This window comes from Trachypithecus francoisi, unplaced genomic scaffold (assembly GCF_009764315.1).
Source record: "Trachypithecus francoisi isolate TF-2019V2 unplaced genomic scaffold, Tfra_2.0 Lachesis_group1, whole genome shotgun sequence".
In the NCBI taxonomy this organism is placed as follows: domain Eukaryota; kingdom Metazoa; phylum Chordata; class Mammalia; order Primates; family Cercopithecidae; genus Trachypithecus; species Trachypithecus francoisi.
This window is the reverse complement of record NW_022681454.1, coordinates 44,654,609-44,942,966: the sequence shown is the minus strand read 5'-3', so window position 1 is coordinate 44,942,966 and position 288,358 is coordinate 44,654,609. Positions and strand designations below refer to the sequence as shown.

At 40.6% G+C, this 288,358-nt stretch overlaps 3 protein-coding genes, 1 long non-coding RNA gene and 4 other non-coding genes across 15 annotated transcripts; 6 read left to right on the top strand and 2 right to left on the bottom strand.

The window, feature by feature from the left end:
* The first annotated feature begins 27,916 nt into the window (after positions 1-27,916).
* Positions 27,917-36,383, top strand: SPP1 (secreted phosphoprotein 1). The gene is made up of 7 exons (XM_033214131.1): positions 27,917-28,324; positions 29,398-29,465; positions 29,575-29,613; positions 32,576-32,653; positions 32,920-32,961; positions 34,309-34,629; positions 35,460-36,383. Exons 2-7 carry the CDS (start codon positions 29,412-29,414, stop codon positions 35,862-35,864), a joined length of 939 nt encoding a protein of 312 aa, XP_033070022.1. The 5' UTR covers positions 27,917-28,324; positions 29,398-29,411; the 3' UTR covers positions 35,865-36,383.
* Positions 36,384-53,060: 16,677 nt separating this feature from the next.
* On the top strand, positions 53,061-53,225 carry LOC117086536. Its single transcript, XR_004438432.1, has one exon. It is a non-coding gene; the product is annotated as a U1 spliceosomal RNA (small nuclear RNA).
* A 7,195-nt stretch (positions 53,226-60,420) lies between these two features.
* On the top strand, positions 60,421-129,114 carry PKD2 (polycystin 2, transient receptor potential cation channel). 2 transcript variants are annotated; one of them, XM_033214129.1, is made up of 15 exons: positions 60,457-61,137; positions 72,848-72,961; positions 89,575-89,708; positions 91,584-91,834; positions 96,553-96,777; positions 100,189-100,417; positions 105,603-105,770; positions 109,459-109,640; positions 111,345-111,465; positions 115,342-115,440; positions 118,686-118,807; positions 119,070-119,187; positions 121,203-121,366; positions 128,056-128,203; positions 128,705-129,114. In XM_033214129.1, the coding sequence occupies exons 1-15, from the start codon at positions 60,543-60,545 to the stop codon at positions 128,939-128,941; spliced, it is 2,907 nt and encodes a 968-aa protein (XP_033070020.1). In that variant the 5' UTR covers positions 60,457-60,542; the 3' UTR covers positions 128,942-129,114. The 2 variants fall into 2 exon arrangements, with proteins under 2 accessions (XP_033070021.1, XP_033070020.1); XM_033214130.1 differs by lacking the exon at positions 105,603-105,770 and having other exon boundaries at positions 60,421-61,137.
* Positions 129,115-145,151: 16,037 nt separating this feature from the next.
* Positions 145,152-279,430, bottom strand: ABCG2 (ATP binding cassette subfamily G member 2 (Junior blood group)). Of its 7 annotated transcripts, XM_033214123.1 has the most exons (18): positions 278,868-279,430; positions 234,717-234,762; positions 218,881-218,960; positions 190,772-190,993; positions 185,329-185,388; positions 184,557-184,671; positions 183,826-183,978; positions 175,231-175,388; positions 171,660-171,811; positions 168,780-168,881; positions 167,127-167,377; positions 160,915-160,997; positions 155,001-155,090; positions 152,776-152,900; positions 150,913-151,067; positions 148,970-149,059; positions 148,024-148,106; positions 145,152-145,834 (listed from the first exon to the last, which is right to left on the bottom strand). In XM_033214123.1, the coding sequence occupies exons 4-18, from the start codon at positions 190,972-190,974 to the stop codon at positions 145,687-145,689; spliced, it is 1,968 nt and encodes a 655-aa protein (XP_033070014.1). In that variant the 5' UTR covers positions 190,975-190,993; positions 218,881-218,960; positions 234,717-234,762; positions 278,868-279,430; the 3' UTR covers positions 145,152-145,686. The 7 variants fall into 7 exon arrangements, with proteins under 7 accessions (XP_033070014.1, XP_033070015.1, XP_033070016.1 ...); XM_033214124.1 differs by lacking the exon at positions 218,881-218,960; XM_033214125.1 differs by lacking the exon at positions 234,717-234,762.
* On the top strand, positions 205,515-217,189 carry LOC117085335. The gene is made up of 3 exons (XR_004437919.1): positions 205,515-205,745; positions 212,480-212,587; positions 216,641-217,189. It is a non-coding gene; the product is annotated as an uncharacterized LOC117085335 (long non-coding RNA).
* LOC117086459 lies at positions 248,925-249,033 on the top strand. Its single transcript, XR_004438369.1, has one exon. It is a non-coding gene; the product is annotated as a U6 spliceosomal RNA (small nuclear RNA).
* Positions 254,087-254,212, bottom strand: LOC117086534. Its single transcript, XR_004438430.1, has one exon. It is a non-coding gene; the product is annotated as a U6atac minor spliceosomal RNA (small nuclear RNA).
* Positions 274,688-274,794, top strand: LOC117086435. Its single transcript, XR_004438348.1, has one exon. It is a non-coding gene; the product is annotated as a U6 spliceosomal RNA (small nuclear RNA).
* Positions 279,431-288,358: the final 8,928 nt, after the last annotated feature.

The window sequence follows — 288,358 nt, the reverse complement described above, 5'->3', positions numbered from 1 at the left end:
ACTTGCTAAGTGCCGTATGTGCCTTAGCTTGATCTTCACAACATTTCTATGAGGTAGAGATGACTACTTTCTCCATTTTTCTGAGGAGAAACTGGGTTTCAGAGAAATGAAAGTAGCTTGCTGTGGAATGTCCTTACCAACTCAAATCATAACATCATTAAAACAAAGCTGTAAAAACAAAGACACAATAAAAATATCCAATTGATAAAAGGTTTTTCCCTTACATAATTAGAAAAATATAAATAATAAGGAAAATAACTTTATATTTTTGTTCTGTTTTGTTTTAATAAAATTCTGTCCAGAAATGATCTGATGTATTGATAACTAATCCCTTCAATGTCTTCAGTTTTTATATCTACAGGCAATGTATTGCTATAAGGTGTCATTAGTATTCAGAATGATAAAAACACTTTCCAATAAACCCTCCATTAGCTAGAACCCTGTGTTCCCTGAGGACTGGAATTCACCATGGTTTTTCCCTAATTTCATTTGGATAAGAAATTTTTGTCACTTTTTATTCCTATGGTCATACAACATAAAAAATGGAAAAATCGGAAAAACTAGACCTTTCCCACTAGCTGATAAATCTTTTGGGAAGAAAATGAATCCTATTTCCTTGTTCTGTTGAACTTTCTTAGGGGAGTTTTATTAAAGAACCATGTCATTTAAAAGGAAATTTAACTCATCTTTCTAACCCAGTTTACTCTTATCCTTAGGATTATGTGTATAGGGAGAACTCTTCACAGAAAAACATTTTGTCCAGAAAATACCCTCTTCTCCCATCCAAACTCCCTGAAGTCTAAATATAATTATTGGACTCTTAATATGTTATTCACACTATTAGTTCTTACCAAAAAAAAACTCAGTTAAAATATTAACAAGGCTTCCATAAAGTGGATCTTGTGGAATGACAAAAGGACAGATAACTGAATGAGGTTGAATAACTGCTTTCATATCTGTTTACTAAAACTTGTTTATACAAATGGTACTTGATATTTAGAATTTCTAAAACAAACCTGAACTGGAATGGAGCACCCCAGCCCTGTGGAGTGGGGATGTCTTTAAGACTTAGGGTCAGCCAGGAGAGGTGGCTCAAACCTGTAATTCCAACACTTTGGGAAGCCAAGGCAGGAGGATCACTTGAGCCCAAAAGGTTGAGACTAGTCTGGCCAACACAGCAAAACCCTGTCTCTACCAAAAGTACAAGAATCATCCAGACATGGGTAGTCCATGCCTGTGGTCCCAGTTACTCAGGAGGCTGAGTGGGGAGAATCGCCTAAGCCTGGGGAGGTTGAGGCTACAGTAAGCCATGATCATGCCCCTGCTCAATCGTGATAAAGCTTGAGCAACAGAGTGAAACCCTGTCTCAAAAAACAAACAAATAGAACAAGATTTAGGATTATTTGCTTTAAAAAAATCAGGAAAAAATCCTTATTCATGTATTACTTTCAATATCTGGGTTATGAGAGCAGTTGCACCAGTAATAGTTACGTGAGAGCACAATCAGAGGTAATATTAACGTTTATATGGGGACCAAATTGTGCAATAACCCAAAAGGAAATATGTAATTTCATAAGTACATCTCTCCCTGATCTTCATCCAGGCAGAATTTGTTGGCTCCTCATTTGTTTATACGGTATCGTTTTATCGCTTAACATATTGCATAGTAATCATTTCAAATCCTTGCTAGCCACTTACTTGTTTTGTAACCATAGGAAAAGTACGTCACATTTCTGTGCCACCATTTTCTCATCTGTACAATGGGAATAACAATAAGGTTATATCACAGAGTTGTTAGGATGTCTTAATGTTTGATAAATTAACCACTGATTATATTTGTGTCTCTCTTCTGCACAAAACATTCAGGAAAAAAAAGGAATTCAGAAGAACCAAACAAGACTCACCAAGCAGTTAAATACCTAGATGTTAATCATCTTATTATAGAAAGATAAATTTTAAAAGTTCAACCCTAGTGACATTTTAACAGGGCCCTGATGATACATGCTAAGATATGCATAAAGGACAATATAATCACAATCAAAGATTTTCTTCCTGAACTGCTCTTCAATCTATGTTTATTTCCTTTGGCCCTTGGCCATCTTGTTTCATTCTCTTGCCTCTCCTAATGAATTTTTCATCTTGATTCAACTTTTGAACTGTTTTTTAGTTTGTTAATGTTCCATTTCTTTTCCAAATCTTTCAGTAGCTTGCTGCTTCCTCAAACAGTGTCTGGTAATTTACAGTCCTTTGGCATTGACCCAGATCTCCTTCACTTCAGTGTCTCCCACCAACTACCGAGCACCTCCTCTTGCCATGTGTGACCCTGACTGGCATGAATCACCTCTCTCCCTGCCTAAACCAGAAAGAGCTGGACAAGGAGCTAGCCAATATGTAAACCTGTGTCAACCAGGATAGGGAGGTAAAACGCAAAATTTAAAAGAGTCATTTTATAAGAATATGAGATTGGGGATGATTACCCACCCCTGCAAATATTCTTTGATTTTTTTTTTTTTGAGACGGAGTCTCGCTCTGTCACCCAGGCCGGAGTGCAGAGGCGCGATCTTGGCTCACTGCAAGCCCCGCCTCCCAGGTTCAAGCGATTCTCCTGCCTCAGCCTCCCGAGTAGCTGGGATTACAGGCACCCAACCCTATGCCCCGGTAATTTTTTATATTTCTAGTAGAGACGGAGTTTCACTGTGTTAGCCAGGATGGTCTCTATCTCCTGACCTCGTGATCCGCCCGCCTCGGCCTCCTAAAGTGCTGGGATTACAGGTGCCAGTCACCGCACCCGGCCATTCTTTGATTTTAAAAAGGGTCAGGGGAAGGAGTATAAACGTGGATAGACCTTACAGTTTTCAAATGTTTGAAGACACAACTAAGGATTTTGACAATTCCAGCTCTTTGTGAGAATTTGAAAAGCTGGAGTATCTTATATCTGATATTCTTGTACAGTGAAAACAGCAGGGACATAAGAACCTGGCATAAGAACATGTATGCCAGTCAGGGTCATACATGGCAAGAGGAAGTGTACAGTAGTTGGTGGGAAGCACCAAGGTGAAGGAGATCTGGGTCAATGCCAAAGGAGTGTAAATTAGGAGACACTGTTTCAGGAAGCAGCAAGCTGCTGAAAGGCTTGGAAAAGAAATGGAACATTAACAAACTAAAAAACTGTTCAAAACAGTTCAGACATAGGTCAAAGTCAGGTTCTATCACTAAGTAGCATATGACTGTGACTTTGACTGAGACCTTCTGCTACAACTTCTCATCTGTAAAATATTTTTAATAATATCAACCTTACAGGAATGTTGTAAAGATTAAAGATAATATAGACCAATGGCTCAATAAAGATGACTTGAGTAAATGAGTGCTGAGAGTGCCCTGGAATTGCAAGAGAAGTCCCCAAAAGGGTGGAATTGAAGGAGCAGCTATCAGGATGGGAGAGATTAGGGAAGAAGAGGTTTGAAGAGTCAACTGCATTTCCTTGGCTTATTCATGTAAAGTAACTGCTATGGACTGTTTAAAAAAAAAATAACGTTTTGTTTTGCTTAAACCTTTTATTTAAAAAGAATCCTGAAACCAGTGTATGACCAGCTGACAAGATATTTCCTTTTCTTTCAGAATTAGTACCTCTACAAATTCTTATTGTAATGCAAGTAAGTAAACTCAAGAGAGAATACGTGAAAACGCAAAAGGAAAACCAACCTCAACCAACCCCCACCCATCTGATGGCCCTGTGAGAACTTCAGCACAAAGAGAATAAATCACATTTGTCCCCACAAAGATTGATGGTGAAAAGAATCCTACCACAGAACTCATTTATATTACAGGAGAAACTGTAATGTTAAAACTTATCTGGGGGCAAAGCACAGTAATCCAAGCACTTTGGGAGGCTGAGGTGGTAGGATCACTTGAGCCCAAGAGTTCAAGACCAGCCTGGGTAACATGGTGAAACCCTGTCTCTACAAAAAAATTAGCTTGACATGATGAAGTGCACCTGTAGTCTCAGCTACACAGGAGGCTTGGGTGGGAGGATCACCTAAGCCTGGGAAGTTAAGGCTGCGGTGAGCCATGATCACACCACTGCACTCCAGCCTGGGCAACAGAATAAGACCCTGTCTCAAAAAAATAAAAATTAGTAACTTTCATCTGAAGTCTGAAAGTAGATATCATTTTGTGTTTCACATACAGAGAGATATTGAATAGAAAGCAAAGTTGTTCTGCTTTAGAAATGGAACTAAAATTTGGGGGATTGAGGGGTGAAACAAAAGAGGAGAAAGGACTTGGAAGCTGTTATGGGCTGAATTGTGTGTCCCTGAAAATTTACAGATTGAAGCCTTAGCCTCCAGAATCTCATAATGTGACTCTAATTTGAGATAGCATCTTGAAAGAGATAATTAAGCTTAAACGAGGTCACTTAAATGAGGGTGGCCCTAATCCAATCTGATTGTGTCCTTGTAAGAAGAGCTGAGGACACACAGACACTAGGATGTGTGTGCACAGTGGAAAGGCCAGGTGAGGGTACAGAAAGAGGGCAGCCGCTTGCAAGCCAAGGAGAGAGGCCTTAGGAGAAATAAACCCTGCCTACACCTTGATCTTCGACGCTAGTTCCAGAACTATAAGAAAATATGTTTCTGTTGTTTCACAGAATACACCCAGTCTGCGTCCTTTGTTATAGCAACTCTAGCAGACTAATACTGGAGATGACAGGGAAAGGACGTGAGCAGGAGTGGGCAATGCAGTGACCAAGAGTGAAAGCAAGCAAGTCTAGGGAGAAACAGCCAGTAAGAAATGGTGGATAGATGGCCAATGGAGGCCACGGTAGAACCATAATGACTATTATTAAATTTTAACCTTTGGCTGGTAGTCAGTAATACTGTAATTCTACTGTACAACTCCAAAGCTTCAGTAATAGGATGCTACATATAAATATCTTGTAGGGATTTGTGTGTTTGTTGTTGTTGTTTTAGTCAATGAAGGAATCAAGGCATTGTCTAGCGGGGGGCAAAATGATTTAGAAAAAAGATTGCAATTGCAAGAAGCAAGAGGGAGGTGAAAACCAAAACTTCAACAGCTACAGATATCAGAGCAAGAGGAGACTGTGGAGACCTAAGTTATCCAAGCAGCTGCTCCTGGGACCACTGGTGCAACTGGACAGCATGGAATGAATGCCCTGAGAGATGCTTGGTTTCTGCCTTGAAGGGCCCCGAGGGATTTTGGCATGCCTAGAAAGTGAATCTTAATTTAATTTTTAATTTTTTTAATTTTTAATTTTTTGAGACAAGGGTCTTGCTCTGTTGCCCAAGCTGAAATGCCAGTGGTGTGATCATGGCTCACTGCAGCCTCAATCCCCTGGGCCAAAGGGATCCTCCCACCTCAGCCTCCCAAGTAGCTGGTACTATAGGCAAGCACCTCCACACCCGGCTAATTTTTTGGTAGCAGTGGGGTTTCACCATGTTGCCCAGGCTGGTCTCAAATTCCTCAAGTGATCTGCCCGCCTCAGCCTCCCACAGCAATGGGATTACAGGCAGAAAGTGAATCTTAACTAGACAAGAAGAAAGGAAAATGTTTAATACAGAGTTGTCATTTGGTGTACTACTTTACACTGAATTTCACATTAAAGTAAGACAATTAAATGTATCCAGTGTGACTGAGCTCAGATACCTTCTGAAAAGGTTCTGTGTAGTAGACAGTTAATGCTTTTCTGATTTAACATTAGCAGAAAATAGGAGTTTAGATGCTATATGTTAAATCTGTGTTCTCGAATTTAACAGGTGATAACCCTGATTAGAATTAGGCTAGTGTCTCAATACTCATCTTTGCCTTGATATATTGTCATGTGCTGAATAATAAATACGCTGATACATGGTCAATAATAAATACCTTGGCACGTTAATGTGAAACATACTAGAAAGAATGAAAATGGACTGAAAAGATTCTTTATTTGACATTCTAAATACTTCATTACCTCTAAAGCACACGTGACCGTCTTAGCTAACATGCAAAACAAATTACTGTGGAACGGGGCTACTTATTTTAACATTTCACTTTATTTTTTCAGCCAGCTAAAGAAGGACCTCTATGTAAGAAGAATAGAATTTTCCATCTAGTGACCAGATTTTGAAGAATGAATTTTTAAAATTATTGAATTTGTAGTAATTATTATTCCAAACAACTGATTTTTGAGGGCTCAAATACTGATCTTTCTATAATTGTAGTCTCATCAGTTTCAGTTAGGTTCTCCAGTGTAATTCCTGACTTCTAAGATTGGGATTTGAATGATGCAATTTTTATCAATTCAGCAAAATGTACACATGTGCTGTGGTGAGGGTTTCATCTTCCTGAGGTTATGCTTATGGGCAGGGGAGAAAAAAAGATCTCCAATGAATAAACTGTCATTATAGCTTGGTCACAGTGGACTTTCCTAGACTTCTTTTTTACTACTTAAACAGGAAGCTAAAGAGACAAGAAATTTCTTCACAAATCTAACTTCATGTATTTTTTTTAAAACTGCATAAACCAGAGCCAGAAATAACTGCCTGATAACTTCTTCTTTAACTCCAAGTTACTTTCCAAATTATACCTTTTTATAACAGGAAATAAACTATGTTGATTGTATTTTATACAGGAGTATGCTTTCCATGATTGTCTAAAATAGACTAAAATAGAAATTTTCATAACAGCCTAATTTGAACATAAGTATTTTGCTATTTAACACTATTAACACAATAAGCTATTGTAATACATTTATTATAACATAATGTATTATATATATATGGGTGTGTGTACATATATATAGAGAGAGAGCATATATATATAGAGAGAGAGAGAGAGAGAGAGAGAGAGTCTCACTCTGTCACCCAGGCTGGAGCGCACTGGCGAGATCTCAGCTCACTGCAGCCTTTTGACCTCTCAGGATTCAAGGTCCTCCTACCTCAGCCTCCTGAGTAGCTGAGAATTCAGGCCTGTGCCACCATGCTTAGCTAACTGTTTTGTATTTTTTGTAGAGACATAGTCTCACTTTGTTGCCCAGGCTGGTCTTAAACTCCTGGGTTTAAGTGATCCTCTCGCCTCAGCCTCCCAAAGTATAAGGATTACAGGCGTGAGCCACGGCACCCCAGCTGTGTTATATATTTAGTTGTCAACTTTTTCACAATCAGCTTTCATGCTAGAATTCAAACTCTTTGAAGGCAGGAGCTTTGTTTGGTTTCACTGCAGTTTCATTAACTGAATGAGTGAATTTCTGATTGTTACCTGTACATACTTACGTCTCATGTTTCTTTCACTCTATAAAAATAACTAAATTGATTATATCATAATATGAAGATGGAAAATAAAACATTCCTGCTGTTTCATAATTACAAACCTTAACAGAACTAATCCAAAAAAATTATATTACTCCTTTAAGCAATACATGGCTTACTTATTGTTTCTCTAGTTTTGGATTCTATGATTTTCAAATACAAAGGAAAATAAATGGAAGGAATAATAATAAAGCCACTTGGTAAGTTCATAATTTTCCCATGGTGATGGGATAACAAAAAGGGTATATTTTTCAAAAATAAGGAATTATCTTGTATTGGGTTTTATGTATGTTTTTAAATTGAAATGCATGTATAAACTTTCATATGTATTGTGAACTAAACCAAAATTTAAGTAGAAATATCTTTAACTGATAACACCTTTTATAATTTAAGCTTTTCAGTGGTCAGTAATTAAGTAAGAAACAGTTTTTATATTTTCTGCGTTGGACAAAGTATGCTAAACGGTAAGAGTAAATCTACTGTGTCTGGTAAAGCAATATATTCCAGGAAAAAAAAGGTACTTTTTAAAACCACTTTGACCAATGAAATTAGACGTAGTAGTCAGGCTCTTTTCTCCTAAGGAATGTTCACCAAGTTCCTGTCAAACTTGCCTGTATTCAGCTCCTCAAGTACACACCCCAGGTCTTTTCTTTTCTTGCAGATTGTGCATTTACTGTTCTCTGTCTTCTGGAGCATTCTTTTCCTTGCTTTTGTAGCAAAGTTCCCCCGAATTTTTTATGTCCCAGCTTATATGCATCCCCTCAGAGAGGCCTTCCTTGACCACACTATCTAAGTAATTCATTTTTAACTATTGAACCTAATTATTTCTTTGTATTTCTTTGTATTATTTTTCTTCCTCTCCTCCCTCTCCCCATTCAACTGAAAGGAAGAACAGATATTATTTCCCATGAAAAGGAGCCTATTTCAAGCTTTATGGTAATTTAGAGGAGAAAGATAATACTTCTTTTGGGATGGTCAGGTAGGTTTTGCAGGACACATGCTGTTTCCTTCCACCACAATGGAATAAATAACATTCCTTCTGATGGCTGCTAGTTCATACAACCAGTGTGACCACTGAGGGAAAAGGGAATAGTTACCCATTGATTCCAGCTTCCTTTCCTCTATCAGCTGTGTGCAATTGCTGCCCATTTGTCAAAAATTCCTGCTTTCACTATGTTCATGTTTTCCCCTCCTTTGCTCATAAACTTGTGAACTCCCCTAAAAGTTGTGATTAATCACATTTACCTTAGCTACTCTGAGCTCCTCACCCCTCTGAGTATTTGTAGAACGGTGGAGAGTCTCATGGTAGGAGGGAGTCCAAGGATAGTGATGTGGTAGCATTTCACTGACTACATAAACAAAACCAGAAGAAAGACAGAGATCTGGGCTTTGGAGACCCCACAGCAACCCACCTCCCTTCGGGCCCAGGCACAGGATGGACATTGCCTCTCATTACTTTCACTTGCAACCTGTGCGTTTCTTTCTAGTTCTATAAATGTTGCTCTCTAATTGCCTCTAATGAATGTTCTGTCACACTTGAGCAGGTGAGGGCATTAAACTAGCCAAAGGCCATAGTTGTCTCCAAATTCTGAGGAGAAGAGGTTAGTGTCAAAACATGGCCTGTGTTTGAAATAAATTGTCATAGGTATATCAGTGGGTTTGCTACGAAAACATAAAAGGAAAATGTGCTGCTGTTTCATGCTTCTTAGCTCAAAATCACAGTGATATACTTCTTATCTTTTCCAAGAAGAGTCACATGACCAGCCCCACATTGGCATGCAAACTCATTCCCAGCCACATGAATCAAGCGAGAAGGGAACACCAATGCATTTGAGTCCACAAAGTTTAACCTTTTTCTGGAGGGAAAAAGTTAAACTACTGTGGTTGCTGGATACAAACATGAATAAATCCCAGTCCCTGACTGCTGGGAGTTTACTTTTTGGCATGAGGAGGACAAACATTTAGGGCAATAAAGCATCATCGGTGCTATAGATCAAGTGCAGGCTGTAGGAGGGGTTAAAAAGTGGCAGTTGGTTGTTTCTCTTTAGACCAGAAAAGGCTTTATAGGGGATGCTTTGGGGCATGATGTGCAAATATTTCAGAGACAGATGAGGATGAGACTGGACGGATATTCTAGTTCTTCTTTATTTTCTTATCATAAATTCCCTGAAAGTGTGTACACGATTATTTACCATTTCCTAAACCTGAATACATTTATAAATAGTGCCATTTAGCTATTTTCAGTTAAGTCTTTTGTTTCCAGAATTCTTATAGGGGAAATCCTGCATGGACCTTACCAGCTATCAAAGTCATTTTAGCAGAACTTACAGCCTGCTGCAAAATTGGTGTCCCAACAATGACAAAATGGACATCCCTTCAAAAATGCAGCTGGCAGCCTTTTTTGCTGAGTTGATATTTGTTAATGCAAAGATTGGTACCACTATCCTTTGGAAGGAAGCAAGGGAGAGACATAGAGAAAGAGACAAACAAAGAAACAGTTTCTATCAATTGTTTTCTATCTAAACTATTTTTAAAAGTTGCATTTGCACTTCTCATGGAAAAGATGATGTAGCATAATTAGGACATGTGCTTATTTCCCTAAACAGCTCATAATTTTCCATCTGCAAAAAAATGTCATTTGACTTCAGTAAGCTGAAAACACTCAAGAAACAAAGGGAACATAAGCTGAATGTTGACCACGGTTTTAGATTTGCTATTTCCCAATATATTGCCCATTTAAATGCAGTAACTTTATTTTGTTGCAGATTCCCAAGTCCCAGTTATTCTGCATTCTCTGCTATTATTACATATAGTAGCATTTCTCATCATGTATGTGCAGAGTGTGCCCCATTAAAATACTTTTATTTTTAAATGTTTTTCTCTTGCTGCCAATTTGTCCAATTTCCTAGCTATAACTGGTTTTCTCTTCTTTGCTTGTAAGATGGAACACGTGATAAACTAACATGATTTCCTACATTTAATGTCATATATAACTATGCATTTATCTGAAACATATTTCCTACACTTTGAATTTAGCACAAACTCTAGAATCTCAGGTGTTGTTTCTGAGAGTTAACATTCAACTTTCAGTGAGGCCTTACTAAGTTCCAGGCACTTGGAACTAAGTAATCTTTGTATGTGTGAGCTCATTTAATCTTTACAACAACATTCTGGAGGAGGTGCTATTTCTGTCCCTATGGACAGAAAGGCCCAGAGAGGTTACAGAGACCCAGAGAAAGTAAATAGCTTGCTCGAGGTGCCTCAGTTAGGAAGTGACCAATACAACATTCGAACTAAGGCAGCCTGACCACAAAGCCCTTGCTCCTAACGGTAGTGCTATAATAAAATGTAGAGTAGTGAATGGATCCGTGATTTATGAAAAAAAATTTTTTTGAGACAGAGTCTCGCTCACTCACCATGGCTAGAGCGCAGTAGTACAATCATAGCTCACTGAGGCCTTAAACTCCTGGGCTCATGCAATCCTCCTGCCTCAGCCTCCCAAGTGGCTGGAACTACAAACACACATCACTGTGCTTGGCTAATTTTTTGTAGAGATGCGGTCTTGCTACATTACTAGGGCTGGTCTTGAACTCCTCAGCCTCCATAACTGTAAGAGATAAATTCCTTTTCTTTATAAATTTCCCAGTTTCAGTTATTTTGTTATAAGCAACAGAAATGGACTAAGACATCAGTACATTCCCATTTTCTCTTCCACTTTTCTGTGGCTACATATAGTCATCCTTTCCCATCAGAGAGCTATTACTCAATCAAAAAAGCAGAAATGTAGTAACAGGTCAGTCATCCAATGATATTACATCATGAGGATAAGCTTCAAGGAATAGTGTGTTTAAAATTGCAACAGAAAATATATTAAATTAATGTGCAAAGGACCTTGACACAAATGCTCCATGCTTTGGGACATTTATTGAAATTTAGTTGCAGACTATTTCCTTGTTGAGTTTTGCTTTTCTGCTTTCCTGGCATATAGTCATAAAGCCAAATTTGACAACCTTATACTGGTAAATCACATTCTGCCACATTACATTATTTCTTTATACTCCCACAGAGATATTTAATGACTATTTTAGAAGAATAGAAAAGATGATAAAGACTCAAAAAAATGTAATGTTCAACTTTTATAAAGTATTTTAAAATAACTTCTCAGTTTCAAAAATATTCTTACCTTAAGCACTCATTATATGTTATTTAAAAAGAAAATTCTAGGATGTGTTAAAAACCACCCCCAAAACAGTAAAGTTTATGAGCTAATAGACATTCACGGCAACTTGCTCTGTTCTTATCCAATTGATACTTTCTTATCTTTAGTCAAAACAATGGACATTTATAACAACTTGCTTTCACTCTAAGGACTTGCCATGAATTATTTCTTGCCTGACATGTAAAGGATGGGATTGGGTTAGAGGCCAAATTTAGGGGAGTTACAGTGTCTCCTAAAACAGAGTGGGTAAAAGGTCCTTCTTAAGAAAATGCAAGGATGCTTGACCAAACTTGGGTCTGAGGCCCAACTTAGGAAGGTTAGAGTACTTCCTAAGATATAGGGAGTTAGAGTCCCCTCTCAGTAAAGTCCCTTTGGCTAAGAATGGGTTTGGCACTATGGGATGTTAACTACTATCCTCTTTGGATTAATCTGCCTTGCACTCTTTGCTGATCACTGTGGGTAACAGAATTAGGCATGTACAGGACCATGGGACATGAGGAGCTTTTTCCTCCCCAAAAGGGGAAACTGGAAAGCTGATGGGTTTGCTGGAAGAGATCCCTTCACTACCAACAAGTGGAAAATGCCATATTTTCATTTGCTAAATCTGGCATCCCTATTGTCTAAGTCCATTTGTGCTGCTGTAACAAAATACCTAAAATTGGATAATTTATAAAGAACAGACATTTATTTATCACATTTCTGGAGGCTGGGAAATCCAAGATCAAGGCACTGGCAGGTTTGGTTGTCTGGTGAGGGCTTCTTTCTGTTTCCAAGATGGTGCCTTGTTGCTGCATCTTCCAGAGGACAGGAATGCTGTGTTCTCACTTGGTAGAAGGGAGAAGGGCACAAGAGGGGCAAACTTCTTCTGTCAAACCCTTTGATAAGGACACTTAATCCCACTCTTGTGAGGGTGGACTCCTCATGACTCAATCACCTAAAGGCCACAGCTCCCAATACTGTTGAATTAAGGATAAATTTCAATGTGAGTTTTGTAGGAGACAAACACATTCAAACCATAGTACTTACCATAGGGTTAAATACAAGTTTCTGTTTTATCACGGGTTAAAAAATGTCTTGATAATCAGACATATTGAATGGTGATGGCCACCCAATAAGATTTGCCAGGTATCAGTGGAGAAACTAATATTGATCATCCTTATAATCTTTTAAACTTTTTAATAAATTATTTGAATAAAACAATTTAGTTTAAAAATAAATAACTTGGATAGAAAAATCTTGGCTGTTCAGGCAAACCATCTTCTGAGACCTGGTCCTGCAATTAAGTAAGTATATGCCATTGGAAAACCATTTATCCTCTACAACTTTGTATTAATAAAATGAACATAATTCCTTTCTTATCGTGTTGCGAAGGAAAGAGGTAGATTCAATTGTGAAAGTTTCTTTATCCCCATTCGTCTCTCACTCTGCTCCATAGACATAATCATTGCTGACCATTGGATGTGTAGCATTCTCACCATTTTGTATACATTTGTATATTTGTGTGTATGTGCACAAGTTCTTCTTTATTTACAAAAATTGAATTATATTTTACATATCGTATTGAGACTTGCATTTTCATTTAAAAGTCTTGGATATCTAAAAGCACTTTTATTTACTTAATTTTACTAAATAGGTAATACATATTCTTTGTGCTGGGCTGAGTCCAAAATAGCCCACCATGACCCCCAATTTGTGGATTCATGCCCCCCGTGTAATTCCCTCCCCTTGAATGTGGGATGGCCTAACAACTTGTTCTAAGGAATCGAGTATGGCAAAAATAATGGGATGACATTTTCATGATTAGGTAACACAAAATTTTGACTTCTGTTTTGCAAGCAGACTCCCCTATTGCCTTCTCGGCTTGTGTGCTTTGATAAAGCAAGCTGTCATGTTGGAGAACTAGGGATGCCTCCTGCAAATAGATAAGTGGGAACTGAGGCCCTCAGTCCAATAGTCCTCAAGGAATTGAATCCTGCCAACAACTATGTAAGCTTGGAAGCAGATCCTTCCACAACCAAGCCTTTGAATGAGACTCAACTCTGACTGACACTTTAATACCAGCTTCGTGAGACACTCTGATACAGAGAACCTAGTTAAGCTGTGCCTGCATTCCTGACCCACAGAAACTCTGAGATAATATATGTGTGTTGCTTTAATCTGTTTCATTGGTGGTAATTTGCTACTCAGCAGTAGGTAGCTCATGCACACATTATACAAAATTTAAAAGCTATAATAATTATTTCTCTGAAAATTTGTTTCCCTCCCATTCTTTTCTCTAGCCAATCAGATCCCTTTCCCAGAAGCAAACAAACATTGTTACAAGCATCAATTTAGATAGTCAATCTGAAAGCGCTTCAGATTTTTGAAGGACCATGCATATTAAAGGTACTGATACTATTCTTATTACAATACAGAGATTTACAGATGATTCTAAGATCTTTGATTAGTGAAAGTGAGAACATGAGACCAACCTGGGCAACATAGTTAGACCTCATCTCTACCAAAACAAAAAAATTAGCTGGGCAAGGCGGCACATGCCTGTAGTCCCAGCTACTTGCTAGGCTGAGGTGGGAGGGTCACTGGAGCCTAGGAGGTCAAGGCAACAGTGAGTCATGATTGGTCCACTGCACTCCAGGCTGGATGACAGAGAAAGACCCTGTCTCAAAAAATACAAAAAAATGTTAAAGAAAGTGAAGACAACAGGGATAACTACAGAACTATCTCACAAGAGACTATAAAGAAAAGGCAAAAAAATTAGCAGGTAAGTAACAGATAAGTGTCAGATAATTTACATGTCAAATGCAAGTGGGAATATTTACACCTGGTATAAATTCAAAGTACATTTACAAGATTTTGTAAAAGGAACTGTTACTTATTACCAGAAAGGGATCAAACAATTATTAAATATTTATCCCTAATATCATTGATTCAGTGACCCATGCTGACCACAATGCAAGGCATTATCAGGATGCATGAAAACAAAAGACAAAGCATTGTATTGAATGGTTCAAAGCTATGCTCATGCATCTGACACAGTATATGTGTCCATTGCACCACAAAACTGACTTGATGTAACTAGAAATGACAGGGTGGGGATGAGGGTGAAGGATTGACTCATATACTTGAGCTAAATAATAGACTAAAATTAAGAAGATATTTCATCTGGAAGAGAGGTAAGCAAACTTTTTCTGTAAAGGGTCAGAGAGCAAATATTTTAGGCTTTGCAGGCCATATGGTCTCTATCACAACTGTGCAACTCTACCATTGTAGCACTGAAGCAGCCATAAACGATGCGTAAATGAATGGGTGTGGTCATGTTCCAATAAAACTTTATTTACAAAAATAATCTATGAGTGGGTTTGGGCTAAGGGCTTTTGAGCTCCTGATCTACAAAGATAAAGACAAATGATGCAAGCAGCTGAAGTCTTTTAGTTTCATATGATTAAAAGCTTGAAGATATCAGAAAAGACCCAGATGCCAAGAAGAAACCCATCTCCCCACCTCATCATGTCAATTCCAGTCCTGCTTTCTGAGTACATGGAATCGCCTATCACTGAAGGCATCTTTTTCTGTTTGAACTAAATCTGCTGTAATCTTCATTCCTTGTGATTTTCTGCCCTTTTAGAATTTAAGTTGTCTTAGAACTGAAATGAAGCCACAAGTCAAGAACCATCCCCTTTTTTCTCAGTGCGCTGCCTTCCTACCATCTGTCTTCCAGCTGGGAGAGTCTAGAACTGGAATCATAGTGCTAGATAGGAAATATTGTTTTTAATAGAGGTCTCATTTTTATCTTTTGAGATTCCTATCACCCTTTTTTTCAAAAATGCATTTTGGTTAACTGCATAGATACATACAATGCATATTTTTAAATCGTAACAACTGAAACTGATATTTTTATTTTGTTGTTTCAAAGCAACTAAAATTAACATTTACATGCCAATGTATAGAACTAAATGTTTTATATTTTGTGCAATATTTACTTCAACACTTAGCTTTCTTTTAGAATTCTTCCTGAATTCTTAGCTTTCTTTTAGTAAATTCCTCAACTGTTTACTATATACTTTTATGTTTCACACATTTTTGTTAAAAAAAAAAAACCACTCAAATCCTGTGTGTGAAAGATCTACACACAACCGTGTACCCACTCAAAACTGGTACAGTAGGATAAAAGTTTAATCTTATTTCCTAGTCCTAATCTGCCTGTCCACCTGGTTAACACTCAGACTAGAAGATAGGACCACAAAAAATAATAAGTCAGGTGCCAATTTTGTAAAACTGCCGTGGAAGTAAAACATGTTTTAGAAAAATAGATTTACTGTATGTAGGATTTCCATCCTTCTTAAAAAGTAAAATTTTTATACTCATTTGTATTCTAGTCAGGGATTACAAAATGTTTGTAATCTTTGTAATCATCATCTTTGTAATCTTTGTAATGAAACTCTGTCACCCTTTTCCTTCTAAATTCAGAATAACATCATCTCTACCATAAACCGGATTCCTAAGAGACCAAGCTTGATGAAACAGCATGTATGTTTTAAATCTTACTAGAGGTTAAGACACCACAATTTCACTTGTGTCTGAACCGACTCCTCGTAAACAAAAATAGACCTGAAACCCCAGTCTGAGATGCTTTGGCACTGTCTAAAAACAGAAAAAGGCCACTTCACTGATCGCAGCCTCCACTTCCTCCCCAACCCAGACAAATGGGTGTACCCACTCTGCTGATATGCCACACATAACCTCTTTTGCTACTTCACTAAGAACTCTGGCTAACCCCTTAGCCCAGCTGTGACCCACAGACCAAAAGACCACCAAAGGTTTAGGAATATCAGTGAAATAAATATACAGGAAAGGATCAAAACTTCAGCTCCCAACAATAAACAGTTTCTTACATAACCTACTGTTTCCTCTAATTATGGTCATCTCCATATGAGGATGGTAGAGCGCTTTAAAATTCTTCAAGTTTCTTAGAATTTACCTCCCACACAATATCTGATCTGGTGAGAGGCAACTAAAACTAAAATTAATCTATGAACACATCTTTACTAGTAAACGGAAGTCATTCAAAACCTTCAGAGAACATGACTTTAAGTTCTCAAATATAACTAGATGGGTTGATTTTAACTTGATCTCTTATTTATTTATTTATTTACACAGAGACAGGGTTTTTGCCATGTTGACCAGGCTGGTCTCGAACTCCTGAGCACAAGTGATCAAAGTGCTGGGATTACAGACTTGAGGACGGAGCCTGGACAATTTAACTTGTTCTCTAACTGCCACTGTCTACTTGTTAGCAGGTCCAAAAGCAAAAGGTGTCCAAAAAACAGGTAGCCTAACTAAGAAGTAAAAGCAAATGATGCTGTGCCAACAATTCAGAAGCTGTGAGATGAATTTATCATTTAGTGGAAGGCAGCTGTAGCCTCTTTCTTCTCAGAAACAAGCCAACTTAGCAATATTTAATTATGTGGTATAGGCAAGATAAAATTCAGGTTCCCAGATTCCCAACATTGGACACTATCCACTAAAACCTATATCAAAGCTGACTCTCTTCTTGCAAAAGTGGGAAAAACAAAAACAGGGGATCAAGAGAAGCCCACTATCCTAATCACTTATCTCCTGATATTGCATACCATCTTCTTGTGGAAATAAATGAGTCACATACTTACTGTATAAAATAATCAACTTCAATTTTAGCGTATTAGTAACCTCGCATGAGCTTATTCTGGCTTTCAGAAATGGGGGAGCAAAACTTAATAGAAAATAGATACATATAAAGTTACAGCACCATAACTTAAATTCAGTTTCATGAGTCTAGTGACCTGGAACACAGATAATGAAACCCAAAAGCTATGAACTGAGCAATATTATGCATATGACATTGTGTCAATTAAGTTAACATCTGCTATCGTAACAGATATCAGACACTTAAGGCAATAGAAACTTATTTCTCGTTCATACTGATGGCAACGGTGGGCCATCTGGAGCAGCTGCTGTCACCTTGGCAGCTGCAGCTGGGAGGCGCCAGCGGTGGTGGCAGGAGCAGCTGTAGGAGCAGCCCTGAGCGGCAGGGGGTACCCCTGTGCCCTGTGTCCAATGTCCGGGAGGTAGCAGACTGCGCCACCCCCACCCTAGCACGGCCGGGCAGGACACAACCCCAGGCCCAGAGCCTCCCTAGCTCGGACCCTGGCCCCGCGTTGCTGCTCTCATTCACTGCTGCTGCAGGGAGGATGTGTGGAAGAGGTGGACAGTCCCCGAGGCCCACAGCCCTGGGGGCCACCACAGTGGGTCCAGGCCAAGTAGTCCGCTGGCAGCAGAGCAGCGGTGAGGCAGAGAGGGTCCCCAAGGCAGAGTTGGGTCCGGGGCAGTGTGACACTTGCACACAGAGCGTGGTGGCTAGGCCAAGGCGCTGACCTGGGGTGCACTTCAGGGCCCCATGGCTGAAAGTTGGAGCAGTGCCCGCTTCAGGACCCGGCCAATGGTGCAGTGACAGCACCCACCCCACCAAGCCAGGTTCCTGCACCTTGGGAGAAGGCTTTGCACAGGCTGACTGGGGCTGGGACTGTGTCCGTTCAGCATTTAAGTGACCACCAGGCCTGACACTGTCGACTGCGGGTCCGGGTCCCCAATCCACTCCCAGAAGGTCCTCCTCAGACAGGGCTGCGAGCTGGGTGGGCAGGATCCCCGCCCTCCCAGGAACAGGAATTGCAGTCTGCACCCTAGGGGGCCTGTCTGCTCCTGCTGCCTGGTCTCTTCCCACTCCTGGCACCCACTCCAATCTTGGAGTGGGTTTGGGGCCAAGCCGGAGAGCTGTCACAGCCCAGCCGGGTGTGCACATGCTCAGGACAGTGCTGACACACCAGCCCCCTGCCACCTCGGCCTCCTCTAGACTGTAGGCACTGATGAGTGTTGCCGGGAGGGAAGTGGAGGTGAGGATGAAAGCAGCCCAGTGCTGACTTGCAGGTGCCCCTTTGTGCAAGCAGCCTGGGTGCCATGGACAGCCACAAGAGGCAGACCAGCTCCTGGGCAGAAGGGGGCAGATCCGGGTGAGGCCCCACCTTCAGGCCAGGGAGAGCCTGAAGGCTGGGGGCCAGGCTGCCAGTCCCACAGACTGGAGTGGAGAATTGTGGTACCTTTTCCAGGCCTGTCCATCGTTGCCCATGGACCAATTGGTATGCACTTCTTCACCTCTGAGGTCTGTAAATGCCCTGGGCTCAGCAACACAAGGGCAGAGGATGGAGAGATAATGGGACAGCCAACAGCAGAGAGGACCTACCCACTCTGCTGAGAACTGAACACTTTTCGGGATGACCTGCCTATATCTCTGACAGGAGCTGAACACTTATCAGGACACCCTAGCTACGGAGAGGAGCTGCCCACTGTGGGTCTTCTCTGAGGTGTTCTGTTGCTTAATAAAACTCCTCTTTGTCTTGCTCACCCTCCACTTGTCTGCGTACCTCATTCTTCCTGGTCACAGGACAAGAACTCAGGACTTGTGGAATGGTGATGCTAAAAGAGCTGTAACACAGACAGAGCTGAAATATGCCCCTTGCTCACCACTTTGTGGGTAAGGAGGAGAGAAGAGCTGCAGCCTTTCAGGGAGCCCAGACCTGGGATCTCCCGAGCTAGGGCTGTGACTCCCTTTTTGAGACCTTGTGGTTCCCGGTGTCTCTGAGCCTCTGGGCACCACCGCATTCCCTAGTATGAGCCAGGAAAGCTGCAGCCTTGCAGAGAGCTCGCACCCATGTCAGCACCTGGAGCTTCCTGCCCCACAGCAGCAGCTGGCGTGTCTGACTGCATAGTGGCCAGACCCTATGCTCACTCACACCCCATTGCCACTCCATGCCTGACTCGTGGCCTCCCTTGGAGGCGTGGGATCCAGACCAGTAGCATGAGCTGAAAGCAGCCTGCCAGGCTGAGTGGGCAGAATGAGTCTAGTGGGCCAGAGCAAAACTCAGGCAAAGGCACCACCGGCTGCAGGTTTCAGGCCAAAAAAGCAACACTCCAAAGATCCTATAACAATATGGTATCTAATGCTAGGGTTCCAGATCAGCAGACAGCTCAAGCCATGTTCCCCCTGGGCTCTGCTATCCAAAATGCTTGAGTCCTCTTCATCTGGTGAAAGGGTAAGGAATAAGACTGTGGGGGAGGCACACTATTTGAAGTTTTTAGGCACTTCTTCCTGGAAATGAAACATCACTTTGGTTTACATTCCCTTAGCAAGAACTAGACATATGGCCACATCTAAATGCAAGAGAGGCTGAGAAATGTAGTTTCAGCTGCTTCCCAGCAACTACTCTGAAGACAACACATCTTTGGTGTACAGCCAACAGTACCTGCACAATTATTATTGTAGGTGCTACAAAGAATTCAAATGTAGTAGGACATAAGACTATGAAAGGTGCCTTTCTGTAGAAATATACCTGTTAAAATACAATGAGCAATTTGTTCAAAGTTTAGAGAGTCAAGAAAACTAATATTTAAGATCTTTATCTCTATTAAGCATGAAGCTAATGATATTAACCCACAATCAGTAGGTGTGTGTTTTGAACAGGTGACTCATAGCAGTTTGAGATTAGTAGAGACATACTGACATTCTCCCACACTGTATGACTCATGACCATAGCATGGCATTAGCTGGGTGGCATATGTGAAAAAAATAAGCTTTTGTTCTTATTAGATTTGAACTTGTTAGAGGCAAGATTTTTGAAAATCCTTACAAAATTTCTCTCATCAGTATCATTGGAACTTACAGCTTTTGTTGTATGGTTATTTAGATTTTTGTTTTTGTTTTTGTTTTTGTTCTTTTATTTCAACCATGTTTGATCGAATTTGGATGCTTGCAATTTTGATTCACATCTTAGAAGTTAGCCTCTGGGGCCAGGCATGGTGGCTTGTGCTTTCAACCCAAGACCACTTTGGGAGGCATTTTAGGAGCTGAGACAGGTGGATCTTTGAGTCCAGGAGTTTGAGACCAGCCTGGGCAACATAGGGAGACCTCGTCTCTATAAAAATTTAAAAATTAGCCAGGTCTGGTGGTGCACACCTATAGTCTCAGCTACTGGGAAGGCCAAGGCAGGAAGATCGCCTGAGCCTGGGAGGTCGAGGCTGCAGTGAGTCATGATCGCACCACTGCACCCCAGCATGGGTGACTGAACAAGATCTTGTCTCGAATAAATAAATAAATAAATTTGTCTCTAAACATTAGCTCCTCAACTGAGCTGCATCTTAGCATCCTCTTGAAAGCTTTTCTTAACACTCATGTGTAGAACTAAACACTTCCTTCCCTGGAACCCTACTGACCCTGTAAATATATAACTAATATTTGTGCAAAGAGTAAATGCAATCAGGTAAACAGAAGTGACTTGCACATTAAATGGCTTCTATTGTAGTTATCTGAAAAAATTGAAATCATAATACTAAACTTATGTCATCGTTAGGAATATTAGACAAAATGCATATTTTTAAATCTAGTACTTTACAGGTTTCCCATAAATATATATACAATTACCATTATTATTGCTGTTATTGTTATTATTTTGAATATCTCTCCTTTTAAAAGGCAAAGACAGAAGTTTTGGGCTTGCTCTTTGCTACTGTAGAAAAAGTAAATGTTAAGGGCATAATAATTACAAGAAAATTCCCTTGTTTCTTAGGGAAAAAACAAGCAGCAGAAATTGTGTTAAGCATGAAATGGGTGAAAAGAGGACAAACTGATTCTGAATGACTCGTGAACAATATCATTAGATACAAAGGGAAATTAATGGGTTGTCTAGACTAGTAAAATCCACAGATGCTTGGAAATGAAGGAGATGTGAATGCGGGAAAGAAAAATCTAAAAACATCTCCAGATTATGGTGAAGCCCTATATGCCTGACCTGTTTGGCAGTAAAACTACCCCCAAAAACCACAAGAGGCATTTTCCAGGAAAGAGGCAAACCAGTCTCTCAGTTTCTCCTTGATCTCCCACTCTGGGTAATGAAATCTGAAAGAAATTCATGTGACCCATACTGGGAAAATGCCTCTAGAAAACCCATATTGTGGGAGGTTAGAATAAAAAATTCTCAGAACATGAAAGATTGATTTATTAAAGTTGTATGTTGGGATTGATTTAAGTCCTTTTTTAAAAAAAAAGTTTTATTTTTACTAGTATTATTAAAATAATGTTCATTAATTTTTATCTATAGTTTAAAATAAAGCAAAATACATGATATTTTACTTAAAAACATCATAACTCTTCAACTTTCACCTGTCCACTGGTCTATTAAAGACTCTTTGTGTTAAAATCTTTCTTCAATGTGAACTTCTCTCAAGACCATCTCTACTCCTACTATCTGTTTACTCCTCTTGTTGTAATGTCAGTATTTTATTCCTCATGAACTTGAAAAGGAAACATAAATCACAGAATTTTAGAGCTGAAATTGACTTCTAAAATAATCCAGATTAACTCTATCAAGGAACCTGAGACCCAGACAAGAGAAAGCATATGCCAGAACCCCATAGAAAAGAATTTGAGATAGGAGACAAGAAAATCTAGCCTCTTCAAATTCTGCAATGGCATTTTTAATATGAATATATAAATTATTTTAAGAACCCAGTAAGAGTTCCAGCCTCTTGGAGTTTATACTAAATGTACGTGCTACCTGTGGCTACCATAGGATTAAACAATATTAAAATAATGCTTCTTCATTCACTTGTTCCTCTAATCATTTACTGAGTGCCTAGCAGGAAATTGTGGATACAAACATGAATAAATCCCAGTCCCTGACTGCTGGGAGTTTACTTTTTGGCGTGAGGAGGACAAACATTTAGGGCAATAAAGCATCATCGGTGCTATAGATCAAGTGCAGGCTGTAGGAGGGGTTAAAAAGTGGCAGTTGGTTGTTTCTCTTTAGACCAGAAAAGGCTTTATAGGGGATGCTTTGGGGCATGATGTGCAAATATTTCAGAGACAGATGAGGATGAGACTGGACGGATATTCTAGATATAAGGACCATGCAATGTGAGTAAAGGCATGGAGACCTGAAATAGAACAACATACTGAGGAACCCACATGGCTCTGCATGATTGTTTTAGGGAGTACAACGAGAGACGTTGGGCAGAAATAAGGCTGGAGAGACAGAGTAATGCCAGACCCCAGAGGACCTCCATGCTATGTAAAAAGTAGCAATCACCTGGGCAGTTCTTTCTGGGCACAGAAAGCATGCCTGAAGTTCTCAGGTGTAATTCACTCAAGCTGAACATTACCTCTGTTTGAATCTAAAGACATTTAATTTAGGGAGCCGGGGGCAGTGGTTCATGCCTGTAATCCCAGCACTTTGGGAGGCTGAGGTGGGCCGATCACTTGAGGCCAGGAGTTTGAGACCACCCTGGCCAATATGATGAAATTTCATCTCTACTAAAAAAAAAGATTAGCTGGGCATGGTGGTGCATGCATGCTTGCAATCCCAGCTACTTGGGAGGCTGAGGCACAAGAATTGCTTGAACCCGGGAGTCAGAGGTTGCAGTGAGCCGAGATCGTGCCACTGCACTTCAGCCTGGGCGACAGAGTGAGACACTGCCTCAAAAAATAAATAAATATGTTTAATTTGGGACTTTATGAAAATGACAGAAAATAATCAGCAAGAATAACTCAATTTATATAAGAATTATATGCATTTCATAAATGGGCTAAATTTCTTCACTGAATAAATATTTTTGGCGCATAAACTGCAGAGGGATTAGCATATCATGGAACGTACACTCTATGAGGAATTCAAACATTAAAGAAGAAATCAAATTTTAATATAGAATATTTTAAATTACAGGTTTAAGAAACATAAATGTTATGCCACGGGATCGGGGCATTAATGTAAATTACGCCTTGACAAGAATTGTCGAAACAAAAATCCTTAGCCAAATGTGACCAGAAAAATATCTGATTGAGCTGCTTTTGTTGCCTAGTTTTGCTCCCCTTTCTTCTGATTTTGTTTTCTCTTTTGCACTGAAATTGTCACCTTTTCACATCAACCTTATGATAGATTCTCTACCAAAATTACTCAAACGTCAGATTTTAAGTAAGAATTCTCATAAACCAATTTCGGAGAATGATTTTCTCCCTTCAAATACATTCTGCAAAATGACTGTCACTGACTGCTTATTGCCACAAAATGTCTTTTTCTGAACAAACAAGGTCCTCCTGCAGCTGCTAGACTTTCTATTTGTGTTTTTCCACCCTGTTCTACCTCCCTCTTTGGGTCTTCCCTGATTACAGCCTCCTCTATTGTTCCCCAGGTTGTTACAGGTCTAGAGTTTATGTTGCTGTGATTGATGCTGAGTGGGAAGGGGGCTTTCTGTTTGAATCCAATCCCAGAATACCCATCCCTTCAACTCCAATGTGGACACAGGGTCTCTACCATATGCCTTCTCTACCCAGGGTGCTGCCAAGTTTACTGTTTAGCCACACCTCTTAATCTCATTGGTTACTCAAGTTTCAAATTTCCTAGTTGATTTTCATGAATAAATGGGCTCCATGAGGGTAAGAATGGTGTCATTGAAGAAAAAAAAGTTAGTAATTTAAGTCCACTTTAAAGAATCTACCATTTAAAGAGCATTAGAATGCCCTCAGAGTTACTAATACTACTTTAATGAAGAAATGCTAGATTTCTAGAGTACTGGCAGATATTAGATATCAATATATGAGATGTACTCTGAATTCAAGCATAGTGCCTGTGCATTGTATTCATAAGCAAAAACTCTAAGGTCAGAATTCGTTGTCATAGATGCAGGGCTGAGTAGGTAACCACCAACAATTTATTGAGCACTCATTCCATAACAGTTCTATGGATCTAAAGCAAAACTTTTTTTCATTTGTTTTAAATTGAAACTAATGTTTACCAATAGTAAGACTACTTTTTCAGGAGCTGACTTCTGTTGTCTATGTTATTGAGCGATGGAATAAAAGGTTTTATGGGTTTTTTTTGTTTGTTTTTGTTTTGTATTTCTGAAATGCTCTAATTTCATGTCTGAACTTGAAAATAGCACCCTCTTATCATCCACTTTTGCTTGCTACCCTGTGATAAATAATGCCCCCTTTCCCAGTCTATATATGATGAATGGTGCTAGGTTTCCAAATAGCTTTAATGCCCAACTTCTTTATGACAGATTTGTGGTGTTACCAAGATATCAAAGTCATATCTGAACCTTGACTCGAGGGAAAAAGTAATTATTTGTAGAGCTGAAAATGCTGAAATAGTTGGTTACACTTTACTAAGTAAAATATAATTAGAAATGTTCAAATAAACTAGAAGTCAGTTTAATAAAGTTGTCCACCAAAGTAGTGACATTGAACACTTACTTTTTATTATATGGGAATTTTCGTGTAATTCAGGAAAAAGACCATAAGGCTCTTTGTTTCCATGTGTCCTCTTAGTGTCTATAATTTAAGATCACAAATTACTCTTCGCATTCTAGTTTGACAACTAAACATTTTTTACTTTCCACATACAAGATTTACAGGGAGTTTGTGCATTTTGACCTTTTGATTCTAACAACCAATCATTAGCCAATCAAGAATGGAAATTTTGGAAATATTACAGATAGAGCCACTGTGATTTAAATCATTTAACATGTCAATTCTGACAGAAAATCCTACTCAGAAAAACAACCAGCAGCAGCACTTTTGAGTGCAAACAGCATGAAACATCAAGAAACATGAGCCTCCCCAATAGTCACAATGACGCAGCATACATTCCCTACTTTACAGAATTGCCTCCCATTATAAATCACTTTATCTTCTCAACTCTGAAGCATCCCAGACACATTCTTTACCCGTGAACTCACAAGACTTTTCTCTGAGAGAGGCCTTGGGACTAGGAACTTTTTGAATGAGAGTAGAAGTCCGGAAGGAGACAATAGTGTCAACCTGGGATTGCCTAAGGCAACAACAGAGCAAAACAAGAACGCTTTGGTTCTCTGGGTCTCTGTCCCTGATTGCATAGTGGATCATTGTTGGGAAATATTTCCTCACCTGGCATTCCAGGAAATGGAGCGCTCTACAGCTGTATATAGGTCTGTCATTAAATACATGAGTGTTCTATCCCGCTGGAATAAGAAAATTCATAGAACCAGATTGTGGTCTGAAATCTTTTTTCAGAAATGCTGCCATCGTGTGGCACTGTGGAGCTATGACCAGAAGAGTCCTGTAAAGGGTCACATGGTTCATCTCAACATGGTTGGGCTACAGCATAATCTATTCCTATAATTAATTCTAGCTTCATATTGAATCATTCCCGTGGGCACAGAGTAAACTACAGTAAATCCTGTGGAAATTTTGTTGTTTTTAGAATTTTCGGACTTCCCTCCACTAAATTGACAACATGACAAGCTTATGTGGGTAATATGTTTAAAGGAAAAAAATAGTTTTTAAAAGCAGAAAAAAGAAGTCTATTTTGCAACCTTATAATCTGTGTGCTTTTTATTTTATTGAGATAGTCGTCATCTTACTTATTAAAAAGGGTGCTTATTACCTACAAGCCAATAATATCAGTTCATCTGGAATACATCCAATTTAAGGGAGACATATTTCCCCCTACCAAATGTTCATGAAACCTATGAATTAGCTATATATTAACACTGCAAGAAATTATTTAATCTATATTTATGTTTAAAGTAATATTTGGGGCCGGGCGCGGTGGCTCAAGCCTGTAATCCCAGCACTTTGGGAGGCCGAGACGGGCGGATCACAAGGTCAGGAGATCGAGACCATCCTGGCTAATACGGTGAAACCCCGTCTCTACTAAAGAATACAAAAAACCAGCCGGGCGCCTGTAGTCCCAGCTACTTGGGAGGCGGAGGCAGGAGAATGGCGTGAACCTGGGAGGCGGAGCTTGCAGTGAGCTGAGATCCAGCCACCGCACTCCAGCCTGGGCGACAGAGCCAGACTCCGTCTCAAAAATAATAATAATAATAATAATAATAATAAAGTAATATTTGGGGCCGGGCGCGGTGGCTCAAGCCTGTAATCCCAGCACTTTGGGAGGCCGAGACGGGCGGATCACGAGGTCAGGAGATCGAGACCATCCTGGCTAACACGGTGAAACCCCGTCTCTACTAAAAAATGCAAAAAACTAGCCGGGCGAGGTGGCGGACGCCTGTAGTCCCAGCTACTCGGGAGACTGAGGCAGGAGAATGGCATAACCGGGAGGCAGAGCTTGCAGTGAGCTGAGATCCGGCCACTGCACTCCAGCCTGGGCGACAGAGCAAGACTCCGTCTCAAAAAAAAAAATAATAAATAAAAAATAAAGTAATATTTGGCAAAAAGAAGCTGACACTTTAGAACTAATAAAAACCACAATTACTTTTGCAGCAACCTAATAATAAATAGGACCATTTATTTTTCATCTTAATTACACACAAGTCTTACAATAAAGATGTAAGGTAAATAAACAGTGCAACCTGCATTTCACAACTGAGAAAGCAGATGAAGATAAGTAATCTCAAGACAATGTTAAATATTTTAAAAGGACCCAGAGCTCTGCTATCCCTGAATATTCAGACTTCCCCTGTAATTTTCTTTTATTCTAATACCTTTTAAATACCTAGTAAAGTGTTTTTAATACAGAAATTTTAAAAAATCTTTTTCTTTTTAAGTAGCCTAATTTACATACCCTGGGAGAAAAACTAGAAAAAAAGATGATTCCAAAATCGAATCTGTTCCTTTAGAAATGTGCAAAATTTCCTTATTGATGCATACCATTTAAAGATCTTACATCTACTCTCATTTTAATAACCTATTCCTTTTAAAGACATTACAATTCGTGACTGCCTGCCCCTCTTAAAAATTTCATACTAGTTAACACACATACACTCCTTAAGATACGCAGGGCATTTGCATCTAAAATATGTGCTAAGCATTGTTAGTTTAACATACTAATTCATTTAAACCTCTCAAAAATCCCATGACCTAGGTAATAGTATCTGCATTTTATGGATGAGGAAACAAGGATAGGTAGGCTGGGCGATTTGCCCAAGGTTGCACAGGTCAGCAGTGACACAGCTGAATTCAGAGCCACAGTCTGGCTCCTGAAGCAGCCCTCTCAAGCAGTCATCCTGCTCTCAGTCAGAAACTGCTTTACTTCTGCAACATCTAGAATAAAATACTATTCTTCTCTTTTATATCGAATTTTGTATTTTAATGTTACTAGTGTCTTTTGTCTAAGTAACAAGCTACTGCATACTTGAAATCACAAAGCTAAGCTTGAGTAGTAAAGGACAGAGGCAGGTTTTCTGAACTCTTTGCAGCCTTGAACAATTGCCTTCTAGCTCTTCAATAAGTATAATCACATAGGCAAGAGTAGTTGCAGATATTACTTTTATGTTATTTAAACTGAAAGAAACAAAAATCCATTCTATTTAATTTTACATTAATGTTTTTCCCTACTTTCTCCCTTTTCCATGGGATCCCTAAGTGCTCTTCCTGGATGCTGAATGCCCATCCTGTAAATGAAAAAGCTAGTTAATGATATTGTATATAAGTAATGTTTTAACTGTAGATGTGTGTGTGTGCGTTTTTGTTTTTTTGTTTTGTTTTGTTTTAACCACAAAACCAGAGGGGGAAGTGTGGGAGCAGGTGGGCTGGGCAGTGGCAGAAAACCTCATGACACATCTCTCCGCCTCCCTGTGTTGGTGGAGGATGTCTGCAGCAGCATTTAAATTCTGGGAGGGCTTACTTGTCAGCAGCGGGAGGAGGAGGCAGAGAGCACAGCATCATCTGAGACCGGACTCCTCTCAGGCCAGTTGCAGCCTTCTCAGCCAAACGCCGACCAAGGTATGCCTTCAGTTTGCTATTAGGTTGTGCATTCAGCTGAATTTCATGGGGAAGTTCAAGTTCTAAGGAAAAATATTTTTAATTGTAATGCTGTTAAACAGATTTAAATTTTCTAGCCTTTTTAATAAGCAGATTAGATACATTGCAGGTCTCCTGGAACAAAGGTGTCTAGATATTTGGAATGCCAATCAAATATAAAACTTAAAAATACTTCCACTGGGTCCTCAAAAGAACGGAAACTACCGCGGCTAATCAGAAAATAGTAAAATTCAATTCCCCTTTAGAACAATTATACCTATATCATTTTCAGTGGGTGACTGCAGGAATGTAAAAGAAAAGGGATCTTTTACACTAATTAAGCCAATTACAATGCTATTTTTTAAATGATGTATCTTGTTTTCAAGGGGAAGAAAACCCTTTCTGAATCTGTTACTGCTAAATTTAGCTGTTAAAATATTTACCAAGATACCTGCATGACACTATGTAGGCTTATAGAAAATAGAAAAGTTGTTGGCTATTTTCAATGTTTTCCTTGGCATTTCAAAATTTTAGAACATCTTACTTAAATCACACATTTCAGAGATAGTTTCATTTCACCTAAGTAGCTTAATAATTTAAGCTAAAAATCAACATTTAAAATACATATTGGAAAAACGGATAAAGCAAATTTTTTGCATTTTTTTCTCTGTGCTTTTTCTTCTCTAAAAAGTATTCCCATACTAGCTTATTAGTATAATTAAGTTACTATTGATCTGTTTGTAGGTTTAGTAGAGCTAGATATATAAGGTAGTAATTGTATAATTTCTGGAACTCTAAATTTAAAAGTTGAATAAATATAGACTTGTAAAATTTCCCTTTCCCTTGTCTAATAGTGAAAGATGGAGAATAGGTGGTAATATAAATATTAACTTGAAAGACCATAATACTAAAAAGAAAAGCCTTCTCTAAGAAGTAGAAAAGATTTTACAGAAAATATATTTTATTTGTGATCATTTTGTAACGTGGTAGTACAAAAAGGTATCAGTGTTTTAACCTATGAAGATGTCAGCTATTCCTTATGAAATGTTTTGCAGGAAAACTCACTACCATGAGAATTGCAGTGATTTGCTTTTGCCTCTTAGGCATTGCCTATGCCCTGCCAGTGAGTACAGCTGAATCTTAAAGAAAATTCCTGAAAATAACTGAATTGTGTGCTTCTATGTGCTAGGAGGACATTCTTGTAATCTTTCTTCATCTTTTCTGTTTCAAAGGTTAAACAGGCTGATTCTGGAAGTTCTGAGGAAAAGCAGGTAAGCATCTTTTAAGTTTATTACATAGTGAAATCATTTACTCAATTACAGCAAGAGGCGCAACAAACATATTTGCTGCAAAATTACTTATCTTCTCAGTCAAATCTATTGGTTTACAAGTATTTACTGACTGCCTGCTATGAATCTAGGCCAGTACCAAGCACAGTATGGTTTTTAATAAATATAAGTTTGTAAAACCAACCCAGATATTTTAAATATAATAATGTCTAGGCCAGTATCGCATGTAAGATGAGTTATACGAAGTTGTGTGACTTTTTTTCCATTAGTCCACATACTGATCTAAAAGCAGAAAATTCCAGCTTTTGCTTTATTTAGTGGATTGCTAAGTTTAAAATTCACATCGGACATTAGTCAGAACTGTTTGTATGACCATAATATTCACAATATCGTCTGAGATATTAGCTGAGAAGCCCATTGTGAAAAGAAAGTCTATGTGTGCTGTTTGTATCTATTGTGATTGTCAGCTGATGTTAGATCACATTTTCTAATCAAACATAAGACCAACCAAACTCTTTATTATAATTATTTGATCAGCACTAAAGATGTACCTACCCCTCCACAACAGATGAAACCGTGCCAACCAAACAACAAATGGGCATTGTCCCCAGAAGCTTGGACAAAAAGGCACACAGAGTTCAATTCCAGTTGAACAGAATAAAGGCCAAAATAGAATTGCCTTGGGGGTCACTGCAATTAGATTTCTTAATGAAGACATTAAAAGAAGTATTCTGTGTGTTTGTGTGTGGGTGTGTGTGTGTCTGTTTTCCAACTGATTTGAAAACACAGGTGTTGAATCCTAATAATAAAGCAGAAAAATTTACATCTCCAGAGAAGATAGAGGTCATACTATATGAGGCAATAATTAGTGCCTTTTTAATAAATGAAAACATGGCAAAGATGCATTTTAGAAGGCACGTAGAGTCATAACAATTTAAGAAATAAGTGAAGAGCTCAAGGCTCAGCCTTCTAGAATCCCAGAAACTTAAAGCTAGTAAAAAATTGGGGAAGTCTCTAAGGATATATGCCTGAAAATACACACTGGTTATCTGTGAGTGTTAGGATTACTGGGTGGTTTTTAGTCTATTCATTTTGCTTGCCTTTATTTTCTTCATATTAGGTTTTAAAAATTATAAATTTAACTTATAAATCCATTCTCTCTGAGCCTGTATTACATGTGTCATGAGAATAGATAGATAGATAGATATGAAAAAGTGAAGAGGAAAACCTCTGAACGCATCTAGTCCCATTGTTTTTGCATCTTCTTTTTTTTTTTTTTTTTGGGACAGAGTCTTGCTCTGTCGCCCAGGCTGGAGTGCAGTGGCGCAATCTCAGCTCACTGTAAACTCCGCCTCCCGGGTTCACGCCATTTTCCTGCCTCAGCTTCCCGAGTAGCCGGGACTACAGGTGCCCGCCACCACGCCCTGCTAATTTTTTGTATTTTTAGTAGAGACGGAGTTTCACCTTGTTATCCAGGATGGTCTCGATCTCCTGACCTCGTGATCCGCCGGCCTCAGCCTCCCAAAGTGCTGGGATTACAGGCGTAAGCCACCGCGCCCGGCTGTTTTTGCATCTTCTTAAAGCAAGGAACCCCTTCTTTCAGCAAAACCTTTCAGAGAAGCCCAGTATGAAGCTCCTCTGGTTAGAGCCAGCCTGAGAGAAACTCTAGTACTTCTGACTGGTTTTCTCTCTACCCATCCACCCCTTAGGTGGCTGCAGAAGGGACTCTGTACAACCCCCAGAGTTCTCATTCTGAATGACAGGGACATGTAATGATTGGCCCTGGATGATTCAGCAGATCAGATGACACTTACACAGAGCAATTTCCACTCCTCTGCAGTAGCATATTATCAGTATTTTCCAGATAAATAACTCGGCTAAAGAAAAATCCATTTCATTTACATCTTTGGCACCTTAGAGCTATAAAACTTTTGTGCAATGATTTTAATATTATATTTCTGCATTGTCTGGTAAGATAGCTGCCAGATACATATGGCTATTGAGCACTCAAAATGTAGGCTAGTGCAACTGAAGAACTGAATTTTTATCTTATTTCTTTGTTTTTTTTCTTTTGAGATGGAGTCTCGCTCTGTCACCCAGGCTGGAGTGCAGTGGCACGATCTCGGCTCACTGCAACATCTGCCACCTGGGTTTACGCCATTCTCCTGCCTCAGCCTCCTGAGTAGCTGGGACTACAGGTGCCGGCCACCATGCCCGGCTAATTTTTTTTTTTCTTTGTTGGTATTTTTAGTAGAAAGGGGGTTTCACTGTGTTAGCCAGGATGGTCTCGATCTCCTGACCTCATGATCTGCTGGCCTCAGCCTCCCAAGATTTCAGGCATGAGCCACTGTGCCCGGCCATTTCATTTTAATTAACTTAAATGTAAATAGCCCCATGTGGTTAGAGTATACTGTATTAGACAGCACAGCCTTAGAGAGTTCCTTGTTGTTCCATGGACTGGACACAGTGAAGATCAACAGTAATTAAAGGCACGTCTGGTTTAGCTGTGCTTTATCTGAGAGGAAAATTCAGCCAGCAAACATACAAAAAGAAAGCACAGTGTGAAGTTCAGGGTTAAGAGCTAGTTTGCCTGCGTTTGAACCCTGCCTGGCTCTGCCATTTCCTACCACTTAACTGCATTGTGGCTGATTGTAAGGTGGGAATATTAATGATACCCATCTCATAGGGGAATGAGAGGATCAAATCAGTTCATATTTGTAAAGCAATTTGAAAGAGTGCCTAGCCCACAGTAAGTGCTACATAAGAGTGTATTAAATGAATCTGCAAGAAAAAAAAAAAATTACAGAAAGGTACCTAAGGGTCTGGGTGACTATATGCATGCATATTATGCTTATCCATCAAGACTGGTGAAGAATGGTTGTTTTTTTCCATTCATGCCTACGTTTCCTTTTTTAATAATGATAAACATGCAACTTTTTTATAGCTTTACAAATACCCAGATGCTGTGGCCACATGGCTAAAGCCTGACCCATCTCAGAAGCAGAATCTCCTGGCCCCACAGGTATTTTTAATCTTCTCATAATTAAACTGCAACGATGAAAGATAGCTACAAGCAGGCCATTTGGGCTGCTCAGATGAATCCTGCCTGCCCGCTGGCAAGCATGTGCTTAGGACATTGACTGATCTACCATGTTGGCTTCTTCCCGTGTTAAGCCATCCACAGATGAGGCTGAAAAATAAAAACTGCTTTGGATTAAAAAGGTTAACTTTTGAATAAAAAAGCTAGGCATGTGTGATACACACTAACATGTGCCATTCCTTCTTCAGAATGCTGTGTCTTCTGAAGAAACCAATGACTTTAAACAAGAGGTAAGTTCTCATTTTCATCAGAGGCCCATCATACCTTGAAGAAATGAAAGAAGCCATTGCCTGGATTCTCTTCTGATGAAATTTCATTAGCTAATTTTCCAGTAAATTGGCAGTCTTTAAAACTTGCTCGGCCGGGCGCGGTGGCTCAAGCCTGTAATCCCAGCACTTTGGGAGGCCGAGACGGGCGGATCACGAGGTCAGGAGATCGAAACCATCCTGGCTAACACGGTGAAACCCCGTCTCTACTAAAAAAATACAAAAAAAAAAACTAGCCGGGCGAGGTGGCGGGCGCCTGTAGTCCCAGCTACTCCGGAGGCTGAGGCAAGAGAATGGCGGGAACCCAGGAGGTGGAGCTTACAGTGAGCTGAGATCCGGCCACTGCACTCCAGCCCGGGTAACAGAGCCAGACTCCGTCTCAAAAAAAAAAAAAAACTTGCTCAGAAAGAAAACATGTATTTACTAAATATCAGAAAAACTAGGTTTTCTCAGATAAGTTTAGCATTACAGAAAATGTTCATTAATGCCTGTTATTTGAAACATTAAGCTGATTGCTATTTAAGGTATTTTGTAGATATCTATCATCTAATAAGCATCTAATTAATGCCTGTCAAAGCTAAGATTTTGCCTTTAGGAAAGTTCTCTTTCCTAATAAAATAGTTTATTTGACAACTATTCTTTTTATTAGGATCATTCATATATTTGCTAAGCAAAGAGTAAATTTATTTTCCTTAAGATTCAATTTGAATATACTAAGAATATTAAATCAAGTTAGATAAATTACCCAATATATTTGTCAATCTGAAATTTAATGGACATTAGTTGTTTAATTCAAGGACAGTTTTGAGCTGCGGTTTATACACACATGCATAACAGTCACCTTTCAATTATCCATGCTAATAGGAAAGTGGTTACAGATTTTGGTACACACATTAAAATAGGGATAATCTTCTCTTTTGATAAATCTCATTTCAAATTTTAAAAAGTCTCATAATTATGTGTCTGTATCTATTACATCATTGAATTTAGTAAATTAAATAATGTTTAATATGTATAAGGCAAAACAATGCTATTGATATGAAGATTATACTCACATATTTGGCTTGAAAATATCTATGAAAATAATTTTTGTTGGAAAGTAAGAAAAGTTCCTCAGAATGTTATTAATCCCTGTGTTAAAAGAGAAATTGGAAGATGCTCACTTTAGCTCCTAAAAGCCATGGTGTGTACTGTGAATGCAAAGATTCTGAAACTAAATAAAAAGAAAGATAATAAAAGACTAATGTGCTATGAAGACTAAGGGAAAATGAAAACCCATACACTAACTTTCCTGGCCATTTTAATTTTCAGACCCTTCCAAGTAAGTCTAACGAAAGCCATGACCACATGGACGATGTGGATGATGAAGATGATGATGACCACGTGGACAGCCAGGACTCCATCGACTCGAATGACTCTGATGAAGTAGATGACACTGATGATTCTCACCAGTCTGATGAGTCTCACCATTCTGATGAATCCGATGAACTGGTTACTGATTTTCCCACAGACCTGCCAGCAACTGAAGTTTTCACTCCAGCAACCACAGTAGACATATATGATGGCCGAGGTGATAGTGTGGCTTATGGACTGAGGTCAAAATCTAAGAAGTTTCGCAGACCTGACATCCAGGTAAATCCTTTAACAGACACACCTGATGGTTCTGACTAGAGCTCAAGTCTAGGAAACCACAGTTTGAATATTCATTCATTCATCCATTCATTCATCCATTCAGCAAGAATTCATTCATATTCTACTTTATGATCATTGAATACAAATCTTTTTCTGCTTGGTGGTTTTTGTAAGTACATAATTTCTCTCTAGATTTGATTCTCAAACACAATTCTACTTCTTGAAATCCTGGATCACTTATTTTTAGATTAAAATAAATGGAAAACACCAATTATTTAAAAAAATATAATGGTCATGTTTCGAAGTTAAATACATAAGAGGAGTCGTAGTTGCAAATTACACTGAATCCTTAGTCACAGAACCTGGGTTTCACACAGCCTTGCCATTTACTATTCTCTTTATTTTTTAACTTCCAATTCACTTCCTCTTTATGTAGGTTTCAATATAATGAAACCTACCTGATAAGTTTCATTACCTGATAAGTTTCATTAACCTACCTGATAAATTTCAAACCTACCTGATAAGTTTCATAAGTTTCAGGTAGAAACTTATCACTACCTGATAAGTTTCATTCAATATAATGAAACCTACCTGATAAGTTTCAAACCTACCTGATAAGTTTAGTAAATAACTCCTTATTAAACTAAAGGAGACGACTATGTGAAACGGCTTGGTAAGGTACTATACAAAGTAACATGCTAGTATAATTTCAGCCAGATTTAGCCAATTTTTAGTATAAGATGGCCTAAAAGCTAGAGAGCAGAAAAGGATTACCATATTCCCATCCCTAGTTGTTCATATAATTCTTCTTCATTTGTGCCATGATTCAGTACCCTGATGCTACAGACGAAGACATCACCTCACACATGGAAAGCAAGGAGTTGAATGGTGCATACAAGGCCATCCCAGTTGCCCAGGGCCTGAACGCGCCTTCTGATTGGGACAGCCGTGGGAAGGACAGTCATGAAACAAGTCAGCTGGATGACCACAGTGCTGAAACCCACAGCCACAAGCAGTCCAGATTATATAAGCGGAAAGCCAGTGATGACAGCAATGAGCATTCCGATGTGATTGACAGTCAGGAAGGTTCCAAAGTCAGCCGTGAATTCCACAGCCATGAATTTCACAGCCATGAAGATATGCTGATTGTAGACCCTAAAAGTAAGGAAGAAGATAAACACCTGAAATTTCGCATTTCTCATGAGTTAGATAGTGCATCTTCTGAGGTCAATTAAAAGGAGAAAAAAATATAATTTCTCACTTTGCTTTTAGTCAAAAGAAAAAATGCTTTATAGCAAAATGAAAGAGAACATGAAATGCTTCTTTCTCAGTTTATTGGTTGAATGTGTACCTATGTGAATCTGGAAATAACTAATGTGTTTGATAATTAGTTTAGTTCGTGGCTTCATGGAAACTCCCTGTAAACGAAAAGCTTCAGGGTTATGTCTACGTTCATTCTATAGAAGAAATGCAAACTATCACTGTATTTTAATATTTGTTATTCTTTCATGAATAGAAATTTATGTAGAAGCAAACAAAATACTTTTACCCACTTAAAAAGAGAATATAACATTTTATGTCACTATAATCTTCTGTTTTTTAAGTTAGTGTATATTTTGTTGTGATTATCTTTCTTTTGTGGTGTGAATAAATCTTTTATCTTGAATGTAATAAGAATCTGGTGGTGTCAATTGCTTACTTGTTTTCCCACAGTTGTCCAGCAATTAATAAAACATAATCTTTTTTACTGCCTATATAATGTTTTTAAAGGTTTATTTTGGTTTTAATTGATACATAATAATTATACATATTTATGGGATACTGTGTGATGTTTTGATATATACATACATTGTATAATTATCAAAGGGTAATTATCATATCCATCACCTCATATACTTGTCATTTATTTGTGGTGAGAACATTCAGTCTTCTTTTCTAGCTAATTTGAAGTATACGATACATTATTATTGGCTATAGCCAAGCTACGTTGCAATAGATTACTATAATTTATTCCTCCTAGCTAACTGTAACTTTGTACCCATTGACTAACCTCCCCTCATCCACTTTCCCACTCTTCCAGCTGCTGGTAATCACTATTCTACTCTCTACTTCTATGAGGTCATCTTTTCTAGATTCCACATGAGTGAGATCATGCAGTACTCATCCTTCTGTGCTTGGCTTATTTAACTTAACATCCTCTAGATTCACCTATGTTGTCAAAAATATCAAGAGAAAACATGCACAAACTATACATCTAAGAAGGAATTAAAATCCAGAATACATAAGGAACTCAAACAACTTGACATCAAAAAAAAAAAAGAAAGAAAGAAAGAAAAAAAGAAAAGAAAACCCAAATAATCCAATTTAAAATGGGCACAAATCTGAATAGACATTTCTCAAAAGAAGACATGCAAATGGCAGGTATACGGAAAAATGCTCAACAACACTAATCATCAGGGAAATGCAAATCACAACCACAATGAGATAACATCCCACCCAAGTTAAAATGGCTTTTATCAAAGAGAAAAAAAATAACAGACACGGGCCAGGATTCGGGGAAAGAAGGACACTCTTACACTGGTAAGAAATGCAAATTAGTACAGTCACTTTGAAAAACTGTATGGAGACTTCTCAAAACAACAAAAATAGAACTACTATATTATTTAGCAATTCCACTGCTGAGCATATAACCAAAAGAAAGCAAATCAAAATGTGGAAGAGATATCTGAACTCCCACGTTTACTGCAGCACTATTCACAATAGCCAAGATGTGCAATCAATGTAAATGTGCCTCATGAAGAATAGATAAAGAAAATGTGGCATATACACACAATGGAATACCATTTGGCCATAAAAAGAAATTAAATCCTGCCATTCGCAGCAACATGGATGGAACTGGAGGTCATTACATTAAGTGAAATAAGACAGGCACAAAAAGACAAATATCACACGTCCTCACCCATATGTGGAGCTAGAAAAGTGGACCACACAGAGATAGACCGTAAACCGGTGTTTCCACAAGAGGCTGGGGAGGGTGAGGGTAAGCGGCAGATGAAGAAAGATTGATTAATGGGTACAAATATACAGTTAGGTAGAAGAAATAAGATCTAGCATTTGACAGTACAGTAGGGTAACTATCAATACTTTACTGTATATACATTTGTTGAAAACCCTAAAAGACAAGAATTCAAGTGTTCCCAACATAAAGAAAAGATAAATGCTTGAGGAAATGGATATCTCAGTTTTGCTCACTGAATCACTACACACTATATGCACGTACCAAAACATCACATGTCCCCAAAATATGGACAACTATTACATATCAATTTTTAAAATAATCAATACATTTAAAAGGAAACTATGAAGACATTAGATAAACACATGAGAGAGTAACTTCACAGTCTGGGTGTGGGGAAACCTCTTGTAAAGACGAGAAGACCATGCCATGCCACAGTCCTCACAGACATCATTAGGTGCAGCAGCCCCTTAGGCTCCCAGCGTCCTTGCTTCAGTGGGCGCTTCCTCACACTCACCTGCAGGAGATGCCTGGATTGATGGTGCTGTTCCCACAAGCTTGGCAAGGGGCTTGGCACGGTGCCCAAATCCAAGGGCATGACCAAATTCATCCTGGAATCGCTTATTTGAATAGTGGTTCTATTTACCAACCATTCCCTGCACCACTTCTCTATTAGTCAGGGTTCATTCAGAAGACAGAAAAGAGACCAGTCATTTGAACAGGGAAAACTTAATTTAAAGAATTATTAATTAGAAAAAGGGGATTAACCAGAGAGAATAAGAGAAGGTTAACAGTACCATGGGGCTGAAAGTGCCCATATAAGGAACAACTTGCAAAAGGAGGGGCCCTCTCCCCAAGCTGAGATTCAGACTTCACTGGAAAGAGTACAGTCACAGTCCAAGGGATGGCAGAGAAGTCTGCTGTGTTATCCTCAGTCAGAGCTGGTCCACGGTGGTCCAACTGGTGGGGTCAAGTTGGAAAACAAGCGACTTCCCACAGGGGTGACTGAGGCCAGCAAAGAAGGAAAACCATGGGGCAGGCCAGCTGAGTAGGAGGCTAGCTGGAGGGTGAGTACCACAAGGTGCTCTGTGTGCACAGCAGTGTCCCTCCAGTGCCCTCTACTGACAAAGCTTGCCACCGTGCCAGCTGGCAAAGGAAGCATGTTCACAGGGTCCAACTCCAGCAGCATCACAGAGCAGGGCCGAGACAACGGATTTGGAGCAGGGAGGCACAAAACTGACAGCTGGCACAGGTCACTGGGGAAAAGGCTGATTCCTCCTGGACAACAAGAGTACAAAAATGAGCCTGGGACACTTTTTCATGATAGGATGAAAGTAAGCACGCAAGGACAAAATGGGGTTATAGCCAAGGGACCACAGAGCAGACTTGCAAGGGGCTTCCACTGGCCAAAACTGGGGTAATTTGAGCAATAACAGAATAATGACAGTAACGAAGTATAACAAATTGAATTTTTAAAATTCCATTAGTATATAGTGATACTACAAGAAAGACAGCATTAAAGAAGGAAAATTCGTCTTTATAGATGAATGTCAACTAGCAATAAAAATAGAAGGAATGCTAACATTAAAAAATTATTTCATAACCTGCAAGGAAATAATTCAGGAAGCGATCACTAATGAATGTTAAAATTATTGTGCAGAAGATGATTGAGAACATTTCACCTGGTCTCAGAATATTCACCTGCTCTCAGAATATTACCCCACAATTATTTAATAATTCACAAAGAAAGAAAGCACTTTTAACCAGAGAGATTTGTAGTTACCATCTTTAGTTAGTAACCAAACTTAATTTCACAAATGAGACTTGTAGATATGTACCACCCAGTGTGATGCAATAAGAAATATGCAACATCATCTAGAAATTTTAGTAAAAAATGTTTACAAAATCAAATCAAATTTTCTAACAAGCAAATCCAGAATTTGAACTACTCTATAATAGAGCTGGTCCGAGCTTTTTCTTCTTTTGAGATGGAGTTTCGCTCTTTCACCCAGGCTGGAGTGAAGTGGCGCGATCTTGGCTTACTGCAGCTTCCTCCCTGCCCCGGGTTCAAGTGATTCTCCTGCCTCAGCGTCCCCAGTAGCTGGGATTACAGGCATGAGCCACCGTGCCCGGCAGTCTGAACTTTTTAAAAAGCAGAGTTGTTACATAAAATACAGGATACTGAGTTAAATCTGATTTTCAGATAAATAACAAATCAGCTTTTAGTATGAGTACAGGCCATTTTATGCTAAAAGATGATTCATTGTTTATTTGACATTGAGCATCCTTTCCTACATTTTCCAAATCTGCCAATCCAACAAAAGACAATTTGATAAGAGAAAAAGGGCAAGAGAGGAGATAGTATTCTAGATTAAAAATATACCAGGTATAAAAGGTAAAACATAGGCCGGGCGTGGTGGCTCACACCTGTAATCCCAGCACTTTGGGAGGCTGCGGTGGACAGATCGCCTGAGGTTGGGAGTTCGCGACCAGCCTGACCAGCATGGAGAAACCCTTTCTCTACCAAAAATACAAAATTAGCTGGGTGTGGTGGCTCATGCCTGTAATGGTGGCACATGCCTGTAATCCCAGCTACTTGGGAGGCTGAGACAGGAGAATCACTTGAACCCAGGAGGAGGAGGTTGTGGTGAGCCGAGATGGTGCCATTGCATTCCAGCCTGGGCAACAAGAGCGAAACTCTGTCTCAAAAAACAAAAACAAAAACAAAAAGGTAAACATGAACCTTGATTGGCTCCTGGATTGAAAAAGACACACAGTCATAAAACACATTTTGGGGACAATTGTGGCAATCCAAATATACACAGTATATTAAATGATATTGTGGAATTATTGAGAATTTTCTTAGATGTGATCATTGTATTGTACATGAAAGTGAATGTTCTTACTCTTGAGAGAAGTATAATGAAATATTTAGGGATGAAGTGCCATGGATTTTGTAATTTACTTTCCACTGGTTCAGAAAATACTGGCTGGGAGAAGAAATGTGAAGATGTAGGTTAGAGGTTACAAAGTAGCAGACATGAGGAATTAGCAAGTCTAGAGACCCAGTGTACAACATGAGGACGACTGTTAATAAAATTGTACAGTATTCGGGATTTCTGTCATATGAGTAGATTTTAGCTGCTCTTGCCACACACATAAAAAAGGGTACCTATATGAGATAATGGGGGTACGTTAATTTGCTTCACTACAGAAGCCATTTTACTGCCTATGTGTATCCCATAACATATTATATACCTTAAATGTACACAATAAAATTTCTTTTTAGCTTTTTGGAAAGTGGCGACTGAGTCTGCAGATGCTCCCCCAGGAGTGGGAGCTATCATCTTCCCTCCTCTTCCAATCCATGTTGCAACCAATAAAGGCTGTTTCTACAGTGTTAAAAAAAAAAAAAATGCAATGGTAGGCTGTCATGAGGGGAAAAAAATTATTAAGAAGTCAGAAAAAAGGTATACAGAAAGAGAAGAAACTATGGGCAAAGCATATTATTCTTTTAACTTTTCTCAAGGTTTAAAAATGTTCCAAAAATTGGGAGAGGAGGATAGAGCAGGGAGAACAGAAAAATGTACGATGAATAATGTCCATGAGATAGTGTCTCAGCCGTTGATATAAAAGTCTCAGAACAATTCCTTCATTATTCACCTCATAAGATCATAAAAAAGGCATTCATAAATTTTTATAAATAAAAAAATGTCAAGACCAATTTCCCATCACCTATGTATTCTTCAATAACCCTGTAGACATTCCCTTTGATGCAGGTCTTCTTTAGTGAGAGAATCTTTTCATCCCCAGCCCATGGCAATGATACGGCCTAACTGTGAATCAGAGTATTTTTCCTGGTTCCTGGCATGGCCTTTTCTCCTCTGCCACCCCCAATTTTTCAAGTTTCTGGTAACAATGGCTCCAAATACTGTTTGATTGCAATTATAGCGTAACGGCCAAGTTTCCACGGGATTCAGCTTTGTCAGTGGAGCAAGGCAGAGGCAAAGAACTATAATGAGCAATTCTGATATTGACCTGTACTGACCTTGCAAAAAGGACCTTAAAAACTTATTTGCAAAGATTAAAGAAAAGATTATTTTCTACTTCACAATTTCATGAGGTGATTTTTTATACTTCTTCAATTTGGTAGCTCACTTACTGAAGCATAATTATATTTTCCACTCAAAACATCCAGACAGCATGCATTCTCTAAAACATTGCCAGTTGAACTTCAGTATTTCAATGTACTCTCTTTGACTTATCTATTTTATTCTAAATACCATAGTGACTCGTGTTTGACTAATCCAATGTGATTATTTTAATCCAGAGTGTAGATAGATATTGCATATTAGATCCAAATTTCTGATAATATTCCCCAAAGATGCAAACACATAAGTCCCAGAGACCTATGTAGCTGAATCTGCTCTTCTAGTCACATTGAAAGAGCATAGATCAACAACCAGAAAGAGAAAAGAGCGTTTGCCTCTGAGCCTCCACCAAAAAAATGAGGGGCAGACCTAAGGGGAAATCTAAAAGTAGGGTGCCAGAGGTGTCCTTGGTATTACCGACATCATTTATAATATATCGAGGTTTCATTTTGAAGTTATTATTGAGTAAAAGAACAAAATTCTTGTAAGGACATGATACATCCAACTTTTTGAAGGTTGGGAGAAAGAGGGAGGGGAGGCCTTATCTAGGTACAGCTCAAATACTTGACTTTCCCATACATCATCTTCTTTATCATTCCAGACACAGGCGGTGGAGAGGAAGCAGAGCAGGTGCTGACGCCATGCAGAATGCAGCCAGGCTGGACTTCGCAGTGTCTCCTGAGACTCCTCGGGTGGTGGTGGGGGTCCAATAAATAATTCAAGTTCCAATCTCAGGAAACCAGGAGAAAAGCCAAACAAACCATCACAGGCAGAAGAAGGCAAATAGTAAAGATATAAATGAAAACCAATTAAATTGAAAACAGGAAAGCAACAGAGAAAATTAAATAAAAGGCTGGTTTTTCTAAAAAATTAATAAAGTTGAAAATCTTCTAGCAAGATGGACACAGATAAAAAGAGAGAAGACACAAATCTTCAACATCAGGAATTAAACAGGGGAGATCACAACAGATCCTGCAGTCATTAAAGAGCTAATAAGAGAAGACTACTATTATGAGGTGAATGTATTCCCCCCACCCAAAAAGAAATGTTGAAGTCCTAACCCCCAATATCTCAGAATGTGACCTTATTTGGAAACAGGGTCATTGCAGATGGAATTAGTTAAGATGATGTCATCCAGGAGCAGGGTGGGCTCCTAATCCAGCATGACGATGTCCTTATAGGAAGAGGCCATGTGAGGACAGAGATACACAGGGAGAATGTCATGTGACAACGAAGGTAGAGGTTGGAGTTAGGCAGCTGCAAGCCAAGAAGTACTGCAGATTGCCAGCAGCCACCCGAGCTAGAAAGAGACAAGCAAGGATTCTCCCCGTGGGTCTGGAGGGAGCATGGCCCTGCTGACTCCTTGATTCCAGGCCCTGGCCTCTAGAACTGTGAGACAATACATTTCTGTTGTTTTAAACCACCCTGTTTGTGGTACTCATTACAGCAGCCCTGGAAATCTAATACACTATGAAAAACTTTATGCTCATAAATTCAATGACTTAGAAGAAATCAACCAACCCCTTAAAAACCATAAACTATCAAAACTCAGTCAAGAGGAAGTTGATAACCTGAATAGCCTTATAAGTAGTAAAGAAATTCAATTCATAATTTAAAAGTTCCTAAAAAAGAAATCTCCAGGCCCAGATGGTTTCACTGGAGAATTTTACCAAACATTCACAGAAGAATTAACACTAATTTTACACACTGTCTGTCTTCCAGAAAATAGAAGAGAACATTCTCCAATACACTTTATGAGACCAGAATTACTCTGATATCAAAACCAGACAAAGATAGCATCAAAAGAAAAAGAAAGAATAGCATAGATCAATATCTCTCACAGGTGTAGACACAAAAACATTAGCAAATCAAATTCAACAATAGCAAGAATAATGCACCTCGATCAAGGGGGATTTACTTAGGTATGCAAGGCTTGTTCGATATTTAAAAATCAAACTATATATTTTATTATATCAAGAAGCTAAAGAATAAAAACCATGATAATATCAATAATGTGGCTAACGTATTTCACAAAATTCAACATCCATTCAAAATTTACCAAAAGACAAAAACAAAAACGCCCAGAAACTCTCAGGAACAGAGGGGAAGTTCTTCAGCCTTATAAATAAGAGCATTTGGGAAAACCTACAGCTAACGTCATTCTTAAGGATGAATACTTAAGGCTGAATGCTTTTCCTCTAAGACTGGGAAAAAAGCAAGAATGTCACCTCTTGGCCGGGAGCAGTCGCTCACGTCTGTAATCCCAGCACTTTGGGAGGCTGAGGTGGGCGGATCACAAGGTCAGGAGATCAAGACCATCCTGGCTAACACGGTGAAACCACATCTCTACTAAAAATGCAAAAAATTAGCTGGGTGTGGTGGTGGGTGCCTGTAGTCCCAGCTACTCGGGAGGCCGAGGCAGGAGAATGGTGTGAACACGGGAGGCAGAGCTTGTAGTGACCTGAGATCATGCCACTGTACTCCAGCCTGAGTGACAGAGCAAGACACCGTCTCAAAAAAAAAAAAAAAAAAAGAATGTCACCTCTCATCACTCTTATTCAACATAGCACTATAAGTTGCATGAACTGTAATAAGGTAAGAAGAAGAATTAAAAGGCACACCGATTGGAGAAAAGAAAATGAAACTGTCTCTATTTTCAGATAACATGATTATGCAGAAAATTCTAAGAAACCTACAAAAACACTCTTAGAACTAAGAGTTCAGTAAGATTGCAGAATACAGATCAGCTCACAAACATCAACTGAATTCCTATATTCTAACAATGAACAAATGGAAACCAAAATCAAAAACACAATATCATTTATAATTGCTTCAAAGAAAATGAAATATGTAAGTGTCAGTCTAATAAAGCAGTGACCTTTTTGGCACCAGGGGCCCATTTCATAGAAGACAACTTTTCCATGGACTGGCAGGAGGTGGAGTGGGGTGGACGGTTTGGGGATGAAACTGCTCCACCTCAGATCACCAGGTATTAGATTCTCATAAGGAACATGCAACCTTGATCCCTCCCATAAGCAGTTCACAACAGGGTTTGTGTTCCTATGAGAATCTAATGCCTCTGATCTGACAGGAGGTGGAGCTCAGGTGGTAATGCCTGTTCGCCCACCACTCACCTCTTGCTGTGTGGCCCAGTTCCCAACAGTCCGCAGACCAGTACTGGTTTGTGGCCTGGGGGTTGGAGACCCCAGTAATAAAGCATGTACAGAATCTGTATGAAGAAAGTTACAAAATGTTGATTATAAAAAAGAAGACCTAAATACTTGGGGAGACACAACATGTTCACTGATTGGAAGGCTCAATATAGTAAACAAGTCAGTTCTCCCTAAATTGATCTGTAGGTTTAACAAAATTTTTATCCAAAAATCATCAGCATTTTTTGTAGACATAGAGAAACTTATTCTAAAATTTGTATGGGAAGGTAAAGGCTTTAAGAATAACCAAAACAATTTTGAAAAAGAATAATAAATCACTCTTTATGATTTTAAGGCTTACTATGTAGCTACAGTAATCAAGAAAGGGTGGTACTGGCAGGAGAATGGAAACATAGATCTATGGAACAGACTGAAGAACCCAGAAATATATCTACATTAACATGCCCAATTGTTTTTGACAAAAGAAGGAAAACAATCTTATAAAGAAGAAGAGATTGTCTTTGCAATAAATAGTGTTGGAGCAATTGAATATCCGTAGGCAAAAACAAAAACAAAACCCTAACCTCACACTTTGTACAAATATTAACTCAAACTGGATCAGAGACTTAAATGTAAAGTTTAAAACCATAAAGCTTCTAGAAAAAAATAGTAGAAAATATTCAGACTTAGGACTAGGCAAATAGTTCTTAGACTTCATATCAAAGGAATAATCCATAAAAAGAAAGAGTTATACATCAGACTTCATAAAAATTGAAACCTTTGTTCTGTGAAACTTCCCACAAAAAGGATGATTAGACAATTTATAAACCGGAGAAAATATTTGCAAACCACACATCCTGCAAAGAACTTTTATCTAGAATATAAAGGTCTACACACTAACTAGTCATAGTGCAGAATCCACAAGTTAAAGGGCTTAGACTCACAAGACTGTCCTCATTTCAGACACCAGTCCTCACCAGTCCTGGGTCTCCAGGGTACCCATAACTGATGTCCAACTTGGCTACAAATTCAGGGGTTTCTATGACCTCCTTTCAGGTTTAATACTCTGCTAAAAAAAAAAACTCAAAAAAAAACAGAAAAACGTTTACTCATGTTTACCCATGATATAGTTTGGCTGTGTCCCCACCCAGATGCCATCTTGAGTTGTAGTTCCCATAATCCCCATGTGTCATGGGAGGAACACAGTGGGAGGTAATTGAATCATTGGGGCAGTTGCCCCATACTGTTCTCATGATAGTGAGTGGGTTCTCCAGAGATCCGATTTATTTATTTATTTATTTTTAGATCGAGTTTCACTGTTGTTGCCTAGGCTGGAGTGCAGTGGCACAATCTCGACTCACTGCAACCTCCACCTCCCAGGTTCAAGAGATTCTCCTGCCTCAGTCTTCCTAAGTTGCTGGGATTACAGGCATGTACCACCACACCCAGCTAATTTTGCATTTTTAGTAGAGACAGGGTTTCTCCATGTTGGTCAGCTGGTCTCGAACTTCCAACCTCAGATGATCCGCCCGCCTCAGCCTCCCAAAGTGTTGGGATTACAGGCATGAGCCACCACATCTGGATGATCTGATGGTTTTATAAAAGGCATTTTCCGCCCTTTGCTCTGCACTTCTTGCTGTTGCCATGTGAAGAAGGATGTGTTTGCTTCCCCTTCTGCCATGATTGTATGTTTCCTGGGGCCTCCCCAGCCATGCTGAACTGTGAATCAATTAAACCTCTTTCCTTTATAAATTACCCTGTCTCAGGTATGTCTTTATTAGCAGTATGAGAATGGACTAATACAATCAGCTAATTATAAAAGGTACAACTGAGGAACAGCCAAATGACATAGATGCATTAGGCAAGGTATGGGGAAAGAGGGGTGTGCAGAGCTTCCATGCTCTTTCTGAGTGTATTACCCTCCCAGCACCTTGATTTGTTCACCAACCTGGAAGCTTCCTGAAATCTATGCTTTAGGAGTTTTTAATAGAGGTTTTATTGCACAGATATGATTGATTATACCATTGGTCGTTGGTGATTGAACCCAGTCTCCAGCCCCTCTCCCCTTTCCAGAGGTCAGGGAGAGGGACTAAAAGTTTCAACCCTCATAACCATGGTTTGCTCTTTCTGGTTACCAGCCCCTGTCTTGAAGCTATCCAGGGACCCTGGCCACCAGTCATCTTACTAGCAAACAAAAGATACTTGCCACTCAGGACAGTAAAGTGTTTTACGAGCTGTATACCTGGAACCAAGGACAAAGATGAAATATATTTTTTATTAAACCACAATAAAGAATTCTCAAAAGTCAAAATTTAAAAATCAAACAATCCAGTTAGGGAATGGACAATAGACATGCCCTGACATTTTAACCAAAGAGGATACGCAGATGGGAAATACACACATGTAGAGATGCTCAACATCCTTAGCCATCAGAGAAAAGCACATTAAAATCGCAACAGCATATCACTACAACATACCTATCAGAATGACTAAAACTAAAATTACTGACATCAAATGCTGGCAAGGATGTGGAGAAACTGATCATTCATACAGCTGGTAGGAACGTAATACAGCATGACGACTCTGGAAAATATGTTGGCATTTTTTTTTAATTTAAACAGACTTACCTATGATCCACAAATTGCACTTTTGGCTATACATCCTAGGGAAATGAAAACTTATTTATTTTCCTACAGAAATCTGTATATGTTTAGAGCAGCTTTATTTGTAATAGTACAAAACTAGAACTACCAAATGTACTTCAGTGAGCAAATGCTTGAACAAACTGTAGTGCCATATGCATTCTATGGACTACTACTCAGCAACAAAAAGTAATAAACTACTGATACACACAACTTGGATGAACCTTGAGGAAATCAAGCTGAGTGGAGAAAACCAATTACAAAAGGACACATAGTGCAAGAATTCATTCATATAACATTTGTGAAATAATGTAATTATAGAGATGGAGAACAGATTAGTGGTTGTCAGAGATTAGAGATGGAGGAGATGAAACAGTGTGGCTATAAAGTTGTAACATGAGGTAGTTTTGTGGTGATGATACCTTTAAGTATTTTGATGGTGGTGACAGTTACGCAAAGCTACACATGTGATAAAACTGCATAAAGCTATGCACACATGTAATAACTGAAATCTGAGAAAGCTCTATGGATTGTACTGACGTCAATTTTCTGGTCCCAGTATTGCACCTGGTTTTGTAAGATGTTAACACTGTATATTTCTTGGTATCTTCCTGTAAATCTATAGTTATTTCAAAGTAAAAAGTTTAATTACAAAAAAGATACATAACTAATATCCCATCATACCGCCTTTTCTAACTTTCACTAAAATGCCCATGAAGACAGAGAATAAAGATGAAGATTTACACCAATGAATCATCTGAGTATGTCCTAATCTCTCCTAACTATAGGACAAAAAAGTGTACACAGATTTTTCCTCCAGATTTCCCTAGATTTTGCTTAAGGTAAAAGAAATCAAGAAACAGGAGGAGGAGGGAGAAAAGGAAAAAAAGGAGGATAAAGAGAAGAAGCAGGAAGAGGAGGTAAGAGAGAGGGAACAAAAGAAAGAGAGTCAGGGGTGATGTCATGCCTATAGTCCTAGCTACTCAGAAGGCTGAGGCAAGAAGATCCTGTGAGCCCAGGAGGTCAAGGCTTCAGTGAGCTATGACTGCACCACTGCATTCCAACCTCAGAAACAGAGTGAGACCATGTCTCAAGAAAAAAAAAAAAAGAGGAGAGAAGACAAAACCACTTCATACCTGCCCACCGTCTGATGGCTAACTCAAAGATGAAGAACTTGTGCCAACAAGAAAGAGTTGCAGTAATTCCTCCATCTTCCATTAATGATCTAAAAGACAGTAATGTTCTGTACTGTACCCTTTCCCTGATATCTTTATTTATCAGAGCAGAGATGCCAAATCCCAGAAAACAGTTGAGCAGGAAATAGAGAAGGAAATAAGCCTACATAAAATTCTGAAAATTAATTTTCTTGCAGATAAACCAATATATGTGGATTAGATATAAAAATAACCCTGGTAGCAGTATGCGCAAGGATTTTACACACACATTTTTTATTTCATTTTACCTTATCTTATCTTATCTTAGACGGAGTTGCTCTGTCACCCAGGCTGGAGTGCAATTGTGCAATCTCGGCTCACTGCAACCTCTGCCTCCTGGGTTCAAGTGATTCTCCCCGCTTGAGCCTCCCGAGTAGCTGAGACCACAGGTGTGTGCTCCCACACCTGGCTAATTTTTGTATTCTTTTAGTAGAGACAGGGTTTCACCATGTTGGTCAGACTAGTTTCAAAATCCTGACCTCAGATGATCCACCCACCTCGGCCTCCCAAAGTGCTGGGATTACGGGCGTGAGCCACCGCACCCAGCCTACACACATACTTTATGTTGACAAATTCTTTCTTTACTGGGACATTAGAAAGTTACATGTCAAAGAATGCTTAAAGATGTCCATTAATAGATTTTAACAGAGGCTATATAGCTTGCAAAATATGAAGGACAAAATAAAGAAAATGGTACATAAAGCGAAACTAAATCATTGAATAACAAGAACATATTTTTAAAGAGAAAACACTGAAATAACAGAATGATGAAAGAAATCAATTGTAACAACAAATATAAATAGACGAAGCCCCTGCATTAAGAAAAAGATTCACATAATGGAAAATAATAATAATAGATCCTATATCATTTTTTGTTTCACTTTGGTTTAGGTGTTTTCCTTACAAATAAATTAAAACATTTTTAAAGATTTGCAACATTACTGTCAAATAAGAAGTAAAATGTAAAAACAAATAGCATGAAATGAAACAAAGAACTTACTCTACATTGTCAAAGATCCAATAAAGATATAAATATCATAAACCACTATGCACCAAATGAAAGACCAACAAAACTTTATAAAGCAAAAACTATTACAATCACAATGAATAATAAAAACATACAAAGAGTGAAAATTTTTAACTTATTACATGGAATAACTTAGATTCACTTAGAAAATTGGTGACATACTTAGCAGAATAGTTTCACAAGGAGGCGTACAAGACAGATCAGCCTTTACTCTAGACTGGTTTGGTCCTACTACGGAGGCATTGTCCTTCTGAGTATTCTCCTCAACATCTCATATAGTATAAGATTTCTCCACCTCAGATGACAAAAACTTGAGAAATTTCTCGGTCTACGTGAACATCAGGAGTTTTTCTACCTGCTTCTTTCTGGTAGTTCTTTCCCTTGCCTCAGGTGGGTTCCCCAAACGCATGCTCTGAAAACTCAAGGGAAACTCTCTGGAGGTAGCCGGAGCTCTTTCTCTGTGCCAATACTCTTTTTTCTAGCTCTTTGTGAATTCTGTCCACTTTGATTTTCCCCAAATTCTCAACAAACTCTGTCTTCTCAATTGAGTGAGACTTGTAGCTTGGAATCTCTCTCTAGGGAATCAGTGGAGAAACCATAGGGTTTACTTCCTTTGTTTATCTTCTTTGAAAAATTACTGTTTATGCTCCCTGTTGTCCTATGTTTGAGAACCATCCTTTATAAATTTTGTCGGTATTTTTTTTAAGTAAGAGGGTAAATCTGTCCCTGTTGCTCCATCCAGGGACAGAAATCCATTAAAAATAATTTTAACTTTAAAAAAGAATGAAAAATATAAAATAAAATACATGACCATGGAAAAATGAAAACTGAGCTGGCAGAATTCACAGGAGAAATTAAAGATTTTAAATAAATAATTAGGAAAAGAAAAGCCACTTTAAAACCACAAAATCATGAATGGTACAATAATATGAAGGTCAAGATTTATAAAAATCCTATTAAAAATAAAAATAGAAAACGACAAAAAGAGAAATTAGAAAGGAGATAATACAGAAACATGACACAGTAGCTCAACATATGCATAATAGGTATTGCTAAATTTACAGAATTAATGAAACAGCAGATTATTTGAAATTATAAAAGAAGAAAACCTTGTTAAAATAAGTGGAAATTTGAATTTGCTGATTAAAATGCACAATACCTCCTAGGTAAATAATTATGCTGAATAATCAACAGAAAGATGTATCTGAGAGCAGGATAACAATAACAAAAGTATTAATAATAATTTCGCTAAACAGACACAACTTTTGGGCCAAAAAATACTACTAATAAAATAAAGTCATCTACTCAGCCTGAGAGAAAAACAATGGGTTTAATCTGACCTCCTACTTTTCCCATAACAACATTTAATGGTAGAGGAAAGTGGAGGAATATTTAGAAAATCCTAAAGAGAAGGAGAAAAGATTGAGCCAAAAATACAATGCCCAATCCATTCATTTTATGTCTATGGTAACAGAAAGGCTTTCTTAATTTTGAACAGATTTGGGGAATAATGAAGCTTTAATGGGTTGTTCTTTGAAAACAAACCAAAAAAAAACACCTAATAAAAAATCTACTCAAGAAGGATTAAATCAAGAGAAAAAAATTCAAGGAAGAAAAATTCATGTTTGTAAAGTACTGGTAGTAACTAACTATTGGGTACTGTGTTCAGGGCCTGGATGACAGGATCTTTCACACCCCAGATCTCAGCATCACACAATATACCCAGGTAACAAACCTGCACATGTACCTCTGAGTCTAAAATAAAAGTTGAAAAAAAAAAGAGAAAACTAGCTTTATTTTTAAAGATTTGCTTTGATATAACAGTGGTGTATAACTCAGTACAAACATTGAAGGTGAACAGAAAACTCATGAATTTTGATTATAGGAACTGTGGAATATTCTACATATATCTGAAACTTATAGTTACTTGTTTTAGGATATCCATAATAAAACTCTTTCGTGTGGTTTTCTGGGTCATTGTTTTCAGGAATAAGCTTGGTGTATAATATTGAATGCTCTTGGAAGTTGGATTTGCGTATTTTCTCTTTTATCTCTGTAAATTAAACAATATTAGGAACTATCTTCCATAAAACAGAAATTTAACAAATGTGTTAATGACTATCTATAAAGATAATATGCTTTTAAAAAAGTACTGGTAGTGAACAATGAAAAATTAAAATGGTCGGGCGCGGTGGCTCAAGCCTGTAATCCCAGCACTTTGGGAGGCCGAGACGGGCGAATCACGAGGTCAGGAGATCGAGACTATCCTGGCTAACACGGTGAAACCCGTCTCTACTAAAAAATACAAAAAACTAGCCGGGCGAGGTGGCGGGCGCCTGTAGTCCCAGCTACTTGGGAGGCTGAGGCAGGAGAATGGCGGAAACCCGGGAGGCGGAGCTTGCAGTGAGCTGAGATCCGGCCACTGCACTCCAGCCTGGGTGACAGAGCAAGACTCTGTCTCAAAAAAAAAAAAAAAGAAAAATTAAAATATATAAAATAAGTTACATTTACTGTTGTACAACAAAATGAAAGTTTATAGACTTTGGCAATGTAACAGATATTTATTTTAAAAGGTGTTTGTTGGTAAAAAGTTTACATTTGCTAATATCCTTATCTTTAGAAGAAAGGTCAAAGGCTACTGTTTTAGTCTGTTCTCACACTGCTATAAAGATACTATCCAAGACTGGGTAACTTATAAAGAAAAGAGGTTTAATTCATTGTGCATATGTACCCTAGAACTTAAAGTATAATTAAAAAAAAAAAAGAGGTTTAATTGACTCATAGTTACACATGGCTTGGGAGGCCTCAGGAAACTTACAATCATGGCAGAAGGTGAAGGGGAAGCAAGGACCTTCTTTACTTGGTGGCAGGAGAGAGAAGTGAGGATGCAGGAAAAACTGCCATTTATAAGACCATCAGATCTCATGAGAATTCACTCACTGTCACGAGAACAGCATGGGGGAAACTGCCTCCATAATTCAACCACCTCCCTCCCTTGACATGTGGGGATTACAATTGGTGATAAGATTTGAGTGGAGACACAGAGCCAAACTATATCAGCTACTGAAAAAAGATGATTAAAAAAAAAAAAAAAACTGAAGATAAGCCACAGACTAAGAGAAAATATTTGCAAAAGACCTATCTGATAAAGGATTGTGATTCAAAATACACAAGGAACCCTTAAAATTCAATAAGAAAATAAGCCACCCGACTGAAAAATAGGCCCCAAAGACTTCCCAGGTAGGGTAGATACCATGACCACAAGGGTAGTTTTTCCTAGGGCAAGGCTTCTCTAGTCCACTGAAGACTTGCTGATCCCTGTGATTTCTCCAAATGTGGGAAACTCAGCTGCGTAATTTGTGGTAGTAGCATACTGTAGTCATGCTTTTCCCTGGTAAATGAAAGGAAAAAAAATGAGCCAACAACCTGAACAGACACCTCAACAAAGAAGATATACAGATGGCAACTGAGCATATGAAAAGTACCTCACATATATGTTATTAAGGAACTGCAAATTAAAACAATGAGATCCAACTGCCTGCCCATTAGAATGGCCAAAATCCAAAACACTGATAATGCTACTGCTGTTGAGGATGTGGAAAAAGAACCCTTATTTATTGCTGGTGGGAATGCTGTAAATAATATTACAAAGACATGTGTACCTGTATGTTCACTGCAGCACTATTTATAATAGCAAAGACATAGAATCAATCTAGGTGCCCATCAATGATGGATTGGATTTTTTAAAACATAGTACACATACACTATGGAATACTATGCAGCTATGAAAAAGAACAAAATCATATCCTTTGCAGCAACATGGATGCAGCTGGAGGCCATTATTCTAAACAAATTAACATAGGAACTGAAAACCAAATACCACATGTTCTCACTTTTAAATGGGAGCTAACCATTGGCTGCCCATGGATAAAGATGGCAACAATAGACAGTGGGGAACACAAGAGGAGGGAGGGAGGGAAAGGGGCAAGGGCAAAGTTGAAATTTTTTTTTAAATTTTTTAAAAGGATATTTTTTGGTTCATAGAGTCCAGGGGTGGATCTAGCTTCAATCAGTGCTAACTCAGTGGCTCAAATGATGTCCTGAGAACCTGGTCTTTCTCTGTCTCTTTGTTCTGCTCTCTTAAAATACAGATTCCTAGGACCTAGCTGAGACATAATGAATCAGAATCCCCAGAATCTTTATTTAAAATAAAACAAAATAAAAAAACCTTCCCGGAAGAATGTCATACAGCTCTTATTGGTTAAATGTTTTATCCATGTATAGCAAGCTAGTTACAAGCTTCTTGCGGGCATAAACAACTTCTTTAGCATCCTAATCATATCTAAGATTGTACAATGATTGTACTAATCATATCTAAGATTGGACATAAAACAGATACTCTGAAAAGTCTGGTAGATCTGGGAATGCTGGAAGCCTCATTCATGCTGGCATCAAAAGGTATTTGAAAAAAAATTCTGATAAGCTTTGGAAAAATCTGGGCTAGTGAAAATTGGATTTAAAGTTTTTTAAAAAACAACTATACCCAAAGGGTATTAGTGAATAAACTAGAGTTGATGAAGAGAAGAGCCTCACACAGTATTTCAAAGAACTCCATTCTTGACCCCACATTGTTCAAAATTCTTTTGAATCTGGATAAAAATATAGATAATAAATATCATATCTGCATCTGACAAAATCAGGAGATGGCACATAATAAAAATGTATTTCATAATGTTCTTAAATAGCATGGCCACCCAAACATTAGTTCAATTTTAGTATTGTTCCAGTATCCATGTTATAAATATTTTTTGCATCTCTAGTGTCGGTGCCATTTTTCCCCTGGGCATCAACATTTTGGCTGCCAGCTCGTCTGGACTTATATCTTTACAACTCTAAATCTGGTGGGAAGAAAAGCTTTTCTTTTCCAATAACTGGAAAAAAATTTCTGGCCTAATCTTTTTTAACAGAACAGGATAACATACTTGTGAAATACCATTCACAGGGGCCAAGGGGACGTGATGCTGATTGGCCAAGCCTGAGCTCCACAATCACCACTTGGGAGCTAGTGGTGGTGTCAGCCCCACCTGAGACACACATAGGCTAAGAATGGCAGCTGGGGTGGGAGGGTGGGGCTGTCCCCAAGAAAACTTGCACTAGAAAGTGGACTGGCTGCCGAGCTGCTAAATGATGGATTCAATAAGCCAGGGTCCCTGCTCTCCAGGAGCTTATGTGCCACTCAGGAAGATGTCTATGTGAACAGATACTTTCAGTATAAGGTGGAAAATGTTGGAATAAAGGTTTACAGGGTAGAGAGGCATGTAAATTCAGGCTAGGGGTCAAGATTGTGTCTATGGAAGGTTCCAGGGAGAGACGAAGTCTGAGTCTAGAAAGATTCCTAAGTTTTTGTGGGTAGAGAAGTTGAGAATGATCTAAGGATGTTTCCAGGCAGTTTAACTATAAGATTTGATCCTGTTGAAGTTGGGAATCATGTCTTATCTTTGTCACTCTGGAATGCAACACACTGCCTGGCATGTAGTGGACACTCAGTAAATGTTTATAAATGTATTAATATTCCTTCATTAGTTCTCAACAAAAATCCCGTGGAGGATTTATAAGATGAGTATTTAACCTCATTATCCACAGAAGGAAATTGAGATAGAGAGATTAGGTCATTAAGATCACGGTGCTTGCCAATTATGGTGCCAAGATAACCCCCACAGAGACAGGGATGTATGCAGGTCAATCCAAACCAAAATCTAGTCATGAAGAAGGCCATACATTCTAGCTTTATGTTATTAAAGCAGCAAAATGAGAAACAAAGTAAAGTCTTACTGTGGTTAGCAGTTCTTCTCACAAAGCCCAAAACACCAGATTTTCTTCTAATGATTTCAGATGTCAAGTGGTAAAAACTGATTTTACAATGTTCTTGAATAAATAAGTACTGGGGAAAAAAATGAGGAGGAAACATGTTTGTTTGGGTAAATTGCTAAGCAACACCACACATGCCAGAAACTCCTTCTGGATTTCCTTTCGAGGTGGAGACCGCGAAACCAACGGGTACTTCAGTTCGTGTCTGTTTCATTAGTTCACACTGGAAAATAAAAGCCAAACAGGCAATTCTAATAATACAAGAGTCAGAAGTGTGGAGGCCACTAATATTAAATTAGACTGAAGTGCTTAAGGTTGCCTTTTAAAACGGCCCATTCCAGAGTCCACGGTGGCACTAAGACTGAGGTGGGATTTGTGCAGCGTGTCCAGGAAGATCTAGCACACTGATGAAAAAAAAAAAAAACAGCAGCCAGGCCATGTTATCTATCCCACTTGATAGTTCCAGACCCTGCAGACGATGGAAGTTTGTAATGTGACAACAGGATTGTGGCAATGAGATGAAAAAAAACTTGGTGCATGTCACTTATTTAATAATGGAAAACTTCTTATGAGAAGTAATGTCTTCAGATGGGTATTAAAGGAAGGAATTCTGTGGGTAGGGAGAGAAATTTACAGCCTCAGGGCCTGCTTGAGCAAAAGCTGGGCACTCTAAAGGGGAGAAACAAATTAACATAAAATCACAAAAGGGAACCTTACTAAGCCAGAAGGAATGAATAAGTATTTGAACAGGAAGTACATGAGATGGCTGGTGCTGGGTTTATGAAACTTAAGATTGAAATTAATATTGAAACTCCAAAATGTAAGATTTAGGGTGCAATGAAACAAATGCTATTTAAGTGGTATTATACACAAATTGCTGTGAATTTTTAATGATTACATTTCTTGCAATAATTTGTAAAGAAAATTTTGGGTAAGCACACATATAACTCTAAATTATGTATGTGCAGACACATTTCCAATCAATTTGAATTCTTTTAAGGGTGAGGATATAGTTTCAGGAAGAAGATTCCAGATTTTGTTTTAAATAGGAACTGACACTGTAGAAAGAAAAAAAAAGGCCTATTTATGATATCATTAACTATAGATAGTCTGTATTCCTTAATATGCATCTGAGGCTTCCCATGATTTGGCCCTACCTACCTTCCCTACCCATCCCAGCCTGGGCAATCTCTCTTCTGAATCCCCTCAAACCCTGTAAAATATAAGCTCACCTCTATGAGAGCTGGGCTTTCCCCCTATTTAATGAATTGCCATCTCTCCTAGTATTGTGCCTGGCATATAGTAGGTGCTTAGTAAGTATTTGTCATGGAAGCCTCCAGGATGGGCATGGAGCCCTCACAGCCTCACAGAAACTCACAGCCTAGCTGGAACAAAGACATCCACAAAAACAATTATAATAGATGAAAATAGTTATCATAATTAAGATATAAGAGCTAAGATTAGTTCTAACACTATTAGCACGTACATGTCAGATGGTGTTGTTCCACATGCTATGGTCTGGGTGTTTGTGTTCCCCCATAATTCATACATTGAAATCCTAACCTTCAAAGTGATGGTATAAGGAGGTAGAACCTCTGAGAGGTGATTACACCATGGGGGTGGAGCCCTCACAAATGGGATTAGTGCCCTCAGAGAAGAAGTTCAAGGGATCTCTTTTGCCCCTTCTGCCATAAGACAAGGCTAGGAGGTGCAGCCTGTGAACCAGAAAGTGGACTCTCACCAGACAACAAATCAGCTAGCAGCATGATCTTGGACCGTCCAGCTTCCAGAGCTGTGAAAAATAAAGGTTCGTTGTTTATAAGCCACCCAGTATATAATATTTTTTATAGCAGCCCGAATGAACTAAAACACATGTATTAATTCACCTAATCCTCACAACAACCCTATGAGGTAGGTATTATCATTATCCTCATTTTTGGAGGCACAAGGCGATGAAGTGACTTGCCCAAGGTCACACAGCTAGGAAGTAGGGAGCAAAATCTGAATCCAGGCAGTCTGGTTCCAGGGTCCTTACCACGAATTGGTGACTGCAGGCACAAGCCCAGAGTAAGTGTGACTCAAAGACCACTGAAGTTTCTTCTAAGTCTGGGATTCCAGATGATTGCTTCACTAGTGCTCACAGTGAAGTATAGAAACACAGGGGAAATATTTATGAAACTTCTTCCATTTGGAACACATTGGTGCTTCTCAAACTTTGGATGACTGAGATTCCCCTGTGAAGATTCAGAATTTCAGGACTGGAATCCGGAAGATTCTGAGTCAATAAGGTTGGAATGGGGACCCAGTATCTATATTTTTAGCAAGTGCTCCAAGTGATGCTGGAGATCTTCTGATCACAATTTGAAAACATTGTACTAGGCCTATTTTCCAGAGGGCCCTTTGGCTCAGATTCTGCATTCTCTTTCCAGGCCTGGCTCTCCTCTATTGGAATGTGTCTGTAATAATCCTTTGACTCTGCAGTGATGGTGGTGCTATTCAGGGCATCTTCAGCTTTAGAAGTTCCTTGGATGACAGGCACCATAACCCTTAATCCACTTGGTAATCTCTCATTTTTGGTCTGTCTCCTCTTGAGGGCCAGGGCCGTATCATACTTCGCTCTACATGCCCAGATCTTAATTCAGGGCACAGGAAATGTCTTCAGAATGAACTGATGAATAGCATGAGCCAGGGCTGTGCTCCAGACCCACCAGTCTTGCCTTTGAGAAGCTCACAGTTAAGAGAAGAACATGAATGTCTAAATTAACAAACTGCAGGATCAGGTAATAGATAGCCATAACTACCTAAATATTAGCAGCATGTTATATGTGCCTAGGGAACAAATGAATAATTCGCTAAGGTGGATGGATGGCATGGGAGGCCATGGTAGAGGACTAGATTAAGAGCTGTTATAGCTAAATTGCGTCCTCCCCAAAATTTCTGTGTTGAAGTCCTAACCCCCAGTACCTCAGAACATGACCATACTTGGAGACAGGGTCTTTACAGAAGTAATGAAGTGAAAACAAGGTCATGAGGGTAGGCCCTAATCCAATATGATGTATAAGAATAGACAATTAGGACACAGACGCATACAGAGGGAAGAGGGTAGAGGGTGTGAGGACACAGAAGCAGAGCCATCTGCAAGCCAAGGAGAGAGGCCTCAGAAGAAACCAGCCCTGCCAACACCTCGTGAGAAAATACATTTTTTATTTTCTTTTTATTTCCTTCCTTCCTTCCTGTTTTTCTTTCTTTCTCTCTTTCTTCTCTCTCTCTCTCTCTCTCTCTTTCTTTCTCTATGAGACAGAGTCTCACTCTGTCACCTGAGTGCAGTGGCCTGATCTCGGGCTCACTACATCCTTTGCTTCCCGGGCTCAAGCGATCCTCCCACCTCAGCCTCCTGAGTAGCTGGGACCAAAGGCATACGCCACAAAGCCTGCTAATTTTTGTATTTTTTGTAGAGACGGGGTGAGAAAATAAATTTTTGTTAAGCCACCCAGTCTCTGGTACTTTGTTATGGCAGCCCTAACAAACAAATACAGGAGCAGAATCCGAGAATTTACTAAACCAAACCACGGAAATTAAATTGTATCCTTTAAGCTGCCAGAAGCCCACAGAGGTGTCTAAGCATCAACGTGACAAATAAGCAGCTTTGGTTCTGCAATATAACCTGGAAATAGTGAGGACACCGACGTGGAGAATAGGGATGGAGTTGACAGGGATCAATTGTTCTAATGTGCAATAATGCAAGACATAAGATCAAGCCAGCAGGAGTGAGTAACAGCGATCACATCAGAGAGATATTTGTGGGACAAAAGTAACAAGAAGATGAGGTGTAGGCGGTGGAGGATAAACGGCGAGCCTTCCCATGAAGAAGAGTGGCCTGGGAAGTGAGGAGGACAGCGAAGCCCCAAACCTCACCTGGGGATACAGGAAGGAAGTGAAGCAGGTTCCAGAGAAGGGGACAAGATAATGGCTTAGGGTAGGATAAGTTTCAGACAATTGCAGAGCATCTCGTTAGATGTGTTCAGAAGAGTGGAAACAAAGTCCTGTGCCTAGGCCCTCATGCAGGATTCTGTTGCTATAAGTCAGTGCTGGCCGCGGGGAGACCGGAGATCACGTTGGAGGCACCAGCGATCCGAGAGTCCTAAGACGAATCCCTGGATCCCCACAATGTGTGGAGAGAGAAGCCAACCAAAGATCGAGAAAGCATGTCCAAACCACCAGAATCAGGGGCAGGAGGCCCGTCAAATGCACAGCAAGTCAGCCTTGGTAGTTTGCAAATGAAAAGATTTCTTTGCCCCGCTGGAGACTTCAGCTCAGGCTGGATGTCGCTAATTCACACCATCTCACCAAAATGTTCTTTCCCTGCACTTTGGTAAATCGAGGCAGAAGTGGCTAGTGGTTAATGGGGACCCAAGAGTTACCTCGGCGTCGGGCAGGCAGCGACAGCTCCAGGAGCCCTTTCCCTGCAGGAGGGCGGGCGGGTGAGCGGTCGGGTCAGCGACTCCCGCCCTTCCCAGGCCTTCCCGGGAATGGAATGTGGGCGCCCGCGCCCGGGCTCCGGTTCCACTTGGAATGCGGGACCTGGAGCCGCAGGGCAAGCGCGAAGACCGCGGGGGCGGCTCCCGCGCGCCTCCCCCCTCAGCGCTCCTTGGCCGATGGGCGAGGCGGGGCGAGGCCAGAGGGAGGCGGGCCGAGGGGGCGGGAGAGGGTACGCGGGACCGCGCGGAGGTCGGGGGCGGGGAGCAGGAGGCGGCGGACGCCGTGAAGAAAGGAACATGGCTCCTGAGGCGCATAGCGCCGAGCGCGGCGCCGGGCAGCCGTGCGCCGGACGCCAGTGACCGCGATGGTGAACTCCAGCCGCGTGCAGCCTCAGCAGCCCGGGGACGCCAAGCGGCCGCCCGCGCCCCGCGCGCCGGACCCCGGCCGGCTGATGGCGGGCTGCGCGGCCGTGGGTGCCAGCCTCGCCGCCCCCGGCGGCCTCCGCGAGCAGCGGGGCCTGGAGATCGAGATGCAGCGCATCAGGCAGGCTGCTGCGCGGGACCCCCCGGCCGGAGCCTCGGCCTCCCCTTCTCCTCCGCTCTCGTCGTGCTCCCGGCAGGCGTGGAGCCGCGATAACCCCGGCTTCGAGGCCGAGGAGGAGGAGGAGGAGGTGGAAGGGGAAGAAGGCGGAATGGTGGTGGAGATGGACGTAGAGTGGCGCCCGGGCAGTCGGAGGTCGGCGGCCTCGTCGGCCGTGAGCTCCGCAGGCGCGCGGGGCCGGGGGCTTGGGGGCTACCACAGCGCGGGCCACCCGAGCGGGAGGCGGCGCCGGCGAGAGGACCAGGGCCCGCCGTGTCCCAGCCCGGCCGGCGGTGGGGACCCGCTGCATCGCCACCTCCCCCTGGACGGGCAGGCGCCCCGAGTGGCCTGGGCGGAGAGACTGGTTCGCGGGCTGCGAGGTAAGAGCGCGCGACCCGCAGCTGCCGATGCACAAACTTGAACGGCCGGCGCCAGCCGGGGCCATCTCCCGCGGCGGCCGCTCCCCGGGTTCCATCTCGCATGCCCTCTGCGTTGCGCCTCGCTTGGAAGCGCATTCCCCACCTCCGCTAATCCTGCCCAATTTCCGGTACCCAGCGCGGAATTCCACTGCCCTCTTGTTGGTGCTCATTTATTGAATACCTCCTTCTTTAGGATATGTCACCATAGTCCTTTTTAAACTGAAAATTAGTGAAAGCCTAATTAGAGTGAAAGAGTACATCTGGGTTTGTTTTTTTTTTTTCTTGTAGGGGAAAAAATGAACATTACTTGTAGTATAACTGATGGTTGCAACTGCATATTTGATAATGTCAGAGAATGTAAAGGAAAATATTACAGTCACCCGTGGTTTCCTTCTTCCTTCTTACCTGGATGCTGCGTTGTCCCGGGCTGAAAAGGGCAGCAGTACAAAACATACAATGTCAAGTTGTGGGAGGAGTGTGGCAGATTGTCATTGATGAATTTTTTTGGTGATGTGTGTGTTTGTTTTGGGGAGTGGGAGCTGTTGAGAACACCACAAATAGAATAAAATAATATCCGTGAAGTTATTTGGCCGTTTCTGATTCTAGACATTTTTCTAAAAACAGTTGCAAAGGAAAGATTACATTGTTTTAAAAAAATTTGAAGTATGTTTTTAAATAACTAAATTAATTGTTCTTTGAAATTCCACCAAAATGATGAAGTCACCAGATAGCAGCTGATAAATGTATGAGTCCAGTGCGCCCAGCTCTACAAAAGGCAGAAGAGGAATTTTCAAATTTGTCAGTGCCCAGTAAGAGGACATGAATTTTCCAATACCAGAGGAAATTATCTTTTTACAAATTTTGTCAGAGGTATCCTTGGAAAAGTGTCACGTTTGCTTTTACCCTCCAAATTATTTTAATCGATATTTTTAAGAGTTTCCATTCTCAGTTGTTTTGAGTTTTTCTTGTTCTTCCCCTCCTGTCAGGTTTGAAAGTCTTGCACAAAAACAATCCAGGTGTTGTTACAGCAATGTGATTAAAACCAGGTCAGGCCTACACTCAAATCCCAGTTCCACCACTCATTTGCTGTATGACCTTGAGCAAGTTACTTAACTTCTCTGAGCCCCATTTTTTGGATTTTTTTTTTTTTTTTTTTTTTGAGGCGGAGTCTCGCTCTGTCGCCCGGACTGGAGTGCAGTGGCCAGATCTCAGCTCACTGCAAGCTCTGCCTCCCGGGTTTACGCCATTCTCCTGCCTCACCTCCGAGTAGCTGACTACAGGCGTCGCCACCTCGCCCGGCTAGTTTTTGTATTTTTAGTAGAGACGGGGTTTCACCGTGTTAGCCAGGATGGTCTCGATCTCCTGACCTCATGATCCGCCCGTCTCGGCCTCCCAAAGTGCTGGGATTACAGGCTTGAGCCACCGCGCCCGGCCAGATTTTTTTTTTTTTTAAGAGATGATCATAACGCTTAGTCCTTGACTCGTTGAGAGAATTAAATGAGTGAAGACATAAAATGTGCAGCATGTATTTGCCCTGTGTTAGCGCTTCAGAAATATAAATGTAAACATTTTGGTACTTCTTTTATGGAGGTACTTACACTAGTTAATTCAAGACATGGCGGGGAACAAAAGATTCTTTTCGGATAACCTGTGTTAGTAGATTAATGATTAATAAAACACACTTTTTAAGGTTCAAAACTGGATTAATTAAATTATATGTTATTTTACACCATTTAAAATGTGCATTTAAAAAATATTCACTGAAATGAGACAGAAGTTCCTTTTAAATTAATAAATAATGGTAAGTTGCATGATCTTTTAACTCAGTTTAAGAATTTGATAACACACCTAACTTTGTTTGAATAAACTTAATAATAGAATATAGAGAAATGAAATATATATTTCATATGAGTATGTATGTAAATTTATTTCTTTTAAAGAAAAATTTCAGGAAACAAAATGAATAAGCTCATAGTCATAAAACCTCTAGTGAAAGTGTGTCAGTGGTCTGATTTGTAGGCGAGCAGGCTCAGGACTCAGGAATTTTTTTTTTTTTTTTTTAAGAGACAGGGTCTCATTCTGTCACTGAGGCTAGAGTGCGGGGAAGCGAAAGTAGCTCACTGCAGCCTCAAACTGCTGGGCTCAAACTGCCCTCCCACCTCAGCTTCCCAGGTAGTTGGGATTACAGGTGCAAGCTGCTGCTCCTAGCTGAAGAGTTTTAATTATATAAAATTTTAAAATAAATTGTTATTCCTTTCTTTTATGAAGAAATATAATTGATATTCTTGTCACTTATTCAATAAGCACATTTGTTAAATATTTAGCACCTACTGTGAAGATAGCACTGTGCTAGCTGCTATGAAGAAATAAACTAGAATAGCATATCACTGTTTTCCTATGGACGAAAACCCAGAAAAGTAAAATAAGTAGCCATGAATGGGTTGAGATTCCCCCTGCCCCCTTTGAATACTAATGACAGAAATCTTATATGCACTATGTAAGCAGTGCCCTAGGGTCAGAACAGAAAGTAACTTGCAATTTTTAAAGGTAAGAGAAATGACCAAAGTTTGGAGTGGTCAGAGTTTCCCTGGAAGTCTCTTGCCTTTGTGACTTTGTATGACTCACTCAGACTACCTGAGCTCCTCATTTATAAAATGGAGGAGTTGAACCTAGCCTCCAAGGTCTTTTCTAGCCTCACCATGCTCTGGTTTGTTGTTTAATGATATCAATCCAAGATGGACAAATGGTCAATTTTGCTTCTTCTACAGTAGATAGATCTATCTTCTTAGGAGAAGTAAAATAGTAAAGAAAGAAGACATGTTTGAGGCCTGTTGAGGCCTGTTTGCAGGATGCATTTTATCTCATCAAGGAATTGAGAATGTATCCCTAAATATTAGGAAGGAGTTGAAAGTTTCTGAGCAGGAACAGAACATGCTGAAAGGAAATTGAGTCAGCAGCATGGTATACAGGAGAGCTTGGCAGAGGGAGACAGAAGGCAAGAAGACCTGTAGGAGGCAGCCAGAAAGGAGGTGAAGAGGGCCCAGACCAAAGGAAGCCAAGGATGATTGAAAGATTTAAAGATGAAGCCCAGACTTAAAAGTATCCTCAGGTATTTGTTTATTCTTTTCTTAACAAACTCTTTCAGTACAAAGATAAAATGTGGCACTCTGAGTCATAAAATTTTCTGAATTTCAGAAGTTGAATATTTTTCTGAATGTATCAACCTGTTAAAGTCAGTTCCTGTTTGTTATTTTAGGCATATGTTCTTGGGCTTTTTTTTTTTTCCTAGAGAAACTATGAAGTACTAGCTGTACAAGTAAGGGTAGGCCAAGCTGCTAAAACAGATACCTCCCTCCCCTTCAATACCCTGAAGAACAAGAAGTTAATTTTTTGCTCATGTAACATTTCGGAGAGGGTATTCCAGGTTAGCAGCAGCTTTCCCCCATATGGTTATTAAGGGATCCAGGCTTCTTCCCTGCTGGCTCTCCCAGGGTCCTGTCATTGCCTCTGTGGTCAAAGCTTAACAGCCACATGTAGGTTCTGGTGGAGAGTGTGAAGAAGGCTTGCCACTGCTGTTTCCTTAAAGGCCTTGTCCTAGAAATGGCCCACATCACTTTCAGTCATGACCCATTGGCAAAGTTCTTTTTTTTTTTTTTTTTTTTTTTGAGACTGAGTCTCACTGTGTCGCCCAGGCTGGAGTGCAGTGGCCGAATCTCAGCTCACTGCAAACTCCGCCTCCCGGATTTAGGCCATTCTCCTGCCTCAGCCTCCGGAGTAGCTGGGACTACAGGCGCCCGCCACCTCGCCTGGCTAGTTTTTTTGTATTTTTTAGTAGAGACAGGGTTTCACCGTATTAGCCGGGATGGTCTCGATCTCCTGACCTCATGATCCGCCCGTCTTGGCCTCCCAAAGTGCTGGGATTACAGGCTGGACAAAGTTCTTAATTATTTAGCCAAGGATACCTACGAGGGAGGCTGGAAAATGTAATGTAGCCATGTGCCCAGGAGGGAAAAAATGAATTTCAATAGATGGCTAGCGATGGCCTTATTAGTGCTCAGACTCAAATGAAATAGTAAGTCGACTCTTATTTCTCCTAAAATAATTGGGTCTTGACATTGAAATTGGTGTGCTGATTGTGTTTAATAAGTGACCTCCAGTGCAATTATTTTATTTTGCCACAATTTATGTAATTTTTATTTTTTCTGCCTTCCCTTTTGATGTGTAAAGGGAAGCATAGCTAATTATTGGAAAGGTTATTGAAACTTAAAAAAAGGATTTGAACTTGGCTTTGGTTGATGCTACCACACAGAAACTGCAAACATCTGACTCCCCGCTCTTAGCTGCTGCTTGTGATAGTCTATACACAGTGACTGATGAATTTAGCGTGTCTTGAGGCTTCAGAACTTAGTCTTAGGCCATCACCAGAAGAGCATTATCCTAAATTACAGCTTTTCAGTGGGAGGGAGGGGCAGTCTTGCCCCTCAGGGGGTATTTGGCAATCTCTGGAGATATTTTTGATTGTCATACCTGGGGGGATGCCCCTGGCATCTCCTGGTTTGAGGTTAAGGATGCTACTAATCTACAATGCACGGTACAGTCCCCCCCACACACCGTACAAAGCATTCCCCCACCCAAATTACCAGGAGTGAAGACTTTGAGAAACCCTGCCCCAGACTGTTAAATTCAAAAAGAAATAATGGTTTATTGCTCACTGTGTGCCAGGCACTGTGTTAAAATCCTTATATTCATAGTGTCATTTTTATCCTCACAACAACCTGTGAAGAAAGAACTGTCATCCATCACCACTTTACTGTTGAGGGCACTAAGCCTTCTAAAGGTTAAATGACTTGCCCAGGGCCACAACTAGTAGATGTTGCAGTAAGGACTTAATTCCAGGCACTTTGTGTTCAAAGTGTTTCTCACCCACTGTGCTATATGCCAGTAGTGCCCAAACCTAACTTTAGCCAGCAATTGTCTGCATCTCTTTAGTTTATGAACATTTATTTATTAGGACATGCAGGATAAATCATACCAACACAGTCCGTGTATCCAGAATTCTAATTGATCTAGGCAGTGGGAGAGCCTGCCTCTCTATTTTTTTTAAATTGGTGTGAAATATACATAACCTAAAATTGGCCATTTTAACCATTTTAAGTATATAGTTAAGTGGCATTAGGAGATTTATTATATTATGTAAATGACTTAACACAATTTATTTCCAGAACTTTTATCATCCCGAACAGAAACTGTGTACTCATTAAACAATAACTGCCTGTTTCCCCATTCCCCCTTGCCCTAGTCCCAGGTAACCTCCATTCTACTTTCCCTGTCTGTGAGTCTCCCTATTCTAGCTACCTGATATAAGTGAAATGAGACCATGTTTGATCTTTTGTGTCTAACTTATTCACTTAGCATAATATTTTCAAGGTTTATCCATGCGTGAAAATTTCCTTCCTTTTTACGACCGAATAGGATTTCATTGTGTGTGTACACACACATTGTGCCACACACAGTGAAATCCTATTCGGTCGTAACAAGGAAGTTTGCACACATATACACACACACATTTTGTTTATCCATTCATCAGTTCATGGGCATTTACAGTTTTTTTCTACCTTCTGACTGTTGTGACTTTCCCTTTATTTTTAATCTGAACTTTACTCCATCACTTCCTCCCTTTCCTTTTTTATTTGCACCATAATTTTGAACAAGCAGACTTTGTATTTTCATTACTCTGGGGATTTTTTTGAGGGAGGCTTGCTACCCTTTGGGGTTGTGATAAGGTTGTGTCAGTAACAGAATTCATGCAGTAAAAAACATTTATGGGACTTTCTTTTGTGATAGGTACTAGGGATGCAGAGATGAATAGTACAAGGTCTTGACCTTCAAGGTGCTCAGGGTTTAGTAGGGAAAACAGAAGTATAAGTAAGTCATTGCAATGCCAGTTCCCAGATATGGGAGGATTCCAACAAAGAGAGGATCAGGCCAGGCACAGCAGCTCATGCCTGTAGTCCCAACACTTTGGGAAGCTGAGATGGGAGGATCACTTAAGCCTAGCAGTTCAAGGCTACCCTGGGCAACATAGTGAGTGGCAAAAAATACAAAAATTAGCCAGGCAGGATGGCACATGCCTGTAGTCCCAATTATTTGGGAGGTTGGGGTGGGGGAATCAGCTGAGCCTGGGAGATTGAGACTGCAGTGAGCTGTGATCACACCACTGTACTCCTGCCTGGGTGACAGAGTGACAGCCTGTATCTAAAAAAAAAAAAAAAAAAAAGAGAGAGAGCGAGAGGATCAGATCTACCTGGAGAGGTCAGAGAAGGTTTCCAGAGAGAATAAAACTTGAGCTACATTTTGAAGAATGAGGGGGAATACAAGGAGGGAAAAATGACAGGAACAAGACCTGTTCCTGTTACAGCAAACCTGTAACTCCCGCCATGGAATGGGCACATTTTCCTGTAGACAGTTGGAGCAAGTGTGGGCTTCAAGCTTAGGGGACTGATACGATCACTTGTCAATCTGAAGATGACTCTTGCAACAGTGTAGAGGATAGGGTGAGGTGGATAGGTTGGTGGCCGTGGCCAACAGACTAGGTCAGGAGAGGGCTGACCAAGAGGAGGAGGGGTGACGAGGGCTGGAACCAAGACATATGAGCTGGGATGGAAAGAAGCTAGATAGAAGAGAAATAAAAACCGTCAGAACTGTGGAACCAACTCCATGGGAGGGATAAGAAGAAGGCCTATTCTAGGGTGAAACCCAAATTTCTGGCATGGTACCATTAACCCAGACAGAAAGAGTAGATTTTCAGAGAAAGAAAAAGAAACCAATTTTTGGGGAGGTAAGTGAGCTGTCTAGAGAATATGCAGGTAGAACTACATGTTAACTGTAGCATATACTTGTCTGCACCTCAGGAGATGACTGATTAAGAATTCAGGATTCGGCCGGGCGCGGTGGCTCACACCTGTAATCCCAGCACTTTGGGAGGCCGAGGCGGGCGGATCACAAGGTCAGGAGATTGAGACCATCCTGGCTAACACAGTGAAACCCCATCTCTACTAAAAATACAAAAAATTAGCCGGGCGCGGTATCGGGCACCTGTAGTCGCAGCTACTCAGGAGGCTGAGGCAGGAGAATGACGTGAACCCGTGGGGTGGAGCTTGCAGTGAGCCAAGATCGCGCCACTGCACTCCAGCTTGGGCAACAGAGCGAGACTCCGTCTCAAAAAAAAAAAAAAAGGAATTCAGGATTCAGGCCAGGCATGGTGGCACACACCTTTAATCCTAGCTGCTTAAGAGACTGAGGCAGGAAGATTGCTTGAGCCTGGGAATCCGATACCAGCCTGGGCAACATAGCAAGACACTGTCTTAAAAAAAAAAAAGAAAAAAAGAAATTCAAGATTCAGGAGTCAATATTACTTAAGATAATTCCAGAATAATCGGGGTGGTAATGGTCTGTGGCCTGTTAGGAACCGGGCCGCAGAGCAGGAGGTGAGCAGCAGGCTAGTGAGCATTACTACCTCCTGTCAGATCAGCAGTGGCATCAGATGGGTGAGGATGTAAATGAACTAGGATTGGCATTGAGTTGAGATTGTTGGGTCTAGGTGACGATTTATCATTATATCATTCTCTCTTTGTGATATTTCTGATATTTTCTAAAATAAAAAGTTGTAGTTATTTATTTATTTATTTAGACGGAGTTTCACTCTTGTTGCCCAGGCTGGAATGCAGTGGTGTGATCTCGGCTTACTGCAGCCTCGGCCTCCCGGGTTCAAGCGATTCTCCTGCCTCAGCCTCCTGAATAGCTGGGATTACAGCCTCCCGAGTAGCTCGCCACCACACCCAGCTAACTTTTGTATTTTTAGTAGAGATGAGGTTTCACCGTGTTGGTCAGGCTGGTCTCAAAACTCCTGTCCTCAAGTGATCCACCCACCTCAGCCTCCTAGAGTGCTGGGATTATAGGCATGAGCCACCGCACCCAGCTAATAAAAAGTCTTTGAAAGGATTTAGATAAAATAGTTGGGGAAATGACATTTTTGTTCAAAGCCAACTGTTTATGTTTGGAGTATCTTTTGTGCTTGGAGTTCTCCATTACAGAGTTCCCCAGTGTTCATATTAAGAAGTAACTGTGCAGAGGAATGCACTGTTTAGATCAGCAGTCCCCAGTCTTTTTGGCACCAGGGACCGGTTTCACGGAAGACAATTTTTCCACAGACCTGGGGTGGGAAGTGTTTGGGGATGAAACTGTTCCACCTCAGATCATCAGGCATTAGTGAGATTCTCATAAGGAGCGGGCAATCTAGATTCCTCACATGCACAGTTCACAATAGGGTTGTCACTCCTGTGAGAATCGAATGCCACCACTGATCTGACAGGAGGCAGGACCCCAGCGGTAATGCTTGCTCGCCTGCAGCTCACCTCCTGCTGTGGGGCCCGGTTCCTAACAGTTCATGGACCAGTACCCATCTGCAGCCTGGGGACTGAGGACCGTGCTTTAGATGATGTAATCTGGCTTTGCATTCAGGCATTAGCTAAGCACTCTCTTAAAGGAAGTCGGGTCTGTACTTATTCCGTGTTCTCCCTAACAGCTGGAAACATTGAATACCTGCAATGCTGGGAAGTTACTCCCACCACAACTAGAACAGCTGTGGGAAAGACAACAATTGATTTTGAAGAATGTCATCAATTTGCGCATGATTCCGTCCTTAACCATTCTTATCCTAACAGCTCTGCCAAACATGGAGAACAGTTGGCTGCAGGACAGCTATTTTTCCTACTTGTAGATGCAACTATTTCTCACCCATCTGGATGTAAAAGGTCCCTGTACGCTAAGATTGGTCCTACATACACACCCAATGGGAAAATGGGATGAAAAACTTAAAGCAGTAAATATTTGAGGAAGTAGATAGAGTAATTTAGAAAAAGAAAATACACAGGGCCAAGCACAGTGGCTCACATTTATAATCCCAGCACTTTGAGAGGCCAAGGCGAGAGGATTGCTTGAGCCCAGGAGTTTGAGGCCAGCCTAAGCAATGTAGTGAGACCCCACATCTACAAAAATTAAAAACTTAGTTGGACTTGGTAGTATGTGCCTGTAGTTTAAGCTACTTGGGAGGCTGAGCTGAGGCAGGAGGATTGTTTGAGCCTAGGTGGTCAAGGCTGCAGTGGGCCGTGATTTGCCAGAGTATTCCAGCCTGGGTGATAGAGTGAGATTCTGTCTCAAAGAAAAAAAAAAGAAAGAAAATATATGAATGTATATAATATAAAAATATAAATAAGGGAGGCCGAGTGCAGTGGCATGCCTCTAATCCCAGCACTTTGGGAGGCTGAAGCAGGAGGATCACTTGAGGCCGAGAATTTGAGACCAGCCTGGGCAACATATTGAGACCTCATCTCTGCAAAAAATCAAAAAATGAGGTGGAAGGGTGGCTTGAGCCCAGGAGGTCAAGGCTTCAGTGAGCTGTGATTGCATCACTACACTCCAGGCTGGGTAACAGAGAGAGACCCTGCCTCAAAATAAATAAATTCATACATACATAGATATGAGGACTTGTTTCTTTCCATTTGAAGTGTTTCATTCAAAGGCTACAATTAAATTGCCATAGGCCATCACAAGTTTAGCTTGAATAAATTATTATTATTTTTTTTCGAGGTGGAATCTCACTCTGTCACTCAGGCTGGAGTGCAGTGGTATGATCTTGGCTCACTGCAACCTCTGTCTCCCGGGTTCAAGTGATTCTCCTGCCTTAGCCTCCCATGTAGCTGGAATTACAGGTGCCCACCACCACACCTGGCTAAGTTTTGTATTTTTAGTAGAGACGGGGTTTCACCATGTTGGCCAGACTGGTCTCGAACTCCAGACCTCAAGTGATCTACCCGCCTCAGCCTCCTAAGTGCTGGGATTATAGGCGTGAGCCACCGCACCCAGCCTAGCTTGAAGAAAATTTGATAGGAGTTTGTTTTTTCTATTTATAGGCCAAGCAATACCATGTATAAATACTAAGAATCATGGCTGTTCCTTAGTGCCTAGTTGTTTATAAACCATGAGAAAGAATGAAATCATTGACGAAGTGAGACAGGGCAACAGTCTTTCCTGGGAGTAAAGAGACAGCAGTCTCTGTTGACATATATTTTAGGCCTGGCCTCCAAAAGAAATTTACCCAAAGCAGTGGTGTGTTTGTGTCCAGGGCTACCGAGCCTAATCTTTGGCTGCCTCTGTGTTATTCTAAGTTGTAATTTTCCGTGTCATCTAAATTTGTAATAATTCTTTAGTATGATAGTGTTTCAGTGAACAAACATTCTGCTTGCTGCATTTCTTCTGAGTGAGTAATTCCCTGACAACTACCAGATCTTGGCAGAAGCAAAGTTGGTCATAAGTTATGCTCTACTCTCAGTGTTGGTGAAACGTGTGATGCGTAACACAGTGTTTTTGAATTCAGTGTTGATTTTCCTAAAGGACATTTGGGAGGAAAAAAGAAAAGAAAAGGGAATACCCAAATTCAGGAATAGAACTTATATATTATTATAAGACTTAAAAAATACATGAACACTAATGATGAACTCATTTCTTCGAAGTAAAAGACCTTATGCTCTGTTTCCCATTTCTCTGCGTGGCTTGATTATGGTGAAAGTGGCTATGTGAGTTTCCATTATTGAATGAGTTAAGGTCTGTGGAATCAAAGTGTGAGACAACATGCAGGGACCAGGTTGGTTTCCATTTAACAGCCAACCTAATGTAACTGAAAGGATTGAGAGGTTTGTCTTTTTTGGAAAATATTAAGGTTCTTCCAAGTAACCAGCAATGTGACTTTACCACACTGTTCATTAATGGGGATTTGGATGATGACCACCGTGTCTCCTGCTGACTGAGTCCAAAACTGCGGTCACTCTCTCCAGCAAGCTCATGGAGGGTTACGTCATCTTCACTCAGCCAGCCCAACGCTTTTTCCATCTGCTAAAATGTAGAACATGGTTGCTGATTCTACTCTTTCTACAGAGAGAGGAAACATGGATGAGTTGCTGCTTTTAAAGATTGTGTGTTAATTGCTGTTTTAAAAATCTGCTAAGCCAAGCACGCTTAGTGTAATCAGTCACCATGGAGTTTTTTAATAGGACAGCTTCTGCTCTTACAGAGCAGAGCTTTTATGCCAGTGGGTTAGAAGCATAACATGTTTCTATGTTGAAACGATTCTCCAACAAGGACTTCTTTTCATCAGGGGTGACCTAAAAGGTATTACTTGAAATATAGTTACATCATGTTCTTAACTGGGTTTAGTAGTGGGATAATTACAAGGTTGTATCCACCTCAAATGGGAAGAACTGATACGTTTTGCACAATTATTTAACTCTTCTATTAGGCCTTCCTTATTTCCTGTTCTCTTTTTAAAATTTGACTAAGATACTCCTAATGGGCTTGGGAGCCTATAAAATGATCAGGATTGTTGCCTTATGTTTTGCATGTTTGGGGTAACAGTGGAGCCAGATGTAGTCTTAAATAAAAGGTAGACCTACAAAACCAGTTTCTCGGTTGCATTAAAAATGTGATTTAAAAAAAAAAAAAAAAGGGAGACTCTCCCTTACAGGTGATACTGTTTAGCTTGTTCTTTATTTTCCCTTTTGCCATTCATGAGATTTCTTAAATAAAATGACTTCTTTTTTTCATTATTATTTTAAAGGTCTCTGGGGAACAAGACTCATGGAGGAAAGCAGCACTAACCGAGAGAAATACCTTAAAAGTGTTTTACGGGAACTGGTCACATACCTCCTTTTTCTCTTAGTCTTGTGCATCTGTAAGTACAATATTTCCTTCCACTAATGGGAAAGTTTTGAAAAGATTTGACCTGTCCAAATCATCATTAAAAGGAAGTGTCTATGCACCAGAGGGGCAACTCGGAAGTTACCTTCTTACCTTTTTTTTTTAATTTGAATTTTTTTTTTATTTAGGCATTTGTTTATTGACTGTCTTCCTATGGTAGAATGCAAGCTTTATAAGAAAAGGGACATGATTTGTTCTCTGCTATAACCCCATTTCCCAAAACTGTGGATGGCAACAGAAGGCTCTGAAAAATGTGCAAGAATGAATTTGACCAAGTGCTAAGTTCAATTCCAATTTAGAATTTGGTCAGGTTCTCTTCTGTACTCTGGTAAACATTAATTAAAAATCAGCATTATCTGACCAGCCAGTTCATCGTCAGTGGTGACGATTTTCACTATGAGATACTTGTGGCAACTTGCCAGACACCAAGAAACCAAGTTAGAGGATTTTTGTATTAGATTTCTTAACAATGAATACAGTGTCACTATTATTACAGTATCATCATTATTGTCATACTGTTACTATATCAGGTAACATAAAGTCTGCATAAGAATTATTTCCAGAAAAATGACTTTCCAAACTTAACTTTCAGAAAATACAAATAATCCTACTAATATTGCTTTTATTGGCGTATACATGTAAAAGTCCTCTTTTAGATTTGGATAGGTTGTGTCATTGCCTCATTTTAATTCATTATTTCTTGTCAGTCTTTAATAATTGCTGGACTTTTACTCCACAAGAAACTTGCTATAGGCCAGTCTCTTTCCTGTTCTTTTCTTCTTTCAGTTTGTCTTCCCATCCTCTGGTAGGGGGAGGGGAGGGACGCCTGAGCTAGATTAGCTGTAGGAACCATTTGTCTCAAAGTACAGAAGGCCACAGGTGATGGATTTGTCCTCTGAATCAAAGGGCGTTTGATGATGGATTTCTGTCATGTCTCATCTAAAGTCTTCACGAGAACAGATGAATAAGCAGATTTATGACCCCAGAGCCTCCTACCAAACTCCTCTGATAAAAGGGTTCCTTTTTTTTTTTTTTTTAAATTAGAAACAGAGTCTTGTTCTGTTTCCCAGGCCAGAGTGCAGTGGCACAATCACAGCTCACTGCAGCCTGGAACTCCTAGGCTTAAGTGATCCTTCCACCTCAGTCACCCAAGTAGCTGGGACCACAGCTGCATACCACAATGCCCAGCTAACTTTTAAAAACTTTTGTAGAGGTGGGGTCTCACTTTGCTGCCTATTCTGGTCTCCAACTCCTAGCTTCAAGTGATCCTCCTGCCTCAGAAGTGCTGGGATTATAGGCATGAGCCACTGCACCCAGCCTGGATGTGATATTTTTATGTTTTAAATTGTTAGAGTTTAGAAACTGAGATTGAGTTTGTTGCCTGCGTTAAAATGGTGCTTAAATATTAAACGGCAGAGGCCTTAAATATTAACAAGTTGATTAGAATTACTAAGTTCTTTTCAAGCTTTACATATACAGACACATTTCTTATACAAAATAGAAGGTAACCCCTGTACAGAAGTCTAGAATTTCAGCAGTCCCCCAAACTGACTGAGCATTAGAATCACTCAGTGATTTTAAAATACACATGTGGTTTGCCCAGCTCTACTAACAGAGCCTCCATAATATAGCCTAGAGAAACAAGTTTTCAGATACAGTGATAAATTTGGAAAGTAAGCCAGAGAAGTAAGCTGAAGACAGACAGTTTTAGGAAACATGCCTAAAGTCACATTTGCATTCGTTTTCTTGTTTATTTGATAATATTGTTGCTTTTTGTTCTTTTTCACACGAATCCCATTTTATTTCTTATGTGAGTAGCTATATATTTAAAAATTTTGTTTTTGGAATATGGTAGAATCTCTGGTTAGGAAGATATCCTAGCAATCATATGGTCTGACCTTACTGAATGCTAAAACTCTCTTAAACATCCCTCTCGTATGGTTACTCATCCTGCCTCTGATTGAACGAGAGTCCCAAGTTAAGGGACTTAGTTCTTTGAAATCGTTCATTTCATTTTTCTATAGCTATGTTAGAAAGTTCTTCCTTCAGTGAAGCCAGAGTCTGTCTCTTGTAACTTCTACCCAGTTGCACCCTCCAAACCTACCTATACCAAGTATCTTTTTTCCATATTGCCTTTCCAATTCAGCTCTTCGGAAGTTTGGAGACAAATACCTAATCTCCCCTAAGCCTTCTTCAGGTTAAGCCTTTCTAGTTCATCCAACTGTTGATTATGTGATTAGAGACACAAGTTTGAGTGACTCCCTTGATGGAAAGTCCCTCTGGTGCATGTTCTGTTCATCAGAGTCCCTGAGAAAGCACACGAGCCTCACCACGGTGAGTGGGGCCATGAGATTCCTAAACCAGACGCTACACTGTGGCTTGTGCAACCTACCATGGCCAGACTCATGAGACTGTCTCATCATATAAATAATTCGTTAGTCTCTTCACCAAGAACTGTGAAGCACTGTATCCCCCAGCTATATGTGAGCTAGCCTGGGACCATAGTGGAGGACTCCTCTTTCAACCCTGTTAAATTTCATCTCGTTAGGATCTGCCCATTTTTCCATTCTGTTGAAGTTATCTTGGATCTGGATTCGTTCATCTCAACATCAGCTACTCCCCGAAGCCTCACAGTATCAGCAGAGTTATTATCTGTATCCATATCCTTGTAAATTACTAAACCAAAAAAGATTGGTCTAAGAACATCAGTCCATTAATCAAGGCTGTTTGGTTGGAGTTCACTTCATTATATTATCATCCAGCTCAGAGTGTTCATAAACAAGATGATAGGAAAGACTTCTCCAAATGCCTGTCTGTGTAATTCCACCATTCCTCTGATCTGTGAGCTGTTGACCAGATTAAAAAGGAAGTGAGAATAACCAGGCAAGGTTTACTCCTAGCAAAACCTTACTAGCTTCTAGTGACTGAGTCCTTTCCCCATTGCTTACCAGCTATCCTTTTAATTACTAGTTTTAAAATCTTGCCAGCAATGTCAATATCAAATTACCAAGAATATCAAACTCATTACTCTGTATGTAAATGAAATAGTGTATTTACCCCTATGCCTTGGGTATTAGGCTGTTCTTGCATTGCTGTAAATACCCGAGACTGGGTAATTTATAAGAAAAGAGGTTTGGCCAGGCACTGTGGCTCATGCCTGTAATCCCAGCACTTTGTCAGGCCGAAGCAGGTGTATTGCTTTAGCCAAGAGTTCAAACTTAGCCTGGACAACAAGGTGAAATCCCCTCTCTACAAAAAATACAAAAATTAGCTGGGCATGGTGGCATGCTCCTGTAGTCCCCGCTACCCAGGAGGCTGAAGTGGGAGGATTGTTTTGAAGCTGGGAGTCAGTGATTGCAGTGAGCCGTGATTGCACCACTGCACTCCATCCAGCCTGGGTGACAGAGCAAGATCCTGTCTCAAAAAATAAATAAATAATAAATAAATAAATAAATAAATAAAAAGAAAAGAAAGAAAAGAGATTTAATTGGCTCATGGTTCTGCAGGCTGTAGGGGAAGCATAGCTCCAGCATCTGCTTCTGGGGAGGCCTCAGGAAGCTGTTACTCATGGCGGAAGGTGAAGCAGGAGCTTGCACATCATGTAGCAAAAGCAGGAGCAAGAGAAAGAGTGGGGCGGGGAAGAAGCCACACACTTCTAAATGACCAGATCTCATGAGAAATCACTCGTTATCTCAAGGACGGTACCAAGAGGATGGTACTAAATTATTCCTGAGAAATCCACCCCCATGATCTGATCACCTTGTACTAGGCCCCACCTTCAGCATTGGGGATTACATTTCAACATGAGATTTGGATGGGGACAACATCCAAACTATATCACCTTGCATAGAAGGTGATTTTAGGGTTTTAGGGTAGGTAGGGTTTTAGAAAGCAATTTGACATAGTAAGAAGAGTACAAATCCCAGCTCCACCGCTAACATGCTAGGCAAATGTGGGCAAGTTAATTAACCTTTCTAAGCCTTTGTTTCCTCACTCGTAAAACAAGTATTTGGAAATATCATTGTGAAGATTAGAAATAATACGTGAAAAGATCCTAGGATGCTGTCTGTCATACAGCAGTAGTAGTAAGAAGTTATTCTTGCCAAAGATTGTTGAGAATGACAGAAGTATCTCAGTTCGAAGAGCTATAGTTTCTGGAGCTCAGACTCAGATTGATTTGGGCAGCTAACTGCTCACCAAGAGCTTATTTTCCATCTTACCAATGAAAGTTGTGTCCCCTGTGTTTTAAAAATCAGTCTACTTAACCAAGAGAACAGAAATGACATGAGAATTAAGTAATCTAACTTTCTCTGTAATTTAGGATTTATTCCTACTAGAAACCTGAGAGTTGCTATGAATTCACCATTAAGCACTTACTAATATACATGGGTTACTGTTATAAATAGCAATAGTATTGCTATTGTGTGAGTTAGGTGTTGAAGTTAAAGAAAGGAATAAAGAATATTTAGAAGATCTTTGAAAACAGTGGCTGTGTACAGTGGCTCATGCCTATAATCTCAGCACTTTGGGAGGCTGAGTCAGGCAGATCACTTGAGGTCAGGAGTTTGAGACCAGTCTGGGCAACATGGCAAGACCTTGTCTGTGCAAAATATACAAAAATTAGCCAGGCATGGTGGCATGCACCTGTAATCCCAGCTACTTAGGAGGCTGAAGCACAAGAATCACTTAAACCTGGGAGGCAGAGGTTGCAGTGAGCCGAGATTGTACCACTGCACTCCAGCCTGGGCAGTAGAGTGGGACTCTGTCTCAAAAAAAAAGAAAGAAAAAGAAAGAAAGAAAGAAAAAGAAAAAATGAAAGGAAGGTATTTGGTGAATGTATAATAAAAATATATTTACCATTTCCTTTTTCTGTGTTCTCTACTCATTCTATAAAATTGAGTAAAAAAACTGTAAATTTAAACACAATAATAGAAACCACAGAAGTTAGCTGAGTCAACATTAGAGAAATGTAATATTTCTGTCAAAGAAATATGCCGGCAACATTAAAAAGCAGAAAAGCAATTACAAAGAATGATTATAAGAAACATCACAAAGGATTAATATTTTAACACGTGAAACTCAAAAATCACTGAGAAAAACAGTAGACTTCCATAAATATTTTACAGAGTAGAAAAAATAGGCTCGGTATAGTGGCTCATGCCTGTAATTCCAGCATTTTGGGAGGCCGAGGAGGGTAGATCACAAGGTCAGGAGTTCAAGACCAGCCCGGCCAAGATGGTGAAACCCCATCTCTACTAAAAATACAAAAATTAGCCAGGCGTGGTGGCAGGTGCCTGTACTCCCAGCTACTCAGGAGGCTGAGGCAGAGAATTGATTGAACCCTTAAACCCGGGAGGCGGAGGTTGCAGTGAGCTGAGATCACGCCACTGCATTCCAGCCTGGGCAACAGAACGAGATTCTGTCTCAACAAAAAAAAAGAAAAAAAATCCAGGGGCAGGCACAGTGGCTCATGCTTATAATACCAGTACTTTAGGAAGCCAAGGTGAGAGGATCACTTGAGGCCAGGAGTTCAAGGCCAGCCTGGGCAACACAGCGAGACTTTGTCTCTATTAAAAATTTTAAAATTAGCCAGGCATGGTGACGCACACCTGTACTCCCAGTTACTTGGGAGCTTGAGGCAGGAGAACTGCTTGTGCCCAAGTTTGAGGCTGCAGTGAGCTGTGATTGGACCACTGCACTACAGCCTGAGCTGCAGAGTGAGACCTTGTGTCAAAAAAGTAAAAAAATAAAAATCATCCAGGCATGGTGGCACATGCCTGTAGTCCCAGCTACTCAGGAGGCTGAGGCAAAAGGATCACTTGAACCTGGGAGATGGATACCACAGTGAGCTGTGGTAATGCCACTGTACTCCAGCCTGGGTGACAGAACGAGACTCTGTCTCAAAACAAATAAAAGAAAATAAAAATAAATACAATTTATTCAAATACAAAAGTGATATGGTTTGACTCTGTGTTGCCACCCAAATCTCATCTCCAATTGTAATCCCCATGTATTGACGGAGGTTCCTGGCAGGAGATGATTGGATCATGGGGATCGTTTCCCCTATGCTGTTCTCATGATAGTGGGTCTGGTTGTTTGATAGGTGTCTGGCACTTACCCCTTCTTTTTCTCTCTCCTGCTGCCTTGTGAAGAAGGTGCTTCCTGCATCCTTTGCCTTCCACCATGATTTTAAGTTTCTTGAGGTCTTCCCAGCCATTCAGAACTATAAGTCAATTAAACCTCTTTCCTTTCTAAATTACCCAGTCTCAGGCAGTTTTTTATAGCAGTGTGAAAATGGTCTAATATAGAGATTTGGTACCAGGAGCGGGGTACTGCTATAAAAATAACCTGAAATTATGGAAGCAACTCTGGAACTGGGTAACAGGCAGCAATTGGAACAGTTGGAGGGCTCAGAAGAAGACAGGAAGATGTGGGAAAGTTTGGAACTTCCTAGAGACTTGTTGAATGGCTTTGACCAATACACTGATAGTGATATGGACAATGAAGTCCAGGCTGAGGTGCTCTCAGATGGAGATGAGGAACTAATTGGGAACTCGAGTAAACGTCACTCTTGCTGTGTTTTAGCAAAGAGACTGGTGGCATTTTTCCCCTGCCCTAGAGATCTGTGGAGCTTTGAACTTGAAAGAGATGATTTAGAGTATCTGGCAGAAGAAATTTCTAAGCACCAAAGCATGACCTGGCTTTTCCTGAAAGCATACAGTTATATGTGCTCACAAAGGGATGGTTTGAAATTGGAACTTATGTTTAAAGGGGAAGCAGAGTGCAACAAAAATTTAGGGAGTTTGCAGCCTGACCATGTGGTAGAAAAGAAAAACCCATTTTCTGCGGAGAAATTCAAGCTGGCTGGAGAAATTTGCATAAGTAACGTGAGTTGCCAAGACAGTGGGGAAAATGTCTCCAGGGCGATTCAGAAAATCTTCAGGGCAGACCCTCGCAACACAGGCCTGGAGCCTAGAAGGGAAAAATGGTTTTATGAGCCAGGCCCAGGACCCAACTGCTCTGTGCAGCCTTGGGACATGGCACCCTGTGTTCCAGCCACTCCAGCTCCAGCTGTGGCTAAAAGGAGCCAAGGTACAGCTGGACCATTGCTTCAAAGGGTGCAAATCCCAATCATTGGCAGCTTCCATGTGGTGTTGGGCCTTTGGGTGCACAGAAGACAAAAGTTGAGCTTTGGAAGCCACTGCCTAGATTTCAGAGGATTTATGGAAACACCTTGATGTCCAGGCAGAAGTCTGCTGCCGGGGCAGAGCCTTATGGAGAACCTCTACTAGGGCAATGCAGAGGGGAAATGTGGAGTTGGAGCTCCCACACAGAATCCCCACTGGGGCACTGCCTCGTGGAGCTGTAAGAAGAGGACCACCATCCTCCAGACCCCAGAATGGTAGATCTACTGACAGATTGTACTCTGTGCTCAGAAAAGCTGCAGACACACAATGCCAGCCTGTGAAAGCAGCTGTAGGGGCTGTACCCTGCAGAGCCACAGAGGTGGAGCTGTCCAAGGCCATGGGAGCCCACTCCTTGCATTCGCATGCCCTGGATGTGAGAAAGGGAATCAAAGCAGATTTTAGAGATTTAAGATTTAATGAATGCCCTGTCGAGTTTCAGACTTAAATGGGGCCTCTGACCCCTTTGTTTTGGCCAATTTCTCCCATTTGGAATGGGAATATTTACCCAATGCCTGTACCCCTGTTGTGTCTTGGAGGTAACTAACTTGCTTTTGATTTTACAGACTCGTAGGCGGAAGGGACTTGCCTTATATCAGATGAGACTTCGGACTTGAACTTTTGAGTTAATGTTGGAATGAATTAAGACATTGGGAGACTGTTGGGAAGGCATGTTTGGCTTTGAAATGTGAGAAGGACATGAGATTTGGGAGGGGTCGGGGTAGAATGATATGGTTTAGCTCTGTGTCTCCACCCAAATCTCATCTCCAGTTGTAAGCCCCATGTGTCAAGGGAGGGACCTGATGGGAGGTGACTGGATCATGGGGCCAGTTTCCCCCATGCTGTTGGCATGATAGTGAGGGAGTTCTCATGAGATCTGGTTGTTTGGTAAGTGTCTGGGGCTTCCCCCTTCTCCCCCTCTCTCCTGCTGCCTTGTGAAGAAGGTACTTGCTTCTCCTTTGCCTTCTGCCATGATTCTAAGTTTCCTGAGGTCTCCCCAGCCATTCAGAACTGTAAGTCAATTAAGACTCTTCCTGCCTATTCTCAGGCAATTCTTTATAGCAGTGTGAAAATGAACTACTACAGAAAGTATTTAACTTTAAACTCAATAGTATCAAAGAAGTAATGAAAATGGAGAACTGAACAACAAAATCATAGTACAATGTGGTGTGTACTAGGACAGGAAGAGCCCTTGTAAGAAGAGATCGATGTATTTCCATTTATTTATCTCTGAAAGAAGGAAACTTTGCCTTGTATTCTGAAAAGGAAAGGAATATTTTATTTTACTTGTGAAAATCTTACACGGATGCTAGTCTAAATATAGTTTTCCTAATTTGCCAGAGATTCCCTGAAGATCGAGTTGGTATCAAGATCAGTGAAGTAAAGGTCAGTAAGTTAATCTCACAGCAGCTGCAAGCTAATTCCATTTCCAGTGAAAAACATCCTGATAGCTCCCCACATATCTTTTCACAACAAACAGTTTCAGTCTTAAGATCACATGTTGCAATCCATGAGAAGTAACTATTAAGCCTGGACTGTGGCTGGAGGGCTCCTCACCCTTTCTGATAAATTGACTGGACAAAAACTCAATTTTAAAATGACAGGAAATAGAAGACATATAGATGTACTTTAAATGTGACCAAAATGGGTTGTGAAAACACAAGACACAATATCCAAAAGTGCTGGCAACACAGTATACTGTAGAGTATTGGTTGTTTACCCTTGCTATTGTGTGGCTGAGCTTATTGCCACTGCCCCTCCTTGCAAGAGCATCAAACTGCCTATCACTAGTCTAGGAAAAGATCAAAATTCGAAGTACAGTTTCTACTGAATACTTATCACTTTTGCACCATTTTAAAGTCAAAAAATCAGTAAGTTGTGAACCATCATATATCCAAGATTGTCTGTATGTAAATATTATACATCTTTCTCTCACTTTTAAAACACAATAATACCAGCCAATACTACCATTCTCAGAAGCACTTGTGTCAACAGCCTTTACCCCTTAAAGATTTTCCTCACAATTTTACAATTGTTACTTACAATTTTCTTTGAAATGTTGACCAAACCTGGATTAAAAGATTTGGGGGTTTTAGTGACTGTATTTCACAAACTCTCTTATTGATTCTGCAGTCTCACTTCTGCCTCCTAAAAAAGCCCTCACAAAGGTCACTGGGGATGGCTCTTTTCAGCCTCTCTTCCTGGCATTTGGTCCAGTGGAGTTTGGCATTCTAGGACTTCCCTCTTTAGCTTTGATAACTCCCTCTCTTCCTATGTTCCTCCTTGCTATGTTCACTTGCTTGACTTTCTTCTCTCTGCAGCATGTTTACAAATGTTTTCTCTGATTGGGCCTGTGACGTTCTTTGGGTCATTTTTTCCACAGACAATGCTTCAACTAGTACTCGCATGCCAGTGACTCCCATGTCCCACTCATGAGCTCTGAACCTGGTACCAGCTTCTGCTGGACATCTACGATGGGATCTCTCACAGCCCTCTCTCATTGGTAACATGCCCCATCCTGAACTCATCTCCCACCCATCCATCCAGCCATGCTCTAGTTCACTTGAACCCTGGGTGTCATCCTGGATGCTTTCCCTTCCCAGTCTTCTGTGATCATTCTGCCTCTTCAGAGACTCTCTAATCTGTCTTTTTTCCTATATCGCTCCTGTCCCTATTTTAATCCTAATCATCTCTTTCCTGACTTATTCATTCCTTAAGTTGGTCAGTAATTTAATTAAAAACAGATTTAGGCCCTGTCCTTAAATGTGATAAGTGATATGAAAGGAGATGATTGGGGAAAAGGGTTTCCCTCAAGGAAGGCCTCTCTGAAGCCTGAAGCAAGATTGAGAACAGAGGAAGAGAGAATTGTATGAATGAAGGCTCTGAGGCAGGAAAACACTCAGATCATTCCAGAAACACTCAGAAGCCAAGTGAAGCCAGTTCCTGGAGATCAGATCATCAGATGAAGATGGAAAGGTGACCAGGGGCCAGACCTGTAGTTCTGGTGGGCCTTGGTGAGGGATTTACAGTAGAATACCCCATGGTTTAAGTATGAAAGGGCAAGATTCCTTTAAGTTTTAAGAGGCCTCGAAATATGAACCACAGATTAGATGGAAGCTACTCTCTCTGTGTCTGGACTTTTTAGAATTTCCAAGCACTGCTGTTTCTGGAACCAGATTAATACAAGTCGCTCTTCCATTTATTTATTTATGTATTTATTTGAGACAGGGTCTCACTCTGTCACCCAGGTTGGAGTGCAGTGGCGTGAACACAGCTCACTGCAGCTTGGGAGCTAAAGAGATCCTCCTGCCTCAGCCTCCCATGTAGCTGGGACCACAGGCACACACCACCCAGCTAATTTTATTTGTTGTAGAAATGAGATCTCATTTTGCTGCCCAAGCTGTTCTTGAACTCTTGGGCTCAAGCGATCCTCCTGCAGCATCCTCCCAAAGTGCTGGGATCACTCTTCCATTTAACATGGTATCTCATCGTCAAGATAAACTTTAAAATCTTTAGACAATAGGCTGGCATTTTACCAAACGATGTTTGCTTACTTCTTCAGAACTGCCACTCCCTATAAATATCTGGTTCTTCAACCACATCAAACCACTTGTGATCTCAAAAAGCCTCAGTGTACACTGTTCCTTTCTGTCATTCTAATTCCTCCTCATCCTTCAAAATCAGCTCAAGAACCAGATCTAGGCAGAAAAACTTAGCAGTGCCCACCCAAACCAGCCCCCACCTCCGAGTTGTGCTGCCATTCGGGCCCACCTCTTCACACAGGATTATCAGAGCAGACCAGCTCATGCATTCACCCCCCTCGGAGGGATGGGATGCAGCTGTGCACCTCTCAGTGCCGACAACTGGAGAGTCTCATGAACTGTTGACAACATTGCCTGTTTCCATTTCTTGTTCACTAGCACTTCTCATTTCCTAACACACAGAATTTCCTGTAGTATGTCCACTTAATCAATTCAAGCTTAATAATTCCTTGATTTGTGTATAGTGCTTTGCATTTATATACTGATGGTCCCCAACTTACGATGGTTCGATTTATGATTTTTCAACTTCATAGTGATGTGAAAGTGATACACATTCTATAGAAACCATACTTTCAATTTTGAATTTTGGTCTTTTTCCAGGCTAACATACTCTAGAGATGGAGCCACAGCTCCTAGTCAGCCATGTGATTATGAGGGTAAGTGACCAGTACTCTACGGTGTATTGTATTGCCAGATGATGTTGCCCAACTAGCCTAATGTAAGTGTCTAAACATGTTTAAGGTAGACCAGGCTATGCTGTGTTGTTCATTCAGTAGGTTAGTTATATTAAATGCATTTTCAGCTTATGATATTTTCAATTTACAATGGGTTTATCAGGATATACCTCCACTATAAGTCAAGGTTATCATCTTGTATAGCACTTTGAGTTTATAGAGTCCCTTCAAATGTTTGTTTGCATTTTATTTCCACTGCATCCCTGTGAGGATATCATAGCAAAGCAGTTCGTTTTCCTGTGCAAAGTGATAGCTTCATCTTGTGGCAGATTACCTGAAATACTGCAGCCAAGGCATCTTGGCTCTACTGTCTTTGCATCTAGTACGGTTATATTTTTATGGCAGCTCTGATTTCTTCTTTGGCCCAAGGGTTATTAAGAGAGGGAAAAAATTTAATTTCTTAACAGATATATATATCTGTGTCAAGTCATATACTTAATTCAAACCCTTAATATTCCTAGGTAATTTTTGTCTACTTTCTCTGTCAAAGATTGAAAGATACAGGGTTTTAAGTTTCCAACTGCAATTGTAGTTTTGATAATTCTTTTATTACTAACAAGTATTGCTCTATATATTTTGATGTTCTGTTATTCAATACATAAGAATTCATTACAGTTAAGTCATTATGTATAGTATAATTGACCAATGTAAAATAACCTTTTAATCAAACTGAGTGTTCACCTTATAATGTCCTCTGTCAGAGGATTATAATACCACTTAAAACCTTTTAAAAAATATTCTATCCCTGATATATTTTCCCATTCATTTATTTTTAGCTTTGAGTGGGTTTCTTCTAACAATTCTAGAGATGCATTTTTATTTTTTAACCAATATTTAAAACTTTGTCATTTAGTAAGAGTCTAAACCATTCATGTTTCATGTATTTTTGTCAAATTAATATTATTTAGTATTTTCCTCTCTTTTATATGTTCCTGTTATTTTCCATTTATATTCTTTTGTTAGATGGAAATTTTTTCTTTGCTTTTTTATCCTAATGATTTGGAATTTATATAATGTATACTATTCTACAATACCCTTTATTTGTTTTTAATATTTGAACCTATATTTTTCAACAATATTAATAAAATAGTATTTGTTGCTATTTTGAAATGATAGACCATGTATTTAAGGCAGCTTTTGTTAGTTCACATGCTGATTGTTTGGTGATAGTTTCTTTCCTTTCTTTTTCTTTTTTCTTTTTTTTTTTTTTTAATTTTTTGAGACAAGGTCTCGCTCTATCGCCCAGGCTGGAGTGCAGTGGTGCAATCTCACCCTGTTGCCCAACCTGGTCTCAAACTCTGGAGCTCAACGGTCTGCCCACCTTGGCCTCCCAAAGTGCGGGGATTACAGGTGTGAGCCATCATGTCTGGCCGATACTGTGTTTTACTGTATTTTGCTCTAGTTTATTTTATGGAAAATGGAAATCCAGGGGTTAAGACAAGGAATAAATAGCAGAAGAAAGATGTGTACATATGTACAGATGTATGTGTCCTTTATGTATTTTTTAATACTCTTGTCTCCTTTCTGGTCCTCATTCAAGGTTATCTATTTCATGCACTAAATTTTTCTTCACAATTCATTTCATTTAGAGAGTGAATGCTACCTTCAAGTGGGCTTTCTCCAGTTTCCTTTCAGGGACTTAAAGGAGAAGTGATGTTAACAGTTTTATATTCCCATTGCATTTTACAGTGTGCAAATGTCTTCACATATATTTCTCCATTTGAGCTTTACAAAAGCCCTTGGTATTATTCTCATTTTTTGGATTCCAAAATCAGACTTAGAAGAGTTAAATAGTTGTCCAAGATCTCAAGATGCAAGACCCACAATCATGAACAGAGGCAGATGTTCAGGATGGAGGCAAGCTGAAACTCAAAACCAAATCAGTATGACTCCAAATTCAGGGGGCTTTTAGCTGCCACCTGCATGGGCTCATGGTGTAGCTGACCACCAGAGTTTGTAGAGCTGTCACTCAGATGTGCCATGGACTTCCTTGGGACCTGACACAGGAGAAGGACTGAGTTAATGTTTGATGATTAAATATCTGTTACAGGCTGGACGCGGTGGCTCACGACCATAATCCCAGCACTTTGGGAGGCCAAGCGGGGCGGATCACTTGAGCTCACAAGTTTGAGACAAGCCTGGCCAGCATGGCGAAACCCCATCTCTACAAAAAATTTAAAAATTAGCTGGCCATGGTGGTGCATGCCTGTAGTCCCAGGTACTCAGGAAACTGAGGTGGGAGGATCACTTGAGCCCATGAGATTGAGGCTGCAGTGAGCGGAGATGGTGCCACTGCACTCCTGCCTTGACCATAGAGCCAGACCTTGTCTCAAAAGAAAAAAAAAAAAAAAAAGGGTACAGTAATCATCCCTTCAAAGCTGGAAGGGATTATTTGCCTGGCTGTCCAGCAGATGGTGCTACATAACCAAGGGAGTCTGTTGCTTGCCCTTTGGGGAAGCTATTAAAGCCAATATAGATCTTGAGAATTTCAAAAGCAAAAATCAGTACTGGATTATGAGTGGTCTAGGAAAATAAAGGGATACATTTTCAATTCAGTATCTAAGATACTTATATTTACATACTTATATATAGTTACACCATATTTATAAATAAAAATATATAAGTAACTTATCAAAATTCCTTTTTAACAACAACAACCACAGTAAACCCACAGGTTAAAAACTCCACAACAGTCTATATTAATCAGTCAATCCAAAGTACATTCCAATTCCAAGTTAATTGAAAATAATCAACTTAATTATTTGATTGGCTCTTAGCAGCCTTCACTGCTTGCTCTTGTGTCATGTCCCTTTCTCTCCTTGATTGACTGTAGACTCACAGAAGGCCTTTGCAGAGGACAGTGTACTCATGTCCATCCTTTGCATCCTTTGTGGGAGTTGGCTAGGCAGCACTCTCGCTGGGGACACTATGAACTCCTCTGAGTGCAGAGATCACATCTTGTTCATCTTCATGCCCAATAGCTTGTACCATAAATATGAATGGATTAGAATTCTAAACTCTTAACTCTGCCCCAAGACAGTTCTGAGAGGTAGTAACTCATGTAACACCTGAAGAGGACTGTTCTTGTCCTAATTACATTAGGTTATAGGATGGCAGTTGAGGGAGCCAAACCAGGAGGACTGGACATTATTCATACGTCTCTAGATACAGCATACAAATTGTGTGTATTATGTGTATTTATGTGCTTAATTGGTTGCTTGAGATGAACTCCCAAACACACTCGTGTTTGGATCATTATTACCTACCCTTCTTAAATAATCTTAATTTCCTATGATGCTTGAAAGGGGAAGAGGGGCCAGGTATGGTGGCTCATACCTGTAATCCCAGCACTTTGGGAGGCCAAGGCAGGTGTATCACCTGAGGTCTGGAGTTCAAGACCAGCCTGACCAACATGGTGAAACCCCGTCTCTACTAAAAATAAAAAATCAGCTGGGCATGGTAGCAACATGCCTATAATCCTAGCTACTGGGGAGGCTGAAGTGGGAGAATTGCTTGAACCTGGGAGGTACAGGTTGCAGTGAGCCGAGATGGCTCCATTGCACTCCAGCCTAGGCAACAACAGTGAAACTCCGTCTCAAAAAAAAGAAGAATGCAGAGTGGGGAGAAGACAGCTGCATGAAGGAGAGATTTACTAAATAGTACTTAATCCCAAAATAATTTCTATAGGTTTGAATATGATCCCTGAAATGTATTATAGTTTCAGGTAAGTATTAATCATGGGTATTCAGAACTGTAGTTTTAAAAAAGTATAGAACATGTTTCCTTCCCCTTGAAACTTTTTATCAGCTAATTATAGGAATTATATTATACCTGCAATCATTAAAGTCCAGAATGAGAAAGTACTTGGTAAAATGCTGAAATTTATAATAAATGCATTATAGCAATCCAGTTAAGGAGGAAGAGCCACCATATTGAACATTTGTTAAGTGTCAACTACTATACTAGATAAATTTTAGTTATTGTTTTTATTTAGGCACCAAAAAATCCATGGGATAGTTGGTTATCCCCATCTTACTGAAGAGGAAACTGAAGCTCAGAAAGATTAAGCAACTTGCACAGGTTATATAGCAAGTAAGGAGCATGGCTAGGAGTCAGACCCTGATCTCCTTTGGTCTACTAAGCTTGTAAAGGATCTTCCCACCTCCTTCCAAGACCATTCAAAATAATCAGTAAATGTCCATGGCAGGGATGTAGTTCGAGTTATAGCATTCCATTCAAGATTTGATTGGTAGGTGGGAAGCAGATATGTCTGTGTCAGTCAGCATCCTAGAAAAAGGAGATGAATGAACTCAAGTGGTGATTAAGGGAAGTTTAATGAAGGGACTATTTACAGAGATGTGGTGGGGTTAAGAGAACCAAAAAGGGGAAGTGATGCACTCAAAAAAAGTCACCACCTCCAGGCTTTAGGGAACTGGGGGGAGGGAGTGGCATAGTGGGAGCCCAGTGTGGTTGTGAGAAAAGGGATTCCCTCAGCACCCATGGCCAAGATTAGAGTCTCCACTGCCAAATTGCATCCAGATGGTGAGGGTAGGGGAACAAACTCTGTCCTTGGTATCCCCATAGGGCAAAGGATTCCAGTTGGTACAGTTCATAAAGGCTAGCCTCAGGGCACAGAACAGGGCAGAGAAGAATGGAGAATTGATCTGGAGAAAACAAGCAATGGCTTGCCCATGTTACTGCAGGGAGAGTAGGCAGTGTGCACAGCAGGAGGGTGGGGAGCCCAGCATAGCTATGATCTTGTGCAGATCAGCCTCACTGGTATGGAGGATCTGAGCCGAGAGGTGGTGGAAGATGAAATTGAGTAGGCATGTTGGAAGTCCCAAATGTCAAGTAAACGTTCCTGATCTTACACTGATACTAAATAGTAAGCCAATTTTGTTTCACATGAGCCAATATTAATATTACATATTTCTTTTATAAGCCAGAGATATAGGGAGATATCCTAGAAGAATGATAGGGAGAAGGAAGGCAGGGGTGAGAGAAGACCTTGTGTGGATATTTGTCCAAACTGTTTATCCACAGGAACAATCCCTTCGTGAAGGCTGCTGGTGTGTGAATGTGTGCCAATTCCCTTGGGGCGTTCATTTGGATCTTTCTGTGTTCCAGTGACCTACGGCATGATGAGCTCCAATGTGTACTACTACACCCGGATGATGTCACAGCTCTTCCTAGACACCCCCGTGTCCAAAACAGAGAACACTAACTTTAAAACTCTGTCTTCCATGGAAGACTTCTGGAAGGTATTTGCAAATAACTTTGAAAGTACTTCTTTATCACAGAAAATTTTTCATTTGGCTTCATCATTTCAGTGCATGAGTATCGACAGGACCTGCTTTGCATTTAACACTGTGTGAGACGTAAGTTATGGTGAGTTGTTAGAAGTTACTGTTTCTACTCTCAAAGAGGGGTAAAGTTAACACTGAGAACTTTGCCTGTGCCTTGCGCTGTGCTGAGTGTTTCATACCTTACCTTATTTAATTTCTATGGTAGCTCTATAAGGTAAGTACTAAGAGTATGCCCTAGTTTGTTAATGAGGAAAATGAGATTCAGGATGCTTAAATCATATGGTCACATGGCTAGGGAACAAGAAAAATCGATTTTTTTCTAGCCTGACAGCTACTTCTTCATCCTGGTTCATAATTCATTCCATGAGTCAAGATTCAATAAATATTTATTGAGAATCTCCTAGAATGTAAGGCCAATTAAGGGCAGTGTGGTTCTTCTGTCTAGCTTCGCCTTTTGCATTTCGTCTCTTTGTTGATGATGGCATGTATCCCCAGCTCTTAGAACAGTGCTTGATACAAAGTAAGGACATTCTTTCAAAGGTCTGCTGTTGGTGGGGCTTGGTGGCTCACGCCTGTAATCCCAGCACTTTGGGAGGCCAAGGCAGGAGGATTGCTTGAGCCTAGGATTTCAAAACCAGCCTGGGCATAACATAGTAAGACTTTGTCTCTCCAAAAAAATTAAAGAATTAGCAGGGTGGGGTGGCACACACCTGTAGTCCCAGCTACTCAGGAGGCTGAGGTGGGAAGATCACTTGAGTGATTGCTTGAGGTCGAGCCATAACCATGCTACTGCATTCCAGCCGGGGCAACAGAGTGAGACCCTGTCTCAAAAAATCCAAAAAAAAAAAAAACCCCAAAAACAAGCAAAAGGTTTGCTGTTATGAAGTTCAACCCAGTCCAGCCCCTTCCCAAATTCCAACATAGTTAACAGTATAGCAATGAGTGATACCACAGGAAAAATATTAAACTCATCTGAGGGATATGGGGCTTGGAATCTAAGAAAATTGGAAGGGAAATTGAAAAGGAAATTATTGTTTCTCCTTAGGGAGATAGTTTCTAAAATTCTTACTAAACCCTGGGGTCAGAGCTATTAATTTTAAGGATAGAGACAACTGGGTCATAGGAACCTATTCATATATAAAAGTACTTGGCATCCAAAGCCACACTTGTATAATATGGATCTTTCACCATCTGAGTAGGGCAAATCGGTCTATCTCTGTTGATCATCTGATAAGGATAGCACACTGAAAAATAGATCTGTTTTCCCAACAGGCATAGCTAGTTGTACAAACTAACAAGAGACTTTTGTATACACATTCCATGATGATAAATGCCAATCTCTAAAGGGATAAGGAGGGATTGGAGAGTTCACCATACAGCAAAATAGTCCAGACAGGTGAAAGGTCTATCAGATGCCAGGCTGGTAATAAAAACTGTAGCCTTTTCTCTAAACAAGTTTAGAACCATGATTATGTGAGACATTATTTTAATAAGGGGAAGTGGAGTTAATTATGACCCCACCTTTAGCCCAAGAACAAAAATCAGAGCTGCCACATATTAAGTACCCACTCTGTGCCAGGTGCAGTGACTACATAAAAGATGGGTTTTCCAGATGCAGGAACCTTGGTTCGGAGGACCCTGCTCAAGGCCTCATAGCTAGCAAGTGATGGGGCAAGATGCTATCCCAAATCTCTCTGACAACAAAACTCATTCTTATCACTCTACTATTTTCATAGAGTTGCCAAATGCTTGGTTATGCAAACGTTCCAGGCAGGAGCAAGACAGCAGCTGAGCTTGGAACTTTTTCAAAGATGTTTCCTTTGCTTTTAGTTCACAGAAGGCTCCTTATTGGATGGGCTGTACTGGAAGATGCAGCCCAGTAACCAGACTGAAGCTGACAACCGAAGTTTCATCTTCTATGAGAACCTGTTGTTAGGGGTACCACGAATACGGCAACTCCGAGTCAGAAATGGATCCTGCTCTATCCCCCAGGACTTGAGAGATGAAATTAAAGAGTGCTATGATGTCTACTCTGTCAGTAGTGAAGATAGGGCTCCCTTCGGGCCCCGAAATGGAACCGCGTAAGTGTCTGTGACTCATTGCCACTCGGTGATATTCACTCATTCATTCTCTGACCTCCCACCATTCATTCATTCATTCCCTGACACCTTCACCAAGGCAAAAAGAAGTTCAGTGACTCTTCAGTGCTTATATTTAAACCTTGGCCAACCTGACCTTTGACTTCTCAAGTTTTCACTACTTTTTAGCCTTCTTTCAGTTTCTACATGCATATTTTTCAAAAGACTAAATCGTTGACCGTATGACCCACAAAAAATTAATTATCTGAGCCTTTGAAAATTTCATTTAAGATGCCCTGGGCCCTGTTTTTGTAGGTCCAGTAACATCATCCACTAAGTTATTTAACAGCAAGTTTTCAGGTGCAGGAACTCTTTTTTTATAGGTCTTACAAACAGGTTTTTGTTCAGAATGGAGTTATTTAATGTGTAAGCTTGTGAGGCCATTTTTTGTTTGGTTTAAAGCCCATTTTACTCAAATGTTTGAGATTTTAAGTATATATTTGTATGCATGCATATTTACAGGGGCTTTTTGTACACTTTGGTACCCATACTTCAAACATCTTGTGTATTAAGGGGTGGGCACTTACTATTTTAGAAGTATTGTAGTTATTAGTAAAGAAATAGGAAGACCTCCCAGGCCGTTTCAGTGTGGGCCTTTGGGGTTGCTGTCCCTGGGTTCGTCACTGGTCAGAGTCATCTTCTAAGCTTTGCTCAGCTAATTCTGTCGATTCATCTAGGTTCTTTTCTTGGAAACTGAGTTGCCCAGAATCCACATTTGTTACTATACAATGGGCAATCACCTTTTCAATTAGTGTATTCTTCTTGTACCATCCAGTGTATACTCTATTTAATACCAGAACCCATAAGAAACAAATTTAGTAAAAATCCAGGTTGGACACAGTTTCTCATGCCTGTAATCCCAGCACTTTGGAAGGCCAAGGCGTGCGGATCACTTGAGATCAGGAGTTCAAGACCAGCCTAGCCAACATGTTGAAACCCTGATTCTACTAAAAATACAAAAATTAGCTGTGTGTGGTGGCATGTGCCTATAGTCCCAGCTACTTGGGAGGCTGAGGCAGGAGAATTGCTTGAGCCCAAGTGCTGGAGGTTGCAGTGAGCTGAGATCTCACCACTGCACTCCAGCCTGGGCAACAGAGCAAGACTCCACCTCAGAAAAAAAAAAAACAAATTTAATAAAAATCCAGAGCTTTAGAACAAAGGTACTAAATAATCTTATAGGACATTACCATCCAAGTTATATTAGTGATTTTGCTTTCTTTAAAAAAAAAAAATTATTAGAGATGGAGCCTCTTGATGTTGCCCAGGCTGGCCTCCAACTCCTGGGCTCAAGCAGTCCTCCAGCCTCAGCCTCCCAAGTAGCCAGGATATAAGAATATGCCACCATGCCCAGCTTTATTTTGCTTTCTAGTGTGCCTTTTTGTAGTTCCCACAAAGCATAAGCATGCCTTCTATCTGTGGTACCCTTTCCAATATTTTATTTATCTCACATCACTAAGAAGATAAATTTATACAGCCACCGCTCTGTGCCAGACATTATTTAAGAAGTTATTTCACGCATTGTCTCATCTACCTTCACAAAACAACTCTAAAATAGGTATCATCTCCATTTTATAGATGAAAAAACTGAGGCTCACTTGCCCAAAGTGTCACAGCTAGCAAATGGAACTGAGCCAAGATTTAAGCAGCCTGACTCCAAAACCCATGTTTTGTCTACTAAACCTCTTCCATATTAATTCTTCCTCCATATTAATTACGTCGTTAGGGTGGCTTCTCGATGCTCTCAGCTCCCCATCAGTACTCAAGCTTCCTGAGGGCAGGGATTCTATTTTGTTAACTGCTGTGTCCTCAAAGCCTTGAACAATGCCCCATATGTAAAGATACTAATAAATATGTGTTGGATGCATGTATGAATGAGTGATTTCTACTCCCGGGTGGATTGCCAAAGGGGACCTTCCCTGTCATATCTAAACCATCCCTTTATTCTTCTACATTCTCAAGTCACTCCAATTTCTTCTTCCCATCCACTCCAAACTTCTTGGAAGAATAGTCTTCATTTGCCACTTCCATTTCCTTACCCTCGATTTACCTCTTAAAGCTTAGGTTCTTGCTTTTGACATCTCACTAGGAAGCTACTAGGGACCTCTAGTTAGCAAATCCACTGAACAAATCTCAGTCTTTATCCCCTTCATCCTGTCTGCAGAAGGTGGCAGTGTTGACTGCTCATTCCTTTGACTTCCATGAAGAACTCTACACTTTGGGTTCTTTTAACTCTAAAACCCCTTTCTCTTACTTCTCCTGTCTTATTCCCAGGTTCTATGTTTGTATCTCCATCTTTTCTTTCTTTACCCTCTTTCCCATGACAATCAGATGGCTTCCACTGGCATCTTTGTTTGGTGACTCGTCATTTCTTTAACAATGTGCCAGGCATGTTCCCGTTGCTAGAAGTCACCCCTCTTCTAGTCCCCATGATGCTGAAGAAACAAAGCAGCAGGAAACAGAAGCAAACGTCCTTTCTTCACAGAGATACAAGATACATCTGTGTTTCACCTGGATGTCCCACACCTCTTGTGATTCAACATGCCCCAAATCAAACTCATCGTTTTCTTGTGGGATCTGCTCTTCCTTCTGTTAATGGCACTACTATCTTCCTATTGCCCTGAAAGAGACTCCAGAGTCATTTTTGAGCCATGTTTCCTCCTTGCCCCAGCTTCCAAATCAGTTGCCAAGTTCTGCCGGCAGTCACTGTGGTGACACTCTCTCACTCCTTTCTTCCCCTTCCCATCTTCACTGAGTGAGTTCAGGCCTCATTATCTCTTGGTTATTGCAGACTTTGCTAATGGAGATATGTCAGGGGTCCCTAAGATCACCCCCATGTTCAGTGATTCACTAGAAGGACTCAGCATAGAGGCATCCTTATAGCTAAGGTTTATTATGGTGAAAGGATACAAAAGAAAAGGTACATGGGGAAAACCCAGTGTAGGCTTCCAGGAGCCCTCTCCCAGTGAGGTCACATAGGATGTGCTGAATTTCTCCAGGAGCAAGTTGTAACAATGTGTGAAATGTCTTATCAGAGAGGTTAATTAGAGACTCAGTGCCTGGGGTGTTCACTGGATACTGGTGCTGGTTTATGACTAGCATGTGCCAAAATTCCTGACTCCCAGAGGGAAAGCAGGTGTTGAGTGTAAAGCCACATTGCTTGTACAAATAGCACAGCAACAGCAAGCCTCTCTTACCAGTCAGGGAAAGTTGTATACCAGTGCAGGGAGCTGTTTATCAGTCAGATTCCCAGATGCTAGCCAAAGTCCAACCTTGCAAACATGCCTTCCTAAGGAAAGACCATCTCAGGCCTGCTGTGTTAACTCTTTTCTGCACGTGAGCCCTCTTCCTCCCCACTTTAGTCTTCCCTGCTGCCACCAGAGCAGCCCTGTTCTGTGCCTCTCAGAACTTTCCCTTCACAGACTCCTTCATGTTTGCCCTTCACAAGCTGACCACAGACTACCTTTCGATCTACCATTCTTTACCTTATGGGAGCCAAACTGAACTACTTACTTCTTCTCTCGACCAATGGCTCACGGTTAAAAATGCCCTTCCCGTTTAGTCTCACGCTGCTGATAAAGACATACCCGAGACTGGGCAATTTACCAAAGAAAGAGGTTTAATGGACCTACAGTTCCACATGGCTGGGGAGGCCTCACAATTATGGTGGACGGCAAGGAGAAGCAAGTCATGTCTTACATGGATGGCAGCAGACAGAGAGAGAGCTTGTGCAGGGAAAATCCCCCTTATAAAACCATCAGATCTCATGAGACTTATTTACTATCACAAGACCAGCATGGAAAAGACCTGCCCCTGTGATTCAATTACCTTCTACCGGGTTTCTCCAACAAAACATGGGAATCGTGGGAGTTACAATTCGAGATAAGTTTGGTTGGGGACACAGCCAAACCATATCAGCATTCACCTTTGCAAGTCCAGGTCCTACTCACCTTTCATGGCTCAGGTCCAACACAGCTTCTTCCTAAAGCCTTTTCTAATCCATCCCTTCATTGCCAGATCCCCAAATAAGGATAGCTTTCCTCTGATCTGCCAGCCTAATTTCTTTACTCTTTTGCTTCTTATTATTATCCACCTTGTATTTTACTTGTTTAATTACAACTTTTGTTTCCCTACTTGTTTTAAATTTGGGAGAGAAAGGACCTTTCTATCCCCATTAGTGCCAAAGAAGCATCTGTTTTCTAAGAGATCCTCTGAATATTTGTGGATGAAATTCCCAAATACTGACAATACCACTTGATGAACTTGTCCCTCTTTTGGCTGTAATTTTCTCTGGGGACCTCAAGTTATCTAGTCCCTGAGCACAGTTACCCAGAGAAGGCAGCCGTATAAACTGAGCAGAGGCTGTAGAGCAGAGCAGAGGCTCTAGGGACAGACAGCCCTGGCACTGGTTCCTGAGTCTACCTTCAAAAGCTTTGGGACTACATGGACCTCACTAAGCCTCAGGGCCCTCATTCCTAAAGTGAGGCTAATAACAGTGTGAGAATTAACCAAGAAAACACTTATGAAGTGCCACGTCAGGCACATTACCCAGCTTGATAGGCCTTAATACATACTTTATTTTACAAGGAACCAGCTGTCCTTGTAATTGCCACAAGTGTTCCACTGATTTTAACTGTTTGTTTTTTGGTTTTGTTTTTAATCAGTTGGATCTACACAAGTGAAAAAGACTTGAATGGTAGTAGCCACTGGGGAATCATTGCAACTTATAGTGGAGCTGGCTATTATCTGGATTTGTCAAGAACAAGAGAGGAAACAGCTGCACAAGTTGCTAGCCTCAAGAAAAATGTCTGGCTGGACCGAGGAACCAGGGCAACTTTTATTGACTTCTCAGTGTACAACGCCAACATTAACCTGTTCTGTGTGGTCAGGTGTGTACTGAGGACATGCATCCCTCCTGTTTTTGCGTAGTTGTATGTACATCCTATTCTGGGGTTGGCTAGAAAAACCTTTGCCTGCAGTTAGCTAAATGAGTATGCCAAGGATCCAGACGGATAGCAACGAAGGGGTAAAAACTGAAGGCTTATTGAAATAAAGGATATTTGAGGAAGGAAGTTGGGATCCTAGAATATTACAAGTTGGAAAGAACCTTAACTCTGGTCCAAGTTCATCTCAGTGCTGGAACCTTTCCAGATAAATATTGTGTTTTCCTAACATCTGTCCTTACCCATTATGAGGATGATCAGTGGCACATGTTCCATCACCAAGTCCCCTGCCCATCAAATCTTGATTCTTTCTGTGAAGTTTCTCACTCTCAGATGAGCCTCTACTATTAGCACACAAGCACAGTAATTGGAGTGCTTGTAGGAGGCTCAGTAGGATACCCAGGTACCTGCTCATGCTCAGGGCTGTCAGAATCACATAAAGTTCGTTCCTCAGATCCTGGGATGTTGCCATGATGACCCCTCTGGGAGACAGTAACGAAACTGACAAAGATTCCACTGGCTTGTCTGGGACTCCTCTTCATTCATTTATTCAGCAAACATCTATTGGACACTTAATATGGGCTAGGCATTGTTCTTGGCTCTTGGGACATGTCAGCAAACACAACAAAGATCCCTGCCTTTGCAGAGCTTGCATCCAACCAGGAGGAGATAGAGAATAAACATTAAACAATAAACAATACAAATAATACAGTATTTATTTTATTGTATAATATATATAATATTAGAAGGTAATAGGTACTATTAAAAAGAAGGAAAAAGCAGAGCAAGAGGGAGTCAGAGTTCACCCACTTTAATCTTCCTGGTGAGCATGTCAGCAATACCCAAACATCGCTAACATGATTATTGCATGTATATTTACACACAAGATAAGAAGGGTTTATTCTCATAATAGTCTTGGTCATCATTCTTGAGGTTAAGCTCAATTATGCTTTACATGGCTTGTTGGATTGTCCCAGTCATTGTATTTAACAATGTTTGCAGAAAATAGTACCACATTAAATCAATTACAGATTATCCCTTATCCAAAATGCTTAAGACCGGAATGTTTGAGATTTAAGATTTTTTTCAGATTTTGGAATGTCTGCATATATATAAAATGAGATATCTTGGGGATGGGACCCAAGTCTAAACACAAAATTCATTAATGTTTCATAAATGAAACTTCATGCATATAGCCTGAAGGAAATTTTATTTTTCCCTTAGGGATGTTGAATAAACTGTTGTGTGCCTGCATGTTGACAATGACCTGTCACATGAAGTCAGGTGTGGAATTTTCCACTTGTGCTGTCATGTCGGTGCTCAAAATGTTTGGGATTTTGAAGCATTTTATATTTCAGATTTTCAGATTAGAAACATTCAACCTGTCCTTGCTCACCGTGGCAAAAAAAAAAAACAAGAAAGGGAGGGAGGAAGGAAGCTAGGAAGGAGGGAGGGAGAGAAGGAAGGAAGGAATGAAGGAAGGAAGGAAGGAAGGAAGGAAGGAAGGAGGAGGGAGGGAGGAAGGAAGGAAGGAGAGAGGGAGGGAGGGAGGGAGGGAGAAAGGAAGGAAACAAGGAAGGAAGGAGGGAGGGAGGGAGGAAGGAAACAAGGAAACAAAGAAGGAAGGAAGGAAGGAAATACTCAACCAGTAATCCAGTAGTAGTTATCACTAGAAATTAATGAAAATCTATTGCAGTTATTATTGAGTTTTTCCTAAGTATTCCAGTGAAGATCAAAAGAATAGAATACAAAAGAAGAGAATAAAAACAGAGAGGCAACTCTGATATTTTAGTAAATTCTATTTATAGAAGATCTTGAGTATTTCTTTTGCTTCCTTCTTTACTTTAAGGATGAGCATTGTTAAGACAACTGCTTCATTTCTCTATACTGTTTTTCTAAGTTTCTGGAAGGGCAGGGCCAGAATGGACCAGAGAAATGACTTGACTCTTGAAGGCCACTTCCTTCCCTTTTGAGTTCCCAATGAAGCTGTCACATACAAGGCTCTTGGCTTCAGTGTTGCTCTCCTGAGTTTTTGGTTCTCACCCCTACTCTGCAACACATCAAATAGGAAAGAAAGAACAGAAAAACTGACAATGAAAAGGAAGGAAAATGTTCACACTTCTCTGACAGGTTCTAATTTACCATAGTCCCTGTTTTACTTGATTATTGCTCATGCATGTGTCCTGGATGCTCAGGTTCCAGGTGCGGCTATCTGTCCTGTAATGGCAGAGATAATGATGGCTAGTAGCTGACTAAAGGGCTTTTAAATGTCTTAAAATGAAACAGCTAGAGATTCTGTTTCTAGTTAGATAAGGAGTCTGTATCATTAACTGAATCACCCAACTTTCTCAGTGTGACACCCACAAAATGGGCATTTGACAAAAAAACCCTCAGTCCAGTTATGGTAAAGCAGTAAAGATCAGAGCCATCAGTATGGATGTAAAACAGTATATGTTTTAGACAATCAGACATCTATTGAGTACCCACCTATTCATTATAAGGCTCTGGGAAGAAGAGAGAAAATTTCCCGGGAGGACAAAATATGTGATGCTATTTAGGTGTTACCTAATGAATGAATGAGAGACTCAGTTCCTATCTTTACATATGTACAAAATATATCCTACTTCTCAATGAGATCACACAAGTTTTGAGTGGATAGCTTGTACTTCTTTATATTCTTCATGTTGCATAGGAGAAAGACTTGAATTTAATAGAAGTCCTAGGGCCAGGCACAGTGGCTCACTCCTGTAATTCCAGCGCTTGGAAAGGCCCAGGCAGGAGTATCATTTGAGCCCAGAAGTTTGAGACCAACCTGGGCAAAAGGGCAAGACTCAGTCTCTGCCAAAAAAAAAAAAAAAATTAGTCGGGCATGGTACTGCACACTTATAATCCCAGCTACTCAGGAGTCTAAGGCAGGAGAATCCCTTGAGCCCTGGAATTTGAGGCAGCAGTGAGCTGTGATTGCAACACTGCACTCTAGCCTGGGCAACACAGCGAGTCTCTAGCTCTTAAAAAAATAATAACAGAAGTCCTAGAAAAGTTTGTGTGTTGATTTACTTTTACATTAAAAGTATCTGGCATTTTGAGCAGCATAAATACAGAGAAGTAAAGGGAAGACTGAGCAGGAAGTACTCCTTTGGGACTGAAAGACTTCAGGAAGTCTTATTCCTTTGATGGCACAAAATTCTATAAGTATGGAATTATTAGCTATGATCAAAATGTTTTGCCACTAGTTTTAGGGGACTTATGGTAGCAGTTTAATTACCTTGTAATGCACAAACAGAATAGATGGACATCCGTTCCTGGCTATATTCATGTGTTGTTATTGTTGTTTTAATTGTTCTTATTTCCATGCAGGTTATTGGTTGAATTCCCAGCAACAGGCGGTGTGATCCCATCTTGGCAATTTCAGCCTTTAAAGCTGATCCGATATGTCACAACTTTTGATTTCTTCCTGGCAGCCTGTGAGATTATCTTTTGTTTCTTTATCCTTTACTATGTGGTGGAAGAGATATTGGAAATTCGCATTCACAAACTACACTATTTCAGGAGTTTCTGGAATTGTCTGGATGTTGTGATCGTTGTGGTAGGTTTGAGAACAACATCAAATTTCCTATTCTGTCTTACAAGCATGTTAGCTAGAGTCTTAGATCTCCTCAGCCGTGTGGATCTTGATATTCCCAAAAAAGAATCTGAAAGTCCCCCTCAATTATATCAACTTCTGTTACTAATTATTTTCTCATTTTGCATGAGTAACTTTTCTGAGTATGAAGTGGAGAGGTATTTACAATATGCTCTTAACCACGCTAATGAGAATATCTCAGTAATTCATATTTGGCTTTAGTATGCCACATGAGGTGTGGAGGAGAAAAGAGGTTTTTTTCTTTGTTTTTTTTTCACTAATGTTATTTTTCTTCAACTGCTAGTAAAAATCAATTTATATTTTCCTGTACATGTGTAAAGTTACAGCAAGAAAAACCTTGTCGGCCAGGTGTGGTGGCTCATGCCTGTAATCCCAGCACTTTGGGAGGCCTCATGCCTGTAATCCCAGCACTTTGGGAGGCCGAGGCAGGAGGATCATTTAAGCCCCAGAGTTCAAGACTAGCCCGGGTAACATAGTGAGACTCTGTCTTTACAAAAAAAAAAAAAAATTTTAATTAGTCAGGCATGGTGGCACATACCTGTAGTCTCAGCTATTCCAGGGGCCGAAGTGGGAGGATCATTTGAGCCCAGGAGGTTGGGGCTGCAGTGAGCTATAAATGTACCACTGCACTGCAGCCTGGGTGACAGAATGAGACCTTGCCTTGAAAAGAAAAGAAAAAAGAAAAATCATCCTGAAAATATTTTGGGCGGCAGAGAAAACTTTCTGTAGTTTAAAATTTTCTGCAAATAGTCTACAGAGTATAAAATGTAAGTTATATTCATCAAAGTTTTCTGTATGAGGTATAAGAAATCATATAGGTATGAGCATGGTGGCTCATACCTATAACCCAGCACTTTAGGGAACTGAGGTGGGAGGATCACTTGAGGTCAGGAGTTTGATACCAGCCTGGGCAACATAGTGAGACCCCTCCCCATCTCTAAAAAATAAAAATATAAAATAAATCAAAGGCAGAGTCATAATCAAGACCATGACACCATGTAAATTCTGTGTCTGCCCTTGACTCTATTATAACTTCTAATATTTTTTCAAGATGTTTTCCTGTCATCCTTATCACTTAATTAAACATCAGTCACTTCCTTCCTATGGCCTCAGTGTATAGAAGACGTTTTACAAGCTCTTCTCCCTTCAGCAATAACAGGTAACCTTTCGCTAAGTCCAGTTTTACATTTAAGCATATAACAACGTGCTTAATTGTTAGATGCTCACAAGCTTTGCTTGGCATAGATGTACCATGTGTTATTCTATGTCTTTCCTTCCCACTGCCTATGATAGCCATCACCTTCTCAAATCTCAGTAAATAATGCACTACCCTATTAGCATTCTCTCTTCTGTTAGCCCTCCTCATGAGAATTATTCTTTCCCTTATCCTACTCCTAAAAATTTATTTGGCCTTTGTGAGGCATTTACATCAAATTATTAAACTCTTCCCCACTAGAATTATTAATAGTTGATAAAATATGGAAAATATGTTATTCATATGTGAGTGAAAGAACACTTAAGGTATAAAGAACTACATGGCCATATATTGCATGGCAATAACAATATTAGCAGTGATAATAATTGTAATAGTAATAATAATAATGGCTAACCCTTTAGAAGCTACTGTGTTAGGCATCTCCGGGTGCTTTTCATGGTACAGAACTCATTTTTTCCTCATAGTAACACTGCCTCTCAAGTCATGGATATGTGCACTTTAGAAAGAGTTTTTACTTAAAGTAAAAATTCCTATAGAATAGATGGTGTTGACCCCATCAGGTCATGATGCAGTTAGAAGTGCATCCCGTCTTTTATGATGGCCATATAACATCACATAAATCAAGGTAAACCCTTGATCCCCAAATTCTCAATGTATTAACAATGAACAGAGTTACACAAGAATTTTAGCATTTAAGGAAACAGGAGAGACAATAATACTGGAAATAATTTTTCAGAATATTTCTGTTCAGAGTGATGGCAGAGTGCAGGCCATATACATTGACAGTTATCCCAGAACACAATTATTGTTTGGAACTATAAGGATGCAAACCCTGCCTTTTGGCTTATATGGATTTATTTATATTTAGGCCATTGAAATAATGATAAAAAGGTAAGTATGGTATGCTAATTAAGAACAGACTTCCTTTTTATTTTTTAACCAAAGAACTCAGTATCAACAAAAGACTAGTCAGTGGTATTCACCCTTTTTGATCATACACACCTATCAGTGAAAGCTTTGACTACACACCCTATTGTATTATCTTTATTTGTAAATTGTATGCATACATTGGTGTAACAGGTACATCCGTAAAATATTCACATACATAGAATTTTAAAGATTGGGATAAAATTAATACAAATAGAATTCCAACACTTTCTTACCACCTACCTAGAAGTTGTAACATTTTCTTCCCATACCCCAGTGAATTGCCTTGTGCCGCTTTGGCTACCAATAGGAGAAAAGGGAATGATATCATGGAAATTGTCTCTTTGACTCAGCAGCCACAGCATTTTGCAAGTATTTCTTTGAAAACTTACTTCACTGTGCTTTTCATTTTTTTTTTTTTTAAACAACGCTTAATACTGCCAGACAACAATTCAGACAGTGTGCTTTTTGTTTATAAAGAACAAGGAAGGGCTACTGGAATCCCACTTGTCCTTTGAAACATTTGCTGATCAAGTGTAGAAGTGAGGGCATGCTTTCTGGTCACCCACAAAACACACCCTGTGCTCTACTGGACCTTCAAACCAATGAAAAGAGCCAACACTTTTTGTTTTATCTAGCCAAAATTTGCTTATGTTTACCAAAACCTGAAAAGAAATTATATTTTAAATATAAATATAATGACATCTTGAAATCACTTTGAAATTTTCTTTGTTTTCCTTTTTTGTTTCTCCAACACGTTCTGAAGTACACAGGCTGCATCAGTCAGCCATTTGTCCTGAGCAATAGTCTTTCAAAACTAGCAGAATTACTTGAAAAAAGAAGACTATTAAGGAATTTAAACTCAAATAATTTGTTGACTGCTTGCTAGGTTTTACAGGGTAAAATGACTAATTCTTTTTTTGTTTTTTTTTTTTGAGGCAGAGTCTCCCACCGTCCCCCAGGCTGGAGTGCAGTGGCGCGATCTTGGCTCACTGCAAGCTCCGCCTTCCAGGTTCAGGCCATTCTCCTGCCTCAGCCTCCGAATAGCTGGGACTACAGGCGCCCGCCACCACGCCCAGCTAATTTTTTGTATTTTTAGTAGAGGTGGGGTTTCACCGTGTTAGCCAGGATGGTCGATCTCATGACCTCGTGATCCGCCTGCCTTAGCCTCCCAAAGTCCTGGGATTACAGACACGAGCCACCGCGCCCGGCCCGACTAATTCATTTATTCAACGAGTATTTTATGGGCACCTACTATGTACTTGGCACTGTTCTAGGCACTGGGGATATAAGAATGAATAAAATAGCCCAAATCTCTGCCCTCCTAATTTTCTGATATGGAGAGAAAGTTCTTTTATAGACAGGGATGAGAATCCCACAAAAAACTCAGGAGTGATGTAACATTGCAGATGCTCACAAAATCTCTTTCCTCATCTCTTCTTTCATCCCCTATCTGGAAGGAAAGGTTTCAAAGAAATGTAGCATATCATGACGTTGTTGTATTAATGACCATCTTCTTCATAATTTTATAAACATTTGTCCTGTGCAGAGTAAAAACAACTGGACTGCATAACAAATTATACCTGGTGAGAGTTGGGTAAAGAGTTACCACTGGATCCAGTCCACCAATCCAAATGTTTTTCTACATGGATTAGTTGAGATGAGCTCCTCATCTCAGGAAAAGCCCTTGGTTCACATATTCCCCCTGCAGGCCTTCTTGAGCCCACTGTGTTAATCATTCCCACCACCAACACAAAAATACAAAATTGGCTCTGGAAATCCTTCACAGATAAGAAAAGGAAGATGGGGAGGTTGGCTTTTTAGCTGTGATCAGCAACCAGGCTGGTCTTTGCTATGAGAATCACATGGGGGACCATGAGCTGGATGGCCATCTCAGGAAGGGAGGGCTAATGAAGTGGTCTCTGGCCATCATTCCTAAGAGGAGAGAATGGACAGCAAAGATTGCAGCACCTGCCACAGCCCACCTGCTGCAGATTCAGACCCCCCAGTGGGGCCAGGTGGTTATGACTAACCCCTAGCACTGTCTACATTTAGTGGTGATGGATGCCAAGGAGGGGGCAGTGTCCCCTTGGATCTGGTTGTAAAGCCTAGAACCAAAGCATATGTGGAAAGTTGCAGGGTCATGAGTTAAGGGACATAAATGAGCAAGAGAGAAGCCCTTGGCTCATTTATTCCCACTGCAGGCCTTCTTAAGCCCTCTGTGTTCATCATTCCCATTGTCTTTCAAGCCCAAGCTCATTCTTTGTTCTCATGGGCACTCCCTTTTAGGATATCTTGTGCCCCTCTTCACTTTATGTTGCGTGATGCCAACTCTTCAGTGGTTTTTTGTATTATTTAACTTCATGTGTTTATCTGCTCTTAAACCAGAATATAAATGTCTTAAGGGCAGGATTTATGCGGTTTACTTCTGTTTATTCCTCTTAGCCCCTTGCACGGTGCTGTATACATAGACACATTATACATACTATATTTTTGTTGAGCAGAGCGAAGAATGGCTGGCAGTTGGAGAATGAAGACAAACTGGAAAATTTTAAATTTAAAAATCACAAATAAAAACAGAAAGCAGGTTTAAGGCAAGAAAGCAAGAGGGTGGAAAGTGATTAAAATGAAGGTGGCAGAAAAAACAGAAAGCATTCCTCTTGGAGTTTGAGTCTGTTATAGTGTGATCTCTTCTGTGTATGGATGTACGTGTGTGTAATGCATATGTGCACAATGCATGCATGCATGCCTTCATTGGGTTTCTATTCCGAACTAAGGAAATGCAAGCAATATATTGTTTTACTTATTTTATGGCAGGGCTTAACACTTTCCATTTGAGTGAGTGACTTTTAAGAATGACATTGGGTAAGTATAATGGTGAACCCTACAATTAATACATTGGTGAAGAAAAGTATACTAGTCATATTAAGGTATGTTTTATATTTCTAAAATACTGTAATAAAATTTAAATCTTTTGCTTTCCAGCTATCAGTGGTAGCTATAGGAATTAACATATACAGAACATCAAATGTGGAGGTGCTGTTACAGTTTCTGGAAGATCAAAATACTTTCCCCAACTTTGAGCATCTGGCATATTGGCAAATACAGTTCAACAATATAGCTGCTGTCACAGTATTTTTTGTCTGGATTAAGGTAATTTATAAATTTCATGTCCTACATTTTAAGTATTTCTTTCAAAAATAATTGAGTTCCACAAAATCATGGAATACTTGAATTCGAAATTCGAGTGACTGGCCAGAGCTGCTCCATATTTACTTGGTTTTAAGACAGGGTCTCACTCTGCCACCCAGGCTGGAGTGCAGTGGTATGATGACAGCTCATTGCATCCTCAACTTCCCAGGTTCGAGCGATCCTCCTACCTCATCCTCCGAAGTCACTGGGACTACAGGCATGTGCCACTATATCCAGCTAATTTTTAAATTTTTCTGTAGAGATAAGGTCTCACTATGTTGCCCAGGCTGGTCTTGAATTCGTGGGTTCAAGTAATCCTCCCACTTCTGCCTCCCAAAGTGCTGGGATTATAGGCATGAGCCACCATGCCAGGCCTCATATTTTACATATGAAGTAAACTATTGAAACTCATGTGATCATTCCTCTCACTGTCAATGATACACTTCTCCTGCTATCTGAATTAGTGCAAGATCAGTCCCTATAGGTTTTGTTTAACAAATGCAGTAAGAGGCCTTTCAGTGTGTTAGCTGGGCCTGGGGCCCCGGGCTGCTCTGACAGAGGCAGGTCTGAGTTTTACCTGATATGAGATGAACAGGTGAAGGAAAAGGAACTCAGAGAGAGGGAAGGATCAGGTGGAGGGAAGGGGAGAGTTGCTGCACTTGGAAGTGCTTGCTGGAAGGAATCGCCTCTTTTCCAGGTAGAGGCTGTAAGGGAAGCTTTACCTAGAATTAAGGTTGGAACAGACACCGCTTCCAGATAGTTCCTTCCTCACTCATTTCCTTATTATCTCAAGACATAATGTACATTTCCATGTGTGTGAAAGGTTATGACATTTCATATACAATGAGCCTCAATTCTAGAGATGGAGGAAATTTCAGTAATTCTCAGGCAGCAGCTGCCGTCCCGTCACCAGCACAGGCTCTGATTGTGATGTCCAGACAGTAACTACTAGCCACATGTGCCTATTTAAATTCAAATTTAAATTAATTAAGCTTAAATACAATTAAAAATGCAGTTCCTTGGTCCTACTGGCCACACGTTAAGTGTTCAGTGGCTATATGTGGCTACTCTCTAGGACAGTGGAAATGTAGAACATCTCCATCATCACAGAACGTTCTCTTGAACAGCACTGTTCTAGAAGGTACTTACCCATTATGTACTTTCCTGAGTTGGTATTCATACCTAGAAGGCCTGAGGTTTATCAAAAGGCATAGACCCAGACCAGGCACGGTGGCTCATGCCTGTAATGCCAGCATTTTGGGAGGCCAAGGTAGGCGAGTCCTCTGAGCCCAGGAGTTCAAGACCAGCCTGGGCAACATGGCAAAACCATCTCTATTAAAAATACAAAAATTAGCTGGGGGTGGTGGCACTTGCCTGTAGTCCTAGCTACTTGGGAGGCTGAGGCGGGAGGATTGCTTGAATCCAGAAGGCGGAGGTTGCAATGAGCCAAGATCGCACCACTACATTCCAGCATGGACAACAGAGTGAGACCTTCTCTCAAAAAAACAAAAAAATGCATAGACTTTATCCTGTATTTCTCATGCTATTTATTTATTGACATGCTTGTTCAAGAGAAACCATCACTAAAGCACAAAACCTTGATTACAGCATAGTAATAATAATAATAATAATCAAATAGCAAAAATAATGATAGTAATAAGAATGTTCTGTGGTGATGGAAATGTTCTATATTTCCATTGTCCTAGACAGCAGCCACTAGCCACGTATAGGCATGGAACATTTAACATATGGCTAGTGGGACCAAGGGACTGAATTTTTAATTGTATTTAATCCTAATTAATTTAAATTTGAATTTAAATAGCCACACATGTTTGGATAGCGCAGTCAGAGCCTGTGCTGGTGACAGGATGGCAGGTGCTGCCTGAGAATTACTGAAGTTTCCTTGATTATTATTAGTTTAATAATAATAATCAGGATAGTAATAATAATAAAGATCTCAGCTGGGCACAGTGGCTTATGCACTTTGGGAGGCTGAGGCGGGCAGATCACCTGAGGTCGGGTTGGAGACCAGCCTGGCCAACATGGTGAAACCCTGTCCCTACTGAAAATACAAAAAAAAAAAAAAAAAATTAGCTGGGTGTGGTGGAATGTACCTGTGATCCCAGTTACTTGGGAGTCTGAGGCAGGAGAATCACTTGAACCCAGGAAGCGGAGGTTGCGGTGAGCTGAATTGTGCCACTGCACTCCAGCCTGGGCAACAGAGCAACACTTCGTCTCAAAAAAAAAAAAAAAAAAAGGATCTCAAATGAATTGGGATTATATTAAGTAATGTGATTACAGCAATCCTCAAAAAATATTTCACTGTGGCCAGAAACAATGTATAACAGACCTTTAAGTAAACTTCTAGAGATTTACCTGCAACATGTGTCTCAAGCTGTTGTGTTTTATTTAGTGCTTCTCTTGGAAATGTCTTGCCCCTCCATACTTTATCATTAAGGTCTTTAAGGCAGGGATCATGACTCCACTTCTAATATCTCATCATGTGTTCTTCCACTGAGGCTTCTACCTAAAGCTACACAATCTGGGCAGCCATCCTCAGTGCCTTATCTACCAACATGCTCAATATGGCTTTGTAGTCAGGCAGAGCATGGTTCACTACCAACATGCTCAATATGGCTTTGCAGGGTTCACTGTCTACCAGTAGGGTTCACTATCTACCAACATGCTCAATATGGCTTTGCAGTCAGGCAGAGCAGGCTTTGCAGTTCAGGCAGAGCAGCTGGCTGCAGGCTCCAGCTGACTCCTGGGGATAGATTGCCAATATTTCAGACACTGCAGAGATTTGAGGCAATATACATAAAGCCCTCCACACATAACTGATGCACAACAAATGACAATATTATGCAACAAGAATTTCCTGGGGGGTTTTATAGTTAATTTTTATTTGCGTGGAGTTTTTTTCCCTCTCTTTTACTTTAATCCTTTCTGGGGGAATAAGCATCACTAGTCACAGTTCATGGCGGCCTCGACTTCCCAGGTTCAAGCAACCCTCCCACCTCAGCCTCCTGAGTAGCTGAAACCACAGGTGTGTGTCACCACACCTGACTAATTTATTTTTATTGTTTAGTGAAACAGAATCTTGCTGTATTGCCCAGGCTGATCTTAAAGTCCTGGGCTCAAGCGATCCTCCTGCCTTAGTTTCCCAAAGTGCCAGGATTATAGATGTGAGCCACTGCACTCAGCCTTTTTTTTTAAATTGTAGTGATACACATAGCATAAAACCTACCATTTCAACCATGTTTAAGTGTACAATTCAGTGGCATTAAGTACATTCACAGTGTTGTGCAACCATTGCCATTATGCATTTTCAGAACTTTTTCATTATTCTAAACTGAAACTTCGTATCTATTAAACACTGACTCCCAATTCCCTCGAGTCCCTGGTAACCTGCATTCTACTTTCTGTCACTATGAGTTTGACTATTCTAAGTACCTCATGTAAGTGGAATCATACAGTACTTGTCCTTTTGTGTCAGGCTTATTTCACTTTGCATGTTTTCAAGGTTCATCCATGTTGTAACGTGTCAGAATTTAATTTCTTTTCAGAATGAAATAATGTTTTATTATATACAGTCACACCACTTTGTTTATCCATTCATCTATTGATCAGTCTTCTCTCTCTTTTACAGCTCTTCAAATTCATCAATTTTAACAGGACCATGAGCCAGCTCTCGACAACCATGTCTCGATGTGCCAAAGACCTGTTTGGCTTTGCTATTATGTTCTTCATTATTTTCCTAGCATATGCTCAGTTGGCATACCTTGTCTTTGGCACTCAGGTCGATGACTTCAGTACTTTCCAAGAGTGTATGTAAGTATATATGAAATTAAGAAGAATAATTTAATCAGAGTTGTCACTGCTTCTGAAGAATAAATCTTCATATGAGGTTGTTATATGACCACCAAGTGTTTAAAACTAGTTATTTTAAATAAGAATTAATTACCTTTTCCCAAAACATTGATCTACCAATGCAAAGAAGACAATGCATCCTGAAATGCTTACGATAGCAGCCCAAAGTAGTAAGATACAGTTAACAGCTGTAGGAAACCAACACTGTTCTGAAGACTGCGGTTTTCTTTGCACCAAATGCAGATGGTAGCTTCTAGAAGGCTGTTTGCCTATATTCTTACTCCTGCTGAATATTGTTGCCATATATTTAGAACTTCAAGTTATTTTCTAAGGAAAAAAGCAAGATATTTCTAATATTCTAGGGTAAACTCAGACCAGTACAAGAATTTTCAGGTTTTTTTCCAAAGATCCCAAATGTGAAACAACAAAAAGCAACCAGTGTCAGATTTCTATGCCATTTAGAAAGGAGTTAGTTTAAAAAGGAATGGAAGTGATAGAGGTTTGTGCATAGATATCTCTAATTAATATTGCTGTTGATAAAAGCGATTTTACTAAGACCCAGCACTGACAACACTTAGCCACTTTGACCCCATTTTAAGTACATGTCAGAATATTGGATCTTTGAGCACAAACCATTTTGGGTTTTGGGCGGGGGTTGTTGTTTTGTTTTGTTTTTGAGGCAGGGTCTTGCTCTGTTGCCCAGGCTGGAGTGCAGTGGTGTGATCATAGCTCACTGCAGCCTTGAACTCCTAGGCTCAAGTAATCCTGCTGCCTCAGCCTGCTGAGTGGCTGGGACTACAGGTGTATGCCAACATGCCTGGCCAAGTTTTTACATTTTTTTGTGAAAATGGATCTCACTGTGTTGCCCAGGGTGGTACTGGACTCCGGGACTCACACTATCCTCTCACCTCAGCTTCCAGAAGTGCTGGGATTACAGGCATGAGCCACCACACCAGGCCCCTTTTTTTTTTTTTTAAGAAATTTTTAACTTTAGACCCAGGGTAACTGTCGTCAAGGTTTAGAGTTAACATGTTTTACCTAGATTATGTGTTGAATTGTTATAGCCAATTGCTTTATAAGTTATTGAATAATAATTGTATTTTCTTTTTTCTTTTTTTTTTTTTTTTTTGTTTTTTGAGATGGAGTCTCGTTCCATCGCCCAGGCTGGAGTGCAGTGGTGCAATCTCGGCTCACTGCAACCTCTGCCTCACGGGTTCAAGCGATTCTCCTGCCTCAACCTCCCGAATAGCTGAAATTACGGGCGCCTGCCACCATGCCCAGCTAATTTTTGTATTTTTAGTACAGACGGGGTTTCACCATGTTGGCCAGGCTGGTCTGGAATTCCTGACCTCATGATCCGCCCGCCTCGGCCTCCCAAAGTGCTGGGATTACAGACGTGATCCACCGCGCCCGGCCTGTATTTTCTTTTTAACCAAATGGAAATAACCTCTGTAGCGTGAAAGCATTTTATTATTATTGCAGAAGGCTTTAATTGCTGATATAAGTAGCAAGACTTTTTAAATGGGATTGACAATTTTCTGTTATTTGGCAGCTACCTATACTGCTAAAAAGGTCCAAAAATATGAAATCATCTTTAAGAAATGTTGCATCTACTACTGGACATTCTTTGTTTTTGTATTGTGGTGTTTTGTTTTATTTTTATAGCTTCACTCAATTCCGTATCATTTTGGGCGATATCAACTTTGCAGAGATTGAGGAAGCTAATCGAGTTTTGGGACCAATTTATTTCACTACATTTGTGTTCTTTATGTTCTTCATTCTTTTGGTATGTACATTTTTACTTATAGTGAGGTTCAATTTAAACGTCATATTCATAAATCCTTGTCTTCTCTTTTCTCTCACACTCTATGTCCTATCGTTTTTAAATAAAGACTCAGGAAGTAGAAAAATGTGTGGATGTTGGAAAACTTGTTTTCCTTTTATTCACAGTTTTAAGACTCATATCAAATACCTTTTCCGTGGTCTTTCATTGATCCGTATATATGTGTCTATTCAATGCAAAAAAAATTAGATCTTTTCCATGGTCTTTCATTTCTCTCTCTATATGTATCTATTCAACGCAAAAAAGAAATTAGTTCAAATACAAATTTATAAAGATACCTAAAATAGTGCTTTGCCTAAAAAGTAGAATATGCTTACATGCTTTTTAAACACATGTGTCAGCACTTTTGTAGTCACTTGCTAGCATGACTTTTCTCTTTCTTCTGTTCTTTTTAAGAAATAAGAACTGAAAAGCAAGCTAGGTCTAGGATGTCAAGAGTAATAGTTGAGTGAATCATCACATGTCAAAATTAGGATATTCCGTTTTAAATTATTTATATCCCATTCATCTAGAGACTGCCTACAGAGAATATTCAAATAATTAAGTTTAAAACTAAATGTAACAATGAATGGAAATTGCATTAAAATTATTTTCAAAAATAATTTTATTCTCTTGATTTGGTACAAATGAACATTTTTAATGTTTTTGCCCTAAGTTAATTAAGATTTTTTTAAGGTGTTTTGTTCTTTTTCTTAACATTTATATATTCACTTGTCTACTGAGAAGGTGTTAAGCCAGCTTAATTTAGGCGGTATTTTTCATCTAAACACTAACAATCATCTTAAGAACAATTTTCTTAAGAAAATAACATTTTTTCATTTCAATAAATTGTGTAAAGATCCCTTGAGGAAGGTTGAGTGATCACATTTTCAGCAATTCAGTGTAATAACTCTAATGTCAGTCCAGGTATTACTGGTTAAGTGTATGGTACTGGTTAAGTGTAATTGGGTATTAGATGTACTGTATTAATTTCCTATTTTTTTAACTATTTTTTTTCTGGGGAGACACAGCCTCTGGTGTAAAACAAAGGCATGTTCCCTAGCTGTACTTTAACAGGACTGAAAAGGTCAGGAATATTATTCAAGTCCATATGTATCTTGCTGTATGCATGGATTATGGCTCATGTTTAAACTTACACCTCTTAAGCTTCTTCTTCCTATCATATATTAAAGAAAACAATAGAGAGAAGAATAAGCCTTTGTTACTCTACCGTTGATAGTACTTTGTATTCTAGAGTACCTGAATCTCTACTAAGAAAGCAAAAACCAGGAATTGAGAGTCCTGCACCGGACCCTTCAGTTGATCTCAGGCCACCTAGTTTTCTCCATTTATCAGTCTGCCAAACAAAGGACGGATAGAATCGTGGCAACTGGAAATGCTCAAATGTGGAGTTGTTTGAATGTGGTCCTTTAGTAGGCAGCCATCTTACCAGATCTAGAGTATTCAGTCACCTTACCAGATTAGTCACCAGAACATGACAAGAAGCTCTTAGTTTCTATCTTTATACTAAAATTGTTTTTTGGATGACTGCACAAAAAAGAATTGCTCTCCTAGCACCTCCCAGAGATATAGATGGATGGATGGATGGATGGATGGATGGATGGATAGATACATACATACATACATAGACACATAAATAGCTACATAGATAGAAGTCTACTTTCAATACACACCTGTCTTTTAAGGAAATGACAAGCTGAGCATGGGGTTGGCCACTTTTCTGAGCTGATTGCCTGGTGTTAGTTGATTGCCCCTGTTTAACAAGAAGGCACAGTGTTATGAAGTGGCTCAACTGAACCAGGATAACCCCACTCTTCCCCACATCAACAGGAAAGACATCCTGGTGCAGATGTCCATCTGATAATTAAGCGAACCTTGGGAGACAGGATGGAGAGGAGGCTGAGCTTCCTCTTCCCACACCTTCAAGAGCCTTTCTCAAGCACTTTCTATTTTTTGAAATCTCTTTAGAGGTCCCAGCCTTTGATCCATTTCAATTAAGATATTGGCATGCATTAGTTAACAACCACTTGGAAGCAAAACTAGAACATTAGATCCCTGAGCTGGAAGAGAGAAGGTAGAAGATGTTACTTGGACTGCAGTTATCTGCACTTGGAATTGAGCATTTAGTCAAAAACTTATATGTATTCTATATTATATCTCATTTCTGCTACAGAATTGTAAACAATATTCTTCCTTTATATAGAAGTTAATAGCCAACTAAAATAAGAGCATTCTCATTTGTTCATTTCTCAACCATTTAATAAGTATTTACTGAGCCACTATATCCGTGTGTATATATATACAGATATATATACACACATATGTAATATATAATCTATTATATATAGATTATATATTATATATACACATGTATATATAATCTCTATATAATATATACTGTATAATACACCCTGTAGTGTTTTTTGTGGATTGTGTACTATGAGTAGTATGTTAGATACTGCCAGTACCAGGGTAAGGAAAACAGCCTGATTCAGCCTTAAGAAGATTCCTCAGACTTGGGGGAAAACAGACATTATCAAATAGAAATACTTGCAAACCACGGTTATATGTTAAAAAGGAAAAACAAAGGAAGAGCATGTAAAAAAAGGGGGGGACCTGATCTCCTGGATACAGTGCTTTGAGAAAGTCTGTTGTTGGAAATGCAGACCATTACTACTGGGGAAGAGAAAGATCAGAAAAATGAACTCACCATTACCAAATGGTAATAGTAGCTGTCAATTAGGTAGCACTTACCTGCATCAGGACCTGTCCTGAGCACTTTACATAGATTGTCTCACTAACTAGCCCAACAAATATGTAAGGGAGATACTATTATTTTTCCCATTTTATTAATGTAAAACAATTCTTTAAAATTAGACTTAGAAAAGTGAAGCGACAATCTTAGCAGTGCTAGGACTGAAACCCAAGTTTGCTTGACTCCAAAGTCTATCTCTCTTCCAGAAACTTTTTCTTTACTATCTTCCTACTAGGCCTGCTGTATTCCTATTTGCAACAGCCTTTTAAACTCTTTAAAAATGTGTCCTGTAAATTTCATATATGATTATATAAAAAAGCTTGGAATAAACCTACAATTCTACTTATCTGTGTTAACCGTTGAAATTTGAAGAGCTTTTTAGAATTCTATACCCTCCAGTAGTGTATGTAAAAGTTTCTAAATATAGAGAACATAGGTAAGCAAAAATAATATTAAATAAAATAATCTCACCATTCATAGGTAAATATACTAGTATTTTGTGGTATTTTATTATTGTATCTTTTCACAAAGTATATCACAAAATTTTTCCTGTGGCATGACTTAAGGGAGAAAATAATCTTCCCAAAACATGTGGCAGCAAAACTATTAATTTATGACATCAGGCCATGCACAGTGGCTCACGCCTGCAATCCCAGTACTTTGGGAAGCCGAGGCGGGCAGATCACTGGAGGCCAGGAGTTCGAGACTAGCCTGGCCAACATGGTGAAGCTCCGTCTCTACTAAAAATGAAACAGTTAGCCAGGCGTAGTGGCACATGCCTGTAATCCCAGCTACTCAGGAGGCTGAGACTCAAGAATTGCTTGAACCCAGGAGGCAGAGGTTGCAGTGAGCTGAGATCACATCCCTGCACTCCAGCCTAGGCAATACAGTGATTCTCTGTCTCAAAAAAAAGTGTTTTTTAGTAAATAAGTATGAATTTATGTCTTCATAAAGCACTCAGGAAAAAAAAAGGATAAACAAAAAGGCATGTGTCAGTTTTTTTATTGATATTTCCAAATTATGTTTCTTCCTTTAATTTTTGCCCTCCTTTCGTTCACAAACAGAATATGTTTTTGGCGATCATCAATGATACTTACTCTGAAGTGAAATCTGACTTGGCACAGCAGAAAGCTGAAATGGAACTCTCAGATCTTATCAGAAAGGTAGGAAGAGCCTTAATTCTCAGAATTCTTCTGTTTCTGACATAAAATGAGCATTGTCTCAGCCAGATTTTCAAATCAACATTGATCCACTGAAATTGTTGAAATAAAGAATACATCGCTATATTTCAGGAATAATTTAAATGTTCCCTATCTTAGAGTCTTGATGGATATACTGCTATCTTGAATTTTAATTCTGGGAATCCTTTTGTGTCCTGGAATTAAATTTTCAATAATCTTTTGACACTTTAAGAGCTGAGCTGAAGATTCATTACCTTTATTATTTTGACATCTACTCTAGCTGGCTCTCACTTCAGGATCCTGAGTTGAGAATAAACTAGAAGGGAAGATTACCTAAAGGAATTCCCACCTCTTCTATCTCAATTACCATTAAAAAAAAAATAAGTTTTAGAGGAAAATACTTAGTAGTTCACCCTTTACCCTTGACCTTCCACGGCAGTTTTAAAATAAGCAAAGGAAAAGATTCATGAATTCAGGTCCTAGCCTGGGGCCTGAGAACTTTTACTTATGCACCTTCTCAGGAAGGGTTTCATTGTTAAATAGAAGGGCAGGACAGGAAAGTTGGGCCTCTTTGTTCTTCTCAATGTAACTTCTTTATTTGGTTTAAAGTATAAAACGTATACAACAACAAATAACCACATTTAAAATACATAGTTTGTTTCCCAACATCATTTTGCTAAGCCATAGTGACTCCTGAACTAATGTTTTTTTTTATTGCCAAGCCTTAGGATTATGTTATCTGTGATTTATGTTGCGATAGAAAACTTAGGCCTCTTAAAACAAAGTCCTTGGGATGGGACCTAAGAGTCACATTATCTTGATTCTGCATAACAGTTGCTTACAGGTTAGCAAATCTCCAGTGTGTATGCAAGCACTCCTCATTTGGCACAATTCTGATACGCACAAACTTCGGTTACCCCAGTTTTGTTATGTGACACCACCTTCAACAACACAGTTCACATTTCAGCTTGAGTTCACAGTATATTAACTGTGAGTAACAGCACAAAGTACAAACTCCACTGCTTGCTCTTCAGTGTATAGATCAGTTACCTGAGTAACAGATGTGCAGGCTGAGCAGGCTCACTGGCAACAAGAGCAAAACTCCGTCTCAAAACAAAAAAAAAAAAAAAAGAAAAGAAAAAGAGAATGGGCTAGCAAAGAAATGAAAAATGGTAACACTGGAAGTGAAATTCAAAACAGAGTAATGGATTTATAGAAGAAATAGCTGAGTGAAGAAGAAACAAGAGTGTTGACACTGCGATCATTCAAGATATCCAGATATGGAACCAGAAGAACTTAGGGCAGGTCTATCAACTTGAATGAGGAAAATAGGTATGACGAAATGGATGAAGATGTCTTGACGAAATGATGCCTGCAAAAAAACTTCACATTAAGGGAACTCTTATTAGAGATAATTCACAATAATGAAAGTCCAAAAGAAAAAATGTTGGGGCTGGACATGGTGGCTCACTCCTATAATCCCAGCACTTTTGAGAGGCCAAGGTGGGTGGATCACTTGAGGCCAGGAAGTCGAGACAAGCCTGATCAACATGGTGAAACTCCGTCTCTATTAAAAATACAAAAATTAGCCAGACGTGATGGTGCACACCTGTAATCTCAGCTACTCGAGTGGCTGAGGCATGAGAATCACTTGACATCCAGGGAGGCGGAGGTTGCAGTAAGCCAAGATTGCACCACTGCAATCCAGCCAGGGTAACAGAGTAAGACTGTATCTCAAAAAAACGAAAAGAAAAATATGTTGGAAGCTAGTCCACATTTAAGAAGGAATATGACAATTCACTAATGCACAGAAAAGAAGTTCACACATTGTGAAGTGTACAATGTAATATTATCCAATGAAAACAAGGCAAGTGCTATTTAAACTACTCTGGATACATTTTTTTACAAAGAAATAAAACACTTAATTTTTTTTTGAGACGGAGTCTCGCTCTGTTGCCCAGGCTGGAGTGCAGTGGCCAGATCTCAGCTCACTGCAAGCTCTGCCTCCTGGGTTTACACCATTCTCCTGCCTCAGCCTCCCGAGTAGCTGGGACTACAGGCGCCCGCCACCTCGCCCGGCTAGTTTTTTTGTATTTTTTAGTAGAGACAGGGTTTCACCGTGTTAGCCAGGATGGTCTCGATCTCCTGACCTCGTGATCCGCCCGTCTCGGCCTCCCAAAGTGCTGGGATTACAGGCTTGAGCCACCGCGCCCGGCCAACACTTAATTTTTAATGTTTCTAATGTTTTACATTTTAGTGTATTAAAGCAGTATTAGTTTTCATCTTTTTTAAACTCCCTATACATTTATAACTGACACTAAGGGAGTGTTTAATGTTTTGATTAAAAGTTTTATAGATCACAGAACAATTGTAATTCTTCCCACTGATTATTCAGATCATTTTGCACAATTTCAGCCTGCATGGTCACCTGCAGTGCTGCACCATGTGCAAAGCAAGGTCAGGTCTGAAGTTTGCTAGTGAAAAATCCTTGGCCGGGGCAGTGGCTCACGCCTAGCACTTTGGGAGGCCGAGGCGGGCGGATCGCTTGAGCTCAGGAGTTCAACACCAGCCTGGGCAACATGGTGAGACCCTATCTCTACAAAAAAAAAAAAATACCCAGGCGTGGTGACTCACACTTGTAGTCCCAGCTACTTGTTGGGGGTTGAGTTGGGAGGATCACTTGAGCTCAGGAGGTCGAGGTTGCAGTGAGCCAGAGTCACGCCACTGCACTCCTGCCTGGGTGACAGAGTGAGACCCTGTCTCAAAAAAAGGGAAAATATTCATCTACATTTCACTGGGTTTTTTGTTTGTTTGTTTATACACACTTAAGGAAATTACTGTCTAGAAGATAGATAATATAAAAAATAAAGACACAATTCGTGATTCGAGTTTCTTGGTATTCGTAAGAACGGTTGCACAGTCCTTTATGCTCTGAGGCAGACAGCTATAGCATATATAGTAATTTTTGTTTCTATCACATAAACTTGAATACACATATGAGTTCTTCATGACTTACTGAAAGACCCTGACTTTTTCAATGTAACTCTTCCACAAGTGTTTTACGGAAAATTGGATACATTCAAAACTATTCATTCATCCAGCACATACTCATTGAATGGCCAGTGTACACCAGGTTTATAGTAGTTACTACTGTGAATGGAAAGTAAAACAAATGCAAAAGGAGAATACACTAAACCAAGTGTTTTATTTTTTTCTCTCTCTGATAGGGCTACCATAAAGCTTTGGTCAAACTAAAACTGAAAAAAAACACTGTGGATGACATTTCAGAGAGTCTGCGGCAAGGGGGAGGCAAGTTAAACTTTGACGAACTTCGACAAGATCTCAAAGGGTAAGAATCGTGCTTCCTGGGGTTCTGAAAAATTCCTGCTTCTAAAGATAAATTCCTGTTGATAAGGGTATTTCTAGCCCAAGTGCTCATAGAGGTACTTTTTTTTTTTTTCCAGAGGCAGGTATCTTTCTAGAACATGTTATAAGAGGAAAACTTGCCCCCATTTGGCGATTTCTCCTTTCCTCCTGCATTTTGATGTCTCTGTGTTTAGGGTGAACTGGGTACAAGAATGATTTTATCTGTATCCTCTCTCTAATTTCAGGAAGGGCCATACTGATGCAGAGATTGAGGCAATATTCACAAAGTACGACCAAGATGGAGACCAAGAACTGACCGAACATGAACATCAGCAGATGAGAGACGACTTGGAGAAAGAGAGGGTGGGTCTGGTTTAGGAGAACAGGATTTGATTTGCTACCTACAACACCACAGATGTATCAAACACTATAGAAGTAATAGGTTATTGAGTCTCTTGCCCATCCCCGCCACCCTCTCTTTCTGTCTCAGTCAGTTTATTTGTTAGTACCCTGTTTATTCCAGAAAGAATATATAACACAATTATGTATAAAAATGGATGGTTAGCATGATATAAAAAGGTCAAAATGAAAAGCAAGCAAAACAAAAGTAAAAATAATAGATTATTGATGAAGCGTAAAATGCATTCATAAAAACACATATGCTTATTAAGATTGGGCTACAAATTGGGCCCTAAGCTTGCTGGTAATCATTTGAAAAGAGAAGCCTGATTAGCTGCAGAGTCCACAATTTCCATGAGAGTGAAGAAAACAAAAAAGGACTTACCAAGAGATATGAAATTATTCTGGTTATTTAGTAGGTATTTAAATTGTTACCTTTTTTTTTTCTTTTTGAGATGGAGTCTTGCTCCCAGGCTGGAGTGCAGTGGCACAATCTCGACTCACTGAAACCTCCACCTCCCAGATTCAAGCAATTCTCTTGCCTCAGCCTCCCAAGTAGCTAGGACTTCAGGCACATGCTATCATGCCTGGCTAATTTTTGTATTTGTAGTAAACATGGGGTTTCACCATGTTGGCCAGGATGGTCTCAAACTCCTGACCACAAGCAGTCCGCCCGCCTTGTCCTCCCAAAGTGGTGGGATTACAGACGAGAGCCACTTTGCCTTTCCTAAATTATTAACATTTATAATAAAATAAAATTAGCAACTACCTTCCATTTGAATACTTTTTACAAAATAGTTAAAAGTAAACATAAGTGGGCTTTTATAATCAGAAAAAAAATAATTCAAAGCTTTACCATTAACTTTCAAAAATAAATGGTTAAACAGCAACAACAAAAATCTGTGGTAACTGAGGTACAAAGAATACAGATGAATGTTATTACAAAAGCCTCTTTCCTGTGAGGGGAAGTCTAGGACAGTGGTTTCTAAATGCCGCTCCATAGAACAGTGCTAGTAGGTGACAGACTTCTCCAGTCACGGGGAAATTTAAGCATAAAGATAATGAGGAAAATTTTTACAAGGCTATATTTAGACACAGTTCTTATTCTGACATTACATCCTTCCTACTTTGGAGCTATTGAATGTATTATCTTCTATGAAAAGAAGGAGATACAGGTTGAGCATCCCTAATCCAAATATGTGAGTCTGAAATGCTCCAGAATCTAAAACTTCTTGAGTACCAACATGATGCTCAAAGGTCATGCTTAAAGGAAATGCTCTCATTGGAGCAGTTTGGATTTTGGGTTTTCAGATTAGGGATGATGAACCAGTAAGTATAATGCAAACATTCCAAAATATTTTTGAAAATCCCAAATCCAAAACACTTCTGGTCCTAAGCATTTCAAATAAGGGATACTCAACCTGTAATATATTTCTTCATTTCTTTATTTATTTTATTATTATTTTAAGATGGCTTATGGCCCACTGCAGCCTCAAACTCCTAGGCTCAAGTGATCTTCCGACCTCAACCTCCCCGGTAGCTGGGACTGCAGGCATGCATCACCATGCCTGGCTAATTTTTTTAAAATTTTTTTGTGGAGACACACAGGGTCTCACTTTGCTGCCCGGGCCAGTCTTGAACTCCTGGCTTCAAGCAATCCTCCTATGTCAGCCTCCCAAAGTGTTAGGATTACAGGTGTGACTACTATGCCTGGCCCATATTTCTTCATTTAGTTTTTTCTTTGCCTGTTGTGTTTTTAAATGTTCTTTCTTGTTCAGACAAAAAGTTGGCTACTCCTTGCTGTTTGTTAAATTTGCCAATCTATGAAACTGAAAAATGCAGAATTCCCAGCCTGGTGTTAAATACAAAGAAATCCCAGGCAAATGGTACGCACCCCCAGTTGTTTGCCCAAGCCCTTGGATAAGCTTCTGTGGGGTCTCAGTGTTCTGCTCCTCACTCAGTGACTCCTTGTTTTTCAGGAGGACCTGGATTTGGATCACAGTTCTTTACCACGTCCCATGAGCAGCCGAAGTTTCCCTCGAAGCCTGGATGACTCTGAGGAGGATGACGATGAAGACAGCGGACATAGCTCCAGAAGGAGAGGAAGCATTTCTAGTGGCGTTTCTTACGAAGAGTTTCAAGTGTAAGTATAAATGGCAGAATTTACATTGACAAGATCCACATGAGACCAGGCAGTTTCCCTCATCTCTCTGAATTCAGTCCTTTCCATTATTAATCATCCGGCTTTTAAAAATAACTTGTATTGGCCGGCGCAGTGGCTCATGCCTGTAATCCCACCACTTTGGGAGGCCAAGGCGGTTAGATCATGACGTCAGAAGTTTGAGACCAGCCTGGCCAATGTAGTGAAACCCCGTCTCTACTAAAAATACAAAAACTTAGCTGGGCATGGTGGTGGGTACTTGTAATCCTAGCTACTTAGGAGGCTGAGGCAGGAGAATCACTTGAACCCGGGAGGCAGAGGTTGCAGCGAGCCGCGATTGTGCCACTGCACACCAGCCCAGGTGACAGAGCAAGACTGTGTCTCAAAAAAAAAAAATTGTCAATTGGTGTTTTGTCTCTTACATAATATGTTTATTATAGGAATTAGCAAATAAGAGCAAAAGAAAACATTAACGTTTCCCCTATTTCTACTAATGAAAAATGTTTATTAATATATCAGTGTTTGTGTCTCTATTTGCATGTGTTTATCAATGTTTTTATATGTTTTTATGGCCTAACGTATGGTTTGTCCTGGAGAATGTTCCTTGTGCATTTGAGAAGAATGAATTTTCTGCTGTTGTTGAATGGAGTGTTCTGTAGATGTTTGTTATGTCTAGTTTGTTTATAGTTTTATTCAAGTCTCCCATTTCCTGGTTGATCTTCTGCCTAGATGTTGTATTCATGTTTGAAAGTGGGGTATTACAGTCTCCAAGTATTATTAGTTGGAGTTCATCCCTTCAATTCTGTGAAGTTTTGCTTTGTGTATTTTGGAACTCTGTTGCTGGGTGCATACATGTTTATGACTAATATATCTTCCTAATATATTGACTATTTTCTCTCTCAACTTGATGAGGCTAAAGAAAAAAAAGAATTGACCCTTTTTTCATTCCAAGATGTTATCCACTTTATCTCTAGTAAAATTCTTTGTTTTAAGGTATTTTTTGTTTGACATTACTATAGCCACTCCAGCTTTCTTTTGGTTGCTGTTTGCATGATAAATCTTTTTCCATCCTTTTACTTTAAACTTATTTATATCTTTGAGTCTAAAGTATGTCTCTCCTGTAGACAGCATATAATTGGATCTTATCTTTTTATCCAGTTTGACAATTTCTGTTTTTTGATTAGATTGCTTAATCCATTCATTTAATGTTATCATTGATTTAGTTGATTTCTGTCTGCTATTTTATTTTTTGTTTTCTAGCTTATGTCTTTTTTGTTCCTCTTTTACTGCTTTCTTGTACATTAAGTGAACATTTTCCAGTATAACATTTAAATCCTTTTAATGATTTTTCACTTTTTTTTAGTCATTTTCTTAGGAGTTGCTCTAAGACTTGATTTATACAATTAACTTATGAAAAATTACTTCAGATATATATTAACTGAATCCAGTGAGATATAGAAATATCATTTCTATTTAGCTTTCTTCTCTTCCTTCTTTTTGTGCTATATATTCATCTATCTATATGTATATAGTCATCTATATATGTTGCAAATCACATTGTTACAATAATATTACATTTTTATAACACATTGTGTAATATATAGTATATAGTTTTATATCTCTTAATGAAACTGAGAGAAGAGAAAGTATATATTTATATATTTTTAAATTTGTGTATTAACCTACTTTTTTACCATTTCTAATTCTCTTCTTTTGCTCCTCTGGATTCAAGTTATCATCTGTTGTCATTCTCTTTCTCCAATACAGCTTTTCTACTGCCTACCTACTATTATTGTCAAAGATACTACATTTCTGTTATAGACCTTTAGATCCAACTATGTACATATTTTTACACAATTGCTTTTTAAATCAGTTAAGGAACAAAAGGAGAAATATGCATATATACTATATTTTATACCTACACAATTATCTTTACCAGTGTTGTCTTTTCATGTGGATTCTGATTACTATCTGGAGTCACTTGCTTTCAGCTTAAAGAATTTCCTTTAGTATTTTTTGTAAAGCAGGTTTGGTAGCAATGAATTCTTTCATTTTTGTTATCCGAGAATGTTTTTCTTTCTCCTTCATTTCCTCTGACCTGTATTGTTTCTGATGAGAAGACAGCTGCTAATTTTAATGTGGTCCCCTTGTACATGATGACTCAATTTTCTCGCACTGCTTTCAAGATTTTTTTGGTTTTGTCTTTCAGTATTTTTACTGATATGTCTGGGTATAAATCTCTGAGTTCATCCTACTTGGAAAGTGTTTTTTCTGCTTCTATCACTTTCTCTTCTCCTTTGGGACCCCCATTATGCCTATGCGTAAGGGTATCACATATTTCTCTTATACTCTGTTGATTTGTCATCATTTTTTTCCCCTCTCTGTTCTTCAGATTGCATAGTCTGTGTTGATCTATCTTTAAGTTCACTGATTTGTTCTTCTGTCAGCTTGCTCAAATCTTTGTTGAGCTCCTGTAGTTTATTTATTTATTTATTTATTTATTTATTTATTTATAGAGACAGGATCTCACTCTGTAACCCAGGCTGGAGTACAGTGGTGTGATCATGGCTCTCTACAGCCTGAACACCTGGGCTCAAATGATCCTCCTGCCTCAACCTCCCAAGTAGCTAGGACTACAGGCGTATGCTGCCATGCCTGGCTAATTTTTTTAAAAAAAATTTGTAGAGATGGCATCTTGTTATGTTGTCCAGGTTGGTCTCAAACTCCTGGCCTCAAGTGATCCTCCCACCTCAGCCTCCCAAAGTGCTGGGATCACAGGTATGAGCCACTGCACTTAGCCTGAATTTTTTATTTATTATAATTTTCAACTCCAGAATTTCTATTTGGTTCTCTTTAGCAATCTCTATCTTTTTATTCTGTGTTTGATGATATCCTGTATTTGATGAGACAATGTTATCATAGCTTCCTTTTTTTTTTTAAGAGATGGGGTCTCTCTCTGTCACCCAGGCTAGAGTGCAGTGGCATGATCGTAGCTCACTGCAGCCTCGAACTCCTGAGCTCAAGCAACCCTCCCACCTCAGCCTCCCAAGTACCTGAGACTATAGGCATGAGCCACTGTACCCAGCTAATTTTTATTTTTTGTAGAGATGGGGTCTAAGTTGCCCAGGCTGGTCTCAAACTCCTGGGCTCAAGTGATCCTCCCTGCTCAGCCTCCCAAAGTGCTGGGATTACAGGCATAAGCCTCTGGACCCAGCCTGCTTTATTTCTTTAACCATAATGGGATTTTTTTATTATTTGTTTGTATTAATCTCTTTGAGTATATTTATAATAGGTACCTTCAGGTCTTTGTCTGCTAAGTCTGACATCTGAGCCCTCTCAAAGACAGTTTCAGTTGTCTTTTTTTTTCTTGTGTATGGGAACATTTTCCTGTTTGTGTGTGTGTGTGTGTGTGTGTGTTGTGTGTGTGTTTTGTTGTTGTTGTTGTTGTTGTTAAAGATTGGACATGTTAGATATTATATTGTAGGAACTCTGTATAGTGATTCCCATTTCTCCCCAGGACTTGTTTTTATTGCTCTTTGCTTGTTTACTTTTTCATACAGTCTGTTTCCCCACAGTATCTGCCTCTGACATTATTCCTTAGAGGGTGCAGCTATGGCCACGTACGTAGTCACTCTGGGAAGACAGTGGTTTTAGCAGGGTACTCATTGACTGTCTCTGACCTCTCTGTTATACCTTCTGCCTCTGTGGGTATTAGACCCAGTTATTATATTTCATTGTTTACTGATTGGTCTATTGTTTTCAAAAATGCCTTGGGATATAATTTGCTCCACAGTCCGATCCACTGAAATTCAGGCCTCTTTGCAGGGCTAGTTTTAGAGGCCAGTTGTGTTTGTTTATTTGTTTGTTTGTTTGTTTTTGAAACAGAGTCTCACTCTGTTGCCCAGGCTAGAATGCAGTGGTGCAATCTCAGCTCACTGCAGCCTCAACCTCTCAGGCTCAAGCAATCTTCCCACCTCAGCTTCTCAAGTAGCTAGGACTACAGGTACACACCACCATGCCCGGTTAATTTTTGTATTTTTTGTAGAGATGGGGTTTCACCATGTTGCCCCAGCTGGTCTCAAACTCCTGAGTTCAAGCAGTCCACCCACCTCAGCCTCACAAAGGGCTGGGATTACAGACATGCACCACCATGCCTGGCCCCTGAGGCCAGTCTTTAACCGTCTTCTTAGCTGTCTCTTTCCCTGGTTCTCTCCGGTGAACTAGCAGGTAACTTGTTGATCTCATGAGGCTACCAGATTCCTCCTAAATGCTTATCCGCACAATCTCTATTGTTTTCAAGAGCATCCTTAGTCTTTAATTTCCTCACACTTTGTTCCAAATAAAGTCAGTTCACTTGAAGAGAGCTCTGTATTCCTATGACCTGTGTCTCCCCATGAGCAAAACTGTGCCACTGCTTTACAGAGCCAGGGACAGTGGCCCACCTCTCTGTGACATCCTGCTTTATGAACAAGTCACTGGGCTCAGATGGCAGCCTCTGATTTTCTCACCTTGCTCCTTCTGGCATGGAAACTCTACCTTACAAGTGGGAACTGAGTGGAAGAGAGCCCCATACCTCTTAGCCACTCTTACCAGGATTAGAACCTCTGCAACATGTATTTAAGAATGGGAGCAGGCTGGGTACAGTGGCTCACGCCTGTAATCCTAGCACTTTGGAAGGTCAAGGTGGGAGGATTGCTTGAGCCAGGAGTTCAGGACCAGCCTGTGCAACATGGTGAGACCCTCATCTCTACAAGAAATAGAAAAATTAACTGGGTGTGGTTGTGCATACCTGTAATCCCAGCTACTTGGGAGACTGAAGTGGGAGGATTGCCTGAACCTGGGAGGCAGAGGTTGCAGTGAGTCAAGATTGTACCTCCAGCCTGGGCAAACCTGTCTCAAAAAAAAAAAAAAGAGTAGGAACATTGAGGCTGGGCATGGTGGCTCATGCCTTTATTCCTAGCACTATGGGATGCCAAGGCAGGGGTATCACTTGACGTTAGGAGTTCAAGACCAACCTGGGCAACATAGTGAGACTTTGTCTCTATTTAAAGAAAAAAAAACTTTAAAAAACTTTTTTTTAAACAAGAGTGAGAAAGCCGGGCATGGTGGCTCACGTGCACTTTGGAAGACCAAGGCAGGCGGATCGCTTGAAGTCAGGAGTTCGAGATCAACCTGGCCAACATGGTGAAACCCCATCTCTACTTAAAAAATACAAAAATTAGCTGGGCATGGTGGCACACACCTGTAGTCCCAGCTACTCAGGAGGCTGAGGCAGGAGAATCGCTTGAACCTGCGAGGCAGAAGTTGCAGTGAGCCAAGATTGCGCCACTGCACTTCAGCCTGGGTGACAGAGCAAGACTCTGTCTCAAAAAAAGGAAAAAGAGTGGAAATGTTAGGGTGAGACATGCTGGCAGCCTGCCTCTCCCTGGGAGATACTGTAGCCCTGGACTAGAAGCTGGGGGAGGAGGGAGCCCTGTGCTCTTAGCTGCACCCATGTGAAGTTGTGCTTCTATCACATGAGCTGGGGACAGGAGAGAAGGCTCAGATTTTGGCTTCAATGCCACAGAATCTCTTCATACTAACATTTAGTAGATTTTCTTGAATAAATGCTTTTTCATTTGCTGTATGCCCTTAAAAGTTTCTGGAAATTTTAAATATTTGAGTTTTAAAAAATAATTTTCAACAGTTACAGTTGTTCCACTAAAGAGAGAGTCTACAGAACCCTCTTGCCACCATTGCAGAGGTTGTCTTCAGCTTAAAATTTTGGAAAGTATTTGTATACATTTTTTAAGTTCAAAATAATAGAATTATAAGTGAACATGCTGTTTTCATACTGTTTTTCAAGCTTTATTTAACATATTGTGAACCTAATTCTATTTCATTAAATAGTCTGCCACAGTATAATGTCTGATGTCTCCTTAGAATTTTATTCTATGGATGAACAATGATTATTTAATTTCCTATCAGTTGTTGGGTGTTTGTTTGTTTGTTTTTGTTTTTGCTTTTGAGATTGGGTCTCACTCTGTCACCCAGGCTGGAGTGCAGGAGTGCGGTGGAATGATTACGGCTCACTGCAGCCTCAACCTCCCAAGGCTCAGGTGATCCTTCCACCTCAGCCTCCCAAGTAGCTGGGAGTACAGGCACATGCCACCATGCCCATCTGTTTTTTAGAATTTTTAGAGATGAAGTTTTGCCATCCTGCCCAGGCTGGCTCAAACTCCTGGCCTCAAGCAATCTGCCCACTTCCGCCTCCCATAGTGCCAGGATTACAGGCGTGAGCCACCATGCCCCACCCCCCCACTGGTTGTTTCATGTAGCCATTTTTCAGTGATCCGCTATTAAGAAGCAGCACTCTTTTATAGCCAAAAATTACACATATACAATTTTCCTTTAGAAAATGTTCTAAAAATAGAATGTCTAAATAAAGGGTTAGGTGTACATTCTTAAGACTTCTGATATGCGCTGACTTGCAGGAAAGTTGTTCCAGTTAACACTTCCTCCAGCAGCATCCAAGAGTTTAATCTGTAAAGCTTGAGACAGTTTAGAAAGTGTTTCAAATGATTGTGTTGCTTAAGAGAAAAATCTTAGCACTTCCATTTGAAAAGCCAGTGGGGCTGAGAAGACAATGAATGACAAGCGCTTTGTCCCTCTGTACTGTGTTTTCCTTGCAGCCTGGTGAGACGAGTGGACCGGATGGAGCATTCCATCGGCAGCATAGTGTCCAAGATCGACGCCGTGATCGTGAAGCTGGAGATTATGGAGCGAGCCAAACTGAAGAGGAGGGAGGTGCTGGGAAGGCTGCTGGATGGGGTAGCCGAGGTCAGTAGTCATGAGCTGAAAACACCACTGCTGAGCATGGTGTTATTAATGAAAACATATGTTGGTGACAGTTGTATGTGAAGTAGTGAAGAAGAGTAAAAAAAAAATTGACATTTATAGAAATTCACAATGATGTTTCCATGTACTCGCATTTTCAGATTTTTTTTCTCTCTGAAACAGAAGCACTCTTTCTATAAGATATCTTTCTATAAAACATCAAGGTAGTCTTATTGTCTAACCCTTACGCTGGGATGTTTATCTTCATAACTACAGGTAAAATTATAATCTGGAGATGTTACCTTCTTAATACTCCATATGCTAATGGTCCTGCCTTCACTGCAGGGTAGAATTAAGTGAAAAATTACTCCAGCAACTCTGAGATTTGCTATTATATGCTGTAAATCTGCAGCCTTACCAAACTGCACATTATTTGGTCCCTGGACTTCCTAACGCATTTCCTTCTACTGCCCACAACACCCTGGTTTCTTTTTCCCTTTCTAGGATGAAAGGCTGGGTCGTGACAGTGAAATCCATAGGGAACAGATGGAACGGCTAGTGCGTGAAGAGTTGGAACGCTGGGAGTCCGATGATGCAGCCTCCCAGATCAGTCATGGTTTAGGCACGCCAGTGGGACTAAATGGTCAACCTCGCCCCAGAAGCTCCCGCCCATCTTCCTCCCAGTCTACAGAAGGCATGGAAGGTGCAGGTGGAAATGGGAGTTCTAATGTCCACGTATGATATGTGTGTGTTAGTATGTGTGTTTCTAATAAGTGAGGAAGCAGCTGTCCTGAGTTGCTGTAACAAGCACACTATTTATATGCCCTGACCACCATAGGATGCAAGTCTTTGTGACCGATTGCTAACCTTCTGCACTTTAATTTATTTTGTATAAACTTTACCCATGGTTCAAAGATTTTTTTTTCTTTTTCTCATATAAGAAATCTAGGTGTAAATACTGAGTACAGAAAAAAAAATCTTCGTGAAGTGTATTGAGTGGTGCGCCCAGTTGCCACCATGCCTGAGTCTTCTCAGTTGACAATGAAGTAGCCTTTTAAAGCTAGAAAACTGTCAAAGGGCTTCTGAGTTTCATTTCCAGTCACAAAAATCAGTATTGTTATTTTTTTCCAAGTGTGTGAAGGAGAATGGGGCATTCCTTTCCACTCTGGCATAGTTCATGAGCTTAATACATAGTTTTCTTTTAAGAAAGGAGCCTTTTATTTCAACTACCTTCCTGGGGTAAACTTTTCTAAAAGATAAAATGGAACAGAACTCCAAATCATAGAATGGGTATGTAGTCATTAGGATAGAATCTGTGTGAATGGTTAAGATGAATGTTAAATACTGTGCTTTTTTGTAAGTTTATCATATCTGATGTCTGTGGGACTACCTGTATCACTTAATTTTTACATTATTTTGGCTCTAATTTGAATAAGCTGAGTAAAACCACCAAAGGTCAGTTATAGGATAAAATGGCATCTCTAACCATAACACAGGAGAATTGGAGGGAGCCCTAAGTTGTCACTAAGTTTAATTTCTTTTAATGGTTAGTTTAGCATAAAGATTGATCTACATGTTCTCTTTTTTTTTTTTTTTGAGGCGGAGTCTCGCTCTGTCGCCCGGACTGGCGTGCAGTGGCCGGATCTCAGCTCACTGCAAGCTCCACCTCCTGGGTTTACGCCATTCTCCTGCCTCAGCCTCCCAAGTAGCTGGGACTACAGGCGCCCGCCACCTCGCCCGGCTAGTTTTTGTATTTTTAGTAGAGACGGGGTTTCACCGTGTTAACCAGGATGGTCTCGATCTCCTGACCTCGTGATCCGCCCGTCTCGGCCTCCCAAAGTGCTGGGATTACAGGCTTGAGCCACCGCGCCCAGCCAATCTACATGTTCTTTTTCCCATGTGGCTCTACTCATTTGCAACTGAGTTTAATGTTATAACGAATCTAGTAAGAACAAGTTACTAAGTTTTTAGTATGCACTGAAAGTTTTAATTCAACAAATATGTTCATTTTAAGCAAAATCTTAAGAAAGTTTTGAAATCCATAAAGCATTTGGTTTTAAATTATTTTAAGAATATAGTACTCGGTCAGGTATGACGGCTCACGCCTGTAATCCCAGCCCTTTGGGAGACCAAGACAGGCAAATCACTTGAGCCCAGGAGTTCAAGACCAATGTGGGCAATGTGGCGAAACCCCATCTCCACAAAAAATGCAAAAATAAAAAATACAGTACTCAAGTATTCTTGATCCTGTGTTTCAAAACTAGAATGTATAATCCAAATGGAGCTCAATCTAATAAGAAAGAGGTTTTGGTATTGAAAGTTCATGCATTAGACAGTATCAGCCAAAATTTGAGTTAGCAACACTGTTTTCTTTATGAGAGGGTCTCACCCAAATTTATGGGGAGAAATCTATTTCTCAAAAAGAAAATTGTTTACAGAAATGTTGAGTAAGGTGACATTTTGAGAGCTAATAAGCAGAAGAGCATGCAGTGCTGTTGAATAACCCTCACCCGGAGAACCAAGAGAATCCTGTCGTTTAATGCTATATTTTAAATTCACAAGTTGTTCATTTAACTGGTAGAATGTCAGTCCAATCTCCAATGAGAACATGAGCAAATAGGCCTTTCCAGTTCGAAAGTGAAACATACTGGGTTTCTGTTAAGTTTTTTCCTCATGGCTTCATCTCTATCTTTACTTTCTCTTGAATATGCTACACAAAGTTCTTTATTACTACATACTAAAGTTTGCATTCCAGGGATATTGACTGTACATATTTATGTATATGTACCATGTTGTTACATGTAAACAAACTTCAATTTGAAGCGCAACTATTATGTGGTATCCATGTGTACCGACCATGTGCCGTATATCAATTATGGTCACTAGAAAGTCTTTTTATGATACTTTTTATTATACCATTTTTCATTTCACTTGCAAAATTTCACAGAATTCCTCCTTTCTACCCATAAATTACATATATTTTTCTTCTTTAGTCATGGAGAATTCCCCCCTCATCTCTTCCCTATTATCTTTCCCTGTGTACTGGTATTATTAAAAAGATGTTACATATGCAAGTCTTTCTCGACAATCAAGAATGTTATTAATGTGTAATACTGAGCACTTTACTTCTTAATAAAAACTTGATATAGTAGCAGATGTGAGAGTTGTCTGTTTTCTAAGTTTTAACAGGTAATGTGCCTTTTATCATGAGACTTTATTCTCTATGTCCTAAAACGACATTAATTGGCACATTTCTCTGTTTATTACACCAGCTACACATTTCAGGTACCCAATTAGCCTTTAAGCACAGGCTGTCATTTATGGCATTTTTGTTTGTATTTTCCTGAAATGAAGATTCCAGGACAGGTGGTTTATTTGAGAGATGTAGGCAATAGGGATAGTGGAGTGGCAAAGACGGGGAGAAGAAGAGAAGGTGCCAGTAAAGGGCGTGTCATCTAGCTGCATAACAGTATAGGCTGCCAAAGCCTAATTCTTGTGGTAAAATGCTGAGAAACAGTGTAGGAAAAACTAGAACGAACAATTCAGACTTATCCCAGCTGAGGGCCAGGACTTTGGTTGGAAGACCACTCTGGGATAATGGTAGTAATTCCCTAGCATGTACAATAGACAAAGCAGCCTTTGCTGGCTTCTGAGCAAGCCTGCAGGCAAAGAAATGCAGACACTGGTAGACGAAAACCAGCAGGCATACACTGAAGTGCCACACAGGCAAGGTGCCCACATTATGCACTATGTGTGATCACACAGTGTTCACCCCTAAGGGATTCCATCCCCTTAGGATACTACAAATGGGGCTCCGTGGAGTTGTGCCACATGGTGACTCTATGTAGACCACCCATAAAACAGGTAAGTTTAAAAGCATAAAGAAAACGGCACTCGGCTAAATCTCCGGTCCCCACTCTGTACTTACTAGTCATGTGGTTATGCCAAGACAACTGGTCCGGTTTCTCTGAAGACTATTTCCTCATTTGTCAAATGGGAAAATCAATACTTGTCTCCCTCATAGGATTTTGCTTGCGCAGTAAGAACATATATGTATGAAAGCACTTTAAAGCTGAAATGTCCATTACAAATGGAAGGAGGTATAGTACCTAACCCAGTAAGTTACAATCTGTTGAATCAGCAAAAAGGAAAGGAATTCTTGACAACTGCAAATTTGAAAGGTAAATAAAGGAGACTTATGTTGCCAAATAATAACTCAAAACTTACTTAAAAGTCTTCTGTGTTTGTATTTCAAAATTGGGCTATTATTTGTACAGTTTTGTGTACTGCTTTTTCACTTCATATTGTATCATAAACATTCCATGAAACCCTGATTTCTATTAATGGATACAGAGTGAATCAGTATAAATTAATATTATTTATGAAGGCCGGACACAGTGGTTCACAACTGTAATCCCAGACCTTTGGGAGACTGAGGCAGAAAAATTGCTTGAGGCTAGGAGTTCAAGGCCAGCCTGGGCAACATAGCGAAACTCTGTCTCTATAAAAATAACTTATCTGGGCATAGTGGTACACGCCTGCATTCCCAGCTATGCAACTGAAGCGGAAGGATCGCTTGAGCCCAGGAATTCAAGGTTACATGAGCTACAATCACCCTACCACTGCATTTCAGCCTGGATAACTGAGTGAGACCCTGTCTCTAAAATTAAAAAATACATAGAATATACGAATATGTGATCCATGTCAATTCATAAGTTATACATTTTTAATACATATGAATTACCCAAAATACATCTGCCCTGTTACTGGACATTTAGGTTGTTCCCATTTTTTATTATTACCTCTAATGCCATGACTAACATATGTCAACATAAATTTTTTTTTCACATACTGGTTATGTCTTCATGGAATTCTGTATAGAGAAGTATCTGGAAATGTAATAATTAGGTTACTCTATGAACACATGGTCTTGACATATATTACCAAATAATTTTTCAGAACATTTATACCAAGTCATATTAAAACCAAATTTATAAGCACCCATTTGTCCACCTGCAAACAGAACTTTTCGTAAAAAGTGTTTATTTTTATTTAAATTTAACAAGAAAATTATGCACAAAAATGAAGAAATTGCTGAATCTCAGATACTGCTTCACAAAAGACAGGATTTCTTAGAGTTTCTTCTAGACTTCAAAAAGCAGAAAACACCAGCCTGGGCAACATGGCAAAAACCCCGTCTCTACAAAAAATAGAGAAATCAGCCGGGCATGGTGGTGCTTGCCACTACACTCCAGCCTTGGTGACAGAGACCCTGTCTCAAAAACAAAAAAAAGCAGTAAACGAAAACGTTAAGAGGTAGAGATGTTTTAGTGGATATAAATTTAAGTTTCAAGACAGTAGAACAAGGCCAACATTTTCAGAAAAATCACAGACCACCACTCATCTCTTAAAGGAAAAAACAACCTTTGATGGAGAAGATTCATATTTGTAAGTGAAAGTGGCATCAATCTTACAGTTCCTTAAGGGTTTGATTTTTTCATATGGATCATCTGTGTTTTTTCTCTTGTGAACTGTGCTGGTTCTTTTACAGATTAAAAGAAATATTTATCTGGTTCAAGTTGGTGTTTGCATTTAAAAAAGAAAGAAATATCTAATACTATTGGGGAAAGGGTCAACTCAAAGATGTACATAAAACGACCAGTGGTCCCTTACCGCACCATGTAAGTGTTAAGAAGGTAAGGGCATGCCGTTGACTTGGTAGTAGTATTATAAGCCACTTGAGCTCTGCTGCATCCAGACAGATGAAAACATTGGATATGCTGCCCCTTTCACCATGACCCTGCCAAATGGAGGAAGCATTGGGAGTATTTGGTCACCCAAGAAAATCGAAGGATCATGGTAAGAGCTATCTTGAAAATATAAGCTATTTTCTATTTATAAGTAATAGTTAAAAGATATCAGTAGCTTGAAAAACAAAACGGCTTTGAGAAATGCAGTATTCATTAAGCAGTGGAGGCAGCCAGTGCTCCCAGAAAATCCAAATGCCTATGAACTTCAATTCTAAAGAGATGTATTGAATGGTCATAGAGCTAATGCTGTCAACATAAATTGTTTTATTTATCCTGATCAGTCTATTAGCTTATCAAACAAATCTGAACATACCATTAAGTTGAATATGCAGTTGCAGGTTCAAAAGTTATTCACTATTGTCTGTTTAATCTGAGTCCAGTCTTTGAACTTAAGGAAAAACAAACTAGAAACACATGATGAAATGTTCTAATGCCTTATTTATTTTATGCTAGTCTGTTCTTTAAATGAAGAATACACATTTGTTTTTCATTTGATCAAAGCATAAGATTTTAAAGGTTTGAAAAACAATCCTCCAAGTTTCATGCTGAGTTCAAAATAAAAATGTTTTCATGTTCAGGCTATTATATGTTGCCTGATTTATCTTGAAATCCCTTCCTTTGAATAAGACCAAGCAAAATCTGTTCAGCCACCAAAGCAGTTTCTTAGTCAATAATTCTTTTTTACCATTAAGATTGTCAATACAATACATTCTGAGTACATAACAATTTGTGTGTGTGTGTGTGTGTGTGTGTGTGTGTATATATATATTTTCGTTTGTTTTTGAGACGGAGTCTCGCTTTGGCACCCAGGCTGGAGTGCAGTGGCGCGATCTCCGCTCACCGCAAGCTCCGCCTCCCAGGCTCATGCTTTTCTCCCGCCTCAGCCTCCCCAGTAGCTGGGACTACAGGCGCCCGACTCCACACCTGGCTAATTTTGTTTTTGTATTTTTGGTAGAGACGGGCTTTCACCGTGTTAGCCAGGATTGTCTTGATCTCCTGACCTCGTGATCCGCCCACCTCGGCCTCCCAACGCAATTTATATTTTTGAAGGTCCCTTTATGTGTATTGTGCCATATGCTTCTCACAGCCCCAATAAATGCTTTGGGCGTTTTATCCTATCCACCATTACATGCTCTCCTTCATCTCCAGACTACCCATTTCTGCCATTGCCCTCATAGGGACCCATTCTTGTAATTTTGGATATGTAGAAAAATCCTGTTTGTGTGTTTAAATAGATTTATACCATAGAGCTTTTTTTTCTTACAATGCTTTTATTAAGGTGTGTTTCTTCTGCAGTGTGTAGCTCCAGTAAGTTATCCTGTTGATTGTGTAGTACTTCCTAGCATGCAGCCACATTTTACATAGTATCTATTACTATAGCAGAATGGTTGGCCCTAATTCTATTTCAAAATCTTTGGGCTGGGCGCGGTGGCTCAAGCCTGTAATCCCAGCACTTTGGGAGGCTGAGGTGGGTGGATCACTTGAGGCCAGGAGTTCACGACCAGCCTGACCAACATGGCAAAACCCCATCTCTACTAAAAATACAAAAAATTAGCCAGGCGTGGTGGTGCGTGCCTGTAGTCCCAGCTGCTAGGGAGGCTGAGGCAGGAGAATTGCTTGAACAGGAGGCAGAGATTGCAGTGAGCCAAAATTGCACCACTGAACTGCATTCCAGCCTGGGTGTCAGGGTGTGACTCTGTCTCAAAAACAAACAAACAAAAAAACCCGAATCTTTATAAATTCGCTTATTGACTTTTCATAAGTTTTTCGGTGGGTATATAACAGAAGTTGGAGTGCTAAATCCCAGGCATATACTCTACCCAGAACGATCAGGTTGCCCTCCAGAATGACTGCACCAGCCTACAATTCCACTACATACATGAGAAAACTGGATTTAGCCATACTCTCACCAGCACTGGTACCATCTAGCTTCTTCATCTGTGCTAAATGGAATGTTTCAAAAGTGAGACCTCATTTTATTTTGCATCTCTCAGATTCCCAATAAAGTTGAATATCCATCCTTTCACCTAGTCACTGGGGTTTCTCTTTGTAAATTACCTATCAAATCTTTAACATCTTACAATTTGATCTAATGGGAAACAAGTATGTTTTTGTTTATTGCCTATTTCTCTGCTGGGTCAAGATCTTTTTTATTGTTTGTTACAAGTTCCTTGTATTGTTTAAATATTAATCCCGGCCGGGCGCGGTGGCTCAAGCCTGTAATCCCAGCACTTTGGGAGGCCGAGACGGGCGGATCACGAGGGCAGGAGATCGAGACCATCCTGGCGAACATGGTGAAACCTCGTCTCTACTAAAAAATACAAAAAACTAGCCGGGCGAGGTGGCGGGCGCCTGTAGTCCCAGCTACTCGGGAGGCTGAGGCGGGAGAATGGCGTAAACCCGGGAGGCGGAGCTTGCAGTGAGCTGAGATCCGGCCACTGCACTCCAGCCTGGGCGACAGAGCGAGACTCCGTCTCAAAAAAAAAAAAAAAAATTAATCCCTTACCAGTTTGGACCCTGTTAATATCTCTCATCCACCTGATAACTTTGCCAATGTTTCCTTCATTTTTACATAGAAAAATTCATCTATGTTTTTGCCTCATTGTTTTGGGGGTCTTCAAGAGAACTTCATGAGGTCACAAAATTTTTATGTATTAAACTTAGGTTTTACTTTTCACATTTAATATTTTAAATTTCTATAAAAGGTCTGTAGGTATTTTTGTCCACATAATGAGCCAGTTTTATCAACACTCTATTAAATAAGTCATTTTTCCTTAGTAGCTCATGTTGTCAATACATTTCAGATTCATGCATATATGTGCCTGTTTTTGAATGCTTTATCCTGTTATACTGATCTAGGATTGTTCCTGCACAATGACTTCTATGACTATGTCTTTTTAGTATGTCTTCAGATGCCTCTCTGGGTTTATTTTTTGTTTTGCAAAATCAGACTAAGCTATTTTTGTGAATCATTTTTTTTCATATAAATGTTAAAATAAGTTTGATGGGTTCCTGAGAGGAAAAAGAGGGAAAAGTCTCATTGAAATTTAATTTGAATTATGTTGAATATATTGGTTTGAGGAGAATTGACATATTTACAATATCAGAAACATGATAATGTGCCCCTTTTTCAGATCTTCTATCATGTCCTGTGTCTTAAAATTCCTTAAAGATCATATGCATTGTTTAATATGGTCTTATTGCTACTACAGCTTTACTGTTTTATGGTTTTATTGCTATGATGAACAGAATCTTCTCTTTCATTATAGTTTCTAGTTGGTTATTGCTATTATAAAGGAAATTAATTTACTAATTTTTAAATAAATTAATCTTACACTCAGCACACTTGTTGAAGTTTTTTACTAGCTCTGGTTCTGTGTTTCTTTAGGTTTTCCTTTCTTTTTCTTTTTCTTTCTTTTTTTGTAGAGACAGGGTCTCACTCTGTGGGCCAAGCTGGAGTGCAGTGCAGTGGTGATCACAGCTCACTGCAGCCTCAAACTCCTGGCCTTAAGTGATCCTCCTGCCTTGGCCTCTCACAGTGCTGGATTAGCAGGCATGAACCACCGCACCTGGCCTTCTTTAGGTTTTCTATGTAGAAGACCATCTCATCTGTAAATAAGGACAGTACCATGCTAGAGAGAGGCAGCCAAAGTAGACATGCTTATTTCTCGTCTTAATGAGAATGTGTTTTAGTTTGTGTTTCTCTGAAAGAAGAGATAAGACAAGCATGTTGGGTTCAGGTATTTAACAGTTTATTTGGGAGGTGATATTCAAAAACTGGAGTAGGGAACAAAGTAACACAAAAAAGGAGGAAATGCCAGTATGTGGGTGTGTTGCCTAAGCAGCAGGGCCTCAGCTCCTCCTCTGAGAACATGACAGAATGCCCCTCTGTCTGAAGAACTAAGGCTGGGGCATTTGCCCACTGGCCCCAATCCCTACTGGTTGAGGGGTGCTCCTGGGTGTTACCAGGCTACACTTGCACACAAGGTGAACTTCTTTCAAATTTAGAGAAGGCCCAGGAGCAGAAAGTGAAGAGACATGTGGTGCAGGAGTGGGATGCTAAGGTCTAAGCTCACATGGAACTGTCCACCAGAGCTGCAACCAAAATCACATAGGAGACAGCAACAAAAGTGTCTACTTCAGTCCACCCCTTGCACCATTCAGATCCACTCATGCACACCCTGGACTTTGTGAGGGAGAGGCCAGCTGTAATCTCTAGGTAACACAATACAGGACTAGAACTACCTAGGCCCCATTGCTGCTGCTGGTCACACAGCTGTAGTAATAACTTCACCTTCTACTCTCCTTCTGGGAGTTCCCTCACTCTTGGCTGCTACTTCAACTGTACTAAGCTGCTTGCCTGGTGCACTGATCCACACATTCAATCTCGAGGGCTCAGAGCCCTTGGTTACCTTGCCCTTACAGAGCTGTGGAGCATGGAAACACTGAGTTATCTCTGTGAAATCTCTGCCCAATTATGTAGCAGTAACCCCAGCCTCTCAGGATGACAAATATATCTTTTCTCTGCCTGCTCTTCCACAGGTGTGGAAATCCCAAAGAGACCACGTGGCAGACAGTATCAGACTCAGTGGAACCCTCAGTGTACTTCCAGGTGGACATGTCCCCCAACTTTTTAAGTCCAGGACATCCAAACCAGCAAAGACTAAAGTTGCAGAAACAGAAGTATAAATTCTAAAGATAGGTTAATGGGAATGATATTGAGAGAAGCCAGTATTGCTTGATTCATGGACCTGTGCATTTTAACTGTTGGAAGCAGGCAGGAAATACTCATTTAATGTAGGGACCTGGAAACTTTACATACAGGACCGATAACTATTTTAGGCTTTGTGGGTCATAATGGTCTTTGGTGGAATCACTTTGCCATCATAGGGCAAAAACAGCCACAAACACTACAAGAGTGAATGAGCATGGCTGTGTTCCAATAAAGTTGCATTTTCAAAAGCAGACAGTGGGCTGGATTTGGCTGGCAAGCCAGTTTGTTGAACTCTGGCTCAATCCATAAAACACATGCTGGAGGATAGTGCCCCAGTTTTCACTCAGGGCATCACCCATGAACTGCCAGTAGCATGATGCTTATGACCAGTCATGTCCTGTGGAATATAACAGTAATGGCTAAAAATGTATTGAGCAGGTCCCATGACCAGGTATTTCTAGGCACTTTACATATAGCATCTTATGTAATTTCCATAACCCAACTGTAGTAGATACTATTAGAATCCCTATTTTATGGGTAAGAACATCATAGATCACCCTGACCTAGTCCATCAGGGTTACAGACCTGGTGAGTAAAGGATGACAAGAGGAGGAGAACTGGGGAATCTTGCCTGGGCTTGACTTAGGACCTTTTAACTTTGCAATGGTATGAAAGCCATGCGCATTCAGTAGTACCATACTTTGAATAGCATGCCACCATTCTGTTTTTCACATTCAGTATTCAATGAATTACAGAGATTAGCTGTAGAGATAAAAAGGCCCCATATTTGCCTCACAGCTCTTACAACTCCTTATCTTCCACTGACATCCACTGTACCCATTCTGGCTTATGCATAGGGCATTTTCCAAAGGAACCCACCTCAGGATTTATCAAGACGTGCCTGATAATACTGCAGTATCTTCCAAATCTTAGCAAGGAAATAATCTGTGTGACCTTTGGCCAGTTGCAGTCTCTGAAACACAAGTTTCCCCATTTGGAAAATGAAAAAGATGGAACAGCTTGAGGTTTTCCAAACAGCACGCCGCCAAGCCTCTCATTATTGAGCTGATCCTTCAGACTGTGGTGCCTGACAGAGGGAGCCAAGTGAGAGCAGCATCCTCACTTAGATCAAAGGAGTACCGCTTCCAAGTGTCATTTAGCAGAGGCCCACATACAAATGGTCTCTGAATTGCGAGGGCTTGACTTAGGACTGTATAACTTTGCAATGGTACAAAAGCCATGCACATTCAGTAGAACCAGACTTTGAGTCTCATTTAGTATTCAATAAATTAGAGATAGTCAACACTTTAATATAAAATAGGCTTTGCATTAGGGGATTTTGAACTGCAGGGTGTATCAGTGTCCTAAGCGCATTCTTAGGCTAGGCTAAGCTATCATGTTCGGTAGGTTCAATGTATTAAGTGTATTTTTGACTTACGATATGGGTTTACTGGAAGATAACAAGATCGTAAGTCGAGGACCATCTGTATGCTGTTCTATGGGGCTCAGGGGTAGAAGGATGACTCTGCAGCTAAAAAATGATCTGATGATCAGGTGATGCTAATGGGTTCACTTAGTTCTACTTGTGCTTCTGATATTTAGGTGGATACAAAATACAATGCATGGCTTTGAATGCAGCAGTTACCCAGTGATTGAACGAAGATCAAATTATAACAATGGAAGTTAGTGAGCCTTAACTTCTTATTGCAATCCTAAATAGGTGCTATAGTTCCCAAATAATTACCTAGAATTTCCAGCCTACCTCTGACACACGGGAGAAAAAAGGTAATACTTTCCTTCCTATTATAAGCATTCTAGATGACCACTGATTCTTATCAGGGAAGCTTAGGAAATTCCACCCTATGTAATCACAAAGAAATGTGCCAACCTGGGCAACCAAGTGAGACCTTATCTCTACAAAAAAATTAGCCAGGTGTGGTGGCGTGCACCTACAGTCCCAGCTACTCGGGAGGCTGAGGCAGGAGGATCACTGGGGCCTGGGAGATCAAAGCTGCAGTGAGCTGTGATTGAGCCACTGCACTCCAGCCTAAAGAACAGAGTGAGACCCTGTCTGAAAGAAAGAAAGAAAGAAAGAAAGAAAGAAAGAAAGAAATTTGAAGGTTTATAGTTTAGAAAATAAGAATTACTTTGATTTAGAGTATCATTATGTTCATATTGCTAAGTGGAGGGAAAAAAGTAGTCTACAAGTCAACATGCAAGTTAACCATTTATTTAAAATATGTATACAAACAGGCTGCAAGCCAGATGGTAGCTATGTCTGGTGCGGTTCAAGGCCAGGATCTTTAGTCCACAGAAGATAAACACAAGCCTGTGAGGGTGGGGTGGGGACACTGCTATCTCCTGCATTGTCTTGGTGAAGGTTAGCTGGAGCAACTATTCAGGTTAGCTTGACACACAAATCCCTATGGATGTAGTAGATACTGTTGCATTGGTCTTAAATCCCAAATCTGTGTTTATCAAGGAACCCTCTGACCTCAGTTTCACACCTGAGAGAATAATGTAACAAGATAATGTCCACATTAACACTTTACTGTTTAAATGAGTGATTTGGTGCTCTGGGTTACAGATCTTTGGTCGGATGACTGGTGTGAATTCATTACTCAGAGAATAGCCACCCCTTTGGATGCACTAAAAACAAAAATTCCAGGCCGAGAGTGGTCTGACACCTGTAATCCCAGCACTTTGGGAGGCTGAGGCGGGTGGATCACTTGAGGCCAGGAGTTCAAGACCAGTCTGGCCAATGTGGTATAACCTCGTCTTTACTAAAAATACAAAAATTAGCCAGGTGTGGTGGCACACACCTGTAGTCCCAGCTACTCAGGAGGCTGAGGCAGGGGAATCACCTGAACCCCGGTAGCAGAGATTGCAGTAAGTCAAGATCGCACCACTGCACTCCAGCCTGAGACAGAATGAGACTCCATCTCAAAAACAAACAATTCCTGAACATGAAAAAAAAAACAGAAAAAAAAAAAAAAAACCCCACACGCTCTCCCACAAGTCCCGAGGCCAGAAAGCTCCATCTCAACTGATATCAGCCTCTCTTACCCCTCTTACCATACTAACTGCCACCACACAGGACTGAGTGTAAAACTAATGCGAGATGCAGAAACCCACTTTTTGCTTTTTGTCAAAGCAGGGCAGAAAGGTGGGGGAGAGAATGAAGTATCAAGAAGCACTGTGTTTGTTCTATTAAGAAGAAAAAGGATTTCAATATAATATCTTGAAATTTAAAATTACAACAAATTTCTTAGAACTTTGGTTTATCAGCATATTAACACAGTCTCACATGAAGCAGGAACTGTCTACAGCAGGCATCTCTGCAAACAATGGCCTCTGGGCCAGATCTGGTGTTCACTGGCTGTGATGTACAGCCCTCCAGTTAAGTAGAAGTTTTACATTGCTGAAAAGGGTTTTTAACTTTTTTATAAAGTTATGTTTTTTAAAAGAGGCAAATAGCAAAAAAAAAAGACCCCGAGAGACAAATTATCAGGCCCTTCTCAAAGTCTGTCAACCCCTGGTTTACAGGAATAATGAACTCCCCTCCGTCCTGCCTCCACCAACCAAAACAAAGTCTTTAAAAAAAAAATACACAAGACCAACCAGAAACACAGATGGCAAGATGCCTTTTAAACAAAAGACCACCCTCCCTTCCTTGATCTTAGCAACTTTAGTCTGAATCTGCATGACAGACAATTCAAATTTTTGTAATAAATCAAAATAAATAAATTATAGGGTTGCACTGAGAAATTTAGTGGACACTGAAAAAGTTAAATTGGCTGTTCTTCTTGAAGCTATTTGAAAAAAAAAACAATGTAAATATCCATGCATTCACAGAACTTTAAAGGTAGAAGAAACTCTCATTTTACAGATGCATAAAGGAATTTGGGGAATGTAAGGTTCTATGAAAACAAAGAACATGAAATGAAAAAAAAGTATTAAGAATTACTTAGTCCTTTTGATATCCATGTGAGGTAGGGAGAGCAATAATCCCAGCATAAGCACATAAATTATCAAACCAGGACACTAAAAATAATTAAAGAGATGGATATAATTATATAATTTTGAAAACATGTATTTCTTGATTGCATATTTGCTTCATTATATTGATAGACCTAAAAGATAGATTTACTCAAATCTTATTTTAAAAATATCTTTCAGAATGCACCACAAGAAACTTGTTTGGATTATATTTTTGTGCATGTGCAAAAATATGGGCTGTAATAGAAAGTATTTTTTTTTTTACTGTGAAAACCAATCAAAAAAGTTTTTAAAATACTGTGATGACTTGCAGGTGTTGTCAAGCCAATGACCTTTTATAATTCTACTGCTATATCCAAAAGAAAAGTTCTTTAGACACAGTACAGTGAGGTATCATAAAACACTATATATTGCCACTAAAGAATGCAAAGCAATACAGATAGTATACATTTATTGTATAAACAGTACAAATAGCAATTTATACTCATTTAACTGAGGTTTATTTTATGTTAAACCACATTAATTTGTCTCCATTATAGATTAGTTCTGACATCCGGGAAAATAAAATCAAAAGAATATATATATATAAAAAACATAAAATGAGTACATAAAATTTACCATCTTAACCATTTTAAAATTAAGGAACTTTTTTAAAGTGTGGTTTATTTTCTTATAATGTAGAAATTTACTTAAGGATATATATACCCATATATAATATGTAAGATATGAATTATATATAGGATATATATCCTATATAATATATATATCCTGATATATAGGATATAAAATAGAGAATATATATAATATACAAGGTATATATATATATATGGATATCTATATCCTTAAATAAATTTCTATTTTATAAGAAAATAAACCATACTTTTTTAAAAGTTCCTTAATTTTAAAATGGTTAAGATGATAAATTTTATGTTATGTGGTTCTTACCACAACAGAAGTATATAAAAGCAATTTTAATATAAAAAGAGGATACGTAAAACAGGATATAATTAAATTCTCATTTATTTAAAAAGTAGTTGTTAATCATTTTGGCTGTTTTGTTTCTTCTGAAGTATATCTTGTGTAAAAAGTATAGATAGATACTTCTCTCTGTGTAATAAGGGAAGGGTATATACAGAGAACTGTAAGGCACAGGTATGTGAAAAGCAGGAATTATACCAAGAACAGGAAAAACTGATTAATCTTCATGATCACATAACCAAGAAAAAAGATAATGTATTCCAAGATGATGCCTTAATCAAGTGTCATCCAAAAAGAAAAAAGTTCAAAGATAAAAATATAATGCCATGTTCCCAAATTGATGTTGTGACAGAATGTCAGGGCACCCACTGACAAACTAAATGAATTCCAAGATGACCAGTCTCAGGGCATCTACACACCAGGGATGCTCCAGCTCACTTAATTCCTGTAAGTATTGAAAAGTATTTATTTTTAAAGAAGAGGGCTGCATGCATTGTGGTCTCATTAATTGAATCCTAGAACAATGAAAGAATATTAGTGGAAAAGTGGTGAAATGTGAATATTGTGTGCAGTTTAATTAACAGTGATTGTACCAATGTTAATTTCTTAGCTTTGACAAATGCACCTTGCTATATAAAATGTTAACATTAAGGGAAGCTGGGCAAAGAGTAGACAGGAACTTTCCTCACTATCTTTGCAACTTTTCTGTCAATCCAAAATTATTTCCAAATTCTTTTAATTTATTAAAAAGTGGGGAGAGAATTAAGTATCAACCTATGCACACAGAAACGTAACACTTGGCTGTAGCAATGTTCTCATAACAGCAACATAGGGGAATACAGTAAGTGTCATTTCAAAAATAATGCAGGGGTAAGAAAGGAAGCCGTGACTGGGAGAGTGGCTGAGTGGGCTTTTGTGTGCTACAATCTTCTATTTTCTGACCTGCACTGGTGGTTGCACATAATTCACTGAACTATATTTTTTGGTACAATACCCTTCAACTAAAAAAAAATTAAAATATTTCCCTATTACTGATGAAGGTTAGAATGAAAAGGACATATAGAAATAAGGTATATAAGTAGGAAAGAAAACCTATGCAGGGACAGATGTAATAGTTATTAAATCCTAAGTAAAATTTCCAGAGCTGGAAAAGATCTTGGAAATTACCAAATCCAGGAGTGGTCAGATTCCTTTATGAAGGTAGATCTGGAGATACTTATGCACTGCGGATAGGCAGAGGCCAGACTTTTGTATTTTAGCAAAGTTCCTCAGAAGATTCTGACACACACCTGGATTATAAACCACTGAATTACCCCAAGAAGGTTACGTGACCTTCCACAGCTAGAATGTTCCAGAAATAGTGCAAGAATTCTATTAATGGACCTCTACTCTACCTACAGTTCAAAACCCTCAGCCAAGATTCCTGAGATATTATACCACTAGAGAGAAATATCAGTAAGTTCTATTAACTTTAATGTGCTTATCAAAAAGATTTTTCTATCACAGTGGCTTTTTTACCCTATAAGACAGACTCTTTTTTCCAACATATTTTCAATTTTACATTTCCAGTATAGCATTAATACATTTGTCATTTATTAAACAATGGCAAATCACAGCATCGTAAAGTATTAAGACTGAAAGGCTACTAACCTACCTATTCATTTTAAAGATGAGGAAACAAATGCCAGAGACAGGAGTTTCCAGAATTCAATTCTCCTTTTTTAGGTTAATAAGTTAGACTAGATTTCTTCCCCATGGTTACTGTCTGAGGAGATGAACTAATATGCGATACGTGATATCTTGGATTCTTTCATGTTTAATTCCATTTGTTGTGATTTCTAAAAATGTATCTCTTTAAAACAACTGCTGTTGTGCAACAGTGTGACAGCAAGGGTACAGAAAACAACAAAAAAACTTGATTGAATACTTCAATCAAGGTGCTTCTTTCTTATGTGAGGATAAATCATACTGAATTAAGGGGAAATTTAAGAATATTTTTTAAGAAATAACAATTTCAGGTAGGCAATTGTGAGGAAAATAACAATCATACAAGCCAAGGCCACGTGATTCTTCCACAAGCCCCAGGGTGAGAGATCGATGCCCTGGTTTGTCAAATATTCTTCACCAGAACATCTGAAATTCAACAGAAAAAAGAATATAACTTCATTCCTAGCATCTGTCAAATGTTACTCAGTATATCCACTGTTCCTTAAGGGAGCCTAAAAGTCAACCAAGCCTTTAATGATTATCCCTTCAGATGTCATAGCTAACAGTCATTGTGTGCTTACAATTTTGCTAGACACTAACAAGCAACATGATCCTAACTTAGTTAATTCCTAAAACAATCCAATGTGATGGACATTGTACACACTTCAAAGATGAGGAGACTAAGGTTTAAGGAACTTGACCAGGTTTACAGAGTCATACTTTGAATCACCGACTTTTTAGCCTACTCAAATGTATTGGCTTCCAAATCTGTAATGTTGCTCTCTCCAAAGGGCAGAAACATTTATCAAGTAATAGTTCCCTTATCCCTGATAAAGAAAACATCCGCTTAAACAGATGACACCTATGACCCTTACTAAGATGATCAAAGCTCTTACAGTACTCTTTACCCTTGCAAACAGCCATAAAAAACAACACAGGCTAAGAATTCCAAAACCAGGAAAAGAGGTGTGCATGGTTTTCCTGCAAAAGTCACGTTCTGTCAGCTCTTACACCGAGACTGTGATGAACATCACAGATACTCAGGTACAAGACATTCCCAGCAGACTCAGCTATTAGGTTTAAGCCTTAAGTGGCAGCTAGAGTAGAGTAGGATGAACTCCTTGCCACAGGTTAGGAAAGCACCTGATACTAAAAATACCTTGGACCGCCACAGTTACTGCCTGATGCCATTTTTGTGCAACTCTTTGGAATTCAGCAATTCCAAAAACATACATAGACTCTCTTTTACTATAAGAATAGTTTCCTCTTGGCTTAGCACAGTGACTCACGCCTGTAAGCCCAGCACTTTGGGAGGCCGAGACGGGTGGATCACGAGGTCAGGAGATTGAGACCATCCTTGCTAACACGGTGAAACCCCGTCTCTACTAAAAATACAAAAAATTAGCCGGGCGTGGTGGCGGGCGCCTGTAGTCCCAGCTACTCGGGAGGCTGAGGCAGGAGAATGGCTTGAACCCCGGAGGCGGAGCTTGCAGTGAGCGGAGATCGTGCCACTGTACTACAGTCTTCGCGACCGAGCGAGACTCCATTTAAAAAAAAAAAAAAGGAATAGCTTCCTCCTTTGCCTTCTGAGGATGAAGCCTCATCTTCCCTTACCATGAAGCCCATGGTGGCTCCTCCTTATCTGGTCCCACTTTTCCCATCCACTTCATCCTGACCACTCTGATCAAGCCAAAAGAGAGGGACAGAATAAAGAAAACCTCTCTGTATAGAGGATTTCCTGTGAATAATTGAAGAGTAATTTGTCTTGTTATTAAGAATTATTTATATTCTACTTGAACATTCAGGAGATTTAGGATCATATCAACATTCTCTTTTCTCTCATTAATTTATGTATCAAAATCAAACCATTAGCAATCATAGAAAAGGAACGTGTTACTAAATTCTTAAAACAATATTATCTAGTGTTATTAGAATCTATTTAACATTATGTGAAAATGTTTTTTTTCCCTCAACTTACTCAAGTGTTTCTTGTTTTTTTAGAGGATAAATTGATTGATAGGGAATACTTCAAGTTAATTTAAAACACCACCACATGATTATGTGGCCTTTGATTTCATGATGTCTTCCAAATGCATGAGGCAGTGGAAGTGCCAGGATCTTGGCAGAGAAATGTTCACTTTCTTTGTGCTATTGCTGCCTATTTCATTCTTACTACTGTCCATGGGTTGGGCTCAGAAATATCCGTGAGCTCGTGGACCCATAGATTTCATAGAATCCATACAGTTCAGTGACCATAAGCCCTTGATAAAATATCAAAACCCCTCACTTCAATCTCAAATGCTCTGAAAACCAAGAATTCAAACCCACAATCGAAATATCAAAAGGATCTTTTAAAAGGCCCAAAACAAACAATAAGAAACAAACATAAGAAACATTGCTGCACGTTAAAGACAATTTTTACTGCAGCAGAATACTGAGGGGCTGTGTCGCATGTTCACGTGCATTCACGCACAACTCACTTTATGGATGAGAAAACGTAGGCTCAGAAAAGTTCAGTACCCCTGGAAGGACTCATACAGATCTAAGCCCAGTGGCCTTTCTACATCACACCATGGTAGTAACAAAACCCATTTTGACACTGAACACAAACTTACATTGCATAGTTACAAGTACTGTTTGCTGTTTCATTGAGTCCTGGGCAGAAGTTTTGTCCCAAAAATTCATTATGCTGCAAAGCCTATAACACAAGCGGGAGCAGGGCAAGGTAAACAGTTTTAAATTTCAAGAAGTTTCCAAAGAGTTATCACAATCATGCCCTCTGAGTTTAATCTTTATTGTTATTTCTGAAAACATATTCACAGTCTTTGTCTCACCAAACCAACTAATGTTATTTTCCCTGGCAATCAAGAAGCCTGGGGTTGGAATTTTGGCTTCCAATACAAAAGAAGTAAAGTATTTGGCCAAAGCGGGAAACCTCTGGCTATATTACACCATAGCTCCTTCCTCCTTCTCTCCCCAATTTTGTAACCCCATAAACATTCTAATTAAAATGATACAGTGGTGCTCAATGAGTATTGTTAATTTACAGTGACAATCTTTTGTTCTTGTTTGTTTTCATTAGAACCAGTTGTAATTTCTGGAAGTTAGAAGCTTAGTTATACTATACTAAGACACAGACAGTTTACTTTGGAGTTAATGAGCTTGCAAAAGTCAATATGACTATGCTTATTATATGGTCTTTGTTCTTCTAATTTTCCTTTCATTATAAACATATGTATTCTAGTCTCCCATCCTCTCATTTATTTCCTTATTGAACTGAAACACAACAATGTGTTTTTCATCAATTAGTCAATCTTTCTCCTTTACTAGGAGGTATCTCCCCACTCTTCAGCCCTTTAAAGGATGACTGAGGAAAATAGCAAATGACTCCCCGGCCATGTGTTAACCAAGGCTAACAGGAAATTCTCATTCCTTGCTCCTAAAAGGTTTCTGGATGGGAGACTTTCACAGCTCATGGTCAGGGAAATGAGAATAGGAAGCTTGATTTCCATTGTTCCTAGCTTGGGAACGCAGTCACAACGACAGACAAGGAAGACTTACCGTAAATCCGTATCGTGGGATGCTGAAGTACTGAAGCCATGACAGCCAAGATGCAATGGTTCTGAGATTGACCAACAGACCCGAAAAAATCTACAAAAAGCAAATACTAAGAGTCAAGACTGCTTGAGTAATTTCATGCAGAATTCTAGAGAATACCCTCTTCAAGTCCCTACCACTTGGTAAGTATTTCTTTTAAAACCAACTCTTTCTTGAAGTTTTTTCCACTTACTCTAGACACTCACTAAACACTTCTCCTCTGCATGTGCACATCTCCATATAGCTGAAGTCATTTATGGTTTTAAAGGACAAAATATCTAATACATATTAGATATTCCATTTAATTGGAAGATCCTCAATTGTCAAGACTATGTACTCAACTTTATTTGTAACTGCACGCAATGGAAGGTCAAGAAGCACTGACTATTATAATGACACAACCACTATATGTGCTCACCAATACACCTGGCATTGGAAGAACCTATACCAGATCAATCCTGAGCATCACACGCCCACCACACTTCACATAAGATTTGTTATTTACAAAGGTTTGCAGTCTATATCCCTATGACTTTAGCAAGGATATGAGGTTCTGAACGCAGGCTTAACATAACCCAAAGTCTAGAACTGATACAGAGTATAATGTGGCAAGAGGCAGAGTATAAACAGGATCAGTGCTATCATTTAAAGCTGCCAAAAAGCAGTAGCACAATGGAGATGCCAGGAAGACCTGCTGAAGATTGACAAGAGAACTAATTGCCACCACAAGCATACCAGTATATGCATAACAATAATGATGCTGCTGGTATGACTATACCAAGTGCATCTGACCAAGTGACTTGATCTGACCAAGTGCTTAGCATATAACGCAGCCATCTCTGAGTAAAATACAGTTTTATGACTAGTTTTTAATGTTCTGTGTAGAAATCCTTAAATAACAATAAATCAACCAAAACATTTGTATTTGCTGGATGACAGTATGGGAAATATAAACAAGCTTTATCACTTTCTCATTAATGTTTGCATTGGCAGTTTTCAAGTCCAGAAATGGAAGAATTAAACTCTGGCAAGAGTTTGTGCTAATTATTTTTATTTAAAGACATCTACTCCTACTCTAGCAGACACGACATGTTCCTGTCAAGTATGATGATGAAAGGGAAAAAATGTAACTGGTTTCGTTCAACTGGTGATTCCTCTAAGTGCAAAATTTAGGGGCATGTAAGATTAGAATTAAGTAACCATTAAAAAAAAAAAAAAAGATAAGCAGAAACATATTGAATGTCAGGAACAAAACCCAGAAAGGAGGTACTTAGTAGTGTGTGAACTCTCCCAATTTTCCAATATTTTTAAAACACTCTTTTTCAAAATACAAGAGGGAGCCAAAATAGACCGCTCACACCATACTCTGTTCTGTTTCTTATGAGGCTTAACGTGTGTCTTGGAAAATAGTATTATAAATCCAACCAAACCATCTCTGCTGGTGGGTAAACAAGCTAGCAGTTTGGTGCCGTATGTGGGAACTTTTAAAACAGAAATTAAAAATGTAAAAAATAAAATTAGCTAGCAGTTCTCTAACACCAGCATGAAAGTCGGGCAAATAATCTGTCATTCTCAAGAGAATCTGCCGATCAAATGTTTTCTGGTTTTTGAAATTCCAATTTATTAAGGTTTCATAATATGTCACCAAGAAACACTTTTTAAAAGCTCATTAGCAACAATATTAACTAAAATTATTGGAACTACATTAGAACGTAGCAAAAAAGATTGGATAACGGCAAAGAGGAAAGTTAGTATATTCTCTAACATAATCTATTTCAGTAGATGGCCTTGAAGCAGGGTCCCATTTACAGAATCCTCAAAACAGGTTTTACATGACAAGTGAATGTGTAGGAAGAAATGAAGGAAAAAACCAATTCCTTCTCAGAGGAAACACAGTTCAGACTCACCATCATAAACACAAAAGAGATGGTCATGAGAAGTGTTGCTATGGAAACCACACTCTGACCTGCTGCTATGGCCAGTGCCATGGAACTGGCCGAATAAGCCACCATCATAAGGGTAAACATCATAATGAAGAAGGCATCTGCCGTTGGCTTCAATCCTTAGTCAGAAAGAGAAGAAGAAGTTAACCCAACTGCCTAGGTCACCATATGTTTGGGATTGCTTATTGTGCAAATTTAACACTAATATTTTAAGAAACTAGTATCAGAATGAAAAAAAGTCATCCACTCTCCAACCACCCTGGGTCTCCAATGTTGTTTCCGTCCATGTAAGTGCATGAAGTTCTCACAGAACTGCATAAGCACTGGTCCTTATAACACTTATGTGCCATTATATATAATTAGAACAATTTCTGAATTCCTGAAGTACAACTAGCCAAAATTCAACTGCCTTCTCTTTTCACAGGAAACTCATCAATAGCACATTCATTTGCCCATACGTCCCCACATTACTCATTGTGTGCTGTAACTGTGTGAGTGAAGGGACTGGCATGACCTCACAATGGTTGTAGTATCTGGGGGAGGAGCAGGGGACCTCCATAACCCAAGCCTCCCTAGACAGATTACCACATCACTCTGGATTGAAATGGGACTAAATTAAGTTTCATAAACTGCTTTCTAAACTGCAGTGAGCTAATACTGTAGGTAATACAATTTGAAGATTTGAAACAGCCACAAGAACACCAATCAGGAGTCTGGAGATCTAGATCCTAACCCTGATTGTTTAGGTCACACCTATTATTTGTCAAATGGAAGGTTTAAGCTCAATCAGTAGTTCTTATCTTGTAGTGTCAAAATAGATATTTCTGGGGGTTGTCTGTGTGTGTGTGTGCATGTATCAGTGAAATATATGGAAATCAGATGCAAGGAGCCTGGAGTGAAGCCTGAGCATAATGCACAAATGAATCTCCACATCTGTCAAACAAGTATTTTTTTTAAATTAGCAAGTCCCAAAAGTCACTGTCTTTCTCTCATTAAAGAAGCAGGGATGGGGAATATATATTAAATAAATAAATATATATATATATACACACACACACACATTTAATCATTCTATATATCTCTAAGAGATTAAGTATATTTAATCATTCTACATATCTCTAAGTGTGTGTGTGTGTGTGTATATATATAGAGAGAGAGACAGAGAGAGAGAGAGAGAAAGAGAGAGAGAGAGAGAGAAAACATAGATAGGTTATAAATATCCCAGCTTCTCCAGCATAGTCTCAAAGTTTTATAAATTCTTTCCATGTTTGTGTATAACACAAGTATCTTTCAGTAAAGTATAGTTTTATAAGTGTTTTACAAGTTCAGGCTGGGCATGTCAGCTCATTCCTGTAATGCCAGCACTTTGGGAGGCTGAGGTAGGAGGACTACTTGAGGCCAGGAGTGTAAGACCAGCCTGTGCAACACAGTGAGACCCTATCTTTACCAAAAACTCCATCTTTATGTGTGCCTGTAGTCCTAGCTACTCAGAGGCTGAGGTAGGAGGATCACTGGAGCCCAGGAGGTTGAGGCTGCTGTGAGATATGATCACCACCGCACTCCAGCCTGGGTGACAGAGCAAGACCGTGTCTCAAAACAACAAAACAAAGCAAACAAACAAAAAAGTTCAGTTGGGAAACAGTCTTGACAAAAATAGTTGACAGTGAACAACTATTTCAGAGAGTGCAAAATGGACAAGTGTTTCCTTTTCTCATGGTTTGGTTTATATAAAGTTTTGAGAATCAAAAACATGCTTGCAAGGCACAACTGACTTCACCCATAGGCAAGACTAAAGACATGTCCTTTTTTGTTTTGTTACTTACTTACCTAACATGAAGTACACTATACAGGTAAATATAATACTTGGTAACATCCTCATGGGTAATAAATCAGATAACAGTTTTCCAAAAAAATAAGATGACACTCTGTAGTATCCGCTGATATATTCATGTCTATAGAACAAAAATACATATCATACATCCCAGATTAGTTTAAGAAGCCACAGAGCAGGCTAGACTGCCTGTTATAGACCTCTGCTGACAGCAGGGGTGGAACAAGCCAGTTTCCCACATCATCAGAGCTAGACCCACTATGCATGCCCATGAACACCTTGGGTGCCAGCCTCCCTGGGACAGCATCCCATGAAGCTCTGTGCACAGCCCCTCTTCTCATGACACAATTCCCTCCTATTGCTCTTTCTAGCTCCTGAACACTCAGTCCAGGGGAACAGATTCCACATATCCTCCCTCTCTTCAAAGAATGCTTTTCCTTCTTGGACACTGGCATTCCTTGAAGAACAGCACTTCAGTAGCTGATTTTGGTAGGAATAGAAGCTTTTCTTTTTCCCTATTTCTGATTAGGAAGGTGGCCTGTTATTCTCCAAGTCCCCCAGTGCAGCTTCAGGTCACTAAGCTCTTCTTACCTCTTCTACTCTCAAGGTAAAAAAAGAAAAAGACCTTCTTTCTCTCTCTCCTTTTTTTTTTTTTTTTTTTTTTTTTGAGATGGAGTCTTGCTCTTTTGCCCAGGCTGGAGTGCAGTGGTGCAATCTCGGCTCACTGCAACCTCCGCCTTCTGGGTTCAAGCAATTCTCCTGCCTCGGCCTCCTGAGTAGCTGGGATTACAGGAGCAAGCCACTAGTACAAAAATACTAAATTTTGTATTTTTTTAGTGGAGACGGGGTTTCACCAAGCTGGCCAGGCTGGTCTCGAATGCCTGACCTTGTGATCCGCCTGCCTCAGCCTCCCAAAGTGCTGGGATTACAGGCGTGAACCACTGTGCCCAGCCGAAAAAGGCCTTCTTTCAATGATCATGTCTTCCAACCATACATCCCTGTCAACTATCAAATTGTAATCTTTCCTCTTCCTGACATCTTTCTCCCACAATTCCAAACTCTTCCACCTCCTTCATTCTTTCCCTGTCTAATAATTCTTACATGTGACATGTACATTTGGGCAAATGTGATCCATCCTTGAAAAATACCCAGCCTGGGAAACATAGTGAGACCTTGTCTCTACAAAAAATTAAATATATATATATAGCCAGGTGGCCCAGTGCAGTGGCTCACACCTGTAATCCCAGTGCTTTCAGAGGCCAAGGCGTGTGGATCACCTGAGGTCAGGAGTTTGAGACCAGCCTGGCCAACATGGCGAAACCCCGTCCCTACTAAAAATACAAAAAAATTAGCTGGGTGTGGTGGCGGGTGTCTGTAATCCCAGCTACTTGGGAGGCTGAGGCAGGAGAATTGCTTGAACCTGGGAGGCGGAGGTTGTAGTGAGCTGAGATCGCACCATTGCACTCCAGCCTAGGAGACAGAGTGAAACTCAATCTCAAAAAAAAAAAAAAAAAAAATTGCTAGGCATGCCAGTTATTCAGGAGGCTGAGGTGGGAAGACTGTGCAAGCCCCGCAGGCCAAGGCAGCAATGAGCCATGATCATGTCTCTGGACTCCAGCCTGGGCAACAAAGCAAGACCCTGTTTCAAAAAACAAAAAACACACACAAAAAAGGGGGGAAATACAAGAAATTAAACCAGGCTGCTCTTTACTGTAAGAATGCCTTCTGGCTCATGACACTTCCCTGGTCCACTGAGGGCTAAGCATGGTCATATTCTTTGTCAACTTAATCTCCCCACTTCCAAGTTGCTGCTTAATCTCTACCAAGCCCCTCAAACTTTTCTTGTGAAAGTCATCAGTATTTACTAAAAACAAACAGTCCCTTTATTGCTTGCTCTCTCCAACATTTGGATTTTCTGACCATACTCAAATCTAGAAAAACTCTTTTCTCTGGATATCAGGTCCCAAAGGCTCAGGATTTTCTTCCCTATCCCTGGCTGCTTTTTCTCAATTAATATTGGTAATCCCTATATATATTTTCAAAACATCATGTTGCACATGATCAATATACACAATTTTTATTCATCAATTTAAAAATAAATTTTAAAAAATATTGGTAATCCTCAGGATCCCATCCTTGGCCCCCAACTCCAGATGTGATCAGTCTAACCAACAGCCCCTGCGGCTGGACAGCCCTGTTCCCAGAACAAAGACCTACTCACATGAAGAGCTTTTTCTCTACCACAAAGAGTTCCACGGCCGACACGCTGCTGAAACACTGGTTGGTCGTCAGGAAGAAGAGAACCCCGGCTCTGCCATGAAAAGGGGAACCAAAGCACCACAGTCAACTCAGCATTCTTAGATAGATTTTCTACCCACAAAACTCTTTCCACAAATGACAGTGTATAAAGTTAGGCAGGAAAAAAGGGAAATTGCTCTGGTTAAAACAGGGAAGCGTGAACCCCATCAAGCCTCTCCCCATCTCTTATGTCTCCACAGTGGTACCCATGGGACTACATATTATAGCTCATTTTGAAATTCACAGTCTTGGATTGTTGTGGACTGAATTGCGTCTCCCCCCACCAAAATTCATATGTTGAAGCCCCAACCCACAATGTGATGGTATTTGAAGATGGGTCCTTTGGAAAGTAATTAGGTTCAGATGAGGTTCCAGGATAGGGAGGTGGGGAGAGTGAAACAGGAACAGCGTCCTAACAGGAAGAGACACCAGAGCTCTGCCACACAAGGAACAGCAAGAAGGCAGGTCTGCAAGCCAGGAAGAGGGCTCACCAGCACCCAGACTTTCAGACTAGAACCGAGAGAAAATACCTTTCTATTGTTTAAGACGCCTGCTTCACGGTATTTTGGTATGGCAACCAGGCCAACACATAATTTTAACTAACAAAAATGCCAAGTACCATTCCTAATGTACAAACAGAGAAGTGGTAAGCTAAATAAAGTCCACAAAGATTAAGATATTCAATTAGTCACTTTGATTTTAAAGTTGAACAAAGAATGTAAGTCATGTGGAAGCAAAATGAAAGATAGTGAAGGGAACCCTCAATCAACCCCTTATTTTGTGCATAATCTACATGCAGCACACCACCATCAGCAGGGCCGTGACATTAACCTTGACATGCTAAGACAGCCAGCCCTCTATGAGGTTTCCAGAGTGCTCAGAGGAAACCAAGTGACACTTACTGATAAAGAAACATCTAATTTGTGTATCGTAATTAAAAGGAACATTATTAGTGCTTCTTTCTCAGTGAAGTAATTGAGAGTTAAAAAGGAAAATGTTGGCCAGGTGTGGTGGCTCATGCCTGTAATCCCAGTACTTTGGGAGGCTAAGGCAGGAGGATCATGAGGTTCAAGACCAGCCTAACCAACATGGTGAAACCCCATCTCTACTAAAAATACAAAAATTAGCCGGGCGTGGTGGCAGGTGCCTGTAGTCCCAGCTACTCAGGAGGCTGAGGCAGGAATTGCTTGAACCTGAGACGTGGAGGTTGCAGTGAGCTGAGATTGCGCTACTGCACTCCAGCCTGGGCAACAAAGTGAGACACTGTCTCAAAATAAATAAATAAATGAATAAATAAAAAGGAAAATGCTAAGTTAATCTACACTTTGATACAAATATGAATTTTATGAAAGCATGCCAACATCCCTGAAACACCATGACAAAACAATATAATTGACAGTGAGGGTGTGAGTTGAAACGGAAAAAGAGGTAAGTGACACATCATTTAAATGGCATAAAAGGAAGAGAACATTTTTAAAAATGCAAACCCAAGTGAACAACACAATTACACTGAAAGAAAAAAAAAAAAGAGTCCATAGATACCTAAAGAACAAAGATTTAAGGGAACAGGCTAGGGTCTTTTTTGTTTTATTTTATTTTTAGAGACAGAGTTGCCCTCGGTCACCCAGGCTAGAGTATAGTGGCATGATCATAAACTCACTGCAACTGAGTTGAACTCCTGGCCTCAAGCAATCCTCCCACCTCGGCCTCCCAAAGCACTGCAGTTACAAGCGTAAGCCACGGTGCCCAGACAGAACAGTTTTAAAAGTATTTACATATAATTAAAATGAATGAAAAATAGCCAGGCCTGGTAGACATGCAGTTATCTCACTTTCTGCCCACAAACCTAATATCAAGTAAAAAGCTAATTTCAGAACATGGAATATAGTAAAGATTCAATTCAATTTGTTGTCTTATATCTATCAGTACAGTAATGTTCATAATGATTCTGAAAAAGTAGACAAAGGAAACATTCCTTCGAAATCCTAAGAAAATTTATTTTAAACACAGTTTTTTCTTATTAAGGAAATTCATTCATTCTAATTCTTTCAAGGTAGTAATCCACATCTGTTATATCTACTTATTGGTCTGAATATTTTTTATTTTGATTTTTAAATTATAAATTGGCATATTATGGTTGTATATATTTGTGGGGTACCAAGTGATATGATTCATGAATCATAAGTGTGAAATAATTAAATCAAGCTAATTAACACATCCATCGCCTCAAACATTTATTTTTTGTGGTAAAAGTATCTTAAATTTTAGCTATTCTGAAATTTATATTATTTACTGTGTTCACCACATTGTGCAATGTATCTCCAAAGACAAATCCTTATTCCTCCTGTGTAACTGAGGTCTTGAACCTTTTGACCATCATCTCTCCATTCCCTACACCCCTCCAGCCTCTAGTAACCACCATTCTACTGTCTCTTTCAGTTCCATTGTTTCAGATTCCACGTTGAATGAGATTACGTGACATTTCTGTGCTTAGCTTTCTGTATTTGGCTTATTTCACTTGGCTTAATATTCTCCAGTTCCATCCATGTTATTGCAAATGACAAAATTTCTTTTGTTTTCCATTGTGTATATATACCACATTTTCTTTATCAAATCAGACCCTTAGGCTGATTCCGTATCTTGGCTATTGTGAACAATGCTGCAATAAATATGAGGGTGCAGAAATTTCTTTGACAAACTGCTTTCACATCTTTGGGGTAAATATCTAGAAGTGAGATGACTGGATCCAAATACTATTTTTAAAGTATACCTTTTCCCTTAATATACACTGATTTGTTTAGCTATCACCACAACTGTATAAAGCAGTTATTCCAGAGGTAGCTATTAATTCAAAGATGCTCATACTCTACATATGATTAAAACCCAGTTTCTCAGTTACACAGGTTAGAGAAAGAGCAGAGAGTGCTTTCCTCTCTCAGAGAATTCATCCCCAAAGAAGAGAACTAAACCACTGGACTCCAAGCAGTTTTAAATTATGAAGTACTAATATTCACCCCTGAACAAAACTTTGAGAACCTGTTTCCAGAGATGATGCTGAAACATTTTTTCCTAATCAATAAATCATTAATCATCCCAGGAGGGATTAAATCATACACACAGGCCACTTTAATGTAGTTCAAATGCTTATTTAAAAAATGATAGTGAGGTCGATGGGAGGCAGTGGGAGGAAGAACATCAGGAAAAATAGCTAATGCATATTGGGCTTAACACCAAGGTGATGGATTGATAGGTGTAGCAAACCACCATGGCACACATTTACCTATGTAACAAACCTGCATATCCTGCGCATGTACCCTAGAGCTTTGGGGAAAAAAATGATAGCAAGCTTAAGTCAAAAATACAAATTATGAGCCCAGGAGTTCAAAGCTGCAGTGAGCTATGACTGCACTACCACACACCAGCCTGGGAAATATTGTGAGATTCTGTTTCAAAACCAAACAAATTAAAATAAGATGAATGCCTTATTTCTCCAGAAAACATCTGAAGAAACACCTGAAGTTCTTCTTTATTTCTCTGGATTTTTCTACCAAGAGCTTTAATGGCCAGATTTTCAGTCCTCTTTAAAGTTCCAGTTGAGGACCAGGTTACTCCATATACTCCACGTCCTTTCCAAATGCTTCCTCCTGCACAATATAAAAGGCCCACAGCCTTTAGAACCTGTGATATATTCTGTGCTGGGTTAAGAAATGGCATCTACATGGGACACAAACCATCAACTACTAGCAAGTCTGGAAATAATCCAGATACCTCAGGCCTCAGAGAGAGGAAAAGCATGAACAATGACATCACTCTGGTAAACGGCTGTTTAATAATAGTCTCATTGTAGAGTGACACTATCTGATTCCGTACAAAAGAATTTATTTTACTTGAGTGATGAATCAACTTTTATGCTTACTCTTTAAAAAACAATCAGCCTTTTCCAGACATCAGAATAGTAAAATGGGGAAGCTACCATCCACCTCCTCTAAATCACGGGGTGGTAACCTGAGACTATGGACAGCAAGCACTACGGAGCACAGTATCTGCCACAAGTGTTCTCCATACATGAAATAACCAGAACTCTGAGGGCTGTGAAATTTCTGAGTGCTTACGTTCAGAACACAACATATCAATAAAAAGTCTCCTCATAAAATGAGGTTTTAAAGGGCCCATTGTGACTGAAACTAGGTAAGGATCACAATACTAACAAAAGTGCTAACCATATAACAGGAAAAGCTGAGTCCCACCCCCACCATACCCCTAAGTCAAACACATATATTTAAAAAGTGACAGATATTAGTTCACAGGCAACAAAAGAAGAAACAGATCAACTGGACTACATCAAAATTAAAAACGTTTATGCATCAAAGGACACTGTCAACACTGAAAAGACAACCCAGGGAGTGGGGAAAAATATCTGCAAATCATGTATCTGAAAAGGGATTAATATCTCCTCAAAAATATAAAGCACTCCTTCGACAACAAAAAAAACAAACAATTCCAGTTTAAAATGGGCAAATGACTTGAATAGACATTTCTCCGAAGATCCAGTGGGTCTCTACTGTTCAAAAGGGAGAAGAAGAAAAGTGTTGGTAAGGACATAGAGAGACTGGAACACTTGTGCACCGCTGGTAAGAATGGAAAATGGTATGGCCACTGTGGAAGACAGTACAGTAGTTCATCAGAAAAATTAACAGAATGATTATATGACCCAGAAATTCTAATTCTGGGTATATATCTGAATAACTGAAAGCAGGAACTAAAATAGTTTTGGGGGGGTTTTTTGTTTGTTTTTTTAAGAGACAGGGTCAAACTCTGTCACCCCAGGCTGGACTGCAGTGGTGCAATCATAGCTCATAGCTCACTGCAGCCTAGAACTCTGGGACTCAAGCAATCCTCCCACCTCAGTCTCCCAAGTAGCTGGGACTACAGACACATGCCACCACACCTGGCTGAAAGAGATCTCTGTGGACCTAGGGAGCACTGTTTACAACAGCCAAAAGGTGAAAGCAACCCAAGTTTCCATGAATAGATGAATGGAAAAACAAAATGTGGTATGTACATACAATGGAATATTATTCAACCTTACAAAGGAAAGAAATCTGACACATGCCACATGAATGAGCCATAAAGACAATATGCTAAAGGAAATAAGCCAGTTACCAATGAATATCCACTGTATGATTCCACTTATATGAGGGTCTTAGAGTAGTCAGGTTCAGAGACAGAAAGTAGAATGATGACTGCCAGGGGTTAGGAGAGGCAGATGTGAGATGGGAAGTTATTGCTTAATGGGTACAGATATTCCATTTGAGAAGATGAAATGAATTCTAGAGCTGGATGGTGGTGATAGTTGCACAACAATGTAAATGTACTTAATGCCACTGAATGGTATATTTAAAAATAATTGGGCCAGGTGGAGTGGCTCATGCCTGTAATTCCAGCACTTTGGGAGGTCAAGGTGGGCGGACCCACCTGAGGTCAGGAGTTCAAAGCCAGCCTGGCCAACATGGTGCGACCCCGTCTCTACTAAAAATACAAAAATTAGCTGGGCATGGTGGTGGGTGCCTGTAGTCCCAGCTACTCGGGAGGCTGAGGCAGGAGAATTGCTTGAACCCGGGAGGTGGAGACTGCATTGGGCTGAGATCCTGCCACTGCACTCCAGCCTGGGCAACAGAGCATGACTCTGTCTCAGAAATAAACTGACTCATCCTACCCTCAATAAAAGAATGACATTTACACTATACTTGTCTTAAATTCAAATTCTTAATGGATTTTCATAAGATTGAAAAAAGTAACAGCACTTTCTTAAAATCAAAATCCAAACATTTACTTACCTGTTCTGAATTCCAGTAGTATCATTTTTTAGCCCAAAGTAAATGGCACCTATAACCAGTCCCAGTATGACTGTGACAATGATCTTTTCAAAAAGAAAAATGCAAAAAAAAAAAAAAAAAAGGAAAGAGTTTCAGTTAGAGATAAAAACTTATACACACAATTTATTAGTATAATATATATGGTTACATAATCAGATCTCGCCATTAAGATAAACACTCAATGACTTGACCAATGTCCCTGGGAGAAAATAAAACAGCATACGTTATTTAGACTGCTTCCTAAGTTAAAAATTAAGTTATCTGTGGTTTGGGGAGACTGGTAGGACACAAAGCACACTACTGGAACAGCTCTTCCTCCCATTGTACCACCCGGCAGTCAGTTCAGGGTCTGCTTCAGGTTACTGAGCTTGTGAATACCACACAGGGTAGCAGAGCAATGCAAGACTTGGCAAAGTAAAGTCCAGGTGCCTAAGAGTGTTGACCCTGAACTGAACTCTCAACCTTTGTGCCAATGAATGTGAGTCATTTTATATTTCAAGAGGTTCAAGTGAAAACAGGATATCTTTATTCTTAACATTAAAAATAAATAAAAATTTTGAAGCACACATTAAAAAAATTCTAACAATGGAATTTTGCACAGTGAGGAAAGAGGGGTGAGATGGAGCCCGCCTATCCAACCTCTAGGGAGTCCATGCCTGCACTGGAAAAGTGCATTGTCACTGTCACCAAAGCATTCGGCCAGCTTTCTCTGTACACACTCTGCAGGCTTCCACTACCCATCTCCTGTCACTGCTTCCTCATCGCTTCAGCCAGTGAGGCCTATAGCCAATGCTGCAGACCTAAGCTGCCAATTCTCTGCCGTTGTCACCATTCTTCACCACTCAGTAGATTTCTATAGCTCCTAAGGAGATTGGACAAACATCACTCTTGTTTCTAGGACACAGCATCTCTTAAGGACACTTCAATAAGCAAAGGGTTAAGGGTTATGTTATGAAATAATTTATTTGAGAAAATCCTACTTATATTTACTCATGAGTTAAATATTAAAAAACAAGAAATGGGCTGGGCATGGTGGCTCATGCCTGTAATCCCAGCACTTTGGGAGGCCGATGGGGCAGATTGCCTGAGCTCAGGAGTTTGAGACCAGCCTGGGCAACATGGTGAGACTCTGTCTCTACTAAAAAAAACACACACAAAAAAATTAGCCAGGCATGGTGGTGTACGCCTGTAGTCCCAGCTACTCAGGAGGCTGAGGCACAAGAATCACTTGAATCCTAGAGGTGGAGGTTGCAGTGAGCCGAGATCCTACCACTGCACTCCAGCCTGGGTGACAGAGTGAGACTGTCTCAAAAAATAAATTGATAAATAAATAAAAATTTTTAAAAAGGAGTGGTAATCTAAAGAAGACAAAATATCCTACCATATCTTGGAATCATCAAAGTTAAGAAAACAAAATCTCAATACTCCAACAGTCTAGTGGTATTAAGATTGAAAGTAACTGATCAAGGACACTTTTGGCATGAAGCACACCAAACTGCAAAAACAGTACCATGATCTGTGATAACTAGTTTGTGAAGAACCTAGCATGGAAAGAACATTATTTCAATCTTTCTGCTTAAGAGATATCTTTTAAAATTCACTTAGAAATTTTGGGGGGAAATCCATTATGCTGGCATATTTTCATTACCCTCAGAATATACTTCAACAGACCAAGCTTCCAAAATAAATGCAGATGACTGTATCCACATGCATTCATGCATGTGCATACAAGAGTCTATATTTTCACATAGTAAAACTGTCAAGAACATTCAATTCAGGATTTTTTTTTTTTTTTTGAGATGGAGTCTTGCACTGTTGCCCCAGCTGGAGTACAGTGGCACAATCTTGGCTCACTGCAACCTCCACCTCCAGGGTTCAAGCGAATCTCCTGCCTCAGCCTCCCCAGCAAATGGGATTACATGTGCCAGCCACCAAGCCCAGCTAATTTTTTGTACGTTTAGTAGAAATGGGGTTTCACTATGTTGGCCAGGCTGGTCTCGAACTCCTGACCTCATGATCCGCCCACCTTGGCCTCCCGAAGCGCTGAGATTACATGCATGAGCCACCATGCCCAACCCAGACTTTTCAAACTAAACATTCCACATGCTTTGTCAAGTTTTCATTCAAACTTGTTATCTTATACTAACACTGAGTATTATGATTAAGATGTTTCCTAACAGCTTCAAAGTTCTAAAAATGTTTTCAAAGTCAGCTTTCAAACATATTGACAAAATAATCAATCCCGTAACCTTGGCATGCTTTTATAAGGTGTGTCTGTGTTATTCTTTCTGGCATTAAAGAAAGGAAAACAAACACGTAAACTAAACAATGCACAAAGGAGTGCACAGACCCCATCTACTTCCAAGTTGAGCTGTTCAGAAAATACTTCGCACCTTAAATGAACATGAAATCTTCTCATACAGATAATGTATTCATTCTAAGATTTTCCAAATACAACCTTTGGTAGCCACATTATCAGAGGCCAAATTTGAATCATATAAAGAAATAACTAGTTCAAGCCAAAGTGCAGCTGTAAAGCAACAGATACAAGATTTATCAGCAGAGAGTCATAAAACATTTTAACAACTCAATTTTCAAGAACTCAGAATTAAAACATACAAAATTGTAAACCCTAAATCAGGAATCATTAAGCTATAGCCCACAGATCAAATAGGGCCAGCCACCTATCTTTGTTCACCCATGAGCTAAGAATGGTTTTTTACTTTATTTTTTATTATTTTTTAGAGACAAGGTCTCACTCTGTCACTCAGGCTGAAGTGCAGTGGTGTAATCATAGCTCACTGACATAGCTCACTGAAGCCTCAAAATTTCTGGTCTCAAGCAATCCTTCCACCTCAGCCTTTTGAGTAGCTAGGTCTACAGACATGCACCACCACACCTAGCTCATTTTACTAATCATTGAATAAAAAGTCAAAAAGAATATTATTTCTCACAATATAAAATTTACATGAAATTCAAATTTCAGTGCCCATGTATAATCTTTTATTGGAATAAAATGAAAGTTGCCTTTTTTTTTTTTAAAGAGGTCTTGGTTGGACACAGTCTTGGTTGGACTCACACCTGTAATCCCAGCACTGTGGGAGGCTGAAGTGGGTGGACTCACCTGAGGTCAGGAGTTCGAAGCCAGCCTGGCCAACATGGTATAATCCTGTCTCTACTAAAAATAAAAAAATTAGCTTGGCATGGTGGCAGGTGCTTGTAGTCCCAGCTACTCAGAAGGCTGAGGCAGGAGAATTGCTTGAACCCAGGAGGCGGAGGTTACAGTGAGCCAACACCGCACCACTGCACTCCAGCCTGGGCAACAGAGCATGACTCTCTCTCAAAAAAAAAAAAAAAGATAGGGTCTTGTTTTATTGCCCAGGCTGTTCTCACACTCTTGGCCTCAAGCATCCTTCTGCCTTGGTCTCCCAAAGTGCTGGGATTATAGACATGAACCACTGCACCTAGCCAGCCTTTCATTTATTATTGGAATACTGCCATATTTGTTTATTTACGTTATTAGCTATGGCTGCTTTCACACTAAAATGGCAGAGCTGACTACCTGAGACAAAGAGACAAAGACCACTTGGTCTGCAAAGACTAAAATATTTTACTACCTGGTCCTTTACAAAAAAAAATAAAAAAGTTTGCCTACTCCTGCCCTAAGATAATATTCCAGTTTTTCACAAATCTAAACAAAACTTGTCCTGCTAAACAGATGCTTAGGGAGATCCAAGGTTCTATTCTTAATCTAAGAGACTGCCACTACTCTGAACGTGGCTGGAATTCCTTTTGTGAAAGTGAGTCCACTGATGAGGCAGGGAAGCTAAACCTGGAGGCACTAGGCCAGGTGTTAGCACTGGAAGGAAGCCCAGTATCAAAACACGCAGAATTTCAGTGTGTGAAAAACAGCTATATTCCAATTATGCCCTCTCCAGAATTACCACATAGGTGATTTAGACAAGACATTTATAAACCACATTTTGAAGCAAGCTAGTTCAAGTTATTTTCCAAGTAAGAAAAATCTAACGCATACATCACACCAAAAGAGCAATTCATTACATCATTTCACCATTGACAATAAGTAACCCAGGTTGATTCTACCAGACTGATTTCCAAATGATATCAAATCTATGCTCAAAGAATAAAATTTTACCCTCAATTGATAGTATGTAAAAGTCCCAATGTTCTGACAGAAACACCAAATTATAAGTACTAAAAACATTTGGAGCAATTAGCAGTATGGCTCAACTAGGGATACAAGCTCTTAGATATATTTACATATATACTTAATTAGCAGTATGGCTATACATACATATATGTGGCTATACATATATACATATATAATATGTATATATACACATAATATATATACACACACATATATATACACACACACATATAATTAGCAGTATCACTCAACTAGGGATACAAGCTCTTAGATATATTTATATATATACTTAGGTATGGAAATTATGACGCACAAGTTTAAATGTCAGTAATATTTTACTACAGCCAACAATGTGCCATCTTTTAGTACTCAACAGAAACTCAATATTGTTCATAAAAATAACAGCCCCAAATTAACCAGCTAAATTGACTTCTTTGAAGACTAGACCAATAAATTGGGAGTACTTATGTTTTGGGTGACAGAGGGGTTAAGAATAACAGAAAAGGCCAGGCATGGTGGTTCACACCTGTGATTCCAGCTCTTTGGGAGGCCAAGGCAGGAGGATCACTTGAGCCCAGGAGATCCAGACCAGGACAACATAGTGAGACCCTGTTTCTACAAAAAATCAAAACATCAGCCAGGTGTTGTGTACACTTGTAGTCCCAGCTACTCGGAAGGCTGAAGTGTGAGGATCGCTTGAGCCAAGAGTTTGGGGTTGCAGTGAGCTATGATTGCACCACTGCACTCCAGCATGAGTGACAGAGTGAGACTCAGTCTCTAAAAACAAAACAAAAAAATGTTTAAAGAAAAGAATAACAAAAACCATAAGGAGTAATAATCACCAACTATCACAGAGCCAACCAAAGAATAAAGAAACATTATCTCATTTTGATTAACAGAAAGTTAATCTAACAATGAATAGCCTTGTTCTGTGAACTCAAATGTGCTTACTATGTTTGTATGATCTGTAAACTGTCTAAGGAAGGTCAATGATAAGGAATAGCACTTTTTGCACACAGGCTCTTCCCTTGGAGTGGCCAGGACATACTCCCTTCAGGTGTATTCAGTGACAGTAGGTGAAGGTTTCCCTGATCACCTGATTCCAACTGCAAATTAACCTTCTTCTCCCTACTTCTCTCTCTTCCTCCCCTTTCTCCACCCCTTCTCTGCTTAAAGTTTCCCCATAGTTCCTTCTACCATCTAACATGCTATGTATTTAATTTATTTATTATTTATCACACCTGTCTTCCTCAGAAAATTAGCTCCATGAGCAGAGTTTTATTTTTGCCCATTTTGTTAACTACTGAATTCACATCCCTAAAGCACAGCACAGGCCCTACAAGAACATGTTGAATGAACCAGTGAACGAAAGTGAAGAGCTACCGGAAAACTCCAAACATGGCTGACATTTCTTTCACAGTTTCCCAAAAAAAAAACCATTTTTCTACTCAGATTATTCATTACAGCTTGTCTAAATCACAAAACTTCTGAGTTAGGGTAGTCTAAGAAACCACTAAAAAAAAGAAGCTGGCCAGATATGGTGGCTCACACCTATAATCCTAGAATTGTGGGAGACTGAGACAGAAGAATCACTTGAACCCATGAGTTCAAGACCAGCCTAGGCAACACAGCAAAACCCCTTCTCTACACAAAACACAAAAATTAGCTGGGTGGTGTGATGTGCCTGTAGTCCCAGCTGTTCAGGAGACTGAGGTGTGAGGATCACTTGAGCCCAGGGAGGTCAGGGCTGCAGTGAGCTGAGTTCATGCCACTGCACTCCAGCCTGGGCAACAGAGTGAGACTCTGTCTCAAAAAAACAGAAGCTTTCCAAACGTAAAACTTAATTGTCCTTTATTTGTTCTGCTGACTGGTTCTATATCCCAGGTGGAGTGAAGATAACAAATAACTGGAAGGGTGGGTAGAAGACAAACATATCCTGAAGCAGATGATAACAGAACCACATTGTTCCCATTTAAGTATTTCAAAAGAATCTGCTGGTTACCTGAGCTATAGAGGCCTGGGGATTACCCAGCAAGTTTTTGAATGAACGCTTGGAAACCCATCTGAGCTGATGACAGAAGGAGGTGGTGTAGCTGATCTCCTTGAAGACTGTGATCTTCTTCTTCTTCTCACCCCCGGAGAGTTGATGTAATTCAGCTTTTGTCTCTTTGTAGAAGGAGGAGTTGACATAAATCTCGGCTAATTTTTCTATGAGTGGCTTATCCTGCTTGGAAGGCTCTATGATCTCCGTGGCTTTGCAATCAGTGGATAAAAAGGAAATATGAACAAAATAACAACTAATTTAGCCCATTTTTTCTGTGACCGCTTTCTTGGATTCTTCCCTAACACCTTCATTCTAAAGCTTTAGAAAGAAAAAATAGGCCAGGCACAGTGGGTCATGCCTGTAATCTCAGCACTTTAGGAGGCTGAGGCGGGTGGATTACAAGGTCAGGAGTTCGAGACCAGCCTAACCAACATGGGGAAACCCCACCTCTACTAAAAATACAAAAAAAATTAGCCTGGTGTGGTGGTGCGTGCCTGTAATCCCAGCTACTCAGGAGGCTGAGGCAAGAGAATTGCTTGAACCCGGGAGGTGGAGGTTGCAGTGAGCTGAGATCACACTACTGCACTCCAGCCTGTGCGAGACAGCAAGACTCCATCTCAAAAAAAGGAAAAATAGAAATAAAAAATTATGAGCTCTGTCATTAGAAAAGTATAACAGGTCAGGCACAGTGGCTCACTCCTGTAATCCCAGTATTTTGCAAGGCAGAGGCAGGAGGATCATGCGAGGCCAGGAATTCAACACCAGCCTGAGCAATGAAAAGAGACCCTGTCTCTATAAAAATAAATAAAGTAAGTAATAAATTAAAATATATATTTAAAAAGAGAAAAAGAAATAAAAAGAAAAGTACAGAGAACTAGGCTGTCTCCTGCCATAGTCTTAGGAATATAGCAAACCCACTGATGTTTTCCTATTTGACCTTAATTCTTTTAAAACAGACTTCTTACCATAGAGTTCTAATTCTTAATATAAAACTCCGGTCATGGCTGGGGGTGGTGGCTCACTTCTGTAATCCCAACACTTTGGGAGGCCAAGGTGGGAGGATCACTTGAGGTCAGGAGTTCGAAACCAGCCTGACCAACAGCGTGAAACTCCACCTCTACTAAATATACAAAAATTAGCTGGGTGTGGTGGCACAGGCTTGTAATTCTAGTTGCTCGGGAAGCTGAAGCAGGAGAATGGCTTGAACCCAGGAGGCAGAGGGTGCAGTGAGCCGAGATAGCACCATTGCACTCCAGCCTTGGTGACAAGAGCTAGATTCCGTCTCAAAAAAAAAAAAAAAATCTGGTTGTTGCTTCCTACTATATGCAAATGCATACATTGCCAAGTTTATTTTAAAAACACTATACAAACAGTGAGCATTTTAAAAAATGTTAACTCCTCTTGGAACTGACAACACCATATAAATTCTCATTTATAAATTAAATCAAAAACACCAGCAGCACTCACAGACAACAAAATGTTTGTGTTGACTGGGATCAGAAGACTGCATTAACAGAAATTCACGAAGTCACATTTTAATTAGCCACCACATTGTTAAATTTCAGCCAATTCAATTAGGCAAAAATCTGGGACTGTAACACATTCATATACCTTTAAAGTCTTCTTCTCTGTTTAATGCCACGGCAGTGGAATCTCCATTAATGATGTCCAAGAAGAAGTCCGCAGGGTTATTATAGGCCTCACAGTGATAACCTATGAAAGAAGGCAGCCCAAAAACACAAACATGATGGTCTTGGAAAATAAAGAGAAGTCACTTTCAGAGGGCAAGGGAGGTGAGGCTAGAGAAGACAGAATCTAACAACTTCTCCCTAACTTTCTTTCTCTCTTCTTCCCCCACTAATTTTACCTTTCTTTTTATATATTCAATCACACTATATATATATATTTGGTTTCTTTTTTTTTTTTTTTTGAGACAGGGTCTCCCTCTGTCACCCAGGCTGGAATGTGGTAGGGGATCTTGGTTCACTGAAACCTCTGCCTCCCGAGTTCAAGTGATTCTCCTGCCTCAGCCTCCCAAGTAGGTGGGATTAGAAGCGTGCATGACCACATCCAACTAATTTTTATATTTTCAGTAGAGACAGGGTTTCACCATGTTCGACCAGTTCGAGGCTGGTCTCTAACTCCTGGCCTCAAGTGATCCACCCACAAGTGCTGGGATTACAGGCATGAGCCACTGTGCCCAGCCTATCACACAATATTTCAGCAATTCTTTGTCTCCAGGCCAAAAAACAAAAGAAAAGGAAAGGAAAGGAAGAGAAAAGAAGAAAAGAAAGAAAAGAAAGAAAAGAAAAGAAAAGAAAAGAAAAAAAAAAAAGGAAAAGGAAAAGGAAAAGAAGAAGAAAACACTCCAAGCCAACCTTGGATTTGCAGGGCATTTTGCATTAGTGCTTGGTCCTTACCTATCGTAATTGATGAGACCTGAAATAGCTATCAGTATGCTCTGGTGCTTAACAGTACTTCCTCAAAAATCTAAATATAGACCCAAGAAAAAAATACCAAAAGCCCAGGTGTGTTTTGCTCTCTGAGTTCACCTAGGGAATGCCAGAATGATGGAACCCACATCAGCAATGACTGCTTCCCCACATACTAAATTCAGAGGTCCAGGGCCAGGTGCAGTGGCTCACATCTGCAATCCCAGCACTTTGGGAGGCCGAGACCGGCAAATCACTTGAGCCCAGGAGTTTGAGACCAACATAGCCAACATGGCAAAACCCCATTTATACTAAAAACACAAAAATTAGCCAGGTGTGTTGGCTTATGACAATAATCTCAGCTACTAGGGAGGCTGAGGCACAAGAATCGCTTGAACCTGGGAGGCGGAAGTTGCAGTGAGCTCAGAAAGCACCACTGCACTCCAGCCTGGGCGACAGAGTGAGACCTTGTCTCAAAAGTAAATTAATTAATTAATTCCAAAATCCAAATCAACTGCTGTGCTGCTATAATTCCAAATAGAGAACAAATCCCCTGAGCAGTATTCTTGATAGAACATGGCCAGCACAGCACAGCTGAACCGTTCAGCTTCAGATAATGAGATCATCTGAACTCAGTGTGACCTGAAATCTGACTCTTAGTTAATCCCCTTTTTTAAAAACTAAGAAACATGGCCAATGAATATCTAAAATTATATTTAGGATCATAGGGAATCATTTATAATCATATCCAAATATCTCTAAAATGAGGCAGACCGCACAAGCCATTAAAAAAACTCGCATATTTCTATCTAAAATTTTAAAAATCACACATTTCAATTTAAAATAAAAAGAATCATGTAGTCCAAGATTGTTAGAAATTTTGGTCCATCTAAGTCAGGTTTAGGACTAACCACTATATTGACCGATACCCACTCAAGCGCTAAAGTTGCAATCTACAGTTACCAGAAAATTAAGTAGTGTCTGCCGGGCATGGTGGCTCAAACCTGTAATCCCAGCACTTTGGGAGGCCATGGCAGATTGCTTTAGCTCAGGAGTTTGAGACCATCCTGGGCAACATGACAAGACCCCGACTCTACAAAAAATACAAAAATTAGCTAGCTATGGTGGCATATGCCTATAGTCCCAGCTGCTTGGGTGGCTGAGGTGGGAGGATGGCTTGAGCCCGGGGGGTTGAGGCTCAAGGAGTGAGTCAAGATTGTGCCACTGCACTCCAGCCTGGGTGACAGAGTGAGATCCCATCTCAAAAGAAAAAAACAAACAAACCCTAAAAAACAAAATTGGCTGGGCGCAGTGGCTCACACCTATAATCCTAGCACGTTGGGCAGCCCAGGCGGCAGATCAGAAGGTCAGGAGATCAAGACCATCCTGGCTAACATGGTGAAACTCCGTCTCTACTAAAAAAATACAAAACAATGAGCCCGGCGTGGTGGCGGGCGCCTGTAGTCCCAGCTACTCAGGAGGCTGAGGCAGGAGAATGGCGTGAACCCAGGAGGCGGAGCTTGCAGTGAGCCAAGATCACATCATTGCACTCCAGCCTGGGTGACAGTGTGAGATTCCATCTAAAAAAATAAAAATAAATACAATTAAGTAGCATCTCCATGAGTGCTCATCAGGGCAGACCAACATCATGTGCAAGGGGAAAAAATTATAAGGCCTCATCTGTTACATGGTCAAGAAGACAACCATATTAGGCCTTTCCAAAAATGTTCAAGTGACAGAATAACTGGCTATAAGGCCAACATATTAATTACTGAGCTTTTAAGAAATGGTCATTATAACTAGGAAGCAGAATATAGGCCCAGCAGAAATACTCATACACGCATGCACATTCAAGTAAGACAAGAAAGATACCTCAATAACAAGCTGTGGTGCACAATGAAGAAAAATACTAGCACCAAATGGAACAAATATATTTTGAAGTGATAGATTCTCATGGTATGTCTACCCAAAGACCAAACAGCACTCCTGCACACCCGCTTTGCTCTCCTTCAGGATTCTATTAATGGAGGGTTTTACAGCATTAAAAAGTCAACCATACCAGCTGATTCAAAGTATCCCAAGGCCTCCTGAGCAGGCCCATGGAACATAAGTCTTCCTGAGGCCAATAAGGTGAGGCTATCAAACAACTTGAAGATGGAATATCGAGGCTGATGAATGGAGAAGATGATTGTTCGTCCCTGCTTAGACATCCTAGGTTAAAAGTGAGACAATAATGAGTCATTAAATATCTGAAACTTGTACTTCTTGGTAACATACTCCATTCTTGCCTTTAGATTGTTTGCTTCTAGTTCAACTTGACTTTGTCTTACTAACTTTTCTTCTCATATTATTTACCTATAGTTAGAAACCTAAATTCAAAGCTTTTGTTAAAACAGAATAGGAATTTTCAAAGTATGTTGCATTGACAATCTAGAATCAACTAGAATGGTTATTAAAAATGCAGATTCTAGGACAGTCTTCCCAAACATTGAATTAGAATCTCTGAGAGTAGGTCTAGGGAATCTACATTTTAAGAAGCAACCCAGGTAATCTGCAAGTATTTTCAAGATTTGAGAACTAACCATGGACTACATATTAAAACGGTCATATATCTCATTCTGACTTATCATTTAGGTCTTCTGGCTCTTTAAAAATTAGTTTTCACTCTTCTGCCCTAATAATGCAATTAACATAACTGAGTACTTACTATGTCTTTGCTAAATACTTTAGAGATAACTTCATTTCAATTTTCACAGTATTATTATGAGGCAGTTCTAATATTATTATTATTACCCTCATTTTATAAATATGTCTTAAAGGATCAAGCAACTAAGCAACTGGCCAAGGGATCACTGTTAGTAAGAGACAAGGCTGGGATTTAATCTCTGGTCTAAGTCCATGGCCAAAACAGTGCTAACTTACCTTTTCACAGGAGTTATGACTTACAGGTTGATAAGGTTTGGCTGTGTGCCCACCCAAATCTCACCTTCAATTATAACAATCCCCATGTATCAAGGGCAGGGGCAGGTGGAGATAACTGAATCATGGGGGCAGTTCCCCCATACTATTCTCATGGTACTGAAAATGTTTCACAAGATCTGATGGTTTTATAAATGGGAGTTCCCCTGCACAAGCTCTCTTGCCTGCCGCCATGTACAACATGCCTTTGCTGCTTCTTTGCCTTCTGCCATAATTGTGAGGTCTCCCCAGCCATGTGCAACTGTGAGTCCATGAAACTTCTTTCCTTTATAAATTATCTAGTGTCAGGTATGTCTTTATTAACAGACATACCTAGCAGACATGAGAACAGACTAATATAGTAAATTGGTACTGGTAGAGTAGGATGTTGCTGTAAGATACCCAAAAATCTGGAAGCTACTTTGGAACTGGGTAACAGGTAGAAGTTGGAACAGTTTGGAGGGCTAAGAAGAAGACAGGAAGATTTGGGAAAATTTGGAAACTCCAGAGACTCGTTGAATGGCTTTGACCAAAATGCTGATAGCGATATGGACAATCAAGTCCAGGTTGAGGTGGTCTCAGATGGAGATGAGGAACTTGTTGGGAACTGGAATAAAGGTGACTCTTGCTATGTTTTAGCAAAGAGATTGGTGGCATTTTGCCCCTGTCCTAGATATTTGTGGAACTGTGAACTTGAGAGAGATGACTTAGAGCATCTAGCATAAGAAATTTCTAAGCAACAAAGCATTCAAGAGGTGACTCGGGTGTGTTAAAAGCATTCGGTTTTATTCACTCACAAATATATGGTTTGAAATTAGAACTTATGTTTAAAAGAGAAGCAGAGCATAAAAGCTCAGAAAATTTGCAGCCTGATGATGCGATAAAAAAGAAAAAATGCATTTTCTGAGGAGAAATTCAAACCTGCTACAGAAATTTGCATAAGTAATAGGGAGCCAAATGTTAGTCACCACGATAATGGGGAAAATGTCTCCAGGGCATGTCAGAGGTCTTTACAGCAGCCCCTCCCATCACAGGCTCAGAGGCATAGGAGGAAAAAATGGTTTCCTGGGCCAGGCCCAGGGCCTTACTGCTTTGTGCAGTCTCGAGACTTGGTGCCGTATGTTCCAGCCATGGTTAAAGGGGACCAACAGAGAGTTCAGGCTGTTGTTTCAGAGAGTGCAAGACTCAAGCTTTGGTGGCTTCCATGTAGTGTTAGTCCTGCCCTTCGCCTAGATTTCAGAGGATGTATGGAAATACCTGGATGTCCAGGCAGAAGTCAACTTCAGGGATGGAGCCCTCATGGAGAACCTCTGCTAGGGCAGTGCAGATGGGAAACGTGGGGTGGGAGCCCCTACACAGGGCCCCCAGTGGGGCACTGCCTAGTGGAGTAGTGAGAAGAGGGCCATCATAGCTTAAGACCCCAGAATGGTAGATCCAACAACAGCTTGCACTGTGCATCTGGAAAAGCCACAGACACTCAATATCAGCCTGTGAAAGCAGCCACATGAGGGGCTGTACCCTGAAAATCCACAAGGCCAGAGCCTCCCAAGGCCCTTGGAGCCCACCTCTTGCATCAGTGTGACTTGGATGTGAGATATGGAATCAAAAAAGATAATTTCAGAGCTTTAAGATTTGACTGCCCCTTTGTATTTTGGACTTGCATGGGACCTGTAGCCCCTCCATTTTGGCCATTTTCTCCCATTTGGAACAGATGTATTTACCCAATGCCTGTACTCCTGCTGTATCTAGGAAGTTACTAACTTGCTTTTGATTTTACAGGCTTATAGGTGGACAGAACTTGCCCTGTCTCAGATGAAACTTTAGATCATGAACTTTTGAGTTAAAGCTGAAATGAACTTTGGGAGACTCTTGGGAAGGCATGATTGGTTTCAAACTGTGAGGACATGAGATTTGGGAGGGAGGGACCAGGGGTGGAATGATATGTGTCCCCACCCAAATCTCACCTTGAATTGTAATAATATTTGTAATAATTATAATAACAATACACAGGTAGAAGAAGGGCCAAAATCACTGTTCGAAACTGTTACTATTCAAAATATTTTATGTGAAGAGTCACTTCAATTTTAACATTTTCTAAGAACCTACTGTATGCTAGCATGTATACAAAGACATTCTGGCTCAAAGAGGATCAGGCCAGTAGGTCAACAATTTCAGCACAATATGAAACAGAAGAAGCTAAGGATTCCTGGTAAGCAAAATGGGAGACTCATAACCCAGTCTGAAGATGATATAAGCAGAGTAAAAAAGGCCCAACAGGAGAAAGTTAAGAAGAAAAAGCACTGAAGGTGGAAGAATAAGATGAAAAAGATGTGAAATAAAAAGTCTACTCAGAAAACTAGAAAATGTTCAGTGTTACAGAGCAGAGAGATAGAAAAAATGTGTATGTGTGTATCTGTTGGTGTTGAGTAAAGAAGCTAAAGAGACAGCACAAAACAGGCCCAACCCTGCCCCCACCCTCATCACAGCAATCCTTCCCTACACTCTTACCTGCTTTGTTTTTCTTGATAATGCTTTTCACTTCTCAAGTGACTTTCCCTCCAACAGAAGAGGAAGAAATTGTTTTGATCGTTTCTGAACCCCCTGCACCAAGAATATCTGGGACATAGTAGTGATAAGATATTAACTAAAGATAATGTTCCCATAGCATTTACCTTTTCAGGAGCAAAAGGACAGCATTTGCTGTGCTTGAGTCTAAGCCCGTTGTAGGCTCATCCAAGAACAAGATGGAAGGATCAGTGATAAGCTCCATTCCTATACTAGTCCTTTTTCTTTCTCCTCCAGACACACCACGGATAAACTGAGTTCCAACCTAAATCACAAATATTATAATTGTCAATGATAACAACCAGTCACTACTGTTTGGTGAGCTCCTAACATGTGCCAGTCCTGTAAGAGACACTTTATCTCATTAAGTTCATTTATTCTGAACAGCAAATAAGTGGATACCTGGTAGATAAAGTAGGTTTCTCTTTTATCAGATGAGTAAACTTAGGTTCAGGTCACAGCTGGTCAGTAACTAAGCCTGATACAAAGCACCTCCTTGGGTGAGGCATAGAAGTGCAAGGGGTCGGGGAAGTACCTCCCCTAGTCAAGGAAAGCCGTGAGGGACTGTGCCATGAGGGATGGTGTATTCCAGCCCAGACACTGCACTTTTCCCATGATATTCACAACCCGCAGACCAGGAGATTCTCACAGGTGCCTATGCCACCAGGGTCCTGGGTTTCAACCACAAAACTGGGCGGCCATTTGGGCAGACACCGATAGCTGCAGAAGTTTTTTTTCATACCCCAGTGGCACCTGGAATGCCAGTGAGACAAAACTGTTTACTGCCCTGGAAAGGGGGCTGAAGCCAGGGAGCCAAGTGGTCTAGCCCAGCTCAGAGTATCCCAGCCCCACAGAGACCAGCAAGCTAAGATCCACTGGCTTGAAATTCTAACTGCCAGGACAGCAGTCTAAAGTCAACCTGGGAAGCTTAAGCTTGGTGGGGGGGGGCGTCCACCATTACTGAGGCTTGAGTAGGCCCTCACAGTGTAAACAAAGCCGCCAGGAAATTCGAACTGGGTGGAGCCGACCACAGCCCAGCAAAGCCACTGTAGCCAGACTGCCTCTCTAGATCCCTCCTCTCTAGCCAGGGCATCTCTGAAAGAAAGGCAGCAGCTCCAGTCAGGGGCATATAGATAAAACTCCCACCTCCCTGGGACAGAGCAGGAGGCTGTGGGCACAGCTTCAGCAGATTTAAACGTTCCTGCCTGCCGGCTCTGAAGAGAGCAGTGAATCTCCCAGCACAGTGCTAGACCTCTGCTAAGGAACAGACTGCCTCCTCAAGTGGATCCTTGACCCCTGTGCCTCCTGATTGGGAGACACCTCCCAGCAGGGGTCCACAGACACTTCATACAGGAGAACTCCAGCTGGCAACTGGTGGGTGCCCCTCTGGGAACAATGCTTCCAGAGGAAAAAACAGGCAGCAATCTTTGCTGTTCTACAACCTCCACTAGTGATACCCTGGCAAACAGGGTCTGGAGTGGACCCGCAGCAAACTCCAGCAGACCTACAGCAGAGGGGCTGTTAGAAGGAAAACTAACAAACAGAAAGAAATAGCATCAACATCAACAAAAAGGATGTCCACACTAAAATCCCATTCAAAGGTCACCAGCATCAAAGACCAAAGTTAGATAAATCCATGAAGAGGAGGAAAAACCTATGCAAAAAGGCGGAAAATTTCAAAAATCAGAACGCCTCTTCTCCTCCAAAGGATCACAACTCCTCACCAGCAAGGGAACAAAACTGGATGGAGAATGAGTTTGATGAATAGACAGAAGTAGGCATCAGAAGGTGGGTAATAACAAACTCCTCTGAGCTAAAGGAGCATGTTCACGTTCTAACCCAATGCAAGGGAGCTAAGAACATTGAAAACAGGATAGAGGAATTGCTAATTAGAATAACCAGTTTAGAGAAGAATATAAATGACCTGATGAAGCTGAAAAACACAGCACGAGAACTTCGTGAAGCAAACACAAGTATCAATAGCCAAATCAATCAAGCGGAAGAAAGGATATCAGAGATTGAAGATCAACTTAATGAAATAAAGCATGAAGACAAGATTAGAGAAAAAAGAATGAAAACGAACAAACAAAGCCTCCAAGAAATATGGGACTACGTGAAAAGACAAAACCTATGTTTGATTGGTTACCTGAAAGTGACAGAGAGAATGGAACCAAGTTGGAAAACACTCTTCAGGATATTATCCAGAAGAACTTCCCCAACCTAGCAAGATGGGCCAACATTCTAATTCAGTAAATACAGAGAACACCACAAAGATACTCCTCGAGAAGAGCAACCCCAAGACACATAATCGTCAGACTCATGAAGGTTGAGATGAAGGAAAATATGTGAAGGGCAGCCAGAAAGAAAGGTTGGGTTACCCACAAAGGAAAGCCCATCAGACTAACAGCAGATCTCTCTGCCAAAACCCTGTAAGTCAGAAAAGAGTGGGGACCAATATTCAAAATTCTTAAAGAAAAGAATTTTTCACCCAGAATTTCATATCCAGCCAAACTAAGCTTCATAAGCGAAGGAGAAATAAATTCCTTTACAGACAAGCAAGGGCTGAGGGATTTTGTCACTACCAGGCCTGCCTCAAAAGAGCTCCTCAAGGAAGCACTAAACATGGAAAGGAAAAACTAGTACCAGTGACTGCAAAAACATACCAAGTTGTAAAAACCATCAACACTATGAAGAAACTGCATCAACTAATGGGCAAAATAACCAGCTAACATCATATTCACAGGATCAAATTCACACATAACAATATTAACCTTAAATATAAATGAGCTAAATACCCCGGTTAAAAACACAGACTAGCAAATTGGATAAAGAGTCAAGACCCATTGGTGTGCTATATTCAGGAGACCCGTCTCATATGAAACACACACATAGGCTCAAAATAAAGAGATGGAGGAAGATCTACCAAGCAAATGGAAAGCAAAAAAAAGCAGGGGTTGCAATCCCAGTCTCTGGTAAAAGACTTTAAAGCAACAAAGATCAAAAAAGACAAAGAAGGGCATTACCTAATGGTAAAGGGATCAGTTCAACAAGAAGAGCTAACTATCCTAAATATATAGGCACCCAATACAGAAGCACCCAGATTCATAAAGCAAGTCCTTACAGACTACAAAGAGACTTAGACTCCCACACAGTAACAGTGGGAAACTTTAACACCCCACTGTCAATATTAGACAGATCATCAAGACAGAAAATTAACAGGGATATTCAGGACTTGAACTCAGCTCTGGACCAAGTGAACTTAATAGATACCTACAAACAAACAAACAAAAAACCTCACTCAAAACCACACAACTACATGGAAACTGAACAACCTGCTCCTGAATGACTACTGAGTAAATAACAAAATGAAGGCAGAAATAAATAAATTCTTTGAAACCAATGAGAACAAAGACACAACATACTAGAATCTCTGGGACATAACTAAAGCAGTGTTTAGAGGGAAATTTATAGCACTAAATGCCCACAGGAGAAAGTGGGAAAGATCTAAAATCGACACCCTAACATCACAATTAAAAGAACTAGAGAAACAAGAGCAAACAAGTTCAAAAGCTAGCAGAAGACAAGAAATAACTAAGATCAGAGCAGAACTGAAGGAGATAGAGACAGGAAAAAACCCTTCAAAAAAATCAATGAATCCAGGGGCTGGTTTTTTGAAAAGTTTAACAGAATAGATAGAGCACAAGCTAGACTAATAAAGGAGAGAGAAGAATCAAATAGATATATTAAATAATGAAAAAGGGGATATAATCACTGATCCCACAGAAATACAAACTACCATCAGAGAATACTATAAACACCTCTATGCAAATAAACTATAAAATCTAGAAGAAATGGATTTTCCTGGACACATATACCCTCCCAAGACTAATCAACGAAGAAGTCGAATCCCTGAATAGACCAATAGCAAGTTCTGAAATTGAGGCAGTAATTAATAGCCTACCAACCAAAAAAAGTCCAGGACCAGATGGATTCACAGCCGATTTCTACCACAGGTACAAAGAGGAGCTGGTACCATTCCTTCTGAAACTATTCCAAACAACAGAAAAAGAGGGACTCCTCCCTAACTCATTTTATGAGGCCAGCATCATTCTAACACCAAAACCTGGCAGAGATACACAAAAAAGGAAAATTTCAGGCCAATATTCCTGATGAACATCAATGCAAATATCCTTAACAAATTACTGGCAAACCAAATCCAGTAGCACATCAAAAACCTTACCCACCACGATCAAGTTGGCTTCATCCCTGGGATGCAAGGCTGGTTGAACATATGCAAATGAATAAACATAATCCATCACACAAATAGAACAAACAATGAAAACCACATGATTGTCTCAATAGATGCAGCAGTAAGGCCTTTGATAAAATTCAACACCCCTTCATGCTAAAATCTCTCAATACACTAGGCATTGATGGAATGTATCTCAAAATAATAAGAGCTATTTATGACAAACCCACAGCCAACATCACACTGAATGGGCAAAAGCTAGAAGCATTCCCTCTGAAAATCTGCACAAGACAAGGATGCCCTCTCTCTCCACTCCTATTCAACATAATATTGGAAGTTCTGGCCAGGGCAATCAGGCAAGAGAAAGAAATAAAGCATATTCAAATAGGAAGAGTGGAAGTCAAATTGTCTCTGTTTGCAGATGACATGATTGTATATTTAGATAAGCCCTTTGTCTCAGCCCAAAATCTCCTTAAGCTGATAAGCAACTTCAGCAAAGTCTCAGGATACAAAATCAATGTGCAAAAATCACAAGCATTCCTATACACCAATAATAGAGAGCCAAATCATGAACTTCCATTTACAATTGCTACAAAGAGAATAAAATACCTAGGAATACAACTTACAAAAGATGTGAAGAACCTCTTCAAGGAGAACTACAAACCACTGCTAAAGGAAGTAAGGGAGGACACAAACAAATGGAAAAACATCTCATGCTCACGGATAGGAAGAATCAATATCATGAGAATGGCCATACTGTCCAAAGTAATACATAGATTCAACGTTATCCCCATCAAGCTACCATTGACTTTCCTCACAGAATTAGAAAAAACTACTTTAAATTTCATAAGGGACCAAAAAAAAGCCCGTATAGCCAAGACAATCCTACGCAAAAAGAACAAAGCTGGAGGCATCACACTACCTGACTTTAAACTATACTACAAGACTACAGTAACTAAAATAGCATGGTACTGGTACCAAAACAGATATATAGACCAATGGAATAGAACAGAGGCCTCAGAAATAATGCCACACATCTACAACCATCTGATCTTTGACATACCTGACAAAAACAAGCAATGGGGAAAGGATTCCATATTTAATAAATGGTGCTGGGAAAACTGGCTAGCCATATGCAGAAAACTGAAACTGCACCCTTCTTTAAACCTTATACAAAAATTAACTCAAGATGGATTAAAGACTTAAATGTAAGACCTAAAACTGTAAAAACCCTAGAAGAAAATCTAGGCAATACCATTCAGGACACAGGCATGGGCAAAGACTTCATGACTAAAACACTGAAGGCAATTGCAACAAAAGCCAAAATTGACAAATGGGATCTAATTAAACTAAAGAGCTTCTGCACAGCACAAAAAAAAAAGAAAGAAAAAAAAAGAAACCTATCTTCAGAGTGAACAGGCAACCTACAGAACGGGAGAAAATTTTTGCAATCTATCCATCTGACAAAGGGCTAGTATCCAGAAACTACAAAGACCTTAAACAAATTTACAAGAAAAACATAACCCCATCAAAAATTGGGCAAAGGATATGAATAGACACCTCTCAAAAGAAGACATTTACGTAGCTAACAAACATATGAAACAGAGTTCATCATCACTGGTCATTAGAGAACTGCAAATCAAAACCACAATGAGATACCATCACACGCCAGTTAGAATAGTGATCATTAAAAAGTCAGAAAACAACAGATGCTGGAGAGGATGAGGAGAAATAAGAATGCTTTTACACTGTTGGTGGGAGTGTAAATTAGTTGAACCATTGTGCAAGACCGTGTGGTGATTCCTCAAGGATCTAGAACCAGAAACACCATTTGACCCAGCAATCCCATTACTGGGTATATACCCAAAGGATTATAAATCATTCTACTATAAAGACACATGCACACATATATTTATTGTAGCACTGTTCACAATAACAAAGACTTGGAACCAACCCAAATGCCCACAATGATAGACTGGATAAAGAAAATGTGGCACATATACACCATGAATACTACGCAGCCACAAAAAAGAATGAGTTCATGTCCTTTGCAGGGACATGGATGAAGCTGGAAACCATCATTCTCAGCAAACCAACACAGGAACAGAAAACCAACCACCACATGTTCTCACTCATAAGTGGGAGTCGAACAATGAGAACACATGGACACAGGGAGGGAAACATCACACACTGGGGCCTGTCGGGGTGTCGGGGGCTAGGGAAGGGATAGCATTAGGAGAAACACCTAATGTAGATGATGGATTGATGGGTGCAGCAAACCACCATGGCACATGTATACCTATGTAACAAACCTGCAGGTTCTACACATGTATCCCAGAACTTTAATAAAAGATAAAATTAAAAAAAAAAATGCACCTGCTGTTAACAGGTTGTTCCTTACTGAATCAAATATTTAGTTTGAAGTTCAGAACACTAAAAGATAGGTGACATGGTGAAATCACAGTCTAAAAAGGGAGATAAAGTCAGGAGAAGAAAATGTGAAAGCAACTATAATGTATTAGCCATCTAACACTCTCTCCCCTCCCAGTGTCCAGGTGGACTTACAGTAAAAGCATGGGCTCCGTAGCTAGGAAAGTTCACTTTCTCTCATCCCGTATTAACACCTTTTTAATTACCATGAGGCTTCCCAAATTGACCCCATATACCTAAGGTTAATAACTGGGAAATCTATGTAAATGATATTAATAGTCTTATTACTATATTAATTATACTTTAACCATATAATTACTATAGTAATCAGACAATTCACTTTACATTTCTGTTATGTTTAAAATTTCACAAAAAGTAAATATTTTAAATGTATTGCTTCAATCATTTAGATAAATAAACTAGGAAGTCAATAGCTGTGCCTTCACAGTCTGTTTTCCCTAGAAATCCTAACAAGCAACATAGGGCAATGGCTGCCTGAAGGTAAAGAACAGAGTGGAACAAACCACCTTACTGGAAAGATAAAATCAAATAAATAAACAGAACCGAAGCAAAGAAAACCCAATCACTCATAAAGCGGAAATAAGTGGTGAATGGTGGCATCTCAGAGTTACTCTTCCAAACAAAATACAGTAAAACACCCTGAACAGAAAAGACTGTCAGAAAGCATAATATGAAGTATAGACCATTAGAACATCTCATTCTTCATTGCCTCTAAGTAAGGGATACCACAGGGGATTACATTATAGGCATTACAATGCAAAAAGCTCATTTTCACCCAAAGCTTCAAATGTCTTCTCAGCAAATCTTCCATACCTATTAATCAATTGTAAAGTTCATTCATTCGTTTCATTTTTTTTCTTCACGATCCTCTCCAACCCACAAGAGGAGGTGTTACTTTGTCTCTCTTGCCCATAATTGTATCTCTAGAACCTAAAAGACAGCTTAGCATACAAAAGTCTGTAAACATCTGGCAGAAGAAAAAGAGGCAGAGAAGGAGGAAGGGAATGAGAGGCAAAACCATCAAAAGAAAGGCTATAAAAAAAAACACTACACAAACAAGAAATAAATCCTAATTTGACCAAATATAATTTTGGAAGCCAAATTATAGCAAACTAAAATATATACAGCAGGGGTCCCCAACTCCTGGGGAACCAGTATGCACAGGAGGCAAGTGAGCAAAGCTTCATCCGTATTTACAGCCGCTCCTCAATGCTTGCATTACTGCCTGAGCTCCACCTGTCAGGTCAGTGGAGGCATTAGATTCTCATAGGAGCACAAACCGTATTGTGAACTGCACGTGCAAGGGATCTAAATTGTGTGTTCCTTATGAGAATCTAATGCCTGATGATGTCTCACTGTCTCCCATCACCCCCAAATGGGACCATCTAGTTGCAAGAAAACCAGCTCAGGGCTCCCACTGATTCTATATTATGATGAGTTGTATAATTATTTCATTATATATTACAATGAAATAATAATAGAAATAAAGTGTACAATAAATGTAATACACTTGAATTATCCCAAAACCATCCACCCTACCCTGGTCCATGGAAAAACTGTCTTCCACAAAACCGGTCCCTGGTGCCAAAAACATTGGGGACTGCTGATACAGACTCTCATCACTTATCAATCCCAGAAATATACCTCAATAGCAATGGAACAAAGTCCCTTGGAGGAAGAGTGACTGAAAGGAGGAAGAGAAAAAGAGGAAGAAGAAAAGCTAGTGCAGATATGGAATGAGATGTGACTTAAGCCATAAGGTGGGGGAGGAGCATAAGGAAAGGGGAGGAACACTTTCACATACAACACCACATCACTTCAGGTGCACAATTCAAACACTGTGAAGATTTTTTCCAGGTTAATTTCCACATTCATATTATGTAACAAGCTGCTTTTCTCATTGTTATGGAAAGCAATCACTTTTGACCATACACATTACAGGAAACCTCTGAATCAGGTCCTATTTATGCTGATCACAATGCTTTCAGTTTCTCCACATTACCTTGGAGTCTGCCACTTTATCCAGACCCAACTCTTGAATGACCCTGTTAATCCGTTCGTTTTTTTCATGATTCGTCATAGTTGTTGGAAGGCGAAGAGCTGCTGAGAACTGTAAGTTTTCTCTCACCGTCAGAGTGCCCATCACGACATCATCCTTAAGGCAAATAGCATTTTAATGAGACATAATGAGTCTTTTCTAAGACCATGACTGTTTAGTATATGTAACATAATCCACAAAAATAACGTAACTAAGGTAAAGTTCTAGCTAATGATGAACCTGCAGTTCTGCAAATGACAGTTAACCCCATAGATGTCTGCAAAGCCTGCTATAATCATTTTCACCCCCTATCTGTACACCCAAATAGAATGCAAGTAATTATGTTAACTACCAGCAGACACTTCCAGATTGCTTCATACAAGGATTTGCTAAAATATCTTTCTAAGCTAGGGGAAAAGAAAGATGAAGGAAAGGCAAAAAAAGGATAACAGTAGTATCTTTTAGAAATGATAGAAAAATGAGAATTGGTATCACTGTCCTTACAAGGGCCATATTCCAGATTCTCCCTGCCTTTTCACATAAGTATCTATGAGAAATTAAGAAAAGCTGCTGTAAAGGAAGTCAGTTCTAGGAACATGTCACATAATCAATTGGAAGCACATTGAACTATCAGCCAAAGCACTTACCCATATAGAAACAGAGGAAACAGAAAATGCAAACCCACTAATACTTACTTGTACCACGTAACCTGAATTACATTTGAAATTGGTAGGTCGCAGTGCTCCATTTATCAGAACATCTCCAGATAATCCACTTGGATCTTTCCTTGCAGCTAAGACATCTAATAACCTATAAGAGGACGTATATGTTGTGGGTCTAATAACCTATAAGAGCATATATATATTGTGGGGTTTTTTCCCTCCAACACAGGTTATATATTCCATGGCTACTTTGAATCCAAATTCTGCTTTAGTTAGAAAACTAACTGGTCAAGAAATTCTATGGTTTAACTAAAATTATGCTTTTAAAAATTCTCATCTTTCTCTTTTCATTGTACATTACAATAAAGCCCCAAAACATAAAGCAAGACACCATTGGCTGATCAAGTACAGATCTCCCAAATGGCCCTCCCAGCTGTCTGACCTTGGAGGTACCAACACAGGCAATGTGCTCTTTTATCTAAGACGCATGCCTTTACTTACATCTTCTGCTCCCTTTCCCTACTTTTAACATTCTCCCATTCTTTTTCCTCCCTATTAGCTGATAACATGGTCAACTGCTACATGTCAATCACCTTATCAAGTCCTTTTAGTAAAGCTAACCTAATAAGACTACCTGGTCCTTGGGACAAAACCATTCAACTACAGTTATCCACAGCACCTAGAACCAGACCTGACACGCATTGCAAATGCTCAATAAATATCTGGTTACACACACAAAAAGGTGGATTTTAAAATCACATTAAAAGCGCACAGAAAAAGCTTACTTATACTCTCTTATACTCACGAAGATTTGCCTCCACCTGTGGGTCCCAGGATGGCATTGAGGCCAGGTTTCATGATCCCACTGCAAACACAAAAACAGACTGATTTACTATTCCACTTTAGATCAGGTTCTATTGATTTAGGGTCTGCACTGAATATACTCAATGAAGGTTGATGACATTATAAACAGAAAACAAGCACAAACCAACTCTTAAAGAAAACAAACCAACAAACAAAAAACAGGCCATGCATGGTGGCTCAGGCCTGTAATCCCAGCACTTTAGGAAACCAAACCGGAAGGATTACCTGAGTTCCGGAGTTTAAGACCAGTCTAGGCAACAAAGGGAGACACTGTCTCTACTTTAAAAAAAAAAAGATTGTGGATTTGATGTGTAATATACAATGGATGGTAATCACTGGTCAAGTCCTACAAGAAAAATGGCATAGATTCCTCTAAATTCCTTTCACTTATACTTTAACCCATTTATATTTTCTGGAAGATGATATTCAACATTCAGCGTTCCTTGAAATAACTAACAGATTCTTATGAAACATCTCTGTTATAATTACTGCTCTTAACACAGTGTGAAATACATGGCATGTTCTGAGTACCGTTTGATTATCAGTACTGTATCTTCAAGTGATCTCATTTGCTACCTAGTAAAATTCTACACAATTAATAAGTCGCTAATTTGTGGAATACTGGCAGAAGTATTCTCACTGCTAAAATCTAATCAGTCCAAGAAACATCTAAGTAGAAATCGAGGCTAGGATAAAGCACTTCAGGATAAAAAGAAAACATGACTGAAAGAAAAAAAAAAGCCTTGATCCACTTAGAAAAGTAAAAGATATATCCTCAAGATATATCATTTTCTTTCTTGTTAAGAGTCAGATAAATACACTAGAAAATTCCAAGTTTAGAAGCAGAAGACATCACTTTGGTAGGGGCATCCTTTAAGAATATGAAGACGTGGTACAGACATAAGAACGTTTCAAACAAAGTGGATGTCTGGGGTAGTGAATATTCAGATAGAGTAGGAAAGTGGAAAAAATTATGGCAGTGTTGACTATGCTGAGACCCAAGAAGATGGCAAATAGTTTGATTTTATCCTAAAGATACCAAGTAGAATGATAAGTAGATAAGGAACTGGAGAAAGGAGAATTCGGCCGGGCGTGGTGGCTCATGCCTGTAATCCCAGCACTTTGGGAGGCCGAGGCGGGTGGATCACTTGAGATCAGGAGTTCTAGACCAGCCTGGCCAACATGGCAAAACCCCATCTCTACAAAAAATACAGAAATTAGCCAGGCATGGTGGTGGGCGCCTGTAATCCCAGCTACTCGGGAGGCTGAGGCAGGAGAATTACTTGAACCCAGGAGGTGGACATTGCAGTGAGCCGAGCTGCACTCCAGCCCGGGTGACAGAGCAAGACCGTCTCAAAAAAACAAAAAGTTAAGAAGAGAAAGCTAGAAGGTAGGGAGATTGTTTATATTATGGAATAGAAAAATCAGGAAGTACATCCTTAACGTACATCCTTAATGTACTTGCTGATTTTCTTATTCCATAATATAAATCTCCCACCCTCTCTAGTCAGTTAGAGCTAGATTTTTCACCTTTTGAGATTTTACAAACATGGAAATATAGACAGAATCTTGAGGGTTCAGATCAGAATTGGAGATATTAATGAGAAGCCATAGGTTTTAATCCATATACAAAGACAGCCACAGAAAGATAAAGATGGAAACTCCCAGGGTGCTGCCGGAATGGTCACCACTGCTCCCCCAGCTCCTCTCCTACCTGCTTTGGCCAGATCTGTATGCGCCTGCACATGGGAGGTAATTTTTTTTTAAGTTATGCATGTATGTGTATGCACATGTGTGTAGACATATATGCATATATATATATATTCTCTAGGTCTCACTCCACTGAGAAAGCCTAGAAGCAATGACATCCCAATAGCAATGAGCATTTTAAACACCCAGATTTTGGTTTTGTAAATATCTCCTCCATAAAAATCAACAGCTGATACTAGGTCTGAGGCAGGGTAAGTACACAGTGAGTCTGGAATTGCTTGTCATGCCAAGTAAATATTCAAAGAACGAGGCAAGGTGGGAGGAACACTTGAGCTCACGAGTTTGAGATGTGCCTGGGCAACATAGTGAAACCCTATCTCTACAAAAAACTTAAAAGTTAGCTGGAAGTGGTGGTATGTGCTGGTGGTCCCAGCTACTCAGGAGGCTGAGGTGACAGGATCACTTGAGCCCAAGGGATTGAGGTTGCAGTAAGTAAGTATGATCATGCCACTGCACTCCAGCCTGAGCAACAAAGTAAGTCCTTGTCTCTGATGAAATTTGTTTAATTACAAAAAGAGGCCGGACGTGGTGGCTCACGCCTGTAATCCCTACATTTTGGGAGGCCAAGGAGGGTGGATCACCTGAGGTCAGGAGTTTGAGACCAGTCTGGCCAATATGATGAAACCCTGTCTCTACTAAAATACAAAAAGTTAACTGGGCATGGTGGTGGGCACCTGTAAACCCAGCTACTTAGGAGGCTGAGGCAGGAGAATTGCTTGAACCCAGGAGCTGGGGGTTGCAGTGAGCCAAGATCATGCCATTGCACTCCAGCCTGGGCAATAAGAGCAAAATTCCGTCTCAAAAAAATAAAATAAAATAATAAAATAAAAAAAGAATGAGGAGATATATCCAAAGAATGAGAGACAGAGGGAAGGAAGAACCCATCTTGAAAGATCTCCCAGTGACCAAATCAGGAACAATAAGAGTATGAAGGTAAAACACAATAATGCATTAATTGAATGAAATACAAATCCATGACTCTATACTGGTGATAGACGAAGGTTTCTCCTTTCAGTAAAACAAACTAAGAGATAATGAAAATAGAAAATCACTGTTTAGCAACTATGATAGTGGTGGCTGATTCAGGCAGGAGTCATCCAGCGGGGACTGAAGTTGAAGTTTAATGTAGAATGGAGTTCTGGAATAATGTCAGCTTATCTCCCCTCATAACACTAGTCAATTACCAAGGGGAATGGGTGACATTATAGCCAAGTTTGACAGACATCAACATGACCAGGTGATCAATTTTAACATCACCAGGGATGGGATGAGATAAGAAAATACCATGTTGAACGAGACTGAAGAAACAGGATACGGTAGGCAGTCAAATATGGGAGGGGCATGGTTGACCCAAGGCCCTGAGGACCTACCATGACCTTCCTTACAAGGCTACATTTCCCCCTGGCTGCTCCTGGACAATGTCTGAGTGGTCATATAGGAGAAGGTCCTTATTTCAGGAACACACACACTGGAAGAGTTAGGGAGAAGGAAGCACCATGTGGACAGCCTGCACTCACACGGTTCAGAAAAAACACTAATGACCATGGGAACATGAAAAGACAAAGTGATGAGAACAAATGCAGTGAAATGTTGGCGAGAACCTGAATGAAAACGGTTATGTTCCTGCAAGGTTTAAATTTAACATCAGGCCACGTGCAGTGGCTCATGCTTATAATCCCAGTGCTTTGGGAGGCTAAGGTGGGAGGATCACTTGAGCCCAGGAGTTCAAGACCAGCCTAGGCAATGTAGAAAGACTCCATCTCCACAACAAAAAAAAATTTTTAATTAGCCAGGCATTGTGGCATCTAGCTACTCCAGAGGCTGAGGCGGGAGAATCACTGGAGCCCAGGAGTTTGAGCTTATAGTGAGCTATGATTGCACCATCACACTCCCGCCTAGGTGACACAGCAAGACTCCATCTCTAAAAAATAAATAAATAAATTTGAAATCATTTCAAAATACGTTATTAATTAAAAATTGTCCAAGAGTATAATGAATTTATCTTAAAATAACAGGACATCCACACATCTATGGGAATGAATAATTTTTTTCCATAAGATCTTCAGCGTTGGTGAGGGAAAGCTCAAATGCTGGGTATGGAGAAAAACAAGCACAAGAGAAAGATTTTTCCTAAGACAGAAGAATCACAACTTTTTAAATTCTCATGGTCAGATTGTTTTATCTTCTTCCTCCCACAGAGGAAATCAGGTTATAGTGACTTAGTTCTAGAAGTGAAATTACAAAATGTCCAGAGGAAAAACCAAAATCAAAACTCTCATCAGCTTTTTTAGAATGTAATTGACTATCTGAATGGTGATGCTGCTATCAAACACAAATCAAAAGTAAGATAAGTGACAGCAGCCCTTCATCTACCCCCAGAAACTGTATTTAGAGTTGGTGCCAGCAGATAGAAGAAAGACTGGAAATACTACAGCCTAAAAAGGCATGACCTTTCTCATGGATACATAAACAGGAAATGCCAGCAGCAAGAACACCAACCCTTGATGACCTTTCAACTAAAATGTGAAAGAACTGCAAGATCTGACTGCATTTTTATGAACCTGGGAAGGAACACAGTTCTATTCACGCAATAAAGATGAACTCATCTGTTACTGAAATGCATGCCATTTGACCATAAAAAATGCGTGGCTAGGCGTGGTGGCTCAGCTCACATCTGTAATCCCAGAACTTTGGGAGGCTGAAGTGGGGGGATCACGAGGTCAAGAGTTCGAGACCAGCCTGGCCAACATGGTGAAACCCCATCTCTACTAAAAATACAAAAATTAGCTGGGCGTGGTGGCACACACCTGTAATCCCAGCTACTCGGAAGGCTGAGGCAGGAGAATCACTTGAACCTGGGAGGTGGAGGTTGCAGTGAGCCGGGATTGTGCTGCTGCACTCCAGCCTGGGTGACAAAAGAGTGAGACTCCATCTCAAAAAAAAAAAAAAAAGTGTGACGCCTCGAGCAGATGAGACTTCTATTACATCAAGTTATTAATCTACTAGCTTTAAAAGATAAGATAAGCAAAATAAAAATACCCTCACAAAGTATGCTTTTTTTTTTCTTTTGAGATAGGCTCTCACTTTGCCACCCATTTGTATAGTGGGACAATCATCGCACACTGCAGCCTTGATCTCCCAGATTCAAGCCATACTCCTGCCTCAGCCTCCCAAGTAGCTGGGATTACAGGCACATGCCACCATGCTACGGCACGCCACTACACTAGCTAATTTTTTGTATTTTCAGTAGAGACAGGGTTTCACCATGTTGGCCAGGATGTTCTCGATCTCTTGACTTCATGATCCACCTGCGTCGGCTTCCCAAAGTGCTGGAATTACAGGCATGAGCCACCGTACGCGGCCACATGCGGTACATTTTTTTTTTTTTTTTTAACTCTGGCAGTTACTTTGAGAGTTAAACATATACCTAAAATGTGACCCAATTATTTCACTCCTAGTTTAGCCAAAACAAATGAAAGTATATGTCTGTATAACTGTGCAAAGACTTTTACAAAAATGTTCATAGCCACTTTCTTGGAAATACGCAAAACCTGTGAGGTTTTTAAAAAGCTGGTAAATTAAAAAGCTATCTTTTTACAAGTTCATGTACATACTTGATATTCGATAGTATTTCTTTCTCAACTGGTTTTCGACAAGGTAGAAAGCCACTCTTCACTTTCACTCGATAGCAGATGTTACGAAAACTTAACACAGCTCCTTCAGTAAATGCCTTCAGGTCATTGGAAGTTGTCATGGGGAAGCCATTGGTGTTTCCTTGTGACATTGGGATAAAAACTTCGACATTACTGGAAGACATCTGGAGAGTTTTTATCTTTCTGTAGACAGAAAAACAACAGTAAGGTGATAGTCCAGATAAATGAGATTGCAAACACTAGGTGACAATACATTTAAAACAAGTCAATTTTTAAATGAGTGGCAATCAGTAGCTTCATTTCCAACGAACAGCCCATGCCATTGTGATAAAAATATAAATGGGAAGATAGGCACAACTTGGAATGCATAAACTCCAATTAGATGTCAAATGGGTCCTAATAAGTAAATAGGAAGAGTATGAAAATTACTAAAAACTGATAAAGCAGGAAAAGGATGGATGAGGGCTAGAATTGTCTGGCTTGAAAAGCATGTAAGTCAAATGCAGGGACAGACTACATGATCATCATCAGAACCTCTGTATTTTTTTTTCAAGGCCAGCCTGGCCAACATGGTGAAACTCTGTCTCTACTAATAATACAAAAATTAGCCAAGTGTAGTGGCATGAGCCTGTAATCCCAGCTACTCGGGGGGCTGAGGCAGGAGAATGGCTTGAACCAGGGAGGCAGAGGTTGCAGTGAGCAGAGATTGCACCACTACACTGTAGCCTGGGCGGTAGAGCGAGACTCCATCTCAAAAACAAAGGAAAAAAAGAAAAGAACCTCTTTTTTTTTTTAATTGCAGAGTTTATAGCATCATTATTATCAAAAGGGGCTTAGTCAAGCAGTCGGGAACAGGAGACATTTCTCTGAATTTACAGCTCCAGACTTTATGTCGGAAGTTGTTATGCACCGTCAATCAGCAAAGAAGGTAAACTACAAAACTGTTTGCAATTACATAATCATTTCCTTAATTAACAAACATATTTAAATTCTAGGGAGATTTACAGTTAGGTATGAAAAATCATTAAGTAAGTCAAACCAAAAGTTAAGTAAAAATTTAAAACAAAAAAGAATATTAAATGTATAAATAAAATTTGAAATATTTCATTAAACAAATTACAAAAGGCCTCAAAAAAGATTTATTAGAGTAAGACCTTAAGATGAACTTAACAGCTTGTGAAACAGGTTTGAAATGTTAACTTCAATAAATGCAGTTTTAATTTTTAAAAGTCAAAGTAATCCATGACGAACTTTCTCTCTGCCTATGATGGAGTTGCTGTTCCAAACAAACAGTCCTCCTAACCACAATGACAAAAGTAGACAAAAAAAAGTAAGAAGAAATGTTGAAGAGTTCCGTCTGATAAAAGCAACCAAAGCGGCCAGGACATGAGGAACCAAAATCATGGAATGGAGGGACTGAAGCACTGAAACGAACTCTGCATTCTGCGTGCCCTTTCCTCTTGAGGTGGGTATTTGCACACAAAAATTGTACACACCTGGGGCACATCTCAGACAAACCAAGCAGGAAGAAGCTGCTAGAAGAAATGAGTCTGCTTACTGAAGTCACTACTATTTCTGGGCAGATATTTCAGCAGTCTGTCATCTGTCAGCACTAGGGAGACAAAATTGTGTTGGAGTTAAGTGCCTAGCAGAGGAGGAGCCCTGGAAAGAGATCCCAGAAGCATTATGCTTTGGGAATATGGACAAATCAAAAAACCAGCCTCTACTCAATCAAGACGATCTGCTCAGACTGCTAGAAGAAGGTTAAATCCACTCTCTAAGAAGATATCATCCAGATTTTCAATAAAAAATGGCCAGGCATCGGGAATCTTTCTGAATCTGCTGTGATTCTGAGGGCTGCCTGATTCACGAATCATAAGTTTAAAAATAATGAAAAAAAAATTTTTAATTGCCAGGCATGCCAAAAAACAGAACCTGATGTTCCAGAAATGAGAAAATGGAAAGAGACCCACAAGTAATCTAGACTGAAGTTAACAGACATTGACATTAAAACAAAAGATTGACGTTTTTAAGAAAATTACAAGACAGACTCTCACCAAGGAACCAAGATCTATAAAAACAAATGAAAATTAAGAATTCAATAGATGAGTTTAACAGCAGCTTTCCTAATTTAGACACAAATTAGGAAAGAGAATTTAGTGAACTGGAAGACTAGTATACAGAAAACATCCAGGATGAAAATTATGAATGATGAAAATTATTACCATGAAAGGGGGAAAAACCTCCTAATTAAACAGAATGAGAACTACATAAAAGAGCATAACAAACGTATGGGATAAGATGAAAAAGCTCTGTCATAAGCATAACCTGAGACCTGAGAGAGGAGAGAAAATGTAGCAAAATGTGTACTTAGAATCAGTATTTGAAGAAATACTGGCCAGTATTTTCCAAAACTGACAAAGCTATCAAGCCATAGATTAAAGAAACCCTAGGAACACCGAAGAGGACAAATACAAAACAAAACAAATCTAGGCATATCATAATAAAACTGCCAAAAACCAAAAGTATCTCCTAATAACTGTTTCTGTAATCCAGAAACATATCATATTTACAAGTCTATTCATTTGGAGCCTGGAAAAGTAAAAACCATTTAAAGACTGACACCCAGCAAATTCAAGGTACATGGCTGCGTTTTAATCTGTGAACACATGAATGGCAATAATTAGCCAAAATTCTATTCTTTTGAAGCATTGAAAGAGAAGGCACAAGTACAGTCAGCAGCCCTGTCCTTGAGTTCTGCATATGAGGATTCAACCAATCGCAAATCGAAAATATTTAAAAATAAGCCAGGTGTGGTGGTTCACGCCTGCAATCCCAGCACTTTGGGAGGTCAAGGCAGGCAGATCACTTGAACGCAGGAGTTCGTGACCAGCCTGCACAACATAGTGAAACCCCATCTCTATAAAGAATACAAAAAATTAGCCAGGTATAGTGGTGCACACCCATATTTTCAGCTACTCGGGAGGCTGAGGCAGGAGGATCACTTGAGCCCAGGAGGTGGAGATTTCAGTGAGCCGAGATCACGCCACTGCACTCCAGCCTGGGTGACAGAATAAGACCCCATCTCAAAAAAAATTAATATTTAAAAATAAATATAAATGGATGGCTGTATCTGTACAGAACATGTACAGAATTTTTTTCATCATTTTTCCTATACAATACAGTATCACAACTATTACCATAACATTTACATTGTATTAGGTATTATAAGTAATCTAGAGATGATTTAAAGTATATGGAACAAAGCATGTATGTTATATGCAAATACTATGCCATTTTATATCAGGAACTTAAGTATATGTGGATCTAGGTGTTCGAGGGGAGTCTTGGAACCAATTCCCCAGGGATCTCTAGAGATAACTGCAATGTATGGACTTCACACCTTTACTTTGAAAAGGTTTTAAACCATCTCCCCATATATTCAGAAACCAAAATACACCAATTCCAACACTAGCAATCTCTTCTCCTACTGCCATCCCCATTTGATGTTCATTCAGCCACTGAGGACATTTTCTAACCTTCTCTAAAGACTTCTTAAGAGTATTAAATAACTTATTGCTTGAATTTAAATAGCTCACTGACTCCAGATGGAAATTTTAAAGACACTTTTGTGAGGTTTCCACAAATAAAAGGCAACAACTAGAGCTAAAGTACCCAAGAAAGAGCGATCACCCATGCCCATACAAGACAGAGAGTAACACTTATAAATATAATCACAATCTTAGAAGTGCGCACAGAGTTTGCCTTTATTGTGATAGGATTAAATGTGTAATTCACATTACTCAAGAGCTGTTTCATTCCTGGCCAGGATTCTAACAATCTTCCTCAGGGAGGAAGGGCCTTAGTCATTCATGAGTCACAAACCAAGTGATTAGACAGGTATAACCAAGGCACACCTTCAAGCTGAAGCACGTTACACCAAAAAGAAAGGAAAAAAAACAAACTGTAATTCTAACACCAATATGGAGCAATACACTTACTCTAAGAAAAAAAATACAGTAAGGATTAAATAAAGAAAATATACCAAAACTCAGCACCAGACTCATCTCAAAGTGCCCAGTCTCTAATTAATATAGTATTCTGGGTTTAGGGAACTCTCTAAAAGTAACAACTACCTTTAAGCAAACACCAGTCTTTCCCTATGGTCAGAAGCTTTCTGGTCATGTGTCCTGGTCTCATTGGATCAGCATCATCTTTTTATATCAAGGAAAATACCCCATCATACGACGAGATGCCCCTACAACAAAAATCAACCTCCCACCTGTTGCTGTTTCCTTATTTGCGGAGTACTAGCTAATGCTAATCCGGTTTTTTTCCTCTTTCTGTGTCCTAGACCCCCTGCCAAGATCTTAAGTAAAAGGAAGCCTCCAAATGGCTTTACACCTTACCTGATCCCAGCCGATTCATGTTATTTGGCCTGATTATGCATTTTAGCCAACTCGAAAAGCCCTTTCAAACAAGACAGAAAGGCTTTGCATATGGAGATTCTTTCCCCAGCTCTGCTGTCCCTTTCCTGCTGGTCTACCTATATTATTCATACCTTGCCTCTCTTGTTGCTTTCTAACTAGCAAGGCCATGTTTTTACTTTTTTTTTTTTTGAGATGGAGTTTCATTCTTGTTGCGCAGGCTGGAATGCAATGGCATGATCTCAGCTCACTGCAACTTCCGCCTCCCAGGTTCAAGTGATTCTCCTGCCTCAGTCTCCCTAGTAGCTGGGATTACAGGCAGATGCCATGACGTGCAGCTAATTTTTGTATGTTTAGTAGAGATGGAGTTTCACCATGGTAGTCAAGGCTGGTTTCAAACTCCTGACCTCAGGTGATCCACCTGCCTCAGCCTCCCAAAGCACTGGGATTACAGGTGTGAGCCACTGCGCCCGGCGCATTTTTACTTTTTTGAGAAGTTTAACCATTTGTTTTCAATATATGCTGGTACTCTCTTATAAAAATGATAATCTGCATTAAAGATACCATATTTCTCAATTTTTGTTTTACTCTTTATCAAACTCTTAATTGCATAAACGACTCTTTACAATTAGAAAGCTCAAACTGCGCAACTCAAAACAGCATTTACATAGAATGAAAACTGAGAATAGGAAAAAAAAAAAGTACACAGGTAGAGCCTAAAGTCTTCAGCCTGCCACCTGCCCAGCTGGAACTACTGCATATGTTGGTAGAAGCCAAGATAGCCTCAAGTTGAGAATTCCAGACTCTACTCTTCCTTTTTTTCCCTAGGATGACACTAGTATAGGAAGATGCACTCTACCTCATAGCCATAGGGCATGTTGCATAAATTACATACCTCTTTAAACTGTTTACTGAGGTTAATCTCAAAAGATAACAATCCTGAGCAGTCAAATCACTGTCAGGTGATTGCAACAAACTTAGCAGCGGAAAGGAAAAGGAACACAAAATCTGAAGTTTAACTTACATAAATTGTACCTTGTCTTTAAAAGATATTATGGTGTTTTATTGCCTTTAAAAGGTTGATGCATGGGCTTTCATGTTATCTCCAATTTGACAGATTTGTCCTGAGAGGTCCTGTGTTGATTATATTCAGGCCCAAAGCCTCCTTGCATGGTGGTTTCAGAGTTAAACTGGCTAGGTGCTCTAGGACCTCCACATTATGGCAGCACAGTGATCTGGAGAACACAGCCTGATTCCTGACAGACAGGAAGAAACCACATCACAGAAGGGCTCAGTGAGAAGCCACTGAGGCTTTTTAATCAGGAAAGCCTCACAACACTAATGATGTTTCTAAAGGAACACTCTGGGTTAGGCCAGGTGTGGTGGTTCTCGCCTGTAATCTCAGCCTTTTGGACAGCCGAGGTGAGCAGATTACTTGAGGTCAGGAGTTTGAGACCAGCCTGGCCAACATGGTGAAACCCCATCTCTACTAAAAATACAAAAATTAGCCGAGCATGGTGGTGTGCATTTGTGATACCAGCTACTCGGGAGGCTGAGGCAGGAGAATCGCTTGAGTTCTGGAGGCAGAGGTTGCAGTGAGCCAAGATCGCGCCGCTGCACTCCAGCCTGGGCAACAGAGCAAGACTCTGTCTCAGTAAATAAATAAATAAAGGAACACTTTGTTGAGTGGAGAATAACAGAAGGGAGAGGCAAGTGTGGAAGCAAGAACTAGCGGGGAGGTAACTGCAAAAACCCTGGGGAACCATGTTTGGATAAGAGAGGCAATGACAGAGGGGACATCAAAGGTTAAGGTTTTGAGAGGGATGAACTTTTGTTAAATCAGAACCACAACCAAGACTCTCATAGATGACAAACCTGCCCACCCTCCTTGGGTCTTCAGTTTGCAACAATGTATCGCTGTTAGGTTTTCTTAAATGTTACTTTAGAGAAGAAAAAATCCTTCTCCATCTCCCCTGTGGGTTCTCTATCTGGGGCCCTAGAAATTAAACTGGCAAAAGACAGGTTAATATGACCAAAAAAAAAAAGTTTCCTTACACAAATAAGTGTGGAAGTTTCATAAACAAATCAGACTCTAGGACAAGTCCAGATGATTGAGACTTTTTTTTTTTTTTTTTTTTGAGACAGAGTCTCACTCTGTTGCCCAGGATGGAGTGCAGTGGTGCGACCTTGGCTCACTGCAACCTCTGCCTCCCAGATTCAAGCAATTCTCCTGCCTCAGCCTCCCAAGTAGCTGGAATTAGAGGCGCCCGCCACCACACCTGGCTAATTTTTGTATTTTTAGTAGAGATGGGGTTTCACCATGTTGGTCAGGCTGGTCTTCAACTCCTGACCTCAGGTGATCCACCTGCCTCGGCCTCCCAAAGTGCTAGGATGACAGACGTGAGCCACCATGCCCGGCGATTAAGACTTACATACAGGCCGGGCGCGGTGGCTCAAGCCTGTAATCCCAGCACTTTGGGAGGCCGAGGCGGGCGGATCACGAGGTCAGGAGATCGAGACCATCCTGGCGAACACTGTGAAACCCCGTCTCTACTAAAAAAATACAAAAAACTAGCCGGGCGAGGTGGCGGGCGTCTGTAGTCCCAGCTACTCGGGAGGCTGAGGCAGGAGAATGGCGTGAACCCGGGAGGCGGAGCTTGCAGTGAGCTGAGATCCGGCCACTGCACTCCAGCCCCGGCGACAGAGCAAGACTCCGTCTCAAAAAAAAAAAAAAAAAAAAAAAAAAGACTTACATACAAATTTCAGGCTAAAGAAAAAGGGGTTTAAGGTTTCTGGGGACAAGTCACGGCAAGGGAAGGGAAGAGATGGGGAGGAAAGGTATGGTAAATAAGGGCTGCCTTGGTATGCAGTTAAGTCCCTCTCAGGTGAAAAGAGCTATCTTGGAGAGACACCTTTACAAATGGGAATTTTATTTATAAATGTATATTTCCTTTATAATATAATAAATTTATACTTTTTTGGCATTTAGGGTGAGGTAGAACTTTTCAAGGATCCAGGGGTTCTCAACAGCCTTTAGCTCAAAATAAGCCAAATGCCAAGTACAGGAAAGAATTATTTCAAGCGCAAAGAAGCAAAGATAAACCCTTGTACCTTTTGCATAATTAATTAACTGGAATAGATTTTACAAAGAGAACTTTAGCTAAAAATCCCAAAACCAGACAAGTTACCCAAAGACAGTCAAAAGAACATACTCCATCTATGTAGCGAAATAGTGAGAAGACCCAGGGGTAAAGGTGAAAAGCCTACAGAGCCTGGTGATAGCTGGTTGTCCAACACAGAATTTCAGTTCAGGCATATTTTGGGGTGGCATTTTCCAATACCCTTCGCTAGAGACCCACACTCACTTGAGCATCCAAGTGTGAGCTGTATTCAGAGTGGCATCAATGGACATAAAATATCATATACAGTTTTAAAGTCTAATATCTTGGTGGTTGTAATAAGTTTCAAAATCCATAAAGATCTTTCCCCTTGACCTCCCTGTCCCTTGACCTCTCCCTTAATGATCCTGACCTCCCTGCTACATTAGCCAGGCATTCTCCCACCTTGTCACTGTGAATAAAGACACTCCTCACTCCCATCTTTTCAGCTTGCTCCCTCCAGTTATCAGAGGCTCTTGTTAACAGAGACTCTCTATTCCCATGAGATGAGAGAGAGAAGGAAGGAAGGGAGGGAGGGAAGGAAAGAAAGCAGGGAGAAAGAAAGTAAAAAAGAAAACTAAAAGAATTCATTTAACCAGCCTGACCAACATGGAGAAACCCTGTCTCTACTAAAAATACAAAATTAGCTGGGCATGGTAGTTTATGCCTGTAACCCCAGCTGCTCGGGAGGCTGAAGCAGGACAATGGCTTGAACCTGGGAGGCAGAGATTGCGGTGAGCTGAGATCACGCCATTGCACTCCAGTCTGGGCAACAAGAGCTAAACTCTGTCTCAAATAATAATAATAATTCAATATTTACTAGGCTTCTTTATCTGGCAGGCACTGGACTTACAGGAGTGAACAAAACAAAACAACAGATAACCATCCCTGCCCTCAGTGAGGTTACATATGAAAAATATCAGTCAACAATGCTATGGAGAAAAAAAATTAAAAGCAAAAGAGGAAGGGTGGGCCAGAAATGGTGGCTCAGGCCTGTAATCCCAGCACTTTGGGAGGCTGAGGTGGGTGGATTGCTTGAGGCCTGGAGTTTGGAGATCAGTCTGGACGATATGATGAAACTCCATCTCTATTAAATATACAAAAATTAGCCAGGTGTGGTGGCACACACCTGTAATTCTAGCTACTTGGGAGGCTGAGGCACAAGAATTGCTGGAACCCGGGAGGCAGAGATTGCAGTGAGTCAAGATCACACCAATGCACTCCAACCTGGGTAACACAGGTGGCCACGGAAGGCCTTTCCAATGAAACCCTCGAGCAGAGCTCTGAGGGTGGCGTTCTGGAGGAGCAGTATATGTCCAAGCGCTAGTCTAAGGAACAGCCAAGAGGCCAGTGAGGCTGAAGCAGAATGAGGGAGGGTATGAGAGCAGGAACTCAGGTTGTATCTACCACTGACCACGGGAAGGACTTTGGCTCTGATCTAAATGACACTGGAAGGCAAAGGAAAGTTCTGAGCGAAGAAATGATGTCATCTATGTTTAAAGCAGGGGTGTCCAATCTTTTGGCTTCCCTGGGCCACACTGGAAGAATTGTCTTGGGCCACATATAAAATACACTAACATTAACGATAGCTGATGAGCTAAAAAAAAATCACATAATGTTTTAAGAAAGTTTACTAATTTGCGTTGGGCTGCATTCAAAGCCATCCTGGGCCACATGCAGGTTGGACAAGCTTGGTTTAAAGGATCACTCTGACTTTGGTCACGGGTATGGACAACGCAGGGAGACCACGTAAGAGTCCACCGTAATAATATCAAGAGCCAAGATGAGGACACTGTCCTGCACCTCTCCCTCCGTAGACTATGAGAGCTCCCTGAAGCCTATTTATCTGTGCATGTTCTGCAAAATCGCCTGTCCCAAATAATTCTATTTCCAGACCTCCTCTAACACTGCCCAAACTGGGAAAACAAGGCCAAAAATAAATGACAGTGGTTTAGCTTCAGGCCCACAGGAACTGAATAACTCATTTACATTTAAGAGGGGACTGACAGAGAAGCCTCTATGAATTTAAATAAAAGGAGTAGTGACTGGGGCTAGAAGACATAGGGAGGAGGACAGTGGCAGAAGCTCTGGGGAAGTCATCACCCTTTCTCTTCTGCCTTTGCAAGGCTGACTCCACCAAATTGGCACTGTGGGAAGATTAGCAGCAGTGAGGTGGGTGATTAGAAAAGTCTGGAATCCTTAGCCCCCAGGGGGAAACAAGAGGAACAGGCAAAATCAAGTTGACTGTGAGTTAGATTTACCCAAAACCACACAGCACTGTGCCTACAACCCAGTTCTTCTTCTCTATGAGTCTAGCACATGTCGACTACATAAAGATCAATATCCCTGCTCCCTTCCAGTTTATAATTCAATCATCAGAATCGCAATAAAAATTATGAACAGAGGCCGGGCACGGTGGCTCACGCCTGTAATTCCAATGCTTTGAGGGACCAAGTTGGGTGGATCACGAGGTCAGGAGATCGAGACCATCCTGGCTAACATGGTGAAACCCGTCTCTACTAAAATACAAAAAATTAGCTGGGCGTGGTGGCGGGTGCCTGTAGTCCCAGCTGCTGGGGAGGCTGAGGCAAGAGAATGGTGTGAACCCAGGAGTTGCAGGATGCAGTGAGCTGAGATCATGCCACTGCACTCCAGCCTGGACAACAGAGCGAGACTCCGTACCAAAAAAAAAAAAAAAAAAATTATGAACAGAAAATTAGATGTGAGCAGCAGCATTACTTCTCAAAATTCTGAGACCTACAGTAAAAAACATCATGATCCAGCATACAAAGATAGAAAAGAAGGAGCATGTAATGTGTGTATACTCCAAAATCATAGAAGAGCTCATTAATTATTACAAGGGATCCTCTCTCTAATCCATGGGTACAGTTACCATCTCAGACCAAATAATGCCTCATTATAAACACAGTATTTCTTCATTGCTAGTATGACTAACACACATATGGATCTCAAATCTTTTTCTCACTGTGAATTCAATCAACAGTTACCAAAATTATAATATTAGGATGTAGTTTAAGCTACTCAGCTAATAAAATGATCCCGGTTTCTGACCAGAGCCTAATAAATAGAAGCTCACATGCGCATTATTTGTTTTGGAAACACTGACAGGGTTTCATTTGAGAAAAAAATGGGAGCTTTAAAAAATTCCTAAATACTACCAATTTCATTTCTTTCCCAAAAGAGACAGAATCCAAATTGGCTAATACAGTCAGTTCCTCTATAATGTTTAAACTTTAAGGTAATACTCATCTTTTCAGACTTAGCATTTGCTAAGTCACAAACTTTTTATTAAACATAAAAAGCTCAAAAGTAACTCTAGGCCGGGCGCGGTGGCTCACACCTGTATTCCCAACACTTAGGGAGGCCGAGGCGGGTGGATCACCTAGGTCAGGAGTTCAAGACCAGCCTGGCCAACATGGCAAAACCCCATCACTACTAACAACATAAAAAATTAGCTGGGTGTGGTGGCACATGCCTGTAATTCCTGCTACTCAGGAGGCTGAGGAAGGAGAATTTCTTGAACCCAGGAAGTGGAGGTTGCAATCAGCCGAGATTGCACCACTGCACCCCAGCCTGGGTGACAGAGCAAGACTCCATCTCAAAAAAAAAAAAAAAAAAAAAAAGAACTCTAACAGAACATCCAGTGTCCAGATCTTAGCTTCCAATACTATTCTAAAGCAAAATAACCCCAGTGCCTTGGAGAAATGGATCATTCCAACGTTGGGACATGGAAAATACAAAGTAAGCCTGAGCATTTTCTGATGCCAGAAATCAGGAAGTGCATTAAAAAAGAAAAAGACTCCAGGCATGGTGGCTCATACCTGTAATCCCAGCACTTTGGGAGGCTGAAGCGGGCAGATCACTTGAGGCTAGGAGTTTGAGACCAGCCTGACCAGATGGAAAACCCCGTCTCTACTGAAAAACACAAAAAGTAGCCAGGTGTGGTGTTACATACCTATAATCCCAGCTACTTGGTAGGCTGAGGCACAAGAATCGCTAGAGCCTGGGAGACAGAGGGTGCAATGAGCCGAGATCATGCCATTGCACTCCAGTCTGGGCAACAAAGACTCCATCTCAAAAAAAAAAAAAAGAAGAAGAAGAAGAAAAAAGAAAAAGCAAGTATATGTCAAAGTGGCACAGGCGCCAGCCTGAAAAAGGTCCCAGTGGTGAAAGCCAGAACAATTTGAGCAGCAGATTAAATACTGATAATATTGGATTATAAGCCATATAACAAAACAAATATCCATGAGCCCGTACTGATACAAATAACTGAATCAATGAACAGGAGAGAAGGGTCAACTCTTCCCTACAGAAGGGAATTTTAATTAAAAAATGTAGACGGGCTGGGCACAGTGGCTCATGCCTGTAATCCCAACACTTTGGGAGGCCAAGGTGGGTGGATCACAAGGTCAGGAGTTCGAGACCCGCCTGGCCAATATGGTGAAACCCTGTTTCTACTAAAAATATAAAAATTAGCCAGACATGGTGATGTGTGCCTGTAATCCCAGCCACTTGGAAGGCTGAGGCAGGAGAATTGCTGAACCCAGGGAGACGGAAGTTGCAGTGAGCCTAAATCGTGCCACTGCACTCTAGCCCGGGTGACAAAATGAGACTCCATCTCAAAAAAAAAAAAAAAAAAAAGTAGAAGGAAGAAAATAGGGGTTTTGTTTAACCATTAGAAAAAAAAAAAAAAAAACTAAACAACATGCTCCACATATGGATGCTTAAATTAATGAATAAAAGTTTAAGGAGAAATGGTAGTTCAAATTTCTCTCCCAAGATCTCAAATACAAAGGGAACCTGGCAAACAGATTAACATCATAGGTAATAAGAAGTATCGGCTAGGGCACGGTGGCTCATGCCTGTAATCCCAGCACTTTGGGAGGCCAAGGCAGGAGGATCACTAGAGGTTAGGAGTTTGAGACCAGCCTGGCCAACATGAAACCCATCTCTACTAAAAATATAAAAAAATTAGCCAGGTGTGGTGGCAGGCACCTGTAATCCCAGCTACTCAGGAGGCTGAGGCAGGAGAATCACTGGAACCTGGGAGGCAAAGGTTGCAGTGAGCCGAGATCGAGCCACTGAACTCCAGTCCGGGCAATAAAGCATGATTCAGTCTCAAAAAAAAAAAAAAAAAGGATTGACATCATGTACCCAATATGACATACTGAGATGGAAACTTTACTTCTGTGACATTTTTCCCTAAAATGTAGAACATTCATCTAAACATGACAGTAAACATCAAACAAATACAAATTGAGGGGCATTCTACAAATTAACTGACCGGGTCTTCTTCAATAGTGTCAAGGTCCATGAAAAAACAATGAAAGGCTGAGGAACTGTCACAGATCAGAGAAAATTAAGGATATTTAGCAGTTAAATGCAAAGTGAGATCATCGATTGGATCCTGGGCAAAAAAAAAGACAGTGGAAAGCCAAGTGAAATCCAAATAAAGTCTGTAGTTTAGTTTATTGTATTATAGTGGCATGCCCATGGTACTAGTTTTGGCCCCTGTTATGCATGATATTATGGGAACTCTCTGTACTATTTTTTGCAAATTTTCAGTAACTCTCAAATTATTTCACAATTAAAAGTTATTATAAGATAAACAATAAAATAATCAACATCTTTCAATGTTTATAACAGAAGTGTAATGTTAGACTTAACATGCCATCTTTGTCATTGAAACCTTCCTCACCAAGATCTATACAATCCAGTCAAAGCTGTACTCTGAAAGCACTGTTTTGTAAAGAATATCAATCAAAAACATCTCTTCCTTTCTACTCTGGTATATTTATTTATGACTAGCTGAAATTCAAATAATAAGAGAGTTGTAAGATCCTCCTAAAAACCAAGTTTTAGGGGATATCTCTAGCACTGAGAGGGAAGTAAGAACACTCAACTATCCACAGAAAATTACAAAAGGGAGTTCAATAATTCTTTAGCAAACCATCCAAAGCTTTAAAGGGACTGAGCAATAATTTGTCATTTACCTATTCCCAGAAGATAAAGGGGATAGGTAAATGACAATATGTTGGTCAACTCCTTTAAAATATTAACATTAACAAATGTTTCCTCCCCCTATAGTAACTTCCGTGCTCAGTGGGTTTTTATCTATCCAATATCAACTTTAGCTTCATACATTTGGAGAAAGGCCAAGAGTTTTACCAACCCACACTTAACACACTATAGGAGCCGGAATCAGTTTGCACCAGAGCATCATTTTCTGAAAAACCACTTTGAATTATCAGTTTTAAACTGCATACCTACTTTCAAATGAAACTGTGAGATGCTAAAAAACTCAGTCATCTCGTTTCAACGGTTATCTGTTTTCTAACAAATATATATATACAACGCCTATCCACCTTTCCAGACACACACTCTCAGCGCAATTGGCTTTTACCATTTACTCACTCAGCTTAATAGAGCTCGGTCTTAACCAAGGGCTCAGGATCTCAGGATGTGCGGGCTCAGAGGCAGAGCTTTAACACTTATTGATGTAAATGTTGGGATGAGTCAGTCGGACCTTCCAAACAAACCCTAAAGCAGCAGTTTCCGCTTAACAAGGCCACCGAGCTTGGGCACGGTGCGTTGCCAAATCCTCCTCAGCTCCTCTCCAGGCTGCCTCCTTGCCGCGTCTCTCAATCTCAGTGGGAGTGGCGGGCACTGCCTCTTCCCTCCTGCACGCCCGGAACCGTTTGTGTGGGCACAGCACACAGCCCGCGCGCTGCACAGCCCCTTCGCCGGACCACACCCGGCGCCCCTCAGCGCTTGCCCGGCGCGGCGGCCGGCGCGGGAGGCGCTGCAGCTCCAGGTCACGATAGCAGCCGGCGGTTGGCGGCCTCGGGAGACCCGGACCTCGAGAGAACGAGCTCAGGCAGTGCAGATAAGAACTTCCTATCCCGCGCCTCGGGCTATGGAGGGCCAGAGCTGAGCGCTATGGAGGGCCAGAGCTGAGAGCTGTGGCCCCTCCCCAGCGCCCCGGGTTTCCCTGGGTCGGGGTTCGCTGGCGGGGACGAGGCGCGGCCCAGTCTGCCAGGCCGCGATAAGCGCCCTGGGACCCGGCTGAAAGCGCCCACGTGTCCCGCGGCGCTGAGCCGCCAGCTGGACGGGAACCACCGCCCTCCCGCGGGTCTAGGGTCACCCTGCCGGGACACGCAAGGAAAAGCCAAACATTCCCGCCTCCGAGATCGCACGAATGGACCGGGGTGATTTAACTACGAGAATCACCCGGCGCTCTTCCGGCTGATCAATACCTCGTCTGACCCAGATGGGTTTGGTCGCCGCCACTGGCCGGAGCGCCGAAGCACCGGGGACGCTGACACACAGGTTGTCCAGTCACAAGCGCTGCTCGCCCCCAGAGCAAGTTAAATGGGTGGTTTCTGGTGAATGGCTTCTGAGAAAGTGGATGCTTGCGCCCCCGGGCCTTAAAAAATCAGATCAGGGACTGAATCTAACCCGGAGAGGGAAAGGGGAGAAACTTACTAAATGAAAATATTACCATAGTTTAAATGTTATTCTTTATACTCCTGTGACTGACATACTTCTGTGCAATATTCTGATGGTGTGGAAAGGCTGGAAAGTGATTGCGCATGTTCAGGAAACGGGCCATCAGGCTGTGTGAGTGTAGCCATCCCAACATCTATCTGCTGCGTCTGCCCTAGGAAATTAGTACCTGCATGCAGGTATTTCCTGGTTTGCATTTACAAACAAAAATCATAATATCATTTAAGTTGTTTAAATCAACACTAGGAATAACTATTAATGGTTCACTCAATGCAGGAAAGTTTTAGCTAGGAAGCCTATATAAGAAAATTGACTATAAGTAATTTTTTTAAAAAAAATTTAAAAATACCATACCGCATGCTTTTTAAAAGAACTTTAAGGTAAAGTTATTCTTTTGAATTAATTTCTGTCAGTTTCAAGACCCTTAAAGACCCATATAGAAATATATATTAGTCATACTTCATTTTAAGACAAAATTAAGGCCAGCGCGGCTGCTCATGCCTGTAATCCCGGCATTTTGGGAGGCTGACACAGGCAGATCGCTTGAGGCCAGGAGTTCGAGACCAGCCTGGCCAACATGGTGAAACCCTGCGTCTACTAAAAATACAAAAGTTAGCTGGGTGTGGTGAAGAGGCTGTAATTCCAGCTACTCGCGAGGCTAAGGAACGAGAAGCGCTTGAACACAGGAGGCAGAGGTTGCAATGACCCAAGATCCCACGACTGCACTCCAGCCTGGGCCACAGAGACTGTCTCAAGAAAAAAAAAAAAAAACCCCAAGATAAAGTTTTCAGACCTGGCAGTTAATAACTGTTTCCAAAAACTGAAAAATCTCCAAAGAATAAATTTTAATTTTCTTTTTAGCTCACCCAGATAAATGAAAAGAATAAAATTTTATGATACCAGAAAAAATGAAAACATTTCAAGCAAGATCTGAAGGCACTACAGGAGGCGACTGAACAAAAACGGAGAAAACACACATGAAACTGCTGTGCACATTTTAAAAAATGGATACTAAGTTGAATATAGCATTTTGTAATTATGCAAAATAAAAACAAATCAAAACCCTGTACATAGAGACCAGGCACGGTGGCTCACTCCTGTAATCCTAGCACTTTGGGAGGCCGAGGCGGGTGGTCACCTGATGTCAGCAGTTCGAGACCAGCCTGGCCAAACGATGAAACCCTTCTCTACTAAAAATACAAAAATTAGACCGGGCGCTGTGGCTCACGCCTGTAATCCTAGCACTTTGGGAGGCCGAGTCGGGCAGATCACCTGAGGTCAGAAGATCGAGACCATCCTGGCTAACACGGTGAAACCCCGCCTCTACTAAACACACACACACACACACACAAATTAGCCGGGCGTGATGGCGGGCGCCTGTAGTCCCAGCTGCTCAGGAGGCTGAGGCTGGAGAATGGTGTGAACCCGGGAGGCCGAGCTTGCGGTGAGCCAAGATCGCGCCACTGCACTCCAGCCTGGGCGACAGAGCGAGACTATCTCAAAAAAAAAAAAAAAAAAAAAAAAAATTAGCCGGGCATGGTGGCGCATGACCGTAATCCCAGCTACTCAGGAGGCTGAGGCAGGAGCATCGCTGGAGCCAGGGAGATGGAGGCTGCAGTGAGCCAAGATCATGCCACTGCCAAGATCATGCCAATGCCTGTCACTGGGTGACAACGCAAGACTCCAAGTCAAGAAAACAAACAAACAAAAAAACCTATACATAGAAAATTGCTGGGCAAAGAGTGGCGGCTCACTCCTGTAATCCCAACACTTTGGGAGGCAGAGGCGAAATAATTGCTTGAGCCCAAGTGTTCAAGACCAGCCTGGGCAACATAGTGAGACCCTATCTCTATTAAAAAAAAATGTAATTACACTGGGTGTGGTGGCTCACACTTGTAATCACAGCACTTTGGGAGGAGACCAGAGGATTGCTTGAGCCCAAGAATTCGAGACCAGCCTAAGCAACACAGGGAGTCCTTGTCTCTACAAAAAATCTTTTAAAACTTAGCTGGATGTGATGGCACATACCTGTGGACCCAGCTATTTGGGGGGCTGAGGTGGAAGGATTGCTTGAGCCCCGGGGTTCAAGGCTGCAGTGAACCATGATCAGAGTGAGACCCCACTCCAAAAAAAAAAAGAAAGAAAAAAGCAGGAAAGTGTTCATTTGTTCTAGGTAGTAACATGGAATGTCTTTTTTCTTGTATTTTAGTATAATTTTCTAAATTTTATGTAACAAATTTAGAAAATTATAAATTTTATAATGAAAAAATGGGCCGGGCGCGGTGGCTCAAGCCTGTAATCCCAGCACTTTGGGAGGCCGAGACGGGCGGATCACGAGGTCAGGAGATCGAGATCATCCTGGCTAACATGGTGAAACCCCGTCTCTACTAAAAAAATACAAAAAGCTAGCCGGGCGAGGTGGTGGGCGCCTGTAGTCCCAGCTACTCGGGAGGCTGAGGCAGGAGAATGGCGTAAACCTGGGAGGCGGAGCTTGCAGTGAGCTGAGATCCGGCCACTGCACTCCAGCCTGGGCGACAGAGCGAGACTCCGTCTCAAAAAAGAAAAAAAAAAAAGAAAAAATGGATTTTGTTTAAAAGTAAAATAAACTGATAAAATAAACATATAAAGACACATGACAATACTTAGAGTCATATCCTCACTTGAAATAGGACTAAACCTATAAAAAATTCTTCCTTACTTTTAGTCTAATTTTAAAAATATTTTAGATTGTGATGTTTCATATTTATGGGTCGGTTTATTTGCTAAATAAAGTTATATTAGGAGGCAGTGGAAAATTTTTAAAAAATTAAAAATAAAGTTATATTAGTTCCTAACCTCATCCTAATACTTTATCAAATTCTATTTGATAAGTTCAGATTAAAACCAGCATTTTAGGCCGGGCGTGGTGGCTCAAGCCTGTAATCCCAGCACTTTGGGAGGCCGAGATGGGTGGATCACGAGGTCAGGAGATCGAGACCATCCTGGTGAACACGGTGAAACCGCGTCTCTACTAAAAAATACAAAAAACTAGCCAGGCGAGGTGGCAGGCGCCTGAAGTCCCAGCTACTCGGGAGGCTGAGCCAGGAGAATGGCGTGAACCTGGGAGGCGGAGCTTGCAGTGAGCTGAGATCCGGCCACTGCACTCCAGCCTGGGGGACAGAGCGAGACTCCGTCTCAAAAAATAAATAAATAAATAAATAAATAAATAAATAAATAAAACCAGCATTTTATAAATGTATTGCATTGTATAGAAATAAGTCATTTTAACTTGTAAGTTAGCATTGTTAGCCATAGAATTTTAGAGAAAAAGGACATTCCTCATTAGGTCAGATGTTAGATGACTTTCCTCATTTTACAGATAAGTCACCAATGCAAAGCAGACTGATTTGCACAAGGTTAAAGGTTAAATGACTCACAGCCCTCCAAGCCATTGCCCTCTGCCGTCCACCACATGACCTTTCTTTTATTTTACCAGACAAGAGTCACTGCCCAGTATTTATAGAGCCCCATATTGGGACTCCTGCTGAATGCCTGTGCACCAGTTGCAAAATGCTGGTAAGGCCCCAGTATGCTACATTTCTTAGTGCTTACTCCAAAGGTGAACTCCAAAATGGTCAATTATCCCCTGGCAAGATCAGGTTTCAGACAAGATTCACCATGGGCCTGGGGGTATTTGGGTTACATATATAACAGATGTATTCAGTCCAAGTATATCTATTTTCATTACCACTCCAAGTTAAGAAAATAAAAAACAGTGGAAGAGAGGCTATGTGCACAGTATTCTCCCACAGCCGGGCTCACAGCTGTCAGGCCTTTGACTAATTTGGCAAGAGAAAGTTCAGTCTATAATGGTGCAAACAGTTATTGTAAATAAAATAATGGAAACAGTTTAAACAACTCTTTCTAAAGATTTCAGTATAAAAGGAAGGTGAGAGAAAGGAATATAGCTAGAGGCTATCTTAGCGTTCAGAGAAAATATTCACGTGGTTTGAATTAGACAGACTAGAACATGTGTGCATGCCAAGAGGACAAGCCATAAAGAAAGAAAGGGTTGTTGGTAGTATCAGGTCCCTTAGGAAGCACAATGAAAATGGGATCCAGAGGAATTAGAATTAGAAAAGAAAAGGAAACTTTAGAATCCCTCATGCTCTTCCTTTCCAAATTGGGCCAGGCAGAATGGCTCCTGCAAAGAAAAGTGGCAAGAAGAAGGGCTGTTCTGCCATAAATGACGTAGTGGCCCAAGAATACATCATCGACATTCACAAGCGCATTCACAGAGTGGGCTTCAAGAAGTGTGCCCCTGGGACACTCAGAGAGATCCGAAAATTTGCCATGAAGGAGATGGGAACTCCAGATGTGTGCATTAATACCAGGTTCAACAAAACTGTCTGGGCCAAAGGAATAAGGAATGTTCCATACCGCATCTGTGTACAGTTGTTCAGAAAATGTAATGAGGCTAAAGATTCACCAAACAATCTCTATAATTTGGTACATACCTGATTACCTATACACCTGTTACCGTTTTCAAAAATCTACAGTCAATGTGGATGAGAACTAACCACTGAGCATCAAATACATCAAATAAGTTATAAAATTGCCTATATATATATATATATATATATATATGGAAATTGATATGGTTTTGCTGTGTCCCTACCCAAATCTCATCCTTTTTTTTGAGATGCAGTCTTGCTGTGTCACCCAGGCTGGAGTGCAGTGGCGTGATCTCAGCTCACTGCAACCTCTGCCTCGTGGGTTCAAGCGATTCTACTGCCTCAGCCTCCTGAGTAACCGGGATTACAAGCACGTGCCACCATGCCCAGCTAATTTTTGTATCTTTAGTAGAGACAGGGTTTTGCCATGATAGCCAGGCTGGTCTCGAACTCTTGACCTCAGGTGATCCACCACCTCGCCCTCCCAAAGTATTAGGATTACAGACATGAGCCATGGCTCCCAGCCCAAATTGAATTGTCGTTCCCATAATCCCCACGTGTGGCAGGAGGGACCTGGTGGGAGGTAATTGAATCATAGGGTGATTACGCCTATGCTGCTGTTCTGATAGTGAGTTCTCATGATATCTAATGGTTTCATAAGGGGCTTTTCCCCTTTTGCTTGGCACTTCTCCTTCCTGCCACCATGTAAAGAAGAATGTGTTTGCTTCCCCTTCTGCCACGATTGTAAGTTTCCTGAGGCCTCCTTAGCCAGGCTGAACTGTGAGTCAATTAACCTCTTTATAAATTACCCAGTCTCAGGTATGTCTTTATTAGCAGTGTAAGAACATACTAATACAGAAACTTTTTAAAAAAATTGTCGCAAAAGGGAAGGAAGTTGGATATATCCTCATGGAGGTAAATGGATTTTTTGTTGTTGTTGGTTTTCGTTTTTGAGACAGAGTCTCACTCTATTGCCCAGGCTGGAGTGCAGTGGCACAATCTCAACTCACCACAACCTGCACCTCCTGGGTTCAAGCAATTCTCCTGCCTCAGCCTCCCAAGTAGCTGGGATTACAGGCACACACCACCATGCTTGGCTAACTTTTATATTTTTAGTAGAGACAGGGTCAACCATATTGCCTAGGCTGGTCTTGAACTCCTGGCCTCAAAGGGATCTGCCTGCCTCGGACTCCCAAAGTGCTGGGATTACAAGTGTGAGCCACCACACCTGGCTGAGGTAAATGTTTTAATTACAGAAAATTGAAATAAATATCTGGCCCATAACTATACTTTCTCTCTGAAGTTGATGGACGTGCTGAGGGTATGGGTGTGAATGCCTGATTCAGGATTTGGGAAAATGATGAATATTTGAATAGGCTTGTATTAGTTTTCTATTGCTGCCATAACAAATTGCCACAAACTTAGTGGTTTAAGACAACATGAGTATATTGCATTTCTACGGCTCAGAAGTCTAAAATGGGTCTAGCAGTCTAAAATCAAAATGTCGGCAGGTCTATGTTCCTTTCTGGAATCTTTTCCATCTTGTAGAGGCCACCGGCATTCCTAGGCTCTTGGCCCCTTTCTCCATCTGCAAAGCCAGCAGTATAGCAGCTCTGTGACCCTGCTTCTGTCATCACATCTTTGATTTTCTTCTGCCTCCCCTTTCCACCTTTAAGGACCCTTGTTATTACAATAGGCCCACTGGATAAGCCAGGATGATCTCCCTATTTTAAAGTTATTTGGGCCAGGTACAGTCATTTGGGCAGGCTTACGCCTATAATCCTAGCACTTTGGGAGGCCAAGGCGGGTAGATTACGAGGTCAGAAGTTCAAGACCAGCCTGGCCAAAATAGTGAAACCCCGTCTCCACAAAAAATACAAATATTAAGCGGGCATGGTGGCATGAGCCTGTAGTCCCAGCTACTTGGGAGGCTGACGCAGGAGATCGCTTGAACCCGGGAGGCAGAGGTTGTGGTGAGGCAAGACTGTGCCATTGCACCCCAGCCTGGGCAACAGAGCGAGACTCCATCTCAAACAAAAAAAAGAAAGTCATTTGATTAACAATCTTCATTTAATCTGGAACCTTAATTCTCCTTTGCTAAGTAACCTATCATTCACATTCTAGGGAATAAGACATGGATACCTTTGAGAGGTCATTTTTCTGCTCACCACAAGGCCCCAAGGAAATGGAAGAGGATGCTAATGGAGGGACCCACTGGCACCCATTGAGTTGGTATGAAGAGTATTTTAAACTGAAACATTTAAGATACAGAAAGAAGCCTTTCTGGAGCTTCCCTTATTTGACTAAAGGCAGAGCTTTCAGAGAGTGAAGCTGCCATAAACTCCCTCTTGGGGAGCTTCACTGCCAATCAGGAGACTCCACTGCCAGGAAGAAAACTCCACTGCCAGGAAGGAGACCACTTGCACCTGAATGACAAATTGCATAACTGAACATATTACCAGTTGTCATACCATCATTTCTTTCCCTAAAAGCCCATTTGTCTTTCCATAAAAGCATATTTGTTTTCCCATAGATCCCTTTCCTCCTCTCTTTTCCCATATTATTGGCATATAAACTCTCATCCCTAACTGTACAGAGAGTCTCTTCACCTGAATAAGTGTAAATAAACCTTGTCTATTCTCCTGTTCATCCATCGATTGCCAATTAATTTACAGACCCCAAGCACTGGACCTAAGTTGGCAGAGGAAGTTTTTCCTCCCAACACTAATATGAGACAGAGATTGCACAGCAACACCAAGGCCCCTACTACTTGGGATGGGACTCTATAAACAGCGGTTTGAAAGCTGCAAATGGGCATGGCTTTCTCATTCACAAAGATGTAAAGGTAAAGGGTTAAATTCTAGGGTAAGGTTTTGTTGGGTGGGTAAGGCAATGGAAAGATGAAGCAAAGGAGTCGTGTGAGTGAAGTGGTTCATCGTCATAGAAAAGCGAAACCAGGAATAGGTAGGGAGAAAGAAAGTACATGGAGGGGTCACATGGAGATGGCAAGAGCTGAAACAGGAGGATCAGGTCACTGAGTGGGATACTGGCATTTAATATTCATATTCCAGGTTTTGATAAGGTCCCACGGTTTGAACACAAGAGTGAAGTTATGGAAGTGGAAGGGAAGTGTATTTGTTTTCTATTGCTAGAGTAACAAATTACCATCAAGTTAGTGTCTTAAAACAATACCCATTTATTATCTCCCAGTTGTGAAGGTCAGAAGTCTAGGCTCTGCTCAGGGTATCACGAAGCCAAGTCAAAGTGTCAGCCAGCTGAACTCTTAGCTGGACGCTCTTCTCTAAAGAACCAAGCAGAGTCAGGTTGTTGGCAGAATCCATTTCTTTTTGGTTCCAGGACTGAGTTTCCTGTGTCCTTGCTGCATGTCAACCAGGGGCACCCTCAGCTCCTCTTGGCTGCCTGCATTTCTTCTCATGTGGCCCCTCCACTTTCAAAACAGTTTGAGTCTCGCTCTTTTCCCCAGGCTGGAGTGCGGTGGCATGATCTCGGCTCACTGCAACCTTCACCTCACAGGCTCAAGTAATTATCCTGCCTCAGCCTCCTGAGTAGCTGGGACTATAGGCATGCATCACCATGCCCAGCTAATTTTTGTTATTTTTAGTAGAAACGGGGTTTCACCATATTGGCCAGGCTGGTTTCAAACTCCTGACCTCAGGTGATCCACCCACCTTGGCCTCCCAAAAGTGCTGGGATTACAGGCATGAGCCACCACGTCCAGGCTCTTTCTGCCTTTTAAAGGGCTTATGTGATTAAATCAGGCCTACCTTTACAATCTTGGTATTTTACAGTCAACTGACTTAGGATTTTAGTTATAACTTCAAAATCCTTCAGATCAGTACGTGGATTAGTGTTTGATGAAACAACCAGGGAATGAACTAGAATTGTAGGGGTTAGGGGAGCGGGAGATCTTTAGAATTCTGCCTATCCTGGAGATGGAGTTGAGATCAGAGAGCACAGAAGCTAGGGTGATGGGATGATCATCAAAATAAACATAGAAGTTAACCAAGATAGCAATAATCTTGGACAGATGAGAAAGGTCAAAAAGCAGGTGTCAAAGTCTTTAAGACATGGAAACTGAACAGAAGGTGGGTTTTACACAGAGAGAGACAGCATGGGGGGGGGGGCAGGGGATCATGGGGGTAGTAAGAGCCCAGATGCTGGAGCCAGAGCACCTTGGTTCGTATAATTTGCTTTATACAGTAGATAAGAGACCAATTAAGAAGTAATTCATTTGGTTATAAAGTTTATTTGGGGCCAGGTGCAGTGGCTCACACCTGTAATCCCAGCACTTTGGGAGGCCGAGGCAGGTGGATCATGAGGTCAGGAGATCGAGACCATCCTGGCCAACATGCTGAAACCCCATCTCTACTAAAAATACAAAAATTAGCTGGACGTGGTGGCATGTGCCTGTAGTCCCAGCTACTCGAGAGGCTGAGGCAGGAGAATCACTTGAATCCAGGAAGCGCCTGTAGTCCCAGCTACTCGAGAGGCTGAGGCAGGAGAATCGCTTGAACCCAGGAGGCAGAGGTTGCAGTGAGCTGGGATCTCACCACTGCTCTCCACCCTGGTGACAGAGGTAGTCTTCCTCTCAAAAAAAAAAAAAAGTTCATTTGGTTATAAAGTTTATTTGGTTATAAAGTTTATTTGGTTATAAAGTTCACTTCTAAAAATTAGATTACAGTGAAAAAAAGGAAAAAAACCCTAGGTATTGATAATTAACCTGCAGGGTCAGAAAGTAGAGTAGAGCATATAACATTTGTCTCTGCAGATAGGCTAAAAGGTTAAATGTTAAGAATTCACCAAACTACATTTCAGTACCTATAAAAGTCTTTTGTTTAACTAAATTTTGTAGGGAAGTATAACATCCGTACAAAAAAAGTACAGGAAATCTAAGTGGACAGCTTGATATATATTTACGAAGTGAACACACCTCTATACCTGTCACTCAGATTAAAAAAAAAAAGTGTACTAGCAATGCCACATAAGCCTCCCTCAAGCTCCAGCCCTTCCAAAGGTAACATCTATTACCATTAAAGGTCATCCTTCCCAAAGGTCATCCCATCCATTCTGACTTCTATCATTATATATTAGTTGTGTCTGTTTAAAACTGTATATAAATGAAATAATAATAATAATTTTTTTTTTTTTGAGAGAGAGGGTCTCACTCTGTTACCCAGGCTAGAGTGGAGTGACACAGTCTCAGGTTACTGCAGCCATAGCCTCCTGGGTTCAAGCGATTCTCCTGCCTCCGCCTCCTGAGTAGCTGGGATTACAGGCATGCACCACCATGCCGGGATAATTTTTGTATTTTTAGTAGAGATGGTATTTCACCACATTGGCCAGGCTGGTCTGGAACTCCTGACCTCATGATCCACCCGCCTTGGCCTCCCAAAGTGCTGGCATTACAGGCATGAGCCATCATGCCCAACCAAGCAAGTAGTTACCATTTTGAGACTGACTTCTTTCATTGAATATTATCTGCATGAAATTCATGTATTTTGCAAGTCACAAAGGCATATTCATTCGTATCTTTATGCAGGATTCCACTGTATGAATACAATATAATTTATTTATCTACTCTTGATGGGCCTTTGGGTGCTTTCCAGTTTGGCAATACACCCTAAAGTGTTAGACTGGAAAAGAGTTCTAATGGTCAATTAAACCCATCATCCACAAGTATGGCTAAATGGAGGCCCAAAATGTGAAACTATTTTCTCCCTTTGATTATGCTCCAAACAGCACAAACAAAACAGAAAAATAGCAAGACGATCAATATTGTAGAAGAAAGTAAATAAGTAAATGATGATTCCATTTCTCCCTCAAGCAGATGTCATCCAACCCCTCATTAAGCAATGTTGTTTTGAGGGCTCCCTTACATTAGGTCCCACGTTTGGCACTAAAGAAGAGAAACAAGACACAGGTCCAGGCACAGTGGCTCACGCCTGTAATCCCAGCACTTTGAGTAGGCCGAGGTGGGTGGATCACCTGAGGTCAGGAGTTCAAGACCAGCCTGGCCAACATGGTGAAACCCTGTCTCTACTAAAAATACAAAAATTAGCTGGGCATGATGGCAGGCACCTGTAGTCCCAGCTACTTGGGAGGCTGAGGCAGGAGAATTGCTTGAACCCGGAAGGCAGAGGTTGCGGTGAGCCGAGTTGTGCCACTGCACTCCAGCCTGGGTAGCAGAGTGAGACTCTGTCTCAAAACAAACAAACAAAAAAGCTGCATTCTAAAACTTTTTTTTCTTTCCTCCTTTCTCGCCAGTCTCCAGACACAGCTTTGAGAGGAACCACAGATGTGTTTCCTGTTGTCTTGAAATATGCCTTTGAATGTGCTTTAACACTCTATTCCCTTCCCTTTCCCACCTTATGCTCCCATGCCTTATGCACACTTATTTACCTGGATGCTAGTTAAGCTCACATCATACTCACTTACCTGGTCATATATTTCTTTAGAAGCTTCAGGGGCCTAATCCTGACACAAAAACAGGCACTTCTGGGATTCTCTCCCCAGCCGGAGATTACTTCTAGGCCAGAGTTCACTCCCAGCTAGATATTAACTACAGGACTGACTGGGATTGATTTGTAACTTGGATGAGCCCATGAAGGTGCTGGCCCCCTCACCAGATAGAACAATAATTCAAGATAAGCTACTGGGGCAAGCCCACGCCACCTGGCACCTACTAGCCCCCTTGCCTCTCCTGCATTCAAAGCCCCTCTTCTGAAACCCCTGCCCTCTCTCCAGAAATTGTAAAGTATTCTGACCACTTTCCTTCTTGCTGGCAATGGATAATAAAATTCACTCTTTATCATACCTCCCTCTTGTTATTTTGTCTTCATTCCACAGGCAACAAGCAACCGGCTCCTCTTTCAGTTATAAACGTAATGTTTTAGAAAGGTTAATCTTATCAATGTAAATGCCCATAATTAGCAGATGGGATAAAGAAAATGCACTGGTATATATGTATATACCATGAGGGTGTAAGACATATACACCATGGAATACTATGCAGCCATAAAAAAGAATGAGATCATGTCTTACAGGAACATGGATGGAGCTGGAGACTATTATCCTTAGTAAACTAACGCAGGAGCAGAAAACCAAGTGTCACATGTTCTCACTTATAAATGGGAGCTAAAGGATGAGAACTCATGAACACAAAGAAGGAAACAACAGACACTGGGGTCTACTAGAGGGTGCAGGTTGGGAGGAGGGAGAGATGCAGAGAAAATAACTTGGGTACTAGGTTTAATACCTGGTTGATGAAATAACCTGCACCACAAACCCTCGTGACACAAGTTTACCTATACAACAACCTTTCACATATACCCCTGAACCTACAGTAAAAGTTAAAAAAAAAAAAAAAAAAAAGGTTATTCTGTTCATGTACAGAATGGATGGGGGGATGTGGGAAGGCAGAGATCAGTCTGGAAATTAAAAAAAAAAAATGATTGAACTAAAGAGATGACTTAAACTGAGAAAAGAGGCATCAAAGAAACATTGTAAATGAAGAATTTACAGAAGCTGGTGACTGATAGAATATTGAAGGTAAAAGACAAAGAAGCTAGAGCTGACATCAAGGTCTGAAAATCTTGGAATTTCACAAACGGAAAATTATGAGGTATAGGAAAGCATGTCTTACATCTCAGGATATCTCCATATATTACCTAGTTCAGTGCCTTGAACACAAGGAATACTCAGTAAATATTTGTTGTCTGAATAATAAAGGTGAGCTAACGTAATTCAGGAACCTATCTACCCTCACCTGAATCTGCCTTGCTGTGAAAATGGAGAAGAGTTTCATGAAAGACTGACCTTTCATATGAGCCATTTCTGACTACTATAAACATTTTATTGCCTATAGAGATAAGATATTATTTGTGGGAGCAACTAAAGTTAAAGCACAAGCAGCATTAAATAAACTTATGATTCATTATACAGTGACTTGGCACTTTTTCAATCTGGTTGGCATACCTAATATATGATGGCAACATCTCATCTAGAACTACATTTTACTCTTCCCTATGTCATCATAATATTAGACTAAGAAGCATTATACTGTGTGTGACAAGGCCATCAGCCAATCTATTTTCTTTAATTCTTAATTTTAATTTTTGTGGGTACACAGTAGGTGTATATACTTATGCATACATGAGATATTTTGTACAGGCATGCAATGTATAATCATCATATCATGGAGAATGGGGTCGCCATCTCCTCAAGATTTTATCCTTTGTGTTATAAACAATCCAGTTATACTCATTTCATTATTATAAAACGTACAATCAAATTGTTATTGGCTGGGCGAGGTGGCTCACGCCTGTAATCCCGGCACTTTGGGAGGCCAAGGCGGGTGGATCACCTGAGGTCAGGAGTGCAAGACCAGCCTGGCCAACATGGCGAAACCCTGTCTCTACTAAAAATACAAACAGTTAGCTAGGTGTGGTGACAGACGCCTGTAATCTCAGCTACTCGGGAAGCTGAGGCACGAGAATTGCTTGAACCTGGAAGATAGAGGTTGTAGTGAGCCGAGATGGTGCCACTGCAATCCAGCCTGGGGGGATAGAGGAAGACTCTTGGCTCCCTGCCAAAAAAAATTATTATTATTGACTATAGTAACCCTACTGTGCTATCAAATACTAGGTCTTATTCATTCTATTTTTTTGTACCTGTTAACCATCCCCACCTCCTTCCCACCCCTAATACCCTTCCCAGACTCTGATAACCATCCTCCTACTCCCTATCTCCATTTCAATTGTTTTCATTTTTAGATCCCATAAATGAGTGAGAATATGCAATGTTTGGCTTTCTGTGCTTGGCTTATTTCACATAGCATCATGATTTCCAGTTCCATCTATGTTGTTGCAAATAACAGGATCTCATTCTTTTATATGGCTGTATAGTACTCCATTATGTATATGTACCACATTTTATTTATCCCTTCATCTGTTGACAAACACTTAGGTTGCTTCCTAATTTTCGCTACTGTGAACCGTGCTGCAACAAACATGGGAGTGCAGATATCCGTTTGACATAATGATTTCCTTTCTTTGGGGGTACATACCAAGCAATGGGATTGCTGGATCAAATGGTACCTCTATTTTCAGTTTGTTGAGGAGCCTCCAAAATGTTCTCCATAGGGATTGTACTAATTTACATCCTCACCAACAGTGTACAAGGGTTCACTTTTCTCCTCATCCTTGCCAGCATTTGTTATTATCTGTCTTTTGGATAAAGCCATTTTAACTGAGGTGAGAGGATATCTCATTGTAGTTTTGATTTGCACTTCTCTCATAATCAATGATGTTGAGCACCTCTTCATATGCCTGTTTGCTGTTTGTGTATTGTCTTTTGAGAAATGGCTATTCAAATCTTTGGTCCATTTTGAAATCAGATCATTAGATTTTTTTTTTCCTATAGAGTTGTTTGAGTTCCATATATACTCTAGATATTAGTCCCTTGTTAGCTAGATAGTTTGCGAATATTTTCTCCCTCTCGGTAGGTTGTCTCTTCACACTGTTGTTTCGTTTGCTGTGCAGAAGCTTTTTAACTCGATATGATCCCATTTGTCCATTTTTGCTTTGGTTGCCAGTGCTCAAGGGGTATCACTTAGGAAATTTTTGCTGAATCCAATCTCATAGAGAGTTTCCCCAGTGTTTTCTTAGAGTACTTTCATAGTTTGAGGTCTTAGATTTAACTCTTTAATCTGTTTTGATTTGAATTTTGTACATGGCAAGAGATAGGAGTCTAGTTTCATTTTTCTGCATATGAATATCCAGTTTTCCCAGCATCATTTGTTGAAGAGGTGGTCTTTTCCTCAGTGTATGTTCTTGGCACCTTTGTCAAAAGTGAGTTCACTGTAGGTGTGTGGATTTGCTTCTGGGTTCTCTATTCTGTTCCATTTGTCTATATGTCTATTTTTATACCAGTATGATTCTATTGGTTACTATAGCTCTGTGGTAAAATCAGAAGTCAGATAATGTTATGTCCTCCAATTTTGTTCTTTTTGCTGAGGATAGGTTGGCTATTCTGGGTCTTTTGTGGTTCCATATAAATTTTAGGGTTGTTTTTTCTATTCTAACGAAGAATGTCACGATATTTGGATAGAGATTGAATTGAATGTGTAGATTATTTGGGGTACTATGAACACTTTAATAATATTGGTTTTTCCAATCCATGAACATGAAATATCTTTCCATTATTTGGTGTCCTCTTCAATTTCTTTCATCAGTGTTATATAGTTTTCATTGTAGAGATCTTTTACTTCTTTAATTCCTAGGTATTTAATTTTATTTGTCACTATTGTAAGTGGGATTTCATTTTCAGATTTTTCACTGTTGGTACATAGAACTACTACTGATTTTTGTATGTTGATTTTGTATCCTGCAACTTTATTGGTTTATCAGTTCTAATAATTATTTTGTGGAGTCCTTAGGTTTTTCCAAATATAAGATCATCACATCTCAAACAAGGATAATTTGACTTCTTTCCCATTTGGTTGACCTTTGTTTCTTTGTCTTGGCTGATTGCTGTAGCTAGGACTTCCAGTGCTATGTTGAATAACAATGGTGAAAGTGGACATCTTTGTTGTGTTCCAGATCTCAGAGAAAAGGCTTTCAGTTTCTCCCCATTCAGTATGTTACCAGTTGTGGGTCTGTCATAAATGACTTTCATTATATCGAGGTATGTTCCTTCTATACCGAGTTTTCTAAAAAGGTATTTGTCATGAAGCGATGTTGAAAGTGATCAAATGCTTTTCCAGCATCAATTGAAATAATCATAAGGTTTTTGTCCTTCGTTCTATTAACATGATGTATCACAATGATTGATTTGCATATGTTGAACCATCCTTGCATCCCTAGGATAAATTCCACTAGGTGATAATGAATGATCTTTTTAATGTATCATGAATTCAGTTTGCTAATATTTTGTTGAGGACTTTGCATCAGTATTTATCAGAGATGTTTCCTTATAGTTTCATTTTTTTAATGTGTCTTTGATTTTGGTATCAGGGTAACACTGGCCTCACAGAATGAGTTTGGAAGTATTCCCTATTTTTTGAAATAATTTGAGTAGGATTGGTATTAGTTCTTCTTTAAACGTTTGATAGAATTCAGCAATTAAGTCATCGGGTCTAGGCTTTTCTTTAGTGGAGTCTAGTGCACCCAGATATATAAACCAAATATTATTAGAGCTAAAGAGCTAGGCCCCAGTACAGTAATAGCTGGAGACTGCAATGTCCCCAAGATCATTGGGTCTTACTTTTTTTTTGAGACAGAGTTTCACTCTTGTTGACCAGGCTGGAGTGCGATGGTGCAATCTTGGCTCACGGCAACCTCCACCTCTCGGGTTCAAGCAATTCTCCTGCCTCGGCCTCCTGAGTAGCTGGGATTACAAGTACCCACCACCACGCCGGGCTAATTTTCGTATTTTTAGTAGAGACGGGTTTTGTCATGTTGGCCAGGCTGGTCTCGAACTCCTGACCTCAGATGATTCACCCACCTTGGTCTCCCAAAGTGCTGGGATTACAGGCATGAGCCACCATGCCTGGCCAGGTTTGCTTTTTTTTTTTCTTTTTTTAAATCCATTCAGCCATTCTATGTCTTTTGGTTGGAGAATTTGGTCCATTTACATGCAATGTTATTATTGGTAGGTAAGGACTTAGTCCTGCCATTTTAGTATTTATTTATTATTTTTGTGTGTGTGTGTGGTCATCTTTCTTTCCTTACTGTTTTCCTTCTAGTGAAGGTGATTTTCTCTGGTGATACGATTTAATTTGTTGCTTTATTTTTCTTGTATTTGTTGTATGTTTTAGGGTTTGGGGTTACTATGAGGCTTGCAAATACTATCTTATAACCCATTATTTTAAGCTGGTAACACCTTAACACTGTTTGTGTAAAGAAACAAACAAGCAAAAAGGAAACTAGTAAGACTCTATGCCTCAACTTCATCCTATTGCTTTTTACCATTTTATTGTTTCTATTTGTATCTTCTGTACTATGTCTTGCAAAGTTGTTGCAGCTGTTCTTTTTTATTGGTTCATCATTTAGTCTTTCTACTTCAGATAAGAGTTTACACACCACAGGTACAGTGTTATAATAGTCTGTTTTTCTGTGGACTTACTATTATCGGTGAGTTTTGTACCTTCAGATGAGTTCTGATTGCTCATTAATGTCATTTTCATTCTGATTAAAGTATTCCCTTCACATTTCTTGTAGGACAGGTCTAGTGTTGATGAAATCCCTCAGCTTTTGAGTTGTCCCACAGCTTTCATTTGGGAAAGTCTTTGTGTCTCCTTCTTGTTTGAAGAATATTTTTGCCAGATACACTATTCTAGGGTAAGAGTATTTTTCCCCTCAGCATTTTAAATATGTCATGTCGCTGGGCGCAGTGACTCACACCTATAATCCCAACACTTTGGGAGGCTGAGGTGGGCGAATCACTTGAGGTCAGGAGTTTGAGACCAGCCTGGCCAACATGGTGAAATCTTGTCTCTACTAAAAATACAAAAATTAGTCGGGCACAGTGGCATGCGCCTGTAATCCCAGCTACTCGGGAGGCTGAGGCAGGAGAACCCAGGAGGCAGAGGTTGTGGTGAGCCGAGATGATGCACTGCACTCCAGCCTGGGCAACAGAGCAAGAATCTGCCTCAAAAAAAAAAGAAAAGAAATGTCACGTCACTCTCTCCTTGCCTATAAGGTTTCCACAGAAAGTCTGCTGCCAGATGTATTGCACCTCTATTGTATGTTACTTGTTTCTATTCTCTTGCTGCTTTTAGGTTTTATTCTTTATCCCTGACCTTTGGGAGTTTGATTATTATTATTATGAAAGATAGATAGATAGATAGATAGATAGATCGACAGATAGACAGATAGATTTTTTTTTTTTTTTTTTGAGATGGAGCTTCGCTGTTGTTGCCCAGGCTGGAGTGCAATGGCACGATCTTGGCTCACTGCAACCTCCGCCTCCTGGGTTTAAGTGATTCTCCTGCCTCAGCCTCCCAAGTAGCTGGGATTACAGGCACCCACCACCACGCCCAGCCAGTTTTTTGTATTTTTAGTAGAGCTGGAGTTTCACCATGTTGGCCAGGCTGGTCTCAAACTCCTGACCTCAGGCGATCCACCCACCTTGGCCTCCAAAAGTGCTGAGATTATAGGCATGAGCCACCGTGCCCAGAGTCTCTCTCTCTTTCTCAGAATATCATATTGCATTGTACTCACCTATATTTGGACCAAGTTTGAGGACCTGTAACTGAAGTCACAGAAGGCAAAACTGTGGATAAGGGTGGACTACTGTATACAGTCTGATGGAACTTCTTTCTAATCCTTGCATATTTTCCACATCTTTCTCTCTCTGTAGCAGGATTTTGGGTAATTTCCTCGGGTATATTTTCCAGGTCACTAATTCCTTATACAGTTGTATTAACCTCCTGTTTAATCTTCTATCCATTTGAATTCTTAATTTCAATTATCAGGGTTTTAATTTCTATGATTTTTATTTTTTATTTTAGAGATGGGGTCACTCTCTGTTGCCAGGCTGAAGTCCAGTGGCACAATTCATAGCTCACTGCAGCTTCAAACTCCTGGATTCAGGGAAGCCTCCCATCTCAGACTCCAGAGTGGCTGGGACTACAAGCGCGTACCAACATGCCCTGCTAATGTTTTTTTTTACAACTTTTTTGGAGACAGGGTCTCACCACATTGCCCAGGCTGTTCGCAGACTCCTGGCCTCAAGCCATCCTCCTGCCTCAGCCTCCAGAGCGCTAGGACTACAGGGACACACCACCACAGCTGGCTAGGGTTTTTTATTTCTAAAAGTACTATTTCGTGGTTTTTCAAATTGGCTATTTGATTGTCTCCTGTTCTTCCTCATGTTTTCAATGCCATCTTCACATTTTAAAACATTTCAAGCAGAGTTATTTACTTTAATTCTGGTAATTATAATATCCAAAGTCTTTGTGTTTCTGGTTCTATTATCTATGGCTTGCTTGATCTCTTTTTTTTAATTATGAATTTTTTATTGGCTACCTATCTGTAGGCATTCTTTGAGGACTGAGGAGAATACACTTATCTGGGAAAGTGTGTGTTTGCTTTCAGATACCTGGGAATATTACCCATCCTGACAGCCTTTGAATTACAGATGTGTGGGGCCCAGCATGATGGCATGTGCCTGTAATCCCAACTACTCAGAAGGCTGAAGCAGGAGGATCACTTGAGGCCAAAGGAGTTCCAGGCCACAGTGTGCTATGATTGTGCCTGCAAGTAGACGCTGCACTCCAGCCTGGGCAACATGGCAAGACCCCATCTCTAAAATTAAATAAAAAAGGCTGGGTGCTATGGCTCATCCCTGTAATCCCAGCACTTTGGGAGGCCGAGACAGGTGGATCACCTGAGGTCAGGAGTTCGAAACCAGCCTGGCCAACATGGTGAAACTCCATGTCTACTAAAAATACAAAAATTACCTGGGCATGGTGGCAGGCGCCAGTAATCCCAGCTACTTGGGAGGCTGAGGCAGGAGAATTGTTTGAACCTGGGAGGCGGAGGTTGCAGTGAGCCAAGATCATGCCACTGCACTCCAGCCTGGGCAACAAGAGCAAAACTTCATCTCAAAAAAAAAAAAAAAAAATTCCTGGGCTTGGTGGCTCACGCCTGTAATCCCAGACCTTTGGGAGGCGGAGGCAGGTGGATCACCTGCGGTCAGGAGTTCAAGACCAGCCTGGCCAACCTCGTGAAACCCCCTCTCTACTAAAAATACAAAAAAGAACCAGCCACAGTGGCACCCACCTGTAATCCCAGCTTACTCAGGAGGCTGAGGAAGGAGAATTGTTTGAACCAAGGAGGCAGAGGTTGCAGTGCGCCAAGTCACGCCACTGCACTCCAGCCTGGAAGACAGAGAAAGACTCTGTCTCGGGGGAAAATAATTAATTAATTAATTAAATTAATAAGTAAATAAAGTATAGACTTGTGGTTTTTCAGTCATGCAAAGAATGTTGATTCAGATCCCAAACCACTTAAGATCTGGCCAGTGGCTACACATTCTTAAAGGAGGCTTTATTTCTTCTTTTTTAAAACTTCCATTCATAGCCCAGTCCAAGATGGAAATGTTTTCTCTACATTTACAGGATAGGTTTTTTTTCTGGCTTGCCCATTCTGAGCTCCAGACAGTATGCATGAAGATAAGCTTTCATTCTGTGTGGACTCGGGGCTTTGTTCCCTGTCTTCTCTGTGTAGTGAACTTTTTAGGTCATAAATAGCATTGCAGGGTTCAAGGCACACAGGGACTTCGAAGAGTAGCTTAATTGCCTGATCTCTGCTCCTGTTCCATTACCGATCTTAGTGGACTCGTCTAAACGTTGAAAAGCAGTTTTTAACACATTATCAAGTATTTTTCATTATTATGTAGGTCAAGTGGTTTTAGGATTTCTAACACTGCAATATCGCTAAAAATGGAAGTCCTCAATTGTGTTGGTCATCAAATTCACTTTTTCTTGTTATCATGGAAATTTTGAAACATTTCCAAAGTAGAAAGTATAGTATGACAAACTCCTGTGTATCAATCATCAACTAGTGGCCAATCTTTCTTTCATTGACACCGACCTTTTCCCCTCTTTCCCACAGATTATTTTGAAACAGATTTCAGAAAGCAAACTACTACACAATTGATTTACTTAAGAAATGGAATTATGGACCAGGCGCGGTGGCTCAAGCCTGTAATCCCAGCATTTTGGGAGGCAGGCGGATCACAAGGTCAGGAGATCGAGACCATCCTTGCTAACACGGTGAAACCCCGTCTCTACTAAAAATACAAAAAATTAGCCGGGCGTGGTGGCAGGTGCCTGTAGTCCCAGCTACTCAGGAGGCTGAGGCAGGAGAATGGCCTCAACACGGAAGGCAGAGCTTGCAGTGAGCCAAGATCGCGCCACTGCACTCCAGCCTGGGCAACAGAGTGAGACTCTATCTCAAAAAAAAAAAAAAAAACAAATATCACTGATTGTCTCATAATTTTTAATGTTTAAATTTTCAAATCAAAATCCAAATATGTCCATATTACTTTTGGCCGATGTGTCTCAGACTTGTTTAGTTGAAAGGATCCCACTCACACTCTCTTATTTCCCCCTTACAGTTTGTTATGGACAGAATTGTGTCCTCGAGAAATTCATGTTGAAGTGCTATTTTCAATACCTCAGAATGTGACTTTATTTGTAGACAGGGTTTTTGAAGAAGTGATTAAATTAAATGAGGCCTTTATGGTGGGCCTTAATCCAACCTGACTCATGTTCTTTTTTTTCTTTTTATTTTACTTTAAGTTCTGGGATATATGTGCAGAATGTGCAGGTTTGTTATGTAGGTATACACGTGCCATGGTGGTTTGCTGTACCTATCAACCTGTCATCTAGGTTTTAAGCCCCGCATGCATTAGGTATTTGTCCTAATCTTTTCCCTCCCTTTGCTCCCCATCCCCCAACAGGCCCTGGTGTGTGATGTTCCCCTCCCTGTGTCCATGTGTTCTCATCGTTCAACTCTCACCTGTGAGTGAGAACACACAGTGTTTGGTTTTCTGTTCCTGTGTTAGTTTGCTGAGAATGATGTCTTCCAGCTTCATCCATGTCCCTCCAAAGGACATGAACTCATTCTTTTTTATGGCCACATAGTATTACAGGCATGCGTCACCACGCCCAGCTAATTTTGTAGTTTTAGTAGAGACAGACAGGGTTTCTCCATGTTGGTCAGGCTGGTCTGGAACTCCTGACCTCAGGTGATCCACCTGCCTCAGCCTCTCAAAGTGCTGGGATTACAAGCATGAGCCACCATGCCCAGATGATGATAGTTTCTTTTGCTGTGCAGAAGCTCTTTAGTTTAATTAAATCCCATTTGTCAATTTTGGTTTTTGTTGCAATTGCTTTTGTTGTTTTCGTCATGAAGTCTTTGCCCATGCCTGTGTCCTGAATGGTATTGCCTAGGTTTTCTCCTAGTGTTTTCATGGTTTTGGGTTTTACATTTAAATCTTTAATCTATGTTTAGTTAATTTTTGTATAAGGTATAAGGAAGGAGTCCAGTTTCAGTTTTCTGCATATGGCTAGCCAGTTCTCCCAGCACCATTTATTAAATAGGGAGTCCTTTCCCATTGCTTGTTTTTGTCAGGTTTGTGGTGTTCTTATATGAAGAGGAAATTTGGAAACACAAAGAGACACAGTGAGAAAATAAATTTCTGTTGTTTAAATCAAGTATTGTATTTTATTATGGCAGCCCTAGCAAACTGCTACACAATTGATTTACTTAAGAAACAGAATTGTTATGGTCTATATGATTGCATCTAAATAGTTTCGTTAATCACATCCTTTTGCCTTCCATTGTTTACTGCAAAATTTTAAATCTAAAAACTTGAGTAGATTCAGGTCCAATCATTTGACAAGAATGCATCCTAGGTGTTGTATACTCCCATTAGGAAGCTCCAAATGCCTGATTGTCTCTCTTCTTTTGATTATTATTACTAGACCCATTAAGTATTTCATTGGGGTTACAAATTTGTAGTAGGCTACATTTATAAAATCCCTTCTTCATTTATTAGCTGGAAATTTTATTTAAAGAGAATACTTCATTAAGAATTTGTTTACCTCGAGGTCCAGTATGTTCAAAACAGGCAGAGTAACTGCTAGACTCTTTTCCTTTATTTGTTTTCAAAATAACAAGTTTGATTCTGTATCACAATCCAAAGGTGACTGGCCAATGAATTGTTTATCTTCATGGACTCATGGATTTAAACACATAATGTATTTACTATTTAAACACATAATTTAAACACATAATTATTTAAACACATAATTGCATTTATTCTTATTGATTCCCAAAATATCTTGGCCAGTGGAAGGCCCTTCAAATTGCCTTCAAGTTAGTAGTCTCTGGGTGCATTCTTATTTTCTAGCATAACAACATGTTCCAGGCTCATTTTTCATTTCCTGCCTCAGATCTGGAACCAACCATTTATCTAAGAAGCTCTGATGCCTTTGAGTGAGAAATAGCATTTAGGAAGCATAATTTGTATTCTTCTATTTTATTTCTGAAATAAAAATATCTGAAGCAAGCACGGCATTAGGTTATGATGGGATAATGGTTTGGGGACACTACAGACATTTGCTATGTTATTCATCCTTTGTGTGTGTCATGTTTCCAATACTCCATATATAACAACCCTTGTGAAAAATTCCTCACAGAGTTCTCTACAGAAAAGTATTGTTTCTCCTGATGTATTGATAGTAATGATTAGAAAATTAGTCCTTAAATGCTCCATCTACACATCTAATTTTTGTTTTTAATTATTACGATTATTCTCATTTTTTTTCTTTGTTTGTGGAGACAGGGCCTTGCCATGTTGCCCAGGCTGGTCTTGAACTCCTGGAATCAAGCAATCCACCTGCCTTGGCCTCCCAAAGTGCTGAGATTACAGGTGTGAGCCACTGCACCCAGCTTGATATGAGTACTGATTATTCTTAACCCAGTATTTACTAATATCATTTCCTCCTCTCCTGTTCTCTTCATAATTTTTTTATTTATCTCATGTCATCTTTTATCAACTCCTTTAATGAAAGCTATTAACTTACTTTTAATAGGCAGATAATAAATACAATAATGAAACCAAAGAGAATGCTTTTTTGTTTTTTTTATGACAGGGTCTCACTCTTTCACTCAGGTTGGAGTGCGATGGCCCAGTTCCAGCACACTACAGCCCCAACCTCCTGGATTCAAATGATCCTCTCACATAGCTGGGACCACAGGCACATGCCAGCACATTGGGCTAATTTTTTCTTTTTTTTGTAAATACAGGGTCTCAGTATGTTCCCCAGACTGGTCTTGAGCTCCTGGACTCAAGCAGTCCTCTCGCCTTAGCCTCCTACTTCTGGGATTATAGGTATAAGCCACTCCACCCACCCTCTACAAATTTTAAAGTAAATTTAATTTTAAATGTCACATCTTCCTTAACAATGAAATATGCTTATTCTATACTTAATTTCCTGAAGTCATAGTATTTCTCCATGTGCCTTCTAAATGGTGTCAAGTTATAGCAAGTACTCTCAATCATGAAAGAAGTCAGGTTAGTCAATGTCCACGAACACTAGTTGAAAAATACTACTTAACATCAAAACCCAGCTAATTGAAAGAGATAAAAAGAGTTCTGGAAAAGAGAAGCAAAAAGACTGAAAACACACATTAAATGCATTTATATAAAAATGAATGGCCGGGTGCGGTGGCTCACGCCTGTAATCCCAGCACTTTGGGAGGCCAAGGCAGGTGGATCATGAGGTCGGGAGATCGAGACCATCCTGGCTAACACAGTGAAACCCCGTCTCTACAAAAAATACAAAAACAAATTAGCTGGGCCTGGTGGTGGGCGCCTGTATTCCCAGCTACTTGGGAGGCTGAGGCAGGAGAATGGCGTGAACCCGGGAGGTGGAGCTTGCAGTGAGCCGAGATCGCACCACTGCACTCCAGCCTGGGCGACAGGGCGAGACTCTCCCAAAAGAAAAAAAAAATGAATATTACCCTGTGGAAATTATGATTATATTGTAGAACATAATTGAAATATTATAAACATAAATATTTTTATGTAATAAAAACTAAGGAGGAGAGAAAGGAGGTGGAACAAGATCACCGAATTGGAGCCTTCATCAATTGTCCTCCCCACAGGAACACTAAATTGAACTACTATCCACCCCAAAAAACACCTTCACAACAACCAAAAATCAGATGAACGATCATAGTATGGGTTTTAACTTCATATCATTGAAAGCAACACTGAAGAGGGAAGGAAAGACAGTCTTGAATTGCGGACACCACCCCTCCCCAATCTCATAGCAGTGGCCACATGCCATGGAGAGAGAATCTGTGTGTTGGGGAAGGGAGAGCACAGTGATTATGGGACTTTGCATTGGAACTCAGTGGTGCCCTGTCATAATGGAAAGGAACACTCCGCATTGGAACTCAGTGCTGCCCTGTCACAGTGGAAGGAACACAGGGCAGAACCAATGCTGATGCAGGCAGCATTTAGACCAGATGTAACCAGAGGGAATTTGCCTATCCCAGTGGTCAGGACCAGAGTTCCAGCAAGCCTTATCACTGTGAACTAAAGTGCTCTGGGGTTCTAAATAAACTGGAAAGGCAGAATGGGCCACGAAAACAGCAATTCCTGGAAGTTTTGGTGCTATGCTGGGCTCAAAACCAGTGGACTTGAAGGGCAACATGACCTAGTGAGACACGAAGCTGGGGCAGCTAAGGGAGTGCTTGCACCAACCCTTACCCAAGCTCAGGCAGTGCAGCTCATAGCTCTGGGAGAAACTCCTCCCTTCCACTTGAGCAGAGGCAAGGGAAGAGTAAAGATGACTTTGTCTTGCAACTTCAATACCAGCTCAACCACAGTAGAATAGGAAACCAGTCAGAGTTGTGAGGCCCTAGCTCTTGGATAATATTTCTAGAAACACCCTGGGCCAGAAGTGAAATTGCTGCCTTGAAGGGAAAAACACAGTCCTGGCAGGATTTATCACCTGCTGACCAAAGAGCCCTTGGGCTCTCAATAATCAGTAGTGGTACCCAGGCAGTACTTGCTGTGGGCATTTGGTGAGACTCAGAGACTTGCTGGCTTAAGCTGTGACTCAGCACATTCCTAGCTGTGGTGGCTATGGGGAGTGGCCACTTCTGCTTAAGAAAAGGAGTACTCTCAAGTGTAATGAAGACTGTCTTGCAGCTTAGGTACCAGCTCAGCACAGTGAGGTAGAGCACCAAATGGGCTCTTGGGGTCCCTGATTCCAGGCCTTGGCTCTTAAATGATATTTCAGGACCTGCCCTGAGCCAGAGGGGAGCCCACTGCCTGAAGGGAGAGTCCCAAACCTAGCAGCAATTCAATACAAGCTGTGACTGAAGAACCCTGGGGCAGGAAGGACTTGCCACAGGCCTGGGACAGTACTGGGCAATAGGGAGAGACTCCTCTGCTTGTGGAAATGAGAGGAAAGTGCGAAGGACTTTGTCTTATTGCTTGGGTTCCAGCTCAGCCTCAGTGGAATACAGAACCTGGTAGATTCCTGAGGTTTCCAACTGCAGTCCCTGGCTCCCAGATGACATCTATGGACCTGCCCAGGACAGGGAGAACTTGCTGCCCTGAAGGGAAGGACATAAGCATGGCTGACTTCACCACCTGCTGATTGTCGAGCCCTAACACCTTGAGTGAACATAGGTGGCAGACAGGCAGTGATCACCATGGGCCTTAGGTGACGCCCAGTGCTATGCTGGCTTTAGGTCTGACCTAGTGCAGTCCCAGTGGTGGTGGCCACAGGGGTGCTTGTGTTACCCCTCTCCTAGCTCCAGGTGGCTGAGCACAGAGAGAGATACTCCATTTGTTTGGGAGATTATTATGAAGATTAGAGCAAAATAAATGTAACTGAAACAAAGAAAACAATAGACAAAATCAATGAAACTGAAAGTTGGTGTTTTAAAAACAAATTGACAAACCTTTAGCTAGACTAATGAAGAAAAAAAGAGAAAAACAAATAAAATCAGAGATGAGAAAGGAGACATAACAACTGATACTGCAGAAATTCAAAGGATCATTAGAGTCACTATAAGCAATTATATGAGAATAAATTGGAAAACCTAGAAGAAATAAATTCCTACTAGAAATACACAACCTACTAAGAATGAACCATAATGAAATCCAAAATGTGAACAGACGAATAACAAGTAATAAGATTGAAGCCATAATAAAAAGTCTCTTAGCAAAGAAAAACTCAGAACCCAATGACTTCACTGCTGAATTCTAGCAAACATTTCAGGAAAAATGCCAATTCTACCAAAATGCTTCCAAAAAATAGAGGAAGGGGGAATAATTCCAAACTCATCCCATGGGGCCAGGGTTACTTTGATGCCAAAACCAGACAAAGACACATCAAAAAAAGAAAACTACAAGCCAGTATCGCTGATGAACATTGATGAAAAAATCCTTAACAAAATACTAGCAAATCAAATTCAACAATACATCAAAAACATCATTTATCATAACCAAGTAGAATTTATCCCAGTGATGCAAAGATTGTTCAACATATATAAATCCATTAATGTCATACATCATATCATCAGAATGAAGGACAAAGACATGATTATTTCAATTGAAGCTGAAAAAAAACTTGCTAACATTCAACATCCCTTCATGATAAAAATCTCCAAAAAACTAGGTATGGAAAGAATATTCCTCAACATAATAAAACCCATATATAACAGACCCACAGCTAGTATCATACTGAATGGGGAGAAATTGGAAGCCTTTTCTCTAAGATCTGGAACAAAACAAGGATGTCCACTTTCACCAATGTTGTTCAACATAGTACTGGAAGTCCTATTTAGAGCAATCAGATAAGAGAAAAAAATAAAGGGCATCCAAACTGAAAAGGAGGAAGTCAAATTTATCTTTGTTAGCAGATGATATGATCTCATATTTGGAAAAACTAAAGACTCCAGCAAAAAACTATCAGAACTGACCTAATAGTTGCATCCTAAAGTTTCAGGATACAAATCAACATACAAAAAATCAGTAGCATTTCTATATGTCAGTAGCAAACAATCTAAAAAATCAAGAAAGTAATCCCATTTACAATAGCTACAAATAAAATAAAGTACCTCGAAATTAATCAAAGGAGTAAAATATCTTTACAATGAAAGTGATAAAATAGCAGTGAAAGAAATTGAAGAGGACATCAAAAATGGAAAGACATTCCATGTTCATAGATTGGAAGAATCATTGTTGTTAAAATGTCACATTACCCAAAGAAATGTACAGATTCAATGCAATCCTCATCAAAATATCAATGGCATTCTTCATAAGAACAGAAAAACAAATTCTAAAATTTATATGGAACCTCAAAAGACACACAATAGGCAAAGCCATCCTAAGCAAAAAGAACAAAACCAGAAAAACCACATTAGCTGACATCAAATTATAGTACAGAGCTATAATAACCAAAATGGCAAGGTACTGCCATATAAACAGACACACAGACCAGTGGAACAGAATAGAGAACCCAGAAACAATTCCATACATCTACAGTGAACTCATTTTTGACAAAGGTCCCAAGAACATACACTGGGAAAAGAATATCTCTTCAATAAATGATGCTAGGAAAACAGGGTATCTATATTCAGAAGAATGAATCTAGACCCCTATTCCTTACCATAAACAAATACCAAATCAAAATGGATTAAAAACTTAAATATTAAGACCTCATGGCCGGGCAAGGTGGCTCACGCCTGTAATCCCTACACTTTGGGAGGCCAAGATGGGTGGATCACCTGAAGTTGGGAGTTTGATACCAGCCTGGCCAACATGATGAAACCCTATCTCTGCTAAAAATACAAAAAATTAGCTGGGCATGGTTGTGGGCACCTGTAATCCCAGCTACTCACGAGGCTGAGGGAGAATTTCTTGAACTCAGGAGGCAGAGGTTGTGGTGAGCTGAGATCATGCCACTGCACTCCAGCCTGGGCAACAAGAGTGAAACTCTGTCAAAACAAAACAAAACTCAAACTATGAATCTACTAAAAGAACAGAACACATTGAGGAAGATCTCCAGGATATTGAACTGTTGTCCAGTTTTTTTGAGTAATACCCCATGAGCACAGACGACTAAAGCAAAAATGGATAAATGGGATCACATCAAGTTAAAAATGTCCGCACAGCTAAGAAAACAATCAACAAAGTGAGGAGAAAAACCACAGAACCACATTAATGGGAGAAAATATCTGTAAACTACCCATCTGACAAGGGATTAATAACCAGAATGTATAAGGAACTGAAAAAAGTCTATTAAAAAAACTAATAATCCAATTTTAAAATGGCCAAAATATCTGAACAGACATTTCTCGTAAGAAGACATACGAATAGCAAACAGGTACATGAAAAGGTACTCATTATCATTGATCAGAGAAATGCAAATCAAAACTATCATGAGATATCATCTCATCCCAGTTAAAACAGTTTTCATCCAAAAGACGGGCAATAACAAATGCTGTCAAGAATGTGGAGGGAGAAAAGGGAACCCTTGTGCACTGTTGGTGGGAATATATATTAGTCCAACTACTACGGAGAATAGTTTGGAGGTGTCTCAAAAAACTAAAAATAGAACTTTACATATGATCCAGGAATCCCACTGCTTGGTATATACCCCCCAAAAAGGAAATCAGTATGACAAAGAGATATCTGCACTCCCATGTTTATATTACAGCACTATTCAGAATAACCAAGATTTAGAAACAGCCTAAGTGTCCATCAGCAGATGAATGGATAAAGAAAATGTGGTACTTACACACAACAGAATACTATTCAGCCATAAAAAAAGTAGATCCCGGCATCTGCGACAAAATTAATGGAATTGAAGGTCATTATGTCAAGTGATATAAGTCAGGCACAGAAAGACAAACTTCTCATGTTTTCACTTGCTTGCATGAGCTAAAATATCAAAACAAGTGAACTCATGGAGATAGAGTAGAATGGTGGTTGGGGCCAGGCACAGTGGCTTATGCCTGTAACCCCAACACTTTGGGAGGTTGATGTGGGAGAATCTCTTGAGTCTGTTTGAGACCAGCCTGGGCAACATAGTGAGACTCCATCTCTATTATATTTTTCAAAATGGTGGTTATAAGCACGGTCAGTGGCTTGTGCCTGTAATTTCAGCACTTTGGGAAGCTGAGGCAGGCAGATCACTTGAGGTCAGGAGTTTGAGACAAGCCTGGCTAACATGGTGAAATCCTGTCTCTACCAAAAGTACAACAATTTAGCCGGGCATGGTGGCAGGTGCCTGTAATCCCAGCTCCTCGGGATGCTGAGGCAGGGAGAATTGCTTGAACCCAGGAGGCAGAGGTTGCAGTGAACTGAGACTGCGCCACTGAACTCCAGCCTGGGAGATAGAGAGAGACACTGTCTCAAAAAAAAAAGGTGGTTACCAGAGACTGGGAAGGTACTGTGGCAGGGGAGAAGTGGGGCTGGTTAATGGGTACAAAAATATAGTTAGATGGAATGAGTAAGATATAGTATTTGATAGCACAACTGGGTGATTACAGGCAATAGTAATTTATTGTACATTTTAAACTAACTAAAAAAGTATAATTGGGTTGTCTGTGACACAAAGAAAGGATAAATGTTGACCACGCGCAGTGGCTCACTCCTGTAATCCCAGAACTTTGGGAGGCCGAGGCAGGTGGATCTCTTGAGGTCAGGAGTTCAAGACCAGCCCGGCCAACATGGTGAAACCCCATCTCTACTAAAAATACAAAAATTAGCCAGGTGTGGGGGCGGGCGCCTCTAATCCCAGCTATTCAGGAGGCTGAGGCAGGAGAATTGCTTGAACCCGGGAGGCAGAGGTTGCAGTGAGCCAAGATCAAGCCACTGCACTCCAGCCTGGGCAACAGAGCAAGACTCCCTCTCGAAGAAAAGAAAAATAAAGGATAAATCCTTGAGGTGACGGATATCTCATTTAACCTGATGTGATGATTACATATTGTATGCCTGTGTCAAAATATCTCATGTACCCCATAAATACATATACCGACAATGTACCCACAAACATTAAAAATTATATTAAAGGGATGAGCTGATTTAACAATTTGTACTAAGAAGAGTGGATAGAGAAGACACCCTACCAAAATGGGGCAGTTTCTTACCAATCTCTGAAAATTTGCCATTAACAACACACAAAAATATCTTTTGTATCTTATAGTGATTTCAACTACAGGCAGGATGTTTGGAAATGTCCAGTGGCATTTTTAGTCATAATAATATCTGGGATTGCTATTGGCATGTGTGGTCATGGGTTGGGGAGGGAAAGCATCCTGTAAAATAAGCAACAGTGTCATAGCCTAAAAAGCATTGCCAAATCAAATGTCATTTTCTCTTATGTTTTCTTGTAAGAGTTTCATAAGTTTAAGTCTTAGACTTAGGTTTTTGATCATTTTTGTATATAATACTATATAAGGTAAGGGTCCAACTTTTTTCTTTCATATATGGCTATCCAGTTTTCCCAGCCTCATATGTTGAAACATCTATCCTTTCCCGACTGAATTAGTCTTGGCACCTTAGTTGAAAATCAAGGCTGGGCGTGGTGGCTCAAGCCTGTAATCCCAGCACTTTGGGAGGCCGAGAGGGCGGATCACGAGGTCAGGAGATCGAGACCATCCTGGCTAACACGGTGAAACCTCGTCTCTACTAAAAAATAGAAAAAACTAGCCAGGCGAGGTGGCGGGCGCCTGTAGTCCCAGCTACTGGGAGGCTGAGGCAGGAGAATGGCGGTAAATCCGGGAGGCGGAGTTTGCAGTGAGCTGAGATCCGGCCACTGCACTCCAGCCTGGGCGACAGAGCGAGACTCCGCCTCAAAAAAAAAAAAAGAAAATCAATTGCCCACATATGCAAAGGTTTATTTCTGGGCTCTTTATTCTATTGTATTGGTCTAAACATCTGTCCTTATGCCCATACGACACTATTTTAATTACAATTAACTTTGTTTTTTTTTTTTTTTCTAATTTAATAGAGATAGGGTCTCACTATGTTGCCCAGACTGGTCACAAACTCCTGATCCTTCCACTTTGGCCTCCCAAAGTGCTGAGATTAGAAGCGTGAGCCACCATACCCAGTCATAACTTTGTAATAAGATTTAAAATTAGGAAGTGTGAGGCTTCCAATTTTGTTCTTCCTTTTCAAGATTATTTTGGCTATTCAGAGTCCCTTACAATTCACTTGAATTTTAGAATGGGTTTTTCTATTTCTACAAAAACTGGCCTTGGGAGCTAGATAGGATTGCATTGAATCTGTAGATTCTGTTGGGTAGTATTGTTATTCTAACAATTTTAGATCTTCCAGGCTGTGCAGTGGCTTCTGCCTGTAATCCTAGCACTTTGAGAGGCTGAGGCAGGCAGATTACTTGAGCTCAGGAGTTCAAGACCAGCCTGGGCAACATGGCAAAACCAGTCTCTACAAAATATACAAAAATTAGCTGGTCTTGGTGGTGCATGCCTGTAATCCCAGCTACTCAGGAGGCTGAGGTAGGAGAATCACCTGAACCTGGGAAGCAGAGGCTGCAATGAGCCAAGATTGTACCACTGGACTCCAGTCTGGGTGACAGAAGCAAGACCCTGTCTAAACAACAACAAAAACACAGTATTATATCTTTCAATTCATGAACACGGGATGTCTTCATATTCATTTATATTTTCTTCAATCTCTTTCTGCAATGTTTTGAAGTTTGCAGTACACAAATCTTGTAGCTCCTTGGTTAAATGTATTTATAAGTATTTTACTCTTTTTGATGATATTATGACTTGAGTTGTTCTCTTAGTTTCCTTTTTGGATTGATTATTCATTGCTAGAGTATAAAATGCAACCAGGCCAGGTGCAATGACTCACACCTAGGTCAAGGAGGGAGGATCAGGAGCTTGAGACCAGTCTGGGCAACATAGTAAGACACCATCTCTACAAAAAATTTAAAAATGAGCTGGGTGTGGTGGCACATGCCTGTATTCTCAGCTACTCGGGAGGCTGAGGCAGGAGACTCACCTGAGCCAAGGAATTCAAGGCTGCAGTGAGTTATGATCATGCCACTGTACTCTAGCCTGGACAACAGAGTGAGACCCTGTATCTAAAAATATATATAAATAAATAAATAAAATAAAATGCAACTGATTTTTCTGTGTTGATTTTGCATGCCTCCATTTTGCTGAATTTGTTTATTGGCTCTAATTTTCATGTGTGGAATCTTTAAGGTTTTCAACAAAGAAGATTACAACATCTGTGAACAGAGATAATTGTACTTGCTCCTTTCCAATTTAAATGCCTTTATTTTTGTTGCCTAATTTCTCTGGCTACAATTGCTAATACCATGTTGAATGTAAGTGGCAAATCAGGCACTTGTTAATAATCTTAAGGGAAAAACTTTCAGTTTGATGGTACCATTGATATAAAGTTAGCCGTGGGTTTTTCATATATGGTCTTTATCATGCTGAAGAAGTTTCCTTCTATTCCTATTTAGGATTTTTACCATTAAAAAGAACAGTACATTGTTAATGAATGAATGAATGAAGTTAGTTTAAAGGGGTATGAATGAATGAGGTTAGTTTAAAGGGCTATACAAAAATAAATGTACATGAGTCATAAATGCAAAGAAGGCATGGGGTGATTTGAGGCAAATATGCAAAGTCACCCCTTATATACTGAACACAGTTCCCTTAACTGCAAGAGTTCTTGTTTGTTGGGTTTCTTTTTTCTTTTTAAAACAGTCTTTGAGGTAGATTTCTATTATTAAAGCCTGTTTTTATAGAGTTCAGAGTTCTTCCTTCCTTCTTTTTGATGCCTACTCTCCTTTATCTTCAGCCAGCAAATAAATCTCTAGTGCCAACAGGAAATACTGATTTTCTCACTTTATACCCCTGTCCTAGCTGAACTCATCAGTCACTAGTCTCTGTTTGATCTCACATCCAAGCCGTGGGCCTTCAGAAATGCTCTATAAAACCTGGTGTATAGGAATTGTACTTAAGTCATTCAAATATCCAGGAGTCTATTTACAAAATTAGGAGGCATCTGGTTAATTGCAAAGGCCCTTCCAATTCCACCAGTGCACGATTCCCTTGAAGATAAATTACTTAGCTTGCTGAATTTAAAGGCTGCTGAAACACTACAGTCGATTTCAAACTGCGTTCTGATAAGCCTAGGTTACTAAGTAGAGGACTTAGGGACTCCAAGACTTTCGTGGAACTATCGTTTCTAAAATATATTTTAACCATTAAGAAAATGAAAAAACGAGCCACAGACTGAGAGAAAATATTTACAAATCAAATATCAGATAACTTATATCCATAGTATAGACTTTTTTTCCCACAAGTAAAAATATATACAGCATGTATACATTTTTAGTTCCATCTGTAAACTAAATTTAAAATGTAAATATTGCATGTGGCCTTTTCTAAACGTACAGGCTAGAGGAACAATTTTTATCCGGATTATATAAAGAACCATTACAACTCAATACCAAAACAAATACCTCAGTTTAAAAAAGGGCAAAAATTGGCTGGGCGTGGTGGCTCACGCCTGTAGTCCCAGCACTCTGGGAGGCCGAGGCGGGCGAATCATGAGGTCAGGAGATTGAGACCATCCTGGTTAACACGGTGAAAGCCTGTCTCCACTAAAAATACAAAAACAAAATTAGCCATGAGTGGAGTCTGGCGCCTGTAGTCCCAGCTACTCTGGAGGCTGAGGCAGGAGAATGGCGTGAACCCGGAAGGCGGAGCTTGCAGTGAGCCGAGATCGCACCACTGCACTCCAGCCTGGGCATCAAGCAAAACTGTCTCAAAAAAAAAAAAAAGAACTGGATTAAGAAAATGTGGCACATATACACCATGGAATACTATGCAGCCATAAAAAACGATGAGTTTGCGTCCTTTGTAGGGACATGGATGCAGCTGGAAACCATCATTCTTAGCAAACTGTCACAAGAACTGAAAACCAAACACCGCATGTTCTCACTCATAGGTGGGAATTGAACAATGAGATCACTTGGACTCGGGAAGGGGAACATCACACACTGGGGCCTATCATGGGGAGCGGGGAGGGGGGAGGGATTGCATTGGGAGTTATACATGATATAAATAATGAATTGATGGGTGCTGACGAGTTGATGGGTGCAGCACACCAACATGGCACAAGTATACATATGTAACAAACCTGCACGTTATGCACATGTACCCTAGAACTTAAAGTATAAAAAAAAAGAAAAAAGAAAAAAAGAAAAAAAAGAAAGTTGTCTGGGGTTTGGATGGGAAAGAAAAATGACTACAAATGGACCTGAGGAATCTTTTTGGGGTGACAGAAATGTCCTTAAATTGGATTGGTAATGACTATACTATTCTATATATTTATTTAAAGTCACCGGATTATATACTTACAAGAGGTGAAAATTTTGAGACCTAATTTCAGTGAAGCTATTTGGTTTTTCTTTCCTTTTTTTTTTTTTTTTTTTTAAGACGGAGTCTCACTCTGTCACCCAGGCCTAGTCTGGAGTGCAGTGGTACAATCTCAGTTCACTGCAACCTCCGCCTCCCAGGTTCAAGTGATTCTCCTGTCTCAGCCTCCTGAGTAGCTGGGATTACAGGTGCCCACCACCACACCCAGCTAATTTTTGTATTTTTAGTAGAGACGGGGTTTACCAGGTTGGCTAGGCTGGTCTCAAACTCCTGACCTCAGGTGATCCACCTGCCTCGGTCTCCCAAAGTCCTGGGATTACAGGCATGAGCCACTATGTCTGGCCTTTTTTTTTTTTTTTTTTTTTGACAAAGTCTTGCTCTGTTGCCCAGGCTGGAGTGTAGTGGCACGATCTTGGCTCACTGTAACCTCTGCCTCCTGGATTGAAGCTATTCTCCTGTCTCAGCCTCCCAAGTAGCTGGGATTACAAGCACCCGCCACCATGCCCAGCTAATTTTTTGTGTTTTTAGTAAAGACAGGCTTTTGCCATGTTGCCCAGGCTGGTCTCAAACTCCTGACCTCAGGTGATCCACCCACCTCAGCCTCCCAAAGTGCTGGGATTACAGGCGTGATCCCACCGTGCCCAGCCAAAGCTATTTTTTTAAAAGCCAATAAGTGACAATGTGCCCCTTCAAAATATATTAAAAATATATAATTATTCATTTAAAACATTTAAGAATTTGTATAAAAACGTATTTACCATGCCTTCTCACGTACTATATACTGAAGTTTAACATATTGGGAACATATATATTAATTTGTGCCGTTTTTATTTGTTTCTCAGAATAAATCTTCTCTTGCCATGTCTGTTTAATCAGAACTGTAAAATTATAAGATGAACAAAACAACACAACACAAAAACCTAAAATCATTTCTGACTGCTAGTCCATGAGTGAGATTTTTTTTCTCAATATTGTACAATCAAAACAAATGCAGAAATAAATTTCAGGGGCTTACTACAGCTGATATCAGTAAACCTTTCTCACAAGGTTTTTGTGCTAGAAATACTGTTTTCATTGTATAATTTCCTGATAAGCAAAAGTTATAATTTTAGCACATAAAGTACTTGTATCAATAAATATATTAGTATTATATATTGTGGTTATGCAATTAACTTTTAATAGGTTTTTGTTGCTAAAACAAAAAATATCTGAATTATCCTGGGTCAGAGGCAATACAGTGAGATCAAGCTCAACTGCATTTTTATTAGTAGGCTGATGAGAAAGAAATTTAGTTGAAAAGAATACCTTAATATCCTCTAAGGCTACCATGAAGGTAGATGGGATTTTACTTCATATAGCAAAGGTGTGAATTAATTAATTAATTGATTAATTTATTTATTTATTTTGAGACATCGTCTGGCTCTGTCGCCCAGGCTGGAGTGCTTGATCTTGGCTCACTGCAACCTCCACCTCCTGGATTCAAGCGATTCTCATGCCTCAGCCTCCCAAGTAGCTGGGACTACAGGTGTGTGCCACCACACCTGGCTAATTTTTATATTTTTAATAGAGATGAGGTTTCATCATGTTGGCTAGACTGGCCTCAAACTCCTGACCTCACATGATCTGCCCGCCTCGGCCTCCCAACGTGCTGGGATTACAGGCATAAGCCACCATGCCCGGCCAAAGGTTTGAATTTTCAAAAAACATTTTCAAAAAATCAGATGTTCCATTTCCTTTTTCACCTGACATTTCATAGAAACAGAGTGCTCTTTGCCTTTTCCTGTTTCCTGTTGGCTGCAATTCAAGCCCAGGGAATGGAGTTCCTGTAGCTACCTTGGACTGTGAAATGACTTTGAGAATGGAAGTCACATATGGCAAAGCAACAAGACAGAAGGAGTGTGGATGCTTGAAACCATGAAATTGCTATACTGTCTTTGGAGTGACTGCTTCTATATTTCTTGAACATGAAAGAAATAAATGTCTATTTTTTCTCCCATTGTCTTACAGCTAAACTTGATCCTGAGATAGGAGTGACTCAGACACAGAAAGCTGAAGGCACAAAGGCTGACATAGGAAAGCACTTGGCATCTTGAAAACATAACAAGGTAAATGTAGCTGGAGTACCAGTAATGGGAGGGAAAATGGGAGGAGACAGGGTGGGAGTTAATGGGGTGCCAGATGGTGTAAGGCCTGGTGACTCATTGGGACTTTGAGCTTTAATTTAGATGTGGGAAGCCATCAGAGAATTTTGAGAAGAAAAATGACCCAACTGGTCTATGTTTTAAAGGAATCTCTTTGTGGAGAACAGACTTATGCCAATGCTTAGAAGTCATCATATGGGTAAAATGAGTGTTTATTACAATACTCTCTATACTTCTTTTACACATTTAAAATATTCTACCGCCAGGCACGGTGACTCACACCTATAATCCCAGTGCCTTGAGAGGCTAAGGTGGGAGGATCACTTGAGGCCAGGAGTTCAAGGCTGCAGTGAGTTATCATGGCACCACTGCACTCCAGCACGGGAAACAGAGTGAGACCCTGTCTCTAAAAATAAAAAATAAAATATTCTAGATTATAAAATTTCATGGAAAACTGATCACATTTATTAACTGGCCAAAGCTAAAACTGAATCATTTGTAACTAATTTTACTGTAACATATCAGAATAAAGAACATGTTAACTTAGAAGGGTTTGTTCTGGGCTATCCAGAAAACAGATACGGTTCATATAATGTGTGGTTGGCTTGTTAGCAGCAGAACGTATCCTAGTCACGTGGCACCAAAATATGTTAGTAGTGGCCAGTCCATACAGGTCTGCAGCAACCTCAGTTCTTGCCTCCTCAGAAGAAAGAATTCGACAGAGGAGCGTAAGGCAGAGTGAGAGAGCAAGACAACTTTTAGAGCAGGAGGAAAAGTTTATCAAAAAGCTTTAGGGCAGTAATGAAAGGAAATAAAGTACACTTGGAAGAGGGTCAGGTGAGCAACTTGAGAAATCCCATGCACAGTTTGACCTTTGACTTGTGGTTTTACACCCTGGCATACTTCTGGGGTCTTACCTCCCTTCTCCCCTGATTCTTCCCTTGGGGTGGGCTGCCTGCATGCACAGTGGCCTGTCAGCATTTGGGTGGGGCCACATGTGCAGTGTGTTTACAGAAGTTGTATGCATGCTCAACTGAGGTGTTTTTCTCTTACCAGTCAAATGTTCTCAGGAGGCCATATACCAGTTAAACTCCAGCATTTTGCCGCTTAGTGCATATGCTTGATTGAGCCCATTCGCCCAGCTCCTGAGATCTTTATCAGGAAGCTGCTGATCAGTAGTTTCAGGTGTTTCTATCTATTGGGAGACTGCCGTTCCCTGGCGCCAGCTGCAACCAATTACTATTTTGCAGAATCGGTGTAACAACTGCCTGACCATCACCTGAGGTAGCCTGACATTCCTGAGTTGGGGGTGGGGGACTCTCCTGCCCTGCACATGTCTGACTAACTAACTACTGTAACAGACTAGAGAGCTCTGCATTGGAACTTGCCTCTGCGTTTTACTAACTTGGAGGGTGAGTTTGACTAACCTTCCTAATTTACCAAAATGTAGTCATCTTTACCTACAAAGATTTTGTGAGGATTAAGTGCTTAGCATTGTTCATTGTTCCTAGTACAGAATAATCATCCCATAAGTGGTGTCTTAATTATTTTTAATCACAATTACCAGAATCTGAGAATACTTAACTATACTTTTTTTTTTTTTTTTTTTTGAGACGGAGTCTCGCTCTGTCGCCCAGGCGGGAGTGCAGTGGCCGGATCTCAGCTCGCTGCAACCTCCGCCTCCCGGGTTCCCGCCATTCTCCTGCCTCAGCCTCCCGAGTAGCTGGGACTACAGGCGCCCGCCATCTCGCCCGGCTAGTTTTTTTTGTATTTTTTAGTAGAGACGGGGGTTTCACCGTGTTAGCCAGGATGGTCTCGATCTCCTGACCTCGTGATCCGCCCGTCTCGGCCTCCCAAAGTGCTGGGATTACAGGCTTGAGCCACCGCGCCCGGCCAACTATACTTTTAACACTGAATCAGGGCAATATAACATGTACAGGCATAAGGAAGTTTTTCTGTTATGAATGGAGACAGCTTCACACAAGGATTTTCCATTCTTTGATACAAAAGCTCTCAAGTGCATCTGTTTTTTTAAAAAATCTGATAAGTTTGCTTGTGGAAGAAGCTTGAGTATCTCAGTCATAGGAATACCCACAAGAAAACCAATTAATTACCATTCTGATTCATACTTCAATTTCTTGTGATTCATAAATTATTATGAATCAGCAACTATGAGTCTCATCAGCACTAGCATACTGAAAAGATCATTTCTGGGCACACCTTTTACCTCCTGTAACTTTATGATGCTCTTACACTGAAGATTTAAAAAAAAAAAAATCCCCTTTAGCATCAGACTGCGCAGGGGAAAATTAACCATTTTTAAATACACCAGAACATTCTGTTCTTCTTAACAAGACCTGCCTTTAAGAGAAACTATCTTATCAGAGGCTAACCTATTGAGGTTTTATGAGCACTTAAATGACCTCCGTGAAAGGAAATACCCAACTCCAAACCCCTCCAGCCATCCTGTCCTATTTAAGGTGGAAGGTTGGGGAGACTGAGAGGCACTATGTAGTTCACAGCCTAGGGGCACAGGCTTACTTAAAAGCCAAGACCTAATCATAGGACTGTAGAATATTACCCCCCACCCCACCGCACCCCCTCACCACCACATCAAGAAAGGCCTAGCTACTAGAGTTCTTTTTATTCAGTACATCATGTCTGGCTTTCAACAACAACAAAAAAATACAAGGCATACTAAAAGGCAAAACATAGTTTGAACAAACAGCACTAGAACCAGACACAGATATTTTAGGAAGGGTAGAATTATCAGAGTGGAAATTAAAAACAACTATGATTAACATGATAAAAGCTCTAATGGCGCCAGGCATAGCAGCTCACACCTATAATCCCACCATATTGGGAGGCTGAGGTGGAAGGACTGCTTGAGTGCAGGAGTTCAAGACCAGCCTGGGCAACATGGCAAAACCCTCTTTCTACAAAAAATACATAAATTAGCTGGGCATGGTGGCATATACCTGTAGTGCTAGCTACTCAGGAGGCTGAGGTAGGAGAATCCCCTGAGCCTGGAGAAGTCAAGGCTGCAGTGAGCAGTGATCATGCGACTGCACTCCAGCCTGAGCAACAAAGTGAGACCCTGTCTCAAAATTAAACTAAATTAAATTAAATTAAAAACTAAAAAAAAATTTAAATGAGCTGGATGGGCTGGCATGTGGTTGTAGTCCTAGCTACTTGGGAGACTGAGGCAGGTGGATCAGTGGGGACCTGGGGTTTGAGGCTAGTGAGCTATAATTACATTACTGCACTCCAGTCTGGGTGATACAGTGAGACCCTGTCTCAAAAAATAAATAAGAGGCCAGGAGTTCAAGACCAGCCTCACCAACATGGTGAAACTGTCTCGACTAAGAATACAAAAATTAGCCTGGCATGGTGGCGTGTGCCTATAATCCCAGCTACTTGGCAGGATGAGCCATGAGAATTGCTTGAACATGGGAGGCACAGGTGCAATGAGCCGAGATCACACCACTGCACTCTAGCCTGAGTGACAGAGCAAGACTGTCTCAAAAAAAAAAAAAAAAAAATCATTTGTTTCCAGCTGGGCATGGTGGCTCATGCCTGTAATCCCAGCACTTTGGGAGGCCAAGGTGGGTGGATAACCTGAGGTTTGGACTTCAAGACCAACCTGGCCAACATGGTGAAATTCCGTCTACTAAAAATATGAAAAATTAGCTGGGCATAGTGGCGCATGCCTATAATCCCAGCTACTCGGGAGGCTGCGATAGGAGAATAGCTTGAACCTAGGAGGCAGAGGATGCAGTAAGCCGAGATTGTGCCACTGCACTTCAGCCTGGGTGACAGAGTGAGACTCCATCTGCAAAAATAAAAATAAAAATAAATCAATAAGTCGGGCATGACGGCTCACACCTATAACCCCAGCAATGTGGGAAGCCCAGGCAGGAAAATCAGTTGAAGCTAGGAGTTCAAGACCACCCTGCAGAACACAGCGAGATCCAATCACTACAAAAACTACAAAAAATACCCAGACACAGTGGTGCATGTCTATAGTCCCAGGTGCTCAGAAAGCTGGGGCAGGAGGATCACTTGAGCCCAGGAGTTCGAGGCTGCAGTGAGCTATGATCATGTCACTGCATTCCAGCCTGGGTGACAAAGTGAGACTATGCGTCTAAAAAAGAAAAATAAATAAATGAAAGCTCCAATGGATAAAGTAGATGGCATGTAATAAGACAGATGGAAATTCTGAGAAAGAGTCAAAAAAATGCTAGAGATTAAAAATACTATGAAGATTGCTATTCACAATCTTTAGAGGTGACTAAACACAGCTGAGGAAAGATTCTCTGAGCTTGAGGATGTTCAGTAGAAACTGAAAAGCAAAGAGAAAAAAGACCCAAAAAAGGGGGAGCAAAATATTCAAGAACTGCGGGACAATGAAAAATATGTAACTTATAGAAAGAGAGAAAGGAACAAAAACTGTGTGTGTGTGTGTGTATGTATTTTATTTTTGAGACAGAATCTCACTCTGTTGCCCAGGCTGGAGTGCAGTGGTGTAATCTTAGCTCACTGCAACCTCTGCCTCCTGGATTCAAGTGATTCTCCTGCCTCAGCCTCCCTAGTAGCTGGGATAACAGGCTCCTGCTACCACGCCCAACTAATTTTTGTATTTTTAGTAAAGACGGGGTTTCACCATGTTGGCCAGGCTGGTCTCAAACTCCTGACCTCAGGTGATCCACCTACCTCAGCCTCCCGAAGTGCTGGAATTACAGGAGTGAGCCACTGCACCCAGCCAAAACAATATTTGAAGCAATTATGAACTGAGAGTTTCTCCCAAATTAATGTTAGATACTAAACTATAGATTCAGGAAACTCAAAGAATACCAGGAAGAATAAATCCCAAGTAAATTACACATAGGTAGATCATATTCAAACTACAGAATATCAAAGATAGAAAATCTTCAATGAAGCCAGAGGGGAAAAATATTCTTAACTATAGAGAAACAAAGATAAGAATTATATCTGACTTATTAGAAACCATGCAAGCAGGAAGAGAATGCAGTATATTTAACACGTTGGTAGAAAAATAACACCAACTTAGAATTCTGTATACTGTGAAATTTTCCTTCAGATTTAAAGAAGAAATAGACTTTCTCCGACAAATAAATATCAAGGGAATTTGTTGTCAGTACATCTGTCTTGCAGAAGTGTTTTTTAAAAGTTATTTTACTTTATTTTATTTTTTAAATAGAAGACCCAGCATGGTGGCTCATGCCTGTAATCCCAGCAATTTGAGAGGCTGAAGAGCACAGATCACTTGAGCTCAGGAATTCAAAACCAGCCTGGGCAACATGGCAAAACCCCATCTCTACTAAAAATAAAAAAATTAGCCAGGTGTGGTGACACACGCACTGGTAGTCCCGGCTACTTGGGGGGCTGAGGTGGGAGGATCACTTGAGCCTGGGAGGTCAAGTCTGCAGTGATCCCCGATCATGCCTGTGCACTTCAGCCTGGGCAGCAGAGTGAGACCTTATCTCAAACAAACAAACAAACAAAATTGGAGACATGGTCTCACTATGTTGGCCAGCCTGGTTTCGAACTCTTGGCCTCAAGTGATCCTCCCACCTCAGCCTCCTAAAGCGCTGGGATTACAGGCATTGGCCAACATGTCTGGCCAAAAGATGTTCTTCAAAGAGAAGAAAATTGATAAAGGTCAGAAAATCAATAAAGGTCAGAAAATGAAAGCTGCATAAAGAAAGGCCGTGTCAGTAAAAGTTTTTTTTAAAAAAGAGTGGCCATCACTTAAAGACCCTATAGATATTAAAAGGATAGTAACAAAACTATTCTCACAAATTTAATAACCTAGATGAAATGGACCAATTCCTTGAAAGATGCAATCTGCCAAAATTCACACACACAAATTAGACAATCTGTAAAGATCCAGGATTATTTTAAAAGTTGAATCAATAATTAATAAAATTCCAAAACAGAAAGTCCCTAGCCCCAGATAGATTCACTGGCAAATTATATCAAACATTTAAAGAAGAAGCTGAGACAGAGTCTCGCTGTGTCACCCAGGCTGGAGTACAGTGGCATGATCTTGGCTCACTGCAAGCTCCGCCTCCCAGGTTCATGCGATTCTCCTGCCTCAGCCTCCCAAGTAGCTGGGACTACAGGTGCCCACCACCACGCCCGTCTAATTTTTTGTATTTTTAGTAGAGACGGAGTTTCACTGTTTTAGCCAGGATGGTCTTGATCTCCTGACCTCATGATCCACCTGCCTCAGCCTCCCAAAGTGCTGGGATTACAGGTGTGAGCTACCTCGCCAGGCCACAAGTTCTTTATAATGTCTTTTAGGAGACAGAAATAGAGGGAATGCTTCCTAACTCCCTAGCTACTCAAGGACCAGGGAGGACCATTGTGGGCTTCACCTGGGAGCTGGTTAGAAATGCAGTATCTGTGCTTGCTTTGAGAGCACGTATACTAAAATTAGAACAATTCAGAGAAGATGAGCATGCCCCCCCTACACAAAGACAATACACAAATTTGTGAAGTGTTCCATATTTAACAAAAACACATTTTTAAAAAATGCAGAATCTTGTGCCTCAGTATAGGCCTACACTCAAAACCTGCAAGTTCGTCAAGATCCACAAGTCATTCATGCATACATTAAGTATTAAGAAGTACTGGTCCTCAAACTATCTGCATACTGGAGTCTCCAGTATGAATCAAAAGAAATTCTGATTTAATTGGTGTGAGTGTGGCCTGGGCTTCGGGATTTTTAAAAGCTCCCCAGGCAATTTTAAAATTCAGCAAAATCTAAAGAGAGGTCTTAGAAGCCAAGATCACAGAATGAATATCGGTGAAGTATCGTTTTGCTTACCTCAAAGGGCCTTATCAATGGCAGTATTCCATGGGCTGCCATCTAATCTGCTACTAATAGATAAAATCTCATAATGCCCCCGGTCAACTTTCCACCAAGAAATTTGAGAGTCTAGGCGTTATGTGATGACTCACATCTGTAATCCCATCACCTTGGGAGGCCGAGGCAGGGGAAGTGCTTGAGGCCAGGAGCTCAAGACCTACCAGTGCAACATAGGAGCACCCCATCTCTACAACTATATATATATATACATATATATATATATATACACACATATATATATATTAATTAGCTGGGCATGGTAGTGTTGTAGGACTTTCTTCTTAGGGTCCTTGTCATACAACCAGTAAAGATTAGGCTTGCAGACACTTTGAAGGGTGAGAAAAATGGAATATATTGGGTGAAAAGGAAAAAGGGGAAACGGGGACTGAAAGCAAAGTGAGAGTCCTGCTAGCTGGTCTCTTGCCTCACAGATTGAATCACAGGTTACCACCCTGAACAGGAGAGAGTCCAGGCTCCTCCCCACTGCAAAGGGCTCAAACTTGCAATGGCTCCACCCCATTCTCCCAGCGCAGGGGCTGGTCAGAGGTTCTCCCAGGACCCCTTTATACTTGGCTGTCTCAGTAGTACACACCTGTAATCCTAGCTACTCAGGAGGCTGAGGCAGGAGGATCACTGGAGCCCAGGAGTTGGAGGTTACAGTGAGCCTTCATCGCACCACTGCACTCCAGTCAGGCCAACAGAGAGGGACCCTGTCTCTAAAAATAGTAAATATGTAATAAAATAAATTCGAGAGATTATATTTTTAGAAATATTTGTTTCAATAGTTTAGTAGCATAGAACTCTATACTTTACCTTTTCTCTTTCCCTTCCACCAAAATTCTTTACACTAATAGGGTAGGTTTCCATTTAAATAGATGTAAATTAATTAATTAAAAATGTTTTATTTAGCCTGCTATTAAGCCACAAATTATACTTTAATTTAATGAAATTAGTGTTCAGCAAAATGCCAGTTTAATGGGGTTCCAACTTAAAACCAATGAAACATTGAGGGTAATTCAAAAGACTGTATTGCAAATTACTCAGGAACTGGAGAGGTGAGAAGAGAGTGGGGGATGAAATTGAGGAGGAGGCGAAAAGATGTAAGAACCGAGGGAAAGACCAGAGAAAGGAATACTCCCCTGTTCTTTTTGGTTTTGTAAACTGTTAATGACAAGTAGATTCTAGTAGCTGAATTCAATGATCCAGGGCCCCAACAAACTGACAGTCATGGCTGGTTTCCATAGTTAACAAAATGCAGAACTATTTATTCAGAGGTTTAATTAGAATGTTCGAATATTGGAGCTTAAATATAACTTGAGAGGTTTGCCTAAAAAACTTAAACTCAGGTCAGGTGTGGTGGCTCATACCTGTAATCCCAGCACTTTAGGAGGCTGAGGCAGGTGGGTCACCTCAGGGCAGGAGTTTGAGACCAGCCTGGCCAAAATGACGAAACCCTGTCTCTACTAAAAATACAAAAATTAGTTGGGCATGGTGGTGGGCGCCTGTAATCCCAGCTACTTGGGAAGCTGAGGCAGGAGAATCGCTTGAACCCAGGAGGCAGAGGGTGCAGTGAGCCAAGATCGCACCATTGCATTCCAGCCTGGGTGACAAGAGCAAAACTCTGTTTCAAAAAAAAAAAAAAAAGAGAGAAACTTAAACTCATGTTTAAGACTTTCCTTAAACATGAGAAGGCAAAGGGGCAACTACATTTTTCTGATATTATCGGAGTAAAATTATTCCAGTGGCACAAGATTTTTTTTTTTTTTTCACAGATTACCCTGAGATACTTACTCTCTACTTTTGTACCAGAAAAACTTAAAGTCACAGCTGGACCAAAGGTATGTCAGTTCCAAACTTGAAAAGAAAAGGTAACTCTCTAAATATAATTATTCCTTTTTAATCACCTTGCAAATTTTCTCTTTCCTCTTCTGTTTCTCTAGTTCTTTTCTTCAAGTAGGAAATGATTGTGTTTGCTTCGCAAAGACCTAACACACAGCTGTAAAGAATTCAAGCTGGCCGGGCTTGGTGGCTCACGCCTGTAATCCCAGCACTTTGGAAGGCCGAGGCGGGCAGATCACAGGGTCAAGAGATCGAGAATATCCCAGTCAACATGGTGAAACCCCATCTCTACTAAAAATACAAAAAATTAGCCGGGCATGGTGACAGGTGCCTGTAGTCCCAGCTACTCGGGAGGCTGAGGCAGGACAGTTGCTTGAACCTGGGAGGCGCAGGTTGCAGTGAGCCGAGATCATGCCACTGCACTCCATCCTGGTGACAGAGCAAGACTCCATCTCAAACAAACAAACAAAAAGAATTCAAGCCAGGCAGTTGTCTGCTGCAGAACATATAATATTGATGATATATGTTTAGTATGCCATTTGGACATGGAGAATAACTTTGCTATAGATATTCAATATAACCGAGAGCATAGGCATAAAATACTCACAGTCGCCAATAGTTCCAAGTGTACGCACAAGTTTTGCACATCTTCAGTATATTTTAGATCCTAGATCAGTTAGCCTTACTTGGTAATGCAAGAAAGCTTCATTTTATTTTATTTGTTCTGTTGCCTTAAAACAAAGGGAGATAGTTGACAGTGTTTTAAAGGAATAAGAAGAGTGGCTGCTTTTGGCAGAAGGGAATTTGTCATTCTCTCCATCAGAGAAGGATTAATTGTATTGTTTTGGAGGCAGTGGGGATTAGGATGGGAATATTTGAATTTCATTATTAGAGTAGGTGGGTGCTGCATAAAAATATACTTGAAACTAAAGTCCTATGCTGCCAAAATATTTGCCAGTTAAGTGCAAAATATATTTGCAAATCCAACAAAACAGGAAGACCAGAGTGTCTTGAACAATGTTGCTCAGTGTCTTGAGAGTACCGCCAATTCTTATTCTTGGCTTTGTTTTCTGAAAGCTGCTTCCTCTTTGGCTAGGAGCTGTTCACCTTTTCCTGAAGCACGTCTACCAACACGGGCACACTAGGAAATCTCTAATGAATTCCTGTAGTTTTATTTCCTTCAAATTCCACTGGCAGAGAACTTGACAGTGTGGTGAAATCACTGAAGATGTTAATACTTGGGCTTTTCCCTACAAAATCATTGAAAAGTCTTCCAAACACACCAGCAGATTGCTCTTCCAAGTCTCAGGACAATCTTAATCTTAAAATGCATAAGCATTAAACCCCTAAGATATGTGTTCCAATTATGTTTTGAAAGTTGTTTTCTCTGAAAAAGTAGGGATCTAAACTTTTCTTTTCACACTACCTTTCCATATACAAAGAGACTCCAACTAACTTGGCATTAAAAATAAAAACTATAATATAAATGACCCATAGATGTACACTTTATTCTGAAAATTTACCATTCTGTTCCACTTTCATAAAGTTACTCTTATCCTTTACATGTCCCATCAGTTCTTCCTTTACAATGTTTGAGGAATTTGTCTCTCTCCATAACCTCTAACCTTACTTTATCTTAGCCCTTTATCATTTTATCTTTTTTTAATTTATTTTTTTTGAGACAGAGTCTCACTCTGTTGCCCAGGCTGGAGTGCAGTGGCACGATCTTGGCTCACTGCAACCTCTGCCTCCTGGATTCATGCCATTCTCCTGCCTCAGCCTCCCGAGTAGCTGGGACTACAGGTGCACACCACCACACCTGGCTAATTTTTTATTTTAAGTAGAGATGGGGTTTCTCCATGTTGGCAAGGATGGTGTCGATCTCTTGACCTCATGATCCACGCGCCTTGGCCTCCCAAAGTGCTGGAATTACAGGAGTGAGCCACCGCACCCAGCCACCCTTTATCATTTTATATCTGGCCTGTCTTCCAAGCTAGTCTCTGCCAACAATACTTTGTTCTGTAATCCAACCTAAACTGTCCTATACCCTGTCTCCAGTATAATCTTTATTCCAGAACTATCAAACTCTTTCTTCGTATTGTTGCCCGTTGAAAATCTGCTAGTTCTTCTCCCAACTGAAAGAATCAAGTCCTGGCCAGGCGCGGTGTCCGGAGCCATGAGGCCCGGAATTAGCCGACCTCTGTTGTTAATCTCCGTAAAGCGGAGACAAGATGGCACATTTCCGGATTCTTCATTACAAACATTCCCCGCGCGCGTGCAAACTGTTCCCGCGCGCGCCCAAACCTTTCCCGCGTGCAAACATTTTCGCGCCCAGGAAGATATGCAGCCTACGGCACAGGTGCGATCCCGCGCCCGGGAAAAATTACAAACCCACGGCGCATGCGCAATTGTAATTTGAGAAAACCCGGCCCCCGTTACCGCCCAGGCCCAACCTCTTCCTCTGCCAGCCTATATAAGGCATTGCACCGCCACCATTAAACGAGACTTGATCAGGCTATTTGTCTTGTCTCCATTTCTCGTGTTTTCTTGTCTCCTCCATTCCCATTCCCCCTTCCAGGGCCCGTTCGACTGTCCTGCAGGTCAAGACAGCGTGGTGACCTGTAATCCCAGCATTTTGGTAGGCCAAGGTGAGAGCTTTGCTTGAAGCCAGGAGTTCAGCACCAGCCTGGGCAATAGAGCAAGACCCTGTCTTAAAAAATAAATGAATCAAGTCCAAACTCCTGACCTTGGAAGCATGGCCACCACATCCTGATGCTACACAGCCTTTCTCCACTCGTCTCCTTTTTTTTTTTTTTTTTTTAAATTTTTTTGCAGTTGTTTCATTACAACAAAAGAATAAAAATGATAGTTGGATGCCATGAAGTGGGTGGCAATGCCTTAACTGTATGCTTGTTGTCAGGCCTGAGGGCCTCTTCCATCCTTGTCAAGAGAAGTGTTAACCTTCTTTCCTTTCATACAATACTCTCCACTCTTCTTTTCTAAGACATTTAGGCATCTCATAATCCTGCCTCTTATTTTCTCACTTCCATCCTTTGTTCACATTCTTGCTACTTGTGCCATTCCCTGTTGTCATATTTTTAAGTCCAATGTATTAATTTTCATACCTAGATCCAGGCCCACCTCCATGAAGCCTTTCTTCACTACCACTCTAGCCCACAGTGGTCTCATCTTCCTTTGAGCTCTTAATATTTATTCTTGAAACAACGAACCCAATAATCCTATAGACTGGTTTTTTTGTATAAACATAGAAATTGACCCTGCTGGTCTTAAAGTTTAAAACTTATATTTGTTTTATCTGTTGCATTTCTTCTCTGCTATATAAATCCCTAATTTTAGTTGGTCAGGGAGAAGGATTTGAGACTGAGCCTGTATCTCCTCAGCTGCAGCACCCAATTAAAACCTTCTTCCTTAGCAATACTTGTCTCAGTGGTTGGCTTTCTGTGTGGTGAGCAGCAGGACCCTAGACCAAACCCCTGGTGTTTTGATAACATTCTCACTTCTATTCATTTAGTAGCTTTTCATTTAATGACTCTTTCCTATCTCCAAAACCATTTCATTTTAGAAATGTTTACATCTTATCCTCTCAACTATTATACATCATGATCTCTTCCATTCATTGAACAAATATATACTGGATTTATTAAGTGCCAGGTACAATGATAGGTATAGGAGAAAGTCCCTGTTTTCTCATTAAACTGCAGTTCGCAAAGCAGTGTTTTGTTGTTGTTTGAGACAGAGTCACACTCTGTCACCCAGACTGGAGTGCGGTGGCACAGTTTCAGCTCACTGCAACCTCTGCCTCCTGGGCTCAGGTGATTCTCCTGCCTCAGCCTCCCAAGTAGCTGTAACTACAGGCATGCACCACCACGCGCAGCTAATTTGTATATTTTCAGTAGAGACGGGGTTTCGCCATGTTGGCCAGGCTGGTCTCCAACTCCTGACCTCAGGTGATCCACCCACCTTGGCTTCCCAAAGTGCTAGGATTACACGCGTGAGCCACTGCGCCCAGTCTCAAAGCAGTGCATTTTTATGCATAACAAGTATTTACTTTATGCATAGCAAGTATTTACTGCTTTACTTGAGACCCCTGCCACACTCTTCATAATCCAATGGAGAAATCTCTAGAACATTAAAGAATATTAAAAGACTAGAAAGATGAGCTTTTATTAACTTTTTCTGGGCTTTTAACACTACAGAGTTACCAGCTACTACATGAGTTCAATTGGACTTCCTACTTACTGATTTTTTTTAAATCACATTTTAACATTATCATCAGAGGCAGAATCTGTAAAGTGGTATAATATGGTTTCCTATGAAGTGGCATAAACAGGTCTACATCCTAGTCTCCTTCTTTTTAACTGAAGTCTTAGTGACATGAAACTGTGGACAACTGGAAAAAAAGTCTTTCTGTTCGAGGACAAGAAATCTGCTATTGGGTGATGAGATATATTAAATTTGAGGTTTTTTTGATCTCCTCGAGGGATATTTTTCTTTTTCTTCTCTTGAGACAGTGTCTTGCTGTGTCACCCAGAGCTTGAGTGCAGTGGCATAATCTCAGCTCACTGCAGCCTTGCACTCCTGGGTTCAAGCAGTCCTCCTGCCTCAGCCTCCCTAGTAGAGAATATAGGCATGCCATGGTATACCTTGCTAATTTTTTTACTTTTAGTAGAGATGAGGTCTCACTATGTTATGCGGACTAATCTCGAACTCCTGAGCTCAAACAATCCTCCCACCTGAGCCTCCCAGAGTGCTGAAATTACAGGCATAGCCACTGCACCCAACCTCATTTTGTTTTTTTTTAATATCCCTGTCAGGGCACAATGAGGAATATTTTTGTTGGCTGAAAAGTCTATTCAAATGTTTATGTGGATTTTAGAAATTAATATTTGATAATTAAAGTTGTAAATTTAAGACTACTTTTTCTTAGGGCTGTAAATTCAGTGTACAAATATGATTGCTATATCAGTAAATGTAGCAAATTTCAGTATTCACTTCCAAGGAATCTCTCAATAATGGTTTGGTCTAATTTATAATCTTAGTTCATTAAACATTTCCAAATACTTTAAACTGTACTTGGAAGTTTAAAACATCCAGTTCCTTAGAGTGTCATTGGGATTGCCCTAGACCACCTCCATGTTCAGAGATTCACTGAAACAATTTACATAATTCAATATATATAACCATTCTACTCACAGCTAAGATTTATTACTATTACAACAACGTTGCAAGGATACACAGCTGGATGATAGAGATGGGATTTCACCATGTTGGCCAGGCTGGTCTCGAACTCCTGACCTCAGGTGATCTACCTGCCTCAGCCTCTCAAAGTGCTGGGATTACAGGCAATGGCCATCACTCAGGGAAAGCTATAGGGAGAGTCTGGAGAAATCCATGGGCAAGCTTCCTCAAGCTCTCTCCTTCCCATGAAGCGTCACACAGAGCACACACTTCCTCCAGTAATGAAAATGCAACATGTGTGCAATACTTTGGCCTGGGGAACTCCACTAGAGACTTAGGGCCCAAGGTTTTTAGGAGGGCTGGTCATGTAGATACACTCTGAAACCAAACTTTCAGAGTCTCGGAAGGAAAGAAAGCAAGTGTGTGACCCACCCTTATCAGTTCACTGGGGACACTGTGAAGCAACTTCCAGATGCTCCCTAAGAATCAAGCTCAAAAGCAGGCCTTTCTAAGGATAGCAGCCTCAAACAGATCTTCTCTGTTAACTTTTTTCTGCATACAAGGTACTTCCATTTTCTAATTTAAAAAACTAAACTTTCCCAAGTGCTCAAGCAACCCAGACAAAGCAAATAAATTGAAATCATAAACACGGCCAACCTTGCTTATTTTAAGTACTCCAGACTTGTAGTATTGCAACTTTAAATCAAAAACCTAAATTACTTATTTAATTATGACATTTGAAATTTAACTGACAAAATTGGTCTTAACCAATTAACCTGGGAGGCGGAGATTACAGTGAGGCGAGATCATACCTCTGCACTCCAGCCTGGGTGACAGAGCGAGACTGTCTCAAAAAAACAAAACAAAACAGTTCACACCTTGGCCGGGTGCAGTGGCTTAAGCCTATAATCTCAGCACTTTGGGAGGCCGAGGCAGTCGGATCACTTGAGGTCAGTTCAATACCAGACTGGCCAACATGGCGAAACCCTGTCTCTAGCAAAAATACGAAAATTAGCCGAGTGTCGTGGCACGCACCTGCAATTCCAGCTACTCAGGAGACTGAGGCACAAGAATCACTTGAACCTGGGAGGCAGAGGCTGCAGTGAGCAAAGATCGCACCACTGCGCTCCAGCCTGGGCGACAGAGTGAGACTCCATCTCAAAAACAAACAAACAAACAAACAAAAAACACCAAAAAACAAAATAAATAAAAACAAAATCCAGGCTGGGCGCCGTGGCTCATGCCTGTAATCCCAGCATTTTGAGAGGCTGAGGCAGGTAGATCACCTGAGGTCAGGAGTTCGAGACCAGCCTGGCCAACATGGTGAAATCCCATCTCTACTAAAATACAAAAATTAGCCAGGCGTGGTAGTGAGCGCCTGTAATCCCAGCTACTCAGGAGGCAGAAGAATTGCTTGAACCTAGGAGCTGGAGGTTGTAGTGAGCTGAGGTCATGCCACTGCACTCCAGCCTGGGTGAGAGCGAGACTCCGTCTCTAAAAAAAAACACAAAAACTAAAACAAAAAGTTCATACCTCTTTCTATAAGTAAAAAATAAACATTTTAAGTGAAAGAAAATACGTTTTTCAGTTTGATTGGCAGGGGTTGTGTTGGTGGTAGCGATGTTATGTAAAATAATAAGTGATGATAAGTTTTAGATTCAAGCTACATGGTAGTAGCAATATGCTATGCTCTTCCTTTGCCAAAGATAACCTACAGATAAAACTAATAAACAGAATCCTCTCTGCTATTCACCATTTTCCCCAGTTGCCAGTTATTTTTGACTCAGTTATTTTTGACTGAATATGATTTTTGCTTTTGTATCCTAGTGGTAGATCCCTCTTTGAATACATCTTTTTTTTTTTTTTTTTGAGACGGGGTCTCACCCAGGCTGGAGTGCAGTGGCCGGATCTCAGCTCACTGCAAGCTCCGCCTCCCGGGTTTACGCCATTTTCCTGCCTCAGCCTCCCCAGTAGCTGGGACTACAGGCACCGCCACCACGCCCGGCTGAATGCATCTTAAAGATGTGTCTTACAAAACAAAACAAAACAACCTAAGCATCTTGTATAAGACTATTACCTTGTGGGTATTTCTACAGGTGTAGAATCCTAATGCACATATAAGTTGGTAATAAAATATGTTTTGATTGAATTAGATATAATTAGGTTAAAGGTGTAAGTAATGTAAGTAATCCTACACACACATGCGCGCGCGCACACACACACACACACATACATATATACGTTTAAGACAGTGCCTCTCTATGTTGCCTAAGTGGAACTGGAACTCCTGAGCTCAAGCAACCTTCCTGCCTCAGCCTCCAGTGGCTGGGACTGCAGGCAGGCACCACTGTGCCTGGCTAGTAAGGCAATATTTTTGCGTTCGTTGAAGGGGAGTAAAATAAATTGTAAAATCTATTTGTAGTTTATTTTGAAATGCTCTCCCCAGCAGCCTTACCTTCTCCTTATTTTCTTGAGGTGCTATTTATATTCATCCCATTCAGTGAGGATGAAGGATGTTGTTCTAAAGCAAAAAGAATGGTAGAAATAAGCCCCAAATGGTTAAAAGTGTGCTGGAAGCTGTAAATACATACTTTTTTTTTTTAGAGATGGGATATTGCTCTGTTGCCCAGGCTGGAGTGCAGTGGTACAATCACAGCTCACTGCAGCCTCAAACCTCAGCCTTCTGAGTACCTGGGAATATAGGCACTTGCCACCATAACTGGCTAATATTTTGTAGAGACAGTCTTGCTTTGTTGCCCACACAGGTCTCAAACTCCTAGCTTCTTCCCAAAATGCTGGAAGGACAGGCATAAGCCACCATACCTGGTCCATACATACATTTTTTTTTTTCAAGGAATAACAGAAGCCAGAGTTGATTTTATTTGCATTTGTTCAGAAGAAGCGCAGATGCAGTGTTTTGCCCCTGTATTCCCAGCTACTCAGGAGAATGAGGTGAGAAGATTTCTCGGGGCCAGGAACTCCAGACTGTAGTGCCCTGTGACTGCACCAGGGATTGGCCACTGCACTCTAGCCTGGGCAACACAGAGAGACCTGGTCCCTAAAAAAATAAAATAAATAAAATAAAAATAAAATAAAATATAAAAGAAGAAGAAGAGAGAGCAGTGTGGCTAATTAAGAAGAGAATGTGCTAAACGAGACTTAACAAAAGCCATTTTCATTGTGTATTTTAAAAATTATTTTATTTTAGATTTGGGGTTGCATGTGCTTGTTTGTTACATGAGTGGATTGCATACTGGTGGGGACTGAGCTTCCTAGTGTACCCAGTGTCCAAACAGTGAACATTGTACCTGATAGGTAATTGTTCAACCCCTGCCTCCCCACTTTTGGAGACCCCAGTGTCTGTTATTTCCATCTTTATGATCGTCATCATGTTTTCATTTTAATTTTCTTTTTGAGATGGAGTCTCACTCTATTGTCCAGGCTGGAGTGCAATAGCGTGATCTCAGCTCACTGCAACCTCCTCCTCCTAGGTTCAAGCGATTCTTCTGCCTTAGACACCCGAGTAGGTGCGATTACAGGAGTACACCACCACACCTGGATAATTTTTTTGTATTTTAAGTAGAGACGGGGTTTCACCGTGTTAGCTAGCATGGGCTCGATCTCCTGACTACATGATCTGTCCGTCTTGGCCTCCTAAAGTGCTGGGATTACAGGCGTGAGCCAATGTGCCCAGCAGAGAACGCTTTACTTTCAAATGACCGAGATACTTTAGGGAACACAGCAATTCTCTTAACTTGAAAATACAGTCGGCCGGGCGCGGTGGCTCAAGCCTGTAATCCCAGCACTTTGGGAGGCCGAGACGGGTGGATCACGAGGTCAGCAGATCGAGACCATCCTGGCTAACATGGTGAAACCCCGTCTCTACTAAAAAATACAAAAAACTAGCCGGGCGAGATGGCGGGCGCCTGTAGTCCCAGCTACTTGGGAGGCTGAGGCAGGAGAATGGCGTGAACCCGGAGGCGGAGCTTGCAGTGAGCTGAGATCCGGCCACTGCACTCCAGCCTGGGCGGCAGAGCGAGACTCCGCCTCAAAAAAAAAAAAAAAAAAAAAAAAAGAAAATACAGTCAACTGGTACTGCACTAAAGGGAAAAATGGGATAAATAATAAATATAACTAGAGATGTGGGCCAGAGGGAAAGTCTTTCTCAATCCTCTCTTCCAGATAAAATCAAGTTTGGCCATTTTTCTCTTACCTGATTGCAAGTCAAAAGCATTTCGAATGATTTATGAGAATTAGAGCTTTTGGTGCACAGCTAGTTCATTCTTAAATTGCCCATGCTTATATAGTGTAGGAGAAGGTGTGAGCCTATGTCCCAATTTACACATATTGCCCCCAAATAATTATTAGTAGTGTCCTCTTCCTCTCTCGAGTATGATTGCCCTAGCTTTAGGTGAAAACCAAAAGGAATCATTTGCTGGACTCCAGCGCCCTCTTGTGATTAAAATTTCACATTCTGCTATTGCTTATTCTGAGATGAGAAACTACTAAAAAATATGAACATCCCAAAGTGGATCATCTAATAACTTTCCCCAGAAGAGCTCAGCTTTGAATTACATGTCATTACACTTTAACACTGACTACCTCTGCATGGTTGCTGCCATCTTCAGATTTCAGAACCATGTCCTGCATGTATCAGTAATTATAGCTCTTGGTACTGTCACTCTCTGTGACACTACTTCTGTCTTAATTCTTGGTGAATTCTGTACCTCCAAAAACGATCTCCCCAGCACTCTGGCCTCTGACTACCTTGAACTTCTCTCCTCCACCCTGCCTTAGCTATGTACTTGCAGGTCATGCCATAGAATTTGTAAGCATAGTCTATCTTTCCGCCTAAACCCCTCTAGTAACCCAACTCCGGCAAACCTTTGACCTTCCTCCACCAGGGCCTACAATCCATTAATTACGCCAGTATTTCACTGTGCCTCACCCCTCACTGCTTTCTTTACTCACCATACCTGCCGAAATTCCATGATCATTATAATTATATTCTTGCAAACGCCCTCAGCTCTTCTGCTCCCCTTTCGCTTTGTCACTTGCTTGGCAAAACCACAAACCCTCGTTAAATTCCTGTCCCCCGCCCGCTCTGTGCCTGTACCCCTGCAGTTGAATGTGGGTGGAGAAAAACACGTAAGAATAATAAATTATTTGATCTTATGTTTGAATTTTTAGTTTTTTTTGAGACAGGGTTTCACCCCGTGACCCAGGCTGGAGAGTACAGTGGCGAGATCTTAGCCCACTTCAGCCTTTGAACTCCGGGATGCAAATGATCCTCCCACCACAGCCTCTTGAGTAGCTGGGACTACCGATGAATGCCACCACACCCAGCTAATTTTTAAAAATTCTTTATAGGGACAGGGTCTCACTGTATTGCTCAGGCTGGTCTCAAACTCCTGGGCTCAAGCAATCTTCCCGCTTTAGTCTTTCAAACTGTTGGGATTACTGGCCTGAACCACCAAGACCTGTAATTATCTGATTTTAAATTCATGATCAAGAATCCCAGTGCCAGGACCATCAGTAATGCCTGATAACTCATACTGTACTTCCCTAGCCCATTCACTCTTCTATTTCCTACTTCAACACCGTCACATTTTCATCTTTCCCCTCCCATAGTCATTCTCAGATGATAACCTTATGCCCTACTTGACTGAGAAAATTGAAGTAAGCAAAAGAGAACTTCAGATTCTGTTCACCGTATCTGCCCACCCACTGGCATCCTCTGCCTTCTCTCCCATTACCCTACCCTAGAGGAACTGTCCATATTACTAAGGCCTAAAGCAATGTCTCTACTTTGCATGAAGTCCCATCCCCTTTTTCCTAACTCAATAACAGCACTTTCCCCCTTTCTCTTCTATATCATTGCATGCATATATATATATATGTACACACACACACACATATTCCTCTCCACTGATGTATTTCCCCACAGTATAAATATGCTATATTTCTTTTTCGTTTGTTTGTTTTTGAGATGGAGTCTTGCTCTGTTGCCAGGCTGGATGGAGTGCAGTGGTGCGATCTTGGCTCACTGCAACCTCCACCTCCTGGGTTCAAGTGATTCCCCTGCCTCAGCCTCCCAAGCAGCTGGAACTATAGGCACATGCCACCACGCCCAGCTCATTTTTTGTATTTTAGTAGAGACAGAGTTTCACCATGTTGGCAAGGATGGTCTTGATCTCCTGACCTTGTGATCCACCTGCCTCAGTCTCCCAAAGTGCTGGGATTACAGGCGTGAGCCACCACACCTAGCATCCTGTATTAATTTTTTGGGGGGGAGAATAGAGTCTCATTCTGTCACCCAGGTTAGAGTGCAGTGTTTCGATCATAGCTCACTGAAGCCTTGAACTCCTGGGCACAAGTGGTCCTCCCACCTCAGCCTCCTGAGTAACTGGGACTACAGGTGCACACCACCATGCCTGGCTAATTTCTGTATTTTTCATAGAGACAAGGTCTTGCTGTGTTGCCCAGGCTGGTCTCAAACTCTTGGGCTCAAGCAGTCTACCCGCCTCAGCTTCCCAAAGTGCCGGGATTACCACCACTGGCCCACTGTTATTTATTTCCCCCATCCTTAAAAATATTCCTCTTGATTCCACATCTTCTTCCAACTACTGCCCTATCGTTTTGTTCTCTTTTACAACAAAACTCTTCAAAAGATACTCACTTCTCCAGTCCCTCCCCCATTCTCTCTCAAATCCACTCCAATCAGAACGATGAGACATATGACAAATTGTTTTAAGCCTTTCAGTTTTAGAGCGGTTTGTTAGGTAGGGATAGATAACCGGAACAATATGCCAGAGAGAGTACAGGTCTTCTCTAGGAGGAGAGGGAATCTATATACTAAGAGAGTTGGGCCAGGCGTGGTGGCTCATGCCTGTAATCACAGCACTTTGGGAGGCTGAGGCAGGAGGATCACTTGAGCCCAGGAGTTCAAGACCAGCCTGGGCAACAAAGGTCCCATCTCTACAGAAAAAAAAGTTTTTGTAACGATTCTCCCATCTCAGCCTCCCAAGTAGCTGGGACCAGAGGTACATCCCACCACACTCAAATCTGTTTTTGTTAGTTAGTTAGTTCATTTGTTTTGTAGAGATTAGGTCTTGCTATGTTGCCTAGGTTGGTCTCAACTCCTGGGCTCGAGTGATTCTCCTGCCTTGGCCTCCCAAAGTGTTGGGATTACAGGCGAGAGCCACAATGCCTGGTCTACAAAAATTAAAAAAATTATTAGCCATGCACAGTGGTGCACACCTGTAGTCCCAGCTATATGGGAGGTTGAGGCAGGAGGATCACTTGAGCCCAGGACATTGAGGTTTCAGTGAACCATGATTATGTCACTGCACTCCAGCCTGGGTGACAGAGTGAGATAGTCTTAAAAGGCAATTTGGAAAAAAAAAAAAGAGAGAGTTGCATGATTTTGCCAGATATCAGAAGAGGACTGGGGAAGAGCTGAGAGTGTAAATTATAAGGGTGTTGGACCAATGGGGATAAAGTATAATATTCAAGCCAAATTTATTGACCTGGGTGTACTCCCCCAGGATTTAGAATATAGAATGTTGGCTAGAGTACCGGGGATGGTTCTAACAGTCTGAAAAGGTTAGCCAATGAAAGCCTGGACTCAATGATAGTCTGGAGTTAATGAGACTGAAATGCCATAAATTCCCTAACATATTACAGACAAAGGGTTAGAAAATTCAGGGAAATAGGACTGGGTCCATTATGTTCAATCTTCTCAGCCATTTACTAACTTGACTCTTCTGGGAAGATTCAAAAAGCTCTCCTTTCACTAAGACATGAGGAAATGCACTAGTGAGCCAGGGACTAGCATCCTCAAGGAGCACTATAGGTCAGAGGTGTTGCTGGACGAGGCTGCAGTGAAATTGTGTGCTTTCATTTCAGTGGGAATAATGGGGTCCTGACATGTCAAAGGCCAGGTAGTAGCTTCACTGTTAGGGACAACATGGTGCCACTACCACAGTAAACCACAGAGATGGAACAGTAATCAAACTGCTTTGATCTGCTGAGCCCTCTGGCAAGGGCTAATGGATGATGGGGTCCTGAAAAATCATTAATTCACTGCTTCCTAAGATGCTGCTTGACATCTAGGCAGAAAAAAATCTAGGTCTGTTAGGCAGAACCCTAACTTGAGTTGCCAAACCGTGCATTGTACCTAATTCCCAGACCTGCGTCAGTTCAGAGACTGAAAGCTCCATCCACCGAAGAATACCATGAATCTTCCTTTAAGCCAGTGTTTCTCTCAACCTTGGCCCCACTGACATTTTGGGCAGGATATTTCTTTGTTATGGGGGCTAGCTTGTGCATTATGGATCTGAAAATGATGATGACACTGACAAGAAGGGGACGACTATACTTCGGCGTGACTGTTAAACCCACTTAGGCGTGACTGTTAAAGACTGTGCTGAAGGGAAATCCTCCCTGTGGACAGAAACTTGAGTGATATATCTGGTTGTTTACTTCATAGCTTAAGGCACAAAGATCTCTGATGACTTATGAGCCGTGGCTAGTGGATTGGCTGGCTGGCTGGAGACTTGAAAAAAACTAATTGAAAAATTGGTGGTTAGGTGGACTATGCATGGATCTTTTGGAATGGACACAGAGGGTGGGAATATTTGTGTGCCGCATATATATCCAGTAGATTGTATCACGATGGTGGAGGTTCTCAAAAATCAGATGATCAAGATGACCTATTTTGTGAATGTCAGTAAGCCTCTTTCTCCAGGTATCCCGGTGCTTGTTCAGTGGCTCCCTGTACAAACTGTGCCAACATGGAATGAAGTTACGTGTGAGCTAATAACATGGTTTTCCCTCACCAAGGCTGCTCTGACTATGCCTACTGCTGAATGTCCCATTGACCAAAAGCTGAAGTCAACACTAAGCCGCTGATAAGGCACTATTGTCTGGGGTGACCAGATGGCCACTTAGTAGTAGCTGATTGTGTGAACTCTTCCCAACATAAAAGGAACAGCCCTTTATCTTCTCAGGAATAGCTACATGTTCTGGATAAAATTTTGCACTGCGGCCGAGTCCCGTGGTTCACACCTGTAATTCCAGCACTTTGGGAGGCCGAGGAGGGTGGATCACCTGAGGTCAGGAGTTCAAGACCAGCCTGGCCAACATGGTGAAACCCCCCCCTCTACTAAAAATACAAAAATTAGCTGGACGTGGCAGTGGTCACATGTAATCCCAGCTACTCGGGAGGCTGAGGCAGGAGAATCACTTGAACCCGGGAGGCGGAGGTTGCAGTGAGCCAAGATCATGCCACTGCACTCTAGCCTGGGTGACAGTGCAAGACTCCGTCTCAAAAAAAAATTTTTTTTTTTAATTTTACATTTTATTCCCTGCCTGCAGAGTTTCTACTAATACTACTATTATGAAGTTACAGAATGCCTTATCTGTTGCTTTAATATTGCATATAATATTGTCTGTGATCACGGGCATATATTATGGTAAAAGAGGTCTCGTATTCTCAAAATTCAGTATAAACCTAGATCTTACAGAGCAGCTGGCTTGATAGAACAGTGAATTGGCCTGTCAAAGGCTCAACTGTAGTGTGAGCGGGCATACCCTGCAAAGTTGGGATGTTGTCCTACAGGAAGGGGAAGATACCTTAAACCAGCAGTCAATATTTGCACATAACAAGACTGCATGGAGGCCAGGCGTGGTGGCTCATGTCTGTAATCTCAGCACTTTGTGAGGCCGAGGCAGGCAGATCACTTGAGGTCAGGCGTTCAAGACCAGCCTGGCCAACATGGTGAAACCCTGTCTCTACTAAAAATACAAAAATTAGCCAGGTGTGGTGGTGCGTGCCTATAGTCCCAACTACTCGGGAGGCTGAGGTGGGAGAATTGCTTGAACCCGGTAGGTGGAGGTTGCAGTGAGCCAAGATCACACTACAGCACTCCAGCCTGGGCAACAGAGTGAGACTCTGCCTTAAAAAAAAAAAAAAAAAAAAAAAAAGAATGCATGTATACATGGGAGTAAGCATGGTGGCTCACACCTGTAATCCTAGCACTCTGGGAAGCTGAGGCAGCAGGGTCTCTTGAAGCCAGGAGTTCAAGACCACCCTGGGCAGCATAGACTCAGACTCTAAAAACACAATATTAGCAGTGCACAGTAGCACATTCCGGTAGTCCCAACTACTTAGGAGATTGAGGAGGAAGGATTGCGTGAGCCCAGGTGTTTGAGGCTGCAGTGAGCTATGATCACACCACTGCACTCCAGACTGGGTGACAGAGTAAGACTATGTTTCTAAAAGTTAAAAAAAAAAGGAACACATGAGTGTGAGAACCCAGGTAGAATGTTTCTGCTATCCACACTGGTTTCCCAGGTGTTTCTCTAGAACACTAGACATGTTCCTGCCTCTATTCCCTCTACCTGAAATACTTTCCTCCCAGATGGTCTCTTCATTCCCTCTCAGTCTTTCTTCAAATATTTGCTCAAATGTCAACCTCTTCACAAGGCCTACCCCAATTACTGTGTTTAAAATTGCAAAACCTTTCTTTGCCTTCTTGATTACTCCTTACTATGCATCTCTCTGTAATCCTCTCACCGTCTAACATACATTATTTATTTGTTTATTGTTTATTATTTGTCCTCCTCCCTCTAGAAAGTGAGCTTTGTAACAGCAGGGATTTCTATTTCATTCATTGTTCTATCTCCAGTGACTAACACAGTGCTGGAAACATAGTAGGAACTCAATAAACTTTTCTCTTGTTTTTTAATTAATTTTTTATTTCCCTAAGATTTGGGGAACAGGTGGTATTTGGTTACATGAGTAAGTTCTTTAGTGGTGATTTGTGAAGTTTTGGTGTACCCATCACCTGAGCAGTACACACTGAACCCAATTTGTAGTCTTTTATCCCTTACCCCCTTCCCACCCTTTCCCCCGAGTCCCCAAAGTCCACTGTGTCATTCTTATGCCTTTGCAACCTCATAGCTTAGCCCCTAATTATGAGTGAGAACGTACGAACATATAATGTTTGGTTTTCCATTCCTGAGTTACTTTGAATAATAGTCTCCAATCCCAAAAAACATATCTTGATTGACTTGAATGACTATCATGAAAGTTCTTAGAGAAGAGTAGACAGTATCTCTAGTCTGTTATCTTTACCTATGTCATGGGTTGGTTGGTAAACTTTTTCTGTAAAAGGCCAGATAGTGAATATTTTAGGCTTGTGGGATATGCATTCTTTTTGCGATCACTCCACATTGGCATTGTAGCACCAAAGCAGCCATTGACTGTAGGTAAGTGAACGGGCAATACATGGAAAGGAAATAAGGGAATTGCTGAGGTCCTGGGAATTGGGAACCTGAGCAGGGAGGTGATGTGAAAAGTGCATGACAGGAAATATTTTACACAGATGTGCGTGTACACTTTTCTTCATGCCTTCTCCACTATCACAGCTAATACTGTTTTGAATTTAAATGTTCAGTTTGATTTTGACTTTTGAGTATTGTACATTTAAAGTTGCCACAGAGTACATTTACTAATACAACCTCCAGGTGGAACCCTTTCTTTTTCTCAGTGCACTGTTCCACAAGTATTCACTGAATATCTACTATGTGACAAAAACGGAGTGTTAGGGTACAGTTTTGAATCAAGCAAAGATCTTATGCTGGAAAAGCTTATATTCTAATGGAGAAGACAGATGATAGCATGTATAAAAAAGGTAATTTCAGCTAGTGATATGTTCTACAAGGAAATTACATAGAGCAATAGGAGAGCTTCCCTGAGGACATGCTATTTAAGCAGAAAACTGAAGAATAAGTAGGAGGCAGGCATGCAAATACCTGAGGGTAGAGTTGTTTTACTTTATTCTACTGTGGTAAAATATTCATAATATAAAAATGTAGCATTCAAACCTTTTTTTTTTTTTTTTTTTTTGAGACAGCGTTTCACTCTTGTTGCCCAGGCTGGAGTGCAATAGCGTGATCTTGGCTCACGGCAACCTCCGCCTCCCCAGTTCAAGTGATTCTCCTGCCTTAGCCTCCCAAGTAGCTAGGATTACAGGCACACACCACCACACCCGGCTAACTTTGTATTTTTAGTAGACATGGCATTTCTGCATGTTGGTCAGGCTGGTCTTGAACTCCCGACCTCAGGTGATCTGCCTGCCTCAGCCTTCCAAAGTGCTGGGATTAAAGGCTCAAATCATTTTTAAGTGTACTGTTTTATGGCATTAAGTATATTCATTGTTGTGCGACCATCACCACCATCCATCTCTAGAACTTCTTTCATCTTCCAAACTGAAACTTCTTGCTCATTAAACAACCCTTCACCTTCTCCCCAATGGCAACCATTCTACTTTCTGTCTCTATGAATTTGACTATCCTCAGTACCTAATATGAGTGGAATCATATTGTATTTGTCCTTATTTCTCTCAGCATAATGTTTTCAAGGTTCATTCATGTTGCAGTCAGAATTTTCATTCCTTTTGAGGCTGCATAATCTTCTATTCTCTGTGTATACCACATTTTGTTCATTCATTCAACAGTTGATGAAGATTAGGGTTGCTTCCACTTTTGGCTGTTGTGAATAACGCTGTTATATATATGGCTGTATAAACATCTGTCAGAGCCCCTGCTTTCAATTCTTTTGGGTATATACCTAGAAGTGGAACTGTGGGATTGTATGGTAATTCTGTGTTTAGTTTTTTGAGGAACCACCATACTGTTCTCCACAGTAGCTACACCATTTTACATTCCACCAACAGTGCACAAGAGTTCCAATTTCTTCACATTCTTGCCAACAATTGTTATTTTCTATTTGTTTGTGTATTTCTTTCTTTTTCTAAAACATCTAAAATGTGTTTATTGGGGTGGTTTCCCATTGATCTTGATTCAAAGTGCTTTTAGTGCTGCCTCCTCCTGAAGGAGCATCCTTCTGTCAGCCTTGCTTTTCCTCCTGTAGGCTGACAGAGAACAGTAGAGCAGTGATATAGTTTGGCTATGTCCCTACCCAAATCTCATCTTGAATTGTAGTTCCCATAATCCCCATGTGTCGTGGGAGGGAGTTGGTGGGAGGTAATTGAATCATGGGGGCGATTACCCTCATGCTGTTCTTGTGATAGTAAGTTGTCATGACATCTGATGGTTTTATAAAGGGCTTTCCCATCCCACTTTGCTCGCCACTTCTTCCTGACACTATGTGAAGAAGGACATGTTTGCTTCCCCTTCTGCCATGATTGTAAGTTTCCTGAGGCCTCTCCAGCCCTGTAGAACTGTGAGTCAATTAAACCTCTTCCTTTTATACATTGCCCAGACTCTGGACGGCCCAGTGGCTCATGCCTGTAATTCCAGCACTTTGGGAGGCCGAGGTAGGTGGATCACTTGAGCTCAGGATTCAAGACCAGATTGGCCAACATGGTGAAACCCCATCTCTACTATTAATACAAAAATTAGCCAGGTGTGGTAGTGCACACCTGTAATCCCAGCTACTAGGGAGGCTGAGGCACAAGAATCGCTTGAACCTGGGAGGCACTGGTTGCAGTGAGCTGAGATCACACCACTGCACTCCAGCCTAGGCAACGGAGTGAAATTGTGTCTCTAAATAAATAAATAAATAAAATAAAAATAAATTACCCAGTCTCAGGTATTTTTTCATAGCAGCATGAAAACGGACTAATACAGTAAATTGGTACCACAGAGAGTGGGTTGCTGCTATAAGGATACCCAAAAATGTGGAAATGACTTTGGAACTGGGTAACAGGCAGACTGGAACAGTTTGTAGGGCTCAGAAGAAGACAGGAAAATGTGGGAAAGTTTGGAACTTCCTAGAGACTTGGAGGGCTCAGAAGACAGGAGGATGTGGGAAAGTCTGGAACTTCCTAGAGACTTGTTAAATGGTTTTGACCAAAATGCTGATAGTGATATGGACAATAAAGTCCAGGCTGAGGTAGTCTTAGATGGAGATGAGGAACTTGTTGGGAACTGGAGTAAAGGTCACTCTTGTTATGCAACAAGACTGGTGGCATTTTGCCCCTGCCCTAGAGATCTGTGGAACTTTGAACTTGAGAGAGATGATTTAGGGTATCTGGTGGAAGAAATTTCTAAGCAGCAAAGCATTCAAGAGGAAGCAGAACATAAAAGTTTGGAAAATTTGCAGCCTGACAATGCAATATAAAAGAAACCCTATTTTCTGGGGAGAAATTCAAGCACACTGAAGAAATTTCCATAAGTAACAAGGAGCTGAATGTTAATCACCAAGACAGTGGAGAAAATGTCTCTAGCACATGTTGGAGACCTTCACAGCAGCCCCTCCCATCACAGGCCCTGAGGCCTAGGAGGGAAATATGGTTCCTTGGGCTGGGTCCAGGGCCCTCTTGCTGTGTGCAGCCTTGGGACTTGGTGCCCTGCATCCCAGCCACTCCATCCATGACTAAAAGGGGCCAACATACAGCTCAGGCCATTGCCTCAGAGGGTGTAAGCCCCACGCCTTGGCAGCTTCCATATGGTGTTGGGCCTGCAGGTGTGCAGAAGTCAAGAATTGAAGTCTGGGAACCTCTACCTACGTTTCAGAGAATGTATAGAAATGCCTGGCTGTCCAGACAGAAGTCTGCTTCTGGGGCAGAGCCTTCATGGAGAACCTCTGCTAGGGCAGTGATATGGTTTGGCTGTGTCCCCACCCAAATCTCATCTTGAATTCCCACATGTCGTGGGAGGGACCTGGTAGGAGGTAATTGAATCATGGGCCACTGTCCTCGTGATAGTGAATGAGTCTCATGAGATCTGAGGGTTTAAAAAAATAGGAGTTTTCCTTCACAAGCTCTCTCTTTGCCATCCACATAAGATGTGACTTGCTACTCCTTGCCTTCTGCCATGACTGAGGCTTCCCCAACCATGTGGAACTGTGAGTTTGCCATTGAACCTCTTGCCTTTGTAAATTGCCCAGTGTCAGGTATGTCTTTATCAACAGTGTGAAAATGGACTAATACAGGCAGCGTGGAAGGGAAATGTGTGGTTGGAACCCCAAGAGTCCCCAGTGGGGCACTGCCTAGTGGAGCTATGAGAAGTGGGCCACCGTCCTCCAGACCCCAGAATGGCAGATCCAACAATAGCTTGCCCTGTGCACCCGGAAAAGCTGCAGATACTCAATACCAGCCATGAAAGCAGCTGGAAGGGGAGCTATACCTTGACGGGCAACAGAGGAAGAGCTGCCCAAGGCCATGGGAACCTACCTCTTCCGTCAGGGTGACTTGGATGTGAGACATGAAGTCAAAGGAGATCATCTTGGAATGTTAAGGTTTAATGATTGCCCTATTGGATTTCAGACTTGCATGGGGCCTGTAGCCCCTTCATTGTGGCTAATTTGTCCCATTTGGAATGGGTATATTTGCCCAATGCTGTTACCCCCATTGTATATAGGAAGTAACTAATTTGCTTTTGATTTTACAGGCTCAAAGGTAGAAAGGACTTGCCTTTTCTCAGATAAGACTTAGGACTTGGACTTTTGGGTTAATGCTGGAATGAGTTAAGACATTGGGGGACTGCTGGAAGGGCATTATTGTGTTTTGAAATGTGAGGACATGAGATTTGGGAGGGGTCAGGGGAGGAATCTTATGGTTTGGCTGTGTCCTCACCCAAATTTCATCTTGAATTGTAGTTCCCATAATCCCCACATGTCATGGGAAGGACCCAGTAGGAGGTAATTGAATCATGAGTTCAGTTACCTTCATGCTGTTCTCATGATAGTGAGTGAGTTCTCACGAGATCTAATGGTTGTATAAGGGCCTTTCCGCCCCCTCACTCAGCACTTCTTGCTGCTGCCATGTGAAGAAGGATGTGTTTGCTTCCCCTTCTGCCATGATTGTAAGTTTACTGAGGCCTCCCTAGCCCTGTGGAACTGTGAGTCAATTAAACCTCTTTCTTTTATAAATTACCCCAGTCTCAGGTATTTCTTCATAGCAGTGTGAAGGGTTGGCAAACTTTTTTTTTGTAAAGGGCCAGATAGTGAATATTTGGGCTTCACAGGCTGTATTGTATGGGCTGTGTCACAACTCCTCTATTCTGCTGTTGCAGCACTAAAGCAGTTGTTGACAATGCATAAACAAGTGGGTATGGCTGTGTTCCAATAAAACTTATTCATAAAAAGTTAGCAGGAAGGATTTGTCACAAAGGCAGTAGTTTGCCAACCCCTACACTAGATAGAAGTCACAGTTTGGCATTTCCAAAGGCCTAGAGGAAGGCAATGTGATAAGAACAATGAGGAGAGTGAAGCATGATGAGATTGGAGAAAGGGGCAGGGGCCAGATCACAGAGCCTTGGAGACCACAGCAGGATTTCATCTATTCTTTACCCATTTATTCACCAAATAGCTATCAAGGACCTACTGTGAGCTGGGGCTGGGGTTCCATAGGAAGTAGACTCTATCTTAGTTCTCACAGGGCTTCAATGTAGACAGGAAGCATAAGCTAAGCATTTTAATATGATATCCTATGAGTCATGACAGGCTCCTGATGGGACCTCTGCTCAGTGCTTTACCCTACTGCCTTAGTATATTAGTCCATTCTCACACTGCCGATAAAGACATACCCGAGACTGGGTAATTTATCAAGAAAAAGAGGTTTAATGAACTCACAGTTCCATGTGGCTGGGGAATACACATACCTTTCACAATCATGGTGAAAGGCAAAAGGCGCATCTTACATGGTGACAGGGAAGAGAGAAAATGAGAGCCAAGTGAAAGGGGTTTCATCCCGTTTTTTGTGTGTGAGCAACAAGGCTGTTTATTTCACCTGGGTGCAGGCGAGCTGAGTCTGAAAAGAGAGTCAGTGAAGGGAGATAGGGGTGGGGCTGTTTTATAGGATTTGGGCAGGTAATGGAAAATTAGTCAAAGGGGGTTGTTCTCTGGCGGGCAGGGGCAGGGGTCACAAGGTGCTCAGTGGGGGAGCTTCTGAGCCAGGAGAAGGAATTTCACGAGGTAATGTCATCAGTTAAGGCAGGAACAGGCCATTTTCACTTCTTTTGTGATCCTTCAGTTACTTCAGGCCATCTGGATGTATATGTGCAGGTCACAAGGGGGTATGATCGCTTAGCTTGGGCTCAGAGGCCTGACATTCCTGTCTTCTTATATTAATAAGAAAAATAACAAAAAATAGTGTTGAAGTTCCCCTTATAAAACCATCAGATCTTGTGAGACTTATTCACTACCAGGAGAACAGTATGGGGGAACTGGCCCCATGACTCAATTATCTCCCACAAGGTCCCTCCCACAACACATGGGATTATGGGAGCTACAATTCAAGATGAGATTTGGGTAGGGACACAGCCAAACCATATCGCTTAGTTTAAATCTTATTATTTCCCTCTAGGACTATTGAAACAGTCTATTCAAACAGGTTTCTGCCTCCAGCCTCACCTTCTTCCTACCTATGCTACAGCATCTATGCTACAGCAAGAGACATTTCTAAAATGCAATTCTGATTGCACTTCGCAGCTTGAAGCTGCGTTGATGGCTTTTCATCACTGTCAGGGTCAAGTCCAATCTGTCAGAATGATGTGGAAAGTCCTACATAACCAGGCTAGCTGACAGCCCAGGAAACTAATCCCTCACATTTACACACATAAGAACATGTTTGACCATGATTAAACCTGGGGCAACACCTACATCCAAGAAGAACGTTTGATATCTGTGTGAATCTTATTGTTGGTGTTTCTTTTCTTTTTTTTTCTTCTGAGATTGAGTCTTGCTCTGTCACCCAGGCTGGAGTGCAGTGGTGCAATCTTGGCTCACTGCAAGCTCCACCTCCCGGATTCACCCCATTCTCCTGCCTCAGCCTCCTGAGTAGCTGGGACTACAGGCACCCACCACCACGCCTGGCTAATTTTTTTTGTATTTTTAGTAGAGACGGGGTTTCACCGTGTTAGCCAGCATGGTCTCAATCTCCTGACCTCGTGATCCGCCCATCTCGACCTTCCAAAGTGCTGGGACTACAGGAGTGAGCCACCGCACCCAGCCTGTTGTTGGTGTTTCTATTTTAAAGTATAATTATTGAGCAAAACTTAGTGATAATCCTAGCAAACTCACAGAGATACTTTGTGTCCTGCACTGCTAACTCATTTAGTCCTCACAACTACCCTATAAGGTAGGTAGTATTAGTATTCCCATTTTATAGATTAGGCAACTGAGGCATAAGAATCCTTTCCCAGGATCTCATAGCTTCACATGTGATAGCATTAATATTCAAACCCAGGAATTCTGGCATGATAATCTATTATTAGGCACACTAACATGCTCCTTTTAGCAGCATATATACTAAAATTGGAATGATACAAAGAAGATTAGCTTGGCCCCTGTGCAAGGATAACAGGCAAATTCATGAAGCATCTTATATTTAAAAAGACAAGCCATGGCTCAAGCCTGTAATCCCAGCACTTTGGGAGACTGAGGCGGGAGAATCAAGAATTTGAGCCCAGGAGTTTGAGACCATCTTGGGCAACATAGCAAGACCCAGCCTCCACAAAAAAAATTAAAAATTCACTGTGTGTAGTGGCACGTGCCTGTGGTCCACACTCAGGAGGTTGATGTGGAAGCCTTGAGGTAGAGGCTGTAGTGAGCCATGTTCATGCGACTGTACTCCAGCCTGGGCGACAGAGCGAGACTCTGTCTCAAAAAAAAAAAAGAAAAAAAATAAAAATAAAAATAAAAATAAATATCACTCCTGTAATCCCAGCACTTTGGGAGGCCGAGGTGGGTGGATCACCTGAGGTCAGTCGTTCGAGACCAGCTTGGCCAACATGGTAAAACCCTGTCTCTACTAAAAATACAAAAATGAGCTAGGCCTAGTGGCAGGCGCCTGTAATTCCAGCCACTTGGGAGGCTAAGGCAGGAGAAGTGCCTGAACCCAGGAGACAGAAGCTGCAGTGAGCTGAGATCATGCCATGGTACTCCAGCTGGCCAGTAAGAGCGAAACTCTGTCTCAAAAAAAATTAGATAAATAAATAATATACATATACAAAAGTACACTAAGCCCCCCTCACTAAACCATAAATGTATTCTTTTAAAATATTAACTGAAGCTGTGACTTTTGTTTGAAGGTGTGATCTCTGAGTGGTGGCACTAAAATCACCTGGGAGCTTATTAGAATGCCAATTCCCATGCCTGGGGCCTGCCCTAGGAAGCAGAATCTCTGGAGTTGGAGCCCAAGGATTTGAGTTTTAGCAAGCTCCCCAGGTGACATCTAAGCCTGAGAAAGTTTGAGAAGCATTAGTCTCAAACATTTTTTTTTTCTGGGGAGTAAAGACCTTAATAGAGACAAAGCTTAAGACAAACACATGAGTAATTTTGACCAAAAAAGTAGAAACAGGATTATTTTTAATGCAAAGATTTCAAATTATGACATAAAAGGTAACAAACCCTTGTATAGAACGAGAGGTCATCAGAGGTCTTGAGAAGATGCCGAGGCCAGAAAAGCACAGGATGTACCTGAACTCAGAGCAAACCAGTGTTGAGTTTGAATCCCAGCACACCCACAGACCAGCTGTGTGCCTTTGGCAAATTGCTTCACTGGGACCTTCGTTTCTCCATTCAGAGGCAGGAATAACAATCTCCTTGACCCATATACTCCAGGAAAGTTGTGAAAAATCAAGGGGATAATGTATGGGACAGTGCTTTGTACAGTTGGATAATGTGGTAATCAGGTTTCATTTTCTGCTGTAACACTTCACACAATGATATATGCACTTGCCCTTCTCCTGTTCAGGAAGCAGATGGGATTTGGAGTCTTGTAGTTCCCTAGGGGAACTCTTATTTTCTACAGTATCAGCTGCAGGAGTAGACAGCTGGACTGAGGGATTACTCCAGGCTTGAAAAGAGAGGGAAGTGGCCTCATCCGAGAAAATGGGTCCAGAGAGTTGGCAGATGATGGTGGAAACCAGACTGTATGTCTCTAAAGTCATCTGCAGCCTTACAATTTCTACCCCAAAAAAGTCTAATTCAGACCTGGGATAGCTTAGGCTGATACTCAGCCCCACACATGCTTACTGCCTACCCGCCGTCTGCTGTTGGATGGGCTGATTACAGTTAGCTTGTATTCTGATCAGTCAGTGCTTATGCTACAAAGGTTATGGTTTTTCATAACACCTCTGATTATAGACCACAATAGAAGGGAATGTTATTTGAAACTTAGTTCAAACAGAAGAGATTCCTGTCTGTCTGGCAGTGGTTCTGAGAGGTGAAACCAGCTGGATTTCCTAGGTCAAGTGGGGGCTTGGAGAACTTTTCTGTCTCACTAGAGGATTGTAAACACATCAATCAGCACTCTGTGTCTAGCTAAAGGATTTTAAATGCACCAATCAGCACTCTGTAAAAGTGCACCAATCAGTGCTCTGTGTCTAGCTAAAGGATTGTAAATGCACCAATCAGCACTCTGTGTCTAGCTAAAGGAGTGTAAATGCACCAATCAGCATTCTGTAAAAATGGACCAATCAGCACTCTGTAAAATGGACCAATCAGCAAGACATGGGTGGGGCCAAATAAGGGAATAAAAGCTGGCCACCAGAGCCAGCAGCGGCAACGCTCGGTCCCATTCCACACTGTGGCAGCTTTGTTCTTTTGCTCTTCATAATAAATCTTGCTGCTGCTCGCTCTTTGCGTCCGCACTACCTTTATGAGCCATAACATTTGCCACGAAGGTCCGTGCCTTCATTCTTGAAGTCAGCAAGACCAAGAACTCACCGGAAGAAACCAACTCCAGACACAGTTCCATGGATTCATGCCAGGCCTCACCAGGCCTGCACACCCCTCTGACTATTGCTTGTACAGCCCTTCCTTGATTTATGACAAATGGCTTCAGCATGTTCACTAGAACAACAAAATTGGCTGGACATGGTGACTCACACCTGTAATCCCAGCACTTCAGGAGGCCGAGACAGAAGGATTGCATGAGCCCAGGAATTTGAGACCAGACTGGGCAACATAGTGAGACCCCGTTTCTATAAAAAAATAGAACAACAAAATTTACAACTTACCTACTCTGTCTCCATCACACTTTTCCAACTAAAAAAGATACAAGCTACTACTCTAGGAGAACTCCCATGAATGTGTGAGAAAGATTCTATTTCCAGACTAAGTTTTCTTTTATTCATTTTGTGAAGCTGTGTCTCCTGTCAACTCCTGGCCATCATTCTCCTTTTCTCCCTACTATTTTTCCATTGCTTTTTTCTCCCCTCAACTGGGTACACAATAGATATATTTCCTCTCCATTCTGTTTTTTCCTCTTGGCTTGTTTCTTTTGAGTTAAAGGCAACTTTCAGATAACTGTATATTGTTTAGGGCAGGGAATATATTGAATTTAAAGAACACTACCAGGCCTGTTACAGGAGGATAAAATACATTCCTATTCCCTATGCAAACTGATTTTCAACAATGTAATAGATTCATATGCCTTATAATCTTCAATTCCGAATGGTAGGAGAAAAAAATCAGCTATTTTTTCTAGCATGCATTATTTATTATTATTATTATTTGAGACAGAGTTTCACTCTTGTCACCCAGGCTGGAGTACAATGGTGCGATCTTGGCTCACTGCAAACTCTGCCTCCTGGGTTCAAGTGATTCTCCTGCCTCAGCCTTTCAAGTAGCTGGGATTACAGATGTGTGCCACCACTGCTAGCTAATTGTTGTATTTTTAGTAGAGCCAAGGTTTCACCATGTTGGCCAGGCTTGTCTCGAGCTCCTGACCTCAGATGATCCACCTGCCTCGGTCTCCCAAAATGCTGGGATTATAGGCATGACTATACTGCACCTGGCCATATATATTTATTTTGAGATGGAGTCTCGCACTGTTGCCACACCTGGCCATATTTTTAATTGAAGCTGAAATGTTCAGAGTGACCACAAGACACACCAGATGAGGCATGAAATAGTCAGTTAATACTAAAATTACAAAAATTACAAAAGGATTTCTGGCTCTGCTCCAAGTGGCCTATATAATCTAAGGAGAAGCCCATCCTCTCTCACTTAGGGTAATCTGGCTTACCACACCTAGGATCTGCTTAACAGAAACCCCAAAGCACAGAGATAGCCATCAAAGTAGGTACAACCAGGAAAGGGATGTTGTCTGATTGTCTTCTCAGGTGCTCAACATAAATCATGTGCTCAGCCAAATACCCTTATCCTGCCTACAATGACCAACCCCTTCCGAAAAAGCAAAAAAACTAGAGTTTCAGCCCTTTTTACTCAAAGTGTGGTCCATAGAGGTCAGCTGAGATGTGCATGCAGAATCAGAGACCCACCCCAGGCCCCCTGAGTTCTACAGAGCCTGCATTTCAGCAAGATCTCCAGGTGATACATATGCACGTTAATGTATGAGAAGTACTGATTTAAGTGACACATTTGTTAAAGCACATATCAAAAAAGAATCAAGATTTTCTAAGAAGTATGAAGATTGGAAAAAACAAAAACAACTCACCTCAATTATGATGTGTGAAACGTTGGAAGCAAAGCAGCAAATCTCAGTGCAGAGACAGTGGTAATACGGAGAAGATTTCTACACTTGCGAGTTTTCCTAGAGAGACTTCAACCAAGACCCACGCCTACTACTACTAAACAGACGAGTATTAGTCCAGGAACTTTCCTTCCTGCCTCCTCTTGGGGCAGGAGAAAGAATGAGAGAGGAAACTTGGCAGCCCCCAAAGTAGATCCTGCAGCTACCAGGGAGCATTGAGGTTTTCCCAGTAAACTGCCTCGAGGAAATGTCCAGAGTGAAATTAACAGCTCTTCTATCTCCTTGGGTTCCTTTTTTCTCTACTACTGACTGACTGTTAACCACATTTCTTTCTTGATCACTGGGATTCAAACAAAAGACCTAATGGTTCCAGTCAGCGTGGGATTCTCTTCTGGTATTCCTAACAAGGGCATAGAAAAGGGAAAGTTACATGTCAGAGAGAGATTTTTATATCTTTCTCTTTGTGCCGCGGAATTCTGATGACAGCATCTCCAACACAAACAGCAACTTTATTTTCGAAACGGAAGGATCAAAACCAATTCTAGCAAATGGCTTTGCTCTGTGCGTAAACTTCCTGTGCTTGGTTAACCCTGATGTAACTGAGGGTCACCTCTCACAGGCCCTGCCTTCTAGCACATACACACAAAAAAACCAAGCAGGACTAGGACATAGATTTGAAAAGGAAGTGAATTAAACCAAAACAAAGACAGCAGTAGATTTCAATGCAAAGGCCCACCAGAGATCTAAAGAGGACCGAGCAGCTGTATACTTGGAGCATGCTATACTTTTCATGTTATTCTTTCCTAAACCAAAAGTAAAATAGGAAGTCAAGACTATACTAAATAGGCATTTCTCTCTCTCTCCTCTCTCTCTCTCTCTGTCTCTCTCTCTCTCTCTCTCTGTGTGTGTGTGTGTGTGTATTTTAAATAAAGACAGGGTCTTGTTACATTGGCCAGGGTGGTCTCGAACTCCTGGCCTCCAGCAGTCCTCTGACCTCAGCCTCCCAAAGTGCTGGGATCACAGGCATGAGACACCAAACTTGGCTTTTTTTTTTTTCTCTGAGATAAGATCTCACTTTGTCACCCAGGCTGGAGTTAAATAGACATTTCATATTCTGAAAATATGATAGATGTCAAAAGAAAAAATATGACATTTACTAAGTGCTTCTAATGCCACTGTTTACTGGCCTTGAAAAACTTCTTAATCCAAGCTTCCCCCAAATATAAAATAGTGATAACAATAACACCTTCCTTACAGAGTTGTCATGATAAATTTCATGAGATTCACAAAATATCGATTACTGAATTTGCCTTGCTGTTAAGTTTTGTTTATATTTAAGTCACTATCCTGACTATTCATTGCGTTATGCAGTACCTAGGACAAAATTAGGCATTTTGTAAATATTTATTGAAATGAAATGAACGTTTAAAAAATCTTGAAGTTGTTAAGAAATTCCATTTATCTACTTTTATAAATTTATTTTAATATGGTAAAATATGTATAACATAACAGCCATTTGAAACATTTTAAGAGTTCAAGTCAGTAGCATTAATTACATTCACAATGTTGTGTCACTGTCACTATTTCCAAGACTTTTTTGTCACCCCAAACAGATATTCTGTAACCATTAAGCAATAACTCCATCAGGGATTTTTTTTGTTTTTCTTTTTAATTTTAAGTTTTTATTTCTTGTAGGTACATAGTAGGTATATATATTGAATACATGACGTATTTTCATACAGGCATACGATGTATAATAATCTCATCAGGGTAGATGGGGTATCCACCACCTCAAGCATTTATCCTTTGTATTGTAAACAATCCAATTATACTTTTTTCATTTTATTTATTTTGAGATGGGGTCTCACTCCAATGCCCAGGCTGCAGTGCAGCAGTATGATCTCAGCTTACTGCAACCTCCACCTCCAGGGTTCAAGCGATCCTCCTGCCTCAGCCTCCCAAGTAGCTGGGATTTCACGTGTGTGCCACCACATGTGACTAATGCATTTTTGTTATTTTTAATTGGAAAAGAAAATTACTTTTTACTACAGTCGCATTGTTGAGCTAGCAAATACTAGGTCTTAGTTGTTTTTTCTAATTATTTTTTGTACCCTTGAACCATCCCACTTCCACCCACCTCCCCAATACCTTTCCCAGCCTTTGGTAACCATTCTTCCACTTTCTATCTCTGTGAGTTCAATTGTTTTCATTTTTAGCTCCCACAAATAAGTAAGAACATGTTACGTTTGTGTCTCTGTGCTTGGCTTGTTTCACTTAACATAATTACCTTCAGTTCCATCTATATTGTTGCAAACGATAGGATCTCATTCTTTTTTTTTCTTTTTTGAGAGAGAGTCTCGCTCTGTCACCCAGGCTGGAGTACAGTGGCACGAGCTCAGCTCACTGCAAGCTCCGTCTCCCAGGTTCAGGCCATTCCCCCTGCCTCAGCCTCCCAAGTAGCTGGGACTACAGGCACCTGCCACCATGCAGGTATTTTTAGTAGAGATGGGGTTTCACTGTGTTAGCCAGGATGGTCTCAATCTCCTGACCTCGTGATCCGCCCGCCTCAGCTTCCCAAAGTGCTGGGATTACCAGTGTGAGCCACTGCCCGTGGCCAGATCTCATTCTGAGACGGAGTCTGGCTCTGTCGCCCAGGCTGGAGTGCAGTGGCCGGATCTCAGCTCACTGCAAGCTCTGCCTCCCGGGTTTACGCCATTCTCCTGCCTCAGCCTCCCGAGTAGCTGGGACTACAGGAGCCCGCCACGTCGCCTGGCTAGTTTTTTGTATTTTTTAGTATAGCATTCCACTGTGTATATGTACCACATTTTCTTTATCCATTTGTCTGTTGATGGATACTTGGGTTGCTTCCAAATCTTGGCTATTCTGAATACAGCTGCAACAAACGTAACAATGCAGATATCTCTTCAGTATACGGATTTCTTTTCTTTTAGATTTTTACTTTGGAGTGGGATTGCTGGATCATATGGTATCTCTATTTTTAGTTTTTTTGAGGAACCTCCAACCTGTTCTCCATAGTGGATGTACTAATTTATGTTCCCACCAACAGTGTATGAGGGCTTTCTTTTCTCCACATCCTCACCAGCATTTGTTATTGCCTGTCTTTTAGATAAAAGCCAGTTTAACTGGGGTAAGATGATGTCTCATTGTAGTTTTGATTTGCATTTATCTGATGATCAGTGATGTTGAGCACCTTTTCATATACCTGTTTGCCATTTGTATGTCTTCTTTTGGGAAATGTCTATTTAGATCTTTTGCCCATTTTATACTTGGGCTATTAGATTTTTTTCTTATGGAGTTGTTTGAGCTCCTGGTTATTCTGGTTATTCCACGTCAGATGGATAGTTTACAAATATTTTCTCCCATTCTGTTGGTCATCTCTTCGCTTTGTGGATTGTTTCCTTTGCTGTACAGAAGCTTTTAAATTTGATGTGAACCCATTTGTCCATTTTTGCTTTGGTTGCCTGTGCTTCTGGGGTATTATTCAAGAAATCTTTACCTAGTCCAATGTCCTGGAGAGTTTCCTCAAAGTTTTCTTTTAATAGATTCATAGTTTGAGGTCTTAGGCTTAAGTCTTTAATCATTTTGATTTGATTTTTGTATATGGTAAGAGACAGGGGTCTAGTTTCATTCTTCTGCATACAGAAATCCAGTTTTCCCAGCACCATTTACTGAAGAGACTGTCCTTTACCCTCTATATCTTCTTGGCACCTTTGTCAAAAATGAATTCACCATAGATGTATGGATTTGTTTCTGGGTTCTCTACTCTATTCCACTGGTCTATGTGTCTGTTTTACTGTTTTTATGACAGTACCATGATGTTTTGGTTACTATCACTCTGTAGTATAATTTGAAGTCAGTGTGATTCCTTCAGTTTTGTTCTTTTTGCTTAGGATAGCTTTGGCTATTCTGGATCTTTTGTGGGTCTATATAAATGAATCTATATAATCTTTTTTGTGGGTCTATATAAATGAATATATATAATCTATATAAGATTCATTTTTTTCCTATTTCTATGAAGAATGTCTTGGTATTTTGATAGGGATTGCATTGAATCTGTAGATTGCTTTGGGTAGTATGGACATTTTAACAATACTAATTCTTTGAATCCATGAACATGGAATATCTTTCCCTTTTCTGTATCCTTTTCAATTTCTTGCATCAGTCTGTATGGTTTTCATTTCTTTGGTTAATTCCTAGGTATTTTATTGTATCTGTAGCTATTGTGAATGAGAATACTTTTAAAATTTCATTTTTAGATTTTTTGTTGTTGGCATATAATGCTAATGATTATTGTATGTTGATTTTGTATCCTGCAACATTACTGAATTTGTTTATCAGTTCTAAGAGTTTTTTGCTAGACTTTTTAGCTTTTCCAAATGTAAGATCATATCATCTGCAAACAAGGATACTTTAACTCCTTCATTTCCAATTTGGATGCCCTTTCTTTCTTTCTCTCATCTGATTGTTCCAGCTAGGACTTCCAGTACTTTGTTGAATAACAGTGGTGAATTGGACATTCTTGTCATATTTCAGATCTTAGAGGAAAAGCTTTCAGTATTTTTCCCATTCAGTATGATGCTAGCTCTGGGTCTGTCATATATGGCTTTTATTATGTTGAGATATGTTTCTTCTATACCCATTTTTTGGGGGGGGTTATCATGAAGGAATGTTAAATTTTATCAAATGCTCTTTCAGCATCAATTGAAATGATCATATGGTTTTTGTCCTTCATTCTGATATGATTTATCACATTAATTGATTTGTATATGTTGAACCATTCTTGCATCCTTGGGATAAATCTCACTTGGTCATGATGAATGATATTTTAAATTTGTTTTTGTATTCAATTTGTTATTATTTTGGTGAGGATTTTTGCATCAATATTCATCACTGATAATAGCCTGTCCCTTTTTAAAAAATATGTCCTTGTGTTCATGGGTTTTTTTGTTTCTTTGGTTTTTTTTTTTTTTGCTTGTTTTTGGTGTTGTTTTGTTTTGTTTTGTTTTGAGACAGGGTCTCACTCTGATGCCCAGGCTGGAGTGTGGTTGCATGATCACAGCTCATTGCAACCTTGACTTCCCAGGCTCAAGTGATACTCCCACTTCAGCCTCCTGAGTAGCTGGGACTATAGGCATGAACCATCATGCTTGGCTTATTTTTGTATTTTTTGTACAGATGGGGTTTCACCATGTTTCCCAGGCTGGTATCTTTGTGTTTTTGATATGTTTTGACATGTTTTGGCATCAAGGTAATGCTGGCCTTGTAGAATGAGTTTGGAAGCATTCCCTTTTCCTTTCCTGTTTGGAATAGTTTGAGTAGGATAGTATTAGTTTTTCTACAAAGTATTTGGTAGAATTTAGCAATAAAGCCATTGAATCCCAGGCTTTTCCTTGCTGGGAGACTTTTCATTACAGCTTTAATCTCATTACTTGCTGTTGGTCTGTTCAGGTTTTGGATTTCTTCATGGTTCATTCTTGGTAGGTTATATGTGTCTAGGAATTTTTTCATTTCCTCTAGATTTTCCAATTTATTGGCATATAGCTGTTCATAGTAACCATTAATGATCCTTTGAATTTCTGCAGGATTGGCTGAAATGTCTCCTTTTTCACCTCTGATTTTATTTATTTGGGTCTTCTCTCTTTTTTTCTTCATTAGTGTGGCTATAGGTTTGTCAATTTTGTTTATATTTTTAAAAAATCAGCTTTTTGTTTTGATCTTTTATATTGTTTCCTTCATTTCATTTATTTCTGCTCTGATCTTTATTATTTCTTTTCTTCCACTAATTTTGGGTTTGGTTTGTTCTTGCTTTTCTAGTTGTTTAAGATGAATCCTTAGGTTGTTTATTTGAAGTTTTTCTTCTTTTTTGATATAGGCACTTACAGCTGTACACTTCCCTTTTAGTACTGTTTTAGCTGTATCCCATAGGTTTTGGTGTGTTGTGTTTCCATTATCATTTGTTTCAAGGAAGTTTTAAATTTTCTTTTAATTTCTTCATTGACTCAGAATCATATTTTTAAATTTTCTTGTTTTTTGTGTAGTTTCTAAAAATTCCTCATTATTGATTTCTAGTTTTATCACATTGTGGTCAGAGAAGATGGTCAATATTATTTCATTTTTTAAAATATTTTAAGACTTGTTTTGTGGCCTAACATATAATCTATCCTTGAGAACGATCCATGCGTTGAGGAAAAGAATGTGTATTCTGCAGCCATTGGATGAAATGTTCTGTAAATATCTATTAGGTTCATTTGGTCTATAGTGGAGATTAAGTCTGATCTTTCTTTGTTGATTTTCTGTCTGGAAGTTCTGTTCAATGATGAAAGTGGAGTGTTGAAGTCTCCAGCTGTTACTGTATTGGATTCTATCTCTTTAGTTCTAATAGTATTTGCTTTATATATCTGGGTGCTCTAATGTTGGTGCATATATATTTCAATTGTTATATACTCTTGCTGATTTGACCCCTTTATCATTATATAATGACCTTCTTTGTCTCTTCTTAGAGTTTTTGTCTAGAAATCTATTTTGTCTACTCTTTTTTGGTTTCCATTGGCATGGAATATCTTTTTCCATCCCTTTCTTTTCAGTCTATGTGTGTCTTTATAAGTGAAGTGTGTTTCTTGTAAAGCAACAGATCATGAAATTTTGTGTTTTCATCCATTCTGCCACTCTGTCTTTCTATTAGAGGGTTTAGTTCATTTATATTCAGTGTTATTATTGATGAGTAAGGACTAACTCCCACCATTTTGTCATTTGTTTTCTGGTTGCTTTCCTCCTTTCCTTCCTTCCTGTCTTCCTTTCAACCAAGATAATTTTCTCTGGTGGTATGATTTAATTTGTTGCTTTTTATTTTTTATGTGTCTGTTGTATGTTTTTTGATTTGAGGTTACTGTGAAGCTTGCAGATACTATCTTACAACCCACGATTTTGAGCTGATAATGACACTGCTTGTTTAAACAAACAAGCAAAGAGAATAATAAAGATTAATAGTCTACTCCTTAATTTCATCTGCCAACTGTTAAACTTTTTGTTGTTTCTGTTTATATCTCACTGTACTGTCTATGTCTTGAAAGCTTGTTATAGTTTTTATTGGTTTATCTTTTTAGTATTTCTGCTTAAGATTGGAGTAGTTAAGTCTACACTTACAGTGTTATAATATTCTGTGTTTTTCTGTGGAGTTACTATAATATTACCAGTAAGTTTTGTACCTTCAGATGATTTCTTCTTGCTCATTACTGTTCTTTTTTTTCTGATTGAAGTACTCTGTTTAGCATTTCTTGTAGTACAGGTCTGATGTTGATGAAATCCCTCAGCTTTTGTTTGTCTGGAAAAGTATTTCTCTTTCATAGTTGAAGGACATTTTTGTGCCAAATATACTATTCTAGGGTAAGAGTTTTTTTACATAAGCACTTCAAATATGTCATGCCACTCTCTCCTGGCCTGTACAGTTTCCACTGAAAAGTCTGCTGCCAGGCTTATTGGTGCTATATTGTATTTACTTGTTTCTTTTCTCTTGCTGCTTTTTGAATCTTTCCTTTATTTTTGATCTTTGGAAGTTTGATTATTAAATGCCTTGAGATGTTCTTCTTTGGGTTAAATCTGATTGGTGTTATATAATCTTTTATTTATTTATTTATTTTTTTTTTTTTTGAGACGGAGTCTTGCTCTGCCACCCAGGCTGGAGTGCAGTGGCCAGATCTCAGCTCACTGCAAGCTCCGCCTCCCGGGTTTACGCCATTCTCCTGCCTCCCGAGTAGCTGGGACTACAGGCGCCCGCCTCGTCGCCCGGCTAGTTTTTTGTATTTTTAAGTAGAGACAGGGTTTCACCGTATTAGCCAGGATGGTCTCGATCTCCTGACCTCGTGATCCGCCTGTCTCGGCCTCCCAAAGTGCTGGGATTACAGGCTTGAGCCACCGCGCCCGGCCTATATAATCTTATATTTCGTAATCTTATATTTGGTTAACTTTCTGTGGGTTTTGGAAGTTCTGTGTTATTCCTTTGGATAAACTTTCTATCCCTATCTCTTTCTCTAGCTCCTTTTTAAGGCCAATAACTCTTAGATTTGCCCATTTGAGGCTAATTTCTAGATCTTCTAGGCATGCTTTTTTTTAATTCTTTTGTCTCCTCTGACTGTATATTTTCAAGTAGCCTGTCTTCAAGCTCACTAATGCTTTCTTCTGTTTTGATTTATTCTGGTGGTGAAAGATTGATGCATTCTTCACTATATCAATTCCATTTTTCAACTCCAGAATTTCTGTTAGATTCTATGTATTTCAACCTGTTTGTTAAACTTATCTGACAGAATTCTAAATTCCTTTTCTGTGTTATCTTGAATTACTTTGCATTCCCCCAAACAATTATTTTGAATTATCTGTCTGAAAGGTCACATATCTCTGCTTCTCCAGGATTGTTCCCTCTTCCCTTATTTAGTTCATTTGGTGAGGTCATGTTTTCCTGGAAGGTCTTGATGCTTGTGGATGTTTGTTGGTATTTGGGCTTTGAGGAGACAGATATCTATGGTAGCGTCCTCACTCTTTCCAGGCATTTAAAAGGACTTGGGTGTTGAGATCTAAGACATATCTACATTAGGGGGCACCCCAAGCCCAGTAACAGTATGGTTCTTCCAGACTCATAGAGGTACTGCTTTGGTAATCTTAGATAATATTTGGAAGAATTCTCTGGATTACCAGGCAGATTCTTGTTTCTTCCCTTACTTTCTTCCAAGCAAATGGAGTCTGTCTCTCTGTGATGAGCTGTCTGGAGCTGGGGGTGGGGTGACACAAGCCCCACCGTGGCAACCACCACTGGGAATGTGTTGGGACAGACCTGAAGCTGACACAGCACTGAGTCTCACCCAAGGCCTGCTGTAACCAGTACCTGGCTACTGCCTATGTTTGCTCAAGGCCCTAGGACTCTGCAATCAGCTGGTGGTAAAGCCAGCCAGATTTGTGTCCTTCTCTTCAGGACAGCAAGTTCCCCTAGACCCCATTCTTTTCTAGAGATGCCATCCATGAACCAGGGACTAGAGTCAAAAATCTTAGTAATCTACCTGGTGCTCTATTGTACCGCAGCCGAGCTAGCACATAAATTATGTGACACAGTTATTTCTACTCTTTCCTCACCTTTCCACAGGCAGAGGAACCTTACCCATGGCCATCACCTCCACAGGCCCAAGGGGAGTGCTGCCGGGCTACCACCGATATTCACTAAGGCCCAAGGTCTCCTCAGTCAGCCTATGCTGAATGCTGCCAGGTCTGGGACTCACTCTTCGGGGAAATGGTCTACCTTCTGGCCCAGGGAAGGTCCAGAAATTCTATCCAAGAGCCAAGACCTCTAATTAGGGGCCCCAAGAGCCCACTTGTTACCCTACCCCACTGTTGTTGAGCTGGTACCTAAGGTGCAAGATCAAGTCCTCTTTACTTTTCCCTCAGCTTTT

What these genes read in the sequence shown, in the direction of transcription:
- ABCG2 (XM_033214123.1), bottom strand. Translation starts at nt 190,974, where the DNA reads ATGTCTTCCAGTAATGTCGAAGTTTTTATCCCAATGTCACAAGGAAAC. An exon ending in ACAGGTGGAGGCAAATCTTC is followed by an intron (nt 184,672 to 185,328) that starts GTGAGTATAAGA and finishes GTCCTCTTATAG; the next exon opens with GTTATTAGATGTCTTAGCTG. An exon ending in GTAGAGAAAAAGCTCTTCAT is followed by an intron (nt 152,901 to 155,000) that starts GTGAGTAGGTCT and finishes TTTGTTCTATAG; the next exon opens with ACATGAATATATCAGCGGAT.
- SPP1 (XM_033214131.1), top strand. Translation starts at nt 29,412, where the DNA reads ATGAGAATTGCAGTGATTTGCTTTTGCCTCTTAGGCATTGCCTATGCC. An exon ending in AGAATCTCCTGGCCCCACAG is followed by an intron (nt 32,654 to 32,919) that starts GTATTTTTAATC and finishes TTCCTTCTTCAG; the next exon opens with AATGCTGTGTCTTCTGAAGA. An exon ending in CCAATGACTTTAAACAAGAG is followed by an intron (nt 32,962 to 34,308) that starts GTAAGTTCTCAT and finishes TTTAATTTTCAG; the next exon opens with ACCCTTCCAAGTAAGTCTAA.
- PKD2 (XM_033214129.1), top strand. Translation starts at nt 60,543, where the DNA reads ATGGTGAACTCCAGCCGCGTGCAGCCTCAGCAGCCCGGGGACGCCAAG. An exon ending in CCATGGAAGACTTCTGGAAG is followed by an intron (nt 89,709 to 91,583) that starts GTATTTGCAAAT and finishes CTTTGCTTTTAG; the next exon opens with TTCACAGAAGGCTCCTTATT. An exon ending in TTATGTTCTTCATTCTTTTG is followed by an intron (nt 111,466 to 115,341) that starts GTATGTACATTT and finishes GTTCACAAACAG; the next exon opens with AATATGTTTTTGGCGATCAT.